The sequence below is a fragment of the Anthonomus grandis genome, chromosome 16, assembly GCF_022605725.1.
Source record: "Anthonomus grandis grandis chromosome 16, icAntGran1.3, whole genome shotgun sequence".
Lineage (NCBI taxonomy): Eukaryota > Metazoa > Arthropoda > Insecta > Coleoptera > Curculionidae > Anthonomus > Anthonomus grandis.
Window position 1 is genome coordinate 81,854 of NC_065561.1, and position 251,100 is coordinate 332,953.

The following is a 251,100-nucleotide window of genomic DNA, read 5'->3' on the forward strand; positions in this document are numbered from 1 at the left end:
TAATTTTGCACTTAAATTTTTCATTTTCTCGAAAATCCTCCATAACTTCTTTACTTTTCGATTTAGGGCAAAATGTTATTCTATATGATTTGTTCTATTTTGGATTGTGAATCTAATGCTGATAGAAAAATTTCCATTTTCCTACTAGTTTTCGAGAAAATGAGGAAAAACCTGTTGAGAGATTCCAAATTTTCCAGGCGTATTTTTATACTGGTAAATTTGTTCCAAACGTATTTTTACCCATGTAGTTATATGTTTTTACACGTAAAATTTTCCCAATCTTTAAAAAATTGGTGCAAGTGAGTCTGACCTCGCGGATAATTTTCAAGGTCACTAGAAGTTCGAGAGGAGGAAGGTAGTTCGTAGAATATAAGTGCAAGTGAATATGACCTCGCGGGTAATTTTCAAGGTCACTAAAAGGTCGACACAAGGTGAGTAGATGTTAGAAAAATTGATTCAAGGGAGTTTGACCTCGCGGATAATTTTCAAGGTCACTAGAAGCTCGACGCAAGGTGACAGGGTCAAAGAAAAATTGGTGCAAGTGAGTTTGACCTCGCGGTTAATTCTCAAGGTCACTAGAAGGTCGACATAAGGCGACAGGGTCTAAGAAACATTGGTGCAAGTGAGTCTGACCTCGTGGATCATTTTCAAGGTCACTAGAAGGACGAGACAAGGTGACAGGGTCGGAGAAAAATTGGTGCAAGGGAGTTTGACCTCGCGGATAATTTTCAAGGTCACTAGAAGGTTGACAAAGGTGAGAGGTTCGAAGAAAAATTGGTGCAAGTGAGTCTGACCTCGCGGTTAATTTTCAAGGTCACTAGAAGGTCAAAACAAGGTGACAAGGTCGAAGAAAAATTGGTGCAAGTGAGTTTGACCTCGCGGTTAATTTTCAAGGTCACTAGAAGTTCGACGCAAGGTGACAGGGTCAAAGAAAAACTGGTGCAAGTGAGTTTGACCTCGCGGTTAATTCTCAAGGTCACTAGAAGGTCGAGACAAGGTAACAGGGTCGAAGAAAAATTGGTGCAAGTGATTTTGACCTCGCGAATAATTTTCAAGGTCACTAGAAGGTCGAGACAAGGTGACAGGTTCGAAGAAAAATTGGTGAAGAATTATTTACCTTGATTTGGCCTTTAAGTGACCTTGAAAATTATCCGCGAGGTCAAACTCCCGTGAATCAATATTTCTAACATCTACTCACCTTGTGTCGACCTTCTAGTGACCTTGCAAATTATCCGCGAGGTCAAACTCACTTGCACCAATTTTTCTAGGAACTACTTACCTTGTGTCGATCTTGTAGTGACGTTTAAAATTAACGCGAAGTCATATTCACTTGCACTTATTTTCTACGATCTACTTAACTTGTCTCGACCTTCGAGTGACCTTGAAAATTTTCTGCGAGGTCAAACTCACTTGCAAAAATTTCTCTAACAACTTCTCACCTTGTGTCGACCTTCTAGTGACCTTGAAAATTATCCGCGAGGTCAAACTCACTTGCACCAATTTTTCTAACAACTACTCACCTCGTCTCGACCTTCGAGTGTCCTTGAAAATTTTCTGCGAGGTCAAACTCACTTGCAAAAATTTTTCTAACAACTTCTCACCTTGTGTCGACCTTCTAGTGACCTTGAAAATTATCCGCGAGGTCAAACTCACTTGCACCAATTTTTCTAACAACTACTCACCTTGTGTCGACCTTCTAGTGACCTTGAAAATTATCTGCAAGATCAAACTCACTCGCAGCAATTTTTCTAACAACTACTTACCTTGATTCGACCTTCAAGTGACCTTGAAAGGTATTGTGACCTTGAAAATACCTTTTAAGGTCAAATTTTCTTAGTACATTAAACTGTCTTCTTTTGTCCCAACTTAGGCTTCTATTTGATGGTACTTCCCGAGTACCATCATTATTTCGCTTCTTCTTCTTCTCCTTCTTTAATGTTGTAAAATTTGCAGATGACCACTCGACCTCCGAGGACGAGAGAAAGAAGAAGAAGAATCAGAAACGTAACGAACAAAGACAACACAAAACAGAGATAGAGAAACGCAATGGTTACGCCGAAGACGCCTCAAAGGAGAACTGCAGCATGTGGGTACCACCGACCGATCAAACCGGAGAAGGTCGTACCAGTTTGAACGAAAAATTGGGTTATTAATTAAAGAAACAACAAAATCAAGTTTATTAATATTTTATTATTATTTAATGTCCACTTAACTATAAAGATTCAAAGCGTTCTATTTCTAACAGTCTATTGGATACAATAAATGGTACTTATTAAATATCACAAAGGAAAATTTTATTTATCCCCTCTTTCTCCTTACAAAAGAATATGGGGTAAGTATACTTAATGTAATAATAATATCCTTGTCTAGCTCATTATAGTACCTAGGGAACTTGAACTAATAAAGAAGTTATGCAAAATGTTCGATCTAATAAAGTACACGTTAATGGTAAAAAACCGAAATTTCGATTTTTCTCAAAAACTGCAATTCTTTTAGTTTTTTATTATTACGTACAAGGTGCCCCTTTGCATGGAGTACTTGAAAGTTTTTAAATGAAGGCTCTATCTTTAATACCAAAAAAGGTATGCAAAATTTACGATCTTATAAAGTACATGTTAATGGTAAAAAACCGAAATTTCGATTTTTTTTAAAAACTGCAATTCTTCTAGTTTTTTATTATTACGTACAAGGTGCCCATTTGCAAGGAGTACTTGACAGTTTTTAAATGAAGGCTCTATCTTTAATACCAAAAAAGTTATGCAAAATTTACGATCTTATAAAGTACATGTTAATGGTAAAAAACCGAAATTTCGATTTTTCTCAAAAACTACAATTCTTTTAGTTTTCTATTATTACGTACAAGGTGCCCCTTTGCAAGGAGTACTTGACAGTTTATAAATGAAGGCTCTATCTTTAATACCAAAAAAGTTAGGCAAAATTTACGATCTTATAAAGTACATGTTAATGGTAAAAAACCGAAATTTCGATTTTTTTTAAAAACTGCAATTCTTCTAGTTTTTTATTATTACGTACAAGGTGCCCATTTGCAAGGAGTACTTGACAGTTTTTAAATGAAGGCTCTATCTTTAATACCAAAAAAGTTATGCAAAATTTACGATCTTATAAAGTACATGTTAATGGTAAAAAACCGAAATTTCGATTTTTCTCAAAAACTACAATTCTTTTAGTTTTCTATTATTACGTACAAGGTGCCCCTTTGCAAGGAGTACTTGACAGTTTATAAATGAAGGCTCTATCTTTAATACCAAAAAAGTTAGGCAAAATTTACGATCTTATAAAGTACATGTTAATGGTAAAAAACCGAAATTTCGATTTTTCTCAAAAACTACAATTTTTTAAGTTTTTTATTATTACGTACAAGGTGCCCATTTGCAAGGAGTACTTGACAGTTTTTAAATGAAGGCTCTATCTTTAATAACAAAAAAGTTATGCAAAATTTACGATCTTATAAAGTACATGTTAATGGTAAAAAACCGAAATTTTGATTTTTCTCAAAAACTACAATTTTTTAAGTTTTTTATTATTACGTACAAGGTGCCCATTTGCAAGGAGTACTTGACAGTTTTTAAATGAAGGCTCTATCTTTAATACCAAAAAAGTTATGCAAAATTTACGATCTTATAAAGTACATGTTAATGGTAAAAAACCGAAATTTCGATTTTTCTCAAAAACTACAATTTTTTAAGTTTTTTATTATTACGTACAAGGTGCCCATTTGCAAGGAGTACTTGACAGTTTTTAAATGAAGGCTCTATCGTTAATACCAAAAAAGTTATGCAAAATTTACGGTCTTATAAAGTACATGTTAATGGTAAAAAACCGAAATTTCGATTTTTTTTAAAAACTGCAATTCTTCTAGTTTTTTATTATTACGTACAAGGTGCCCCTTTGCAAGGAGTACTTGACAGTTTTTAAATGAAGGCTCTATCTTTAATACCAAAAAAGTTATGCAAAATTTACGGTCTTATAAAGTACATGTTAATGGTAAAAAACCGAAATTTCGATTTTTTTTAAAAACTGCAATTCTCCTAGTTTTTTATTATTACGTACAAGGTACCCCTTTGCAAGGAGTACTTGACAGTTTCTAAATGAAGGCTCTATCTTTAATACCAAAAAAGTTATGCAAAATTTACGGTCTTATAAAGTACATGTTAATGGTAAAAAACCGAAATTTCGATTTTTTTTAAAAACTGCAATTCTTCTAGTTTTTTATTATTACGTACAAGGTGCCCCTTTGCATGGAGTACTTGACAGTTTTTAAATGAAGGCTCTATCTTTAATACCAAAAAAGTTATGCAAAATTTACGGTCTTATAAAGTACATGTTAATGGTAAAAAACCGAAATTTCGATTTTTTTTAAAAACTGCAATTCTCCTAGTTTTTTATTATTACGTAAAAGGTACCCCTTTGCAAGGAGTACTTGACAGTTTATAAATGAAGGCTCTATCTTTAATACCAAAAAAGTTATGCAAAATTTACGGTCTTATAAAGTACATGTTAATGGTAAAAAACCGAAATTTCGATTTTTTTTAAAAACTGCAATTCTCCTAGTTTTTTATTATTACGTACAAGGTACCCCTTTGCAAGGAGTACTTGACAGTTTATAAATGAAGGCTCTATCTTTAATACCAAAAAAGTTATGCAAAATTTACGGTCTTATAAAGTACATGTTAATGGTAAAAAACCGAAATTTCGATTTTTTTTAAAAACTGCAATTCTTCTAGTTTTTTATTATTACGTACAAGGTGCCCCTTTGCATGGAGTACTTGACAGTTTTTAAATGAAGGCTCTATCTTTAATACCAAAAAAGTTATGCAAAATTTACGGTCTTATAAAGTACATGTTAATGGTAAAAAACCGAAATTTCGATTTTTTTTAAAAACTGCAATTCTCCTAGTTTTTTATTATTACGTAAAAGGTACCCCTTTGCAAGGAGTACTTGACAGTTTATAAATGAAGGCTCTATCTTTAATACCAAAAAAGTTATGCAAAATTTACGGTCTTATAAAGTACATGTTAATGGTAAAAAACCGAAATTTCGATTTTTTTTAAAAACTGCAATTCTCCTAGTTTTTTATTATTACGTACAAGGTACCCCTTTGCAAGGAGTACTTGACAGTTTATAAATGAAGGCTCTATCTTTAATACCAAAAAAGTTATGCAAAATTTACGGTCTTATAAAGTACATGTTAATGGTAAAAAACCGAAATTTCGATTTTTTTTAAAAACTGCAATTCTCCTAGTTTTTTATTATTACGTACAAGGTACCCCTTTGCAAGGAGTACTTGACAGTTTATAAATGAAGGCTCTATCTTTAATACAAAAAAAGTTATGCAAAATTTACGGTCTTATAAAGTACATGTTAATGGTAAAAAACCGAAATTTCGATTTTTCTCAAAAACTACAATTTTTTAAGTTTTTTATTATTACGTACAAGGTGCCCCTTTGCATGGAGTACTTGACAGTTTTTAAATGAAGGCTCTATCTTTAATACCAAAAAAGTTATGCAAAATTTACGGTCTTATAAAGTACATGTTAATGGTAAAAAACCGAAATTTCGATTTTTTTTAAAAACTGCAATTCTCCTAGTTTTTTATTATTACGTACAAGGTGCCCATTTGCAAGGAGTACTTGACAGTTTTTAAATTAAGGCTCTATCTTTAATACCAAAAAAGTTATGCAAAATTTACGATCTTATAAAGTACATGTTAATGGTAAAAAACCGAAATTTCGATTTTTTTTAAAAACTGCAATTCTCCTAGTTTTTTATTATTACGTACAAGGTGCCCCTTTGCATGGAGTACTTGACAGTTTTTAAATGAAGGCTCTATCGTTAATACCAAAAAAGTTATGCAAAATTTACGATCTTATAAAGTACATGTTAATGGTAAAAGTGCGAAATTTCGATTTTTTTCAAAAACTGCAATTCTTCTAGTTTTTTATTATTACGTACAAGGTGCCCCTTTGTATGGAGTACTTGACAGTTTATAAATGAAGGCTCTATCATTAATACCAAAAAAGTTATGCAAAATTTACGATCTTATAAAGTACATGTTAATGGTAAAAGTGCGAAATTTCGATTTTTTTCAAAAACTGCAATTCTTTTAGTTTTCTATTATTACGTACAAGGTGCCCCTTTGCAAGGAGTACATGACAGTTTTTAAATGAAGGCTCTATCATTAATACCAAAAAAGTTATGCAAAATTTACGATCTTATAAAGTACATGTTAATGGTAAAAGTGCGAAATTTCGATTTTTTTCAAAAACTGCAATTCTTCTAGTTTTTTATTATTACGTACAAGGTTCCCCTTTGCATGTAGTACTTGACAGTTTATAAATGAAGGCTCTATCATTAATACCAAAAAAGTTATGCAAAATTTACGATCTTATAAAGTACATGTTAATAATAAAAGTGCGAAATTTCGATTTTTTTTCAAAAACTACAATTCTTTTAGTTTTCTATTATTACGTACAAGGTGCCCCTTTGCAAGGAGTACATGACAGTTTTTAAATGAAGGCTCTATCATTAATACCAAAAAAGTTATGCAAAATTTACGATCTTATAAAGTACATGTTAATGGTAAAAGTGCGAAATTTCGATTTTTTTCAAAAACTGCAATTCTTTTAGTTTTCTATTATTACGTACAAGGTGCCCCTTTGCAAGGAGTACATGACAGTTTTTAAATGAAAGCTCTATCTTTAACAACAAAAAAGTTATGCAAAATTTTCGATCTAAAAAAGTACATGTTAATGGTAAAAGTGCGAAATTTCGATTTTTTTCAAAAACTGCAATTCTTTTAGTTTTCTATTATTACGTACAAGGTGCCCCTTTGCAAGGAGTACATGACAGTTTTTAAATGAAGGCTCTATCATTAATACCAAAAAAGTTATGCAAAATTTACGATCTTATAAAGTACATGTTAATGGTAAAAGTGCGAAATTTCGATTTTTTTCAAAAACTGCAATTCTTTTAGTTTTCTATTATTACGTACAAGGTGCCCCTTTGCAAGGAGTACATGACAGTTTTTAAATGAAGGCTCTATCATTAATACCAAAAAAGTTATGCAAAATTTACGATCTTATAAAGTACATGTTAATGGTAAAAAACCGAAATTTTGATTTTTCTCAAAAACTACAATTTTTTAAGTTTTTTATTATTACGTACAAGGTGCCCCTTTGCAAGGAGTACTTGACAGTTTATAAATGAAGGCTCTATCTTTAATACCAAAAAAGTTATGCAAAATTTACGGTCTTATAAAGTACATGTTAATGGTAAAAAACCGAAATTTCGATTTTTTTTAAAAACTGCAATTCTCCTAGTTTTTTATTATTACGTACAAGGTACCCCTTTGCAAGGAGTACTTGACAGTTTATAAATGAAGGCTCTATCTTTAATACCAAAAAAGTTATGCAAAATTTACGGTCTTATAAAGTACATGTTAATGGTAAAAAACCGAAATTTCGATTTTTTTTAAAAACTGCAATTCTCCTAGTTTTTTATTATTACGTACAAGGTACCCCTTTGCAAGGAGTACTTGACAGTTTATAAATGAAGGCTCTATCTTTAATACCAAAAAAGTTATGCAAAATTTACGGTCTTATAAAGTACATGTTAATGGTAAAAAACCGAAATTTCGATTTTTTTTAAAAACTGCAATTCTCCTAGTTTTTTATTATTACGTACAAGGTACCCCTTTGCAAGGAGTACTTGACAGTTTATAAATGAAGGCTCTATCTTTAATACCAAAAAAGTTATGCAAAATTTACGGTCTTATAAAGTACATGTTAATGGTAAAAAACCGAAATTTCGATTTTTTTTAAAAACTGCAATTCTCCTAGTTTTTTATTATTACGTACAAGGTACCCCTTTGCAAGGAGTACTTGACAGTTTATAAATGAAGGCTCTATCTTTAATACCAAAAAAGTTATGCAAAATTTACGGTCTTATAAAGTACATGTTAATGGTAAAAAACCGAAATTTCGATTTTTTTTAAAAACTGCAATTCTTCTAGTTTTTTATTATTACGTACAAGGTGCCCCTTTGCAAGGAGTACTTGACAGTTTTTAAATGAAGGCTCTATCTTTAATACCAAAAAAGTTATGCAAAATTTACGGTCTTATAAAGTACATGTTAATGGTAAAAAACCGAAATTTCGATTTTTTTTAAAAACTGCAATTCTTCTAGTTTTTTATTATTACGTACAAGGTGCCCCTTTGCATGGAGTACTTGACAGTTTTTAAATGAAGGCTCTATCTTTAATACCAAAAAAGTTATGCAAAATTTACGGTCTTATAAAGTACATGTTAATGGTAAAAAACCGAAATTTCGATTTTTTTTAAAAACTGCAATTCTCCTAGTTTTTTATTATTACGTACAAGGTACCCCTTTGCAAGGAGTACTTGACAGTTTATAAATGAAGGCTCTATCTTTAATACCAAAAAAGTTATGCAAAATTTACGGTCTTATAAAGTACATGTTAATGGTAAAAAACCGAAATTTCGATTTTTTTTAAAAACTGCAATTCTTCTAGTTTTTTATTATTACGTACAAGGTGCCCCTTTGCAAGGAGTACTTGACAGTTTATAAATGAAGGCTCTATCTTTAATACCAAAAAAGTTATGCAAAATTTACGGTCTTATAAAGTACATGTTAATGGTAAAAAACCGAAATTTCGATTTTTTTTAAAAACTGCAATTCTCCTAGTTTTTTATTATTACGTACAAGGTACCCCTTTGCAAGGAGTACTTGACAGTTTATAAATGAAGGCTCTATCTTTAATACCAAAAAAGTTATGCAAAATTTACGGTCTTATAAAGTACATGTTAATGGTAAAAAACCGAAATTTCGATTTTTTTTAAAAACTGCAATTCTTCTAGTTTTTTATTATTACGTACAAGGTGCCCCTTTGCATGGAGTACTTGACAGTTTATAAATGAAGGCTCTATCTTTAATACCAAAAAAGTTATGCAAAATTTACGGTCTTATAAAGTACATGTTAATGGTAAAAAACCGAAATTTCGATTTTTTTTAAAAACTGCAATTCTTCTAGTTTTTTATTATTACGTACAAGGTGCCCCTTTGCATGGAGTACTTGACAGTTTTTAAATGAAGGCTCTATCTTTAATACCAAAAAAGTTATGCAAAATTTACGGTCTTATAAAGTACATGTTAATGGTAAAAAACCGAAATTTCGATTTTTTTTAAAAACTGCAATTCTCCTAGTTTTTTATTATTACGTACAAGGTACCCCTTTGCAAGGAGTACTTGACAGTTTATAAATGAAGGCTCTATCTTTAATACCAAAAAAGTTATGCAAAATTTACGGTCTTATAAAGTACATGTTAATGGTAAAAAACCGAAATTTCGATTTTTTTTAAAAACTGCAATTCTTCTAGTTTTTTATTATTACGTACAAGGTGCCCCTTTGCAAGGAGTACTTGACAGTTTATAAATGAAGGCTCTATCTTTAATACCAAAAAAGTTATGCAAAATTTACGATCTTATAAAGTACATGTTAATGGTAAAAAACCGAAATTTCGATTTTTCTCAAAAACTACAATTTTTTAAGTTTTTTATTATTACGTACAAGGTGCCCATTTGCAAGGAGTACTTGACAGTTTATAAATGAAGGCTCTATCTTTAATACCAAAAAAGTTATGCAAAATTTACGGTCTTATAAAGTACATGTTAATGGTAAAAAACCGAAATTTCGATTTTTTTTAAAAACTGCAATTCTCCTAGTTTTTTATTATTACGTACAAGGTACCCCTTTGCAAGGAGTACTTGACAGTTTTTAAATGAAGGCTCTATCTTTAATACCAAAAAAGTTATGCAAAATTTACGATCTTATAAAGTACATGTTAATGGTAAAAAACCGAAATTTCGATTTTTCTCAAAAACTACAATTTTTTAAGTTTTTTATTATTACGTACAAGGTGCCCATTTGCAAGGAGTACTTGACAGTTTTTAAATTAAGGCTCTATCTTTAATACCAAAAAAGTTATGCAAAATTTACGATCTTATAAAGTACATGTTAATGGTAAAAAACCGAAATTTCGATTTTTCTCAAAAACTACAATTTTTTAAGTTTTTTATTATTACGTACAAGGTGCCCATTTGCAAGGAGTACTTGACAGTTTTTAAATGAAGGCTCTATCATTAATACCAAAAAAGTTATGCAAAATTTACGATCTTATAAAGTACATGTTAATGGTAAAAGTGCGAAATTTCGATTTTTTTCAAAAACTGCAATTCTTTTAGTTTTCTATTATTACGTACAAGGTGCCCCTTTACAAGGAGTACATGACAGTTTTTAAATGAAGGCTCTATCATTAATACCAAAAAAGTTATGCAAAATTTACGATCTTATAAAGTACATGTTAATGGTAAAAGTGCGAAATTTCGATTTTTTTCAAAAACTGCAATTCTTCTAGTTTTTTATTATTACGTACAAGGTTCCCCTTTGCATGGAGTACTTGACAGTTTATAAATGAAGGCTCTATCATTAATATCAAAAAAGTTATGCAAAATTTACGATCTTATAAAGTACATGTTAATAATAAAAGTGCGAAATTTCGATTTTTTTTCAAAAACTACAATTCTTTTAGTTTTCTATTATTACGTACAAGGTGCCCCTTTGCAAGGAGTACATGACAGTTTTTAAATGAAGGCTCTATCTTTAATACCAAAAAAGTTATGCAAAATTTACGATCTTATAAAGTACATGTTAATGGTAAAAAACCGAAATGTCGATTTTTCTCAAAAACTACAATTCTTTTAGTTTTCTATTATTACGTACAAGGTGCCCCTTTGCAAGGAGTACTTGACAGTTTATAAATGAAGGCTCTATCATTAATACCAAAAAAGTTATGCAAAATTTACGATCTTATAAAGTACATGTTAATGGTAAAAGTGCGAAATTTCGATTTTTTTCAAAAACTGCAATTCTTTTAGTTTTCTATTATTACGTACAAGGTGCCCCTTTGCAAGGAGTACATGACAGTTTTTAAATGAAGGCTCTATCTTTAATACCAAAAAAGTTATGCAAAATTTACGATCTTATAAAGTACATGTTAATGGTAAAAAACCGAAATTTCGATTTTTTTCAAAAACTGCAATTCTTCTAGTTTTTTATTATTACGTACAAGGTGCCCCTTTACAAGGAGTACTTGACAGTTTATAAATGAAGGCTCTATCTTTAATACCAAAAAAGTTATGCAAAATTTACGATCTTATAAAGTACATGTTAATGGTAAAAAACCGAAATGTCGATTTTTCTCAAAAACTACAATTCTTTTAGTTTTCTATTATTACGTACAAGGTGCCCCTTTGCAAGGAGTACATGACAGTTTTTAAATGAAGGCTCTATCTTTAATACCAAAAAAGTTATGCAAAATTTACGATCTTATAAAGTACATGTTAATGGTAAAAAACCGAAATTTCGATTTTTTTCAAAAACTGCAATTCTTCTAGTTTTTTATTATTACGTACAAGGTGCCCCTTTACAAGGAGTACTTGACAGTTTATAAATGAAGGCTCTATCTTTAATACCAAAAAAGTTATGCAAAATTTACGATCTTATAAAGTACATGTTAATGGTAAAAAACCGAAATGTCGATTTTTCTCAAAAACTACAATTCTTTTAGTTTTCTATTATTACGTACAAGGTGCCCCTTTGCAAGGAGTACATGACAGTTTTTAAATGAAGGCTCTATCTTTAATACCAAAAAAGTTATGCAAAATTTACGATCTTATAAAGTACATGTTAATAATAAAAGTGCGAAATTTCGATTTTTTTTCAAAAACTACAATTCTTTTAGTTTTCTATTATTACGTACAAGGTGCCCCTTTGCAAGGAGTACATGACAGTTTTTAAATGAAGGCTCTATCTTTAATACCAAAAAAGTTATGCAAAATTTACGATCTTATAAAGTACATGTTAATGGTAAAAAACCGAAATGTCGATTTTTCTCAAAAACTACAATTCTTTTAGTTTTCTATTATTACGTACAAGGTGCCCCTTTGCAAGGAGTACTTGACAGTTTATAAATGAAGGCTCTATCATTAATACCAAAAAAGTTATGCAAAATTTACGATCTTATAAAGTACATGTTAATAATAAAAGTGCGAAATTTCGATTTTTTTTCAAAAACTACAATTCTTTTAGTTTTCTATTATTACGTACAAGGTGCCCCTTTGCAAGGAGTACATGACAGTTTTTAAATGAAGGCTCTATCTTTAATACCAAAAAAGTTATGCAAAATTTACGATCTTATAAAGTACATGTTAATGGTAAAAAACCGAAATGTCGATTTTTCTCAAAAACTACAATTCTTTTAGTTTTCTATTATTACGTACAAGGTGCCCCTTTGCAAGGAGTACTTGACAGTTTATAAATGAAGGCTCTATCATTAATACCAAAAAAGTTATGCAAAATTTACGATCTTATAAAGTACATGTTAATGGTAAAAGTGCGAAATTTCGATTTTTTTCAAAAACTGCAATTCTTTTAGTTTTCTATTATTACGTACAAGGTGCCCCTTTGCAAGGAGTACATGACAGTTTTTAAATGAAGGCTCTATCTTTAATACCAAAAAAGTTATGCAAAATTTACGATCTTATAAAGTACATGTTAATGGTAAAAAACCGAAATTTCGATTTTTTTCAAAAACTGCAATTCTTCTAGTTTTTTATTATTACGTACAAGGTGCCCCTTTACAAGGAGTACTTGACAGTTTATAAATGAAGGCTCTATCTTTAATACCAAAAAAGTTATGCAAAATTTACGATCTTATAAAGTACATGTTAATGGTAAAAAACCGAAATGTCGATTTTTCTCAAAAACTACAATTCTTTTAGTTTTCTATTATTACGTACAAGGTGCCCCTTTGCAAGGAGTACATGACAGTTTTTAAATGAAGGCTCTATCTTTAATACCAAAAAAGTTATGCAAAATTTACGATCTTATAAAGTACATGTTAATGGTAAAAAACCGAAATTTCGATTTTTTTCAAAAACTGCAATTCTTCTAGTTTTTTATTATTACGAGCAAGGTGCCCCTTTGCATGGAGTACTTGACAGTTTATAAATGAAGGCTCTATCATTAATACCAAAAAAGTTATGCAAAATTTACGATCTTATAAAGTACATGTTAATAATAAAAGTGCGAAATTTCGATTTTTTTTCAAAAACTACAATTCTTTTAGTTTTTTATTATTACGTACAAGGTGCCCCTTTGCAAGGAGTACATGACAGTTTTTAAATGAAGGCTCTATCATTAATACCAAAAAAGTTATGCAAAATTTACGATCTTATAAAGTACATGTTAATGGTAAAAGTGCGAAATTTCGATTTTTTTCAAAAACTGCAATTCTTTTAGTTTTTTATTATTACGTACAAGGTGCCCCTTTGCAAGGAGTACTTGACAGTTTATAAATGAAGGCTCTATCTTTAATACCAAAAAAGTTATGCAAAATTTACGATCTTATAAAGTACATGTTAATGGTAAAAAACCGAAATGTCGATTTTTCTCAAAAACTACAATTCTTTTAGTTTTCTATTATTACGTACAAGGTGCCCCTTTGCAAGGAGTACATGACAGTTTTTAAATGAAGGCTCTATCTTTAATACCAAAAAAGTTATGCAAAATTTACGATCTTATAAAGTACATGTTAATGGTAAAAAACCGAAATTTCGATTTTTTTCAAAAACTGCAATTCTTCTAGTTTTTTATTATTACGAGCAAGGTGCCCCTTTGCATGGAGTACTTGACAGTTTATAAATGAAGGCTCTATCATTAATACCAAAAAAGTTATGCAAAATTTACGATCTTATAAAGTACATGTTAATAATAAAAGTGCGAAATTTCGATTTTTTTTCAAAAACTACAATTCTTTTAGTTTTTTATTATTACGTACAAGGTGCCCCTTTGCAAGGAGTACATGACAGTTTTTAAATGAAGGCTCTATCATTAATACCAAAAAAGTTATGCAAAATTTACGATCTTATAAAGTACATGTTAATGGTAAAAGTGCGAAATTTCGATTTTTTTCAAAAACTGCAATTCTTTTAGTTTTTTATTATTACGTACAAGGTGCCCCTTTGCAAGGAGTACTTGACAGTTTATAAATGAAGGCTCTATCTTTAATACCAAAAAAGTTATGCAAAATTTACGATCTTATAAAGTACATGTTAATGGTAAAAAACCGAAATTTCGATTTTTTTCAAAAACTGCAATTCTTCTAGTTTTTTATTATTACGTACAAGGTGCCCCTTTGCAAGGAGTACTTGACAGTTTATAAATGAAGGCTCTATCTTTAATACCAAAAAAGTTATGCAAAATTTACGATCTTATAAAGTACATGTTAATGGTAAAAAACCGAAATTTCGATTTTTTTCAAAAACTGCAATTCTTCTAGTTTTTTATTATTACGTACAAGGTGCCCCTTTGCAAGGAGTACTTGACAGTTTATAAATGAAGGCTCTATCTTTAATACCAAAAAAGTTATGCAAAATTTACGATCTTATAAAGTACATGTTAATGGTAAAAAACCGAAATTTCGATTTTTTTCAAAAACTGCAATTCTTCTAGTTTTTTATTATTACGTACAAGGTGCCCCTTTGCAAGGAGTACTTGACAGTTTATAAATGAAGGCTCTATCTTTAATACCAAAAAAGTTATGCAAAATTTACGATCTTATAAAGTACATGTTAATGGTAAAAAACCGAAATTTCGATTTTTTTCAAAAACTGCAATTCTTCTAGTTTTTTATTATTACGAGCAAGGTGCCCCTTTGCATGGAGTACTTGACAGTTTATAAATGAAGGCTCTATCATTAATACCAAAAAAGTTATGCAAAATTTACGATCTTATAAAGCACATGTTAATGGTAAAAGTGCGAAATTTCGATTTTTTTCAAAAACTGCAATTCTTTTAGTTTTCTATTATTACGTACAAGGTGCCCCTTTGCAAGGTGTACTTGACAGTTTTTAAATGAAGGCTCTATCTTTAATACCAAAAAAGTTATGCAAAATTTACGATCTTATAAAGTACATGTTAATGGTAAAAGTGCGAAATTTCGATTTTTTTCAAAAACTGCATTTCTTTTAGTTTTTTATTATTACGTACAAGGTGCCCCTTTGCATGGAGTACTTGACAGTTTTTAAATGAAGGCTCTATCTTTAATACCAAAAAAGTTATGCAAAATTTACGATCTTATAAAGTACATGTTAATAGTAAAAAACCGAAATTTCGATTTTTTTCAAAAACTGCAATTCTTTTAGTTTTTTATTATTACGTACAAGGTGACCCTTTGCAAAGAGTACATGACAGTTTTTAAATGAAGGCTCTATCTTTAATACCAAAAAAGTTATGCAAAATTTACGATCTTATAAAGTACATGTTAATTGTAAAAAATCGAAATTTCGATTTTTTTCAAAAACTGCAATTCTTCTAGTTTTTTATTATTACGTACAAGGTGCCCCTTTGCATGGAGTACTTGACAGTTTTTAAATGAAGGCTCTATCTTTAATACCAAAAAAGTTATGCAAAATTTACGATCTTATAAAGTACATGTTAATAGTAAAAAACCAAAATTTCGATTTTTTTCAAAAACTGCAATTCTTTTAGTTTTTTATTATTACGTACAAGGTGACCCTTTGCAAAGAGTACATGACAGTTTTTAAATGAAGGCTCTATCTTTAATACCAAAAAAGTTATGCAAAATTTACGATCTTATAAAGTACATGTTAATTGTAAAAAATCGAAATTTCGATTTTTTTCAAAAACTGCAATTCTTCTAGTTTTTTATTATTACGTACAAGGTGCCCCTTTGCATGGAGTACTTGACAGTTTTTAAATGAAGGCTCTATCTTTAATACCAAAAAAGTTATGCAAAATTTACGATCTTATAAAGTACATGTTAATAGTAAAAAACCGAAATTTCGATTTTTTTCAAAAACTGCAATTCTTTTAGTTTTCTATTATTACGTACAAGGTGCCCCTTTGCCAGAAGAACTTGACAGTTTTTAAATGAAAGCTCTATCTTTAATAACAAAGAAGTTATGCAAAATTTTCGATCTAAAAAAGTACATATTAATTGTAAAAAATCGAAATTTCGATTTTTCTCAAAAACTATAATTTTTTCAGTTTTTGATAATTACGTACAAGGTGCCCCTTTGCCAGGAGTACTTGACAGTTTTTAAATGAAAGCTCTATCTTTAATAACAAAAACGTTATGCAAAATTTTCGATCTAAAAAAGTACATATTAATTGTAAAAAATCAAAATTTCGATTTTTCTCAAAAACTATAATTTTTTCAATTTTGATAATTATGTGCAAGATGCTTCTTCGCTAGGAGTACTTGGCAGTTTTTAAATGAAAGCTCTATCTTTAACAACAAAAAAGTTATGCAAAATTTTCGATCTAAAAAAGTACATGTTAATTGTAAAAAATCGAAATTTCGATTTTTCTCAAAAACTATATTTTTTTCAATTTTGATAATTATGTGCAAGGTGCTTCTTTGCTAGGAGTACTTGACTGTTTTTAAATGAAAGCTGTATCTTTAATAACAAAAAAGTTATGCAAAATTTTCGATCTAAAAAAGTACATGTTAATTGTAAAAAATCGAAATTTCGATTTTTCTCAAAAACTATAATTTTTTCAATTTTGATAATTATGTGCAAGATGCTTCTTCGCTAGGAGTACTTGACTGTTTTTAAATGAAAGCTCTATCTTTAATAACAAAAAAGTTATGCAAAATTTTCGATCTAAAAAAGTACATGTTAATTGTAAAAAATCGAAATATCGATTTTTCTCAAAAACTATAATTTTTTCAATTTTGATAATTATGTGCAAGATGCTTCTTCGCTAGGAGTACTTGACGGTTTTTAAATGAAAGCTCTATCTTTAATAACAAAAAAGTTATGCAAAATTTTCGATCTAAAAAAGTACATGTTAATTGTAAAAAATCGAAATTTCGATTTTTCTCAAAAACTATAATTTTTTCAATTTTGATAATTATGTGCAAGGTGCTTCTTCGCTAGGAGTACTTGACTGTTTTTAAATGAAAGCTCTATCTTTAAAAGCAAAAAAGTTATATAAAATTTTCGATCTAAAAAAGTACATGTTAATTATTAAAAATCGAAATTTCGATTTTTCTCAAAAACTATAATTTTTTCAGTTTTTGATAATTACGTACAAGGTGCCCCTTTGCCAGGAGTACTTGGCAGTTTCTAAATAAAAGCTGTATCTTTAATAACAAAAAAGTTATGCAAAATTTTCGATCTAAAAAAGTACATGTTAATTGTAAAAAATCGAAATTTCGATTTTTCTCAAAAACTATAATTTTTTCAATTTTAATAATTACGTACCAAAGGCCGCTTTGTAAGGAGTACTTGGGAGTTTTTAAATGAAAGCTCTATCTTTAATAACAAAAAAGTTATGCAAAATTTTCGATCTAAAAAATTTCATGTTAATTGTAAAAAACCGAAATTTCGATTTTTCTCAAAAACTATAATTTTTCAGTTTTTGATAATTACGTACAAGGTGCCCGTTTGCAAGGAGTACTTGACTGTTTTTAAATGAAAGCTATATCTTTAATAACAAAAAAGTTATACAAAATTTTCGATCTAAAAAAATACATGTTAGTTGTAAAAAACCGAAATTTCGATTTTTCTCAAAAACTATAATTTTTTCAATTTTAATAATTATGTGCAAGGTGCCCCTTTGCCAGGAGTGCTTGGCAGTTTTTAAATGAAAGCTCTATCTTTAATAACAAAAAAGTTATGCAAAATTTTCGATCTAAAAAATTTCATGTTAATTGTAAAAAACCGAAATTTCGATTTTTTTCAAAAACTACAATTTTTTTAGTTTTTGGTTATTACGGTCAAGGTGTCCCTTTGCAAGGAGAACTTGACAGTTTTTAAATGAAAGCTCTATCTTTAATAACAAAAAAGTTATGCAAAATTTTCGATCTAAAAAATTACATGTTAATTGTAAAAAACCGAAATTTCGATTTTTTTCAAAAACTACAATTTTTTTATTTTTTTTATTATTACGTACAAGGTGCCCCTTTGCAAGGAGTACTTGACAGTTTTTAAATGAAGGCTCTATCGTTAATAACAAAAAAGTTATGCAAAATTTTCGATTTAAAAAAGTACATGTTAATTGTAAAAAACCGAAATTTCGATTTTCCTCAAAAACTACAATTTTTTTAGTTTTTGATTATTACGTACAAGGTGCCCCTTTGCAAGAAGTACTTGACAGTTTTTAAATGAAAGCTCTATCTTTAATAACAAAAAAGTTATGCAAAATTTTCGATCTAAAAAAGTACATGTTAATTGTAAAAACAGAAATTTTGATTTTTCTTAAAAACTATAATATTTTTAGTTTTGATAATTATGTGCAAGGTGCCCGTTCGCAAGGAGTACTTGACAGTTTTTAAATAAAAGCTCTATCTTAAATACCAAAAAAGTTATGCAAAATTTACGATCTTATAAAGTACATGTTAATGGTAAAAAACCGAAATTTTGATTTTTTGCAAAAACTACAATTTTTTTAGTTTTTTATTATTACGTACAAGGTGCCCCTTTGTAAAAATTAAAAATAAATAATTATAAAAACAAACACGATATAGCATGACTTGCCTTAATCCTAACTTCTTCTGACTCGTCTTGCATCAGTCTAATCAGTTTATCGCAGACAGTTTCCAGTGAAACTTTAGTAGTTTGGCGTAGAACAAACCGGTGACAAGGGCGTGATTGGCCCTTAGACATCACCATTAAACCAACTCGTCCTCGATTTGATCCCCAAATAACCTTGATATCATTGATTCCATAAATCCCTAATTAAATTCAAAATAGATCACAGACAAACTGCATGAATATTACATTTAAGGTGCTGCCATTTACTTACTATGCGTTTAATTAACTCCTTAATAAAATCCGTGAACATCAAGTCGGTGTCGTCGCCCAAACACTCCTGGATCATGCGGTATACCTCCGGAAAATCCAGATAAGGGCCAACCTTCTGGATCGTACTTTTACAGGCCTAAATGGGGTCCATGCATGAGTTAAGTGAGTAAAATGATCCAAAAAAGTCATACCTTGACAACATACACGTCTGGATTGCATAGATGCAAGAGTAAAGTGATGAGGTTCCCTTGGATCTCACTCGATCCTTGAATGCCTCAAAATTGGTCTCCTGGCCAAGGGATGTTGCCAGATCTCCTAATAACTGGATCGAGGATCTCCTTAGACCTGGATCCTCTTGACTGAATAGCAACTTGATCCTCACTGCTCCGGTAACTTGAAAGGAACTGAATTTGTACCCTGGCAAACTGTTCAGGAGTTTCGAGAAGGATTGCAGGGACTCCAGGATCAGCTCGCTTTCGTTCCTAGATAAGGAAGAATAGGTCGATCATTTTGTAAATGATTAAATTAAGAGTAGAACCTTTCAAGGAACCTACAGTTGAGTAGCTCGTTGTCGAGTTATTTCTTCGGGTCCTATTTATTTATTAAGAAATAAATCCTGGAATTTTTACTGAATTGACTTAGAAAATGGACAATATTGATAATGTGGACTAAAAACTCATTAAAATCCATATCGAGATTTGATCACCAGAAACAAAGTCTGTGATAATCACAGAAAAGCTTGCCGGTCAATAAAATCAATCAATTAATAAATTGTCACTGTCAAAATTAGATGTTTTATTTGTAATTCTTATGGTAGAGATTTATTCAAAGTAAGTATATGTAAACGGAATCCAGGTATTAGAGGTTTTTAAAGAAGAAGAGAGAGAAGAAGAAGAAGAAAAAGAAGAAGCAGAAGAAACTTAGGGCTCAACTGCTTGTAAAAAATCAATAATTTTGTCCAGGCATTTAAAAAAGAGGAAGAAGAAGGAGAAGAGAAGTAGCAGTAGCCAAAGTGCGAGAGAAAAGAAGAGAGATGAGAGATGAGAGAGAGAAAAGAGAATTCGTATGTCAAAGAAACCACTTATGTCGGGAAATCTCAGTTAATTCGCCTCAGTTATGGGCTTAGTTTTAACACCTTTTAATAACAAAATATATAACATAAATTGCTAGCCAAGAAACAGGACAGTTGTAACCTTACCTATTAATAATAAAAGCACTAACCCGGATTAAAAATTTTTAACGGAACCACGGAGTCAAAAGCGCCATACTTCTTTATTAAATAATGTAAACGAAGTGTGATAAACGAAGTAATAATCATAAGTATACTCCGAGCAGAAATGTAGGGTTTAAAGAATGTCATACATTTCCACAAATAAATAAAATATTTAAGACGCCCGATATTCTAATAGAACGAACTATAGCAAATTTAGAGGTCGTTCCGCTACATTATATATTTAAGAAAGAACTACGGGTTTGATAAATTTTTTTAATTTTCAAAATTTTTATAGACACTTTTTGTTCCAAATTAAAAATAGAACAAAGTACAAAGAATAACATTTAACCGTAAAACGAAAAATAAAGGAGTTATGGGAGGTTTTTGAAATTTTTGAAAAATTGAAAAAAAAAATATTGCTCATAAAATCGGTTTTTATTTTTTTTCGGGAAAAATATTGGTTGCAGAAAAAAAATTGTATTAACAAAAGTTGTTTGGAACTTCAATGCCCATCAGATTCAATAAAAAAAAGATTTTTTTTGATTGAATTGAAAAAAGCCTTTAAACAGTTTATCTTTATTTTCTCGAAAACTAGATGTAATACTAAAAAAAAAATTTTTGCACCGAATTTCCGATCAAAAACAGAACAACTCATAATGAACGATATTTAATCGTAAAACAAGAAATACCAGAGTTATAAAAGATTTTTGAGAAAAGTTAAGAAACTTACCCCAAATTGTGATAATCCAAACAGTTCATTAAAATGCCCAGTATCTGATTGCAGTACCGCACCACGAGTTCCTTATTCAAATTCTCCGGGGCATACCCCGATCTTCCGCACCCAGCAGCTCTGGTCCAGCTGGACATCCAAAATTTGAAAATCCTGAAAAAGGAATTATCGACGTCTGTTTTTGAGGCCAAAAATGGGCTACAAAAATGCCATATCTCGGCTCTCGTAGAAGCTACGACCTTGCGGATGGTCTCGTTGGATTCAAAATGACAAAACTAATACAAGACGTTGGAATTTTCCCGATAGCTCCCATAGAAGCCGAGATATAAGCCTTCAAAGTTTGGGTTTTTTTTTTTCGGGTATACCCCTCCGTATCGAATTTTTTCACCAAAAATTGACTTTTTCGAAATCAAAGTAAGTATACCAGCGACTTATTCTGATCACCTAGATTACAAAAACACCGGGTTATAACAGGATCCGAGCAGAACTAAGGGAATGAGAGCACTTTGAAAATCCTGAAAAAATCGTTTTCGACGTCCGTTTTTGAGGCCAAAAATGGGCTACAAAAATGCCATATCTCAGCTTTCGTAGAAGCTACGATCTTGCGGATGGTCTCGTTGGATTCAAAATGACGAAACTAAGATAAGACCGTTGGAATTTTCCCGATAGCTTCCATAGAAGCTGAGATATGAGTCTTCAAAAATTAGGTTTTTTCATTTTTCGGGTATACACCTCCGTATCGAATTTTTTCACCAAAAATTGATTTTTTTCAAACTAAGTATACCAGCGTCTTATTCCGATCACCTAGATTACGAAAACACCGGGTTATAATAGGATCCGAGCAGAACTAAGGGATTGAGAGCAATTTGAAAATCCTGAAAAAATCGTTTTCGACGTCCGTTTTTGAGGCCAAAAATGGATTACAAAAATGCGATATCTCGGCTATTGTAAAAGCTACGATCTTGCGGATGGTCTCGTTGGATTCAAAATGACGAAACTAAGACAAGACCGTTGGAATTTTCCCGATAGCTTCCATAGAAGCTGAGATATGAGCCTTCAAAGTTTGGGTTTTTTCATTTTTCGGGTATACCCCCCGTATCGAATTTTTTCACCAAAAATTAATTTTTTTCAAAGTCAAACTAAGTATACCAGCGTCTTATTCTGATCACCTAGATTACGAAAACACCGGGTTATACCAGGATCCGAGCAGAACTAAGGGAATGAGAGCACTTTGAAAATCCTGAAAAAATCGTTTTCGACGTCCGTTTTTGAGGCCAAAAATGGGCTACAAAAATGCGATATCTCGGCTATCGTAAAAGCTACGTTCTTGCGGAAGGTCTCGTTGGATTCAGAAGGACGAAACTAAGACAAGACCGTTGGAATTTTTCCGATAGCTCTCATAGAAGCCGAGATATGAGTCTTCAAAATTTGGGTTTTTTCATTTTTCGGGTATACCCCTCCGTATCGAATTTTTTCACCAAAAATTGATTTTTTCGAAATCAAACTAAGTATGCCAGCGTCTTATTCTGATCACCTAGATTACGAAAACACCGGGTTATAACAGGATCCGAGCAGAACTAAAGCAAAATTTTCGATCTAAAAAAGTACATGTTAATTGTAAAAAACCGAAATTTTGATTTTTCCTAAAAACTATAATTTTTTCAATTTTGATAATTATGTGCAAGATGTCCTTTTGCCAGGAGTACTTGGCAGTTTTTAAATGAAAGCTCTATCCTTAATAACAAAAGAGTTATGCAAAATTTTCGATCTAAAAAAGTACATGTTAATTGTAAAAAACCAAAATTTCGATTTTTCTTAAAAACTATAATTTTTTCAATTTTGATAATTATGTACAAAGTGCCCCTTTGCAAGGAGTACCTGGCGGTTTTTAAATGAAAGATCTATCTTTAATAACAAAAAAGTTATGCAAAATTTTCGATCTAAAAAAGAACATGTTAATTGTAAAAAAAAAAATTTCGATTTTTCTCAAAAACTATAATTTTTTAAATTTTGATTATTATGTGCAAGGTGCCCCTTCACTAGGAGTACTTGACAGTTTTTAAATGAAAGCTCTATCCTTAATAACAAAAAAGTTATGCAAAATTTTCGATCTAAAAAAGTACATGTTAATTGTAAACAACCGAAATTTCGATTTTTCTCAAAAACTATAATTTTTTCAATTTTGATAATTATGTGCAAGATGCCTCTTTGCTAGGAGTACTTGACAGTTTTTAAATGAAAGCTCTTTCTTTAAGAACAAACAAGTTATGCAAAATTTTCGATCTAAAAAAGTACATGTTAATTGTAAAAAACCAAAATTTCGATTTTTCTTAAAAACTATAATTTTTTCAATTTTGATAATTATGTACAAAGTGCCCCTTTGCAAGGAGTACCTGGCGGTTTTTAAATGAAAGCTCTATCTTTAATAACAAAAAAGTTATGCAAAATTTTCGATCTAAAAAAGTACATGTTAATTGTAAAAAACCAAAATTTCGATTTTTCTTAAAAACTATAATTTTTTCAATTTTGATAATTATGTACAAAGTGCCCCTTTGCAAGGAGTACCTGGCGGTTTTTAAATGAAAGCTCTATCTTTAATAACAAAAAAGTTATGCAAAATTTTCGATCTAAAAAATTACATGTTAATTGTAAAAAACCAAAATTTCGATTTTTTTCAAAAACTACAATTTTTTTTAGTTTTTGGTTATTACGTACAAGGTGTCCCTTTGCAAGTAGTACTTGACAGTTTTTAAATGAAAGCTCTATCTTTAATAACAAAAAAGTTATGCAAAATTTTCGATCTAAAAAATTACATGTTAATTGTAAAAAACCAAAATTTCGATTTTTTTCAAAAACTACAATTTTTTTTAGTTTTTGGTTATTACGTACAAGGTGTCCCTTTGCAAGGAGTACTTGACAGTTTTTAAATGAAAGCTCTATCTTTAATAACAAAAAAGTTATGCAAAATTTTCGATCTAAAAAATTACATGTTAATTGTAAAAAACCAAAATTTCGATTTTTTTCAAAAACTACAATTTTTTTTAGTTTTTGGTTATTACGTACAAGGTGTCCCTTTGCAAGTAGTACTTGACAGTTTTTAAATGAAAGCTCTATCTTTAAAAACAAAAAAGTTATGCAAAATTTTCGATCTAAAAAAGTACATGTTAATTGTAAAAAACCGAAATTTCGATTTTTCTTAAAAACTATAATTTTTTAAATTTTGATAATTATGTGCAAGGTGCCCCTTTACTAGGAGTACTTGATTGTTTTTAAATGAAAGCTCTATCTTTAATAACAAAAAAGTTATGCAAAATTTTCGATCTAAAAAATTACATGTTAATTGTAAAAAACCGAAATTTCGATTTTTTTTAAAAACTACATTTTTTTTAGTTTTTGGTTATTACGTACAAGGTGTCCCTTTGCAAGTAGTACTTGACAGTTTTTAAATGAAAGCTCTATCTTTAAAAACAAAAAAGTTATGCAAAATTTTCGATCTAAAAAAGTACATGTTAATTGTAAAAAACCGAAATTTCGATTTTTCTTAAAAACTATAATTTTTTAAATTTTGATAATTATGTGCAAGGTGCCCCTTTACTAGGAGTACTTGATTGTTTTTAAATGAAAGCTCTATCTTTAATAACAAAAAAGTTATGCAAAATTTTCGATCTAAAAAAGTACATGTTAATTGTAAAAAACCGAAATTTCGATTTTTCTTAAAAACTATAATTTTTTAAATTTTGATAATTATGTGCAAGGTGCCCCTTTACTAGGAGTACTTGATTGTTTTTAAATGAAAGCTCTATCTTTAATAACAAAAAAGTTATGCAAAATTTTTGATCTAAAAAAGTACATGTTAATTGTAAAAAACCGAAATTTCGATTTTTTTCAAAAACTACAATTTTTTTAGTTTTTGGTTATTACGTACAAGGTGTCCCTTTGCAAGGAGTACTTGACAGTTTTTAAATGAAAGCTCTATCTTTAATAACAAAAAAGTTATGCAAAATTTTCGATCTAAAAAAGTACATGTTAATTGTAAAAAACCGAAATTTCGATTTTTTTTAAAAACTACAATTTTTTTAGTTTTTGGTTATTACGTACAAGGTGTCCCTTTGCAAGTAGTACTTGACAGTTTTTAAATGAAAGCTCTATCTTTAATAACAAAAAAGTTATGCAAAATTTTCGATCTAAAAAAGTACATGTTAATTGTAAAAAACCGAAATTTCGATTTTTCTCAAAAATTATAATTTTTTCAATTTTAATAATTATGTGCAAGGTGCCCCTTTGCCAGAAGTACTTGGCAGTTTTTAAATGAAAGCTTTATCTTTAATAACAAAAAAGTTATGCAAAATTTTCGATCTAAAAAATTACATGTTAATTGTAAAAAACCGAAATTCCGATTTTTTTCAAAAACTACAATTTTTTTAGTTTTTGGTTATTACGTACAAGGTGTCCCTTTGCAAGTAGTACTTGACAGTTTTTAAATGAAAGCTCTATCTTTAAAAACAAAAAAGTTATGCAAAATTTTCGATCTAAAAAAGTACATGTTAATTGTAAAAAACCGAAATTTCGATTTTTCTTAAAAACTATAATTTTTTAAATTTTGATAATTATGTGCAAGGTGCCCCTTTACTAGGAGTACTTGATTGTTTTTAAATGAAAGCTCTATCTTTAATAACAAAAAAGTTATGCAAAATTTTCGATCTAAAAAATTACATGTTAATTGTAAAAAACCGAAATTTCGATTTTTTTTAAAAACTACATTTTTTTTAGTTTTTGGTTATTACGTACAAGGTGTCCCTTTGCAAGTAGTACTTGACAGTTTTTAAATGAAAGCTCTATCTTTAAAAACAAAAAAGTTATGCAAAATTTTCGATCTAAAAAAGTACATGTTAATTGTAAAAAACCGAAATTTCGATTTTTCTTAAAAACTATAATTTTTTAAATTTTGATAATTATGTGCAAGGTGCCCCTTTACTAGGAGTACTTGATTGTTTTTAAATGAAAGCTCTATCTTTAATAACAAAAAAGTTATGCAAAATTTTCGATCTAAAAAAGTACATGTTAATTGTAAAAAACCGAAATTTCGATTTTTCTTAAAAACTATAATTTTTTAAATTTTGATAATTATGTGCAAGGTGCCCCTTTACTAGGAGTACTTGATTGTTTTTAAATGAAAGCTCTATCTTTAATAACAAAAAAGTTATGCAAAATTTTTGATCTAAAAAAGTACATGTTAATTGTAAAAAACCGAAATTTCGATTTTTTTCAAAAACTACAATTTTTTTAGTTTTTGGTTATTACGTACAAGGTGTCCCTTTGCAAGGAGTACTTGACAGTTTTTAAATGAAAGCTCTATCTTTAATAACAAAAAAGTTATGCAAAATTTTCGATCTAAAAAAGTACATGTTAATTGTAAAAAACCGAAATTTCGATTTTTTTTAAAAACTACAATTTTTTTAGTTTTTGGTTATTACGTACAAGGTGTCCCTTTGCAAGTAGTACTTGACAGTTTTTAAATGAAAGCTCTATCTTTAATAACAAAAAAGTTATGCAAAATTTTCGATCTAAAAAAGTACATGTTAATTGTAAAAAACCGAAATTTCGATTTTTCTCAAAAATTATAATTTTTTCAATTTTAATAATTATGTGCAAGGTGCCCCTTTGCCAGAAGTACTTGGCAGTTTTTAAATGAAAGCTTTATCTTTAATAACAAAAAAGTTATGCAAAATTTTCGATCTAAAAAATTACATGTTAATTGTAAAAAACCGAAATTCCGATTTTTTTCAAAAACTACAATTTTTTTAGTTTTTGGTTATTACGTACAAGGTGTCCCTTTGCAAGTAGTACTTGACAGTTTTTAAATGAAAGCTCTATCTTTAATAACAAAAAAGTTATGCAAAATTTTCGATCTAAAAAAGTACATGTTAATGGTAAAAAACCGAAATTTCGATTTTTCTCAAAAACTATAATTTTTTCAATTTTAATAATTATGTGCAAGGTGCCCCTTTGCCAGGAGTACTTGGCAGTTTTTAAATGAAAGCTTTATCTTTAATAACAAAAAAGTTATGCAAAATTTTCGATCTAAAAAAGTACATGTTAATTGTAAAAAACCAAAATTTCGATTTTTTTCAAAAACTACAATTTTTTTAGTTTTTGGTTATTACGTACAAGGTGTCCCTTTGCAAGGAGTACTTGACACTTTTTTAATGAAAGCTCTATCTTTAATAACAAAAAAGTTATGCAAAATTTTCGATCTAAAAAAGTACATGTTAATTGTAAAAAACCGAAATTTCGATTTTTTTCAAAAACTACAATTTTTTTAGTTTTTGCTTATTACGTACAAGGTGTCCCTTTGCAAGTAGTACTTGACAGTTTTTAAATGAAAGCTCTATCTTTAATAACAAAAAAGTTATGCAAAATTTTCGATCTAAAAAAGTACATGTTAATTGTAAAAAACCGAAAATTCGATTTTTTTCAAAAACTACAATTTTTTTAGTTTTTGCTTATTACGTACAAGGTGTCTCTTTGCAAGTAGTACTTGACAGTTTTTAAATGAAAGCTCTATCTTTAATAACAAAAAAGTTATGCAAAATTTTTGATCTAAAAAATTACATGTTAATTGTAAAAAACCGAAATTTCGATTTTTTTTAAAAACTACAATTTTTTTAGTTTTTGGTTATTACGTACAAGGTGTCCCTTTGCAAGTAGTACTTGACAGTTTTTAAATGAAAGCTCTATCTTTAAAAACAAAAAAGTTATGCAAAATTTTCGATCTAAAAAAGTACATGTTAATTGTAAAAAACCGAAATTTCGATTTTTCTTAAAAACTATAATTTTTTAAATTTTGATAATTATGTGCAAGGTGCCCCTTTACTAGGAGTACTTGATTGTTTTTAAATGAAAGCTCTCTCTTTAATAACAAAAAAGTTATGCAAAATTTTCGATCTAAAAAAGTACATGTTAATAGTAAAAAACCGAAATTTCGATTTTTCTCAAAAACTATAATTTTTTCAATTTTAATAATTATGTGCAAGGTGCCCCTTTGCCAGGAGTGCTTGGCAGTTTTTAAATGAAAGCTTTATCTTTAATAACAAAAAAGTTATGCAAAATTTTCGATCTAAAAAAGTACATGTTAATTGTAAAAAAACGAAATTTCGATTTTTTTCAAAAACTACAATTTTTTTAGTTTTTGGTTATTACGTACAAGGTGTCCCTTTGCAAGGAGTACTTGACAGTTTTTAAATAAAAGCTCTTTCTTTAAGAACAAACAAGTTATGCAAAATTTTCGATCTAAAAAAGTACATGTTAATTGTAAAAAACCAAAATTTCGATTTTTCTTAAAAACTATAATTTTTTCAATTTTGATAATTATGTACAAAGTGCCCCTTTGCAAGGAGTACCTGGCGGTTTTTAAATGAAAGCTCTATCTTTAATAACAAAAAAGTTATGCAAAATTTTCGATCTAAAAAAGTACATGTTAATTGTAAAAAACCGAAATTTTAATTTTTCCTAAAAACTATAATATTTTCAATTTTGATAATTATGTGCAAGATGTCCTTTTGCCAGGAGTACTTGGCAGTTTTTAAATGAAAGCTCTATCCTTAATAACAAAAAAGTTATGCAAAATTTTCGATCTAAAAAAGTACATGTTAATTGTAAAAAACCGAAATTTTAATTTTTCCTAAAAACTATAATATTTTCAATTTTGATAATTATGTGCAAGATGTCCTTTTGCCAGGAGTACTTGGCAGTTTTTAAATGAAAGCTCTATCCTTAATAACAAAAAAGTTATGCAAAATTTTCGATCTAAAAAAGTACATGTTAATTGTAAAAAACCAAAATTTCGATTTTTCTTAAAAACTATAATTTTTTCAATTTTGATAATTATGTACAAAGTGCCCCTTTGCAAGGAGTACCTGGCGGTTTTTAAATGAAAGCTCTATCTTTAATAACAAAAAAGTTATGCAAAATTTTCGATCTAAAAAAGTACATGTTAATTGTAAAAAACCGAAATTTTAATTTTTCCTAAAAACTATAATATTTTCAATTTTGATAATTATGTGCAAGATGTCCTTTTGCCAGAAGTACTTGGCAGTTTTTAAATGAAAGCTCTATCCTTAATAACAAAAAAGTTATGCAAAATTTTCGATCTAAAAAAGTACATGTTAATTGTAAAAAACCGAAATTTTAATTTTTCTCAAAAACTATAATTTTTTCAATTTTGATAATTATGTGCAAGATGCCTCTTTGCTAGGAGTACTTGACAGTTTTTAAATGAAAGCTCTTTCTTTAAGAACAAACAAGTTATGCAAAATTTTCGATCTAAAAAAGTACATGTTAATTGTAAAAAACCAAAATTTCGATTTTTCTTAAAAACTATAATTTTTTCAATTTTGATAATTATGTACAAAGTGCCCCTTTGCAAGGAGTACCTGGCGGTTTTTAAATGAAAGCTCTATCTTTAATAACAAAAAAGTTATGCAAAATTTTCGATCTAAAAAAGTACATGTTAATTGTAAAAAACCGAAATTTTAATTTTTCCTAAAAACTATAATATTTTCAATTTTGATAATTATGTGCAAGATGTCCTTTTGCCAGGAGTACTTGGCAGTTTTTAAATGAAAGCTCTATCCTTAATAACAAAAAAGTTATGCAAAATTTTCGATCTAAAAAAGTACATGTTAATTGTAAAAAACCGAAATTTCGATATTTCTCAAAAACTATAATTTTTTAAATTTTGATAATTATGTGCAAGGTGCCCCTTCACTAGGAGTACTTGACAGTTTTTAAATGAAAGCTCTATCTTTAATAACAAAAAAATTTTGCAAAATTTTCGAACTAAAAAAGTACATGTTAATTGTAAAAAACCGAAATTTCGATATTTCTCAAAAACTATAATTTTTTCAATTTTAATAATTATGTGCAAGGTGCCCCTTTGCTAGGAATAATTGACAGTTTTTAAATAAAAGCTCTATCTTTAATAACAAAAAAGTTATACAAAATTTTCGATCCAAAAAATTACATGTTAATTGTAAAAAACCGAAATTTTAATTATTCTCAAAAACTATAATTTTTTCAATTTTGATAATTATGTGCAAGATGCCTCTTTGCTAGGAGTACTTGACAGTTTTTAAATGAAAGCTCTATCCTTAATAACAAAAAAGTTATGCAAAATTTTCGATCTAAAAAAGTACATGTTAATTGTAAAAAAAAAAATTTCGATTTTTCTCAAAAACTATAATTTTTTAAATTTTGATTATTATGTGCAAGGTGCCCCTTCACTAGGAGTACTTGACAGTTTTTAAATGAAAGCTCTATCCTTAATAACAAAAAAGTTATGCAAAATTTTCGATCTAAAAAAGTACATGTTAATTGTAAACAACCGAAATTTCGATTTTTCTCAAAAACTATAATTTTTTCAATTTTGATAGTTATGTGCAAGATGTCCTTTTGCCAGGAGTACTTGGCAGTTTTTAAATGAAAGCTCTATCCTTAATAACAAAAAAGTTATGCAAAATTTTCGATCTAAAAAAGTACATGTTAATTGTAAAAAACCGAAATTTCGATTTTTCTTAAAAACTATAATTTTTTCAATTTTGATAATTATGTACAAAGTGCCCCTTTGCAAGGAGTACCTGGCGGTTTTTAAATGAAAGCTCTATCTTTAATAACAAAAAAGTTATGCAAAATTTTCGATCTAAAAAAGTACATGTTAATTGTAAAAAACCGAAATTTTAATTTTTCCTAAAAACTATAATATTTTCAATTTTGATAATTATGTGCAAGATGTCCTTTTGCCAGAAGTACTTGGCAGTTTTTAAATGAAAGCTCTATCCTTAATAACAAAAAAGTTATGCAAAATTTTCGATCTAAAAAAGTACATGTTAATTGTAAAAAACCGAAATTTTAATTTTTCTCAAAAACTATAATTTTTTCAATTTTGATAATTATGTGCAAGATGCCTCTTTGCTAGGAGTACTTGACAGTTTTTAAATGAAAGCTCTTTCTTTAAGAACAAACAAGTTATGCAAAATTTTCGATCTAAAAAAGTACATGTTAATTGTAAAAAACCAAAATTTCGATTTTTCTTAAAAACTATAATTTTTTCAATTTTGATAATTATGTACAAAGTGCCCCTTTGCAAGGAGTACCTGGCGGTTTTTAAATGAAAGCTCTATCTTTAATAACAAAAAAGTTATGCAAAATTTTCGATCTAAAAAAGTACATGTTAATTGTAAAAAACCGAAATTTTAATTTTTCCTAAAAACTATAATATTTTCAATTTTGATAATTATGTGCAAGATGTCCTTTTGCCAGGAGTACTTGGCAGTTTTTAAATGAAAGCTCTATCCTTAATAACAAAAAAGTTATGCAAAATTTTCGATCTAAAAAAGTACATGTTAATTGTAAAAAACCGAAATTTCGATATTTCTCAAAAACTATAATTTTTTAAATTTTGATAATTATGTGCAAGGTGCCCCTTCACTAGGAGTACTTGACAGTTTTTAAATGAAAGCTCTATCTTTAATAACAAAAAAATTTTGCAAAATTTTCGAACTAAAAAAGTACATGTTAATTGTAAAAAACCGAAATTTCGATATTTCTCAAAAACTATAATTTTTTCAATTTTAATAATTATGTGCAAGGTGCCCCTTTGCTAGGAATAATTGACAGTTTTTAAATAAAAGCTCTATCTTTAATAACAAAAAAGTTATACAAAATTTTCGATCCAAAAAATTACATGTTAATTGTAAAAAACCGAAATTTTAATTATTCTCAAAAACTATAATTTTTTCAATTTTGATAATTATGTGCAAGATGCCTCTTTGCTAGGAGTACTTGACAGTTTTTAAATGAAAGCTCTATCCTTAATAACAAAAAAGTTATGCAAAATTTTCGATCTAAAAAAGTACATGTTAATTGTAAAAAAAAAAATTTCGATTTTTCTCAAAAACTATAATTTTTTAAATTTTGATTATTATGTGCAAGGTGCCCCTTCACTAGGAGTACTTGACAGTTTTTAAATGAAAGCTCTATCCTTAATAACAAAAAAGTTATGCAAAATTTTCGATCTAAAAAAGTACATGTTAATTGTAAACAACCGAAATTTCGATTTTTCTCAAAAACTATAATTTTTTCAATTTTGATAATTATGTGCAAGATGCCTCTTTGCTAGGAGTACTTGACAGTTTTTAAATGAAAGCTCTTTCTTTAAGAACAAACAAGTTATGCAAAATTTTCGATCTAAAAAAGTACATGTTAATTGTAAAAAACCAAAATTTCGATTTTTCTTAAAAACTATAATTTTTTCAATTTTGATAATTATGTACAAAGTGCCCCTTTGCAAGGAGTACCTGGCGGTTTTTAAATGAAAGCTCTATCTTTAATAACAAAAAAGTTATGCAAAATTTTCGATCTAAAAAAGAACATGTTAATTGTAAAAAAAAAAATTTCGATTTTTCTCAAAAACTATAATTTTTTAAATTTTGATTATTATGTGCAAGGTGCCCCTTCACTAGGAGTACTTGACAGTTTTTAAATGAAAGCTCTATCCTTAATAACAAAAAAGTTATGCAAAATTTTCGATCTAAAAAAGTACATGTTAATTGTAAAAAACCGAAATTTTAATTTTTCTCAAAAACTATAATTTTTTCAATTTTGATAATTATGTGCAAGATGCCTCTTTGCTAGGAGTACTTGACAGTTTTTAAATGAAAGCTCTTTCTTTAAGAACAAAAAAGTTATGCAAAATTTTCGATCTAAAAAAGAACATGTTAATTGTAAAAAAAAAAATTTCGATTTTTCTCAAAAACTATAATTTTTTAAATTTTGATTATTATGTGCAAGGTGCCCCTTCACTAGGAGTACTTGACAGTTTTTAAATGAAAGCTCTATCCTTAATAACAAAAAAGTTATGCAAAATTTTCGATCTAAAAAAGTACATGTTAATTGTAAACAACCGAAATTTCGATTTTTCTCAAAAACTATAATTTTTTCAATTTTGATAGTTATGTGCAAGATGTCCTTTTGCCAGAAGTACTTGGCAGTTTTTAAATGAAAGCTCTATCCTTAATAACAAAAAAGTTATGCAAAATTTTCGATCTAAAAAAGTACATGTTAATTGTAAAAAACCGAAATTTTAATTTTTCTCAAAAACTATAATTTTTTCAATTTTGATAATTATGTGCAAGATGCCTCTTTGCTAGGAGTACTTGACAGTTTTTAAATGAAAGCTCTTTCTTTAAGAACAAACAAGTTATGCAAAATTTTCGATCTAAAAAAGTACATGTTAATTGTAAAAAACCAAAATTTCGATTTTTCTTAAAAACTATAATTTTTTCAATTTTGATAATTATGTACAAAGTGCCCCTTTGCAAGGAGTACCTGGCGGTTTTTAAATGAAAGCTCTATCTTTAATAACAAAAAAGTTATGCAAAATTTTCGATCTAAAAAAGTACATGTTAATTGTAAAAAACCGAAATTTTAATTTTTCCTAAAAACTATAATATTTTCAATTTTGATAATTATGTGCAAGATGTCCTTTTGCCAGGAGTACTTGGCAGTTTTTAAATGAAAGCTCTATCCTTAATAACAAAAAAGTTATGCAAAATTTTCGATCTAAAAAAGTACATGTTAATTGTAAAAAACCGAAATTTCGATATTTCTCAAAAACTATAATTTTTTCAATTTTAATAATTATGTGCAAGGTGCCCCTTTGCTAGGAATAATTGACAGTTTTTAAATAAAAGCTCTATCTTTAATAACAAAAAAGTTATGCAAAATTTTCGATCTAAAAAATTACATGTTAATTGTAAAAAACCGAAATTTTAATTTTTCTCAAAAACTATAATTTTTTCAATTTTAATAATTATGTGCAAGGTGCCCCTTTGCTAGGAATAATTGACAGTTTTTAAATAAAAGCTCTATCTTTAATAACAAAAAAGTTATACAAAATTTTCGATCCAAAAAATTACATCTTAATTGTAAAAAACCGAAATTTTAATTATTCTCAAAAACTATAATTTTTTCAATTTTGATAATTATGTGCAAGATGCCTCTTTGCTAGGAGTACTTGACAGTTTTTAAATGAAAGCTCTATCTTTAAGAACAAAAAAGTTATGCAAAATTTTCGATCTAAAAAAGTACATGTTAATTGAAAAAAATCGAAATTTCCATTTTTCTCAAAACCTATAATTTTTTCAATTTTGATAATTATGTGCAAGGTCCCCTTCGCTAGGAGTACTTGACGGTTTTTAAATGAAAGCTCTATCTTTAATAACAAAAAAGTTATGCAAAATTTTCGATCTAAAAAAGTACATGTTAATTGAAAAAAATCGAAATTTCCATTTTTCTCAAAACCTATAATTTTTTAAATTTTGATTATTATGTGCAAGGTGCCCCTTCACTAGGAGTACTTGACAGTTTTTAAATGAAAGCTCTATCCTTAATAACAAAAAAGTTATGCAAAATTTTCGATCTAAAAAAGTACATGTTAATTGTAAACAACCGAAATTTCCATTTTTTCTCAAAAACTATAATTTTTTCAATTTTGATAGTTATGTGCAAGATGTCCTTTTGCCAGGAGTACTTGGCAGTTTTTAAATGAAAGCTCTATCCTTAATAACAAAAAAGTTATGCAAAATTTTCGATCTAAAAAAGTACATGTTAATTTTAAAAAACCGAAATTTCGATTTTTTTCAAAAACTACAATTTTTTTAGTTTTTGGTTATTACGTACAAGGTGTCCCTTTGCAAGGAGTACTTGACAGTTTTTAAATGAAAGCTCTATCTTTAATAACAAAAAAGTTATGCAAAATTTTCGATCTAAAAAAGTACATGTTAATTTTAAAAAACCGAAATTTCGATTTTTTTCAAAAACTACAATTTTTTTAGTTTTTGGTTATTACGTACAAGGTGTCCCTTTGCAAGTAGTACTTGACAGTTTTTAAATGAAAGCTCTATCTTTAATAACAAAAAAGTTATGCAAAATTTTCGATCTAAAAAATTACATGTTAATTGTAAAAAACCAAAATTTCGATTTTTTTCAAAAACTACAATTTTTTTTAGTTTTTGGTTATTACGTACAAGGTGTCCCTTTGCAAGTAGTACTTGACAGTTTTTAAATGAAAGCTCTATCTTTAATAACAAAAAAGTTATGCAAAATTTTCGATCTAAAAAATTACATGTTAATTGTAAAAAACCAAAATTTCGATTTTTTTCAAAAACTACAATTTTTTTTAGTTTTTGGTTATTACGTACAAGGTGTCCCTTTGCAAGTAGTACTTGACAGTTTTTAAATGAAAGCTCTATCTTTAATAACAAAAAAGTTATGCAAAATTTTCGATCTAAAAAATTACATGTTAATTGTAAAAAACCAAAATTTCGATTTTTTTCAAAAACTACAATTTTTTTTAGTTTTTGGTTATTACGTACAAGGTGTCCCTTTGCAAGGAGTACTTGACAGTTTTTAAATGAAAGCTCTATCTTTAATAACAAAAAAGTTATGCAAAATTTTCGATCTAAAAAATTACATGTTAATTGTAAAAAACCAAAATTTCGATTTTTTTCAAAAACTACAATTTTTTTTAGTTTTTGGTTATTACGTACAAGGTGTCCCTTTGCAAGTAGTACTTGACAGTTTTTAAATGAAAGCTCTATCTTTAATAACAAAAAAGTTATGCAAAATTTTCGATCTAAAAAAGTACATGTTAATTGTAAAAAACCGAAATTTCGATTTTTTTCAAAAACTACAATTTTTTTAGTTTTTGCTTATTACGTACAAAGTGTCCCTTTGCAAGTAGTACTTGACAGTTTTTAAATGAAAGCTTTATCTTTAATAACAAAAAAGTTATGCAAAATTTTCGATCTAAAAAATTACATGTTAATTGTAAAAAACCAAAATTCCGATTTTTTTCAAAAACTACAATTTTTTTAGTTTTTGGTTATTACGTACAAGGTGTCCCTTTGCAAGTAGTACTTGACAGTTTTTAAATGAAAGCTCTATCTTTAAAAACAAAAAAGTTATGCAAAATTTTCAATCTAAAAAAGTACATGTTAATTGTAAAAAACCGAAATTTCGATTTTTCTTAAAAACTATAATTTTTTAAATTTTGATAATTATGTGCAAGGTGCCCCTTTACTAGGAGTACTTGATTGTTTTTAAATGAAAGCTCTATCTTTAATAACAAAAAAGTTATGCAAAATTTTCGATCTAAAAAATTACATGTTAATTGTAAAAAACCGAAATTTCGATTTTTTTTAAAAACTACATTTTTTTTAGTTTTTGGTTATTACGTACAAGGTGTCCCTTTGCAAGTAGTACTTGACAGTTTTTAAATGAAAGCTCTATCTTTAAAAACAAAAAAGTTATGCAAAATTTTCGATCTAAAAAAGTACATGTTAATTGTAAAAAACCGAAATTTCGATTTTTCTTAAAAACTATAATTTTTTAAATTTTGATAATTATGTGCAAGGTGCCCCTTTACTAGGAGTACTTGATTGTTTTTAAATGAAAGCTCTATCTTTAATAACAAAAAAGTTATGCAAAATTTTCGATCTAAAAAAGTACATGTTAATTGTAAAAAACCGAAATTTCGATTTTTCTTAAAAACTATAATTTTTTAAATTTTGATAATTATGTGCAAGGTGCCCCTTTACTAGGAGTACTTGATTGTTTTTAAATGAAAGCTCTATCTTTAATAACAAAAAAGTTATGCAAAATTTTTGATCTAAAAAAGTACATGTTAATTGTAAAAAACCGAAATTTCGATTTTTTTCAAAAACTACAATTTTTTTAGTTTTTGGTTATTACGTACAAGGTGTCCCTTTGCAAGGAGTACTTGACAGTTTTTAAATGAAAGCTCTATCTTTAATAACAAAAAAGTTATGCAAAATTTTCGATCTAAAAAAGTACATGTTAATTGTAAAAAACCGAAATTTCGATTTTTTTTAAAAACTACAATTTTTTTAGTTTTTGGTTATTACGTACAAGGTGTCCCTTTGCAAGTAGTACTTGACAGTTTTTAAATGAAAGCTCTATCTTTAATAACAAAAAAGTTATGCAAAATTTTCGATCTAAAAAAGTACATGTTAATTGTAAAAAACCGAAATTTCGATTTTTCTCAAAAATTATAATTTTTTCAATTTTAATAATTATGTGCAAGGTGCCCCTTTGCCAGAAGTACTTGGCAGTTTTTAAATGAAAGCTTTATCTTTAATAACAAAAAAGTTATGCAAAATTTTCGATCTAAAAAATTACATGTTAATTGTAAAAAACCGAAATTCCGATTTTTTTCAAAAACTACAATTTTTTTAGTTTTTGGTTATTACGTACAAGGTGTCCCTTTGCAAGTAGTACTTGACAGTTTTTAAATGAAAGCTCTATCTTTAATAACAAAAAAGTTATGCAAAATTTTCGATCTAAAAAAGTACATGTTAATGGTAAAAAACCGAAATTTCGATTTTTCTCAAAAACTATAATTTTTTCAATTTTAATAATTATGTGCAAGGTGCCCCTTTGCCAGGAGTACTTGGCAGTTTTTAAATGAAAGCTTTATCTTTAATAACAAAAAAGTTATGCAAAATTTTCGATCTAAAAAAGTACATGTTAATTGTAAAAAACCAAAATTTCGATTTTTTTCAAAAACTACAATTTTTTTAGTTTTTGGTTATTACGTACAAGGTGTCCCTTTGCAAGGAGTACTTGACACTTTTTTAATGAAAGCTCTATCTTTAATAACAAAAAAGTTATGCAAAATTTTCGATCTAAAAAAGTACATGTTAATTGTAAAAAACCGAAATTTCGATTTTTTTCAAAAACTACAATTTTTTTAGTTTTTGCTTATTACGTACAAGGTGTCCCTTTGCAAGTAGTACTTGACAGTTTTTAAATGAAAGCTCTATCTTTAATAACAAAAAAGTTATGCAAAATTTTCGATCTAAAAAAGTACATGTTAATTGTAAAAAACCGAAAATTCGATTTTTTTCAAAAACTACAATTTTTTTAGTTTTTGCTTATTACGTACAAGGTGTCTCTTTGCAAGTAGTACTTGACAGTTTTTAAATGAAAGCTCTATCTTTAATAACAAAAAAGTTATGCAAAATTTTTGATCTAAAAAATTACATGTTAATTGTAAAAAACCGAAATTTCGATTTTTTTTAAAAACTACAATTTTTTTAGTTTTTGGTTATTACGTACAAGGTGTCCCTTTGCAAGTAGTACTTGACAGTTTTTAAATGAAAGCTCTATCTTTAAAAACAAAAAAGTTATGCAAAATTTTCGATCTAAAAAAGTACATGTTAATTGTAAAAAACCGAAATTTCGATTTTTCTTAAAAACTATAATTTTTTAAATTTTGATAATTATGTGCAAGGTGCCCCTTTACTAGGAGTACTTGATTGTTTTTAAATGAAAGCTCTCTCTTTAATAACAAAAAAGTTATGCAAAATTTTCGATCTAAAAAAGTACATGTTAATAGTAAAAAACCGAAATTTCGATTTTTCTCAAAAACTATAATTTTTTCAATTTTAATAATTATGTGCAAGGTGCCCCTTTGCCAGGAGTGCTTGGCAGTTTTTAAATGAAAGCTTTATCTTTAATAACAAAAAAGTTATGCAAAATTTTCGATCTAAAAAAGTACATGTTAATTGTAAAAAAACGAAATTTCGATTTTTTTCAAAAACTACAATTTTTTTAGTTTTTGGTTATTACGTACAAGGTGTCCCTTTGCAAGGAGTACTTGACAGTTTTTAAATAAAAGCTCTATCTTTAATAACAAAAAAGTTATGCAAAATTTTCGATCTAAAAAAGTACATGTTAATTGTAAAAAACCGAAATTTCGATTTTTCTCAAAAACTATAATTTTTTCAATTTTGATAATTATGTGCAAGGTGCCCCTTCACTAGGAGTACTTGACTGTTTTTAAATGAAAGCTATATCTTTAATAACAAAAAAGTTATGCAAAATTTTCGATCTAAAAAAGTAGATGTTAATTGTAAAAAACCGAAATTTCGATTTTTCTCAAAAACTATAATTTTTTTAATTTTGATAATTATGTGCAAGGTGCCCCTTCACTAGGAGTACTTGACTGTTTTTAAATGAAAGCTCTATCTTTAATAACAAAAAAGTTATGCAAAATTTTCGATCTAAAAAAGTACATGTTAATTGTAAAAAACCGAAATTTCGATTTTTCTCAAAAACTATAATTTTTTTAATTTTGATAATTATGTGCAAGGTGCCCCTTTGTCAGGAGTACTTGACTGTTTTTAAATGAAAGCTATATCTTTAATAACAAAAAAGTTATGCAAAATTTTCGATCTAAAAAAGTACATGTTAATTGTAAAAAACCGAAATTTCGATTTTTCTCAAAAACTATAATTTTTTTAATTTTGATAATTATGTGCAAGGTGCCCCTTCACTAGGAGTACTTGACTGTTTTTAAATGAAAGCTCTATCTTTAATAACAAAAAAGTTATGCAAAATTTTCGATCTAAAAAAGTAGATGTTAATTGTAAAAAACCGAAATTTCGATTTTTCTCAAAAACTATAATTTTTTCAATTTTGATAATTATGTGCAAGGTGCCCCTTCACTAGGAGTACTTGACTGTTTTTAAATGAAAGCTCTATCTTTAATAACAAAAAAGTTATGCAAAATTTTCGATCTAAAAAAGTACATGTTAATTGTAAAAAACCGAAATTTCGATTTTTCTCAAAAACTATAATTTTTTTAATTTTAATAATTATGTGCAAGGTGCCCCTTCACTAGGAGTACTTGACTGTTTTTAAATGAAAGCTCTATCTTTAATAACAAAAAAGTTATGCAAAATTTTCGATCTAAAAAAGTAGATGTTAATTGTAAAAAACCGAAATTTCGATTTTTCTCAAAAACTATAATTTTTTCAATTTTGATAATTATGTGCAAGGTGCCCCTTCACTAGGAGTACTTGACTGTTTTTAAATGAAAGCTCTATCTTTAATAACAAAAAAGTTATGCAAAATTTTCGATCTAAAAAAGTACATGTTAATTGTAAAAAACCGAAATTTCGATTTTTCTCGAAAACTATAATTTTTTTAATTTTGATAATTATGTGCAAGGTGCCCCTTCACTAGGAGTACTTGACTGTTTTTAAATGAAAGCTCTATCTTTAATAACAAAAAAGTTATGCAAAATTTTCGATCTAAAAAAGTAGATGTTAATTGTAAAAAACCGAAATTTCGATTTTTCTCAAAAACTATAACTTTTTTAATTTTGATAATTATGTGCAAGGTGCCCCTTCACTAGGAGTACTTGACTGTTTTTAAATGAAAGCTCTATCTTTAATAACAAAAAAGTTATGCAAAATTTTCGATCTAAAAAAGTAGATGTTAATTGTAAAAAACCGAAATTTCGATTTTTCTCAAAAACTATAATTTTTTCAATTTTGATAATTATGTGCAAGGTGCCCCTTCACTAGGAGTACTTGACTGTTTTTAAATAAAAGCTATATCTTTAATAACAAAAAAGTTATGCAAAATTTTCGATCTAAAAAAGTACATATTAATTGTAAAAAACCGAAATTTCGATTTTTCTCAAAAACTATAATTTTTTTAATTTTGATAATTATGTGCAAGGTGCCCCTTCACTAGGAGTACTTGACTGTTTTTAAATGAAAGCTCTATCTTTAATAACAAAAAAGTTATGCAAAATTTTCGATCTAAAAAAGTAGATGTTAATTGTAAAAAACCGAAATTTCGATTTTTCTCAAAAACTATAATTTTTTCAATTTTGATAATTATGTGCAAGGTGCCCCTTCACTAGGAGTACTTGACTGTTTTTAAATGAAAGCTCTATCTTTAATAACAAAAAAGTTATGCAAAATTTTCTATCTAAAAAAGTACATGTTAATTGTAAAAAACCGAAATTTCGATTTTTCTCAAAAACTATAATTTTTTAAATTTTGATAATTATGTGCAAGGTGCCCCTTGGCGAGGAGTACTTGACTGTTTTTAAATGAAAACTATATCTTTAATAACAAAAAAGTTATGCAAAATTTTCGATCTAAAAAAGTACATGTTAATTGTAAAAAACCGAAATTTCGATTTTTCTCAAAAACTACAATTTTTTCAATTTTGATAATTATGTGCAAGGTGCCCCTTTGCGAGGAGTACTTGACAGTTTTTAAATGAAAGCTCTATCTTTAATAATAAAAAGTTATGCAAAATTTTCGGTCTAAAAAATTACATGTTAATTGTAAAAAACCGAAATTTTGATTTTTCTTAAAAACTACAATTTTTTTAGTTTTTGATTATTACGTACAAGGTGCTTGTTTGCAAGGAGTACTTGACAGTTTTTAAATAAAAGCTCTATTTTTAATAACAAAAAAGTTATGCAGAATTTTTGATCTAAAAAAGTACATGTTAATTGTAAAAAACCGAAATTTCGATTTTTCTCAAAAACTACAATTTTTTTAGTTTTTGATTATTACGTACAAGGTGCCCCTTCGCTAGGAGTACTTAACAGTTTTTAAATGAAAGCTCTATCTTTAATAATAAAAAGTTATGCAAAATTTTCGGTCTAAAAAATTACATGTTAATTGTAAAAAACCGAAATTTTGATTTTTCTCAAAAACTGTAATTTTTTTAATTTTGATAATTATGTGCAAGGTGCCCCTTTGCCAGGAGTACTTGACTGTTTTTAAATGAAAGCTTTATCTTTAATAACAAAAAAGTTATGCAAAATTTTCGATCTAAAAAAGTACATGTTAATTGTAAAAAACCGAAATTTCGATTTTTCTCAAAAACTATAATTTTTTAAATTTTGATAATTATGTGCAAGGTGCCCCTTCACTAGGAGTACTTGACTGTTTTTAAATGAAAGCTATATCTTTAATAACAAAAAAGTTATGCAAAATTTTCGATCTAAAAAAGTACATGTTAATTGTAAAAAACCGAAATTTCGATTTTTCTCAAAAACTATAATTTTTTAAATTTTGATAATTATGTGCAAGGTGCCCCTTCACTAGGAGTACTTGACTGTTTTTAAATGAAAGCTATATCTTTAATAACAAAAAAGTTATGCAAAATTTTCGATCTAAAAAAGTACATGTTAATTGTAAAAAACCGAAATTTCGATTTTTCTCAAAAACTATAATTTTTTAAATTTTGATAATTATGTGCAAGGTGCCCCTTCACTAGGAGTACTTGACTGTTTTTAAATGAAAGCTCTATCTTTAATAACAAAAAAGTTATGCAAAATTTTCGATCTAAAAAAGTACATGTTAATTGTAAAAAACCGAAATTTCGATTTTTCTCAAAAACTATAATTTTTTAAATTTTGATAATTATGTGCAAGGTGCCCCTTCACTAGGAGTACTTGACTGTTTTTAAATGAAAGCTATATCTTTAATAACAAAAAAGTTATGCAAAATTTTCGATCTAAAAAAGTACATGTTAATTGTAAAAAACCGAAATTTCGATTTTTCTCAAAAACTATAATTTTTTAAATTTTGATAATTATGTGCAAGGTGCCCCTTCACTAGGAGTACTTGACTGTTTTTAAATGAAAGCTCTATCTTTAATAACAAAAAAGTTATGCAAAATTTTCTATCCAAAAAAGTACATGTTAATTGTAAAAAACCGAAATTTCGATTTTTCTCAAAAACTATAATTTTTTAAATTTTGATAATTATGTGCAAGGTGCCCCTTCACTAGGAGTACTTGACTGTTTTTAAATGAAAGCTATATCTTTAATAACAAAAAAGTTATGCAAAATTTTCGATCTAAAAAAGTACATGTTAATTGTAAAAAACCGAAATTTCGATTTTTCTCAAAAACTTTAATTTTTTTAATTTTAATAATTATGTGCAAGGTGCCTTTTCGCTAGGAGTACTTGACAGTTTTTAAATGAAAGCTCTATCTTTAATAACAAAAAAGTTATTCAAAATTTTCGATCCAAAAAAGTACATGTTAATTGTAAAAAATCGAAATTTCGATTTTTCTCAAAAACTATAATTTTTTTAGTTTTTGATTATTACGTACAAGGTGCCCCTTTGCCAGGAGTGCTTGGCAGTTTTTAAATGAAAGCTTTATCTTTAATAACAAAAAAGTTATGCAAAATTTTCGATCTAAGAAAGTACAAGTTAATTGTAAAAAACCGAAATTTCGATTTTTTTCAAAAACTACAATTTTTTTAGTTTTTGGTTATTACGTACAAGGTGCCCCTTTGCAAGGAGTACTTGACAGTTTTTAAATGAAAGCTCTATATTTTTAATAACAAAAAAGTTATGCAAAATTTTCGATCTAAAAAAGTACATGTTAATGGTAAAAAATCAAAATTTCAATTTTTCTCAAAAAACTATAATTTTTTTAATTTTGATAATTATGTGCAAGGTGCCCCTTTGCCAGGAGTACTTGACTGTTTTTAAATGAAAGCTTTATCTTTAATAACAAAAAAGTTATGCAACATTTTCGATCTAAAAAAGTACATGTTAATTGTAAAAAACCGAAATTTCGATTTTTCTCAAAAACTATAATTTTTTCAATTTTGATAATTATGTGCAAGGTGCCCCTTTTTCAAAAGTACTTGACAGTTTTTAAATAAAAGCTCTATCTTTAATTTTAACAAAAAAGTTATGCAAAATTTATTTTCAAAACAAACACGATATAGCTTGACTTGCCTTAATCCTAACTTCTTCTGACTCGTCTTGCATCAGTCTGATCAGTTTATCACAGACAGATTCTAGTGAAACTTTCGGTTTATTCTCGGGTAGTAGTTCGGTGTAGAACAAACCGATGACAAGGGCGGGATTGGCCCTTAGACACCACCTTTAAACCAACTCGTCCTCGATTTGATCCCCAAATAACCTTGATATCATTGATTCCATAAATCCTTAATTAAATTCAAAATAGATCACAGACAAACTGCATGAATATTACATTTAAGGTGCTGCCATTTACTTACTATGCGTTTAATTAATTCCTTAATAAAATCCATGAACATCAAGTCGGTGTCGTCGCCCAAACACTCCTGGATCATGCGGTTTACCTCCGGATAATCTAGATAAGGGCCAACCTTCTGGATCGTACTTTTACAGGCCTAAATGGGGTCCATGCATGAGTTAAGTGAGTAAAATGATCCAAAAAAGTCATACCTTGACAACATACACGTCTGGATTGCATAGATGCAAGAGTAAAGTGATGAGGTTCCCTTGGATCTCACTCGATCCTTGAATGCCTCAAAATTGGTCTCCTGGCCAAGGGATGTTGCCAGATCTCCTAATAACTGGATCGAGGATCTCCTTAGACCTGGATCCTCTTGACTGAATAGCAACTTGATCCTCACTGCTCCGGTAACTTGAAAGGAACTGAATTTGTGGCAACTGTTCAACTCTGGCAAACTGTTCAGGAGTTTCGAGAAGGATTGCGGGGACTCCAGGATCAGCTCGCTTTCGTTCCTAGATAAGGAAGAATAGGTCGATCATTTTGTAAATGATTAAATTAAGAGGTGAACCTTTCAAGGAACCTACAGTTGAGTAGCTCGTTGTCCAGTTATTTCTTCGGGTCCTATTTATTTATTAAGAAATAAATCCTGGAATTTTTACTGAATTGACTTAGAAAATGGACAATATTGATAATGTGGACTAAAAACTCATTAAAATCCATATCGAGATTTGATCACCAGAAACAAAGTCTGTGATAATCACAGAAAAGCTTGCCGGTCAATAAAATCAATCAATTAATAAATTGTCACTGTCAAAATTAGATGTTTTATTTGTAATTCTTATGGTAGAGATTTATTCAAAGTAAGTATATGTAAACGGAATCCAGGTATTAGAGGTTTTTAAAGAAGAAGAGGGAGAAGAAGAAGAAGAAAAAGAAGAAGCAGAAGAAACTATGGGCTCAACTGCTTGTAAAAAATCAATAATTTTGTCCAGGCATTTAAAAAAGAGGAAGAAGAAGGAGAAGAGAAGTAGCAGTAGCCAAAGTGCGAGAGAAAAAAAGAGAGATGAGAGATGAGAGAGAGAAAAGAGGGTTCGTATGTCAAAGAAACCACTTATGTCGGGAAATCTCAGTTAATTCACCTCAGTTATGGGCTTAGTTTTAACACCTTTTAATAACAAAATAGATAACATAAATTGCTAGCCAAGAAACAGGACAGTCGTAACCTTACCTATTAATAATAAAAGCACTGACCCGGATTAAAACCTTTTAACGGAACCACGGAGTCAAAAGCGCCATACTTCTTTATTAAATAATGTAAACGAAGTGTGATAAACGAAGTAATAATCATAAGTATACTCCAAGCAGAAATGTAGGGTTTAAAGAATGTCATACATTTCCACAAATAAATAAAATATTTAAGACGCCCGATATTCTAATAGAACGAACTATAGCAAATTTAGAGGTCGTTCCGCTACATTATATATTTAAGAAAGAACTACGGGTTTGATAAATTTTTTTAATTTTCAAAATTTTTATAGACACTTTTTGTTCCAAATTAAAAATAGAACAAAGTACAAAGAATAACATTTAACCGTAAAACGAAAAATAAAGGAGTTATGGGAGGTTTTTGAAATTTTTGAAAAATTGAAAAAAAAAATATTTTTTTTTGGCAAATCGATAGACCATTTAAAACACTTTAAAAAAATTATATAAAACTTTTCGAAAAATGCACCAAAAAAAAGTTATACGCAAAAAGTCTTTCTCAAAAATGCAAAGGGTTATCCCTGGAAAATTACTCATAAAATCGGTTTTTATTTTTTTTCGGGAAAAATATTGGTTGCAGAAAAAAAATTGTATTAACAAAAGTTGTTTGGAACCTCAATGCCCATCAGATTCAATAAAAAAAAGATTTTTAAGTCTAACAGTTTTCCAGAAAATTGAAAAAAGCCTTTAAACAGTTTATCTTTATTTTCTCGAAATCTAGATGTAATATTAAAAAAAAAAATTTTGCACCGAATTTCCGATCAAAAACAGAACAAATCATAATGAACGATATTTAATCGTAAAACAAGAAATACCAGAGTTATAAAAGATTTTTGAGAAAAGTTAAGAAACTTACCCCAAATTGTGATAATCCAAACAGTTCATTAAAATGCCCAGTATCTGATTGCAGTACCGCACCACGAGTTCCTTATTCAAATTCTCCGGGGCATACCCCGATCTTCCGCACCCAGCAGCTCTGGTCCAGCTGAACATCCAAAATCATCTCCAATAGGTTTTCTATTAAAACCGCCTGTTTGCTCTCTACATTGTCGTTGATCAAGTAGGTAAAGAAAGCGACCACTACCGTCCACTGAGGTATCAGGTCCGACCGAATACTGGGCCCATAAAGGAGACGATCCATGACAAAGTGTGCTACATGTCTGCACATACGTCCCCCACCACTGTTTCGGTCATTTTTAGAAAGAGAAGTTAGTCCTGGTCGTTGCAGAGAGAGCTGGAGAATAAAAGGTACAGTCACATGTGAACGAGTGAGTCAACCCATATCCCCCACCCGCCCCACACTCTTTATCAGTAAGAAATTATATACCCCCCCCTTTCAAATTTTTTCATAATTTTTTTTTATTCGAATTCCAACTAACTATAACAGCGGATTATTCTCATCAAGTAGATCACGAAAATACCGGGTTATAAGGGAATCTGAGCAGAACTAAGAAATCGAGTATTTTTTCGACCTCGTTTTTGAGGCCAAAAATTGGCTACAAAAATGCCATATCTCGTCTCGAATGCCAGCTCTCGTAGAAGCTACGACCTTGCAAATGGTCTCGTTGGATTCAAAATGACGAAACTAAGACAAAACCGTTGGAATTTTCCCGATAGCTCCCATAGAAGCTGAGATATGAGCCTTCAAAGTTTGGGTTTTTTCATTTTTCGGGTATACCCCCCCGTATCGAATTTTTTCACCAAAAATTGATTTTTTCGAAATCAAACTAAGTATACCAGCGTCTTATTCTGATCACCTAGATTACGAAAACAGCAGGTTATAACAGGATCCGAGCAGAACTAAGGGATTGAGAGCACTTTGAAAATCCTGAAAAAGTCGTTTTCGACGTCCGTTTTTGAGGCCAAAAATGGGCTACAAAAATGCCATATCTCGGCTCTCGTGGAAGCTACGACCTTGCGGATGGTCTCGTTGGATTCAGAAGGACGAAACTAAGATTAGATTCTTGGAATTTTCCCGATAGCTCCCATAGAAGCCGAGATATGAGTCTTCAAAGTTTGGGTTTTTTCATTTTTCGGGTATACCCCTCCGTATCGAATTTTTTCACCAAAAATTGATTTTTTCGAAATCAAACTAAGTATACCAGCGTCTTATTCTGATCACCTAGATTACGAAAACACCGGGTTATAACAGGATCCGAGCAGAACTAAGGGAATGAGAGCACTTTGAAAATCCTGAAAAAGTCGTTTTCGACGTCCGTTTTTGAGGCCAAAAATGGGCTACAAAAATGCTATATCTCGGCTCTCGTAGAAGCTACGACCTTGCGGATGGTCTCGTTGGATTCAGAAGGACGAAACTAAGACAAGACCGTTGGAATTTTCCCGATAGCTTCCATAGAAGCTGAGATATGAGTCTTCAAAAATTAGGTTTTTTCATTTTTCGGGTATACCCCCCCGTATCGAATTTTTTCACCAAAAATTGATTTTTTCGAAATCAAACTAAGTATACCAGCGTCTTATTCTGATCACCTAGATTACGAAAACAGCAGGTTATAACAGGATCCGAGCAGAACTAAGGGATTGAGAGCACTTTGAAAATCCTGAAAAAGTCGTTTTCGACGTCCGTTTTTGAGGCCAAAAATGGGCTACAAAAATGCCATATCTCGGCTCTCGTGGAAGCTACGACCTTGCGGATGGTCTCGTTGGATTCAGAAGGACGAAACTAAGATTAGATTCTTGGAATTTTCCCGATAGCTCCCATAGAAGCCGAGATATGAGTCTTCAAAGTTTGGGTTTTTTCATTTTTCGGGTATACCCCTCCGTATCGAATTTTTTCACCAAAAATTGATTTTTTCGAAATCAAACTAAGTATACCAGCGTCTTATTCTGATCACCTAGATTACGAAAACACCGGGTTATAACAGGATCCGAGCAGAACTAAGGGAATGAGAGCACTTTGAAAATCCTGAAAAAGTCGTTTTCGACGTCCGTTTTTGAGGCCAAAAATGGGCTACAAAAATGCTATATCTCGGCTCTCGTAGAAGCTACGACCTTGCGGATGGTCTCGTTGGATTCAGAAGGACGAAACTAAGACAAAATTGTTAGAATATTCCCGATAGCTCCCATAGAAGTCGAGATATGAGCTTTCAAAGTTTGGGTTTTTTCATTTTTCGGGTATACCCCCCCGTATCGAATTTTGTTACCAAAAATTGATTTTTTTCGAAGTCAAACTAAGTATACCAGCGTCTTATTCTGATCACCTAGATTACGAAAACACCGGGTTATAACAGGATCCGAGCAGAACTAAGGGAATGAGAGCACTTTAAAAATCTTGAAAAAGTCGTTTTCGACGTCCGTTTTTGAGGCCAAAAATGAGCATCAAAACTGCCATATCCCGGCTATCGTAAAAGCTACGACCTTGCGGATGATCTCGTTGAATTCAGAATGACGAAACTAAGACAAATCCGTTGGAATTTTCCCGATAGCTCCTATAGAAACCGAGATATCGACCTTCAAAATTTGGGTTTTTTCATTTTTCGGGTATATCTCCCCGTATCGAATTTTTTCAAAAATTGATTTTTTTCGAAATCAAACTAATTATACCAGCGTCTTATTTGGGTCACCTAGATTACGAAAACACCGGGTTATAACAGGATCCGAGCAGAACTAAGGGAATGGGAGCACTTTGAAAATCCTGAAAAAGTCGTTTTCGACGTCCGTTTTTGAGGCCAAAAATGGGCATGTATTGATTGTAATTTTATTATTAATTTAATACATTTAATCTTAATGGGACACCCTGTTTTTTATTTTATATGTTTATATATGTTTTATTTATTTATTTATGGTTTATTTGGTTTTAAGTTTTGAGGAAGACAGAACTTCCAAACCTAGTCTAAGAAACGCCCTAAAGCTTTCTAACTCAAGCGGGAATCGATAGAGGCATTGCATCCTCTATCTTATTTCCAAATTTAGAAATTATTAAAAAGTAGAGACATTCCATTTTTATTTATTAAATTTGTAATTAATTAATTAATTTTTTTGATAAATTAGTGCAATTTTAAATTTTAGTTTAAATTTAAAAATGTAATTAAATTTAGTTTAAAAGAGAAATATTTTAATAATAAAATAAGAAATTTTGTTAGAAAAAATGAAATTCCTGATTCAAAGAGGCATTTCCACCTCAATGTCATCAGGAAAAACCCCCTAACTTATCTAGTGAAAAATGGTTTGCAATTTGGCTTCATAAAGGTTCACTTTGACATGGTTTTTCATTTCTGTTTAAAAAAAAAAATCTAAATATTTATAAAAAAAAACCTTTACAGACTTAAAATATTAATTCCGTCCAAACATGAAATACAATAAAATACAACATAAAATAAAGCAAGACTCCCATAGATCCGAAACAACCGACGGAAATATACGACGACCGACGACGAAGATCACGAACGCCGATCGACGGATTTCAGCGAATCTTCAATAACGCGGAGGGAGATCGACGAACGGGTTTCGACCGGGATCTCCGACATCATCACGATCGGGAAAACCGATCGTGCAGTGGGAGATCGACGCTGGCGACGGATCCAGCGGATCACACTTCACAAACGAGGAAAGGTGGGAGTTACCAATCAATAGTGAAAAAGTGGATGAGTGGACAGCAATGGAGCCCCAACGGAGGCTCCGTTAAGTAGAAAAATGATGGAAAGAGTTTTTCCAAAGACATATAACGAACAATATCCAAAAAATAAGTACCGGAGGTACTGCATATTGGATGATCCTGAGAATTGAAGAGATGGAAAGAATGATGCGGCCAAATCAGTGGCTCTCAAAGACAACCGAAGGAAACTTAATTCTGGTTTGGACACTCTAAACCCCGTAGATGGACGAGCTGAAAGAGAAAACCTGAAAGAGACGTCTTGATTAGTAAATGTGTGTTTGGATGGATGATTTTCCCCATATTTTTTTTAAGTTAATTAATAATTTAATTGTTAAAGCGTATGAACCTTTACGAAAAACCAAACGCAAACGGAGTCCGACCTGAAGGGCTCCGGACTCCACGACAACGATGGAGGATTTTTTGGCACCTCCAGTTTCCAAAGACATCACTGCTTCCCCCATCAACTGACGTCACCAAAAAGTGAAAAATCACCCCTCAGCATTCAATGATCACCATAAAAACTTACGCTGAACATTAAGGAACTGAAGGGGATACAGATATTGAAGAGATTTCATTATTTTATAAGAATGGAAAAAAGTAATGTAGGAGATTTTGGCACCTCCGGACATGACTTAGGGGAAGTTTTGGCACCCCTAAGCATGGAAATGTAAAAAAAAAATTTTACAGGGCAAACCACGAGAAAAGAACCCGGATTTTTCTCATGTTTTACCCCGTGTAGGTGTGTGTTAAGGAAAAGCTGAAAGAGAAAATGACAGGGTGGGCTTTTACAGGGTGTCCCAGGGAAACTGCTCATCAGGGTTAAAGACAAGGTGGGCAAATGTGTGTCTGTGTGTATTTCTACTTTTATCTAAGTCCTTATCTAAGGACTTTTCTGTTTAAGTTTGAAAATCCAATAAAAAAAATATCTGTGATTGGTATTTTAGTATTATTATCAATTCAGTCATTATTATTGTCAATTCATTAAGAATCTAAATCCAGTAACGAACCAAACAGTTCGCCATCGAATTTAGTTTTTTATTAAGATTTTCTGATTTTCAAACTTAAGTCATGCATAGTAATGAATTGGCTTACCTGTATGGACCCTAGTAGATACCTGAAACAATAAAAAATAACACGTTAATTATATGTTATCAATTAAATAGGGAACAAACTTTGTGGTGTTAGGTGGAGGGCTTTTAAGTAAAAATTAAACCAACTCACCTTTCCAAGGTATATTCCGCCACCTTATCGCCTACTTCACAGGTCCTCTTCTGTCCACGTCCTGAGGACTTTGCCCGCGTAGAGACAAGTCCCCAGGGAAGAGACTATAACGCCAACCAGATCTGCTACCCCCTCTTTTGATACTACACTATACTACTATACTGTTCATTTAGTCACTCACTAAAACAAAGAAAAAGAAAATTAAAAAAAATATATTGATAAGAAAAAGGATATTTTGTTAAGAGATTTACTTACTTCACTCACTAATCCCTAAATCCCTTTAAGGAGTCTTCGTGGCCATAGAAGGGTACCTCTGGATACCTGCAAGAAGGGAGTAATTAATTTAACTGAAGAACAACAGGATTAAGTCAAGGGTAACAACTTACCACAAAAATTGTGGCGGGCTCCTTTGGTTCCTATCGCCGAAGTCTTTTGATTAGAGGGGCTTCAGTCACCTGGAAAAAATGTTCATGTGTCATTTGTTTTATCCAAAAGTGTCAGTTTAGCATGACTCATAGTAGGGGGTAAGCCACGTCCATCTGAAAAGAGAACTACTACAGTATTAAGTCCCAAAAACAAATAGTGAACGTCACAAGTCTGGATCTTCTGAGGGACTTTATTTGTTTGCGTGGTCCTCTTCCAAGCTGGATGGCGTTAATTTTTTATGGTCCTTGGGGGTCAACTCTGGATTTGTACCACGTCAGCTTAAAAATGGAAAAAACATTTATTTATGATGTAATTTTTGATGGTCAGGAGAGAAGAAGTTACCTCAATGATTTCATCTGATGGTTTTATATAACAGGAGCCCAATTTAATACCGGGATGTGACCTCCTGGAAGAAAATATTTGTATTACATTAAATTTATTCAGAAAGTTCCAATTTTAAATGAGGTACCTTATGGATTGAAGGTGAATTCGGTCCAGGTAGGGTACCGTGGAAGTCTGGAAGCACCTGAAAAAGAGAAGTACTTCTGTTAAAAAAACAAGGAGGAAGGTGACTCTTTGCTGGTTTACAGGCCCTTAAGGGCTGATTCCATGTTATCATTAACTCTGGATTTGTCCAAGCAGAATTTAAATCTGGAAAAAAACAAATTAGAATTTATAGCAACATTTTTAATGGGCAGCAGGCGCTTACCTCAAATTTTTAATAGACGTTCTATTGTTTCTATTACCAAAGTTTGACCTTTAGGATTTGACCTGAACTACCTGGACAAAATGTTTATATTACGTTTAAAAATAATAAAACATTCATAAAAAAATATACAAGGAGTTTTAGTAATTTGAAAATGTATTTTCAACTTATTCTGATTGAAATTTTTAACATACAAAATTGTTAACTAAAAATCGAATGCAAATATATAGAGAGGTAAAACATGTACAGAGTCCTTCCTTCCTTATATTTTTATGACCCCCTTACCTTGTGTAGACCACCCTGTAAAAAAAATGGTAAATGTAAAAAAGGTAGTGTTAGTTACGAAATATAGTGTTATATATAGTAAGAATTACGGGGTCGGTTAAATGGAGGCAAAGTTGCGTAATTTCGAGCTTAATAAAATGACGTTTAACAAATTTTAAAATTGCGGATACTTCCGGAGTTATCCGAAAAAAATCGAAAACTGTCAAAATCGTTTTTACCTTCTACCGACTTTATTTAAAGAGACATCAGAAAACTAAAAACAGTTTTTCATTGCCACTTTTTATGTTCTACAACGTAACCCAAAAAAAAAATTATTGGTTTTTCTCATTTTTAAAAAGTATTTTTAATTGCCTTTAAAATAAGGTATCGTACTTGCATGTCCGATTACTCCTTATAGTACTTCCCTTAAGAACTCCATGAGTGCAAGAGAGAAAGAGATGTCAATGCGATTTTCAAATAAATTGATTTTATATAAACTGAAGCTATAATATACTCTGTATTTAATATAGTTTTTTTTTAAATTCAATGAAAATGTATCCTTTCATTTTATCAAGTTTAACCGACTAATGTCATTTTGTTATGGCCTACTATATAAATTTAAAAAAAATTAAAATATTAGGTTAGGAAAGGATACATTTTCATTGAATTAGTTTAAAAAGCTTTTTCTTAACTAGCTTTCTCTCTTGTACTCATTGAGTTCTTATGGGAAGTACTAGAAGGAGTAATCGGATATGCAAGTGCGATACCGTTGATTGAATATTTGGGAAGATAGGCAATCCTGTGTTAAAAAGTGTACCCGGTCGACTATCGGATTGCCGTTCAGTTTCGTGCACCGTGTGGTGCTGCCGCAAAGCGTTAAATCTAGGAACGATTTATTTTAGCTGCGTGGACTTGGCTTTTGGCTTCTTTGAGTCAGGTTTTCAACAACGCTGGAATCTCCGGTTACGCGGCCGTGTTGGATATTTTTTTAAGATATGGGATGATGCTGCCAACTATGTTTTTATTATTTTTTTTGAACATACAACACGGTGTCATTTATGTGGTGGTCAAGTGATAAGTGATATACTTAAGGGTGGAGGCATATTGAAATTTCTTAAAAGTTAAATTTTATAAATAAATAATTACTTACCAAAATATGTTTTTGAGACAAAAATTAATACATAAATATATATAAAAAGCTATTTTTACAAAATTACCAACAAAGTTTAATACAAGTTATAATTCCAACAAACATTATGTTTCCTCCATTTTGTGTTCAAGAGGGTCAAGTTTTTAAATAAAAAGCCCGTTGCACTTAATTAACTGAAAACTAAGATACAAAAAATATATGGAACAAATTTTAAGATATAAGTAGGTTTCACGTAAATAAATTCTAGTTGCAATCCTATAGGTATGAAATCTTGAGTTTAGTTGTGGGATGGGATCGAAGGAATAAAAACAAACGTCACTTTATGTACTGGCCAACGTTTCGCAATAATTTTATTGCTTCATCAGGGCCCTAAGGTAACAAAAAAGACACAATAAAAAAGGATTATTATATATAAACAAAATTTAACTTTTTGGGGTTATGTTGATACCACCAAAAAAGAAAAAAACAGAAAAACAAAAAAAAAAAAAACAACAAAATCTTAGATTTGAATTAAAAAAAATCACACAACAAAAAAAAAAATGATAAAATTGCTTACATAACAGTGTGATTTTGCTTGTCATAAAAAATCATGTTTACAGGACACACAGGTAACATAGAATATATAAAATATTGTTTTTTTAACAAAAACGGTTTAAATTGATGGGTTGTATCACAGACAGTTGCTTTAAAATTGATTCTACGGTGTACAATAATAATTTAGCATCTAGCCAGAAAAAACCGGGTATGCGAGAACACAATAGACGCATTCTTTTTAGTGATAAGAACCAAAACAGTCCCAAAAGTTTACATTTTGATTTGATCTATTAGATTAAAATAAGAAGAACTTAGATTGTCTATATCCGTTCTTTTATTTACCGCATTATTATGTTTTTTTATGTTTATCATTTGGGCTAGAAGTCTCTTTTTAAAAAGCTGCTGTTGGCCCATAATTGTAGTCTTGCCAAAATTAAAATTGTGTCCTATATTCATTTTGTGCTCAGCTAAAGCAGTAGGGTTTTTTTTATAAGGGCTAAATTCCTACAATCATACTCATGTTCGTATAGGCGCTGCCTCAAGCACAAAATGAATACAGGACACAATTTTAATTTTGGCAAGACTACAATTATGGGCCAACAGCAGCTTTTTAAAAAGAGACTTCTAGCCCAAATGATAAACATAAAAAAACATAATAATGCGGTAAATAAAAGAACGGATATAGACAATCTAAGTTCTTCTTATTTTAATCTAATAGATCAAATCAAAATGTAAACTTTTGGGACTGTTTTGGTTCTTATCACTAAAAAGAATGCGTCTATTGTGTTCTCGCATACCCGGTTTTTTCTGGCTAGATGCTAAATTATTATTGTACACCGTAGAATCAATTTTAAAGCAACTGTCTGTGAAGTTAAACAGGCTCTGTGATGCGATTAAGAAGATGGAAGATTCGGTAACAAACAACAGTAAAGAAATCGATAACGTCAAAACTCGTTTGGATGATCTGGAGCAAGCTTCAAAACGAAATTCCCTAAGAATTTGCGGCTTTAGAGAGTTGGCGAATGAAGACCTGGGTGTTGATCTATCGAAATTCTTTCAAGAAAAGTTAGGCGTCTCATGTAGCATTGATGATTTCAATTATGTCTTTCGTCTTCCTAAAGGCAACGATGATCACCCTTCCCCAATTATAGCCGGTTTAATTAGCAATATTAAAAGGAACCAGATTTTTATGCAGAAGAAAATGCTGAAAAATCATCCCGTATCCTTGTTTGAAGATTTAACGTCTCGTAGATACCATTTGCTTCTGGAAGCTAAACGAAAATATGGTTACAATAACGTCTGGTCCACATCTGGTAAGATATTTCGCTGGAACCCGGCAACTTCACAAAAAATATGTATTAATAAAATTGACGATGTAAAATAAGGTTATCGTTAGAATAGTTACGGTATATCTCTATATATAAAACTACTTGGCTTTTCAAACGTAAAGAATGCATATAATTTAGTTTTTTTCGCAAAGTTGTTTTTTTTTTATTAGGTGATTTTTGTATTTATTTACAAGATATACATATTATATGGATTGTTCGGTTTTTTTAAAGAATACTATATTATTACATATATAGCATATTGGTTATTTTACTGTATCGTAGTTGGCGGAGAAAACTTTAATGCTTCTAAAATGTATATATGTCTGAAGCATGCAACAAAAATAATTATTATTTTTCTCACTTTAATGTACGTTCACTTTGTTCACAGTTTGACAGCTTTTACGAGTTTGTGGAGGCCGAGGAATATGATATAATTGGACTATCCGAAACTTGGTTAAACGATTCGATTAAAAACGGTGGTATTAATCTTTCTAATTACAATATTATTCGTAAAGATAGAAATGGACGTGGCGGTGGTGTCGCTTTTTGTATACGTAGTTCTTTAAAATTTGAAGTTTTAGACGCCCCACCACAAATTAGTGCTTTAGAGCAAATATGGTTCCGCGCAAAAATTAATGGCAAAGTTATAATCTTTGGTTCACTTTACCGACCACCATCTATTAATCTTGGTTCTTGTTTGGACGATTTGGAAAATTCTATAGTTAGTTTTTTAACTCATTCTGATAATGTAGTTTTGGGGGAGATTTGAATGTAGATATGTTGGATACTGGCAGCCCTGGATATATTTGTGTTAACAGTCTTTTAAATAAATATAATTTAACCCAAGTGGTTCAGTCTCCAACTCGAATTTCAAACATTGGAGCCAAGTTAATTGATGTTCTTGTTACTTCGGCTCCTGGCTTAATCACGGATGTGCAGGTTATTAATATGGATGACATATCCGATCATTGTTTAGTATTAAGTAAGTTGAAACTTGAAAAAACCCGTACACCAAAGTCTTTACGTACTTACAGGGACTATTCAAATTTTGATTTCGTAGATTTTCTTAATGACATTTTAAAAATTAACTGGCAAAATATATTTAACTTTACTGATATTGATGAAATGTTAACTTTTTTCCAAAAAAACGTAATTGATGTATTTGATATTCATGCGCCCTTTAAAACCTCCAAGTTCACTAAAAATAAAGCTCCATGGATTACTGACAATATACGATTTATGATGAAACTTAGACAAAAAGCCCTCACGAAGTATAAGAAACTAAAAACTGATGCTGCGCTTAATGAATACAAACAAATTAGGATTTTGTAACGGGTGCAGTACGTAGCGAAAAGAAAGCCTACTTGAATGAACAATTTAAATCTAACCCTACTTGTTTTTGGAAAACATTGAATTCTCTTAACATAACATCTAAAGTTTCTCCTTCCACAATTATTAACGATTCTCGAAACACACCTGATGGACTTAATTCTTTTTTTATTAATAGCATTCCCAAGGTAAATACGGTATGCACTAATAATGGCCTTAAGTATACCAATAAAGTACACCCTAATGTTAAGAAACTATTTCAATTTAAAGAAGTTTCTGAAAAGCAAGTTGAAAAAATAATTTGTAGTATAAAATCTACTGCAACTGGTTCTGATGGCATGGGCATTAAAATAATTTCACTTTTAGTTCCTTATTTAACACCCTATATAACTTTTATAATTAATAAAGCACTTGTATTATCAAAATTTCCATCTGAATGGAAGAATGCTGATTTACTGCCCATCCCAAAAAATAATACCCCTACGGAATTTTCTCATTATCGACCTATAAGTATATTGCCAACCCTTTCTAAAATATTGGAAAAGGCCATGTATATGCAATTAAATGATTTTTTTAGACTTAATTCCATAATTCCTAGTACTCAGTCAGGGTTTCGATCGCAGCATGGTACCATGACAGCACTATTGCATGTATGTGATGATATTTTTAGTGCTTTGGATAATAGAGAGGTTACTGCATTAGTGCTGCTGGACTATAGCAAAGCGTTTGATACTCTGGATCACTCTCTTCTTCTTACCAAACTAAGATATTTTGGATTACATGAGTCGGCGCTGAGTCTACTTTGTGATTACTTAAGTAATAGAAAGCAAAGAGTGCGCTTAAATTCCACCTTTTCAGAATATTTAAATATTAATCAGGGAGTTCCTCAAGGCAGCATTTTGGGGCCACTACTATTTTCGATTTATACTTGTGATTTTTCTGAATTCCTGCATAACTGCAAGTCTCACCAATATGCAGATGACGTCCAACTCTACTCAGCTTTTCCAATAAATGAACTGAATACTGGCTTAGCACGCATTAATACCGATTTAAATCAAATTGTACAGGTGTCTAATTTTCATGGGCTGGCTCTCAACGGTACTAAATCTAAACTATTACTTTTTGGAATGCCTAAATCTTATCATTTGAATTTAAATGTTATTATCGATGGAAATATTATACAACCATCTGACTGCGAAAGAAACCTAGGCATTCTTCTTGATAATCAGCTTAATTTTGTAAAACATATTTCCAGTATTTTACAAAAAGCCTATTATAAATTGAGAATTCTATACATGCATAAGGATATTTTATCTTCTGATGTTAAACTCAAATTAAGTGATTCGTTGGTTCTCTCTTTAATTAGCTATGGTAGTGTACTCTTCTGGCCAGCTCTTGCTCAAAAGGACAAGTTAAGCCTACAAAAGCTACAAAATGCTTGCCTAAAGTTTTGCTACGATAGAAGAAAATTTGATCACGTCACCCCGTTATTTCATACCTCTGGCTGGTTGAATTTGGATGAACGTTATAAAATCAATATGGCTGTTCTTGTTTATAAGGTACTCCATAATAAACTTCCCCAATATCTATATGACAAATTATCCAGTCATAACAGCATACATGGCCGTGAAATGCGCCACTCTGCAAACCTTTTGATACCAAATCATAGAACTTCCAAATTCCAAGGGTCTTTCAGTTATAGTGCGGTTAAGGTATATAATTCATTGCCAAATAACCTTAAAGCTAAAACCTCGGCTGTCTTATTTCGAAAAGCTGTCAAATCTTACTTTTCTAATACTGCGAACTAATAACTAAAATATAAAAAATATATATTTCATTTAATTTTAAGTTATATCACTAATTACTTTTTTCTTTTATAAACTAGATATAATTATAATTATTTTAATAATTAATTACGTCATGTGATATAAGCAAAATTCTATTTTAGGTTTCTTATAATTTTAGGCTTCTCTTTTTTTTTTCTTTTTTTTTTTCTGTATATTTTTCGTAATGGTTAAAACTTATTCAATTTATTTATTATTTACATTGTTATGGTTTCGTATGTTAAGTTAGCAGTGCGGTTAGATAGAGTAGCCCCAGGCTAGATCTCGCCGCATTTTTGGATAATAACTTTTGTAACTATTTTCGTAATATAAAGGCATTTATTATTATTATTATTATTAGATCTGTGAAGTACACTTTTTTTGGACAAAAATATTGAAAAATAGATACCTTTAACTGAAATTAATATAAAAATAAAATCGCAAAATTTAAAAGGTTTTGAATAAGGGTGTAACAACACTATAAAATATAGAAAATAGGCCATATTTTAATTTGCAATACAGGCAAACACTTAATTACTAATTCTTAAAACTAGAAAAAGTTAATAAGAAAAAAAAACAAATATTTTGTGTAGTCTGAGCGTTTAAGCGATGTAGGAATAAAGCCACAATCTCCCAATAACAATTATATTTACAAATATCCCAAACAATAACTTTGAATAAATAATAATTCTTAATTTATGCAAGTCTTATCACTTCGAGTCGAACCAATATATCTATTCCCTTTTGTTATCTCGCCCTGCGAAATATATTAAAGAATGTGACGATCGCCTGAGTTATTCCAAAAACATCCGATCAGGTGAGTCATGTCGTTGAATATTTTAAGTTTCAGAGGTGGGTTAGGAAGGGTAGTACGTCACGGCCATCCTGATCTTCTTTCGTCCTCGAAAGATAAAGAGTACCTGGAATTAAAACATTTTTTTTTTTTTATCTTAATCTAATCTGATTAAGAGAGTTACTATTTTGCCTGGGAGGGCTACTATTTTCCCGAAGAGAGCGGCTGTTTCGCCTAAGAGCGTTACTATTTTGCTTGAGAGATCTGCTGTTTCGCCTAAGACGATTCCTATTTTGCCAGAGAGGGCGACTACTTTGTCAAAGAGAGCAACTGCATTGCCTAAGAGGGCTACTATTTTACCAAAGAGGGTGACTGTTTTGCCTAAGAGGGCTACTATTTTGCCAAAGAGGGCGACTGTTTTGCCTAAGAGGGCTACTATTTTGCCAAAGAGGGCGACTGTTTTGCCTAAGAGGGCTACTATTTTGCCAAAGAGGTTAACGATCTTCACTGTTTCAAGTGTCACTATTTGGAGAGAGAGTAGTAGTATCTTTGCCTACCTGCGACATTATTTTTCCTGAAGAGTTAAAGGCTTCATTTGCTCTAATCCAACCACAGCAGTGTAAGGTCTACTGGATCGTTCTGAGTGAATATCCTCCTTTACTCGATAGCGGTCGTTAGGTAAAACCTCGATGACTTTGAAAGGGCCTCTATATTTGGGAAGTAACTTTTTACTTTCATTGTTTGCCGGAAAGCTTGTTACTTTTGTGAGTACGACATCTCCCACTGAATAAAATTTTGGTGGTGTTCGATGTCCATTAAACGATAAGTTTTGCCTGACTCTGTTTTCTTCGAGATTTTTGGCCGCTTGCTTCCGGATCTTTGTAACGTCTATAATCTCTTCGTCCAATACATTGTAAATGTCAGTGTCAGTTCTAAGTGGATAACCGAGTAGTAGCTTTGCGGGTGAGTGTTGAGTTATGCGGTGTTTCGTGTTATTTATTCCTTGTTGAATTTGTAGTATTTTGCTGTCCCAGTCGTCTCTCGTTGTATTAGCAGTTGATGTAGCGAGAGCCTCCAGTATGGTCTTATTCATGCGTTCTACTTGACCATTACCTCGAGGAAGTCCAACAGCTGTTGTGAACAGCTTAATGCCTTTTCTATCGCAATATTCTTTAATACTATCATCTAAATCTTGAGCTTCTCTTAAAAAGTCGTTTTCAGAAATAACTAAAATGTTCTCTATTTGTCTGTTACCACTTTCAGTAAAATTGCGACTTAATGCATCTACGTGCTGCATTTGTGTTCCCGGTCTATGTAATATATTGAAAGAAAAATCCTGCAAGGTTAATATCCAGCGAGCAATTCGAGGTACGATTTTCTGTTTGTTCCAAGCGTTTTTAACCGCGTTACAGTCAGTAAAAATTGTAAAAACGTGCCCTGTTAAATAGTATCTAAATTTTTCCAGAGTTTTGACTATTGCTAATAGTTCCAGCTCAAAAGAATGGTAGTTTTTTTCGGTATCGGTTGTTTGTTTGCTGAAAAATGCTACAGGGTGTTCCAAATTATCTTTTTTCAATAAAAACGCTGATTTACTAAGTTTTATAGTTAAACCGTATTGCTTAATTATTTCTAAAACTTTTTCTAATTTTTCTATACCTTCAATCACTGTTTTTGATGGTAAGAGGATATCATCCAAATATGGTATGACATGAAAGTGACGTAGTGGCAAAAATATTTCGTTCATGAACTGTTGAAACACTGAAGGGGCATTGCATAACCCAAATGGTACTCTTCGATACTCGTAATGCCCTTCCGGCGTTACAAATGCCGTGTAACGAATTGAGTTTTCATGCATTGGAATTTGGTGATATCCCGATGCCAAGTCGAGGTTGGTAAAATATTTATGGTCTGTTAATGTGTCTATGATGTCTTCAATTACAGGCATTGGAAATGTATTTTTAACAGAAATTTTATTTAACGTCCTGTAGTCGACTACCATTCTTTTTTCGTTATTCTTTTTATTTACAAGCAGAACGGGACTAGAATAAGGAGATTTACTTTCTTGAATAATTTTTGCATCTAAGAGTTCTTTTATAATATTTCCATAAATTTCCTTATCTTTTTCTGCACATCGATATGCTCTATGGACTATTGGTTTTTCAGAAGTTAATTCTATTGAAAGTGTAACCGAATGAGCTTTACCTAAGCTATTTAATGTTTGGAACATACACATGTTAAATTTCTGTAAAAGTTTTTGTAACAATCTTAATTCTTCAAAAGATATTTCTCCATGGTGAATGTTAGACAACCATGTAGGAATATCGCCTTTATATTTAAAAATAAGGGAGTTATTTATTCTATAATACATAATATTTATATTCTCAGTAAAATTTGTACCAATTAAAATATCGAATTTACATTCCGAGTTTTCAATAATATAGTATTTTGTTTCGAGTCCTACGTCATCGATTTTCGTTTGAGCTACAATATAATATTTAACAGTGGTGCCAACTCCTAAAAATCCTGACAACACAATAGGGGTTTCTAGTGAAAATATTTCTATTTTCAGTTTTTTGACCAAAGATAATTTAATTAGTGAGCAATCGCTACCAAAGTCTATAAATGCTTTACACTTAAATCCGTTGAGACAAATGTCTTTATAAAATTTTGATATATTGTTTGAATTTTTAATAAGGTTAACATTTTTTGGTTTAAAATTTTCTTTAACATTTTTCTGATTTTCTTGAAAATTGTGAGGCTTAAAATTACTAACTTTTTTCTTGTTTAAACAATAACTTTCTAAATGCCCTCTGACTTGACAAAAATTACAAATCTGGTTTCTATGCCTACAAACGGATCGATCATGACCAATTTTTCCGCATGTTTTGCACTGTTTGTTTATAATTTGTATGTGAGGTGTCGAGCTAGTCGAAGAAGTTTCATGACTCATTTTATGTTTAGTGTTCTCAAATTGAGATTTATTTTGTATCATTTTGTTGGCTGTAACAACATTAGTTTTATTTTTAAGATATGCGCCTAAAGCATTAACATCTGTCATATTGGAAGCTTCGACTGCTGCGCTTATATTATTGTCATTAATGGCTCCGGTAATCAAAGATATTTTATCTGTTTCCGAAAAATTTAATTTTAGTTTGTTGATCTTTGAAAGATGTCCGAAATAAAAATCATATAATGATTGATTTTCTTTTGGTTTATGATTAACTAGGTCCATTAACAACTTGTAACAATTTCGATTTGATTTAAAAGTTAGCAATAAAATATTTTTCCATTTTTCCCATGAAAACTGAGACCACCCCAATTCACTTTCAATGAAACTATCATACCACATTTTGCCAGTCCCTTTTAATTTGCTTAAAGCTTGAAATATAGTGGCCGTATCAGACCAATGATATAAATTTTTATTATATTGAATAATTTCGATCCAGTCATTTATATCCCTAAATTTGGGGTCAAAATCTGGTATAACGCTAGAAACGGTAATGGTCTCAGCGGGATACGACTTAATAGGAGGAGGTGTGTAACTTACAGTTGATCTGCTTCTTGACTTTTTTTGTTTTTGTTTACCAATTTTCCTATGGCTCTTGCACTCTTCACTTGATGTTGATGTCGATGAGGGCGACCGATGTCGCCTATCCCTTTTACTATTACGTCCCATTTTTCAATTTTGCACGAAACACCCTAAATTAGCCTTTTCTCAACACCTGCGGTTCTTTTCAACCACTTCTGATGTAGTCTGAGCGTTTAAGCGATGTAGGAATAAAGCCACAATCTCCCAATAACAATTATATTTACAAATATCCCAAACAATAACTTTGAATAAATAATAATTCTTAATTTATGCAAGTCTTATCACTTCGAGTCGAACCAATATATCTATTCCCTTTTGTTATCTCGCCCTGCGAAATATATTAAAGAATGTGACGATCGCCTGAGTTATTCCAAAAACATCCGATCAGGTGAGTCATGTCGTTGAATATTTTAAGTTTCAGAGGTGGGTTAGGAAGGGTAGTACGTCATTTGTTTAACAGTATAAAGGGTCTCATCGCGATTATACAGGATGTCCAAAATGAGGATGAGCAGTAAATGGTTTAATTAGGCGAAAGTTGCGCAATATAAATGCAATGATTGAATAAATGCAATCTAAAAATTAAAAAAATGCCAAATACTTATTCAGGAAAAAGGTGAAATTTGGCAAAATGTTTTTTCTTTTTTGGCGTTATTTGAAAATATAAAATAAAATCATTTATACATTGTTGTAAACACTTTCTCTCATTTACAAGTTAACATATTTAACTTTTAAATACGACGTTCCTTCTTTAGAGAGTCATAATCAACTTTGTTTCTTCTTGTCGACGCCATGTTGGCCACTTGCAGTTTTGAATAACCCTTTTAATTACTTTTTCAACGAGGTAATTTCTAGTGAGTAGTTGGAATCATCCCTATTAAATATTATATACCTCTCTCTCTTTTAAATACAATTTCGAATTTCAAAAAATTCAAAACATAGTTTATTCATAAATACATGGTACCTACTTGTTGACATGGTACTTCTATGATATAAAATAGGCACATTAATCGACATATTACTAACACATCATTTAAAAACAATACACAATATTGGGTTCAACATACTAGTATAAACACAAAATGTATTTTCAATTTCAAAGCAAGACGACTTAAAAATTTTTTAGAGTAACATCACAAATTCTAACCTTTACATCTTTACTAAAAACTAATTATATACTGTTGGCCTATTTCTAACTATCTTGAAAAAATTCTAATGCTATAAAAATACTTGCTTTTAAGAAGTTTCGTTAAGAACTTTTTAAAGCGAGGAGAACTTCTAGAGACTTTTATGACATTTGGAAAATGATTAAAAATTTTTATGCTCAAGTAAATAAGAGAATTCTTAGTTCACTTTTCGGGATGGGCATTGGAATATTGTATTTTTTTCTGATATTATAATGTTTTAAGGAGCCATTATTTTGAAGATACAAATTATATTTTTTGTATATTAGGCAAGCAGACTCAACAATAAACAAGCAACACAAGGAAAGTATCTTTAAATAAGGGTCTGCATGTCCTGTGGAGATTTATGACACATATATTTAATGGCTCGTTTTTTAAAAACAAATATTATGTCAAAAAGCCGTTTACTAATGCAACTCCAAAATGTTATTCCATACTGTAGGTATTTTTGTATGAAAGTAAGTTCCAACTTTCAACAAAAAAAAAATAGACCGTTTTTGCAGATGTCAGTTCATTTAAAACCACTCTAAGAGCATAACATCGTCTAGCCAGTTTTTGCCTCCTGACATATCTCCATAAAACTTAGGTTTATGATCGATAACAATTCTAAGAAATCTGTTAAAATTATTCACTTCCAATTCTTTGTTGTGAATCATGAACTGCTCTGAAAATAAAAACTTAACAATTTAGTCTTATCTATGTTTAAAGACAACAAATTAGCATCAAACCACTATTTAATCATTAATAAATCTTTAGAAATTGTTCTTGTTAATGTGCTTTTATTATTGTCTGCCTATAAGATAGTGGTGTCATCTGCAAAAATAGTGAAGAATCCTCTTATCTGGAGAGACGTCACGTCATTTATATACAATAGAAATAAAATAGGACCGAGAAACGAACCCTGCTTACTACACAAACTTCAGTCAAACTGCCATTTGACCAAACAAACTTTTTTCTGTCTAACAAAACAAATTTTTAACCATTCTAGAGCAACTCCCCTAAATTCTAAAAATATTTGTATTTACATTTCTTTTTCTTTTTAAACGGATATGTTGCATTCTTTTAGCCCTAATTTGGGTTTTTAAAACATCTATTTTAAAATGTACAGCACCCAACTGTTTTTTTGTATCGGATTTTGTGGATGAGGGACTTGATATTTGACATAGTTCATTTGCCTGTCGTTCTGGGCTTGTTATTTTACATAATTATTTTTTTTCAGTTACAGGGTTTTCGGGGGTGGTATATAAACGCTTAACACTATAAATAAATAAATTTATATCTGCCTCATCATTATCATCGTCAACTGCTGGATTTCTCTTTCTGGAATAAGTTTTGATGGTGTCCGCTAAAACAAAAACATTACAAGGATAGAGTATTGCAAATAGTTTATATTTATTTGTGTACAATTGCCGTATTGTTTCCCTGTAACGTTACATTTCTCTAATTTGCTTTTTGAAACATTTACTCTAATATCTAAAATCTTTAAAAAAGTTTCAAACCAAAAAATAATTAGCGGACCCTATAAATAAAAAGTAATATCCTATAAAAAGCATCTTTATCCCGCCCAAAAATATTTGTGATACGTCTTTAACATCTTCTAGTTAGCAAATTAAGTGGCCTGTTAAATTTAAAATATTTGTTTGCTGTAGAACTTTTTTTTAAAAGCGAAGCTTTCTTAAAATAAATAGGCATTTCCAAATTTTGCTAAAAAACAAACAAACTTTTTATCCTAAAATGATGAGATCTATCGTCCATTTACATTTGTGCATTAAAAGAATTATCCTGTCAATATGTAAATATATAATAATAATTATAGTTATAATAATATTATAATACTTATTGTCGCAATAGGTAAGGTTTGTCACCAACTTGTAAAAGGGTTTGAAAATATGCAAAAGGGCAAATAGGAATATTTTCAGTAATGCGAGCACGAGAATGAGCATTAAAAGTATACCCACTCATGTACTTTTGTTAGAACAGTTAAAAAAATCTGCCTACAAGTTTAAGTAATATTATAATATTCTTTACCTACCATTTTCTCAATTTATTGATGAAACGTTTGCATCTAAACTCTCAAAGCTTTGAACGTTACATGAGGTATCAGGCAAAGAAATTGTGTTTCTAGAGGCCGGTTCTATAATTTAGAGTGAATTTATAACACTAATTTGGAAGGAAACAGTAAAATATTAAAAATAATACCTTTCCATGAAATTGGTACAGCTGATTTTAAAAGTCTCTTTCGCTTATTACTTACTGCAATATATATTTTGTCAAAATGTTTCTCGCAAACCACTTTGTTTTTTAATAAATTTTCATCCATAACATATGTTTCCGCATTGCCTATATTTTCTATCCACTGGTTAAGCAACACTGGTTTTAAAATCGGAAATTTGAAAAAACTGAGAACATTGTTTTTACATTTTCTTACATTATTGCACCCACGATATGCACACTGATTAATTTTGCCTAAAGGAGCCATTGTCACACAAACTAAACACATTTACATATATCTATCTATTTGTGATTATGATATCCAAGAAAATTTTTTACAATTTTTGAAAACAACTACCAAATTGCAATACGGCAAACACGAACCTGTGCAAAAACTCTCCCACACGACTCACGGATGATCGGCCGATTACTAATGAGAAGCGACGGACGAAATTATTTTCGCGCATACTGGAGAGAATCGCCATCTATTTTTCACGCATATTTGCGGTCACGCTTTAGCCCATAAGGTTGCGTATCTACCCAAATATTCAATCAACGGCAATACCTTATTTTAGAGGCAATTAAAAATTTAATTATTAACATGGCGCTCATAAGAAAAAATAAAGTTGTTAATGGTCGAAAAAAAAACGAAACGTCGGATTATTTTTTTTTTGCGTCACGTTGTAGGACATAAAAAGTGGCAATGAAAAACTGTTTTTAGTTTTCCGATGTCTCTTTAAATAAAGTCGGTAGAAGGTAAAAACGATTTTGACAGTTTTCGATTTTTTCGGATAACTCCGGTATAGCGTATATTTTACAATTTTTTAAACGTTTTTTTATTATAAGCTCCAAATTGCGCAACTTTACCTTCATTTAACCGACCCTGTAACTCTTACGGTTTTATACATATAACACAATATTTTTCAAAAGCCTATATATCAAACCCTACAACTTTTAAAACATTTAGCAATAGAATTGTAAAAAAATTGTGGAATTTTTATTTTTTTTTGTAAATCGATACATCACCTAAAAAGCTTCAAAAAAGTCCTATAAACCTTTTTTAAAAAATGTATAAGAAAAAAGTTATACCCAAAAAATCTTCCCATGGGAAAATGTTTATAATTTTGGTTTTTTTTTTCTGGAAAAATATTGGTTGAAGAAAAAAATTGTTAGAACAAAAGTTATTTGGAATTTCAATGCGCATCAGATGCAATAGTAAAATAAATTTTAAGTGCAACAGTTTTCAAGAAGATTCATGTGGAAAAATATAAGGAATGACTCTGTACATACCAGTTTTGTAACATATAGACACTGATCACTTCACTAATTAAATACTACACATTTAATAGATGTTTAAAAGTTATGCATTTCGATGAGATAGCTCATCATCATGAATTGTTTTTAATCATCAAAGCTAAGAGTCCGATGATGATAATGAAGGATCTAATTGTAATGCATAACTCTTAAAGAAGATTGACATTTATTTTGTAGATAAGAGACTTCACTTATCTTCCCTATTAACCACTGCACATCCACAAAGGGCTTCCTCAAGTCACTCCATCGTCATTACACATTGGATAAAGACTGGATCCGAATTGTATATCCAGCGCAATAATTCAAACGAGAAGTAATTGTTGTTAACCTGTTGCTGGTACATAAAAGAATGACACCCTACCAGAGACAACCAAAGAGACGTGCAACTAGATAGAAATTTTTATCCTATTGTTGTTGCTCTCTTTAATCTGTATATATTGTATTTCGTTGTCTTTCTCTTCCCTTATAAAAGGTGAGCTAAGGTGGCGCCACAATACTAATCTTTCGCAATGCTAAATGTATTTAATTATCAGAGCAGTCAAGAGAAAACATTCTTCCATCTCCATCTGAATGAATACAAAAATACGGGATAGCTTGTGTCCAATTCTCTAGTATTTCTAAAATTATAATTAAGTACGGCAACAGTGCAATCCTTGCTCAACATGAACACGTGAATTTCAATATGGCTGAATAGTTGTTGTTGCTGATTAATTTTGTTTTGTTTTACATCATTAATTGAGATTTTGGACGAGTGCTTAAATTTTACATATTTTATTACCTACCGGATTTAGGTGAATTTGGTTACAGTAGTTAGTAGTTGTAGTTTTTTGTAGGATACCGATTTTAGTGTTTTGACTTGTGTTAGGAACAGAAATGAAATGAAAAAAATATGTTCATTAAGGTAATTGTTAAGGCTGTAGTTAAAATAGGTATTCCATGGAGGTTCAAAAGGAAAATTAAGAGATTTGCAAAAAAAAACATTTAAAAAAAACTAAAAAAACTAACATAAATAGTCAAATGAATTTAATTTTTATAATATAACTTAAAATAATTACAAGAATAACATTTTTTCGGACTATCTGTGCTGACTATTTGCTGTTATTTTAAATTTAGCTGTAATCTTTTTTATTCTTTTAATTAATTTTTATTGATTAAAAAAATACTGGATCATAAATAATGAAATATGTGTATATGTATTTCATACGCATACAAATTTAACAGTATATTCATTATTATAGAATAGAACAGACTTATCTATTCTTTACTAATTAGTAGACAAACAGTTTTACCACTTTACCAAATCAATTTCAGTTATTCTGGATACCTGTTTCGCTAACGATATTAGCATCTTCAGCAAAACATTAAACTTTTTTTATTTTAAGTGTTACACCAAAGGATATATTTTTTGGAATATTATTATAGTAGAGTCCATAAAATGAGAGAATATGCCGGTGACGTAAAATGCGCACAAACTTAAATTTAAACCAAAAAATCAATAAAGGGGAGGCCCCATATTTCCCTGATTAGGTTTACTTGACCGTGAATACATGCATCTCTCTCTTTCACATCTGCTAGAATTCTACGCTTCTACGCTTAACGATAGCCAGCTTAGATGCGCGAAGTCTGACGTCACCGGCATATTCTCTCATTTTATGGACTCTACTGTGATAATTAAAATCTTTCTATATTTTAATTGTATTAATGTATATGCATGTTACTGTTACCGTCTTAAATTATAAATTATGAAAATAATTGAGAAAATGCATGCACATATTATAGTTATACCGTTGATTGAATATTTGGGTATATATAATATTCAATCCCAAATATTCAATCAACGGTTATACCATATACTGAAAATACAGTACAAAACGTTTCAGAATTATATTTAGTTTATTTAGTTCCCCAATTTAAATGTTATTAAATTGCATTGTTTTAATTAAGTCTGCCATCGTTCTGAGCAATTAAGAACAGATCAATAACTTTTTATTTCTTTTAATTAAAATCAGCCGTTCTGTCTCAGAACATAATTATGATGTTCTGATTTCTGAGACATAACGGCTGATTTTAATTAAAATAAATTATTAAATGCTTAATAGCCGAGGTTTGAATTATGGCGGCAAACGCTATCTGCGCCATCTACGTTCACCTTTCACGAAGAGAGACAAAGATGGAAAATAATCGGATATTTTATTAGCGTACAGTTGCGCGTCTCTTTGGTTGTCTCTGACCCTACACTACCCGGCCCGGGTCGACGAGGTATGGAATTCCTTTTTTATGCAAAAAAATAAATACCATTTTCGGTGGTGTAATGTAAATAAATTATTGTGTTGAATATGTTTGTTCCGGAATATCTGTTCGATGCTTTGTCTAGGTTTGTTCAGTTGATTTTGATCGTTTCAACAATTGTGGGGCTTTTAATAATAATAATGAGTTTTCTTCTATCCATTGTTTTCAAAAAGCATAAAGAATAACTGTTAGCCCTAAACAAAAATTCAAAGTTCAATTTTTTTTGTAAATCGATGTCACCTGTAAAGCTTCAAAAAAGTCTTACAAAAGATTTTTGGAAAATGTACCTGGAAAAAGTTATACCCAAAAGTCAAAAGCTGGAGAAAAAAATTATAGGAATAAAAGTTGTTTGGAATGACAATGCGCATCAGATGCAATAAAAAAATAATTTTTAAGTCTAATAGTTTTCAAGAAAATTGTGAAAAATCCTTTTACAGTTTCTCCTCATTTCCTTCAAAACTAATAGGAATATTAAAAATTTTCTCTTAGCATAGAATTTCCAATTAAACATAGAACAAACCATAAAGAATAACTTTTAGCAGTAAATCAAAGAATAAAGGAGATATGGAAGATTTTTGAAAATTTTAAAAATTTTTGGGTGAAAATGATTTTTTTAAATTGATTTTCCTTATTTGTTTGAAAAATATAATACTAGAAAATTATTTAAAGGATAATTATTAAGAACACTCTGTATATATTTTAGCAAAAAATAAAATTAAAATATTTTACGACCATGACAGGACTCGAACCTGCAATCTTCACGAGCACTTTGAAAATTGCCAAATATGTTATTTTTGACGATTTTTTTGAGCCCAAAATTCGCCTCCTAAATTGCCAGGTCTCAGCAACTAAAAGAGCTAAGACCTTGGAGATAGTCTCATTCGAATTCTACGGATAAACCTAAGAGAAAACCATTGGAATTATCCTGATAAAGCCAATGGGAGCCGAGATAACACTAACGTCTTATTTTCATCCTAACAATCCCGAAAATACCGGGTTATGGGGCTTTTGTTTCTATTATTAAAGTCGAAGTATCTCTGGAAAATGTGTTTTATGTTTTATTCAATTTAATCAAAAGATAGTTAATTTAACATGGCTTATGTTATTAAACACTGTTCCTTTAAGTGAAATCCTCTCTTGAGATGTCCAAAGGGTCTACAAAATTGCTCCTAGGCTTTTTGTGTAGAATCAACGGTTCTTAAGATATTTCACTCGAACGCATACCTTTAATTGAAGTACTTCTCTTTTAGGGGATGAACCAGGAACCCTGAATCGGTCTATCTAGATGGTCAGATCAGATAGTTATCCTCATTTTAAATTAGAATAAATGTAAGTGACTTAACGATTTTTTTATTATTATTCGAAATTTTAATTAAGGTGTGTCCTCTTTATTTATTAATGCTTTTTAATTAAAAACGTTTTCTGAGAGTCCCTTTTTTTGCATATAGTGAAAAATGTGTTGGTAGAACTGACTTTATCGAGTGATTTGTAAAAAAGCCTTAAGTTGAGGGTCATGTTTGAGAGTCACCCCGGGGAGGGCCGGGGTAGAATAGCCCTCCGATACGCTCTGCCTGTCGTAAAAGGCGACTAAAAGAGCAACCCTTTTGGTGGTAGATGTTGTCCACTTGCATCGCCCGGTTTAATACCACCACATAGGACTTAGGCGGCGTGAAGTGGTTCCATGGAACTCACGATTCGCCGCCATGTCGATGTGTCCGGTTTCCAAGGGGGAAATGGAGAAGAAAAGTAAATGCATGATGGCGCCCTCACGACCAAAACTTTCCGGACGTAAACTCGCCTCCCATTCGGATCTTCGGGCGGAGGCTGGTCGGGGGAGGTTCATCAGGCGGATCAAAAAGCCTAAAAATCAATTTCTGCAACATCAGAGACCTAAACACCAATATTAATGCAGTACAGCAACACCTGCAATCAAATAAGCCTCACATTCTGGCATTGGCAGAAACAAAGGTGAAACCTTCAACAACAAATGTTCACCTCATTTATCCTGGATACGATCTACACACCCGATTTCGACTAAACTTTCGATTGGCAGTATTTGTCAAGAACGATTTGAATTGCCAGCGGGAGGAAACGCTTGAACCTGCGGACTTCGACGTCATGTGGTTCAAAATAATAGCCAGTGGTGCCACGAAATTTATCTGCTGTATCTACAGACCACCAAGCGACACCCAATATAGACGGCTCTTTTTGAACCTGGTTGATTGCATTAACCATCTCCAAATTGACTACCCAAGCGCAGAAATCATCGTCATAGATGATTTTAACGTTCACAATATCAACTGGCTGCGCTTCTGCAACAAGAACGACGATGAAGGACGAGAAGCTGAGCTATTTGCCATCATATGCGGGTTTACGCAGCTTGTGAAGGAACCTACCAGAATCTCCGATCGAGACGGTGAGTTCGCGAGTCTCCTAGATCTGGTCTTGGCTTCAGACCCTGACTCGTACACTGTATCAGTACATGCTCCCCTAGGAACATCGGACCACAAATTGATAACAGTCTCTTGCCAGTTGGAGGTTAAAACGCAGGATCCTCCGATGCCGCGGAAGGTATGGCACTATAAATCAGCAGAGCGGAACCATCTTCGGGAATTTTATCGCTCATTCCCTTGGAAAGAAGTCTGCTTTAGAACCAATAACATCTCAGAATGTGCAAACCAAATTTCAGAGACGATCTTGGCAGGAATGGAAGCTTATATCCCTTTTTCTACTAAATGCGGATCAAACAACAAGCAATGGTTCAACCTGAATTGCAAAAAGGCAGTAAACACTAAAAACGCAGCATATCGCAAATGGCGTCAACATCCTTCCATCGAAAATCGGAGGAACCTTTTTGCCTCCAGAAATAGCTGCAAGCGAATTATTGATGAATGCAAAGAGAGTCACAACAACAGGATCAAAAACAAACTGCCAAACTGCCCAAATGGAACAAGATCTTTCTGGTCGGTATCGAAAGCCGTTAGTCGGAGGATTTGCTAAGTCGGCCTTGCCACCTCTAACAGCAGATGCTGGTTCTATCGCGGTAACAGCAAGGGAAAATGCCAACTTACTGGGTAAACTCTTCGCATCCAATTCTACTCTGCACTCGCAAGGCTAAACACTGTCATATTTGCCAAGGGTGAATTCATCGATGGGAGAAATTTCGTTTCCCCAACGAATTATAAATAAAATTCTTAAGAGCGTAGACACCAACAAAGCTTCTGGACCCGATGGAATTCCAGCCCTAATACTAAAACGTTGTGCAGACGAATTGACTTCTCCCTTATGTAGACTGTTCACGGCATCGTATAAGCAGGGCCAATTTTCAACAAGCTGGAAAACTGCTCGAGTGCAAGCTGTACCCAAAAAGGGTAAGAAGACGATGCCCTCCAATTACCGCCCGATTGCACTAGTTCCAGTAATATCGAAGATTATGGAAAAAGCAGTCAACCAACAACTGTTAAGATATCTGGTATCATCTGGACTAATCAGCGATTATCAATACGGCTTCCAAAAGCTTAGATCCACCGGCGATCTTCTGGCCTACGTCACACACTTGTGAACGGAGGCCATGGAGAAGCACGGCGAGTCCTGCTCAGTCGCTCTTGACATTTTCAAGGCATTTGACAGAGTGTGGCATGAGGGACTACTAACCCAGCTCTCCTCAATCGGCATACAAAACTCATTGTTGAATTGGATCAAAAGTTTTCTTGAACAACGAACAATCCAAGTAGCCGTCGATGGATACCTCTCCGACAAATTTAATATTAACGCTGGAGTCCCTCAAGGATGCATTCTATCCTCCACCCTTTTCTTGATATATATCAACGATTTGCTAGGAGTCACTGTCAATTCAATCTACAGCTTTGCGGACGATAGCACACTTATTTCCACATTTAAGTTCGCCAAACCAACGACAGCCGCAAGTTCTCAGAATCTTAGGCAGCAACAAGTAGCTTCAACCAACAACGATATTAGAACAATCTTGGAGTGGGGCGATAACAATTTGGTCAATTTTAACGCTAAAAAAACGCAGGCTACAGTATTTACGATGAAGACTAACCTTGGTGGCCCAGAGCTGGATATGGCAGGGAAAACATTGCCAATGAAATCATCTTTACATCTTCTAGGAGTCGAGGTCACCAACAGTGTGTCTTGGCATGACCACGTTGCCGAGGTCGCCAGGGCGGCTTCCAAAAAGTCGGAGTTCTTTTCAAAACGAAAAAACTGTATACACCAGAACAGCTGCTGACTCTTTATAAGGCTCAAATACGCCCTTCCCTCGAGTATTGCTCCCATGTCTGGAGCTCTGCACCCAAGCATAGTTTAAACCTGCTGGATTCTATACAGAAGAGAGCTATTCGTCTTATCGACAAACCAGAACTGACAAAGAGTCTGGATAGTCTGGAGCACAGGAGAAAGGTGGCTGATCTCTGTTTATTCTACCGTTATTATCACGGTAAGTGCTCCTCTGAGCTGGCAGGCCTGATTCCACCCAGGGCTGTTCCGGCAAGACGGACGCGTCTAGCAGTTGCGGCTCATCAACATCGAGTCCACCTGCCTACCCCAAGGACGTCGCTATATCGAAACTCATTCATCTGGAGAACATCTTCTATGTGGAACGGTCTTCCACCTCACATATTTCCCGACGCATACAACCTACAGCGATTCAAGATAAATGCCCACAAATATCTTCGCGCAAGCACCACTACAAGAGTGACATAGGACTTTCCTCTTGTGCTTGTGTTTACCATAAAAAAAATTGCCCTACGTACTCTTAAAGAGGGTGAACCTAGCTTCAAGTTTATGTATAAACCTTTGAGACTCATTCAAAACTTTCCTAAGAAAATCTTAAAGTAGTTACTGTTAGGAAAGGTAAATATACTTAAAACTCCTTTAAACCCTAAACAATTACATACAAACTAAAATATAAGCTGCTCAGGAAGAAATCTAAGGATCTAAATTTATTAATTTCATTGACAAAATCGGCCTAATAGGGCTCCTTGGAGTGGAACTACCCAATTGAACTATGCTATTTACTTCGATTGTTTATAAATAAGGGGTTCTTGTTGTTGATATTGACACCATGTGGTAGCAGTGATTGACAATCACAAAATCTGGCGCGAATCGTTTCAAAAATGTCATAATAAAACAAGCGACTAACGCGCATGTTCATAACGAGAATTTTGACTGGTCGGACACTACAAAACCTCCGTTTCAGTAGTTTTACCAGCTGTGAAGATGGACGAAGCAAATTCTGATACTGCTCCTGGAAAATCGTCCAGGCAAAAGGGAAACGTGAAGAATATTTTTAAAAAGTGCTTAAAAAGTGTTCTCTAAGCCGCGCACTTCGTTTTGGTGTAATTTTCAATGGTGTGCACCTGTTATTTCTATCGAAAATCGCGAGGTAAAATTTCGATAGGTTGATATAAAAGGGTAACAGAGTTTTTAGCGCTAAAATTGGGAGTTACACCTAAAAAGTATTTACATCGTGTTCTATGAATTGGATGCTTTATTTTGGTGTATATTTCATTAGGGAGCATAAGCTATTATTGGGGAAAAGGATTTTCACTTTGAAAGGGTCTTTACACTCGTTCTAAAGACGTCCTTATAAAATGTAGGTTTTATTATTGAATTTCTAGAGAAATTTGTAAAATCCCTCGGGAGAGCCAGAGGTTAGTGACAATTTTTGTTAATTCATTGTACATTTGCAAAGGTTGCTTGGCATTCCAAATTATTGGTTAACATTGGTGCATGTTTTGTTGAAATTTGGTTGGGAACATTTACAAAGGGGTGAAAGTTTTTGAACACATTTCATTTGGTGCAATGTCACATGATGGTACACTTGTTAACTCAGTCTTTCTTTGCATATTAGTAAATAGCACTTTTGTCCTCACTTATTTGTTTGTTGTGGTGTTTGAATAAATTTGAATCCTCCAAATAGGACTCCTTAGTACCCAAGTGTACTTTGGCCTCCTTGTAGGCCTAGTAGTGGACTGTATTTTCTTTAACCGTTACCAAACACCGTGAAATAAAACACTTCCGGTGAATTGTTTAACACAGTTTATTAACCCTTAAAACTCGTATTAAACAATCCCAACTGCGAACATAAACTTATGAAACTAGATATTTTACAAAAAACATTTATTTGCAATACACATGCAATTTTTATTATAGCCCGAGCGCTATTACACGTACTTAATATCGGCGAGTCAACAGACAGACTCTGACAGACTGACTATTTTTTAATAATACATCTTTTATTTTGGCGGTCTGCGGGCGGGGTGGCGCACGGATGAAGATGAGATACGGATCGGCAAGCTTCAAACGACGCGGCTTTTTTAATACGAACTACGCAGTGAGTAAACATGCCAACTTTGTTGATTCCAAGAACACTCAATTAAAAAAATTAAATAGGTAAAATTAATTGGCGCTCTAACATTCTCCCCCCCGTTGAAGCCCCTGGTTCAACCATATTTATTATTCCTTATCAAATGGCAAAGGACATAACTTTGTTATGGGACGTATAAACTCTCCCTCTTTAGTTCTTATTTTTACCATTCGAACCTTACTATCGGAACCTGGAACCGCTTCAATCACCCGTGCCAATACCCATTGCAAAGGAGGTAAGTTTTCATCTTTTACGAGAACAACCATATCCCTTTCTAAATTTTTTCTTGACACATACCATTTCGGTCGATTCTGAAGTCTAGTCAAGTATTCAACTGACCATCGAGTCCAGAAATTTTGACGAATTTTTGAACATAACTTCCAAAAACTTAACCTGTTTTCGGGTACATTGGATACATCTCTTTCAGGAACGGACGTTAAAGGTTCACCTATTAAAAAATGTGACGGTGTTAAGCAATTAAAATCTCTTGAATCTGATGACAATGCACAAAGTGGCCTTGAATTAAGAATTGCTTCAATTTCTGTTAATACCGTAGTCATTTCCTCGAAAGACAATGTCAAATTACCTATAATCCTTCTTAGATGAAACTTGGTTGATTTTATCCCCGCTTCCCACAATCCCCCCCAGTGTGGGCTTAATAGCGGAATAAATTTCCATTTAATTTCTTTACTTGCTAAAAAAGTATTAATATTATTCCGATTTGTTTCATTTTTAAAAAAGAGATACACTTCTTTCAGCAAGTTATTTGCCCCTTGAAAATTAGTTGCATTATCGCTATAAATTTTACAAGGACAACCACGTCTAGCTATAAATCTTTTCAACGTATATATAAAACATTCAGTGCTCAAATTACTGACTAATTCAATATGAATCGCCTTCGTTTGCATACACACAAATAACGCAATATATGCCTTTGTAGTCGTAGAACTTCTAAGTCTTGACTGTTTGACATATATCGGCCCTCCAAAGTCAACTCCGGTATTTAAAAATGGACGTCCAATTGAAATTCTATCCAAAGGAAGAGAACCCATAAGCTGTGCAGAAGTTTGCGCTTTAAGCCTATGACATTTGACACATTTCCCAATTACAGACTTTACTTCGCTAAGACCATGGATTGGCCAATACCTTAACCTTAAGTTTGCCAATACCGCCTGTGGTCCAGCGTGAAATAATTTCAAATGTTCTGCCCAAATAATTAACTTTACCACGTGATGCCTCGATGGCAATACGATTGGAAATTTTTGATTGTAGTCAATATCCGCCTTGGATAATCGACCATTAACCCTCATTATACCATTAGTGTCTAAAAATGGATTTAAACACTTTAAAGAACTAGTCTTAAATATTTCAGAATTATTGTCACCATCATGACAATTTAAATACTTAATTTCTTTTGAAAATGTCTCAGCCTGTACAAGTTTTAAAATTGTATTTAATGAACGTTTAAGTTCGTCAACTGTCAGTGGCCCAGATTCCCTTTTATCAAAAAATCGAAAACAATACGCAACAGCCCTTTGCAACCTATTAAAATTCGAGAACCTTATCCAATCAATGACCTTTTGATTTAACTCTACCTGAGTTAAAGCTATTTTTCGTTGCTCTGGTAGACCTTCAGTAATTGAACATTCCTCAGGTAAAAAATCAATTTGTGAATCATAAAGAAATTCAGGGCCCTTCCACCAAATTTTGTGTTTTAAAAGTTGCCCCGACATTAAACCCCTTGACAGGCAGTCTGCCGGGTTGTCCTGAGACGAAATATGTTTCCACTGACAATTCAAAGTCAATTCCTGCACTTCAGAAACCCTATTGGCCACAAAGGTGGTCCATCTACTTGGTGACCCATTTAACCAAGCTAGTACAACTTTGGAATCCGTCCATAAAACAACCTTAGATGTTTTAAGATTTAAAATTCCCAAAATTTTAGAAGTAAGGCGAGATACTTGAAGTGCTCCACAAAGTTCAAGTCGTGGCAATGACACTGTTTTTAAGGGAGCTATTCGTGATTTCGAGCAGAGTAAATTACAGGAAACATTTTTGTTTTTATAAATAGCCCTTACATATAAACAGGCCCCGTATGCTTTCATGGAAGCATCCGCAAATCCATGTATCTGAATTTCAGCAATATCCGAATTATTAAACAGACAACGAGAAATTTGTAATTCAACTAAACATTTAATATCTGCCGAAAACGATTTCCACTTATCTAAACTTGTTGATAGGAGTTCCTCATCCCAATCAACTTTACTTGCCCAGATTTCTTGCATTAAAATCTTCGCAACAACAATCACAGGCCCCAACAAACCCAACGGATCGTACATCTGTGCGATTTTTGATAACACCAATCTTTTTGTTATCTTGATTTCAGTTTTATCTATTTCATCTGGAACAGATATTTTAAAATAATCCTGAGTTGGAAACCATAACACTCCTAACACCTTATTTGAAAACTCATTATCCAAAGAAATGCATTCACCATCCTTGTCACTACCAACATTCTTTAACAAAGACAAATCATTAGCACACCATTTGTGCAATTTTAAACCTCCAGAGTTTAACAAACCAATCAATTGCTCCTGTAGTTCTAAAACTTCCTTTTTAGAATTTGCGCCGCAAAGAACATCATCAACGTAACATTGCTGTAAAATTGCCCTTGAAGCCGCCGGAAAATTACACATCTCATCTGTTGCCAATTTATTTAAGCAACGAGTTGCCAAAAAGGGAGCCGAGTTGGTACCGTATGTCACGGTTTGCAACTCTATGATTTTAACTGGTTCATCTGGCTTTTCCCTCCATAGAATATTCTGGAATTTTCTATGATCCGGGTTTACCTTAATCATACGATACATTTTTTGGATATCAGTCACTAAAACATATAAAAACGTTCTGAACCTACAAAGAATATCAAAAAGTTCCGGCTGAACGGAAAACCCTTTTAACATAACGTCATTTAGTGAATATCCTGTTGTCGTCTTACTTGACGCATCAAAGACAACTCTGAGTTTAGTTGACACAGCATCCTCTCTTATGACACAGTGATGCGCCAAGAATACCCTTTCCTGTTCTCCGAATGAATCCGAATTTACTGAGTCCTCTTTTATGTATTTTCCATGCCCTAAAGTTACATATTCATTTATGAACTCCTTATACTCAGAAAATAACTTTAAGTGCGTATGTAACCTTTTTTCCAAATTTTGAAACCTTTTCAATGCTAAATCATACGAATTACCTAACTTTAAGTATCCATTTTGTTCTCTAAATGGTAAATCCACCTGAAAAGATCCATCATCCAATCTCTTACAGGATTTAATAAATTTTTCCTCACACAATTTATCTTCTGAGGATAAAAACCGTTGACCTGATATCTCTTCCATTTGCCAAAATTTTGGAATTAACTCATTAATGTCCTGGCCCTTAGAATGACTAAACAAATTTACACTTAAATTATTGTTTGTGCTATTTTTAATACTATTTTTCTGAACTGACTTTACCGGCGCATTTCCACAAATTAACCATCCCAATTGAGAGTTTTGTAGAACTGGCAAACCTGACCCTAACCTAATTAAATCAGGCAGCACTAAATCAAAGTAAAACTCTGCTGAAATTAAAATATCGATATCCGATGGCTTGAAGTAATAAGGATCAGCCAATAAAATACCTGGTGGAATTTTCACCATATTTGTTTCTATAGAAACATGTGGCAACTTACAGGTAATCTGATTTAAAACTGCAAATGACACATCTACCTTATAGTTAGTAACCTGAGACTCAAGAACTAAATTAACAACCTCATTAATTTCTGTGACCTTATTTCCTATACCACCTATTTTAAATTCAGTTAACTTACAATTAACATTTGTTAATTTATTAAACAACTTCCTTGTTATGAAACAGCTCTGGGACCCAGAGTCCAACAGTGCCCTAGCCTCCAATTTATTGCCATCCGGACAAATCAAATTTACAATTGCTGTGGCCAGTATAACTTGTACATTAGAATGAGCCACAGCAGCCTGTTGTATTACAGGCTCCTCTAGAATACCCATATCAACCCCATGACTCACTCCAACAAACTCTTTCCCAAAGTAATCCTCATCTGAACCCAACTCCAACTCCGATTCTTGAATTTTATTCAAATTCCCAGAAACCCCTAACAAGGCATTAGAATTAATTTTATTTTTAACATCAGGTTCATCTCTTTTTACTTCTTCACCTTGACCTTGACCTCCATTTTGTTTACTATTAAAACCTTCCCTATTACCATTCCAAGAGTAATCATGCAATAGCAAATTGTGTCTTTTTTTACACATCTGACAAGGTTGTTTGGTACAGCGTGAAACTGAATGTGAATTATCTAAACAAACGTAACATAAATTATTATTTTGAACTATCAACCTTTTTTCCTTTAATGACAAGTCAGCAAATTTAAAACATTTAATAAGTGTATGCCCAACACGATTACAAAATATACACTTATTTTGAACATCATCCCTATGACTTTGTCCTTGAGATAACAGTGTATGTCTTGTCGGTTGCTTAAAGTATTTATCCCCCTTTGAATGCCCAATACTATTCCCTTTATAAATTTCCCGAGAACTTTCCCCTTCAATAGTTTCTAAGGCAACACAACGCCTTTCCAGAAAATTAATAAATTCTTCACATGTTGGCAACACTGAATTTGAAAAAGAGGCATTTCTTTCTAACTCATATGCCTTATGAGTTTGATAGTCTAATTTTTGAGTAAAAAGAAAAACAAGCAGTACATCCCACTCCTTAACAGGCAAACCCAAAGCTGTCAAAGAATTCATATGTTGTCGAACATGAGTTAAAAAGTTTCTTATTTGTTTACCCGAACCCTTTGCAAGGTTAGGTGTATCCAACATACCCCTTAGGTGAGCATTAATAACCACCAGTTTATTTTCATACCTACTCTTAAGCAAATTTAAAGCATGTTTATAATTGTCATTTGTTAAAGTGAGGTCATTTATTAATTTTAATGCTTCTCCAGATAAAGCACCCTTTAAATATAAAAATTTTTGAACCTCATCTACATCAGCTGTATCAATAATTGCATTAAAAAGATCAATAAATGATTGCCACTCTTCAATCTTTCCCGAAAAAGTTGGTGTGTTTAAATGTGGCAACCTCGCATTCCTAAAATTATTGTTACCGGAGATTGAAACAGTTCCTTCAGGGACAGGGGCGGAAGATTGTTGCAAGTTTGCCGTCCTTAAATCCTCTAACCTTTTAATACTAGCCTTTATTTTTGACCAAATCGTCAAATATTTAGTTTCCATCAACTCCCTATCCCTAACCTCATCCTCATCCAGTTCCTCTATCTGAGATTGAATCTCACAATATTGTTCAAAACTATTTTGTAAAAAAGTTTCCCTAGTAGAAAATTCACTAACTTCTACATTGTCCGAATTTACATTTATGTTAACATAATTTTCTATCCTAGTTATTGATCCTTTAAATACACCTCTTTTCTTTTTTAAGGCTTCCATTTTTATTTATTTTTTTTTTTTAATTTATTTTTATTTTATAATTAATTTATTTTTTCAACCTTTTACCCAAACACTAACCTAGTATTATTCTAAGTCACTTTTCACTGAATACATTTTTAATCACTGCTTAAGCACCTTTTTTAAACCTTCATAAACACTGGTTTAACCTTTACTAATAACACCTTGTAAACCCTTTAAATTAACCAATTAATTGTAATTCTTCTTATAAACGACAAACTAAGATGTCTAAAACTAATTAAAAAATCCGTTAGGTGTATGTATACCTTAAAAACAAATTATACGTTTCTTACTAACTTAATAAACATACAACCTTTTCCATAAACCTAAACACCCAATTTTGTTATAACACACCTTGTGTATAACTTATTTTAAATAGAGTAAATATGCTTTTAAATCTTTAACACCCAGTATTTTAATTATACAAGTAAGTACACCCAGTGTGAATTTAACCAAACTTATAACTTTAGCATCTACTAAATAAGATAAATACCTAAATATCTTATAAACCTAAAACCGCTTAAAACACCCAGTGTGTTTTTAATTATATTATTTAATTAACACAATACCTAAAATTCCTTAATTTTTAAATTACTTAACACCCAAATGTGTAATTTTTAACAAATCCCTAATATAAGACCCTGTGCCTTATTTTTAAATTAATGTATTGTCTTTTAATTATATTCCTTTTTGGTATGTCGTAAATAATCCCAAATTCCAATTCCTTATATCCTGGTGAATCAAACTTGCAGCAATCAACCCCAGTGGTTTTCCACAAGAGACCCAAATAATAATGAAAGATCTGACCTTATGTTAAACTCCAGTTTCCAACAGTTCCAGTTCTCCAGTTCCAAACCAAACTGACCAAATCCGGCTCGAAGGACCATGAATAAATTTGAATCCTCCAAATAGGACTCCTTAGTACCCAAGTGTACTTTGGCCTCCTTGTAGGCCTAGTAGTGGACTGTATTTTCTTTAACCGTTACCAAACACCGTGAAATAAAACACTTCCGGTGAATTGTTTAACACAGTTTATTAACCCTTAAAACTCGTATTAAACAATCCCAACTGCGAACAGAAACTTATGAAACTAGATATTTTACAAAAAACATTTATTTGCAATACACATGCAATTTTTATTATAGCCCGAGCGCTATTACACGTACTTAATATCGGCGAGTCAACAGACAGACTCTGACAGACTGACTATTTTTTAATAATACATCTTTTATTTTGGCGGTCTGCGGGCGGGGTGGCGCACGGATGAAGATGAGATACGGATCGGCAAGCTTCAAACGACGCGGCTTTTTTAATACGAACTACGCAGTGAGTAAACATGCCAACTTTGTTGATTCCAAGAACACTCAATTAAAAAAATTAAATAGGTAAAATTAATTGGCGCTCTAACAGTGTTTATATTTGTCGTGTTTTGCGTATGCCTGTGGCAAATTTCAGTTGAAAATGGCTTGAAACCTAGCATAGCTCCCTTAAATTAGATTTATAGACTTGGAGAACAAATGCACCCCTTAGACCACCCAATGGCGTGCCATGGAGACTATAATTAGCCCTTTTACTCCTCAGCGCAACCCTGTGGAAGTTTTTCTCTACAAAAACGGAGTATTGTCGAAAGAACTTCAAAGAGGCACGTGTAGACTTTAAAAATAGATAGAAAAAGACACCATCATACTAGAGAAAACAAAGCAAATAAACCCTCTTAAACATAAAGATCTGTAGCCCTTTTTCAAATCAAATTGAAGCTGCAGACTTTTTCTTTTCTTTCAAGAAGGCACCAGCGGCCACACTTCTCTCCACATGACCTTTGACTTGAATTTTTATTATTAATTTTAGTAATTTATTAAGTTTAATAATGTCTAATTTTTCATTGTGTCATGTAACAAAATATGTTTGAATTTGGATAAATTATTTGTTTTCTTCTCCATTGACATGGTAAATTGCGAGTAACTTTTGTTGTGTCCAAATTAAAACATGCAAAATAGTTTTTTAATTACCTTTAAAGGCAGCATTTATTGTGATAATAAAAACCCCAAAATTTTTCATAGATTTTGAGAAAATGGCTCTTTTTGGAAAACAGTTTTTCATTATTTTCTCCCACTCTATGAGAAATAAAAGCTTTCAACTTAGTACCAAAAGAACAACCACCATCTGCCGCAATTATTGTGGTAAGTAATCTTTGACTAAATCCTATTGTTCTCTTAATAAATTACACACCCCACAAAAATTATCGCATCACTTATTATTTCTTAAATATTTTAATTTTTTTGCCTGTTTTTTAAAATTTTATTGATAATGATAATTAAATCACCAAATAATACGACTTTTGCAACATTTATTTTAAATCAGTTCAATCTACAGAGGACAAAGATTTTGATTTACCAAAACATACAAAAATCAAAAAAATTTTACAAAACATGTATACAAAAAAAAATGGACTTTATTTAAGCCAATGAATTCCTAATAGCGTGTGTTACTGCCCCTGGCTCTAATTACAGCTTCCATTCGTCTTCGAAGGTTTCTAAACAGGTTCTGGAGGTATTCTTGGGGCACGTTTTCCCAGAAGTCAAAAAGAACATGTTGAAGATCATCTAGTGTTCTTATTGGTGCTGGATGTTGCTGAATTTGCCATCCTAGATGGTCCCAGACATGTTCTATCGGATTAAGGTCCGGGCTACATGCAGGTCAATTTAGGGTGGGTATCTCGACCTCTTCTAAGTATTGCCGAACAACTCTAGCAGCGTGTGGACGAGCGTTATCATGCATTAGCACAGAATTATCACCGATATATGGCATATAGCGCACTACATGGGGTTCTAGGATATCGGTTATGTACCTGTCAGTATTTAGTCTTCCATCATTCACTGGTACTAGCTCCGTGCGACCCTTAAAACAAATTCCTCCCCAAACCATGATAGAGCCACTACCAAAGCTTTCAGTTTGACAAAAATTAACCTGATCGCGCCGTTCACCACGTCGCCTATATACTGGTAGACGCCTATCTAATGAATATAGACAAAATCTGAATTCATCCGTGAATAAAATATTGGACCAATCTTGAATATTCCAATTTGCGTGTTCTCTAGCAAATTGCAATCTTGCTACTCGATGTTCTCTGGTAAGACGTGGACCTCTAGCTGGCACTCTGGCTCGTAAAGCTGCTTCTCTCAGCCTATTTCAAACTGTCTGTAGGCTTATTCGGAAATTACGAGCAGTCAACAGATCTGTTTGCAGTCTTCTAGAGGTGGTATGCCTAATTCTTAAAGCCGTTAACCTTATGTAACGGTCATCTACTGCCGAAGTTACCCTTCTGCGGCCTTGTCCGGGTCGTCTGGATAGTTGTCCTGTTTCTTGGTAGCGATTAACAACTCTGAATATGGTGTTTTGTTGAACTCCCATTATCCGAGCGACGTATCTTTGACTGCGGCCATCTTCTATGAGCGCAATGATTATAGCGGCTTCTTCATTAGTCACATGTCTTGTTAAACGTTCAGGCACATCCATTATTAAAAATAAATTTAAATTTTCACTTTAGAATAACACTATTTGCTTAGAACGTTTTCGATCTCAATGCATTCGCCAACACAGGAATAATCTACGCGAGCATTTTTGCTTCAAAAAAATATGTAAGAAATTCCGATCATTTTTTGTCCATGATAAGAAACCAGAAATATCTTTTAAGTTGATACATAATATACAGTATACATGTAGTATACTAAAAATATAATGTAATGAACAGTATAGTAGTGTAGTGCAGTGCCGAAGTAGGTGTAGCAGATCTGATTGGCGTTATGGTCTCTTCCCTGAGGACTTGTCTCTAAGGGGAAAAGTTGTCAGCAGGTGGACAGAAGGGGACCTGTGAAGTAGACGATAAAGGCGGCGAAATATACCTTGAAAAGGTGAGGAATTTTCTGTTATTCAAATCTATATTTCCAAAATATTCGAGGTATGTTAGTGGTTCTTTTAGAGCATAATAACATGCATTTTGTAGTTTGAGTTTATATAAAAATTGTTTTTTTTTGCGTCAAAATTGACTGATCCAAAGCGAGTTTTGTGATGCGGTAATATTTTTTATTTTTTGTAAATATCTTAATAATTTTTTTATATACTTAAATGGAACTTTCACTCAAATGATATATTATACATTTTTATGACTCTTTCCACATAAAATTTCGCGATTTAAACTTGCATGCCATGTGACAATACAAGCAACACCGGCACACGGACTATTCGCGGCACATCAAAGATTCTAATAGATCTCTGAACTTAACTTTACACAAATAACAGTGGATATAATATGCTATGTGGATATCGTTAATCTGTGTTGCATTCAATCGGAAAACCATAGATGCATAAGGAATTGAATTGCAAGGCAGTGGGCAGCCAAAGGGGCATAAATACCTGGGTCTCCTAATTCACCCGTCGGGCCTCACCGAGGGTTAACAGAAGCCAATAGCTTTGGAAAACTAATAAGACTAGGTTTTCATCGAGACAAGAAATCTCGTCTCGAGAGAAATTTTAACAAACTCTCGTCTCGATGTTTTTCTCGAAGACAATTTCTCGATCTCGATTCGAGATTCTCGAAATTTCGTTTGTTGAAATTTGTTGAAGCCCAAGGTCAAAGTCAAGTCGACATAAAAACAATGCTAAATCGTTCGAGGGTAAGTTTTCACATTTTTTTGCCTATATTGTAATTATTTACATCACTGAAATATTCTTCATTTACATTTATATACTTGTATTCGTACTATACGTCGGGGAATCAAACTCGTATTGTTACTGGTGTATTATAACTTCATCAGAGTTATGCAGATTTTTTAAATCTGTTTCAGGTTACGTCTAATACATCTACTTTTGGAGGTTTTAATCAACTAGAATTTGAAGATCTCCAGTATCGGTTTAGCAGTCGTACAGAGTAGACGTCTATCGCGCCGGTGCTCAGTTTTGTTTTGTTTTGATTTGTTTTAATTTAATTTAATTTTTTTTTGATCTAGTGTTGCGTGTTTACATTAACGTGCTATATTTTCGCGGTACAAGTGTTTCCAAAAAAACTAGTTAAGTTCCTGCGTCAGTAAATGTTTTTGTTTTATAATCAGTTCCTGTTTTGACTAAATTTAAATTATCTGGCTACCATTGACCTTAACTTGAAATAATTGAACATTAACCGTAGGACGTGCAATTGTGTGTTTTGTTGTACGTTTGTTTCCTGCGTTGGGTTCAAGTTCAAGTTACTGTTTACTTGCAGTTCCTGTTTTAATATTTATTTCAATTTTAATAACATTGCCTTATAATCTAAAATGAACCGCAGTTTCAAATGTTGTCAGAAGAGGGATTTTCCAAATTATTGCTGCATCTCTTGTATTTCAATATTCCACCCAAGTTGTCTGGAAAGAAATTCTGATGCCATAAAACTGGGAGGCTATAGGATTTTATGCTCACAAAGATGTCAAGATGATTTTAATGAAAGAGATCAGGAAGGAAAAATTAATGAGCAAAAGATTTATGATTTGTTGACAGAATTGAAAGAGAAGGATAGACATATAGAGAGAATGAGAAGAAACAGCATGGTTTTTGAAGATGAAGTGTCGGAGGCCGAAAAGAAGTTTTCCTCATCCCTGGAAAATCTGCATAAACGGAATGAAGAGCTTAAAGTTGAATTGGAAAACTTAAAAATTAAAGAAGGTGAATTGTTGGCATTACTGGAAGTGAGTGAAAGGGCAAGTCTTAAGTTCAATTCACAAATAAGTGAGCTAAATATCCTAAATAAAAATTTAATAGTAACGATAAAAACATTAGAAAATGAGTCTTCAACCTATAAGACTAAAATAAACTTGCTACAAAAAGACGTAAACGACTTAACTAATTTAAATAAGAAGATGTTAGACTCCGTAAAGGTGTTGGAGGTTGAAAAAGATACCTGTTGTTCCGACATTTGTGCATTGAAGGAACAGTTACAGATATCCAAATCTGTTGTTATTAATTCTCCAACACAGCTACCAACTAGGCCAAATACACCTGACGATAGTCGACCTCGGCTTCTCTTTGTTGGTGGAAATTGTAGCAAAGTGTTCCTAAAACATTTACGTTTAAAGTTTGAAGCTTACTACAAGGTCCAGTGTTTCCTGAAGTTCAAGCAGTAAGGTGATTAGAACAGCATCAAATTTAGTTAAGGACTTTACGAAAGAAGATTTTTTAATAGTAATGTTAAATGGAATTTGCTCTTCATCTGATGTTTTAAAAAATTTAATTCAAAATCATGTTGATACAAACACTTTAGTGATGACAAGCCCTTATACTTATTTAAACCATAATGTTATCTATAATAGTAATAAGGCCCTTTATCGTACTTTTCATGAGAATAATATTAATCTGTGTGGGATTTTGGAGTCTAATCACGCCAGTAACTTTGGTTCAGACTTGGCATCATTATTACATGCACATATTTTCAAATATTTTAAAATAAATATTTCATCGAATAAATTGTCTTTGAATCATCAAATTAATGAGTCTGAACTAGTTACTGATCGTGAATTGGATTCTTCTTTTTTATAGACGTGTCCACGAAAGTTGAATCTCATTCATGTTCATATTCTACTAGTAAAATTGAAATTAGCTCTTCGAAAAACCTAAGTATCTTTATTCTTAATATACAATCCCTAAGAAACAAAATGGATGAGCTTCATCTTTTGCTGGACACATGTAATTTTCCTGATATTGTACTTTTGACTGAGCACTGGTTGAGGCCTAGTGAATGTTTTTTAATATCTGATTATCTTCCTATATCAAATTTTTGTCGTCAACAATCTATACAGGGAGGAACCATGATCTTGGCTAGGCAAACAATTGAAACGATTTTTTGTAATATTGATAAGTATGATAATCTTCTGTTAGAGAATGTTTTTGAATTCTCTCTTTCTTTTTGTAAGCGTTTTAATTTATATATTCTTTGTGTTTATAGGCCACCTACAGGAGATATTGCTATGTTTCTGGACAAACTTGATTCTATTTTATCCCAGTTGTCCCTACACTCTAAGGTTATATTGGCTGGTGACTTTAATATCAACTACACTGATGAAACCTTGCCACGTACTTCTCTTTTAAGTATTTTAAATTCTTACGACTTGAAAATGCACGTTCTTTCTCCCACACGAATAACTTCTTCATCTGCAACTACAATTGACTATTTCTGTACAAATTTTGTTGACGTTTTATGCACAGTACTCCCATCTGGTATTTCCGACCATGAAGCTATTCTTGCTAAAATGCCATATAATACTGTATTATCTTCATCTCATTATATGGGAAGAATTTTCAGCAGGAGAAATTTCAATGCTTTTCCTGCTGCTACAGCTTCGGTAAATTGGAATGCACTTGAAACGGCTTCTGACCCACTTACTTTATTTTTTCAAGTTCTGTGTGATAAGATCAATCAGTGCTTTCCTAAAATGAGGCTTAAAACTAAGAAACGAAAACCATGGGTTACAAGAGGCCTTAGAATTTCTGCTAAAAACCTCCGTTTTTTAACTAAATTGTGCAAATATACCACAAATGAAAATATCCTTGTATATCATCAGAAATACCGTAGTCTGTACAGAAAGACAATTAAAGCAGCAAAATCTAATTATTATAGGGATCGCTTAAATATGTCATCAAATAGGCAAAGAGAGTGTTGGTCGATTATTAATGATTTTAGACATTGCCATAGAACAGTATCGGAACCGGAGTTAAGACCTGACATTTTAAACGACTATTATTGTGATATACCTAATATCTTGCTCAAGGGCATTCGTAGTAACATTGATCCCTTACACTATCTTCAACAAGTGTCGGTTGAGCATTCATTTTTCTTTCATCTTTCACCATTTTCGAGGTTGTTACTCTTTTTGCCTGATTCAGCCTTAAATGCTTTAGTTTCTGCCATAAACAATTCTTTACATAATGGCATTTTTCCTTCATGTTTAAAAGAGGCAGTGGTTATCCCTCTTCATAAGGGTGGAGAGTTGGATCAGCCTTGTAATTTCCGTCCCATTTCTATTTTGTCTACCCTCTCTAAGATAGTTGAAAAACTTGCAAAAAGCAGAATTTTGTCCTTTTTACATCATAATGGCATTTTGTCTGCAAATCAGTTTGGATTTCAAGCCGGTAAAGGGACTCATGATGCTGTTTTTAGCTTTTTGGAGAGCGTCTATGTGTCCTTGAATTCTGGAGAGTCATCGGCGGCAGTGTTTTGTGATCTATCCAAAGCATTTGACTGTGTGGATCATGGAATACTGTTATCTAAGCTCGATAAATATGGTTTTAGAGGCGTAGCATTGCGATGGCTTGAGTCCTATCTATCAAATCGTACTCAGAAGGTTTCAGTGTCTGGGCGTTTGTCTGCTTCTAGATCCCTAAAATGCGGCGTTCCCCAGGGTTCAGTGTTGGGACCACTGTTATTTTTACTGTATGTGGATGACTTGAGTTCATTGAAACTGCAGGGCAAGGTGGTTCAGTTTGCTAATGATACCACCATACTATGGAGCCATAAAAATTCTGACTATATTAAGACTTGTATCCTTGAAGACCTTCAGATTTTATCAGGGTGGTGTGCTTCCAACAGGCTCGTGTTTAATGTAAGAAAGACGTCTATTATGGGGTTTAAGTGCGATGTTCAGGGTCTGATGTTTGACGAAAATTCCCTCTTGCAGAATAAAGAGTGCTGCAAGTTCCTAGGAATTACCACTGATGGTCGCCTTCGGTTTGAAGATCATATTTTACATTTAGCTGGGAAATTATCTTCTGGATGTTTCGCAGTAAGAATGGCAAAACAAGAGCTGGGAGGGGTGGTTGCACGTTCAGTGTACTTTTCACTTATTGAATCTCATATTCGGTATGGCTTGCCTTTTTGGGGTTTAACCAATAAGGGGCTACTTAACATTATCTTTGTTATTCAAAAAAAAGCAGTTAGATACCTGTGTTCTGCTAAGTTAAGAGATTCTTGCAAACCCCTCTTCATTTCTGAAAAAATCCTAACTCTTTTTTCACTCTTTATCTTAGAAACAGCTGCTCTTATTCACAAAATTCCCAAACTATCCTCTGACACTGGCCATTTGACTCGTCGTGTAAATGATGTTCCCCTACCTATTCCTACGTCTTCCCTTACCAAAAACTCATTAATTTACATAAGTAAAAAAAATTACAATCATGTTCCTCTGTGTGTTAGACATATATCGGATATTAAGAAATTTAAAAGAGAATTAAAGTCGCTTTTATTGTCTAAGGCATATTATAACCTGGATGACTTTTTTAATGATAGGTTTTAACCTTGGACATGTTGGAAAGTTTTCTTTTTTTCCTTTTTTCTTCTCTAGTTTTGTCAACAAGTTTACCTTTATTTAGTAATTAATTGTTTTATTTAGTTATCTTTAATTTAAGTATGTTCAAAAAGTTTTGTCTTTTTGTGTTTAATTTTGTTCATTGTTTTGTCAATTTTTGAAATTGTATTTGTGTTTTGTTTTTTTAGCTTGTAGGATGCTTGTACACAAGATTATTCTTACGTAATATAGCACATTTTCTTTCTTTCTTGCATAATAGAATTGGCCATAAAAAAATATCTTCCATTCAGATTTTTTGAAGATGAAACATGTACAGCTCTGTTCTCGTTTTTAAATAAGGAGGCAAAGTTACCAAAACGAAATGCTTTACGGACAAAAATTTATAATAAATATTGTTTTATGCAAGAACAGCTCAAAAATTATTTTAGAGTCAATAACTGTTTTAAAATATCTACAACAATTGATTCGTGGACATCCAATGCCAACGTGTCATTTTACGGCATCACAGCTCATTTTATTGATCGAGACTGGAAATTAAAAAGTGTTGTTTTGGATTTTATCCCAGCGCTAGGACAGCATGCGGGTGTCGAAATAGCCAACATATTTGACAGTGTAATTAACAATACGAGATTAAACAAAGGATTCAAGGTATAACTACAGATAGTGCAGCATCAAATTTTACATTTGCTCAGTATTTAACTAACATGGTTGAAAATTTTGACAGTAAAGACAATCATTTCGTTTGCTTTAGTCACGTTTTAAATCTAGCAGTACAAGATCTACTTACAATTATAAAAGCTGACAGTAGCGTGACAGACGCAAAAGACATTAACATTTTTTCTGGTGATGATGAAGACGAGAATTACGAACAATTTGCCGATACTGAAATTGTTGATGTAAACAATAAATCGGCAGTAGATAATATTAGAACGCTAGCTCTTAAAATTAAAAGATCGGAACAGATTAAGCTTAAATTTATTAACTGTTGCAAGTCTGCCGATTTAACGATGTTGATGCCAGTAATTGATGTTAAAACGAGATGGAATTCAACATTAAATATGGTAAACTGGGCTCTAAGAATGAAAAAACCTCTAAATATTTTGTGTGAAAATAATGATGACTTAAAGGATTATCTTATTTCGTTTCAAGATTGAGAGCTAGTAAGCAGAATTTTCAATTATTTAAAAGTTTTTAAAACATCCGATTCATTTCAAAACGAAAAATACTACACATTACCTATGGTCGTTTTAGGAGTTAATATGCTTCTAGATAAATTGGAAACCTGGGCTTTTGGACTGGATAATTACAACGGACGAAAAAGTTCTAGAAGCTCTTCAAGCAGCAAGGGATAAAATCGTCAAACACTATTCAAAAACCAATTGGATATATTGTGTTGCATTAATATTGGATCCACGACATTAACTGACTGTAACTTTACGAACAGACATTTACATTTAACTTTACGAACTGGGGAAAAAACTTAAAACAAGAAGCCATAACTAAATTCGAAAACTTGTATAAAGATATGTATTACGTTAGTTCTAATATTGATATTCCTTTAGTATCTCAACCTTTCACCGATGATATTGGTGAGAATAAAGATGACCTTAATCTGCAAAGTTTGTTTGAAAAAAGGAATGGCGACAGAGAGAACTGGAGAAAAGAAATTGATGAATATTGTTTATCTAAGAAGGCAATCAAGATATTTTAGAGTGGTGGAGAAAGAACGAAGCCATTTATCCAAATTTATCGAAAATGGCTCATGGTTTTTTAGGTATACAAACCACTTCAGTTCCTGCAGACAGACTGTTCTCAAGGGCAACACTGACAATTAGAAAAGAACAAAGCCGATTGACTGGAGAATTTTTATTATGTTTAAATTCTTGGCTATGCAACAAAGATATATTTATGAGTGCATAAGCAATAATTCTGTTATCTATACTTTTCGTATTTCTATTAATCTTTATTTCATGTTTTGTTCATTTTTAAATGTTTAGAATTTATGTTTTAGTTTAGAAGTTTTTTTCCTTTAAAAATAGAAAATTATTTGAGTTTTTACTCTAAAACATATTTTATTTTTATCATTTTATTATATTTTATATTCTTTTATTTTATATTTTAATATATGTATTCTCATTTAAAACAAAAGTCTTTTAATGATCTATAATAATTCTATCTCAATTTAATTAATTCCATAATCAATTAATAACTTGATATATTTAAAATAACGTATATTGCTAAAGATCTCTAATATTCATTGAGTTAAGGGGACACCAAAAAATATTAATTGGCGAGTCAGTCAGAAAGCAACGTTTGAGAGAAATGTGTGTAAGGTGGTGTGTTGGAAATAGAGTTGTAATTACTGGTTAAATAAGGCTGCTAAATTTAATAGTGGTGAATATGTGAGAAATAGTTGATCTTGAGTAGATATGTGGCCATTATGAGAAGTTTGTACAGATCAGTTTGCGCATCTTGAAGATGCCCGCACAAGTAGGTGTAAAAGCCTCTGTTCAATTAGGAACGAATGCGCAATTCCTCGAGTGCTGTCTGGTAAGACTGGGGGCCTTACCTGGGGCTCGACTGACACGAATAAACAGAAGGATATAGTAGAAATATATCCTTTGTCTAATTCGTTGAGATGCTTACTGTTTAGCGGCAGTGGAGCATCTGGGGAAGCCCTTACTATTTTAGGTGACACTGGCTAGTCGTCAAATAAAGGAAGATAACATGTTTGACATATGTATGTGTAGGAGAAATATAAAAATAGTGGACTGTATCTTTAATTAATTAATGCATAAAAAATTAAGGCGACGGCCAAGACAACCCCAAAATAATTTGTGGCTCACCTTGCTGTCGCTTCTGTTCAGGACTGCTCCTCCAGGTTCACCTCCAAATATTTGCTGGGTTTGACGGTGTGCCGGCACTTATAATTTTTGGAATTCACTCGCGTGTCTTTATATATCGAGAGCGACTTATTTGGTCAGTAGTTTATATACCAATGCTAATGCTGCCAGTTCCCATCAATCAGGATCGATGCAGTACTGGAATAGAGGTGCGTGCGACTCTTCTCGGTCAAAATTAAGGTTGTCTTACATATGACGCGATAAAAAGCCGCGAATAATGATTTAGCAAAAAAAAAAACTAAAGAAATTGTAGAATACAACTTTAGATATTAACAACGATCAGTACCACGACGAAGCAAAGCTCATGTTAAATATAATTATATGAATATTGACAATAAAAAAAGAATAAAAATAAATAAAGAAATGAGTCTTCCGATTTGACGGAACAGTATGTATTGAAATGTGACATTGTGTAAATTGATGTTGACTAAGATGATGCAAGGGAACGGAAGTTCCCCGGTGAGTATATTTTATTATTGCCAAAAGTTGACAGAACAGTAAATATTGTTTTTTTTATTATTTTTATGTGATGTTCGAGTTTATGTCTAACAATATAAGAAGGATGACTGTTGAGTGAATTTGCATTGTAAAGACCCGTTGGCTAAGAACAACTCTGACAGGTAATAAACCACATTTTAAGGCGTATTTTACATTACCTTTGTTATGTTTCTTTTGCTTTGTTAATTTTCTTACGTTTAAAATGAATTAAATTTGTTTCCTAACATAGTTTTTCATTTTCATTCTTCTAACCTTTTAAAGGCTATTGAGTTATTGCAGCATCTACAGTCTTTCGAGATCGAGAAATCTCGAAAACATTTCTCGATCTCGAAGTGATTTTCTCGATCTCGTCTCGAAAAAACAACCTCAGTCTCGTCTTGATCTCGTCTCAAAAAAATCGAAATCGAGACGAGACGAGAAATCTCGAATTTCGAGAATCTCGTGAAACGCTAAATAAGACACTCTGATTTGAAGAACTTAATCTCACTGGGTAAACTGTAGGTATTTGAACCTGCGTGTAGACTTTCGAACGCGCGTGAGTGCTGGGCACTACCCCATAATGTGGTCTACAGTTTAGTCCTCCTGCCAACACCACCGGAATTCCGGGTTGTCCACAATACCGATGGTTGAGAGATAACGTCAGTGTCCTGCCAGTGTCCTGTTACTAGCCAGATTTCGCAACTCTTGAATCGCAGTAGTCTGGTGAGGATTCATGAGGAATATGCAAAAATAATAACAAACCATAATTTTTACTTAAATATTTTTATTAAAAAATAAATAAATAATCATTCTGATTCTAGAGTTCCCTTATAAAATAAAACAATACTAAAAATAATAAAATTTATAACTAATATTATTTACAAAAATATTAATATTTTGTAATAGATTTCTTTGAGACTCCATGGACAATTTCCGTAAGAATTCGTGATATATGAATATTTTTATTGCATGGGTTACAAGTGTTATCTTCCTAATTTTAAATAAAACAATAAACATTGTGTTTGAAAAATTATTAATATAAAATGCAATAAAATTGCAAAGACTTCTTTTATAGACTACTTATTGATAAAATTCTAAGTACAAAAAAAAGGTTTTGGATCATAGTAAATTAAAATTACTTTTTATATAAAAAATATAGAAGTACTATTTACGTTCAAATACTTCTATTTTACCTAGAATTTTTTACTATATTTAAGACATTGGGAATTTTCGAGCCTAGTGATAATAACTCTTAGTATATAATACATCCCGTGCACCGTTTTCATGACATTGATCAATATTATACTGCTTTCCTTGTTTTTCTCGGTGTTTGTTATTTAGGATTGAGAAGTCTAAGAAATTGAAATAGAGTAGATTCTCGATAACGTAAAAATTAGTATACTTTTTACGGTGGCATTCATTCAGTGTTTATTGACTAATAAGTAACGAGTACGATAATGTCTAGAAAAAAATAATTAATTTAACTTTAGAAAAGAAAGCCGAACTATTGTCATGGTAAGTAAAGGTGGCGGAGTTACTTTTTTTGAAAAAAGTATGGCATAGGCAAATCGATAGTGTGTGCAATTAAGAAGAAAGAATAGCATATTACCTCAGCAGTTGCTTTAACATTTTTCGGCCCAGTTAAACAAAAATCTCTTAGACCCTCTGTTAGAAAAATCTTGATAAAATAAATGATTTTTGCAAACGAAAAAAATCAGGGACTTAAACTTATACCATAACCACGTGTATAATGCCGATGAAACCGGTTTATCCTGGAAGCTTTTACCCAGAAAAACATACATATCCAGTGAAGAAAAAACTGCCCCTGAAAGAAAACAACCAAAGAAAAAATAACGTTTTTAGCGCGTACAAATGCAATTGGACTACATAAGTTAACTCCTTTGGTAATAGGAAAAAATTCTCACTCTGCATGGATGACAGTCGGAATTTTTAAGGCATTGTTTAATGAGTGAAAAGTTTAATAATGTAATGATTTTTTTTCCTTATCATATACACCTATAATTTTAAAAACTAAAATTTTAAATTAATTTCCAGAGAAAGCACTTCTTCTATTGGATAATGCTCCTAGTCACGGTATAAGAACTTTTATCAGATGATGATTTAAATCAACCCTTGTACATGCCACCCAACGTGGCACCTTTAATTCCACCTATGGACCAAAACGTTATTAGGTTCACCAAACTGCATTATCGATCCATGTTTTTAGCAATGGTTGTAGCTAACAAGGATATGAATTTTATTATCAAAAAATACAACCAGTAGGTAATCATCAAGAAGTGTTAGAAAAATATTTTGGAATTCCAGAGCGATGACGACATACCCCTGGCAACACTTCATCGATAATTGTAAGGATACGGTTACACTGCAAGCGATTTCGCGCGAAATTCAATGAATTCACCCGAATTATTAAATTCGCATAAACAAATGCAGGTGGTTTGAGTTTTTTTCGCGCGAACTATTTGCAGTCGCGGTTTTGTGGGCTCTGACCTCTTCTTGGTCATTTTGTTGAAAAACAAAATATTATGGATATTGAAAAAACCTATTTTCTTGGTGTTTGATAGAAGGTTATTATGTGACTAAAGCAGTAAGAGATACTAAAATTGTGAAAAATCACAAAAATTATGGGAAGAGGTGGCAGCATATTTAAATATTAACAGTAAGTAAACTTTGTATTTTATTTAATTAAAAATATACATATATTATATATTAATATACTGCTGTGGTATTGCACCGACTTCACTGTTAAAATAATGTTTAAATGTATGTCGTACACCGTATGCTTTACTAGCAAATCTATTACACGTGACGTGAATTTGATAGCTCGAGTTGCAATACATTTTACTGGTTGACACCTTCTTGGTCCATAACAATATTATGTAATACGCAAATACATTTGACTATTAAATCAACTTTATTAGGATGACACCCTCCATTTTGCTGCGATTAATCCAAATGGACCCTCTACTGTTCTTCGACTCCGTGACAGTCTGTAATTAAATATTCCTTCTTCGCATGAAAGATTGTGTTTAGAATATGGTTTCATTAAATAAAATTTTAGAAGGTATCACCACCTAGTAAAACGTGTGAAAGGGCTATTTCGGAATTACGAAGTTTTTTCTTTTCGGCAAGAAAATGTTTTCATTCTAGTTGCTCATATAATGTAGAAGAAACGAATGTTCCGTCATTGCTTTGCTTGCCTTATGCAGCCACATCAATGCAAAGTAATTTATAATTTGCGTCGGATACAGCCTGTAGTACTATGGAAAAGAACTGTTTGTAATTATAAAACTTAATTCCCGACTTTTTAGGGAATTTAATCTTATGGAACCAATACAATTATGAAAATTCCACTTGTCATAAAATGTTATAGAAATTTTAGCAAATCTTTGGTAAGCTGAGGCTGCAATTTTTTCCATAAAGCTGTACAAGTTTCATATATGACATTTCTTATTGTGCTATGTGATATTTTAAATGAATAGGCAGGCAAGGACTGAAATTTAAGTCCAGTTGACCGAAATATGAAAGAAAACTTAAAAATATAATATATCTAGTAACATAGTTGTGCAACCGCTTTATCTAAAGTGACTCATGATATTTTTAAGGTACTTGATAAAAATAAAGCTACGGTGTTGGTTCTCTTAGATTTTTCTACAGCCTTTGACATGGTAAATCACAGAATATTACTGGCTATATTAGAATATATGGGTTTTGTTGAGTCTGCGTTGGCATTGGTGTCTTCTTTCTTGTTTAATCGAAAACAAAGAGTAGTGCTCAATAATAATAAGTCAAATGCACTGGATGTTACCTCTGGGGTGCCCCAAGGTAGCATTCTTGGTCCTTTGTTTTATACTCTTTATACTTCACAAATTACTTAAAAAAATTACACTGTAAGCACCATTGCTATGCAGATGACACCCAGCTATTTTATTTATTTCATCACACTAATGTTGTCCAAGCTAATCAATATATAAATGAGGATTTAAATACCTTAAATATAGAAACTCAAAAATTACCTCTAAAGATTAACCTCACTAAATCAGCAGCTATTTTTTTTTCTAGTGACAATCATCGAACTAATATTTTAAATAATTAAAATGTACACCTTAATAACAATATAATAAGTTTTAAAAACTCTGCAAAAAATCTTGGACTAGTAATGGACTATAAACTTAGATTCAAAGAACATGTTACCCTTAAACTAAAAAATAGATATACTGCCTTAAAAACAATATATCGTCAAAGAAATTTTTTTAAGCTCAAGTATCACAAAACCGTTAAATTTTTGCGACACAAGTTATGGATCATGTCTCGATAACTCCGACTCAGGTAGAATTCAAAAACTTCAAAACTCTTGCTTAAGACTTATATTTGGTATAAGAAGACGGCAACATATTTCTTATAAATTAAAAGAAGCAGGTTGGCTAAATATGCACAATAGACGAATATTACATATTTTATGTTTTTCTTACAAAATTCCTAAATCAAAAATTCCGCCTTACTTACTTGAAAAGCTTACCTATCGTACTGATGTGCATAATCTTAATATAAGACGTAACAATCTTTTAACAATTCCTTGCCATAGCAAAGAACTCTTTAAGCGATTCTTTTCTTATGTCGTACCAAATTTGATTAATAAGTTCAAAGTAATTAATTTTACTGTCACTGAAAAAACTTTTAAATTAAAAACCAAGCTTCTTCTTTTAAATCAAACTAAATTTTTCTTGAATGCCTTTTTTTATTAAAATACTACGCACATGCTAACTAACTGAATGCAACGTAAAATATTCTATTAACATTTATTATTCAAAAATTAACTGTTTAAGGAAAGGGAAGAAAAGGAGAGGGGGGAGGGAGGGGGAAATTTTTTTCATTCCCTTTCATCCATTCTTCCCCCTACTGTTTTTTCCCCTCATAAGTATATGCCTACCTATTTGTTTTTTTTTAGTTTGTCTATAAGAATTGTTTTTTTTTCTCTCACTTCTTCTATTATAAGCCTTAACAGAATCCAGGAAGTTATTTCCTTCTTTTCTGGAAGTCTGAATGCATGGCTTATTAGTTTGCCTTACTTGTGTTAACTAAATTCTTTATATAACCTATTGTTTTTAATATGCTCTCTTTGTTTAATATTCTAATATTCAATTCCATGTATATAATCATATTACCTTCTGTAATTATGCTTTTTTTTGTATTGGTGGCTAATAAACGTCTTATTATTATTATTATTATTATAAAGGTTCATGTATACTATAATTCACTTAAGCAGTTCTTCAATATTTATTTTTTTTAGGTGAAATGGCAAAACCAGATGGAAAGGGTTACGAGATACTTTTAGAAGAGAATTTCAAATTTTTGATGAACATCGAAACGACGTGGTAGAGGCCATCTACTAGTGCTACCAACCAGCAGCAGGAATCATCACACAAATAGCAGAAATTCTTAAGCAAGAAGCAGCCAGCTCTGCCAAAGAAACCTCTAAAAGGTGAGAATGATGTTCAAAAAAATAATGATAGCTATAGAAGAACAAAAACTAAACTTTCTTAAACAAAGGAAAGTGGAAACCTAAATACATAAAGATTATAATTACCACTTCTTAATGAGCTTACTACCTTATTTCAAAAACGTGAAACAAGAAAGAAAGAAAGCAAACGAAATCAAGTCTTCCAAAACTCAAACACCAGAAAAAGTTATTTATGCAAGTAATTCTTCCAGGGCACACGTTTCGTATTCAACCAATACTACGTCAGCAGTATCACCCTTCAGCTAACTCGAGTTGGTATGAGTTATCTTCACCATTACTCTGTTGTCCACCTTCCGTATCCTAGCACTCCAACTCATCAATACGCAATAAACTTGACCTCGAAATGAAACTCCACAAGAGGAACACCAGGATTATGATATTGTTACGTTTGTTACCAATTTCACGGTAAAAAATTAAAATGAGCTTTGCTGCACTTCGAGTGTTACTTACCTTAATGTTGTTGTTAGTTTTTCGGATGGATAAATGTGAACCCTTATACAAATACTAACCCTGAAGTTGCTCTGTTTTCTTACTTCTTCCTCTATTGCGTTCAATATTTAAGAATACGTGTCGTAACTCATTCGATAATATTCAAAGAATGCGGATATCGAAGGATAAATAAAGATGACTTCGAAAACTTTACTATAATTTCTGATGATTTAGAAAGCGAAGATCAAGATCCAGGGGTTACCGAGGTTAGTAATTAAATCACTCATGGAGAGGCAGTTCGGTATTTAACCGGGATCTGGAATGGGCAGAACGAAACGGAGCTAACTTTGAACATATTCAGGCTCTACACAAATTACGTGAAACGGTCACTATTCTTTTGAACAAACAACGTTTTTGTCAATCAAAACTGGATAAATTTTTCTTTAAAACCCAGGATTAACTATATGTATAAATCTAAATACCTATGTTAATACTATTTCACTTACATAATACAGTATAACCTCGACTATCCGAACATGCGTTTATCCGAATATCCGATTAGCCGAACCAACAAATTTTTGGTCATTATCCGAACCCTCTTGATTAACCGAACAGTGGCGTCAATTTGCAGGTCTCGACTCGTCAGTTTCTCGAGTGTTTGCTTTGGTCGTTTTGTTCATTAGTTGGATTAGATCAACGGATGGGTACACGACACGTTAAGCGGCGCGTTACGTACATGTTCTAGACGGTTTTAGTACATACAATGTTTAATAAAAAGCCTATATTCCTGAGTGTAACACAATTAGGTAGATGCACTGCAAATATGTCAAAGAGAAAACGCATTTGTTTAAAGTTGAGTGATAAGGTCACAATTTTAAAAAGTATTGACGCTGGTGACAATGTGTCAAATTTAGCTACTAAGTATGGTGTTGGTAAATCTACGATCTGTGATATAAAGAAGAACCGCACAAAACTTTTGGCCTACTTTGCTAGCTTGGATAGTGGCCCTGGAAAATATCAATGCATAAATATTTCTCAAACTTACGATTTTTTTTAAATTAAATTACAGGTACACCAGTGTCTGGGGAAATTATTTGTGAAAAGGCAAAGTATTTTTACCAGCAACTGGTAATAATATGTTTAAAGCTAGCTCAGGGTGGCTCCAAAATTTTAAGCAGAGATTTAGAATTCGAGAGCTTTCTATTTCCGGAAAAAACTTTCAGCTCCAGGCAGAAAACAAAATAAAGAACGGATAACATTTATGCCTTGTTTAAATGCTTTAGGTAGCCACAAGTTAAAATTACTGGTTCTTGGTAAATCAAAGAGGCCACGTTCATTTAAAAGCCATTACATTCCTGTAGTTTACGTGGGTCAAAAAAAAACATGGGTAACAAGAGAAATTTTCACAGAATGGTTTCACACGTGCTTTGTCCCCGTCATACGTCAAAAAATGCATAACTTGGGTTTACCTGAAAAAGCACTGCTACTCCTTGATAATGCACCTGGACATCCAGAAAATTTATCCAGCGAGGATAAACAAATTTGTGTAATGTTTTTACCTCCTAACTGCACTCCTTTGATCCAACCAATTGATCAACAAGTAATTCAAGCAGTCAAACTGTACTATCGGAAAAAGCTTTTAAAAAAAATTGTTGAAACACCAGGAGATATATCGGCGGAATTGAAAAAAATTACCTTAAAGGATGTCGTAACCGAACTGGCTGAGGCTTGGCAAAATGTCAATCAAAGATTGTTAAGAAGATCTTGGAAATCGCTCTTTCCACCAAATTTGATTGCACAGGAGTGGGATGAAGAAGATCTAATATCTCTTGCTAGTTTAGCGAATCGCTTAAAAATAGGTATTTTTCATCAAGAGCTGGGTGAAATCATAGATCTATCAAAAAAAAAATTAAATAAGTTTAGTTGGTGAGGAAATACAACAATGGGCTGTAGGAAAAGAAGAAACCGTCGAAAAAATAACCGAAGAAGATATTATAATAAATTTGGATGAGGAAGATCAAGATTCAGAAGAAGAACATGGGCTCATAGCTACCAAGTCTATAATGCATAATGAAGCGGTATCCTCTTTTGATAAATGTATAGAGTGGGCAAATAATAATGGAGAAGCTCTATTGGAGGAAATGAGAAATAGGGCTAACCAAATGGCAATGAATGCTATAAAACAAAAAAAATTACCGATTTTCTTAAATAAGTGTTTTTTTTTGTGTCAAGGTTTTTACATATTTCTATGTTTATAAAAAATGTAAACTGACATGAAATGTTTTACTTAAAGGTTGTATACATATTTTAATAAAGAAATTTGCAACAAAAACATGTTTTTATGTAAAACTTAATTATCCGAACATTTTGCTTATACGAACGGGCACTTGCAATTAATGATTCGGATAATCGAGGTTATACTGTATACATAAGTATTCATACCTACTGTTTGTTTAATTTTCCCTTAAAATATGATGTTCAAAAGTTCCCTTATAAAAAAGTACATTATGTTTTTCCTTTATCCAATACTATGAACTCCTCGAAAGTATAAACACACTCAATCCTAATTAGTTCACGTTATTGAAACTCTACTGTATTTTGAAACTGAGCTCTTTAAAGATATTTCAGAATGCCAAAAAAACCTTTTCTATTGGGAAGTGCGCTTGTAATCCCCCTATATCTTTTTTCGAAGTGGCAATAGTAATGCTGCTCGTAGTTGCTTTGATTTAAGTTGGGAATCAGATAGACCGTTACATCAGAATATAATCAGCATCAGTATGCCAGTTCGAGAGGCGTGCAATACGCCTGTAAAGTATTATAGATTTGATCCCATGCCTAAATATTCTATTCCTATTATCATTAAATAAAATTCAATTAAACTATAATTACACCCAGCCATAATTATCAACATAGTTTTGGTAACACATAAATAGTTTGCAAAAACGCATGTAAAAAGTAGCTTGACCAAAGACGTCGGTACTTGGAGAACTGCGTTACAAGAAATTGCCTCTGTAGCGAACTTACAACACAGATATGGAATCAGCTTATTAACCAAGTTTACACTTGTTTCTTCCCAATGCTTCCTCGTATTGCTTGATTCGATTGATTTTGCTTATCATATACTTGGGATAAAAGTTAAGATAGCAACTTTCTGTAACGATTTTAACTTGTTAATACTGCATGGCATTATGTGAATCGGTTTTAATAATCAAAATAATAAAACTGTCGAATAAAAATTCAATTCAAATATCCTTAAAGAGCTATTTCCCAGTTTTCTGAATTGAACATGATCCAAAACCATTTCTTAAAAATTTCAAATGATTAATCTTATATTCAGCAATATATTATCTATAAAACATTTGAAAACACCAAAATTTAAAACATAAAACTAAATTCTAGCACTTTTAAAGAGAAAACATCTCATTTACTGCGTTCCTATTAATTACATAATTACTAAGAAAAATAGTAATACACAATTTTCAAAAAAAGCAAACATACTAAAAAGTTCAGTGGATTCTAAATACGACAGACAAACTCGATTAATACATTATTTACATACTTTACTTATCTGTATATTTATGATAGGTCAAATTTCATGTATTTCCCTTAAACGACTATAACGCACAATTACAGGTAATTGTCATTAATTTGACAATACACATTTTACCGCAAGTTCCTATTCCTGCGTTGACTCAGGAGTGAGAGTAACTTCGATCATAGATAAATCGAGTAAGTGCCGTTGATATTTCTTATAAAAGGCGTGCGCAGATGCGACGCTTTTAAAAGTAATGGTTGCATGCCGTTCGTTATTATCTCTGTGTAGCTTCTGAAAAGCAGACAAATTGTTGGTATTTTCATAAATATTTTTTAATTTTAAGCTACAGAAGGGAGTGGTTTTCTCAAATTAAACAATTAATATTTTTATATAGCATTAAAGCCGTAAATATTGAAGATACTAGAATCAACTGTATGGACCCTAAAATAATGGTTTCGAACTTAATTGACACTTGGTTTTTTCCACAAATTCAATTAGAAGTCTACCTTATAGAACAAGTAAGGAGAAATATAAAAATGGTCTTTGTTTTATTTTTTAAGTAATTTTTCTAGCAAACAGTGCCTCCTCTTAAACTTAAGCTAACAATACATTTTTAAGTAGGAGAAAAACTAAAAATTTTAATACATTTGTGCTGAAATCGTAATAAAAAAACTGAAAAAATTAGATCATTTAAGCGTCTAGCTCCACCGTTCCTCTTAGTATGGGAAGCACTTGACTTCAATTTCAGAATTTTAAGGTTAGAATCCGATTTACCATCAAATGTTCCATTCCAAAATTGAATTATGTTAATTTACGCTTATCCGTTATGTTAATTTATCTTATGGGTGTGGATAATCACCGTTTTATCAGTAACGTTGCTACCGATTATTTGTTCTGCCGCCAGGGTTATGCCGTATATTTCGGTTTGAAAGACATTTGGCATAGTGCCTAATGCTAGCATTGTGTTTAATTGGACCTCTTTGGAGTATACGCCGTAGCGACAAGGGAAGAATGGTCGGCGAACCAAATTAAGAGCCAAATGGTTTCCAGGTCTTGAGCCGGTGTGTACAGGATAAAAACAAACACAGAGGAATCCTTTCCGCTATGGACACATCACAGTTTTCCAAGCAGAGGTTTTTGCTATATTTGAAGTAGAAAACAAACAACAAGTATTGGAAGGTAACGCGGGGATTTGCATCTACTATGATAGACAGTAGGATAGTCTGATAGTCCAGGGCCAGCTCGGCGCTAGTCCAGGAATACAGAGACGCATTGTAGAGACTTGCAGCACACAGGGAAATGAGGTTCAGGTGGGTCCCAGGATTCCAGGGTGTCGATAGCAATTAGCGCGCCGACGAACTGGCAAGGTTTCGTTAGCCCCTTTGTAGGCCCCGAACCGTGTCTCGGTCTCAGTAAAAAACAAATCTCCCAGGCACTTATAATTGGGCCTGAGGAAAAAAAAAAAGGAAGAATGTGGACAGATGATATATGAGATGATACAAGACCATGACGGCTCTAAAGCAAGGCGACTGCTAGCAAAGAACCAACAGGGTATAAGACTTGGTGGGAATCCTGACTGGGCATAACTGTCGAAACAGGCATCTACACCTTCTTGGTATAAGAGAAAACCCGCTTTGTCCGAATTGCGGTATAAAGAAGGAAACTTCATATCACATACTATCTGTGATAGGTGGAGTCGCCTTAGAAGGAAAACTTTCTTGGACTAGGACAACGTGCAGGCCTTTATTAAAAGAACGGGCCGACACAGTGAAGACCGCGCATTGGGAGTGGAGGTGTAGTGGTGGGTGATTCTGGGGTTGGCGACAAGGGACTGTTTAGGCCTACTTGCCGAGCTCTAGCGCCCCTACCCTTACTACTACTACTACATACGCCGCAGCCCTAACCTGTTTTTGTTTTGGAAACATTCGAATAGATATTAGTAATACCCGCCATCCGATTAGTATAAATGCCCTTTATATTGATTGTATACAGGGTTGGTTGAAAGCAAAGATTGGCGAGGCCAGGTCAACTCGAGCCTTCAGTATAGGAAGCGAGTTTGTTGCTACGTGTCAGAGGCGAACCTCTTGCCTGCCTGTCCCTGATCTAGTTTTACATTTATGTTCATTCGAGTAGAACAGAATCACATCATTGTGAGTAAGACGACCTCCTTGACATAAATATCTTCGGGGGTGTCAGTCTCCAAGACTGCATTTAAGTTCATCTTGGTAGCAAATTAGAAAAGCAGAAATACGATAAAAAAGAATTACTTTAAATAAACGCAATCAAAGACAAAATAAATAATATACATTCATAAACACCACCACCCCATAAAATAATAAAAAAACAAAACAAATTTACCAAAAAGACACGACATACAAAGTGAAATTAGTGCGCTTGCATTACATGCGATAAAAAGTAGAAGAAATTTTAATCTTTAGTAGAGCGAAGTTCAAGAATACGGATTTTGTGTTTTTAATAGAGCCACGCCCCCTTTCTATTAGCCGTTTTACTTCCCGGTTTTCAAGAAGATTACTAACCGAGTCATCATGCCTTATTTCTTTCAAGTTTTCAAGGCGTTTGAAGACATTTTTTTTCTAGCATCTTAAACCGTTCAAGATCATGCCCTATTACCTTCATATATGAAAAGGCATTTATATCTTACAGGCAAATAATTCATGTTTGTTATGGCATTTTTTTTTGAGGCAATTAGATTCTTTCCATTCATTCATTGTAGAGGCATTTTTCATGTTTCAGACTTGTTTTATCTTTTATGTATATGAAATTCTTGACAATGTAATTTTTCTTCCCTTTGTGACTATTGGTTCCATGTATTTAAAATAATAATGTTTTAAGGCATGTTTTAGGTTTTTAGAGTCTATTCTTCCCATACATTGGACTTGGAGTCCTTTTTATATATCGAAGGATTATTGAGTCAATTTAGCCTTTATAGCTGAGCCATCCTGACTAAAAAACTGTTCCTACCACTGTCCTCATTGTATATACTATAGTTAAATTACATGCACATAAAAAACAATAAAAATTCCGCAATGAGCATAAAAATAAGCTTCTGCATGTTGTTTACTAGTTCTTATAACTAATTTACTTATAGCAAGAGGGTGAAGCCTTTTTTTTGTACTAAAGGATTCTTAAGAGTCTTCAGTAACTATCTTCAGGGACAGGTGTATAGTAAATTGTAGCTCCGTGCTTTCTTGGAGGTTGGCAGTAAATGTGCCATCCTCCCTACGTAGCTATTTATTTCCCGACATGGGTCTTTACTGAGAGCTTTTTAAAGTCTCGCAGCATCGGTATAGTCCTTCCTGCAGTACGTTCGCTATGCTTCTCTCTGCTTTTGTCGTACAACATTTTTATATTGATTGAGGTGCCAATTCTCCGCTACTCTGGTATTTTTTGCTTTAATAAAAGCTTTTCTTGACTGTGCCCTGAGGTTTTCCAGCTCTTGGCACCCCCAAACCGAGGTTTTACCAGAGTTCTGGAAACGCCTCAGTGGGCACGACTTTTTTGTATGACTTTATGATGGAGGTTTGGATGCTAGTAGTGTAATGTTCCTATTCCTGTTCATCATTGGGTGCTTTAGCTACTACCATTCGTAGGCCATTGTCCAGAAAATTTCGGTAAAGACGATTAATTTTTTGTGTCAACAAAATAGCCCAAAATGCAATTAGTTGAAGAAGGTAAATTTAAGGTGGTGTAGAAATTTAATCTTCATCAAAAGATTATGTATTTTGAGAACTTGGTGAAAATTATTTGTTAAAGTTTTACTCCAAATACGCAAATTCAGCAAGAGAAATTAATTTGCGTTGTAACAATGATAAAAGACTAGAGTTACTTTTGAAAGCTTCTAAATATCTATATTTATAAGTTAAAATAATAATTTGCCACGATTTAGTTTCGATTGACCAGCCTTAGTAAGATATATAAAGTGAGGCAACGGTGTACAGAGTATTTTCGAGTTATGGTGACAAGAGAAGGTTGAATCTACTGGACCAGTATGATCCAGAATTTCCAGGGATTCAATAAATCTACTTGCTTCCTGGGTGCACCATTAATATCCAAAATTACAAACTAGATAAAATCTAATTGGTTCAGTGGAAGTTTGTTAATTATTTAAATACACCTGAAAAGTATAATTAAAATCAGCAGGAACGTTTCAAAGTTATTAATAAAAATATTTTTTAACACCTTGTTCCTTTGAACCAAAGCCTTTTTAATTCCCATTCAATTTTTTTTTGTAGGCAATTTGGCAAAATAACGATTTAAATTATGAAGTCCGAATGTTTTTCTTACAGTTGTTATGGCTATGTGTTTATCGGTGTTCGCGGAAAATGCAAAGGCGTCAACATCCCGGCTGAGTTTTGAGAGAAGACCGTCTCGACCGTTTTAATTGGAAATATTAAGTTAGTTGTTCTTTGTATTTCACTATAGTTGGTAGTTGTAATACCTACTTAAATTTGTCATTTCGTTTTATATATGTATATACAGGGTGATTTTCAACCTATGCGCATAAACTTGGGAAATGATAGCTGATGAGTAATAATGAGTAATAATTTAAAAAAAAATTTAGTAAAATATTTTTAGTTTTGGAGATCCATATTTTTTAAAATAAAAAACGTGTATTTTTTAACGTGTTTAATTTAAACTAATTTAAAGCAACTGTTCGAAGTTGTTTCCATTATTTTCGATACAGACTTGAGCTCGTCGAAGACGTACATGCACGGGCCAAACCACGCTGTAGGCGAATTGCGTCACTGGCAGCGTTTATGCGATGTCGTAGCTCTTGCTCAGTATCAACTTCTTTTAGATACACCATTGTTTTCATATGACCCCACAAATAAAAGTCTAATGGATTAACTTTAGGCGAGCGAGGGGGCCACCCAACAAATTATAATTTGCGTCAACAACCGCAAAAAGAACTACACTAAAAGTCCCTTTATAGTTAAAAAATTCACTACCACTGAATGTAGGTGCCTCGATTACAATGTGCTTTCCGTCCATGGCGCTTATGCAATGTGGAAAATGCCAAATCTTATTGAAATCTTCGCTAACTTTGTTCCATTCTTCTTCACTTTGAGGAGTCTGAAATAAAATACGATTTAAATTCAATTGGAAGTTTAAGCTTTTATTTATATTTTTTTAATATAGATACTTATTTGGCTCTTTTACGCAGTTTTTAATAACATACATTCTTTACCTTTGCAAGAAAGCAATGATTCAGGTAGTGATGAAGAGACTGAAAAAACCGAAGAAAATGACCTTGATACCGCTAGCCACAACCAGACTACAAACAATAGTATTGAAGAAACTCAAGAAAAAGACAAAGATCCGCAGGCTCAAAAAGAAACTATTAATAATACACAAATCACTAAAAAAAACATTAACAGCTCACAAGCAAAATCTACCACAACAAAGAAAAGAGCTGTTTCTACTAGTGAGAAGCAAAGTGCAGAAGTTTATGGAATGATAAAAAATGTATATAAAAAAAATCAGCAAGGAACATCCGTTCAACCCGACGATTTTGACATATTTGGTGAGCTAGTTGCTAGAAAAGTGCGAAAACTTCCCACTCCGTATGCACAAGCTACTGTGCAGCATTTAATCAATGATCTTCTCTACAAAGCAGAAATTGGAGAGTATGACAAACCAAAAAACATAGAAGCTCAAGAGCAACTGACTCCGTTCCTTCATTTTCGGTCTGCAAATTCAGTTCACAATAGTTCTATGGATACAAACAACCACAGTTATATGAGTCCAAATAGCATTCGGTCCTCCACAGGTGCCCTTCGCATTGAAACTTACTCAAATCTCTCTAGCGTTGAAACTTACTCAAACCCACCCAGCGTTCTGTCTTACTCAAATCCACCCAGTGCTCCAACGTACGAGATTCTCACTAGTCCGTCCTGCTCATCGAATCCATACACCACCCAGATTAATGAGCCCTGGTCAGCTTCGCAGATTACAACAAATGCATCGGCTCAGTCATTCATGTAGTTTTCATACACATTCAAAATAAAGATTATTAAAAAAAAAAAACATTTTACCTTGACATATGTATTTAGTGCACTTGTGAGAGCATCGCAGGTTTCTGGAATTATTAATGATATTGCCTGTTTGGATACTTTGAAAAGATACATCAGACTCTGGTAATACTCCCCAGTTGCCAAAAATCTTAAAGTAATCACTGAACGTTCTGATACACTAATAGCATTTCGAAAATTTGTATTTTTTTTCTGTATCGTAGGTCCAATGATTTGTATTAGATTTTCAAGATCAATACTAGTCATTCTTAAAAAAATTTTAAAGCTAGATCGCATTTCTCCAGTAATACCTATATCATCTTTTCGTAAATCTTCCAATAATTCCTCAACGTAGTTTTTTTGTCGGTTCTTTAAGCTCGGCTTAACCCAAAAACGTTTTTTCTTTTTTCGGTTTAGGAATAGAAAACCACATGCCATAATAAAAAAGTCATTGTTCCTTTGTAATTCAAAATTTCGAGCGCGCCACATTTTCTGTCGGAGATCGCAAGTTGACTAGTAAACGTTTTCCTATGTGGACGGCAGTTGCTAGTTTGTTCCTGTTTTCGAAAACTTGCAATTTTATTTTGTTGCTGATTTGTTGGCGTTTTTGTTTTGTTGGTTTGGTGTGGACCCGGCAAAAGAAAGCCCCTCGTCTCGGGTGATATCTTCGGGGAAATCTTTGGGCATACAGATCAGCTGCTGCCACTGCATTCTGATGCGTTACTCCGTAAACCAAAACCATGTCGACAAGTTCTTCGTTTGTAAAAATGTGAGTGCCATTACATTTGACGCTTTTACTTTGTTCTTGTGAAAATAACGATCGAAAACAATCACAGACACCAACAAACTAAGTACTGCCAAAGATTCCAAACAACAAATTCCAAACATTATGACTTGTTAACTATCAGTTATTAATAAACAAAATAAGTTCGTCTGATACACGTTCTGTTGACATTTGTTTAACTTTACTTCGGAAACCAAAAATATTTTACTACATTTTTTTCTCATTATTACTCATTATTGATCTTCATCTACCATTTCCCAAGTTTATGCGCATAGGTTGAAAATCACCCAGTATATATCTCTTATTTAATTTTAAACAAACCATTCTGACCAAAATTTATTGTTTTAATTGTCTGAGAGATTTACCCAAAATGCCTTACATTTTTATATTTTTGCAACAGGAACCTACCTAGGCTTTTATAATCACAACTCCGAAACACCCTGTATAAAACTTAATTGATTCTAGTATATTCAACTACTTTTCAAATTTCTGTTTGAAATAAATATTTTAGTCGATTTGAGAGAACCACTAACAATAAAACATTTTCACTTTTAAATCACAATTTACATAAGGAATTTATTTCGAATTAAAATTTGTTATTAAAATAAGCGAAACAAAAATTAATTTTGTATTGAGTAATGTCAAATATAAATCTTAATCAATACTGCATCTTTTATAAGACGAATAAATCTAGTGAGATTAGGGTAATGGCAATATCAGATAATACATAAATTGTTACCATGACATTGCTGCATTGACATTGCTCCATGCAATAAAATTAGTTTAGAAACTTCAACTATTTTAAGTATCACATTTAGGTATATTTTTTAAAAATAAGTTTCAAAATGCATTACAAATTTGAAAAAATATATATATGTATAAATGTTAATATAATTTTGGAAGCAAAATACTTACCACTAACTTTTTGAGGGGAATTAAACTGGAGAAAATCATGTCTCAATTATTGGGTATTCTTACTTGCTTATTTAGATCTATAAAAGTAATCATAAAAATTTTAGTATGCCATTTGTTTAACTTTCTCTGGTTTAATTGTCCTCAGAGCAATTTCTTAAAAAAAATTATATCACGTTTTTATAAAATTAAGTCCTAAAGCTAGTGTTTCAATACTTATGATCTTATATTATCAATATATGAAACTTAACGAAATATAATTCTCTTTTATAAACCTTATTCTACTCAAAAGCTCCACTTTCATCACGTGTTTCTTACATCTAAAAACAGGTACGAAAAATTAACACTACATAGGAACTGAATTCGTAAATAAGATTAATTGGTAATTATAAAATGTAATAATAAATAAAGATCTCGGTGGTCAAAGTGCATAAATATTTTAAAAAAACTATGCACAGCTATATAAAATGGATGTTAAACGTATTAAAAATTCAGAACTTTCTCGGATATTTTAATAAAGAACTACGTCGTAAGTAATCTGGAAAGTCAACATTTGTTATGAAAAAAGGAGGAACGTAAAATTTCAAAACAATATAAAACTAGTTATGTGTGAGTGGTATAATACGGATTAGGATTTTCAAAATAAATAATAAATTAATTCAAAACTAATACTTTTTTCGCTAAAAATATTAAAAACTGTTTCGGCAGCATGAATGATTATCCTACATAAGAAGCTCTAATATGTAATCCCTATAGACCCTAATTCAGTAACTTTTATTAAGAATAAAATCATTATATCTACCAAAATATGATATATATAATATATATAGTATATGATTATATTTTCTCTCCGTCACACCTAGTCACCTCATGCGTTGTGCGAGAGAGATGACTCGCGACCGACAGTGGTCAGGCCGGACTTGACATTAATGAGAACGTTTACGTATCGTTGAGGAGAGGTATCTTGTTGATCCTTTGTAACAAGTAGCAATAATAATTTTCTTCACTTTGTTTTCATAGATTAAAGTTGTAAAATTGAACTTTAGTTTTCCTCAACCCCAACATCTGCAATAGTCCGGGGAATCTGTACTTTTTAACAAAAAAATTGCAACCCGCAAACGAACGACTGGATGTGGTAAAGGGGTTCATAAGAAACATAAAAAAACAGCTGGAGCATTTTTCTATCGCTATTTCCGGCGAAAGTTGACGCTCAAATAAAAGGTGCTTAATGGCAAAGTTGTAGATAATATAAAAATCTATAATTTTTGTAGAGGGCACTTTTGAACATAACCTCAAAATGTTCAAGATAAATGCAAAAATTGCGAAAAATTTTTTTTTTCGTTTTTTATTTTTTATTTATCCAAAAATTATGCAATTTTCATAAAACTTGGTATAAATATACCCTTTAGTATCCTAAATAATCTCTATTTTTTTCAGTACTATACAATAACAATTTTTCAAGAAATTCAAGTTTTTCGAAAAAAATACTTTTTTTTTAAACGAAATTTGTCCTTCAGAGAATTGTCCTAGGAAGTTCATATGGGGCTTTTTTTTTTTTTTTTATTTCTACTTTTTAATAAAATAAAGAAAGGTTATACTTCCCATTTGAAAATAAGCCAAAAAATGCAAAAAACTGAAAAAAATTTTTTTGCAACAATGAACTTTTCATTAATTGTTAATAATTTACTAAAAATTTTTAAAATGTCAAAAAAGTAATAACACCACTAGATTTTACGAAAAAAAATACATAAGAAAATATATATTTCATCATGTAAAGTTCAATAGATTGTTTTATGTAGGAGACAATTCAAGCTTAGCCCCCAGTATGTATCCCATGCCTCGACGCGTATTCTGTATATTTACACTAAATCAGCCAGAGAAATCGATGTCGCTTAATAATTTTCGAAGGGTAGAATCGATTTTTCGAACTTACCAATTCCAAATCGATTTTATTAAACAAAATTTGGCTACTTTTTGATCGAAATCAGCGGTTTTTACATATTTCCATAAAAAATATTTAATGAAGTATAAAATAATTGTACAAAATTGATTTAAATTTTACAAAATTGCTGAAAATTTATTGCAGTATTTGATTTTATGAATACATTAATCCTTTTTTTGATACAATATTTTATTATACAAGAAAATATAATACAATATTTTATGATACAAGATATTTTTTTACATTATGTACAGTTTATATAATACGACGTATTGATTTATTAGTCTTTTTTTTTATTTACATGCTGTGAAACTTGTTCATGGTGGGACTCTCCAGTACAATCTGGTTCTTCAGCGTTTTCCGCATCTTCATAATCGCTGATATCAGAGTCTTCACATTCTTCTTCATTTTCGGCGTCTAATGAGATTCTTGGAAGTTCAAACTCATTTAAAATCTCTTCCGAATCACTGCAATCTTCCTCTATTTCATCGATATTGGAGCAGTTGCCTGTATCTTGGCAATTAGTGCACAATGATGTGCACGATAGCCCATGCTTCCTACACCCACATCGATTTGTACTGCAATTACCTTTGCAGGTGCAAAAGATTTTTTTGAGTAACTCTTCGGGTATCATCCTGTCGCTTGTGTATCGAGGCATAAGAATTGTACTATTATTCACGAGTGACTCTTTCCATCCCCACATAGTTGCACTTAAATTGTTACCAAGCCACATTTGAAGTTGAAACAATGCTGTGTAGCTGCTCCAATTGTTGATGGTAACTTTTCTAATTTGAATGTAGATTTAGCAGTTAAGATTTCGTAACGCTGAAATCTCAAATCGTTTAAAGTTGCTTTTCCTTTAGTGTAATTGTAAATATGTGCAATCATATTGCAACCATTGTGAGCTATAACAGTTGGATGAGAATCAGGCTCATAAAATGGCTTTGCTAATTCAGCCAAGTTCGGAGAGTTCATGAGCGCTTCCACTGTTTTTTTTTGCCTTTCCTTGCGAACCCAGATGTTGAATCGCAGCAAGTAAAACAATGGATAAAAGCAATAATAGATTGGTAGTGCTGGAATTTGAAACTTTTTGATAAATAAATTGCATCATTTACTTTTCCTGCACCTACTTTCAAAAAGTAGATCGGTGCATTGTTTAAATTGAATTGATGCAATAAAACTAAAAGATCAACATCTTGGCATGCAATGGCCATGATCTAAATATATAAGGTCTGCTCGGTAGCTTCGTCGCTCTGCCCACCTCCAACCGGTTGGGTACTTGCTTGCATAGCAAAGCGTTTAAGAAGTATGAAGCTGCGCAACCGGACGAGTGCGCATCCAAACCGAGCAGACCTTACACATTTAGACTATGGGAGCAGCTGCAGCAAAAATTAGGAGAGGGGATCTATGAGTGTATAACATGCTGATGCGTTGATTTCTATTTAACTGCCATACTTAGATTATTATTTGCCTTATACAGACATTATTCATCTGCAATTCAATGATCTTTCAAAGGTAATCTCTTTCCGAACTGCAACATCAATACCTATAATAAGTAACTCCAAACAGAAACGGGATATTACACATAAAAAATGTACACACTATATCGCGTTTTAATTTAGAGGTCCTGAAATATGTGAAAATCGTCGATTTCGATAAAAAAGTAGCCAAATTGATTTAAAAAAAACCTATTTGGGATTGATAAGTTCGAAAAATCAATTCTGCACGTCGATAATTATATAGCGACATCGACTGATATGGCTGATTTAGTGTAATATACAGAATACGCGTCGAGGCACGTGATATATACTGGGGGGTAAGCTTGAATTGTCTCCTGCATAAAACAATCTATTGAACTTTACATGATGAAATATATATTTTCTTATGTATTTTTTTTTGTAGAATCTAGTGGTGCTATTACTTTTTTGACATTTTAAAAATTGTTAGTAAAAGTATAAAATAAAATAAACTATAACCTTTCTTTATTTTATTAAAAAGTAGAAATAAAAACAAAAAAAATGAGCCCCATATGAACTTCCTAGGACAATTCTCTGAAGGACAAATTTCGTTTAAAAACAAAGTAATTTTTTTGAAAAACTTGAATTTCTTGAAAAATTGTTATTGTATAGTACTGAAAAAAATAGAGATTATTAAGGATACTAAAGGGTATATTTATACCAAGTTTTATGAAAATTGCATAATTTTTGGATAAATGAAAAATAAAAAACGAAAAAAAAAATTTTCGCAATTTTTGCATTTATCTTGAACATTTTGAGGTTATGTTCAAAAGTGCCCTCTACAAAAATTATAGATTTTTATATTGTCTACAACTTTGCCATTAAGCACTTTTCATTTGGGCGTCAACTTTCGCCGGAAATGGCGATAGAAAAATGCTCCAGCTGTTTTTTTCAGTTTTCACCCCCGCAAAACCACCCCGCAACTACCCCAGGTATGAATTTATTTTTTTTGTGTTTCTTATGAACCTCTTTACCATATCCAGTCATTCGTTTGCGGGTTGCAATTTTTTTTTCATGAAATATGGTACAGATTCCCCGGACTACAAATGAAGGGTACATGCTAAAAAAGGGGAATGTCACTTTTTGCTCATTTTGAGCTGTTTAGTCCGTTCAACTTTTAATAGACAGAAGTATCACCTAGTAACATTATACAGGCGAAAAAAGGGAAGAGTCGCCAGATATCGACAATTTAAATTAAGCTGTACTGACTAAAAAGGAGGAGAGAAGAGTCCGCGCGCCACATGCTAAGAAGGAGGGACGTCACAAATGCGCGTTATTCAGGAACTGTCAGAAGGCTCTCTTGACCGCAGTTACTTTTATTTTCTGATTGTGTTTACCGGTTCTGGTGTTTATTTATTGTTCGTCAAACTTGTGGAAATATAAGTGATAAGTCGTATTTTATTATTGTAGTGCTAATAAACAGTATAAAATGAATCCAAGTGTCAGTGGCAGTGAAGACTTTGTTGTTATGCCAGTTCAGGGAAAAAAGAGAAAAAGTGACGGAAGACTAACCGATGTTTCTATAAAACTTAACCTACAAAGCCACGTGACAGGAAGCGACTGCCAATGTAAACGTCTCAAGTGTTTTGATAAAGTTCCACTTAGTGCAAGACAAAAGATAATAAGTGAGTTTAATTTATTAAAATCCGTGAATGAGCAATACATCTATTTGTGTGGACTTATTAGTGTCTATCCTGTACAAAAGCGACGTCCACGTAAAGCAGAAGAGGCAAGATTACATGAGAATTCATTTGCTTATCGTGTCAGAATCTCTTTAGATGGTGAGACAACAGAAGTACCACTTTGTTTTAAGGCTTTTCTTTCCTTACATGGTATAACCAAAAAAAAGCTTAAAATTCTCCAGAAATCTTTAAAAATGATTGGTAGCGCCCCAATTGATAAACGAGGAAAACACTTAAATAGGCCTCTCAAGCTGAAACAGGAAGCTAAAGATCTAGTAGTCAATCATATTAGTTCTTTCAAAGGACGACAAAGCCATTACAGCCTAAAGGATTTTTCAAAAACCTACCTGCTGAAGATTTAAATATCTGAAAAATGTACAATATGTACAAAAATACCGTCAATCAACAGATTAAAAATATTGTGTGTCATATGAAACATATACGAGCCCTGTCTCAGTGAAGTCGGCCCAACGCCCCAAAACATGATTTTTTAGAATTTATTTAAGGGATAACTAAAATTTTATTTCAAATATAATATTTTTGGTTTCTTGAAATGTTTATGGAAATATAACAAAACCGACGCAGCTATTTTTAAAGCGTTTTAATTTCGATATTTTTTTCTTTGCAAAATGATTTTTCTATCGCAAGATACGTGATGGAAATAACTTAGTTGAATGGTCTGTTTATGTGCTTCGATAAAATAAAAGTAGGCTGTATAAAACAAATTGCGTTGCTAAGAAGCCGATTTTGACGTTTAAATCAACTTTCAATGCACTAGTGTTGTTGTTAACAATTAAAAATGGCTCGTGGTAAGGCTGTCTCTGACGAAATAAGAAAAGTGATCATTCACTTGCATTTAAAAGGTCAAAATGCTTCCCAAATCGCTGACAGTATTAACAAATCGAGGTATACAGTTCGAAATATTATTAAATTGTACAAAACAACGGGATCTGTTGCTCAAAAACCCAGAATTGGAAGTCAACCGCGTTATTCCAACACCAACTTAAGAGCCTTAAAACGGATTATCAAGGGAAATCGGCGTGCTAATTACACCGAATTGAAATTATTGTGGAATCAGGCAACAACAAAAAAGTTTTCAAGAGCAACCTGTCACAGAGCCGCCCAAAAACTGGGATTTAAAACTTACAAGGTAGGCTTAAATAATTTTTTTTATTATTCGTTTTCAAGTGTCAGTATTTTTAGGCAAAAGAGAAACCCCTACTGACAAAAATTCAGAAGAAAAACAGGCTAGCCTGGGCTAAAGAACACAAATTATGGTCTTCGAACCAATGGAACTCGATTATTTGGAGTGATGAAGCCAGATTTGAAGTATTTGTTGGTGATAGTAGAAGTCGTGTCATAAGAACTAAAGAAGAAGTGTTTCAGAATGACTGTCTTAAAAAAAAAGTTAAGTTTCCGGCTTCTGTTATGATCTGGGGATCGATGTCAGCAAGTGGAGTGGGAAACTTACACTTTGTTAAAGGTATTATGAATGCTGATAAGTACATTAATGTGCTTGAAAATAACCTAATACCCGAAATTGAACAAATGCGTTTAATATCGAACAATATCGAATGTATCTTCCAACAAGATGGTGCCGCTTGCCATACCGCTAAAAAAGTAAAAGATTGGATGTTAGAAAACATAATTCCAGTTTTAAAGTGGACGTCGCACATACGGGTATTTGCGAGATCTGCGCGGCCAAAAGTTAGTTTCTCACACTATCAAACTAGATAAAAAAAACGACGGCATAGGATAAGCAACTAATCCAAGAATAACACTCCACCTTTCACGCCTTTCTCCCGTGCGCACCATTCGTCCAGCGTTAGTTTGAAGTCGAACGTCGCTCGTGCTGTTACTTTTGTTTCTCGCATTTTTCTCAATTCGCTACGCTTTCAGTGAATATTAATAATAGTTGTGCCTTTATTTTGGACGCGGTAGTGATGGATTTGGATAGACCAGGTAAGAATCCACTAATTTCGATATAATTTAAATTGTTCTAAAATATTTTTATTTAGTTAATAAAATTTAAACCGTAACAAGTATTATGAAGATTTTTTTGGGTATTATTTTTGCTTACTAATGGATTTGATATACTTTCCACCTAGATCCAGCTATTATTTCTATTACGATTAAAGGTTTTAGTCCTGTAGAAGTAAATGTTTTTATAATTAGTCGCGGAAAAGCGCGGATAAGTACTACTAAGGCACATTGAATTGATTTGTTTTTATCTGAATAAAAATAAAATAAAAAAATTGTTATTGTAAGAGTAATAACAGGCGAACATTTTTTTGTTATAGATTGCCAAGGTCCCTCGGGAGTAAAACTAGTGACCCGTAGAAACATGTTCGACCGTATGCAGGCCCTGGGTCTATCAAGTTTGGAAGAAAAACTAAATGCTTTGAAGGATCAAATTTTGTCCTGTGACAATTTTACAGAAGATCAAATTGAAAGTTTTAAAGCCAGTTTTGCACGTTTTAAATCACAAACGAAGCAAAGGTGGGTAAAGGCCCATAAGAAGTGTTTTTAAAATACAATCAATCATGGTTAGAAGGAACTATTGAAATTCCCGTGGTTATTCAAAAAAGGCCAGGCCGACCACCTAAGATGTTTGAAGAATCAAGTGAAAGGACTAAAAGAAGAAAAATCGAAGAAATACGGGCTTCATTAGCCAAGGAAGTTATCATTCATGCTGCTCAGGTTGAGTTGCGAAAAAGCGGAAAACGCGATGCTTCCGACATACTAAAGGAAATAACCACAAGTAGCCCGTTACGTGCTACGAAATATAAGAAGGCGTTTTCAGAAACAAAACCAAAGAGCCTACCCAACTTGCTCCATTGGAGGCGCTATCAATGTTTGTGGAAGCAGATTTAACTCGAAGACAATATGAGGTAATCCGAAATACGAACAAAAAGTTTTTTCCTTGTTACAGTCTTTTACAAAAAGAAAAACAAAAATGTTACCCACCAACAGAAGAATGCAACGTAACCAATACCAGTGCCGAAAGTAATTTGCAAGCTTTGGTTGATCTCACCGTAATGCGTTTATCTACCTACCTGAACGAAGTCCTAATAACGCCGAGAGAGGAAGAAAAAGACAGTTTAAAGGTTATTTGCAAATGGGGCTGTGATGGCTCACAACAATGTCAATTCAAACAAAAATTTGAAAATGACGCCGACTCAGACGCTAACATATTTCAAAGCTGTTTTGTACCTCTAAGACTAGTTTGTGGTAAAGAAGGTAAAAATATAGTCTGGGAAAATCCTACTCCCTCATCTCCCAGGTACTGTAGACCAATAAGGTTTCGATTCGTAAAAGAAAGTACAGATGTTACGCAGGAAGAAATTGAGTATATAAATAAGTCTATACAGGGACTTCAACCAACACGTGTTAATTTACAAGAAAAAGAATTGTTAGTTAGGCATGTCTTTATCATGACAATGGTGGATGGAAAGGTCTGCAATGCAGCTACAGGCACTAAATCAACCAGCAAGTGCTATATATGTGGTGCAACCTCCAAAGAATTTAACCAGTTAAATCTAGAAAAGCCAGTCTGTTCTGAAGCTTTAGAGTTTGGACTCTCAATTTTACATGCGAGAATTCGCTTTAATTTCGCACTATCCTCCACTTGGCATATAAATTGCCGGTGAAAAAATACAGAGAACGAAAGACCGAAACAGAAAAAAGTATGGAAAAGGAGAGAAAGCTGGAAATTCAGGAAAGATTTCGCCGAGAAACTGGACTCTTAGTGGATATGCCTAAGGCTAATTTCGGCAACACGAGCAGGAGGTTTTTCGAGGACCCAAAACTGTCATCAGAAATAACTGGCATTAGCTATGAGCTAATCTATAGACTAAAAGTAATTTTGGAAGTAATTTCAAGTGGTTATATAATTAATCATGAAAAATACAACATATATGCATTGGAAACTGCTAGGTTATATGTTAGTTTGTACCCTTGGCACCCAATGAGTCCAACTATGCATAAAGTACTTATTCATGGTGCAGTTATAATAAAAAATGCATTATTGCCCATTGGACAGCTCTCCGAAGAGGCTGCAGAAGCCCGAAATAAACATTTCCGAGCATACCGTCAAGATTTTGCCCGAAAATTCTCCAGGAAGGACTGCAACAGGGACATTTTTAATCGGCTTCTTTTAAGTTCCGATCCGGTATTAAGTGGCATAAGGAAAGTAAACAGAAGAAAATTAAGATCTTTTCTACTAGAAACCATAACACTTCTGATGCCTGCCAGTCCTCCAGACAGCGTAACTACTGCAGATCCATCAGACAGCGAAGATGATATTTTATTTGACGAATGTTAGTTTTTTTATCATTATTAATTTTATTATTATTAATTTTTTTTATATTAAATATACTTGACTTATTAAAATAAGATGTTATTTACTTTAAAATATCCTTTGGCATAGATAAAAACAAAAAAATAATTTTGGCCGCATAGATTAATGAAATACCCCTATCTGCGTCGAGTAGTCCAGATCTATCGCCGATTGAAACCTTGTGGCATATCATGAAGAAGAAGCTCAGATCGAATCCCGCAAGAACCGTTCCAGAATTGCGAACCCGTCTCCAAGAAATTTGGAACAGTTTTACACCAGATGACTGTCAAACATTAGTTGACATTATGTTAAGACGTATCAAAGCAGTAATCAGTCGAAAAGGCGATGTAACGCAGTGGTAATATGCTGCTATTGGGTTTTGTTGATTTTTATTAATCGACAGATTTTTTGAATTTTTGTAAGATATTTTTCCTCAGTTATAAAACATGTAGTATTTTAAGCTAATATTAAATAAAAAGATTATATGTTATCAGAAATACCTTTTAGTTTTTAATACGTTTTCGCTAATATGTCAAATTTCATAAAAAATCCTAGTTTTGATAGGGCCAACTTCACTGAGACAGGGCTCGTAGATCATTTTTACCTTTGGTTACCCAAGGTCGGATACGTGCAGTATCTGTGACGAATACTTGGCAAATATTAGGTCCCTCGAAGCCAAAATGAAGAATGTGTCAGAAAATGCTATAGAAAAAAAAAACTAGATGACAAAATCACTACCCTCCAACAGGAAAATCTACTTCACAAGCATAAAGCTGAAGTGTTTTATACAAGAAAAAAGGCTGCAAAATTATTTAGTCGGGTAAATGAGAACAAAGAAGCAATATGCATGGATTTTGCTAAAAATCTGCCAGTGCCCAACATCAGCACAAATGATGTTTATTATAAGAGACAGTTATCTGTATTCTCTTTTAATATTCATGTTTTGCCGACTAGTCAAAGTATTTTTTATACTTATCCTAAAACAAACGGTCTAAAAGGCTCTGACGATGTATGTTCGATGTTGCATGATTTTGTTTACAACTTTCTACCTAGTAGTGTTCGAGTCCTCGATATATTTTGCGACTCATGTGGGGGACAGAATAAGAATTACACAGTTATCCGTTACCTCCATCACTTAGTGCATGTGCAAAAAAAAGGTTTGATGAAATTAAGATCAGTTTTTCCATTAGGGGACATTCATTTATGGAATGCGACAAGGATAAGCACGAGTTAAACCAAATCCTTTTGATGTTAGGGAAATCACTTTCGATTTTTTAAAATGCTGGACTACACATTTTTCTACACTTTACAAAAATAAGTGTCCAATAAAGATCCAGCCCATACATGAACTAAAAGTCGTTAAAGATCATCCCAGGCTTCTCTACCATCGATCAACATGGAATGGTATGTGGGAATCGACTGTTTTAATTGAAACGAAGAAAAGATTTATTAATAATTTACCAAACAATTTGTTTGAATTACCAGGCCAATTATACAAAGGTACCTAACTATACACATAATATTATTTTCCAATGTTAAGGATGTTTTATCTATTTGCAGGACTACTGCCTATAAAACTAGCCAAGTACAATGACCTGCAGTGTTTAATGAAATTCTGTCGCAATCCAACCGCTAGAAAATATTTCTCTACATTAAAATATACCAAAAATGTCAAAGACAAGTCTTCCTTTCCAAAAGCGTCGTGTGTAAGAAGCGCAAAAAAAAGTGTTTCAATTTTTTCTGTATCTTTATTATTAATTAGAATTAACCTTTGCTGTATTGCTTTTGAATTGCTTGTGTATAAAAAAACTGATGATACCACAAAACTACAGTGAAAATATGTGACATTCCCCCTTCTTGTTCGTTACAATCTGTACTTTCTTCTTCTTTTTTGCTCTAAAATTTTTTTTAAATGAAATTTCATTAATATTTTCTCAATTCCAATCCCAAATAGACATAACAAACTAAATCCATGTATTGAATGAAATGAAATTAAATTATATGAAAGTAATAAAATAATAAGTTATTGGGTTTTAAAATTAAAAATTGATTTCCTGAAAATCAACGACTTTTGACATTCCCCCTTTTTAACCTGTACCCTTCAAATATTCTTCCTATCTTCGTGTTTCCCACAAGAGTTTTCTCTTTTCATTACAACCAAAAATATGATTTCTCAAAAATTTTTAGTTTTAAAATTATAGAAGCTACCTAAAACACAAAAGCTCTCCAACAATACACAGAAACTAGAAACAGAGTTAATTCATGAATTAAGCCTATCAAAAGAGAAACACTGGATTATCATATACAGGGTGGCCCATCGAAAATGTACCGCAAGGCATTACAGGGTGGGAAAAAACTTTTCGGAAAAATCCAAAAATACGACAAGTATGTTTGTTAGGGGGACAACTTTTGACATAAAAACCCTTTCAAAAAACTTAACCCTCTAAGCGGGGGTGACATCCCCTCATTTTTTTCAAATGGGACGGAGGTCAAGTCAAGCTTAGGTTTTAAAAATCGAGTCACTCGTTCAAGAAATATGAGCCCTTAAAAGTTAAACAATAATGTGTGACGAAAAATGCAAAAAGTGATTTAATGCTTACCATGTTAATCAAATAAATGCTCTGTCAAAAGTACTGTCAGCCAACGTTCATACAATGATACAAATTATCTTAAAACCGTTGCCGAACGTTCAGAAGCATTTCCGGTGTCAATTCGCGACATACGTTAATAAACTCCTGGACAAAATTATCGCACCACTTGATTTTTAGAGATTTTTTTTTAATAAAGATAAAAAAATAAGCAAACTTATAAGCATTGTTAACTATGCATTATTAATTAACAAAAACAATTATATTCTATTTAACAAAACGAGATTTACTGAACTAAATTCAATACAAGGAAAAGCATCGATTTTCACTAACTTCAATTTTGATACAAAAATAAAACAATAGACCCATAATAAATTCTTAATAACGTGTATTGCCACCTCTAGCTGCAATGACCGCTTGAAGTCTTCGCAGCATTCCTCGTATCAAATTATGAAAACTTTCCTGCGGATGTATTCTCACTCCTCACGAGCAGCATGTTCCATGATAAAGCATAAACATAGTTTTTGTCCAGTTCTGCTTTTTATACGAGAAAAGATATTATAACTGTTTTAACTGATATTTATTTTTATTTAAATTTTCTTGACAAAATAATTAGTGGTGCGATAATTTTGTCCAGGAGTTTAATTCGTCTTCGCAACTCCTCTAATGTAGCAGGTGGAGTTTTGTAAGCTACGGATTTTATGTGTCCCCACAAGAAAAAATCTAAAGGACTTAAGTCGGGTGACCGAGGTGGCCACTCAATTGTGCCCCTTCGTCCTATCCAGCGTCCTGAAGCTGTCATTTAAAAAGTTGCGTACATTTCGTGAGAAATGTGGAGGAGCTCCGTCTTGTTGGAAAATCAATTTCTGTTCATTGTATGCGCGGTCCTCTTCTATGATATTTGTTAGAGCTGGGTCAATGACATTTTGTAACAAATCTAAGCACATATCGCCTGTTAAATTTCCAGGGAGGAAAAAAGGGCCCACAATGGAATTTCCAAAAATACCAGCATGTGTGTGTTTCGTGGAAAATCCGTGGATTGCTGTCAGCCTAATAATCAGCCCAAAATATCCTCAAACATACAATCGCAAGGAGAGGCAGAGAAGGAAGGATTAGACGAGAGTTATTCGACTTATTGGATTACAGTGTTTGTTTGTTTTATCTTACATGACCTCATTAGTGTTTTAAGGAATTATTTAGTGGCTTAAGTTAATAATAAGTGTTTAAAAAAAACATAAAGAATAAAAAGAATAACTAGTGATAGACAGAATCAACAAGATTAATTCTGTCTATCACTAGTCAGATATTTGATCCACTTGGATTACTAGGTCCAATTATTGTAGTTGCAAAATTAATATTGCAAACTCTTTGGCAGAATCATGGGACGAGTCAGTTCCTCAAGGTCTAGCAGAAAGGTGGCTAGAGTTTTATAAAGATTTGTAATTTCTAAGTCAGGTAAATGTCCCTCGCTATGTTTTGGGTGATAATTGGAAGATTTTGCAAGTTCACCGTTTTGCAGATGCATCGGAAAAGGCTTACGGTGGTTGTGTATATTTGGTTTCATTTTCATCTACGGGCGAATATATTTCTTCGCATTTAATATTGGCTAAGTCTCGTGTGGCTCCATTAAAGAAAATTACCCTTCCGAGGTTGGAGCTTTGTGCCGCGGTTGTTACGGTTAAGTTGGTTGAGAAGGTCAGAAATTCAATATGTGTGTCAATTGACCAATGTGTTTATTGGACTGATTCGTCAATCGCATTGTGCTGGATTCAAGCTTTCCGCAGTAGGTGGAAAACGTTCGTAGCAAACCGGGTAACTGAAGTTCAGAATTTATCTATCCCCGAAAATTGGCACCATATTAGATCAGAGATGAATCCAGCAGATTGCCTTTCTAGAGGAACTTCCGCTGCTTATTTGCTTTCCTTAGAGTTGTGGTGGAAAGGGCCTATTGACATCTTTTCCAGCCCACCTCCCGATATGCAAAATCTAATAGAACCTAAATTTCATATACCAGAACAAAGGGTTTTGAATCATTATGGAAGTGTAGAAGAGACATTTGAATTTGATGTTTTACGATATTCATCTTTATTAAAGTTCCAGCAAATTATTTCGTATTGTTTTCGGTTTTATCATCGTCTTAAGTCAAAGGTTAAGATAAATGGTCCCATTAGTAGTGACGAGTTAAATTGTACTCTTATTTGCTTGTTAAGGATCTGTCAATTACAATCGTTTTCTAAAGAATATGTTGCTTTGAAAGGAAAGGATCTGGTGTCAAATTTCAAGTCGTATCTTATGTTTGAATCCTTTCTTGGACAACGAAGGCTTGATAAGAGTTGGAGGACGCATTCAAAGGGCAAAATCTCTACGGAGCAGAAACATCCTATTATTTTGCATCCTAAGCATATGTTGACTTCTTTATTATTAAGGCAGGAACATGTAAAATTACTTCATTGCGGGCCTCAACAGCTCTTATATTTAATTCGACAACGTTTTTGGCCAATTTCTGGTCGAAGAATTTGCAGATCTATAGTAAGGAGTTGTGTTGTATGTTTCAGGGCAAAACCAGTTTCTCAAAACTATTTGATGGGCAGCTTACCTGAAAGTCGATTAACCGCATTCCAACCAGTGTTTACACATACGGGCATTGATTATGCTGGTCCTATATTCATAAGAGATAGGAAAACCAGAAATCCGAAAATTTTAAAGGCCTATATATGTATTTTTGTGTGTATGAGTACCAAATGCGTTCACTTGTATGTGGTAACTGATTTAACTACTTCAGCTTTTATTGCGGTATTAAAGCGTTTTATTGCCAGACGTGGAAAACCTTTAGATATCTATTCGGACAATGGTTCAAATTTTGTTGGAGCCAATTCAGTACTTTTTGATTTCCTAAGGTCAAATTCCGAAAAAATAGGTTCAACCTTGTCTACGGAAAGTATCTCTTAGCATTTTAATCCGCCTAGAGCTCCCAACTTCGGTGGGTTGTGGGAAGCCGGCGTAAAGGGGTTCAAGTTTCACTTAAAGCGGATTATCGGTGATTCTAAATTATCTTATGAGGACCTGAGTACAGTGATAATCCAAATTGAAGCAGTTAAACTCCCGACCACTATCACCGTTATCTACGGACCCGCAAGACCCCACGCCACTCACTCCTGGACATTTTTTGGTGGGAAAACCTCGGACTGCTATTCCAGAGCCAGTTTATACCGAAGTTGCAGAGAATCGTCTCAATAAATACCAAAGTCTTCAAGCTATGATCCAGCACTTCTGGAAGAGATGGAGTTTGGAGTACATATCCGAGTTACAGTCACGTCTCAAATGGAAGAAGTCCTATGTAACTTTGTTAAAGGTCGGCAGTCTAGTGATCGTCAAAGAAGACAATGTTCCAGTCTACAAATGGAAGGTTGGACGTGTCCTTGAACTTCATCCAGGACCAGATAATATCACGCGTGTTGTGACTTTGAAATGTACTGATGGTTCAGTGTATAAACGTGCAATCTCTAAAATTTGTGTATTGCCAGTGGAATAAGCTTTAACAAATCTAAAGGGCCCCACAGACTACGTTCTTGTACGACATACTTGCACGACGTACATGTCGGTTCGTGCAAAAACGACGTAAAACGGAAGTGTGTGGTCATTTCGAGCTGTCGTACAAGACCGATGAAAGTATTCTGATTTCGTTGATTTAAGTCCGTGGGCTTGTACGATGAGCAAAGAAGTCGGAAGTGTGTGGCGTAAACAGGTTTAAAGTACAATGGTTTTTGCAGATGCGTAGATACGAGGCGGCCAAATTTTTTTTAGTAAAGTTCGGGTAGCTGTTGCACTTTTAGTAATTATACTCTATTTCAGAAGTGTATAGAGCAATAAACTGGGGAATTCCGTTCTGTTTGGCTACATTTCATGGTAGTTCATAGGCGCAGGTACTTATAATATTTATGAATTTAATTTTCACGGATTAAATGCCTTTATTTTGAAAGAGATTAAATACTAAATAAATACTTTTAATCCTTTTGTATAGGTACCTATCTTTTAACGCTTTGTAACATGCAAAAATGGGGTCAGGTAATATATACAGACTATAAATACTTTTAAATCATATTTTAAACGTTAGTAGTCACTGCTACGCTGTAGTGTAATCACAATATTATTATCCCAATATTTAAAAAATGGAGGTATTCAGTCCAACGAAAAGATGTACTAAAAATTCTCCACTATCGCTGAGTGAAAAAGTTATTATTTTAAATGTACATGATTGCATAAAACACGATTACCCTAGTTTTACTGTGCAAGAAATTGTTGAAAAATGTTCTCGAATGAGTGGAATTGGAAAGTCCACCATTTTCAAATTGTTGCGGGAAAGAAAAGTAGCAGGTCAAGTGGAATCTCCCAAGCAAAAGCCAGGACGACCTACAAAAGGCCTTGATGAAAATGCTAAATGATATATATATAATTCGAAGAAAAATTCACTCTTTTTATTTTAAAAAGGAAATACCCACCCTAGACAAAATTTTAATGGAGCTTGGCCGAGATGACAGTATTCCGTTGATAAGTAGAAAACTTTTATGGAAAACTTTAAAAAATATGGATTTTGCCTGGGAAAAGCATAACCGCAAAGCACTTTTACTGGAGAGCGACGAAATTGTTTGTTGGAGACGACAATACTTGAGAAGTATCAAGCAGTACCGCAGGGAGCAAAAGAAAGTTTTTTATCTTGATGAGACGTGGATTAGCGAAGGTTATATAGTCAAAAAATGTGGCAAGACAAAAATATAACCAGTGCTCGCCAAGCTTTCATAGAAGGCCTGTCTACGGGTATTAAAGTACCTTCGGGAAAAGGAAAAAGACTTATAATCACACATATTAGAAGCGAAGAGGGATTTTTAAAAGAAGGTCTGCTAACCTTTGAGTCGACCCGCACAGGAGATTACCATGAAGACATGAACTCAGACGTTTTCGAGGACTATTTTGGTGAAATGATAAAATTTCTTCCGGCTAATCCGGCTAATTTCCGGATATGGGCGCAGGTAAAAGGATTTGTAGCAAGACAAACCACGACTTTTAAAATGAAAGATTTAGAGATTAGATAAAGACATTTAAACAAAAGTAACTTTCTAAAATAAAATAGCATTTAAGTACATTAATTATAAGGTAAAAAACAAGTCCCAGTTGCACGCCTTTAGCGAACCGTTTTCAATGTTTATCAGTGGGTAACAATGGGCAAAACTCATAAATTGACCCAAAACCGGGTGGCACTACCTGCAATCAACGAAAAGAAAGAATTTTACATTGAAACTAATACCCAACTAAGGTAGTGGCATAAAATATTGGTGGATCACCAGGTACCACTTTTGCATACCTAATGAGGTTTTATTGCTCTACACACTTCTGAAATAGAGTATAGTGGTTTCACTATGAAACCACCATATCAAAAGTCTTTATTTTGTCTTACAGTGGTTTTTAAGTGAAACCAACGACAGTATTAGCGACATCTGTTTTCGGCTCGTTGAATTAAATGTTTTTAAGGCATTCTATCGATTCAATTTGAGGTTACCGTTTTTCAAATATTTCCGTCAGGTGGTTTTTTGCAGAAGTATCCAATTTCGCGGGTGTTTTTTATTATTGTAAATTGGCATAAAATTAAGCGGTAAGTACAATATGATTAGTAGATGTGTAGCATTTCGGTTATGTTTAGAGCGATATATGTCAAATGTCTGCAAAAGTAAGATTAGTAAAAACGTTTCTTGTTATGGTTTCGCGGTGAAACCAGTATGAGTTATCTAGTATGAACATAGAATTTGATAATATACTTTGTAATTAGTGTTATTTAGTTTTGATTTGATTTACAGTTTTAATTTTTATACATTTTATAAATCCTACCTAAATAATGACATAAAATCTTGCTACAGTATTGACAGAAAATCAAGAAAATGGTGGCATAGACTGTTTTGGCACTTCATTGATGTTTCTGTGGTAAACTCGTATATTTTATATCGAAGCTCACCGAATGCGGAAAAACTAACTATGAAGTTATTTCGCCTTAGAATAATTTCCGGGCTTATTGGCGCGACTAAAAAAGGCACTCCTGGCAAAAAAAGCGTCATAAAAGAAAATAGGTACAAGCCGTACGTACCGCCTGAGGTAAGAAAAAGTGATGCTCTTCATATGCCCGTCCATGGAGGATCTAGACGTTGTGCTCTATGTAGCACTGCAGTAATGCCACATCGAACTAAATGGGCCTGCAATACTTGTAATGTTGGCTTATGTCTCCATTCGGATAAAAACTGTTTTATTATGTACCATACCATATAAATTTAAGACTTTGTTTTCGGAACGAGTTTATGTTGTGTCTCACAGTGGTTACCAAATAAAACCATGTCCTGCAGGATACTTGTAAATAAATTAAGGAAAAAAAATTAAATTTAAGTTATAAGTTAGAATATAAAGTTTTTATTTATTAATAAAAATTTTTTGATTAAAGACTTTTTCTTTTATGTGCCTGAAAGGGACAGACAAAAAAAATTAAATAATTTGTTTAATCGCAGGGACTTTAAACTTCAAAAATAATTTCCTCATTTTAAGTTCGTCTCTTTTGATACTGCCGAAACATTTTCATGAGAATTATAACTTTAGTTATTTTGAAAATCCCATCCTGAATTATAATTAACTAATAATCGGTATGATAACTAATTAGACCTTGTTTAAGTGCCTTAAATATGAGTATTATATACAGTGCTTTCATTTCAAAACGATCCACCCTTAATAACTTTCTTAAAAAAAAAAAAAATAAAAAATAAAAACACGTCAAATTATATATACAGGGGGACGTTTAATTATGCATTTACTGAAGTTCTGTCAATCACCTCCTCACCTCCAGCTAACCTCACTTTAATATGTCAAATGGGAACCCCCATCGTGTGATACATCATATCGTCAGCAGCGTAAAATTCTCTATTCAACGGTACCAAAAAAAATGAAATCGGTAAATGTGTAAGCAAATCGTTAGCGAAAATGTCTAGAAATAATGAATATTTTATTTACGCCAAACTTTGGTATTTTAAATGAATACTTTTAGTGTGGTACCTACATCATTTTAAAATTCTTACATTTTTTATAATAGATCATCAAAAAAAAAAAATACAAGCAATTTAGAAGTTAAAATGTGTGGTAACAAACAGTACATTTAGTTCAAGCAAATTATTTATTTTTTTAAGTAAAGAATGTGTAACGTTATTTGCGAGAAAAAAGAGTATTTTCAAATCTTTTGCAAAAACTTTGCAGTCTTATAACTTTGTATGTGTATTTATTTCACTTTTATTTTTTCCGAAACCTACCTAATAGGTACAAAAAAACACTGCAATACCTTACATTTTTAAGGCGTTTAAAAAGCAGGCGATTTATTATTGTTAAAACTGTCAGTTTGACGCGTGCAATTTTTCAATTTTAGTTAAAACAGTGAGTTAATAAAATGGTGTATACGCTAGCCGAAAGAATAGAAATAATTTTCCTTTATGGAGCTCAAGATCAGTGTGCTCGCAGAACCGCGAGAGCATTTAATGAAAGGTATCAAGATAAAAACGTGAGCCATAAATACGTATTAGAATTGATACGAAAATTTGAAGAGACGGGATCGATTTGCAATAAGAAAAAAATATGAAAATAGAGTTGTCGATGAAGCATGCCAAGTTGAAGTACTAGGACAATTTGCTATGGATCCAACTTTGTCTATACCAAAGGCCGCAAAACTAACAAATATTTCCACTGGTTCCGTATATAAAGTTTAAAAAAAAAAGTTCTTACCTTATAAAATGCATATTTTTCATGAACTCGGAGAAGATGATTTTGATAGAAGAATTCAATTTTGTGAAGTGATGTGCCAGCGAATTGACGACGATCCCCATTTATTGAAGAACATTTGCTTCAGTGACGAATCGACCTTTTTTTTAAATGGCCTGGTGAACAGACATAACTGTAGATACTGGGATAATGAAAATCCGCATGTTTTTCGGGAAGGCTATACCCAATATCCCCAAAAAATTAATGTTTGGGCAGGAATTTATGGGAATGAAATAATCGGGCCATTTTTTTTTGGAAGAAAATTAATTTGACTGGCGAAATTTATTTAAACTTTTAGAAAATGCAATATACCCTTCCATCATCCAATCTATGGAAGATCAACATGGTGCTATATTATTGAATGAAAATAATATACATTTTCAGCAGGATGGAGCTCCCGCGCATTACACTTTGGTAGTTCGAGAGTGGCTTGATGCAAATTTTCGAGAAAAGTGGATTGGCAGACGTGGTGCAATCGAATGGCCTGCGCGGTCTCCGGACCTAACCCCACTAGACTTTTTTCTTTGGGGCTACTTAAAAAGCAAAGTTTATAAGACCCCACCTGAGAGTATTGAGAATTTAAAAAAATAGAATATTTCAAGAATGCAGAGAAATTAGCGGGCAGACCCTTGCCAAGGTTCGTAAGGAGTTTGAAAATAGGCTTTTTCATTGTCTTGCTAATAACGGCGCGCATTTTGAACATTTAATAAAATAAATTTGTTAAACTATTTAAATTTGTTTTTCTACCCTACCGATTTACACTTATATCTAATTTGACGTGTTTTTTTTTTTTTTTTTTTTTTTTTTTTTAAAGAAATTTATTAAGAGTGGATCGTTTTGAAATGAAAGCACTGTATAAGTTAAACGTGAAATATCATTACGGAAGCAACTGTTGTTCATATTTTAAGGAGTCTTGTGAATCTTAGTTATTAGATTACTGTTAAAAATTAATAGTTAGATGTGGTGGTTTGTCCAATAAAATAGGCGAAATTTGCAAAAAAATTACTGGCTGAGACTACTTTTCCTTATTGAAAAAGTTTTCACATTAAAGTGGTTATAGCTTATATATGAGCCATTGCCGCTAATTTTACATTTTTAAATCACATATTATCGTATTTTAAATATTTCCTTTTCTTGTAAATTATATTAAAGTATCTAACTATACCCTTAGATATTATTATATAACAAACATTTTTCATTTTTTTCCTAATCATTACAGTCCTTTAAATACTGAAACATTATTTTTTAGGATTGAAGAGATTAACAAATCGACGAAAATGATACAAATACTATATATGTGTATTTACTCCCTATTTTTTACATTATAACAACTTATGAAACTGAAATGTTAATAATACGGATTATTCACACATACTGGAGATTTTTCTTCATTCCTTCGGAATTTATCATTTTCTTAAAAAAACCCTTTATCAAATATTAGTTGTTTGTATCTGAAAGTAAGCCGGGTTTATAAGTAGGGCAAATTGTAAACTGTCTAAGTCATGTCCTACAATATACGGGTGTCTTAGCATTCATAAGTCATGGTCCAAACTGAAGGATATCATTACAAATTAATAAATTATATGATATGGGATCCGGTTGCGTTTTTACTAAATATACTGTCAAACGAAGATGATTCATTAAAAAACATTTTAAATTTTATTTTATTAATATAAAAATCACTTAAAAATATTCGTTCGGTATACCAGGTCATTTACCCACAAATTATGTAAGTAACAATTTCCTGATTGCATGATGAAATAACCAAGTCATTTCCCTCGTAAAAAGATTGCAAAAGTACTTTGTCGACAGAACGATGGTTTGGAAAAAAACCGGAAATTCTGCTGACAAAGAAAATTAACACTAGGGTACGACGAACGAAATTTGGAAGAGTTACGACCGGGTCTCGGGCAAGAAGAGGTAACCGAAAGCAGTGCGGAAAAGCTTTGTGAAATGTTTGCTCCAAGAATAATAATAATGTAAGTACAACATTTTATCATATCGAAGAAGATCACAATTATTGTCACTTTATTAAGTTAAATAACATTACTTTCACTTTAATTATAGAATTCGCTACATATTCCCATGTACTTAAATTATTAATCCTGTTATGTCGATCTTAGTTTATCTCTTGTCAAATTAGCTCTTTTATTTGGGTAACTCCACTTAAATCGTTATAATTATATTTTGCTGTCAATACAAGGTATTTAGTAAACTATATATTTTGTTTCAATGCTAAAGCGTACCTTAAGGTCCCAGTTACATACAATATATGTAACCGTCACACGGCCTTGTCCTAGACCGGGCCAACCCCCGGTGTGACAATACTTAACGCCAGCACAAGCCACGCCTACCGAAGTACGTCATCTACGACATACACAGCGTCAGCGCATCCGCGGTAAATATACTTCGCTCTAACACAACTACGTAATTTCGCCCCTTTTAATAATTTATTGCTTTTATTTGTGCCTGCAGTGACTTATTTCTCCTGTTGCCACGTGTTTTTTATATGACAGTTGTTTCACATGAGAAGTTGAGTGAGCAGTTTTGATTTATTTAGTGGTTATAACGGTGTCGCCTATAATAGATTGCGTAGATTATTGATCTTTATTGGCGAAATGGAATCTCGGTTGAAAGAATACTTAGATTTGCATGAAAAGGACGCGATTGAAGTATTTGAAGACATTACAAAGTTTCAAATTCGGGTGCGAACAAATCTACACAGAAATGAAGAAAATATTGGTTTTGATATACAGTGTGGGAGGTGGATCAAAAAAGTCCAAGCGAGAGTACCAAAACACAATGGATAGTGCGAAATTCTTGGCCTAATCTCAAGCTTATGCTTTGCCGAGAACTGTTCGTTTGTCATCACTCAAACTTTAACAAAATCAAGACTGCAGACAGAATTCGTAGTAGGACTAGAGTTAAAGGAAGCGACTGTAGTGCAAGTATCGATATTAAAATCAAAAAGATCAATCGATTCACCATACGGAATGATCATTACCTGAAGGATGGATTGTCTGCTATAATTACAGTAGGTTTTGATTTACTATTAATTAATTAATTAATTATTTATTGGTGGTTCTACTAAAAATTTTGCAGGGTTAGCACCATGCATTTAAATCATAGTTTAAAAAAACTAAGAAACACGTTTTTATACTGCACTAAAAAGTATAAAATAATAATTTAAATATTCATCGGCTAGTCCATAAAGCATAAGGTGCTTTTTGGTTACGTAGGTATCTTTGAGGAATATAATACTTTTGGTTAATTTTAATTACTTAAGCTCAAGCTTTTTGAAATAGCCGATGAATATTACAGGGGCTGTTTGGGGGTTAGGAAAGTGGTTAAGACTAGTGATGTGAGGGTAAGAATAAATTATTATTTTTATCTTCCAGGCATTCCCAAGTTTTTTGCTTTTATAATTAATTTTAATTTTCTAGGCCTTTTCTAGTCTTCTGGAACCAAGTGCCTGAAAAAATAATGACTTTTTAATCTTCCGGGCACTCGCATAGCTCCTGGTTTAATGTGTTAAAATAAATCATAATTTTTTTGAATACCTAATGAAAAAATTACAAGAAAATTTGAAAACATGAAAAACAAAAATAACTAAAATCTTGTAAAAGTAAAAAAAATTGCAACAAATTACGTTTGTATTTACATAAACGAATGAGTTGCGTTTTTGCCTAAAAACTAAATAAAAAATAAATAAAAACTACTTCACCTGAAGAGCCGCCACTGAATATTAGAATTGTTATATACTTTTTATTTTAGTTTACATCTTATTTAAATAAAAAGACTATGCAAATGTACCACTTTCAGATTAAGCTTCAACATAGTCAACGTATTGAATGTGCAGAAGCGTTCAGCTACTTAAATATGTCAGATGCCACTAGGACACTTTTCTATAATTACTTTGATGAAGGACTGACACCAAGTGCGGCAAAAAATTTGCAGGAATTGAAACTTTTGAGTGCAAATGCAAAGCAAGACATAGCTTATCAACTGGCCGATTCGCAGATTAATCCAAGGGACCGTGAAATAACATATCTCTTTGATGACTGGAGGTATTTTAAAAATTATTTTATAACAGTAAAAAAAATACTAAGACCTTATTTTTAGGAGGGAACATTACGGCGATAGAACTTTCGAGTGTATTCTGAAACTAGTGGAGGAAAAGAAAAGGGCCTATGCTGAAGAAGGGATCGACATTTTTGTAGAAAAAGATCCATTTGTTATCATCATTTGACACCCATAATGAAGCGGTCTCATGAACAAAACTGGTCATCCGAGGTTTGTTTTGTTGATACAACTGGATCTTGCGATCAAACTGCTACTTGTGTCACATTTATTTTGGGCGCCCACAAAATTGGAGGGATACCTTTAGCTTGCTTGTTACATTCTGGTCAGACGGAAGAAATATACCGTCATGCCTTTTTATCTTTACGAAAAAAACTACCAAATGGGTTTGGAGGAAATGGTTTTCCAGCGGTTTTTATGACGGATGATTCGCAAGCTGAAAGAAAAGCTTTGTCGACTGTTTTCCCAGAATCTCATCTATTGCTTTGCTCGTTTCATGTTTGCTAAGCATTTTGGAGGTTACTGTGTGAAGCAAAAATTTGATACACAAGAGCCGTCGCCAGTCATTTATGATGGCGTTTAGGGCGATTTTGTACGCAACTAACGAAATAGACGTCGAATTATTATACGAAACACTGTTAGATGACTGCAAATATTATAGCCTGCTTGTTGAATATCTTAAAGCATACTGGCTGAGATGCACAGAATGTTGTCATTTTTATCGAAAACATCTTCTTTTTAGAGGCCACAATACAAATAACTATGTCGAAGCATCAAGAAGAGTTGTTAAAGTTGAAGAAGCCTTTAACAGTATTGCGTTGCTCGAATTTGTGGTTAAAATATTAGAATCGTACCATACAAGAAAAATGTTGAATTACGCAAACAACAGAGCAACTCGGCATGATATTTTGTACGACAAATTTAAAGGTGCCGCAAGTAAGCTACAAGTGCAAAGCATAGATGAAGTTACATATAATGTAACCTCATCAACTGATTCCCAGGTACTTTACACGGTTAACATTAAAGATGGTTTCACATGTTGTGATTGCTTCAATGGATCTGGCGGTGCATACTGCAAACATATGTGCCGTAGAACAACATGCTGGAGTACTGACAGAATCGGCTCCAGTTTTAACATCTGATGACAAAGTTACTTTGGCTTACATTGCTCTTGGTACAAATATACCAGAAACAAATTTCTTTACATGCACGCGGCAGAATGTAGACGTCGAACAGTCAAATGTTAAGTACGTTGAGGGTCCTGCAGTCGATACTTCTAGTGCGAACATGAATATGGGTGTACATAACAGCGCCGACAATGGCGAAACCATGTGTTTCGCCCCTGTAACAATCTCTTTAAAATCGCAGTTTGATCGAATACTAGGTCTGACAGAGAAAAATATTAACAGTGACAACCAAAACATTGTGGTTACATTTATAAAATCTTTAGAAAGTATTACGACTGTATCTCAATTAACAAATTTTTACGCTATAAAAACGAAGACAACACGGCGTATAGGAATACAGCCTACAGCTATCAGTCGTCGAAGAATACATAATAGGCTGAGCGCTGGAAAAAGAAGAATACAGTCAGACTAGTCCATCAAAAAATCTACATCTATTCAAAAAAAGAAACGTACCAGTGTTAAGCGAAAACATGATCTAATTAAAAACATTAAAAAAAATTTACCAAACGCTAAAATACTTTAATTTATATTTTTCACTTTGTATGGGTTATTCTATAATTTATACAAATAAACGATGATTTTACTAATTTTATTTGCATTTTAAAAACTTTATGTAAAAAATACCATTATATTCGTGTATTATATATCTTAATTACGTAGTTGTGCTGGAGCGAAGTATATTTACCGCGGATGCGCTGACGCTGTGTATATCGTAGATGACGTACTGCGGTAGGTGTGGCTTGCGCTGACGTTAAGTATATTTAAGTATTATAGTAAAAACGCGATCCGGTTCCTTGTTGCGTTGTTTTCCTCGTAAAATCTAATTAACTGTGCATTTTTTTTATTTAACATTCCTTGATGGTCTTAAATGATAATAATCAGCAATTTACACCTAATTATATATTATACATGTTATATTTAAATATTCATATATAATATTCTACCTCGCATACAAGCATCTACTCAGTTCCCAGCATTTAAAGATAAATCAACTAATAAGCCTGATAAATATTATAAAACAATAACTAAATTGTGGACTATTGATTAAAAATATATGAATTGATATCTGTGTGATCTAACATTAAAGTAGCTGAGGTCTCCATATAAGGGGGTTGAATCTGAATGCTTCGACTGGTAGTGGGGCCCACCTATTCTGAGTGGGGCTCAGTTAGCAGACATAGTTATTTGGCCAGATGGCGCTGCTTGAGTAGAAATAACATGTTAAACTTGAAACAGTGTGTAACCTGTTTTCTGTAAAGTACAACGCATAAGTGCCCTAATTTTCAAGTATTTTGGTAAAATTGTTTGGTGTCCTTGTGAACTGGTGAAGGTGAACTTTAAAACAAAATGGTGCTTTCTGAGTCTGACATCGAGAAAATTAAAAACATATTCGCGGATAGGTTTCAGTAAGTAGTAATAGTAGGCTTCAGATAAGTCAATTGCCGAAAAGGTATCAAATACGCAGGAACGCATAACTAAGCTAGAGGATCAGGTAAAGGACTTAAAACAGGCTAATTTTCAGTTACACACCTCCCTTGACAATTCGGAACAGGAATCCCAAAGTCTCAACCTGAGAATATTTGGTATCTCAAAAGAAACAAAAGAAGATTTAAAGCCAAAAATGCTCAAATTGTTCAAAGAAAAGCTAAAAATAGAGGATGTTACAAATTTCTGATCAAATTTGAGGACATTCTACGGGAATTTTATCTCAAAATATAGTAATATCTTAAGTTTTTAAGATTTTAATATAAATTTTTTAGATTATGAAAAAACGCAAACAAAAAGTTTGATAAATGTTCTTAATGTGTTTAATCTGAGACAGGTTATAGATACACCTACAAGAATAACTCAAACCAATAATCTTCTTTGATTGACTTAATGTGTAGTAACTTACCCCATTTACAAGATGTTGGCACGGAAAACATCGATATCTCCGATCATATGTTGATTTATGCAAACTTTGAATTTAATGGCGATGTCTCCATTCTTAAGCGCTTTAAATATAGACCTTTAAATAAAATGACAGGTTATAACAGGTTCCCTGGTAAGTTTAACATAACCACTATTAAATAGTTTTAAACAAGTGTGTTATCTCCCCACTAAAATCCCTATAGCTATACGTGAAGCTCTAAAAAACGAACTAGATAAGCTTGTTGAGAGAAATGCTATAATTAAGGTAAATGAAATTGACTCCCAGTCTAGTATAAATAAAATGGTAATTGTTGAAAAAGCAAATGGCAAAATAAGGTTATGCCTCGAACCTTCTGATCTCAATTCTCAAATTATAAGAGAGCCATATTTGGCAAACTCGATTGAAGATTTGTTCCAACCTTATGATTTTTTTTCAGTTTTTGATTTGGCTGAGGGCTACCACCACCTCGTAGTGTTGTTTTGCAACACCTATTGGTGTAAACAGATTTTTGGTATTGCCCTATGGTCTTTCAGATTCCCAAGACTTATTCCAGGAATAGGTGGCAAAGAATTTTGGTGACAAAAAATTTCCAAATATGTCACGATGATATGAGCATAGTAGGTGCCACTAAAGCGGAGCATGATAAAGCGACACATAAAGTAATGGAACGAGTTAGGAAAGTCGGAGCTAAGTTTAATAAGGACAAGTTCCAATTTTATATGAGTAAGGTAAACTTTATGGGTCAAATATTTTCAGCTAAAGGTATGGAAGTCTATAGATATAATCATCGACGAATCATCTGGATCACTGGCTGGTTTCTATCCCTAACAATAAACGAAGACGCTGTGCATTTGAGGGATGCTCTTCAGGTGTGAGAACCATGTGCTCAAAATGTGAATTGGGTTTATGTATAGATTGTAATATGAAATTCTATACAACGTAAGCTTTATGTTTTTCTTTTATTTTTAACAGAGTTTATAAACGTTTTCGTTCCAAATAAACATTTGAAGTCAATTAAAGGTAATTTTTTTATACCCATATTGCCCTAGCGTTACATATATGTAACGCCCTATAAATAAAAAATGGCGGATTTTTTGGGTTAAATAATTACACAAATATATTATTCACACAATCCATTTAAACAAAATAATACCAAAAAAAAAACATTTTTAATCAAAAAAGGGAAATTAGAGGTAATAAGGGTTAAATATTTTCTTGCAACAAAATATGATTTTTTGTAAAAATCATACAAATATAAATAACTCTAAAACGGTGAAACCAGAAATGACCTGCTATCACCGTCAATTTGGACCATGATCAACAAGACACCCTGAAGAGATTTCAAAAAATCCCACAGACATACTTACGTACAACACTCGACATTTTTAACAAAGTAAAAATAGATTTGCCCACTAAACGTGACATTTATAAACATCTAAAATTTCAAGTCCCTGCGTAAAATTTAAAACTGCATTCGTATCGCAGCACCGGCTGCTCCCTTCTCCTTACCTGTACTTCCCCGATATCCCTACATATTTGTATAATTTTTTTGTCTCCCGTGCTGGTCGCGATATTCTTTATGAACACTTGACGTGTGGACATCAGCGCCTTGTCCGCTACCAGCACCTTCCTGCTCTCCAGGAAATTGGACAAATGCACTTCGTCCAATTTCACGTCGCTTCCGTCTTCTTCTGACTGTTGCACGATGTTTTTGTTTAAGGTGACCGTGGAAGGCGCAGCCACTGAAACGGTGCGATTGTTCAATATCACTCGAGCGTTTCGACCGCCCCTCAAACCACGTGCCGTCGGACTAGTTTGGTGGTCCGCTTGTGTCAGCTGATGCAGCACCGGTTTTCTATTGGCCATCGACTGCTGTTGCTGTAAGCGGTTTTGTTGTGGATATCCGCCCTGAAAATATAAGCCTAATTTCACAAATAATCACACAATAATTATCCATTAGTTTAATAAATTAGGTGCAGATTTTTTGAACATAAATTAAGATCAATTTCACATGAAACGGGTTGGATCTATTAGTACGAGAGCTAGCAACGTCGGGAAAACAAGAATTTTAGGTAGGCCTGTTTTTAGATATACTTTCTCTCTCACTCTCCCGGACATCATACGGGCCACCTGGCTGGCAGTAGTGGTTGCGTTCATCAATGCGCATCGTACCTGTACAGGTAAAATATCAATTTTTCAAATAATTTTAAGAAGCTTTTTTTATTATTTTTATTGAACTTTTAGCAACACGAATATATTATTGCCAGGCATTTTTGATGTTGTTTAAGCTCTGCCAAATGCCAATTTTAAATTTTAAAAAAATTCTTCATTATTACAAAATTTTATCGAGGAGTATACGCATGGGTGATTTTGAAATGTTCAAACATATCATTCCTAAAGTCATAAATTTATTTTTTATTGTTAATCAGCCGAACTATGCGCGAGGGTGTGTTAAATATTACGACAATTTGCAGAATATTGAAGAAACACATCCAGGACTTAAACAGAACTTCAAAGCTGGGTATTTTGGTATTAAAAGAACGGATAAACGCAGCTAAACGTCTCAGCGGTATCGCACATTTTACTAATTCGATAGCTACACGTTAACGCTGGGCAAAAAGCCACAGCATTAGAACTGCTTTGATTTCCCATGTTCTCGATGTTTGTGGATTGAGATACTTGAGTTGATGAGACATAACCGCAGACTTACAACCTAACCGGATTAAAATTTTTGAAAAACAACTTGCCCACTTCATCGATATTTTGGAAATAAACTGTAATCCGTTCAATCCAGATTTAAACAAAGATAATTTTTACAATATAGCTAGTGGAAAGCCGGTCGCTGAACAGATAGCAGAGTTCCTCCTGAACATCGAAGAAAGTGGTGAAAACTTAAGAAAGCAGTTCACTAATGAATGTGCTATAGATGGAAGTAGATTTGACAAGCCAATAAAAAGAAATAAAATATTGAACTTTTCTGAGGCTCCAAAAAAAAGAAAATTAACCCTTGGAAATAAAGTTGTGGAGTTGAGAATGCAAAGGGACTTATTTGGGAGAATGTTGGGGATATCCTTAACTCATAAAGTTGATGTTGAGAAAGTTTTAGCATTTCCACTGACACCAGTGCCAACATCAATGTGCCATGCAGATGGGAGTATTTGTAAAACTGATAAATTGCAATTAGTTAAATTGATTGAGAAGAAAATCGGTAATAATGTCGATAAGCCACCTTCGCGTTTTCATATATCTATTTTAGATGGTTTCTTCATGTTACACCTAATGAAAGAAGTACCTGTAACCTTCGACGCTTTATCGAAAAAATTTCTAAGTATGATACTACGATTTCAATCTAATCGTGTCGATATTGTCTTCGATCAATATTTTTCACCATCGATCAAAGATTTTGAGCGCACACGTCGGGATGAATTAATGAACCAAGTTACAATCGGGCCTAATCAAATTCGACCACATAACTTTGTGGCTGAACTGAAAAATATAAATTTTAAAGAAGCCCTTTAGAATATTTTTTTATTGATCATTGGGCTGGTGATGAAATGGCTCCCATCATTGGAAATAAAATAATATATGTGAATTTCAGAAAGTACTGGGTTGAAAGTAATAGAGTAATTAGAGTTATGGAAGATTCATTGTCTTGCGAAGAACATGAAGAAGCTGATTCACGAATAATATATCACATTTGCACAATAAATGTAGATGCCGCAGTTGTAATATGCTGCTCAGACACTGATATTTTAATAATACTGCTTGGTAACATGGATCATTTAAATGCTTCACTAACACTCTGGATAAATTTGGGTGTCGGAAATCATAAACGATTCATAAGCATCAATCACATATATGAAATTCTAGGAAATTCTTTATCAAAAGCTCTACCGTGCTTTTATGCATCTCACTGGATGTGACTACACGCCAGCTTCTTTTCGAAAAGGTAAACTTCGTCCTTTTAAACTGTTAGAGCAATCAGAACAGTATCAGTCAGATAGCTGGTCAAAATATTATAACAGATGATGAAGAATTGTTGGATGAAACATTTAAGATCTTAGAAAAATTAACTTGTCATATTTACGCAGCTCGGGATTCTTGGAACGTCAATGAGGTTCGCTTCCAACTGTTTTCAAACACTTACCGGTCCAAGAAAGCAGATGATAACTTTGAGAAAAAATTTCGTAATTTTGACCCGTCAAGCCTACCACCATGTAAAGCTGAATTATATCAGCATTTACATGGAGTTCGTTATGTAACAAAGTTTTGGAGAAATGCTTATTTGAAACATCCAACATCCTTATCACCTCAAACTTCCGGCTGGACTATAAATAACGATAAAAACGATTTTGTCTGGTTTGTTGGAGAGCAGTTACCATCATTAGTTGCCGACATTATTATTAAAGGTAACAATTTAAAATTAAATACTAATAAAATTCTTTGCCGAGAAATTATAAAATTTTTCATTTTATTACAGATTTATTAGAAGATGATAATTCAAAAGACGATTATGACAACGAAGACAATGAAAATTACAGCAGTGATGAAGATGATGATGATGATAGTGATGATTATCAGGATGCCTCCGTTTTTTGTGATACAATAATTAATTAAAAAATCTAACCGCAACTTTCATACAACCATCAGAGTTTTCATTTATTTTCATACCTGAGATTAATCAATTTCTTAACTTTGTACTACAATAAATTATTATTTTCATATCGTATTAACACATTAATTTAATATTTTTTTTTATCCTTCCTTTGTAGTTTATTCGACTATATTTTTAGACCAAGCAAAATAATATCACATCACTGTTCATATTTAGATCGGCCTGGCTGAAGGTTAACAACCGAATTACTGCTTGGCAAATTAATTTTGGGTTTGTAGTTACTTAAATAATATCATATAAAAATTTTAGCCATACTAAAATATTTCCAAAAAAATTTTTTTTTAAATTCAAAATTGGCGTTTGGCAGAGTTTAAACAACATCAAAAATACCTGGCAATAATATATTCGTGTTGCTAAAAGTTCAATAAAAATAATAAAAAAAGCTTCTTAAAATTATTTGAAAAATTGATATTTTACCTGTACAGGTACGATGCGCATTGATGAACGCAACCACTACTGCCAGCCAGGTGGCCCGTATGATGTCCGGGAGAGTGAGAGAGAAAGTATATCTAAAAACTGGCCTACCTGAAATTCTCTCTCGAAAACGTTGCCAGCTCTTAGACTATATAGTTCGCGCCCAACGAATAGACGCGGACGAGAAGAATATAAAGAATGACTTCATTAATGAATTTTTGTATTAAACATGTCTTGTGGAACCAAGGGCAGCTTGTTTGCTTGCAACATCTCTGATGCAATGATGTCAAATGCTTATGTAGAAATGGCAAAAAAAAACACACTTTATAATATAAAAATTTGTCACTTACTTTAACAGGCGTAAAATAATACTATTCCTCTTTAATAAAATATGCAGCATTTTTTTTCATGAAATATGATAAGATACTCTATAAAGAAGTCAATATTCAAAGTTAAATGAATGTAGACGTCTAATAACGTCCCTATATTAGAAAAAAGGCGACAACATCGCAAAGCCGCTCGACCTATTATTGATTCCACAGACGCAAGTAATCTTTACCAATGACGTCGTCAAAAAATGTTTACAGGGTAAATATTTATTATTAATAGAGATTATGCTTTAAATTATAAATAATATTATCATTTATGAACTCCTTATGCGTTTTTTTAACGAATTTCATTAGAGTAAAGGTAATTAAGATCTAATAAAAAGCATTTTTATGGAAATTAAATATTTTATAATGATTATAGATTTCTTAATAAGTTTTTATTATTCTACGTTTATGACGACGGTTGTCCCTTGATATCATATTATGACAATATCGATATTTATTTGTGAAAAGATCGGCCTAAACTGCCTTTCTCCCATGGTGCGGCACAAACGGTACAATTTTTACTATCGTAACAGTTCACAAAAACCACTGAAATGACTCAACCTTTTTCCTTTTCAACCAAAAACTTGAGGAAATTTTATAAGAGAGGAAATTTGTTGCCAATAAGAATAGCTACAAAACCGCCTTCTGTTTTTCAAAATCGCCTTAAAAACAAAGAACTTATGGGCCTTTAAATATTAGGCCATTACGGTTTAAACTATCAGAATCAGATGCAGATTATATGATTGCCGTGACCGCAGCAACACAGGCCGAGCAAAGTCAATCTAATGATTTTGTTGTTGAACAAGACACAGATTTATTTGTCTTGCTCATTGAACATTGCAAAACACAAAATCTGTATTTTTTTAGACCAGGTGTTGCAGGAAAAATGGATAAAATAACAAATATACATACATTAAAATCGAATTTAGATCCTGCAATAGTTAAAAACATATTATTTGTTCATGCAATGTCGGGTTGCGATACCACATCGGCATTATTTAAAAAGGGCGAAAAAGGTGCTTTAATTGTTTTGTCTAAAAATGAAAAACTTTCCGAAGATTTACTTCAATTTAAAGGGGTATTCAGTGATATTGCCACTTTATTAAAATTAGGAGAAAATTTTATTCTAAATCTCATTATTCTAAATAAATCTAAAGTAAATGGTACGACAGTAGGAGAAGCCAAAATTTAAACTCATTTAGGTATGTAAAATAGAATCAGGTAATTGCACGCCAAAAACTGTGTAGTAACTTTGAGCTAGCTTCTTTACCCCCGACAACTGAAGCTGCTCAATTATATCTTAAAAGGGTTTACCTTCAGGTGCAGTCATGGTTGGGAAATAATTTAGATCCAAGAGAGTGGGGTTGGGTGGAAAAGGACGGTTACTTAGACCCACAAAGAAACAGTAAGGACATCGCTCCCGATTTTATTATAAAATTATTATTTTGTGGATGCAAGTCAGTATGCTCCAAAACATGTACCTGCAAAAAGGTAGGAATTAAATGTTCATCAAGGTTTGCATTGGACAGCAACAGTTTGCATTGGACAGTATTGTGACAATGCAACAAATATGTCTTTTGTTGAAAATGATGAATGTATAGAATAATTTCTTTTTCTTTTATTAAAATTTGTTTTAATAAAGTAAGTATACTTTTTGTTTATGACTGTATGACATGATTACTGTGTTTGGTATCAAATTTAATAATAAATACAACTGGCCTAACTCTTTAAAAAGTGTCATTTAGGTACCATGCCATACAGACTTTAGTTTTATAGTATGTTTCTGTTTTTTTTTTTTAATATTATTTGAGATTATTATTAAACGAGTAAGTAGCAGCACATTTTAGCATAGTATTATTTACCTATTTTTGCGTTTAACGCTTTACCTAAAATATTAAATCATACCTAGTGATTTGTATACAATTTTCCACACTGGTTTTTTATGACAACTACCATATTTTTGTTATAAAAAACATCCAATTAATTTGCGTCAGCGTTAATAAAGTCGAATTTACCAAAAGCAATTTAATAGAATCCAAGCCCAATCGGCCCAATTTTTATAAGCCCATAACTTTTTTGTTTTTAGGCCGATTTTAAAAAACAAAAAACCATTTTGTAGGCATTTTTATTGGCAATAATTTTGTTATCTTGAAGATTTTTAAAAAAGATAATAGTTTTTTAGATATTTTTGAGAAATAATAAAAAAGCAAGTTTTTTTAGTTTAAAGCCCTATTGGGCGAGTACGGCCCATGCGATTTAGTGCGGTTTCTTAGGAAACATTGTCGACAACCTACAGAAGGTATCCTGACAATTTCAGCTTGTCCCAAATTTGTTCCGGGTTGGACCCATAGTTTTACTGGTCCAAAATGCCTTCCCCGGGGAGGGCCGGGGTAGAATAGCCCTCCGGTACGCTCTGCCTGTCGTAAAAGGCGACTAAAAGCAACCCCTTATAGATGGTAGATGTTGTTCACTGGCATCGCCCGGTTCAATACCACCACATAGGACTTAGGCGGCGTGAAGTGGTTCCATGGAACTCACGTTTCACCGCCATGTCGATGTGTCCGGTTTCCAAAGGGGAAATGGAAAAGAATAAATGCATGATGGCGCCCTCACGACCAAAACTTTCCGGAGGTAAACTCGCCTCCCATTCGGATCTCCGGGCGAAGGCTAGTCGGGGGGGTCTATCAGGCGGATCTAAAAGCCTAAAAATCAATTTCTGCAACATCAGAGGCCTAAACACCAATATTAATGCAGTACACCAACACCTGCAATCAAATAAGCCTCACATTCTGGCATTGGCAGAAACAAAGGTGAAACCTTCAACAACAAATGTTCACCTTATTTATCCTGGAGACGATCTACACACCCGATTTCGACTAAACTTTGGATTGGCAGTATTTGTTAAGAGCGATTTGAGTTGCCAGCGGGAGGAAACGCTTGAACCTGCGGACTTCGACGTCATGTGGTTCAAAATAATAGCCAGTGGTGCCACGAAATTTATCTGCTGTATCTACAGACCACCAAGCGACACCCAATATAGACGGCTCTTTTTGAACCTGGTTGATTGCATTAACCATCTGCAAATTGACCACCCAAGCGCAGAAATCATCGTCATGGGTGATTTTAACGTTCACAATATCAACTGGCTGCACTTCTGCAACAAGAACTACGATGAAGGACGAGAAGCTGAGCTATTTGCCACCATATGCGGGCTTACGCAGCTTGTGGAGGAACCTACCAGAATCCCCGATCGAGACGGCGAGTTCGCGAGTCTCCTAGATCTGGTCTTGGCTTCAGACCCTGACTCGTACACTGTATCAGTACATGCCCCCCTAGGAACATCGGACCACAAATTGATAACAGTCTCTTTCCAGTTGGAGGTTAAAACGCAGGATCCTCCGATGCCGCGGAAGGTATGGCACTATAAATCAGCAGAGTGGAACCATCTTCGGGAATTTTATCGCTCATTCCCTTGGAAAGAAGTCTGCTTCAGAACCAATAACATCTCAGAATGTGCAAACTAAATTAAAGAGACGATCTTGGCAGGAATGGAAACTTATATCCCTTTTTCTACTAAATGCGGATCAAACAACAAGCCATGGTTCAACCTGAATTGCAAAAAGGCAGTAAACACTAAAAACGCAGCATATCGCAAATGGCGTCAACATCCTTCGATCGAAAATCGGAGGAACTTTTTAGCCTCCAGAAATAGCTGCAAGCGAATTATTGATGAATGCAAAGAGAGTCACAACAACAGGATCAAAAACAAACTGCTAAACTGCCCAAATGGAACAAGATCTTTCTGGTTGGTATCGAAAGCCGTTAGTCAAGGATTTGCTAAGTCGGCCTTGCCACCCCTAACAGCAGATGATGGTTCTATCGCGGTAACAGCAAGGGAAAAAGCCAACTTACTGGGTAAACTCTTCGCATCCAATTCTACTCTGCACTCGCAAGGCAAAACACCGCCATATTTGCCAAGGGTGAATTCATCGATGGGAGAAGTTTCGTTTCCCCAACGAATTATAAATAAAATTCTTAAAAGCGTAGACACCAACAGAGCTTCTGGACCCGATGGATTTCCAGCCCTAATACTAAAACGTTGTGCAGACGAATTGACTCCTCCCTTATGTAGACTGTTCACGGCATCGTATAAGCAGGGCCAATTTCCAACAAGCTGGAAAACTGCTCGAGCGCAAGCTGTACCCAAAAAGGGTAAGAAGACGATGCCCTCCAATTACCGCCCGATTGCCCTAGTTCCAGTATTATCGAAGATTATGGAGAAAGCACTCAATCAATAACTGTTAAGATATCTGGAACCATCTGGACTAATCAGCGATCATCAATACGGCTTCCGAAAGCTTAGATCCACCGGCGATCTTCTGGCTTACGTCACACACTTGTGGACGGAGGCCATGGAGAAGCACGGCGAGTCCCGCTCAGTCGCTCTTGACATTTCTAAGGCATTTGACAGAGTGTGGCATGAGGGACTACTAACCAAGCTCTCCTCAATCGGCATACAAAACTCATTATTGAATTGGATCAAAAGTTTTCTTGAACAACGAACAATCCAAGTAGCCGTCGATGGATACCTCTCCGACAAATTTAACATTAACGGTTGAGTCCCTCAAGGATGCATTCTATCCCCCACCCTTTTCTTGGTATATATCAACGATTTGCTAGGAACCACTGTCAATCCAATCTACAGCTTTGCGGACGATAGCACACTTATTTCCACATTTAAGTCCGCCAAACCAACGACAGCCGCAAGTTCTCAGAATCTTAGGCAGCAACAAGTAGCTTCAACCAACAACGATATTAGAACAATCTTGGAGTGGGGCGATAACAATTTGGTCAATTTTAACGCTAAAAAAACGCAGGCTGCAGTATTTACGATGAAAACTAACCTTGGTGGCCCGGAGCTGGTTATGGCAGGGAAAACATTGCCAATGAAATCATCTTTACATCTTCTAGGACTCGAGGTCACCAACAGTGTCTCCTGGCATGACCACGTTGCCGAGGTCGCCAGGGCGGCTTCCAAAAAACTCGGAGTGCTTTTCAAAACGAAAAAACTGTATACACCAGAACAGCTGCTGACTCTTTATAAGACTCAAATACGCCCTTCCCTCGAGTATTGCTCGCATGTCTGGAGCTCTGCACCCAAGCATAGTTTAAACCTGCTGGATTCTATACAGAAGAGAGCTATTCGTCTTATCGACAAACCAGAACTGACAAGGAGTCTGGATAGTCTGGAGCATAGGAGAAAGGTGGCTGACCTCTGTTTATTCTACCGTTATTATCACGGTAAGTGCTCCTCTGAGCTGGCAGGCCTGATCCCACCCAGGGCTGTTCCGGCAAGAAGGACGCGTCTAGCAGTTGCGGCTCATCAACATCGAGTCCACCTGCCTACCCCAAGGCCGTCGCTGTGTCGGGACTCATTCATCTGGAGAACATCTTCTTTGTGGAACGGGCTTCCACCTCACATATTTCCCGACGCATACAACCTACAGCGATTCAAGATAAATAGAAAATAGAAACGTATCATCCATTTTTCTCTAAGAGACCAAACGAAAACAAAAACAAAGGTAAGGACACAAAGTCACGGTCTCATCCAATCTATATAATTTCTTAAAAAAGCTTAAAAGCTACACGTGTTTCGCTCCTGTCGGAGCATCATCAGGCCTAAAAAATACATTAAGATATTTTTCAAAAAGAACGCTTATAAAACTCATTACCTAGACCTACACAAACCGTTCAATAAGAGAAAAATAAAAGAAAATGTGCAAAAACTTGCGTGTCCTCTAATCTCTTGTGTATTTTGACTAAGGTAGCTTAACTCGACAGCTCTGGAACCAGTCAGCTACAACCAGGGTAACGACCACATGGGCAAGTCGATTTCAGGCAAGTTCCAATCCAAAATCGCAGAGCCACAGTACAATGCTCAGTCCAGGCTGTGTTGAGGCTCGCTTCAGCCGGTTGCCAACAGTGTTGGGATGACCAGAAGAAACCAGAGAATAAGAAAAAGGAGAGGCCTCCAAGGTGGTGAGCGAGGCCTAGAGTCTCGTTTTGTGGTTATAAAATTTCAAAATCCCATAAATGGTGTGGGAGCAGCCGACCAAATCCAAAAATATCAGGTCAATCCGAAATCCTCTCGGCTACAACTTCCCACTAGACGTTCATCAAATTAAACCCCAAAACTTGGGAGGAATATTTTTTCATTCAACCGAATTCCCGGCAAGATGAACTTAAATTTTCCTTAAAACCACAAAATGTCGACTGTTCTTTCTGAGTTATCAGGAATGGCTACAGGCTGGACAAGGCACTGACCACCGACCAGACAATGACAGGTGACACTTGAACACAGTGAACTTGTCACTCTCTCTCTTCGACACGATCTGACCCTGCCTCTTGGTGCAAACTACGCGGAGCCTCACTCTATCAAAATAGAAATTCCGCGATACCACAGCAAAATGATACTCCTCGGATACTAAAACATGGAAAACAAACAAAATTTTCCCAACGGGGCTACGAAATTCCAATTTTCCCTTACGTCCCTCTGTCTGATTTGTGACGCTCCGTCATCCGCCAAATGGAAACCAAACTTTAATGGGAAACAGCAACGCTGCCAAACCTCCGCAACAACAAGTGTGTCAATAGTCATTACTGTCAATCACAGTCACTGTCAATCGGCTAGTAGGGTTAGAAACCAGATGTCAAGGCACGTTTATTTACTAAAACTTAACCTAAAGAATTGAAGGGAAATATAGCAAGCAAAACTGGGGAGGCCAATTTCAAATCAATTAGGATACCTTGTCCAACATGATTCCGCTATAGAAAAAAGTATTTGTAAGTTTTCCTACACTAACGGATCACCGTCTAAAAGGTCTTATTTACTCCAGTCATAGCGCAATCTGTGGCACAACAGCACCCTCTAGAAGTCCCTCCATACCCCAGACATATACCGGCCTCATAGAAACTCTTGACAAACAAATCAAAGGTCAGAAAGTTCCCAACACCAGGTATATGAATAGGGACTAAGGAAACATAATCCTGACACCGCAGTAAACATCTGCGGGGGTTCAGCAACCTGTCAGGCGCGTCTCCAGGTGGCGGATAGGAGAACGGCCGGAAAACCAGAAATGGTTCCGGTTAACGGTGACTATAAGGGAAGCCAACGGGCCTACACCCGTCCGAGCCAACTGAAGGTCATCGTCGCGGACCAGCTATACACCGTAAACCGTCCATTCGGCGCAACGACCCCCATGATCCTGAAAGGGAGCGTGGGGTACGTGCTGATGAACGGCACGGGGGTCTGGGCTTAACCACCCGGACCGCGTGGTGAGAACACTATAAAATCTCCCAATTCCTAGGGTATGGCGCGCGCCAAGGGATGCAAGACTGGGGGGAAGCCCAGTCACTAGCGGCCAACTCTGGGGAACAAGGCGCACCCCAGTGTATCCAGCCTTACCCCTGCATGCGGGGCTCTGCAGGGGTGGACCACCCTTTCCCTAGCTACTCGTGGGAACATCTAGGATGGACCAAAACAAAAAAACCAAAGAAGGGGGCCAAGAGCAACCTTTGCCAGCAATGGCGGCACCTAAAGGAACCGCTGTTGAGAAGTCAACGGCGGGGCCGCAAGGAACCGCCGCTGAGAAAGTAAAAGAGGGACCTGCCGGGAGGAAACGACCGTCGGGGGCTCAAAGAAGGAAAGCCAAACTGTTGGCGGCCAAGGGAAGGGGGGGGACGGGGCCCAAAGAGGCACTGACACCCACCCAGACCAAGGCCAATACGAGCGAGACGCAAAAACGACATCGCTCGGAGGGAGAAACTCCGCCGGAGTCAAAACGACCCAGGAAAAAGCCCAGGGGCCCAAGACGGGAACCAGGGCTGTCCTATCGGGATGCTGCGGCGGGGCTAAGAATGGCCATAACAGCCAAAAAATACCCCGAGGCATTCGTCTCGGAGGAGCAGGCAAACACCCTAAAGGGCTGGCTGCTCAACAAAACGCTCGCTCTGCAGAGCGGATCACAAATCGCGCCCAAGTTTGCAGGCGTAAGCCACGGTGGGGGAATCCTTCACATCACCTGTGTCGACGAGTCAACTAAAAATTGGCTCGTCGGACTGGTGCAGAAGGAAACTCCCTGGGAAGGGGCTGAACTCCAGATAACGGAGGACGGCAAACTTCCCAGACCGGTGAAGGCAATAACATGGGTGCCGGGACCTACTGAGGAACCGAAAGCACTCCTACACAAGCTGGATGTTCAAAACAACATCAACACCAGCTTGTGGAAAGTGCTCGACATGAGGAAGGACCAGGACGACAAGGGTTGCCTGGTAACGCTCCTCATGGACGAGAAATCCTGGGCCAAAGTAAGGGAAGCGAATCAATCGCTATACCTTAACTTTGGCAGCATAAAAATTAGACTCTTGGCCGGCAGCCAAGAGAAAGAGAAGAGGGACCAGGCAACCCCTATGGAAACAGAGGGATTGCCGGGAACCTCTTCCTCCTAAAATCGCTCTCCGCAATGGGTGCGAGGCTGATACAAATTAACCTCCACCACTGCAAAGCAGCCACTGCGGCCTTACAAAAATGCATAGCCGACAACAATATTCAGATAGCCCTGATTCAGGAACCTTATACTTATAGGGGCCAGATAAGGGGACTAGGAAACCTCAACGGGAGACTAGTGTCAGACCCAAAAGAGGGACCTAACCTAAGAAGCTGTATCTTTATAAGAAAAGATATAGAGGCCACACCGCTGTGGGAGTTTTGTGACAGGGACACAGCGGCGGTCAAAGTACAAATCAAAACAGCGGAGAGGAGCTACGATACAATAATAGTATCAGCATACTTTCCGCACGATCAACAAGGGGAACCACCTCCGACAACAGTTCGGAGGTTGATAGACCATCAAAGATTGGAAAACCTTATAATAGGCTGTGACGCCAATGCTCACCACACTATCTGGGGAAGCACTGGAACAAACAAACGGGGCGAATCATTATTAAATTACTGTGCTGCCTCCGGTCTAAATATACTTAATGTGGGGGAGGAACCGACCTTCGTCAACATACTCCGCAGAGAAGTAATTGATCTAACCATTGGCAAGGGACGCATCTGCGACCTCGTTAAAAAATGGCATGTATCCGACGAACCAAGTTTGTCGGATCACAGGTACATAAGATTCGATCTAGAATCTATGGATACAAATCCGGAGACCTACAGGAACGCCAGGAAAACGGACTGGGACCTCTTCAATGAGATACTAGGACGCGAACAGGAAAACTGTCCAACGGAGGCAAAAGACAATGTAGAGCTCGTAGTGCTGACAGAGTCAGTCACTGAGGCTATTAAAATTGCTTTTGAAAACTCATGTCCACTAAGCAAACCGCGTCAAGCAGGGAACACCCCATGGTGGAACCAAGAATTGGGCGAGCTAAGGAAGACAGTAAGAAAGCTTTTTAACAGAGCCAAAAGAACTGGCGAGTGGAATCTATACAGACAACACTTAACCAGGTACAATGATGCTATAAAAAGAGCAAAGAAAGAAGGGTGGAGGAAGCTATGCCGGGACCTAACAGAGACACCAGCATATGCTAGACTCCACAAGGCAATATCCAAAGGGCCACGACAAACCCTAGGCTCTTGTCTAAAACCCGATGGAGAATATACGACAACCGAGGAAGAAACGCTTGGCTTAATGCTGAACACGCACTTTCCGGGATCGAAAATTCTCCACCAACCAGAACATACCCAGGACCCAACTCCTATCATTCCGAACAGGGGCAAAAGGGAACACTGGGAACTAGCGAAAAAGGTAGTAACCTACGAGAAGGTTAAATGGGCGATAAATTCCTTCAAACCATTTAAATCTCCCGGAATGGATGGCATAATGCCAGTCATGCTACAGCGGGGTAGCGAACTGCTGCTGCCTGCACTATGTAAAATAATGCGGGCAAGTCTAGCCACGGCGCATATACCAGAGAGTTGGAGGGAAGCAAAAGTAGTATTTCTACCAAAGACGGGACGCGACTCCTATGCGAAACCTAAATCCTTCCGACCAATCTGCCTTACATCATTCCTCCTAAAAACAGAGGAAAAGCTTATAGAAAGGCATATCAGGGACAATGTATTACGGGTCAACCCTCTACATCGACACCAGTATGCCTACCAAACAGGTAAATCTTGTGAATCAGCGATTCACGAGATAACCCAGAGGGTCGAACAATCTCTGAACAACAAAGAGATCGCCCTAGGAGCTTTCTTAGATATTGAGGGAGCATTCGACAATACGTCATATGACTCAATCAACCGTGCGATAGCAGCACGAGGAATACATCCCATGATTGGCGGCTGGATAACCCAAATGCTAAATCATAGGAAAGTAGCAGCAAATCTCAACAGCACAACGGTTAAGGCCAAAGTGTGCAGGGGAACACCGCAAGGGGGCGTACTGTCACCGCTGCTGTGGAACCTTGTATCGGACAGCTTGCTGATACGACTGGAGAGGCAGCTTATCCTTGCTATAGGATATGCTGACGATATAGTCATCCTTACACGAGGGGGTAGTCAGGCTTATGTATTCGAAAAAATGCAAAGAGCCCTGACTACTGTCGAGCACTGGTGTGAGGAAGAACAACTAAGGGTAAACCCCACAAAAACTACTCTGGTTTCCTTTACCAAAAGAAGGAAACTAGAGCCCATTAGAAACATAAAATTTTATGGAGAAAATCTGCGACTTGAAGACGAGGTCAAATATCTAGGTATAACCCTGGATAAAAAACTCAGCTTCAAGAAACATGTAATCCAAGCTACAAATAAAGCCACGAAAACTCTTATGTACTGCAAGAGAATGTTCGGTAGATCATGGGGACTGTCACCAAAAATGGTACATTGGATGTACACGACAATGGTTAGACCCATCATTACATACGCAGCACCTATATGGTGGCATGCGGCAGAAAAGAGGACTGTAATACAGATACTCAACAAAACACAACGAATAGCATGTCTGGGCATAACAGGAGCGATGTCAACAACGCCGACTGCTGCCCTAGAGAACCTGATAGGACTAAGCCCGCTACACTTAGTGGTACGGGCTGAAGCTATAACGGGGGCGAAAAGACTGCTGTCAAATGGCGCAACAATCCTATCGAAAGATGGGCACAATGCCCTATTTGACAAAATACAGGACCTTGGGCGCCTGGCCCTAAGAACAGACAGAACCAAGGTCACATACCTAGACAAACCTTTTATCATCAAAGAAAAAAGGGGACCACTGGACGCAGAAGCGAACAGGCTCAGGCAAAGAGGTTACTCAGTATGGCACACGGCAACCAAACGATCCAAGATTGGGGTAGCTGTGGGCATGGTGGAGGACGAACAACAGGGCAGACAACTTATGCTAAACCTGGGCCTCGAAACAACAAATTTACAGGCAAGCATAATAGGAATTCAAACCTGTGTCCAACTGATGAGAGAAGGGCTGCCAAGAGGCAAAACCTTCGCAATTTTCACAGGAGACCAGGCTGCGACACTTGCACTACAACAGTTCGAGACTAAGTCAAGGACTGTGCAAAGCTGCTGGGAGGATCTCAGGAACCTCGCCGAAGCGCAAAATAGGCCAGAGATAATCCTAGCAGAGAATATGGGCAACAATAAGGCTGCAAGAAGGGCTAACCAACTTGCAACCCAGGGAGCCAGCAACAGCCTGGTAGGCCCTGAACCAACATGTTATGTCAGCGATAAGACCTGGAAGAGGGAAATCGGCAACTGGCTAACAAACCAGAACAAATTCTACTGGGAGCAGCTGCCAAAGATGGAACAATCCAAACAACTTATAGGCAGCCCACCCTTCAAGAAGGGTGAGAACATACTGGGCCTCTCCAGACAACAACTGCGAAAGGTCGCAGGGCTACTTACAGGCCATGCACCCAGCAGGAAACACCTGCATACGCTAGGGAAATCAGTTACCTCGCTATGTAGGGGATGCAATGAGGAGGACGAAACAACTCTTCACATACTGTGCTTCTGTGAAGCATTTAATCAAACCAGGGCAACATTCCTGGGGGAAGAGAAACCCGCACCAGAGGGTATAAGAAATCTACCACTGGGCACAATCCTGGACTTCCTTGAAGCTACAGAATTGAACCTATGGGACTAAACATATGGGACACAATAGGACTGCTTCTTAGCAGACCGCAGTGTAGGGAGCCACAAGGCACCACCCAGCGGTGGAGTTTTAGTGGGTATAGGAAGAGACAGACTCGACACTGAGTCCCACACTACTGGGGGCGGCGCCGCGTAACCAGTGTTCATAAAGAATTTCTCCACCGACCCAAAAAAAAAAAAAAAAAAAAAAAAAAAAAAGGAAACATAATACGACTAACTCCACAGAGGTGTGCTGACAGGATAGGGTAGGTAAATACATTCCTAAAAATAATCAAACCCCAAAAGCCTTAAAAGAAATAAATTGCATTACTATCAAACCCCAAATTCCATTTATAAAACTGTAAATCACACAACCCTTTCAAGCCGATACCAAAACCCATAAACTTTTGCCCGAATTTATATGAAATCCCATGTCTTGGGACACACTTCCATAATCTTGTCAGAACATCTGATTGAAGAACTATCTGTCAGAGCTTCTCAGGTGGTAGAGGGGATGCGGGAGTGGTGTGACAATCATGCTCTGAAGCTAAATGCTGATAAAACCGGGCTACTGACATTCTCCAAAACTTTACCTCAAAATTCCCTACTAGTAAAGTTTGAAAAAAAGTCTCTTCGAGAGGTAGCTTCCTTAAAATTCCTTGGTATACAAATTGACTCCTGTCTCACATGGGTCCCACACATAGACACTCTTGGCAAAAAACTAAATAGTTTCTGCGCGTTAATAAGGCGTCTACGAGAAGAGCTTTCCCTAAATTGTCTGAAGCAACTTTACTATGCATCGGTCCAATCTCTAATCACTTATAGTGTGAAGTTTTGGGGATCTTCAACTGACGCCGTGTCAGTCTTTATAGCACAAAAACGCATCATAAGATGCATGCTCAGACTCACACCACATACGTCTTGTAGGACTTATTTTACTAAGCTTGGTATACTCACTGTATACACTGTATACACAATGTTAGCTATTTTTGCAAAGAAAAAACACCTGCATCTTTTTCAAACTAATGAAGATCATTATGCTGAGGGTATGTCTATTGTGACAAGGGGGAGAGCTGAACTGAGTGTCCCAATTCATCACTCTGCCTTTTTTCAAAGATCTCCTGCCTTTGCTGCTATTAAAACATATAATAGATTACCTCTCGCCCTAAGGCAAGAGAAAAATATCATGAAGTTTAGGAAAGACACTGCAAGGTATCTGTTGGGCAAGTGTATCTATAGTTTCGATTTACAATTTTAAATGTGTATTATGATTAATATTAAGGGTTTGTTTACTAATTTATTTATCTTCATAATGTATCATACTTGAGATACAAGTGGTAAAGTAATGCACCCAGTATTATGTCCAACATTATCTTTTTGTTCTAACTATTTTTATTAGCAGTATGTACTGTGTAGATGTTATCAAATTTTAATTTTGTTTGTTTTGTGACGTTGCTATTGTCTATTTTAATTAGATCTTGAAAGCAATGAAGAAATTATTATTATTATTATTATTATTATTATTATTATTATTATACTTTTACGTTTGGTTGGACAATGAAGCAGGCCGCGGAGCCCAGGAAATAGGCTCCTGTTTATTTAAGCATATTATGGAAAAAGTCAGCCCTAATGTTAAACAATTAGTTCTTTGGTCCGACTCTTGCGGAGGGCAAAACCATAACATAAAGATGGTTTTAATAATGAAAACTTTACTAGAGACTCATACATCTCTTGAAAAAATTTCCATGCGGTTCTTGGTGTCAGGCCATAATGACTCAGATTTTTCCGATGTGGAATGCGCTCTGAAACATCAGCAGAGGCTTTATCTTCCCGATGATTATATTCGAGTTATGGAACAATGTCGCACAAAAAACAAATTTGTGGTCACACGTATGAAATCCTTAGACTTTTTTACAACTGCAGAAATTGAAAAAACAATTTGTAACAGAAAAACTGATATTAACAAACAAAAAATAAGCTGGCTTAAGTGCCGATAAATTTTAATTAAAAAAATCCAACCACATTCTATCTTTTTTAAAGAAAGTTTTGAGGACGAGGTATACATTGAAGTAGATCTGTACCAGAGAGGTAAACAGTGGTAACTCCATTTTTACTCGATATGGAGTTAATATCATTTTCGAACTGAACTTCTTCAATTTTATATTATGGTAAAAGATAGTAAGTCCTGCGTTGTGATCATGGTTGTGAAAATCTCCACATATCAGTGGGGTAAAGAAACGTATCTCCTGACACGTTTCCCTACGTCCAGTGTCGCAATGTGGTAAACAGTAGTAAGTCCGCGGAACGTAAAGTACCGGCATAGTTAATTACTAATATTTTAGTGCTTGAAAACAATGGAAAGTGATGAGAGTGATAGCATGTTAAAACGTATTGTTGGTAAAAGAGTGCGTTTAATAATGGGGCAGGTGAAAATTGCAAATAATGACAATGAACTAGGTAATAATAATTACAAAAATAAAAAGTAAGGTTATGTTTATATTTCTAATGGTATTGAAATATAAACTTGTAATTTAATAAAACCACATTACTTTTTTGTTTACCTTACTTTTACCACAAATTAAACCAAGTATCTATGTTATAACCAGGGTTAAAATAAATTGATTTTTTAATAAGAAAACCCAGCCCAAGCCCTTTTGGCATTCACATTTTTTTTAAATTAGATATCGTGAGTTTTTTAAGTGTTAATTATAATTAATAATTTACATTTAAGAAAAATTATATTAATAAGATAAATCCAAAATCTCTTAAGAATTTAAGGGCCGGTGCATCAATGAAGGGTTATAAAAGGGTTAAAAGTTGAAAAAAACGTTTAACAAAAGTTTAACCGGGTTAAACTTTGAGTTACCATGGTTACACATTATTTTTTTTACCTTTAACCCAGGGTTAAGGTGCTAACCCTGCATTGATAAATCGGCCCTAAGAGAAATATACATTCGCGTGTCCGTGTTTTGGATTAGCCCTGGATATGCTAGGTCATCCGTATTTTTTAGTTACTTTGGGTAATATATAGGTAAAAACTGTGAAATGAAATGTCAAACTCCTACAAAATCATTTTCTGAAGAATCCCTTAGCCATGTTCCGTCTGATAATGGTAAGACTTATTCTTAGTTTAAATTAGCAGTTTTTTTTTACAGAAATAAACGTGTCTTTAGGGTATACCTAAAAAAAACTTTATGTGTTTTGGTTTTAGGTTCAGGTCAGTTGTCCACTTCAGAACCTAGTACAAAAACATTAATAACCAAAGAAAAGCTCTTGGAAAATGTACAAGCATCTAATGGTAAGACTTATTTTTCGAATATGATTTTATAAACTTTTTTCCAAAGAATGCCTCGTAGAATTTGATTTTTTTAGAATAAAAGTTTATAAAGTTTTTGGCCTAAAACGGAAGACTAAAATAATAACATTTGAAATTTCACTTAAACCCAATAATTTTATAATCTGCTTTTGTTCTAGATTTAGAAAAGCCGGCCACTTCAGAGCCTAGTAGAGAAACATCGTTATTGCACAATATTCAATCATATAATGGTAAGATAATTTTTTGATGTTTACGAATTTTACGTAATTACCTTTTTTTGTTTTAGATCAGCCATCCACTTCTAGGGGATCGATTCTAGAATACATTGACAACAGTGATGATAGTTTAAAGGATCCTAACGACTGTCTAAGTAGCGAAAATAGTGACGACGATGTAGAAAATGGAGAAAAAGGAAGACGCGACAACCGCGCTTTAGAACAGTCAAAAGTAATACCTGGCAACACTGACACTGACCGCGACGAAGTGGCGGGTAGAAGCGAGAAGCGATCGAAAGAGGCTGCATACGGTCGTCTTATTGCTGGACTTTGTTACCACGTTTTGTTTTCATGTTACCTACTAATTATTATAAGTATTTATATCTAAATAAATCGGCTTAAAAGTACCAGTACATCATTACAGTCCACTCAACCAGAAAATTCTTATGAAGAAATCCGAAATGTGTTTTTTACTCAAGATAACGATCAGGACGAAACACATAATAAGAATAATGATCAGGCTATACAAAATAAAGACGAAAAACGAAAAATAAAATCAAGAAAACGCATAAGACAGATTGACAACTGGCGAAGCACAAAAAGGTCAAAAGCAACTTTAAAAGGCGAAGAACATGTGACAAAAAGGGAAAAACCATTATGGCAAAGACACTTAAGTCAGGCTGTGCACCTTGCAGACGAAACTGCACCGAAAAAATTCCTGATGCTATAAGACAACAGATTTTCAAGGAATACTGGAGTGAAGAAAAGAATTGGGACATAAAAAGACAATTTATTCGTTCGCACGTTGAGTCAAAACCCACTGAACGTCGCAGACCCAAAGACAACAGTAAAATTGGCAAAAAACAAACTATTAACTACTTTTTTGATGTGCAGTCGGAAGGTTTAACTAAAAAGATTGATGTATGTAAAACCTATTTTTTAAACACTTTGGGAATTTCGGAAATCGTTGTTCGAAATGCTTTAAAAAAATACACTGCCTGTGGCTTTGTTTCGAGGGACATGAGAGGGTGACATGTGCCACCCAAAAAACTACCAGAGGAAGTTCTTAATGGAGTAAGAGCACATATAAAATCCTTTCCATCCTACGAAAGCCATTATTCTCGTGAAAAAAGTAAAAGACAATATTTAGGGCCAGAACTAAGCAGAGAAAAAATGTACAAGTTATATTTAGCTAAATGTGAAGAGGACCACATTCCCAAACATCAAATAGCGAAGCTTTGGATATATAAAAAATGTTTTAATACAGAATTTAATTTGTCGTTTAAAAAACCTTCAGCTGATACTTGCGATAAATGTGACAGCTTTATTTTAAGACTTAAAGACTCCCAAAGTAGTGAAAAAACAGTTATCCACGAAGAATATGAAAATCATTTGAAGGAAGCAGATTCGCGATACAAAATCAAAAAAAATGACAAAGAACGGAGCAAGAATTCAAGTGACAGCATTAAGGTTATAATGCTAGATCTTCAAAAATGTCTTCCCACCCCGTACCTTTCAAATAATCAAAGCTTCTATTACTTAAAGCTGTGGACTTTAAACCTGACTATTTATGACTCAACAAATAATTTGTCATACTGCTTAGTATGGGATGAATCCGAAGCTGGGAGAGGGGGCAACGAAATCGCATCAGTACTAATTAAATGGGCAGTAAGGGTTCTTGCTGGATCTACTATAGAACACTTAATTATTTGGTCCGACAACTGCCCCAGCCAGAACCGCAATATTATTATGATGCTCAGTTATCTGTGGCTACTAAAAATTTGTCCAAACTTGAAAATTATTGAACACAAATTTTTACTGAGGGGTCATACACACATGGAAGCTGATCACGTACACGCTCTTATTGAACGGACTTCAAAAAAGCAACCAACCATGAAAATATGTACTCCTTGGGACTGGCAACAATTAATAAGATCCACAGGCGCAACTGTTATAAAACTAGATATTTCTGATTTTAAACATGTTGACTATTTGTATAGTCAACCTAACTCTCCTTTTATTAATAAGAAGAAAAATACTGAAAAGCAAGACTTTTTGATATCTAAAGTTGTATATTTTCAAATTAAAGCTGATCATCCTAGCACTATATTTTACAAACTGAAATTTAACGATGAAGAGTTTAAAACTTTAAATGTGACCAGATCTGTTCGAAATCCAATGCCACTGCCCAATGAATTGCCTAGTCTGCCGCAGTAACTTAAAGGGAATAACAAAGAAAAAAACATGATTTTTTTATGAAAAGTTTGTAGTGGGTTCCTAAGCAATTTCATAATTTTTTTAAAAATCTTCAGATTTCTAAAGCAAAAGGCCAACATTGATTTTTTATCTTCTATGAATCCGAATTTATTTGTTTAATAAATTTTTAAAAAAAAATTTATGTACATTAATAATGTTAACCTAAAGAAATAAAATTGGTTGTGCAACATAAAGCTTAAATTTTTATGATTACCTGTTTTTTTCAAATAGGGGTAAAAAGTCGTCCAAAATTAAGATACAGTTTCTAAATTAAAATTAAAATACAAATTCAAATAAATTAAAAATAGTGGTTAATAAAAACCTTCATAACGATAAGTTAAATACCCCAATTACACTTTCGTACAATGTAGAATAACCACTCATATCTTAAAGTGAATTAACGTAACAACTTATTTTCCTTATTACTTTAAATATTCCTTTTATGGACATACCATTGTTTACCTCTCTGCTATAGAGATATAAAAAAAGGCAAGTTGGAAGGCCTAACACCAATACCTTTAAAGATTTTTTTCTACCTATATGGGCAAATGGTAAGGAAATTTCTGCTCCAAAACTACAAGATATAAAATCTGTATTACATCTTATACCACAAGATTGCAAATATTTTTATAAAAACCTTAATGGTAGCAAAGATATAGATGAAGTAGATGGGTTTAGTGGGTTTGTCGATTTTGATTTAGAGGAAACAGATAGTAATTAACCAAAATTATTTGTGGCAATTATAAGATGTATTCTTAAGAATAATTAATATAAATATTTCATTAACATATGGTTTTATTATTTTCCAAAAAAGAAACAACCCACAAAAACAATTATTTTCTGCCATATTATAAAAAAAACTTAAGCAACCCACAGAACTTAATTAAAGTAAATAAAAAACATATCTAAGCATAAAATAAGTCAGTAAGAAATTAACTTTAACCTAGAATTTTTATTTGAATACAGAAGTTTTCCCAATTTTTCTCAGTTATGTGATTAGGTGGGTTGGTTCCTTTATACAGAAAGCGGTCCAAATATGATGGTGAATAATTTTACTTTACAAGATTTATTATCGATTATTGTTAAACAAAAGAAAAACTTACCCGTTCACGCGTTTGACCCTGAATCAGTCTTTGAACTGGCCTAATGTCTTCAGTATGTGCTTCATCATTATGCTCTGTTTCGACTTGCTTAAGTTGTTCTAGTCGTCTTGCCTCTTTCCATTTTAAAATCTCCTCCCGCTTTCTCTTTTGTTCTTCAATTTTTCGGCGAAGGTCGGCTGTAGCTGTATCATCGTCCTAATAATTGGGATCAATTGTAAAGATATAAATAATTGCGATTAGTTTTAATTTAGTTATACAGGTTGAGGAATTGAAGATTACGCATTGTTCAAAACAATTTTCTGTTTTTATTTTGCACAATACATGACATTCAATACAAGAACATTCTCTCTTTTTTTGGATTCTTATCTTACATTAATGAAATTACAAGACCTATGTCAGGAACATGTATCGACCATTATTTTGTTAAATTGTGCACATTTTTTTTTAGAAATGTCAAATCTTATATATTTAATTACATCACTGATCACTACCCAATAGTATTGATTTTGGAGTACAATAAATCAGTATTATTGTATATTATAAATTATGACCAGTTGCAAATGGATTTAGAGCAAGTAAACATGGCCTTTTTTCCCTTGTAATAACCATGTTAATATATTACGTTATTATTTAAGATAATTTTATCAATAAATTAAAATATTATATAGAAAAAAACACGCATACAATAAATCGAACAAGAACAAATGATAAGCAAAGGCAAAATGGTAAACAGTGGTAAGCAAGTTTGGCTTGATAAAAAGTTACTTATGGCGATAAATAATAAAAACGATCCTTTTAAAAAATGTATACAACAATAATGAGAAGCTAAAAGCAGAATACAAAAGGTGCAATAATCTGGTTAATCGCGACATAAAAAATGCCAAAAAAGAATATATATCTTCACAAATAAATAAAAGTAAAAATAATAGTAAGATCCTATGGAAAAATGTTGATCGTTTGTGTCGCAGAAAGAACACGGAGCAAAGGCAGATAACAAATTTAAAAAGCGAGAATGACGATATCATTTCTGAAAATAAGGCACTGTCAGAATATTTTAATGACTTCTTTAGTAACATAGGACCAACATTAGCCTCAAAATTTAATTGCCAAGAGAGTTTAGTTGAGGATACATTTGTGACAGAGCCTATGTAGCTGTTTTTGACCGATCAGCAAGAAGTTGAAAAAACTATACAGGATGGCCATTTGAAAACGAAACAGAGCCTATTTTGGGTCCCTCAGAACATTTGCGAAAAAATCCTCGGACCCGTCAATTTTTGATTCAAGGGGGAAAAATTTTTTTGCTAGTTTCGCCCTCCTGAAGGCAAAGCCCTAGCGGAGGTGACAAGGGCCCCCAAAATTTTAAATGAAACGAGGGGCCGAGTGATACCTTATTTTGAAGGTATTTTTATGTGGATTATAACCCTAAAGTTTTAAATCATTACTATTTGCCTAGTCTATAAAGGGGCTAATAAAAGTTACAAAAAATTTTTAAAAAGTATAATTTTAAATAAAGGGCTTAAAGATAAAATCAATCAAGAAAATGTTCAAAATGTTGGCCTTCGACTTCCATACAATAATACAGATTTTGTTCAAACCTTTCCCGTACATTTTGCAAAATTTCTGGGGTGATTTGACGACATTCATCAATTATTTTTTGTCGCAAATAGGCTGGCGATGTTGGCTGACTAGCATAAATTTCAGTTTTTAAATGGCCCCATAAAAAAAATCTAAGGGGTTTAAGTCCGGGAAACGAGGGGGCCATTCAATAGCTCCTCTTCTTCCAATCCATTGTCCTGGAAACGTTTAGTCCAAATATTGACGAACCCTTGCAGCATAGCACCCCACTGCGCCCCATCTTGCTGAAATACTAGACGATTTTCCAAGTACCTGTTGTTATTTTCTAGTATCTCCACTAATGCTGGATGAATTGTATTTTCTAATAACACCAGGTACATCTCTCCTGTTAAATTGCCAGGTAAAAAAAAGGGGCCTACGATATGTTTACCAAAAATGCCAGCCTAAACATTTAATTTTTCAGGATGTTGTGTATGCACCTCACGAAATATTCTGGGATTTGAATCAGCCCAATAGCGACAGTTGTGACGATTCACAGTACCGTTTAGGAAAAACGAGCATTCATCAGAAAAACATACATTAAATAGAAAGTGTGGATCATTGGCGGCTTGTTCAGATATAGTTTCCCAAAATTGTACTCGCCTATCAAAATCGTCTTCGTTTAGTTCTTGTAAGAGATGCATTTTGTACGGATGAAACTTGTTTTTTTTTTAATATCTTCTGAATGCTGCTTCTCTTAATACCAGACACGGTTGATAACTTCCTTGTGCTCAGTGTAGGATCTTGCACAATATGGCCTAAAATAGCTACTTCTGAAGCTTCATTCACCACTGGATTATCCATTTTGCGCTTTTTATTAGCCACAGACCCAGATTCCCTAAATTTTTGAACCAATTCCAAAATGTACTTGCGATGGACCTGTCGATTAGGGTGTTGTAGTGTGTTAAAGACGTGGGCAGTTCTATTAGCATTTTCATTGTTCGCAAAGAAAAGAGAAATTATTTCAACTCTTTCAGCAAGTGAATAAACCATTATCACACCCAATGTTGCAACTAACTAATGTTAAAGAGCTATTGAAATTTGTTTGACACACTATGATCTGACAGCAGTAATTGACAACCACTATTAAACTTCAAAATGTTGCTATAATAACAGTCTCAACAATAACCAAGAGTTCCCTTGCAGAATTGGCATAGATACCTACGGGTATTAAAAAAAAACAACAGAAAGTACGGTTCACAATGTAGGAGAACAAAATTTTTTGTATTTATTTAACTGCTAAATTTATAAGCATTTTTTTTCATAAAAAATGTTGACATGTTTTTGTAACTTTTATTAGCCCCTGTATCGACTAGGCAAATAGTAACGATTTAAAACTTTAGGGTTATAATCCACATAAAAATACCTTTAAAATAAGGTATCACTGGACCCCCCGTTCCATTTAAAATTTTGGGGGCCCTTGTCACCCCCGCTAGGGCTTTGCCCTCAGGAAGGCGAAACCAGCAAAAAAATGTTTCCCTCTTGAATCAAAAATTGACGGGTCCGAGGATTTTTTCGCAAATATTCTGAGGGACCCAAAATAGTCTCTGTTTCGTTTTCAAATGGCCACCCTGTATACTAACTAAAAAATAATAAAGCACCAGGGCATGACAACCTTCAATCAGAGACTTTGAAAAAATATCCAAGTACGAAATTTGTTCGGAAAATATGTATAAAAGTGGAATAATATTTTTATTTTACAATTATTCAGAAATTTTAATATGGTTCAAAGTTCCTTCAAAGTACTCCCCCTGAGACAAAATGCACTTTTGCCAACGCCGTTTCCACTGTTGGTATGATCGCTGGAAGTCTTCAGGTGTTAGGCTCTTTAATTGCCGTGTCGTTTCGGACTTGATGGCTTCCACATCACCCAAGTTCCGCCCCCGAAGCACCATTTTGCATTTGGGGAATAGAAAAAAAAGTCACAAGGGGCTAAATCGGGTGAATAAGGCGGGTGTTCTGTCACAATGATTGAGCTCCTAGTCAAAAACTCACGCACAACGAGAGATGTGTGTGCAGGCGCGTTGTCGTGATGAAGGATCCACTTGCCCCCTTGAGCCAAATCCGGCCGAACTCGAGCCACATGAGCTCTGAGACGACGCAAAATTTCAACGTAGTAATTCCCGTTCACTGTCTGGCCGGGAGGAATAAATTTCTGGTGAACAATGCCCCGAGAATCAAAGAAAACAATCAATATTGTTTTCACATTGGACCTTGATTTTCGCGACTTTCTTGTTCTCGGATCTCCTGCTTGCTTCCACTCCTTGCTTTGAGATTTCAGCTCCACGTCGAATTCGTAGAGCCATGATTCATCTCCAGTGATGACCCTATCAAGAAACTCGTCCCTGTTCTCTGCCTCCATACAATCCGATGTTCCTCAATCAGAGAGAGCTCCATGCCGACGGCAGGTAGAAAAGGGTTACTTTAAACGAGTAAACGTAAATTCGCTATAACTCACAGAGCGCTCTGGCTCGAACTGAGCGTTCAGTGGATGGTATAGAGAGAGGAAACCGCCGGGCCGCCCCTCCCTTACGCGTAGATACGACGCCACGAACATTTTATACGTACTTTCCGGACAAACCTCGTATATTTTACAGCCTATATGTCTAATAACAAATTTATGCTTTAGTACAGGTGTTTTTTCGGACGTTTTAAAAATGGGCACTGTCATACCACTTCATAAATCGGGATCTTTGGATGATGTAAATAATTTTAGACCAGTTTCCCTTATTTCGAATGTATCCAAGATAATTAAAATGACTGTACAGTTATTACGAAATCTTATTTCTATTAATCTTTATTATTTAAAAATACGGTAATAGGTTTGGTTGCTAAAAATAAACGAACAAATGTTTCCCTAAAATCTTAACAATCCCCCATTACCAATTTCTATAATTTAGCACAGGCAGTTATTTAGAAAATGTACCGGAAAATTCGGCACGTATGATTAAAGGGATGAGGTTATGGTGTTTTTATACAAGCGGTTACGGACATTCATGAAGCAAACCCACAAACTCAACACCAATCAAGCAAAGCAAAATTAATCAATCGGTCAACATTTATTCCTGCTCTGTTAATATAGGGATAGTAATTATAATATCACGGACCCGAATATTACTTGCCCCACAAAACACGAAGAAAGATGGGCCCAAACAACAGTTTCAAAATAAAATAAAACGGAACGATATTAATAGTAACCGATACGATAGCAACCTTAATACGCGAGCTTGGAAACGGCCGGTCAACTGTCAACATGTGGCTCTTACTTAATCCAATTCACACTGTCAACGTCAAGACAAAATTTAACGTAAATATTGAGAATTTAACGGTATGGTGGTATGACTTTTCTGCGACGAATCGAATGTGTCGGAATCGGAATGGTAGGAATTTGGATACCTGCTAACGGTCGCGAACCAGGAAAGTCTGGAGTGGCTCCGTCGGGCACTCCCAAGTCTTTCCCCTTGGGAAAGAGTCACGCTGGCAACAGTGGATCCCTCCATGCTTCGCTTACGTCGAGCCATCTTACGGATTCCGGGTATTAGGCATAAGTCTGACGAGGACACCCTGAGGCTTCTGAAGCTTCAAAATCCTGGCCTCCCGTGCTCCCACTGGAGAGTGTGGGAGCGCAAGGAAAAGGATAAGAACCTCAGGCTGGTGGTGGGGGTGGATGAGGGATTGGCCAAAACGATAGGGGAGAGAGAGGGCTCGCTATTTTATAGCATCACTAGAGCCTCTGTCTTCCTCATCAAGAGCAAGAAAGCGGCTGATGACACCCTGGTGTCATCAGCCGCTTTCTCTACTTCCACAGTGGCCCCTGGGCCCTCGGCCGCCGACTTAGAAAAGGCCACTACTACTGCCGACACCGCAGTTTCCGAGGGGCCAGGGCAATCCGTAAACGATGACCCTTCCAGCTTCAAGTCAGCCAGCCCGACACCTTACAGTATGCCCTTAACATTTCTGCAGGCAAATCTACAGCATGGAAGAGCGTCCACCGTTGTTCTGTGCAAAAGTCGCATTACAGGAACCCTAGACTCACCAGGGCTCTGTAAAAGGCCTGGGGTTTAACTAAAGGCACACTACATAAACATGTACCTTGTGAGAATCCCCGCGCATGCATCCTTACTAGGAATGTGCGAATCTTTCTCCTCTCAGGTCTCTGTGCAAGGGACCTAGTAGCCGTCAAACTGTCAATGGACACGGGAAAGGATCTGGTAGTCTGCTCTGCCTACTTTCCCATCAAAATTGAATCAAGTCCGTCACTGCGGTGGTCAAATACTGTGAAGACTTGGGTCTCCCGCTTCTATGGGCTGCGATTCGAATTCACATCACGGCCTTTGGGGATGCGGAAATGAGCACCCAAGGGGCCGCTCCCTGGTTGACTTCCTGTGCTCAAATGGCCTAGAACTACTCAACCGAGGCAGTGTCCCAACTTTCTACTGCAATAGGGGCCAATCAATTATTGACCTTACTATCTGTTCACCTAGTACTGTGAACCTTTTCAGCTCATGAAGGGTGTCCTTTGAGGTCATAATGTCGGACCACAGGCACATTCTTTTTGAATTAAAGTAGCAGGCTCGGTGCGATATCTCAGCCTACAGAAATCCGAGGTGCACTGACTGGGACCACTTTCGAGAGGAACTAGTCGGTGATCTTGCGGACATGCCGGCAAAGCACCACCGTGTCGAAAAAAAACTGGGACACTAAAATTTAGGTAGGGAATTGTCTCCTAGTCTATTATAGTAAATCGCATTCCTTGTGTATGGTATGCAGATTTACGCATTATGAATTTTCGGAGTCCTAATAATTACATATTTAAATAATAATATTGATACAAAACATTTTTATTTTTCGATATTTATTTTTATTATTAACACATTTTATAACTAATATCTTTTTTGATAATATGGAATAAAAAATTATTAATACTTAGTAAGCGCACCGTCGTTATCAATTACAGGTTGCAAACGTCGTGGCATACTTAAAATTAAGTTTCTGGTATATTCGGTTGTTTGGTCCCATGCGTCATCTATCTTTAGGCGTAATTCATTCTGATTTCTAGGCCTAAAGTTATCTTTATACATATATTTTGCCATTTTACCCCAAACGTTTCCAATTGGGTTGATATCAGGGCATTTCGAGGGCCACGGTAACTTGAATTCGTCTTTCGTCTAGATAGTTTTTGAACTATACGGGCTATATACGGGTATGTATAGGAGCATTATAATGTTGGAAGATAAAATCTTGCCCATAGACGACACCAACCGGATGGATGAACATTGTTCAGGATATTGCAATATCCTAAGGCATTAAGTCTTCCCCGCGCTATTTGACAAACGCCTGGTCCTCTAAAACTAATCCAGGCCCAAACGTTTATACTAAAACCTCCACTTTGATTAGTCTTATGTGTATATCTTTCATCACATCTGGTATTAGAAGGCCTGTAAACGCGGATTTTGCCATTATTGCACGATTAAAAGGTGTTGAAAACACACTCTCCACGGCACGCCTGTGCAAAGTACTGTCCAAGGGCCCTGGAACTAAATTGGGGTCGCTGTCACTTCCAGATGGCGGCTTTACTACCAATGAGCGGGAGTCACTGGAGGTCATGCTGCACACTCACTTCCCAGACTTCAACTCATCTCGCGATCCTCCTAGCAGCTTTCAGGCTCCGATTCACTTAGAGTACGGGACTGCTAGAAGAATAATTACGAGAGGATGAAATGGGCAATCAAGACATTCCCCCCCTTCAAATCTCCGGGCATGGATGGATTACATCCATGCCTTTTGCAAAACGGGTTAGAAGTACTAACCCCACACATAGTCAGACTATTCAGGACCTCCCTTGCTCAGGGCTAAATCCCAAAGTTATGGCGTCAAGTGAAAATCGTCTTTATTCGGAAACCCGGACGATGCGATTTTACAGATCCCAAATCATACCGACCTATCAGCCTTACCAGCTTTATGCTGAAGGCGATGGAGAGGCTGATTGATCGGTACCTTAAGGAAAGCATCCTGGTCAAAAAACCACTGCATGTGTACCAATACGCCTATCAGGCGGGCAAATTTACGGACCTGGCCCTACACCACCTCGTGAGGAAGGTGGAGGGTGCTCTGGATAGTGGCAAGGTCTGCCTGGGTACGTTCCTAGACATTGAGTCCAACGTCTTGCATGTCTCAGCATAACGGGTTCCATGCGAACGGCGCCAACAGACTCTGCTGAGCCTTCCGCTTCTGGACCTCGTTGTCCAATTCGAGGCAATGAGGACCGACGATACGTGCTGGCGAGACCAGTCACGCAAAAATCTAGTCACGGACCATACAGGAATGTCCTCTCCTTCTGACTGCATTGCTCCAATCACAGTGGACTGCGAGGGATTCGTGACGCATATTGCAGGCAGAGAGGAGTTTCACTATTCCAACAGACCTGCATTGCTAAATAGGGGGACCATATGGTACACAGATGGCTCCAGAATGAGAGTATAATAACAGAGCTGGATCAGGGCTTTGTGGTGGGATCCCACATACCAGTAGGGCATACTCGCTGGGGAAGCACGCCACTATCTTCCAGGCCGAAGTATTCGCTGTATTAAAATGCAGACAGAAAATCCTAAGCTGCGCACACGGCAATACAGTCGTATCAATATGCTCGGACAGCAGAGCTGCCATTAAGGCTATCACGGCCGTAAAGGTAAGCTCCAAGATTGTATTAGAGTGCATAAAAGTCCTGAAAAAACTGGTGCAGGTTGGCTGCAGGGTCCAGCTCGTCTGGATACCTGGCCACGTAGGGTCATGAGGAAGCGGACTCTCTTGCCAGACTGGGATCCGCGAATGTGCCGATGGGGCCGGAATCCATAATTCGTATCGCCAAATGCGTAGCGGTCGCGTCAATGAATGGTCTGCTGGACAAGTGGACCCACCGAAGATGGACTGAGTCCCCTGGTAGGAGACAGGCCAAAGCGCACATAGGTGGGACATCTGCCTGTCTCACCAAAAAATCTACTACGCCTAAAAAGACGCGAAATTCGGCTAGTGACAGGTCTTGTAACCGGACACTGGCACTTAAGAAGCCATCTCCATACTATCGGTATTGCGGACAACCCGGAATGCCGGTGGTGTTGTGAGGAGAATGAAACCGTTGACCATTTGGTCGGGGAGTGCCCATCACTTACGCGCGCGCACCAGGTTCAAATACTTGGGTAACACGTTCAGTGCACCGAGTGACTTTAAGTCCTTCGGACCAGAGCCTTATCGGTTTTTCTAAGGCCATTGGGCTCTGGTAACCGATGGCCCCGGTGGGGCATGACGGGTCCATCAGGAGACCTATATGCACAACTGCCTTGGCATCTTACTGTTTCGACAATTTCAACATGCATAAGCTCAAAAGGGACCACTCTAATAAAATAATTTAATTTCAATAGACTCGTTTAACAGTTTTATATAAGATTATAAAATCGATTCCAGACCATAATAAAACATTTATAAAGACACACATTATTTTATTAATACTGTATTATTATTTTATTATTAACTTATAAGACTTTATAAATAAGTCTAAAATTCTAATTTAGCTCAGCATCTAACTCACCTATCTTTGTGTAAGCCATTACTAAACGATAGCTCGTTTAGTAATGGCTTAGTATATGTTTTGTTAATAATCAATGCGTGGTTGCAGTATATTGGCCATACTTCAATTTTTATACCCTTTTAAGTGACTATTAAAAATCAATCAACCAACCATGGAAATCAATCAATGTCTGTTTTCTAGACTATAACAAAGCATTTAATCACCATAACCACTTCATTCAACTGCTTAAAAATAAAAATTTAAACATGAAAGATATTAGAATAATAAATAATTTATACTGCAATCAGACGGCTAATATCAAAGTGGATAGTAAACTCTCAGAAGAAGTAAAAATACAAACCAAGCAACACACGATAGTTAAATAAACATTTATTTTTTATTTACACCAGATGTAAATTTTTGGTTGAACTTCAACTATAAATATCGCATAAAACTCCGCGTGATATACGTTGAGGAATTTAATATTATGTTTATGTTTTATTCACGTTTACTAAGAAGGTTTATTGCATGTTAATAATATACAATATTAAATAAACAATATTATACTATTTAAAGACGTTTATAAAATACATTTAAGTGAATGAGATTTTTTTTTTTAAATAACCTTACTACCAATGTAGATTTTTTTTTAATTTGCAGATGTGTTTTACGCATTAAGGGGCATTTTTCGACGTACAAAGAAAAAAGTTAAATTTTTACCAATGGCGTCCGTAAAGGATTTATCGTAAATATTATTTAATTAAAAAAAAGTACACCACTGCATTTTTTTAAATAAATTTTATTTTTTAAATCCTTATATAGTTTTGAGCGAATTTGTATTATTGAGTTTTTTTTATTTGTATATCTTATTTGGTTGGTATAATTATTGTTTCGTACACGTTAATGTATTTCCTTTTTTTTCTAGATTTGTTTGTATATGATATACTTCTTGTAATAAACCTGATCCCTTAATTTACTTGCAATCGACAAACAAACATTTTCAAACCGCATCAGATTTTTAGGGAAGTAAAATTGTTTTTATTTTTTTAAGCGAAAACTATGCGTCGGGCGAAAAAAGGCCAAGAGATCAAATTTGCTAAAAAGTGATTGAGGATTTTAAAAATAATTTTTATTTTAAGAAAAAGCAGTGACGTAGTATTTTTTACTAAAAATATTCAATAAAAGACCTGTAGGGACGCCACTGGCAGAGAAGATATTTTTTTGCACATCAAAAAATGCGTCTTGATGCATAGAATACATGTACCAAATTTCATAAAAATGTCTACAATATTGTTTAAGTTTAAAAAACTGTTTTTTTTTTTAAACTTTAACACCCTATATCTCAAAAGTTAAGACGTTTAGTATTAACCACACCCTGTATACCAGGGTGTTCCTCCAAAAATCTCTAAAAAAGGAATCTTAAAAATGTCTCTAGGATTACTCTTTTTCTAGATATTTACATTTAAAGATTTTAAAGACATCCATGAAAACCATATTTTGAACTATTTAAATTGCTATTTTAATTATTACTACATTTTAAATGATTGATAAATAAAAATATAAAACCTAAATTATTACTTAAAAATAAAAATTATCAATATTTGCCAGTAAATGTTCCTCCATTTGTCTTAAGACATTTTAAAATTCTTTTATTAAAAGACCACAGAATCTTAAAAAATAATTGCTCATTTCGAATGACTCAGCAGCGGCTTGAATTTTTTCTAATAATTGTTCCCTTGTGTTTATTTCATTTTCGTAAACAATGGATTTGTTTTCATGTATCCCCATACGCAAAAATCCAATGGGTTGAAATCAGGACTTGGGGGCCAAGGTCTTTGACTTCTACGTCCTATCAAGTTGATATTAGCATTAAGATATTCTCTCACCGGTCTAGCAAAATGCACAGGAGCGCCACCTTGCATAAAAATCAATCTATGAGTTTTGTTTCTAAAAAGTTTAAATATAATTCACCGTTTAGATTTGGAGGTAACTCGTAAGGTCCTAAAAAAAATTGTCTATAACACCACACCAAATATTATCTTTAAATTCGTGTTGAAAGTGTCTTTCAGTAATGAGGCTTGGATTTGCAATATCCCATGAATGTTTGTTTCTAAAATTAAAAATTCCCCGTCGGGTAAAAATCAATTAATAGATCTTGATTTTGTTGTTCCTGGATATAGCGAGCGAAATCTAATCTCGCTGGAAGATCTGTCTCCAAAAGATTTTGTACTGGTGTAAAATGGTATGAATAAAGACGCTCACTATGAAAAATTCTTAAAACTGAGGACTTACTAATTCCAGCTCTTGCCTCCATACGCCTTACACTTATTTCTGGATCTTCAACAACCTGGACTAACACTTCTTCTTCTTGATCCACATTACGTCTATTTGGCCGCCCAACATCTCGCTTTGGCCTGAATGAACCCGTTTCCCCAAGTCTCTGGTAAACGTTTTTAAAGAATTTAAAATCTGGCTGCCTCCTATTTGGATACAATTGCGCATAACGTCGACAAGATCTTAGACCGTTGTAATTTGCTTGGGCATAAACACAAACCATATCTCGCATTTTCGAATTAGAAAAATATTGATGTCTAGGCATCTTAACCTAAAGTGATAAATAAGAACTAACACTAACGCAACAAAAAATAATTAATAACAGAACTGTTAATAACTAACAAAAATAACGCAATAAAGGGTAATAAAGTAACTAATCGCGTGAGCTATCTAAAAAAAACATAAATCGTGACACTTTGTTTGTTTTCATTTTTTTGTTAGACACAGCCTACTTATTTTTCTTTTTTCAAGTAGAAAAATATTCATTTTTTCTAGAGCGCATTGCAAGTTTTAAGTCCAAATATCTCGAGTAAACGGTAAAAAACGGTAAATCCTAGCGACATTTCTAAGGTATAGCTTTTTTAAGGAAAAACACTTGCAGAATAGAAATTTATAATAAAACATTACATTATACAAAGTGTAAAAAAGTTATGGAGTTTAAAAAAGACTAAAATAAGGCTGGTGACGCCCTCTATGAGATGATTAAAAAAAATTTTAAAGTTTTATATTTGGCATATAAAGAAACTCCCACAGACCAAATTTCATTAAGAACAAATGCTTAAGTTATGAGCAAAACTAAAAAAAAAACTTAATGTTTATCACGCTGTATCTTGGTTGCATTTCATTTTCGGACTAGGAAAATTTAACCTAACCTCATTATTTTTATGAGAGGAATCTGCTGTTAAAATATTTACCATTATTAATGGGACACCCTGAATACTGAGGATAGCCAAATTCTTTCTGCCATTTAAATCCTCCATAGTTTAGACTTTATGAGTTCTAAATGGGATCATAAATGAGGGATCGGTCTATTTTCAATAAGAATTTTTAACAAATACTTTTCCTAACCGTCATATTAGTGGGACTGGCGATATTAAATGGTCTCGTAGCTCTCCAAATTGTCCCCAAATGAGTTTTTGGTTGCGGTTATCTTAAGACGACTATTCATAAACACGAATTTAGTAGGCCAACAAATTTAGTTGCGAGAGAAAATTGTTGAAATGCCTTTTGTGATATGAATTTTTATTATGCAATACACAGCATACAATGATCTTCATCAATAAAAGTCAAACACTTAACGTCGTCGTACTAAAAAACAACGTTGACAACTGCGCGTTGCCATATTTTGCCTGTCTATGCGTAATAATCGATTCCCCAACCAGTATATAAACTTACAGTAAATTTAACAGTGGTCATTTCGGTTCTATTCACTTCTGTTACGACAGAAGGACGATCCTCCGTTTTAAATGCTAAATTTTTCGACTTTACTTGTGGCATTTTGACACCCAATCTCTCCTGCACCCGCTTTTTGTTCTGAGAGAATGTACCATTTCCAACCTATATAAAAACCAACCAATGAATATTAAAAACACACATCGCACCCTCGCTAAAAAAGTGTCACAACTCAAAAACCGTTAATATTGAGATAAACATGCAACAAATATTGAAATATTTCGTTCTATCTTGCATAAAAGCGTCACTTCTATATTTCAAGTATTTACCGCGAGATGGCGATGTGACGCTTTTTTGTTGCCAACATCAGCGCAGCGTGAATTCCAAAACAGTGTTACTTTTGACTTTATAACAGCGAGCGCATTGAGTTTCATCCAGAAAAGAGTCCCATTTCGTACTGTGACAGTTTTTGAGAGAATTATTAGATTTATTTGATATTTATAATTAGTAAAATACTGTTATATTTTGTGTTGTGACTATTTTTTCGGATAGTTCAATTAAAAAAGTGTTTTTGTTTTCCCTGAAATACTATTGCATTTTGAGTTGTGTCGGTTTTTTTGAAAACGTAAGTACCAATATTTAAATTTAATTACGCTAATTTTTAGATGTGACTGTTTTTTAGAATTAATGCCAACGATTTCAAAATAATCTTGGTTTTTTTTTTAAACATGACACTTTTTTTGAATTATTGACAGATATTTTTTTGATGGACACTCTTTATACTTAATTTTTATTTAGTGTTTCTAATTTTTTTTCTGTAGAAACTTGTGACCTTACCAATACGCAATGTCGAGCTCACGAGCACGCAGAATTATATCCCTCGCATTGGAGAAGAAGCCAGAGCATAATGCATCAGAGCCAAATCAAGCATTGAATTGAGGTCAGCTGATAATAAATAATTGCATGTCTGAATAAGAGGGTGCGTTTTTATATTCACTGATGGATCCACCGATTGCACACCACCACATCACCAATCCGGTTTTATAAAAAATTGTTATCCATATCATTCAATACAACATAAAAACGGATTGGTCGATGTGTGATGGAATCGGCGGATCCACCAGTGAATATAAAAATGCAATTAGAGTAATATAAAGTCTTAGTAGAACATTGAAAAACAAGGCTAACAATGTCATTTAGTTTTCAAAAAACATCTTTTAATATGTTATATGTGACCTATAAAGCTGTTGAACTCTTTTTAATATAAAATTAAAATAAAAACCATTAAAGTGAAATAAACTATCTTTTACTTTTTTGTTACAAATTTTGCGTAATATGCGTAAACGCATATCAAAACTTGTAATTTAATTAACAATAATCTTTTACATAGCCTTTTTGCTTGTCAAAGTATTTTATTAGTTTACGGATACATGCAGATAGCGGATAATTATTAGTTTTATAGTCCTAATAACTTTTGTATTTTAGCTATAATAATGCCTCTTTGATTTTTAGGATACGAAATCTTAAAAATACCTGAAATACAGTTCGTCGAAGATGAAAATGCGGCACCTAATTTTGATTGCAATACAAATTATAATACGGCTAAGGATGCTGACAATAATACACCTTGCACTTCATTTCCACGTATTGAGTTTTCACCAGAACTGAAAAACAATGCTCAAATGTCGGACTTGGTTAGCGATAATGATGATGATTCCGTGAAGGATCCTAACTATAAATCTGATGATAGCAGTGATTCTAGTTCGTCAAGTTTGTCCTCTTCTGGATCAAGTAGTAGTTCCTGTTCGGGTTGTAGTAATAATTCAAGTTGCAGTGTTTCTTTATCGAGTTCAAACGTTGTTGGCCAGGCATTAGACACTGAATTCGTTAATAGTCGAGAAGCAGGTAATCAAGAACCAGAAAATCAAGCAAAAAATACTCAAGTGTCAGAAATTCAACTTTTAGACTCTCATACAGCAAACACTTTAGTTGCAAATATTCAAAGTGCAAACGCTCAAGATACAGCTCCTCAAGCAGGAGGTACTCATGAAGTAAATACTCAAATTCTGAAGTCTAAAAAAAGAGGAAAGAAGCGAGTAGCACTGACAGAAGAATGGTTAAGCAATAAAGCGAAGAAATTACGGAACTCAGGTCAAGCATACACCTCAAGATCTGAATCTCAAACAAATGTAAAAGCCAGAAGTATTAGACCTCCTTGTGGTGATAAATGCCGGCTGAAATGCTCTAATAAAATAGATGAAAATATAAGACATTTTCGAAAAATATTGGGCTCTGGGAGATATTAATAGGCAAAGAAGTTTTATTCACAATTGCATGAAGCCAGTCAAACCAGCCTACAGGTATAGCAGCCCTCAAAAACCTAGAGAACATAATAATGCATTTTATTTTTATGTCAATGATGATCCAGTCCGCGTATGCAAATTTTTCTTTATGGCTACGCTGGATATTAATAACCGAATTACAAGAACAGTCGTCGACAAAGTTGAAAAAGGGTTCCTAGAAGTAGATTTAAGAGGTAAACACAAAAGCCATAAAAAAGTGGATGCATCGATTAAGGAAGGAGTTCGTGAGCATATTCGCTCGATTCCACGTATTGAGAGTCATTACCTTCGCAAGCAAACTACTAGGGAATACATTGATAGTGGAAAATATTTAACCGATATATTTAATGACTACAAACAAAAATATCAAGACAATAATCTACCTCACGCAAATTTAGTGATGTTCTCAAAAATTTTTAACACTGAATTTAATATAAGTTTTTTCATCCCCAGAAAAGATCGTTGCGAATTCTGCAATGCTTATGAAATTGCCACAGGGGATGCCAAAGAAAAGTTGGAAAGCAAATATTTATTGCATTTAGAAGAAAAAGATTTATCAAGAAATGAAAAAAAAACAAGAAAAGGAAAAAGCTAGTCCCAATTACGTGGTGTCAGTTTATGATCTGCAAGCAGTTCTTCCTGTTCCTCAAGGAACCGTGTCCGTTTTCTATTAAAATCAAAATTGAACTGTTATAACTTTACCGTGTCTGAATTAAAAACAGGTTTAACGGAATGCTACTTTTGGCATGAAGGGCACGGAAATAGGGGAGCTGATAAGATTGGTTTATGTGTGCTTGATTTTATAAAAAAAAAATTGGACACTTCTAAAAGTGAAGATGGGCTTGACTTCGTTTTCTTTTCGGATAATTGTTGTGGGCAGCAGAAGAATAGATTTTTAGTTGCGACGTATATTTATGCTCTGTCCAAATACCCAAAAATACACTCAATAACTCAAAAATATCTAATAAGCGGGCATAGTCAGAGTGAAGGAGATTCTGTTCATTCAACTATTGAAAAGGCTGTAAAGAAAAGTTTAAGATCTGGTCCTATCTACGTGCCTAGTCAGTATGCACAAATTATTCGTACAGCAAAAAAAAGGAAAGAACCCTATCATGTAAATGAACTCGGACATCCGGATTTTTATTCACTTAAAACACTGTAAGACGAGATAGGTATGACAGGCTTTAAATCCTTAAAGATTACCGAAGTAAAGGTTTTTAAGTTAAATCATGATAATCCGACCACTCTTTACTATAAAACACCTATAAAGATGAAGACTTTAAGCAAGTAGATTTATGCGGAAGAAAAAAAAATTGATATACCACATACTCTACAACATGCCTACAAAAGTGAACTTAGCATTAAAGAGAACAAGAAAAAAGATCTATTAAATTTGTTACATAATAATCACATTCCGAGTTGTTATTCAGTATTTTATAACTCTTTGTAATAAAAAAATATATTTTTTAAAGTTCTTTATTGTGTTTTTTTTATATTTCACTAGTTTCATTTGAAAGTCAAAATAGTATTTTGTTCTAAAAAAGTGTCACAATATTGGGGTATATTTTTTTAAACTAAAAATTACAAAAAACTATTTCTTTTAATAAATCACTGCACCAGTAACATAAAACTAATTATATTTTTCTTTACACTAAAATAACATTTAACTTGTATTTTGTCATAGTAACTGATAAATAAAGGTTTCAAGTGAATTTAATTCTTTAAAATCAATTTTCTCAAAACAATATTTTTTGAGTTGTGACACTATTTTAGCGGGGGTGCGACATCATAAATAGTTGCAGTCTCAAATCCAATGCAATAAAATAATACGTATGACTGGAAGTATACTGAATAAGGTTAAATAGAGAAAGCCCAGCAGAACATAATAAAATATTTTATAATTCTTTAATTATTTCTTTTTAATGTTAATTTGTCCATGCATATGCCTCTTTATTTTAAGGCAGAAAATTTCCGACTGTCAAGTTCATTAGTCAACTATAAATCAACTTACTTTTCTCTTTGGCGAAAAACTATCATGATTATTTTGTCCCACATTGTTGTGAAAACTATTTCTGTGGTTCTGAACAGTAACTTGCCTCATATCTTGGGTTTGGAAGCTCGTTGGCATAAATTCGGGTTGTTGTTGCATCATAGGTGGCGCTATATTTTGATTGAACTGGTTACTATATTGCGAATTTTGGATGCAAGGCGGCGGGTTTGCGGTATTTATTATAATAGGCTGAGTATCATAGTTGTTTTGAATGTACGGCATCATTCCTTGATGGTGATTTGGTCCCTATAAAAAATTAAGATCCGGGAATGAGCAAGTTGTGAATTTTTCAATTAAAATTAAAAAATATCGGTATTGACAGCCAACAAAATAAGCAAGCTTTTTTATCTAAGAGGACTATGCATCGAGTGTAATATTGGCAAAATGATACCGAAAATGCAAACATCAGGTGCCCCAAGTAACTTCCATATTAAGACTTTTATAGTAGATCTTATTTACGCTTTATTATTTATTTATTGCAAAACCTTTCCAAACACTAAGTACTTGGTAATTACATCCAAAGGACCAACATTTAAACATACTAGTACACTATGCTAAACAATTATGTTCAAATAAAATAAAATAAAATAATGACGATAAAACAATATGAAAATAAACTTAAAAAAAAATAACAACAAACAATTTTCCTTAGAACATGGAACTGCTAGTATTAGTAAACAACTTTGTTCAACATGTGCACAGGGGCAAGGGGGGTATTGTGTTTAAAAAACACATATTCATCGATTCTCTGTTGTCAAGTTTACACGCATTTTCAAAAGAGGAAATTTTCAGCTATAATTAACACATAAAAATATTAATTTAACTTATTGATGTTAGATTTTGGATTAAAATTAAAAAGTAGAAATAGATATATGTTATTCTAGGCGCAAAAATGACAATTTCAAAGCAAAATTATTAACATTCTTATTCCTAAAACCGCTTTTAAAAAATTTGAATTGTTCATTAATTTCATGTATTCCCATATGCAAAAATCCAACTTCCACATAATAAGTAATAATAAATAACAATAACTGGCAGAACTAGCAATAAGAATATAATAAAAGGTAATAGATAATGTTACTAATTGTTTGATTTTGATTTTTCATAACCACAAATATAAGTAACTAATAAGAACATAAGCCCTAACAGTGACATGAACACTGACAGGACAATGACGCACCTACTTAACAAATATTTTAGGCTGAAGTAGGAAAATTAAATTTTATTTTGAGCGCATTGAAAACTTTAAATATAAATATCTCGAAAAGGGTTAATTGTAGGGAAATTTTTGAAGTATATCCTTTTCAAGCAAAACTGTTTGCATAATGCATATTTCAAATAAAAAATGTAATTATGCCAAGTCTAAAAAAACAAATTAATCAAACTATACTCTATTTCAGAAGTGTGTAGAGCAATAAAACCTCATTAGGTATGCAAAAGTGGTACCTGGTGATCCACCAATATTTTATGCCACTACCTTAGTTGGGTATTAGTTTCAATGTAAAATTCTTTCTTTTCGTTGATTGCAGGTAGTGCCACCCGGTTTTGGGTCAATTTATGAGTTTTGCTCATTGTTACCCACTGATAAACATTGAAAACGGTTCGCCAAAGGCGTGCAACTGGGACTTGTTTTTTACCTTATAATTAAAGTACTTAAATGCTATTTTATTTTAGAAAGTTACTTTTGTTTAAATGGAATAATATATTTTTTTCACAAATTTATTGAACATAATATGTAGAGTAAAACAGTTGAAAATGTCACTTTTGGATCTGGCACTTTTTGAACAGTGTATAACAATTTTAAATTATAATAGATTGTAGTCTTCTTCGTCATCTGACGAACTGTCATCACCTCTTGACATTATAATTAAAGGATCGACTGTCTGATCGATGAGGTTGTCAAGATCCCACATTTTGTCCTCTTGCTTAATTACATGCTGGACTGCTTTTCGCCAATTCTCTGGTGTCGCTTCCGTAATGGCTTGATCAAACAGTAGCTTAACATCTTTCATTTTAAAAGTCGTGTTTTGTCTTGCTACAAATCCTTTTACCTGCGCCCATATCAGTTCTATAGGATCTAGTTCGCAATGATATGGCGGTAAGCGCAGTACAGTTATATTATATTTTTCGGCTATATCTTCCACGGCGTATTTCATGAAACGAGTTTTGTGTAAGTTTGCTATTGCCAGCAGTTCTTTTTTTATCAAATTTGCTTCAAACGCAATACCTTTTGCAGTCAGCCAATCGATAATTTCTTGCTTTCTCCAACTTGAAGTTGGCGTCTTCTCTATTCGCCGTGAATGATAGCTTGCGTTATCCATAACCACCACCGAATTAGCCGGAAGAAATTTTATCATTTCACCAAAATAGTCCTCGAAAACGTCTGAGTTCATGTCTTCATGGTAATCTCCTGTGCGAGTCGACTCAAAGGTTAGCAGACCTTCTTTTAAAGATCCCTCTTCGCTTCCAATATGTGTGATTATAAGTCTTTTTCCTTTTCCCGAAGGTACTTTAATACCCGTAGACAGGCCTTCTATGAAAGCTTGGCGAGCACTGGTTATATTTTGTCTTGCCACATTTTTTGGACTATATAACCTTCGTTAATCCACGTCTCATCAAGATAAAAAACTTTCTTTTGCTCCCTGCGGTACTGCTTGATACTTCTCAAGTATTGTCGTCTCCAACAAACAATTTCGTCGCTCTCCAGTAAGAGTGCTTTGCGGTTATGCTTTTCCCAGGCAAAATCCATATTTTTTAAAGTTTTCCATAAAAGTTTTCTACTTATCAACGGAATACTGTCATCTCGGCCAAGCTCCATTAAAATTTTGTCTAGGGTGGGTATTTCCTTTTTAAAATAAAAAGAGTGAACTTTTCATCGAATTATACATTTAGCATTTTCATCAAGGACTTTTGTAGGTCGTCCTGGCTTTTGCTTGGGAGATTCCACTTGACCTGCTACTTTTCTTTCCCGCAACAATTTGAAAATGGTGGACCTTCCAATTCCACTCATTCGAGAACATTTTTCAACAATTTCTTGCACAGTAAAACTAGGGTAATCGTGTTTTATGCAATCATGTACATTTAAAATAATAACTTTTTCACTCAGCGATAGTGGAGAATTTTTAGTACATCTTTTCGTTGGACTGAATACCTCCATTTTTTAAATATTGGGATAATAATATTGTGATTACACTACAGCGTAGCAGTGACTACTAACGTTTAAAATATGATTTAAAAGTATTTATAGTCTGTATATATTACCTGACCCCATTTTTGCATGTTACAAAGCGTTAAAAGATAGGTACCTATACAAAAGGATTAAAAGTATTTATTTAGTATTTAATCTCTTTCAAAATAAAGGCATTTAATCCGTGAAAATTAAATTCATAAATATTATAAGTACCTGCGCCTATGAACTACCACGAAATGTAGCCAAACAGAACGGAATTCCCCAGTTTATTGCTCTATACACTTCTGAAATAGAGTATAGATGTATTCAAAGCAATTTATTTTTTAAAGCTTAGCAGAGCGTTTTCGGCGTAAGCCATCGTCAGTGCTAACTGAAAATGAGTTAGGTGTTATATGCGTAAAAAAACATTATAGTTTAAGGTGAATGAATGGAATATACTCACTTGTCAGTTAAGCCCAGAAGTTTTCCATAGTGGGAACACATTTGATGGTATGAAAATTATTATAAGGAACGTTAGTACATTTAGAAACACTTATAGTCTTAGAAAAGACTATACAGAGCTCTAAACAGGACGAACAGTATTTAAAAAGGGGAGCACGCTAGTGTCTTTTATGGTTTGTTTACATTTTATTGTGGTTCTTAGATGGCGGGAAATACTATGTCAAAATAGGTTAACCTACAGTCAACTTCACTTTAAAATCAATATTATGCGAACCTGTCAGAGTGGTATTAGCGACAGATCGGTCTAGATGTCATTATCGTAAATGATGTGCGGTAGTGCGAGTTGGTGATAAATTGGTGGCACAAATTATACTACAACAGTGAAGTGAATTTCCTTATCCGAACAAAAATTCACTGTTGTAGTATAATTTGTATCACCAACTTGTACTACCGCACACTATTTATGATAATGATATCTAGACCAATCTGTCTAAGACCCACTATGGAAAACTTCTGGGCTTAACTGACATGTAAGTACATTCCATTCATTCAACTTTAATTATATTTTTTTTCAGTTTCGTGTTTGTGACCCAATATCTTCAATATTGCGGAGGGTTGTTGGGTGGGGTCAAAAATGAAACAGAAACCTGTTTATGTACAATCCGTTAAAAACCTGAATGTAATTTTAACTGTATCGTGGTTTTTGTTTTTTGTTGTTTTAATTTTTGTACACGTAAAAAACATTTATTTTAATAGTGTTCTTTATGTACCGGGTGATCACTCAAGGGTAGCGAGCGGCCATATCTCATAAGATATTGGTCGTATAGATTTAAGAAAAAAAAATCATGATAAAAGTCGCCAAGAGAAATTGCTGGAAATTATTTTCGAGTTTGTCAAACGTCCGCTAGAGGGCGTAACAGCCAACACCAAGTAGAAAAATGGGATTTTTATAGAATTTTGTCTAATGAAAGTATATCGGTAATGTCATTCTCATATTTACTGACCATTTCCCTACATTTTTTGTCTAAAACGTTTTATTCTATCTATCAAAATAAAGCGGTGGGGCAAGTTCAATTGTTTTTTTAAATAAACCAAGATTTCTCCCATTTCTTTTGACCGATTTTAGCAGACTTAGACTCATATAAAAGAGCATAATTTGCACTACAAAATGCTTATTTGGTTTTGAATTTTTGACTTTTGCTGTCGCCGCTAGATGGCGATAACTCAAATGGTAGCACATTTTTGAGTTTTTTTTTTTAAATAAACGTAATGGTATATTAATTTTTATATATTTTAAAAGAGGATACATTTCTCTATAATTAAGTGAAAATAATTTATTGTCTACCTTTTTTTAAACCGTTGATATTGATCAAAATATAATTTTATTACATTAAAAAATGGCACGCCACTGTTTTTTATCAAAATAAAAATCAGTTTTGTAATCTCTTATAGGTTACTAAGAAAAAGAACCTTTTGCGTTTTTTTCGTTAGACAAACGGTTTTGGATAAAAAAAATAAAATAGGTTTACATACTGATAATTATTATATCCCAGGTCTCGACTCATAAATAAGTAGCAATGTAGTATCCTCCGAAGGCAGGTGCAACCACACAGTTCCAAGAAAAATTTCAATTGTTACGCTCCGCTGTTATCAGTGTTTTTTCTTTTTGTTTTCGTTTGAAATAACGAGTCTAGACTCGATAAAGATTTTGTTTAGCACGAGTGTCACACGTTTTTTTTATTGGTGTTTTTTACGGACGGTGTTTATTTTTGGAAATATGGAGGAAAAGATAGACAAATTGGAGCGAATTTTGTTTAAGCTAAAACAAAAGCATAGGCACCGTGAGCCGCGTGACTGCAAAAAGAGCGGGAAGAAACGCCGTGAGCGTATGGAAAATAAAAGCCGAAAACGCCGTGAGCGTTGGCCAGTAAAAAGGCATGCTAGTTCTTCCAGCCGTGAGCCTGGGGAACCTTCAAAATTTCGCCGTGAGCGTTACAATACTCCGAGTGATTCATCTGAGTCTGATCTAGAGAATCAAGAGAACTGCGCAAACTATAATAATGCGAGCGATTCTTCCGAATCCTATTCTAGTGCCACTTTAAGTAGAAGTGCGCCCGTGAAGAAGAAGCGCAGGCGCATAATTTCTTCTGACGACAGCTCAGAATCAGAAAATAAAGATGAGGTTTCTGATATTCCAAGGAACAACTTGGACAGTGATCTTTTAGAATTACTGGGATCTAACGTCGCGCAAGTTGATGCTGGGGGGCCAGAAATACATAACAGTTTAGTAGAAAGATGGTCTTCTATTTTGATAAAGAGTTTAAGCCCTGAAGAACGTAACAGCCTAATAGGCGATTACCCGATTCCCACTAACTGTGATTATTTAAACGCTCCCAAATTAAATGATATTGTAGCAGCGGCAATTTCTGACTCAGCTACTCGCAGAGACATACGTCTTTCGTTGCTTCAGACACAAGTAGGCGCAGCTGTAACCGCAATAGGAAATTCATTGACTTCTCTGTTAAAGGAGGGAGGGGAGAGAAATAAGGTCCTGGTTAAGCAACTGAGCGACGCTAGTAGATTATTGGCCGATTTGTTTCATAGCGAATCTCTATCTCGGCGGGACTTGATTACAATGTATCTGAACAAAGATCTAAAAGATACATTGGATAAATCTGCAATTACTTCTTTCCTTTTTGGCGACAACTTGGAGGAAAGAATTAAATCTTCGAAGAATAAATTTAAGATCAAGTTAAGATCTGAAGGTTATCAGACCTAAACAGAACCTGAAACATTTAAACTACAAAGGCCTGCCCAGGTACTCAGGTGGGACTCTCCAGAGCAGGCCAACGTCAGCTTACACCCCGCATCGTCGCCAGCCCCAGAGCAGCAGGCAGTTTGCGAACAACAAACAGTATCACACCCAAAACAAACATCGCCAGCAACAACGCCGCAAGAACCCCAATTTGATCCCCTCCACGAGCAAGAGAGACAACAGATTTTAGAACTTAAGGTTAGTACTTTTGCTGGTAGATTAAGCAAATATTATGGCTACTGGTGTAATATTACATCAGAGTGTTCTATTTTATCACATATTAAGGGAGTAAATATACCTTTTTACGAAAACCCCTTTCAAAAAAAAATATACCCAAAGAGTCAAGATGGTCTGTCACTGAAAAACATCACATAAAAAAATTCTTAAAGGAATTATTAGTTAAAGGTGCCATTTCTAAAGTGGATAACTGCCAAGGACAGTATATTTCTAATATTTTTTTGACTCCTAAGAGTGATGGTTCACAAAGACTTATTTTAAATCTAAAATCTTTAAATAAATTTGTCATATATAAGCATTTTAAACTTGAGGATTATAAAACAGTTATGAAATTAATCTCTCAAGATTGTTTTTTAGCGACTTTGGATCTTAAAGATGCTTATTTTTTGTTATTCATTAAGAAATCACACAGAAAATATTTAAGGTTTAGATTTCAGAATATTCTATATCAATTTAATTGTCTTCCTTTTGGCTTAAGTTGCGCTCCTAGAATTTTTACTAAAATAATGAAACCGATTTTAGCTCTACTAAAAGGTCAAGGGCTTATTTCAAATGTATATTTGGATGATTTTTTATTGATTGGCAACTCTTATACAGAGTGTAAACTTAACGTCTTAAAGACTATTCAGGTTTTAAGGAACCTGGGATTTGTGGTAAACTTTAAGAAAAGCGTTTTAGAACCCACTCATTGTTGTAATTATTTAGGTTTTCTTTACGATTCAAGAAACTTTACTGTTTCACTTCCTGAAGCCAAACAGTCAAAGATTAAATTTTTAGTCAAAAAATACCAGGGAAAAACAAAATGCAAAATTAGAGATTTTGCGGCTTTTATTGGAAGTTTAAGTGCTTCTTGTCCAGTTATTCCGTATGGGTGGGTTTATATTAAACAATTTGAGCGAGCTAAATATAAAGCTTTACAGGCTTCAAAAGATGATTACGACTCGATGATGAGTTTACCCTCGATGTTGTCCGATGATTTTAAATGGTGGCTTAGAAACGTCAATTCTGTAAGATCGCTAAAACCGTTAGATTTTACATTAGAAATTTTCTCGGATGCATCTCGCACTGGCTGGGGTATATTCTGTAATAATAGGAAAAGTCGGGGGTATTGCACAGATAAGGAAAAAAGTTATCATATTAACTATTTAGAATTGTTAGCAGCTTTGTTCGGAATAAAACGTTTTGCAAAAAACCTGTCAAATTGTTCTATCTTGTGTAGAATTGATAACACTACTGCTATAGCTTCTATTAACCGCATGGGTAGCATTCAATTTAAAAAATTGAACTACATTTCTAGACAAATTTGGCAATGGTGCGAGAACCGGAATATTTTTTTGTTTGCCTCCTACATAAGATCATCGGATAACAAAGAGGCAGATGAACAATCAAGGGTCATAAACTATAACACTGAATTTCAACTTAATCAAGAGTTATTTGAAATAATTGTTAACGCATTTGGAAAACCAGAAATTGATTTATTTGCCAGCCGGAACAACAGAAAATGTAAACTTTTTGTTTCTTGGTTACCAGATCCAGAGAGTGTTTGGGTCGATGCCTTCACGTTATGTTGGTCTGACCTTAGTTTTTACGCGTTCCCGCAATTTTCACTAATTTTGAAAGTTTTACAAAAAATTATTGAAGATAAAGCGGAGGGTATCGTAGTAGCCCCTTTCTGGATAACCCAACATTGGTACCCGGTTTACAATTCCTTGTTGTCTGGTGAGCCTATTTTCTTCAAACCACGAGAAGATTTAATTTCGTGTTTTGATAGGACCCCACATCCTCTTTGCCATCAGCTTACCCTGATTGTCGGCCGCTTATCCGGCAAGCTTTACGAGGACAAGGAATCCCGGAGGATTCCATAAATATTTCTCTAGCCTCAATTAGTGATGTAAAAAAACACGTTTTTTTTAAATTAAAAAAAAACAATTAAAAACGCGTTTTTTTTGTTTTTTATTGTTTTTTATTAGCTTCCGTTAGTAATATGCAGAGGATTAATATTTTGAAATTGTTTATGGTTAAAAACGCCCATTCCAATATTATTTTGACAAAATATTAAAAAACTAGCAGTTTTACGTAGTTTTTAGCAAAAATTTAAAAATAAAACTTTTACTGCCTTACCAAAAGGGATGTCAATAAAATAAATAATAAAGGTTAAAACCGATTATTTTTTAACTCCGATTATAACTGGTTATTTTTTCACTTTGTTTATAACCGGGTATACGGTTATAGACCCGAGATATCACTATTTCCATTATAATCCATTCAAATCCGACCAATTAAAAAAAAATTGCTAAAAAAAATCGCATTCGCCTCTGTCTGAACGTAACCTTTGGCCATTTCCACCAAACAGATTTTAAGTTTACTTAAAAGTTAAGTATCACACTTAACTTAAGTATACAATGTGCCTGATGGAAATGACCATTAATCCACAACAAAAAAGAGCAGAAGAGAAAAAAAAAATCACCATATATATTACCAAGTAAACCATAGAGAAAATAATATTTTTTTAAGAACCGGATATTTGCAATAACCGGTGTTTTATGTCAGTTATAACCGGATAGTTTTATTTCATAATAAAATAATCGGTTACTAAAAAACCGGTGTTTCACCAAAAAATGACATCCCTACTTACCAATTATTTCTTTAACGTTAGCATCATTGCCTTGCCTTCGGGAAATCACCGAAATTTCGCTCGTCATTCGTCGTTCGTCTTCGTTGAAAATTAAAAACCGGGGGAATTACCGATCTGCTTTTGCAGGTGTTCTGGTTTTATTTTGTGATTTACCAGTCTTACTGCAAAATTGTTTGCGTTTCGTGCTTATTTAAGTAAGTCTGATTTAGTAAATAGGTTTACAATCAAAAGCATTTTTCCTGCGTCTTATGTTATTTAATTATTTGATACCTGCTGTATATTGACAAACATTAAATATTTACAATGTCTTCGAGTTCTTCGCGTGATTCCCGGGGAAGGAAAAATTGTAAAGTGTATTCCCTCTTTAAAATGATAAAAACTCAGAGCAAAACTCCTCAAGTAGAGTGCATGTTTTGTGCTCTTCGATTGTCTAAAAATGGGACACGTATGGTAGGGCACATTAAAAAGTGCCAAAAATGCCCAGACGAAATTAAATTAAAATATGGACTGACTGACGGAAAGCACCAAAAAATTGGACCATTACAAACAATACAAGAAAAAATCGCGGCAAAAGGTATGTATTAGTTACTTAGTTAGTATTAAAACTCTGAAAACTCAAGAAAGAATATAAATTATAATAAAGAAAATATACAGGGTGTCCCGAATTGCATTGAAATAGGCTCACCAACAACAGAGCCTCAAAAATCGTATATGTAGCGCATAACCTAAAATTAATGAGTCAACTTGAGGAATCATCCAGTTCGAAGCCTACTGCTGGCTCTAGCTTAACAATCAATCCTGCAGTAGTTTCTGAACCAGAAGCAATGATCATATCCAGTTCTGAGGCAGAGTTGGATTCAGAAATAAATAATGAAGAGGGTGAACCTTCAGAGCTTGAAGATATGGATAGCGAATCCAGTGAAGATTCATTTAAAGGCTTTGAATAAAAATAAATGTTTTTAATTAATAATAGGTTGTTTTTTTAAATAAATTATTTAAGAAACAAAGAAACTAAATAAGACTAACTTTGATATATAAATATTTGATATTATACCTACCTTTTATAATATTTTTGGCAGTAAGTAAACAGTTCCGACATAAAAACCCAGATTTAAAAAAAAAACAATTAAAACAAAAAAAACCGAAGGCTTCGTTTTTTTTACAATAAAAAACGGTTTTTTTTTTAAAAAACCGTTCTGTTTTTTTTTGGTTACATCACTAGCCTCAATTACTCCGTCCACTATTAAGCAATATAATGGTGGCTTGAAGCCATGGTGGAATTATTGCCTCGAACAAAGAATAAAAGTGTTTTCAGTCACGGTAGAACACTTATTAAAATTTTTGACTTTTCATTTTCATAAAGGTGGTTCTTACGGAACTTTAAATTGTTATCGTTCTGCGATTGCGCAATTAGTAGGTAAGGATAATATAATAAAGGACTTTAGGATAAGACGTTTTTTTAAAGGTGTTTATGGATTGAGACCAAACCACCCAAAGTACGATTCAACTTGGGACCCCTCGATTGTCTTAACTTTCCTAGAGAAAATGCCGCTAAACGATTTTAGTTTAGTACAGATAACCTACAAACTAGCGGCCTTATTGCTTTTGGCTACGGGGCAGCGGGTACAAACTATAGCGAACATCGAGATATGCAATATAGTTAACACAAGGGAAGGTATAAATATAAAGATCCCCTGTAGACTAAAAACTTCGGCACATAATAGAAACCAACCAAATATTAATATTCCTACCTTTAATAATAAGAAACTTTGTTTAGCACATACAATTAATAACTATTTATCTTTTACTGAGGGGCACTCAGGCAAATAACTTATTCATTACACTTAAGAAACCCCATAAGAACGCATCTGCACAAACAATTGCTAGATGGGTTAAGAAAGTTCTAGAAGCAAGTGGGATAGATACAAGCGTATTTACGGCCCACAGTACACGGCACGCAGCGACCTCAAAGGCTGCTAGTAAGGGTGTTTCTATTGATACAATTCGTCTTTCGGCGGGCTGGTCTCAGAAATCTAATACTTTCGCGCAATTCTACCAAAGACCAATTAAAGACAATAATTTTATTGGTAAAGTGTTAGGTTTTTCTAAATAACTAATATATATATATATTTTTTTTTTCTTTCTTTTGTAACCATTATCTACTATAATGTATATGTACTATACATTAGTATACTTGTAAGAGGAATGTATTTATTATTTAATATACTGTTTACTTTACTTTTTGTGGGTTATCCCCTGTAGAAGATGTTGTGATGGAATGAGTAAAACAGTGTAGAAAATGTTAAGAATTTTATTTTATTTTTTTTTGTAGAATAAAATTTGAAACTAAGGATCCCTGTATTTGTTTACAAAATGTTGACCTTTTCTATAGTCTTTAAACATCTACATTGCTACTTATTTATGAGTCGAGACCTGGGATATAATTAATAGATCAAACGAACTTACCTAAGTGAAGTTCGATCTTGATTATATCCAGGTCTCGACGAAGTAAATAAGTCCCTCCCTACCCTTTCAACTTCCCTAAATATAAACAACAGGCAACATTTTGTTTTGCTTCAAAAAGAATGATATTCACGTCCGGGGAAGGGAGGTATATGGATGCCGGTAAATAACAATTGAAATTTTTTTTCTTGGAACTGTGTGGTTGCACCTGCCTTCGGAGGATACTACATTGCTACTTATTTACTTCGTCGAGACCTGGATATAATCAAGATCGAACTTCACTTAGGTAAGTTCGTTTGATCTATTAATTATAAGGTTCAAAATTATTTTTAAATATTACATCTCACAATAATAAAATAATTATCTATTATTTTTATCATTAATAATTATTTAATTAGCGAGAGAATGCATTAGTTCATAATTTATTAATAATTATTATTTTTTCATAAATTAAACTAAAAATCAAACATCGTATTTAAGCGAAGCAGGCCATGATCTACGAAACTGAAAAAAAATTAAAGAAAATACCAAATTGTTTAAGGCAACATGGCCAAGTGCAACCAACTTTAACTTTGAGAAGAAATCGTTGGGTAAGAAGAGAAGATAACATTATAAATGTGTTGGCATATATTCATACACACCCACATATAAGCATAAGAGAGATCTCCAGTGATTTAGGAATATCCTATGGCTCAGTGCAAAAAATATTAATGGATTTTAAAACGCATCCTTATCACATCGTGATTAATTAATCCTTAATGAGAGGGACTTTAAACGTAGGCTCGATTACTGCTACTGGCTTAGAGACTTCATTAGGGAAAACCGTCCTATTTTGTCACAAATATGGTGGACAGATGAAGCATCGTTTAGCAGTAATGGCAAGGTAAATCTTCATAACATGCATTACTGGTCGGACACTAATCCACACTGGTTACGTGAAGATTATCAGCAGGGTCGATGGAGCGTTAACGTCTGGTGCGGTATTATTAATGGTGCTATTATCGGTCCGCACATATTTAATAGCAATCTAACCGGTGACATGTATTTAAACTTTTTATTGAACGATTTACCAGGACTCTTGGAAAATGTGCCTTTAGAAGTAAGAAGAAACATGTGGTTTCAACAAGACGGATGCCCGGCACATTATTCTCGAAATGTGCGAGATTTTATGAACAGGCATTTTCCTAACCGTTGGATTGGTAGAGGCAGTCTATATTTATTATTTTTTCTGGCCACCACGGTCCCCCGATTTAACCTGCCTTGATTTTTATCTGTGGGGCCGAATAAAGGATTTGGTATATAAAACTCGACCAACTACTCGAGAAGACATGATAATCCGAATTCAAAATGCGATAAATAGTATACCAAGAGCGGAAATTGAGTCAGCTGTCAACTCCACCCGGAAGAGATTAAACCAGTGCATTCAAAATAACGGACAACATTTTGAACATTTACGATAAAACTATTAATTTATTTTTAACATTTATTTTTAAGTTCTGTGTTCTTGTTTTTAGTGTTATTGCTCCTGCTGTTGTTGGACAGTTTTATTAAGAAAATTTTTTCTGAAAATTTTTTTTTGAAATGATTGAATTTGATTGAAAAATTTTTTTGAAAAAAAGTTAGGAGGTTCTTTTTCTTAGTAACCTATAAGAGATTACAAAACTGATTTTTATTTTGTTAAAAAATAGTGGCGTGCCATTTTTTAATGTAATAAAATTATATTTTGATCAATATCAACGGTTGAAAAAAAGGTAGACAATAAATTATGTTCACTAAATTATAGAGAAATGTATCCTCTTTTAAAATATATAAAAATTAATATACCATTACGTTTATTTAAAAAAAAAAAACTCAAAAATGTGCTACCATTTGAGTTACCGCCATCTAGCGGCGACAGCAAAAGTCAAAAATTCAAAACCAAATAAGCATTTTGTAGTGCAAATTATGCTCTTTTATATGAGTCTAAGTCTGCTAAAATCGGTCAAAAGAAACGGGAGAAATCTTGGTTTATTTAAAAAACACAATTGAACTTGCCCCACCGCAGACGGAACGTAAAACCAAGAATAAGCATCCGTGTTTTCTTGTATGAGAGCAACTCGGTTACTTACAAATTAAGCCAACTTAGAGCTATAGTGGAATCGGTATAGCAAAAAACTTGAGAAATGTCAATTTTGCCAGAAAAGACTTTTAAAACAAAGGCTGAAAGCTGAGCGGTTAAAACTGCGGCACAAAGTTCAAGTCGCGGTAAGGAAATTTTCTTTAATGGAGCAATTTTGGACTTGACAAACTTTGAACAGACAAAATAAGTAAAAATTTGAGAAGCAGGGGAAAATCAATGAAAATACACAGCACTACAGAATCCCTTTTCACTCGCGTCGCCAAAACAATGAAGCTCACATCGAGAAGATTGCGATAAAACTATAGAACGATAAAGATTAAAATTATTTAAACTAGAAAGATCGGTAGCGAATTTATCCCAAAGCCGAAGAATGTCAGCAGGCGGTTCCTGATCCCAATCAAGTTTTAATGTCCAGATTCGTTGAATTATATGTTTAAGTAAAAACGTAACCGGGGACAAAAGACCTAAAGGATCAAAGATTCGTGCCAAGTGAGATAAAAGATTTCGCTTGGTACAGCTTCTGTCGAAAATGTTAATTTTAAATTGAAAATTATCTGTTACAGCATTCCACTGCAATCCTAGGACCTTTAAAGATGCTTCATTTGCATTACAAGAATCAAAATTTACCGGATTTATGGCTACCTGATGAGGTAATAAATCATTAAGAAGTTCCGGGCAATTTGAATACCATTTTTGAAGTTCAAATCCTCCCTTTAGCAACAAAGCTGTAAGTTCAGTTTTAAGGGACAGCGCAGATTCAAGCGATGACGTTCCCCCGACGTAATCATCTACGTACATGCTAGAGCGAATAACTTCAGCTGCCAATGGATAGGTAGCTTCGTCATCATCGGCCAATTTTAATAAAGTTTTAATAGTAATATAGGGGGAACAAGTTAAACCATAAACCAGTCTTTTGATACGGAAGTCCTGGACAGGTTCATCTGGAGAGAATCGCCAAAGAATGCGTTGATAGTCCTGATGATCAGGAGCAACAACAATCTGCCGATACATTTTAGAAATATCAGCAGTAAGAACAAATTTGTGGTAACGAAAATGAAGCAAAATAGATACCAAATCGTTCTGCAGTTTTGGACCACAATACAAGGTCTCATTTAAAGAGGGTAGGTTGGGCAAATGAGCAGATCCATTAAAAACTACTCGTAATTTTGTAGTTAAGCTCTCAGGCCTAATTACACAATGATGTGGAAGATAAAAGCAATTAGATAACGCAGGAGATACCGACTCCATGTGGTCTAAGACAAGAAATTCCTGAATAAACTGACGATATAATTCATAGGTTGGACGATGTTTTATGAGTTTGCGCTCTAAAGAATAAAACCTATGGAGAGCTAATGAACGTATATTACCAAATGTAGGAGTTTCCTCTTTAAAAGGCAATTTGACAATAAATCTACCAGAGTCAGATCGTTGGTATGAATCTAAAAATATCTTTTCACACTGAATCTCCTCTGACGATAAATGATGTTGTTGAGGAATTTCAAGTTCGTTCAAGAAATCTCAAGGTCTCAAAATTGTTTAACTTGAGATTCCAATGAAATAGGATCATCAATTTGGCAAAATAACGTGGTCACTGATAAAGGTCCGGGGGTTGAAATAGGTCCGATTAAGATATAACCAAAAACAGTATTTACAGCATCAGGCTGACCTGATTCACCCCGAATGCACCCATCTAGTAGCTGCTTAGAAAATATATCAGCTCCTAGAAGAATATCCACAGCATCTGGGCAATGAAATCGTTCATCAGCCAATCGAATATTAGAAATATGTGACCAATTTTCAATATTAAATCGATGCCTTGGTAATTCTTCACAAATTTTGGGAAGAACAAATGCATCAAGGTTAAAGGTAGGATTAGCTTTATGCAAAGGTCGAAGAGAAATAGTAACAGCGTAGTAAATGCGAGATTTCATAGAGCCGAGTCCATGTAACTGCACGGAACTTTGCGTGGGACGGAGACCTAATCTTTTGACATATTTGTCAGTAATAAATGAGGTAATAGTTCCACTATCCAATAAACAACGTAGCGGCTGATAAATACCACGATTATCGAGAATTTCCACACGGGCGGTAGACAAAAGTATGCTAGAATGAGATAAAGTAAAACCTGTATGCACAATAGGCAACGAAGGCTCACTTGAGGATTGAGCTTGCGAAATTAGAGGAATATTTTGAGAATTTGAAGTCGAAGTGGAAGTTGATGCGGGTAAGGACAAGCCTGAGGAATTTCGTGAAAAATGTAATAGCGTATGATGACGTTGATTACATTTGTGGCAATTTTTATCAGAGCGACAATCAGCAGAGCGGTGACTAGTACTTAAACAATTAACACAGCTTTTATGTGTTTTAATGACAAAAAAATCTGAACATTTAAAAATTTGATGATTAGATCTGTTGCATATTTTGCAACTGAATGTTGGGGGTCAGTTTGGAGCATTAACGACAAAGGGCGTGATAGAGTTTTAGAAGCCTGTGTGCATCCTCACGAATTTTTATCAGTGGACGAGTCTATGATTAAGTAAGGTTTAAAGGCCGATCTACGATCAAACAATGCATGCCTGCAAAGCCAGTAAAGAAAGGCTATAAAGTGTGGATGATTGCTGACAGCACTGGACATTGCTGGGATTTTGAAATATATTGTGGCAAAACCGGTCCTGTTGCAGAAAAATGTTTGGGTACCAAAGTAGTGCTTCACATGACACAAAATTTAAAACACAGGTATCATAAAATTTTCTTTGATAACTTTTTTACAAATGTAGCCCTAATGAACCAACTATATCAAGAAAAGTTATATGCCTGTGGTACTGTTAGACATACGAGAAAAAATATGCCCCAATTTCTGGAAGATAAAGCAATGCACAGAGGTGACTGTGACTGGTACGTGAGTTCTACAGGACTTTCAGCATTTAAATGGCGCGAAAAAAGAACAGTTCACCTTCTTTCAAATTATCACAACCCAGATGACAAAACTGAGGTCAAAAGGAAAGCGAAAGACGGCAGTGTAGAAAACATACCTTGCCCAATAGCGCTGACTGATTACAATAAACATATGAACTCGGTAGATAAATTTGACCAAATGAGGGCAGTTTACGGCCTCGACCGAAAAAGCAAAAAATGGTGACACAGAATCATGTTTTTCTTTATTGATGCTGCTGTTGTTAATGCTTACGTGCTTTACAAGTTATCTGAACGGCCTAAAATGAACATGAAAGAATTTCGTTTGAATATTATAGAACAAATTGATAACATCATTACAGGGTACCGAAAAACCATTACCAACTCCCATCAAAAAAGGAAACCTTCCCAACCAGAAACGATTAGACTTATTCAAAGTACACATCAGCCAGTACGAACCAGTAGACGAAGATGTGCAGTCTGTAGTTCCAAGGAATTTGAAATACGCACAAACTGGACCTGCAGCGTGTGTCAAGTTCCCCTATGTTTGGGAAAGAACAAGTCTTGTTTTCAGTCCTACCATACAAAATAACTTTAGGCAGTGGTATGGTGGGTCAAAATATGTATCATGGGTTTAAAAAAAAAAAGTAAAAAATTTGATATTTCTCAATGTTATGTTTTATTTTAGAGCACCTTGAATATAGAATATATGATAAATAAGAATATTTTTTTTTTGTACCACTTGGGTAAATTTTTACCATTTTCTCTGTACCTCAAAGAGTTAAATATTTGATAAGTCCCATGTTCTTTTGTTAATTCCTATGTTCTACCGGGAGTATCTGAATTTAATTAATTTTATCTTTTTTATTGTACGTTTTGTACAAGATGTTGTTATTTCAAAACCGACAATAAGAATAATTAAATATGGACAGATACCAATAAATTATGAGTGATGTATTGAAAAACCAGTGATCGAATATTTTCTCGGACTTAAGGAGAAACGTAATATTGACCTTTAAACCCGAATTAGACTATACCGGGTGGTGCGGCGTCGCCGAGCGGAACATAGGAAAACCCATGTAAATTTTAAGGGGGTCAATTATTGGCTTCCCTGTACATTATATAAAAAAAATGTAAAATAACTTTTTGAAGATACCAATCTGGCAAACCATTGTGCAAAGTTTCAAAAAATTTTAAAAAGCGAATATTGAATTATTCATTTAAATGTAATTGCAAAATTAGCAAATTTTCGGTTCAGGTAAAACCAAACGGGCAACAGTAAAATGAATATTGTCACTGACGTGAGGAAAAGTGTTTTTTGAAGGTGGTAGACAATGGTACAGTGAAAACATCTTGTCGGACTTGCATTGTCTTATTTATTTAGTGTAACCTACGAAAACAAGGTTGAGGAAGTTTTGAACAAAGGCGAATACAGGCTACTATCTAAGGATCCGACGACAACCATAGAAGGTCGAATTTACAGAGCACTTAAAAAGTACTCCTCAATATTGTCAAACGAAGATAATTCATTAAAAAACATTTTAAATTTTATTTTATTAATATAAAAATCACTTATAAAAAATATTCGTTCGGTATACCAGGTCATTTACCCACAAATTGTGTAAGTAACAATTTCCTGATTGCATGATGAAATAACCAAGTCATTTCCATCGTAAAAAGATTGCAAAAGTACTTTGTCGACAGAACGATGGTTTGGAAAAAAACCGGAAATTCTGCTGACAAAGAAAATTAACACTAGGGTACGACGAACTAAATTTGGCAGAGTTACGACCAGGTCTCGGGCAAGAAGAGGTAACCGAAAGCAGTGCGAAAAAGCTTTGTGAAATGTTTGCTCCAAGAATAATAATAATAATGTAAGTACAACATTTTATCATATCGAAGAAGATCACAATTATTGTCACTTTATTAAGTTACGTAACATTACTTTCACTTTAATTATAGAATTCGCTACATATTCCCATGTACTTAAATTATTAGTCCTGTTATGTCGATCTTAGTTTATCTCTTGTCAAATTAGCTCTTTTATTTGGGTAACTCCACTTAAATCGTTATAATTATATTTTGCTGTCAATACAAGGTATTTAGTAAACTATATTTTGTTTCAATACTAAAGCGTACCTTAAGGTCCCAGTTACATACAATGTATGTAACCGTCACACGGCCTTGTCCTAGACCGGGCCAACCCCCGGTGTGACAATATTGTCGGATGCGGTACGCTTTAGGCTGACACCACATTATAGCAAACCTCCACACCTATACGGACTACCCAAGATTCATAAGGAGCAAATGCCTCTGCGGCCTATCACGAGCTCTAGAAATTCGCCGACATCAGAACTCTCGAAATTCCTTTTGGAGATCATTAAACCGATCCAGGGAAATGCAGCGTCTTTCGTGCGAAACTCTCCCCACTTTGTAGACCTTCTTGGAGGGATCGAAGTCGAGACCAATGACAAATTGGTGAGTTTTGATGTCGAAAGTCCCTACACCAATGTACCCATAGGAGAGTCTCTTAACATTATCCGAGACAAACTAAGCAAGGATGCAGCTTTCTCAACTCGGACCACACTGCCTCTGGACGGGGTGATGGAACTTTTGGAGATCTGTCTTCGTAATTCTTACTTTCAGGTCAAGGATAGATTCTACGCCCAAAACGAAGGACTTCCGATGGGTTCATCTCTTTCCACAGTAGTAGCAAACATCTTTATGGAATGGTTCGAGGAACATGCAATAGATGCCTCCCATTGCAAACCCAAGCTCTGGCTTCGATATGTGGACGACACCTTCATCATCTGGGACAAAGAGGAAAAAGCACTTCAGGAGTTTCTGCTTCACCTCAACAGCTTCAGACCAACAATCAAGTTCACGATGGAGACAGAGAAGGACTCAGCTCTACCTTTCCTAGATGTCCTCGTTAAAAAGGTCGGTGGAATTCTATGAACTTTTAACTTTTACTAAACTCCGAAGTTTATAGGAAACCAACACACACGGGCCAGTATCTTCACTATGAGTCCAACCATCCTGCAACCACCAAAGTCGGCATAAGATCCCTCTACAATAGAGCTCGAACCATCTGTAGAAACGACGAGGATCTCAAGACTGAAGTGGATACCATCCACAAAGACCTACAACAGAATGGATATCCAAAGAAGCTAATAAGTAGGACCATCCAAAGGACGCGTCCAAATCAAACCAGAGACGAGGCCACCACGACAACCAGACTTCTACCCATACCTTACATTAGGGGTACATCGGAACAAATCCGACGCATTGCCAGCAAGTACAATATTAGAACTGTCTTTAGATCTAGCACCACTATCAGAAGCGTGGTATCAAAGACCAAACCAGATGGCATGTTGGAGACCAAAAATTGCGTCTACCGGATCCCATGTGAGCGTGGTGACTCATACATAGGTGAAACGAAGCGCCCCCTAGAAATCAGAGCGAAGGAACATCGCAGCTGGACCCAAAGAGGAGAGGTTTCCAAATCTGGGATAGCAGAGCACGCGTGGCATAATGGACACAATATCCATTGGTCAGAAGCCAAGATTCTGCACAAGGAACAGCACTGGCGGAAGAGGAAGTTCGTAGAGGCAGCTTTCATTTCACAGAATCAGAGGATCTTCAGCCAGCCAAGCGTCGATATACTCAACATCTGGAAGCCTCTACTCTCAGGACAGTGTAGGATCTAGAGAGAGGCGTGTCCTCCCCCCCAACTCTTCTCACGGATGACTTTCCTTTCCACATCGCTGCACACATCTAGTATATAAGCCTATAGAATAGTAGTTTGCTGTCAGTTTACACTTGATAACGGTTGGAGATACTTACCAACCGAAACGTCGTGTTACACTAAATAAATAAGACAATGCAAGTCCGACAAGGTGAGGAAAAGTGTCAATAAATCAGTGACAGTCGATATTTGAAAACAAGTATAAATTATTCAATCGAAGAAAAAATAACCATAATTAAGTGGCATTATGCGGGAAACAGTTTTAGAGCAGTATCTGAAATGTTTTTAGTTTATTTCCCCACCAAGCCCATTCCGTCCATTTCAACTATTAAACGTATTGTCAAGTTCGAGTCCAAAGGTACCGTAATAAATAATTGTAAATGTTCAACTCAGGATATCGAAAATAGAGCCGAAGAAAGAGAGAACAGAGATCTTAATATTCTACTGAGTGTGGAGGAAAACAAGATGGTTAGTACGAGGGTTCTTGAGCTAGAGGTAAATAAACATCATACAACGGTATTGCGCACTTTAAAAAAACACAAATATTATTCCTATAAATTCAAAAAACATCAAGAGCTGCAGGAAGGAGATGAAGAGCGAAGAATGGCATTTTGTTTTGAAATGATGGAAAGAGCAAATAATGATAGGATTTTTTTAAGAAATATTTGTTTTACCGATGAATGTACAAAATTTACCCTCAACAATAAACCAAATGTTCAGAATTGCTGGTATTGGAGCCAAGAAAATGAACGTCGCTTTGTTCATAGTCGGACACAATATCCCCAAAAAACAAATGTATTCGTGGGAATTATCGGACACTATATCATTGGACCCTTTTTTATGGACTATAACCTAACAGCTGAAACCTATTTGGACTTATTTCAAAATCAAATTGGACCCGCCTTGGAAGAAGTTGTTCAGGAAGATCAAATGATCTGGTACCAAATAGATGGTTGCCCGGCCCATAATGCCCGTACGGTTAGAGAGTGTTTGGAAAATGCTTTTAACGGCAATATTATTGGTCCACGGTACCGGATACTTTGGCCAGCCAGGTCACCTGATCTTTCACCGAATGACTTCCTTTTGTGGGGTCATTTATAAAAGTGTAAAATTTGAGAATCCAAACCAGTTACAAAACGCTATTTCGTTAGAATGTAATAAAATTTCCCAATATCAACTTAGTCAACAACGCTAGAAATAAATTTTATGATCGGTTAGGATATTGTTTAGCTGTTAATAGGGGGTTGTTGGAACATTTGATGTTTTTATGTAATTCTCTATTATTCTTAAAAAAGTTATTGTATTTTATTTTATTTTACTTTTCTACACTTAGTAAAATATAAGAGTTCTGTTCTCTCTTTTTTTGGATCTATTTTCGATCTTCTGAGTTAAACATTTACAATTATTTGGTTGATGTCTTTGGACTCGAATTTACTAACAATAGGTTTAATGGTTGAAATGGACCAGATAGGCTTGATGGGAAAATAAATTAAAAATATTTCAAATACTGCTATTGGTTTAATTAAATTCTAAGTATGATAAAATTATTTTTTTTAATAATCGACATTGGTTTAACTTCATTCTTATATTAAATAAAAGTTTAGATAAAAAAGTAATGTTAACGTGTCTTACTTTGAATGTATGGTTGTGAGATTGATAAAACGAAAAAAAAAACATTTCTTGTATTCGGCTGTACGTCATTTTTGTACGTCATGTACACAGATTTGACAAAGCCTTATAACAAATTGTTTGCTGTGGCGTGGTCTGTTTTTGTAACTTTGCATGAGGGTTTGCCAGATTGGTCTCTTCAAAAAGTTATGTTACATTTTTTCTGTAAAATGTACAGGGAAGCCTTAAAATTTACATGGGATTTCCTATGTTCTGCTCGGCGACGCACCACCGAAGGATAATATATATCCTTCGGTATATACCATGCTTTTCTTTGAAGTCCCCCCCCTCCATTTATTTTTTGAACGGGTCAAAAAAAATTTTTGAAACTTGGCATAAGTAAATTGGTCTATAGATACTATTTTTCACTGTAAACTAGGTAGTTGTAAATTCCAAGATGGCGGCTGGGCGACATCTTGAGAAAAAATTTTAGATAGAAAGGGGGTCGAGTGGTACCTCATTTTAAAGGTCTCAATAAGTACTTTATAACCCTGAAATATTAGACCCATATCTTAACTCGTTTCAAAATGGCGGCCTAATAAAAAAGTATTTTTTTTTATTTTAACGTTTTACATTTTTATGATTTTTGAATAGGTAAAAATCAGTGTACGAAAATAAATGCGTCACTATTTTATTTTGACATAAAAACGACAGTTCTAAATGTCAAAATAACACATAAGCGCCATCTTGAATAAATGCATTAAATAGAAATCTTGTGTTACCTCATTTAAAAGGTTTTATTGAGTACTTTTAATATTTATTACATGGACTCGGTGGACTCCGTTTTGACCTGTCTAAAAGTAACAGCCAAAAAAATACACTGTTGCGATTTTATTAACGTTTTTAATAATAATATACAAATAATTTATAATTTTTGAATTTTAGATTTAAAGATTAACTTTTTGGTTTCTAAAGACTTACTGAACCGCCCTCGTATGTCACATTTCACGTTAAAGGTTATTGAACATTATTTAGACATTCCAAAAACTAAAAAAACTATTAAAAAAACTCGAAAAAAAATTTTAAGATATTTTTCCTTAACCGGTAAATTACTCTTGTATCGGTCATTGTTAGATATTGTTTAGTGTGTTTGGCAGTTTGAATTTATTGTTTTTTTCAAAATGGTTAATTCTCGTCCATTGGAGGAAAAAGTAGAAGCAATTTTTATTTATGGAGCAACGCGTAATTTTCATGAGACTGAAAGGGTTTTCAACGAACGTTTTCCTGATCGTCCTATTTGCCGTAAATATTTAAGGGAACTTGTAAATAAATTTACAACTACTGGTACTGTCCAGGATAAAAAACGCCCAGGCCATATGTCTATTTCAGAAGAAAAGCAAGTCCAAATAATTGGCGAAATAAGAGAAAATCCCCAACATTCTACTCCAACTGTTGCTGATATCTGTGAAGTTTCAACTTCGACGGCATGGAGAGTTTTAAAAAAAAATAAGTTTCACCCATACAAGATCCAAATGGTCCATCAACTGACTGAAGATGATCCTGACCGAAGAGTGCAATTCTGTGAAATTATGGCAGAGAGAGTAGAAAGGCAACCTACGTACGTGCGCAACATTTGTTTTAGCGACGAATGTACTTTTTTTTTAAATGGTAATGTCCACAGACAAAATTGTCGATATTGGAGTGATACCAATCCACACATTTTTCGTGAAACCCGATCTCAGTATCCGCAAAAAATCAATGTATGGGCAGGAATATTAGGAAATCATGTCGTAGGGCCGCTGTTTTTAGAAGAAAATTTAACAGGTGAATTGTACTTAAATATGCTGGAAAATGCTATCGATCCTCTCATAACAGAAATTGTTGAGGCTAATGTACATGAATTTGACATGGAAATTACATTTCAACAAGATGGTGCTCCTCCGCATTTTGCCAGGAATGTGAGAAATTATTTAAATGATAATTATTTTGGTCGTTGGATAGGTCGTCGGGGTCCTATTGAATGGCCAGCTCGGTCACCAGATTTAACGCCGCTAGACTTTTTTTTGTGGGGATACCTAAAGCAAAAGGTATACGAAACAGAACCTGCCTCAATTTTTGAGCTACGACAAAGAATCACTAACATTTTTCAAAATATTGAGGCAGATGTATTTGAAAATGTTCGACGTGAATTTTCAGATAGGTTATTTATGTGTCAAGAGGTACAAGGAAATCATTTCCAGCATCTTTTAAATTAAATATTGTTTTTCTTTTGATAAATTGTTTATTTGCTAATTGTAAATTAGTATTTCATTGTATTCTATTAAAAACGTTAATAAAATCGCAACAGTGTATTTTTTTGGCTGTTACTTTTAGACAGGTCATTGAGACCTTTAAAATGAGGTACCACACGACCCCCCTTTCTATTTAAAATTTTTTCTCAAGATGTCGCCCAGCCGCCATCTTGGAATTTACAACTACCTAGTTTACAGTGAAAAATAGTATCTATAGACCAATTTACTTATGCCAAGTTTCAAAAATTTTTTTGACCCGTTCAAAAAATAAATGGGGGGGGGGACTTCAAAGAAAAGCACTGTATATATCCCTTGTACAGCTTCGGTACTAATCGTTTATTTCTTCCTTGTACTTGTACGTAAAGTAGAATAGGCATTTGTATTTAAATTTTGTAATTTTGAAAATAGCGTATTATTATTATTATAAACTTTTTGGACTTTTGCGTCCAAACAAATCCATCTGTATACCAACAAACAAGCACATCTGCGCGGTACCACTAAGCAAATTCAAACAAACATTCGGATACACAGTCCTCTTATTGTTACAACAAATTAAATATATAACACTGTTAGTTTAACTGCAGTTAATAAATTAACAAGCAAGGAACTCATAAATAAGCCGATTTTAAATTTATTCGTGTGTACCTGAAATGGCACTGGTGAGACTTGCATTTGACCGTCCCAATACGGAGGCTGTACATTGGGAGGCTAAATAGGCAAAAATTACATATTACAAAAACATATGAATTTTCCATATGTCACAACATACCTGGTTCGGCTCATACTGTGGTCCCCCAAAAGATGGTTGATATTGAGGAACATATTGCACCTGAGGGGAACCCATATTTTGCATCGGTTGCATCTGAGGAGGGCCTTGCATTGGGTGCATTTGAAGTGGACCCATATTTTGTACTGGTTGCATATGTTGTAAACTTTGCATTTGCTGCATAGGTGGTTGAAATTGTTGATGCCGATAATCTTGCATTTGAGGTTGCATCATGTTTCCTGGTGTATTATTGTACCAAGGATTTGGTTGGACCTGCGAATGCGCTGGCTGTTGCGGATCCCAGGCTAGACGAGCAGCTGATTCAATAAATACTGTGGTTACTAATCTTATATATATCAGATAAGCACATTTATTTTGGGTAAACAAAAATACGTATAAAGTTTTTGAATTAGTCGAAAAGTATAAAATTTTATTCAAATATTTTATTAATAAGATATTTTCTTAAAGGCGATATTTTCTCCACAAAATAAATGTCAATCTTGTTTTATTATTTATTTATGAAATTTTTCATTACAAAGGTTCGAGAATTAACATAGTGTAAGAGTAGTTCATTTACAGGGTGTCCGGAGAAAGGAGGCCAATCTGCAGGCCACATATAGGGTGGACCAAAATAATGCGACTTTCGTTATGCCATTTTTTCATTGGGCGCTCAGTATTCAATATACAGGGCGTCAAAATGAGAAATATAAAATCGTTTTTTTTGAAGTAAGTTAAGTGTTTCATAAGATATTAAATTAAAATTTGGTGTGAAGAGGTTTTTTTGGAACGAGAAATTGAAATCTATTCACGGATTCGCTATACTTTCCATCAGCGGTATATTGCATCTGTTAAAAATACCAAAACTAGGATTCTCCTTCTTCAGCCCATATGTGTGCTTTGTGGATATTTATCATGCCGTTTCTGGTGAACGTGGTTTCGTCAGTAAACAGAATTGCTCTTATAAAATCCACATTTTTTTTTTTTGACTGTGTAAGTCACAGAATACTGCTGCAGAAGCTAGAAACCTATGGATTCAGAGGAGTTGCTCTCGACTGGTTTCGTTCTTACCTATCTGGAAGAACACAAAAGGTATTCTTTGACAATGATATGTCATCCCGTCTGGATATGGACGCTGGTGTACCCCAGGGTTCTGTTCTTGGACCAATATTGTTCCTGCTATATGTCAATGATATCTCTCAAATTCTCATTAAGGGCAAATTTACTATCTTTGCGGATGATACAACATTACTTTGGCATGACACTGACACCAAGAGATTAAGGAATATCGTTGATGAAGATTTAATTCTTGTAAAGTCATGGTGTGAATCTAATAGATTAACTTTTATTATTTCTAAAACTAATATTTTAACTTTTAAATGTAACCTTGGAACTGTCACTTTGCAAAATGAAACAATAAGTCCTTCTGAAACATGCAAATTTTTGGGCCTGACGATTGATAAGCAATTAAAATTTGAAAATCATATCTCCTCTTTATTAGGGAAGTTATCATCCAACTGTTATGCTATTAGAGTAATAACACATTCTCTGGGACTTGATGTGGCCAAAATTGCCTACCATGCTCTTATTGAGTCTTATCTGAGATACAGTATTGTGTTTTGGGGTGTGTGCTCTCAGTATTTGTTCAGCTCTATTTATTTTGCAAAAAAGAGCCATACGCTACATGTGTGCAGCTCCCTTTCGTAGTCCCTGTAGGCCATTATTTTTAAAACACTCTGTCCTGACATTTCCATGCCTTTTTATTTTAGAGACTGTTTGTCTTATCCACAAAAAATATTGCCATCAGCTTGGCCCCCCCTCCTCGGGTTACAATCTGCGAACAACCTTCTCTTTACCTCTGCCTATCCCAAAAAGTGAGCAGATTAAGTCCTCTTTTGTGTACGGGGGCAGAAGGCTTTTTAACCACCTACCCCTTTATATAAGGCTATTAAATTGTGAAAAACGTTTTAGGAAAAATATAAAGAAACTCTTGCTTGCTAAAGCATTTTATTCTGTAGACGAGTTTTTAAATACAATTTTTTGACAGTGAAGAGTTTTGAGCAGCGTAATGTGAATTCTTACTACCCTTTCTTTGGGTGTGTTCTATATTCTATGTATGTAAGAATTGTTAAAATTTTTATATTTTTGTAAAAGATTATGTTGTCAACTATCTTTAAGATTTTATATAATGCTTTGTTAACAACAGATGATGTTACGTAACAGTAAAGCTATTTTTGACTTTGACTTTTTTTTTGACTTTCTATTATTCATTTCACATAACCATCTACAAAAAGCAAGTCTTACCTCGGGATCGACGGGTAAAAGACCTGTACATTTTGAAGATGAAATGGATAAAGTTGTTGACTCCGTAAAATATTATTTGTCTCGGTTTTCCCAATATTTCTTACCCGTTCAGCCAAAACCCTAGTACTAATCAGTGGCGGCTTTTGGGGTAGAGCCACAGTGCCATGGCTCTACCTAATAAACGTTGAAAATAAAAAAAAAATATTTTTTAAATTTTTCTTCAGTTCAAAAAAATATCTGTATATTAATATTTAATACCAATTATAAAATTAAAATACTGGAACGCAGCCAGTGCAAGATTCCGCAAATTTCGCTAATGCGGAATCGAAGACGTAGTTGTCACGCCAGGCCCCGTATCGATGCGTGTTACATCGAATAATCACAGCCGGGCTCTAAACCAATAGAATCTTTTCTAGCAAAACGTGCGTGATATTGTTTGTTTTGATTATTCATCGGGCGTTCGCGGTTCCGTAGAGATCTTTTATTTTATTTGGATGGCTTTTTTGGCTTTGTTGGTGTTTTTTATTTTTATTGAATATTAAAAACAATGAATAAAATTAGTTTTTTAAAAGCAAATCCATTTTCCACTTTATTATTGGAACAAAAAGTAGAAATAAAGGAGTTAGGGCGACCGTTGCCCGATTTAAATATAGAAAAATTTTTTTGAGTTATTAAAAACAATAAAATTACTTATTTGTGTACCTTATTGTAAATATGGAAAACTGTATGTTGCATGTGACCTGAAGTATTGACATTTCCACATAGTTTTTGTAAGTTCATTTCCTTAAATTTCAAAATTTTTAAAATGTATATTTTTATCTACAAAAAAAAATAGGAAACTTATTGCGTTACAATTTTGATAATAAAATGTAATCATTTCGATCACTCCTCCGGTCATGATAAAATTAGATCAAGGTTTGGCCCTACCACTGGTACTAATAGTCCTTTTACTATTAGTACTAATTATTACTATTAGTACTACCTTTGGTGTGATGCTCAAATTACGAGACAGTTTTACCACTAACCAAAACTCTTTATTTTTACTCTCGGCACGTGTTTCGCTAAAGATGTTAGCATCTTCGGGAGAAGATTAAAACTAAACTAAAACTATACTCTATTTCAGAAGTGTGTAGAGCAATAAAACCTCATTAGGTATGCAAAAGTGGTACCTGGTGATCCACCAATATTTTATGCCACTACCTTAGTTGGGTATTAGTTTCAATGTAAAATTCTTTCTTTTCGTTGATTGCAGGTAGTGCCACCCGGTTTTGGGTCAATTTATGAGTTTTGCCCATTGTTACCCACTGATAAACATTGAAAACGGTTCGCCAAAAGCGTGCAACTGGGACTTGTTTTTTACCTTATAATTAATGTACTTAAATGCTATTTTATTTTAGAAAGTTACTTTTGTTTAAATGGAATAATATATTTTTTTCACAAATTTATTGAACATAATATGTAGAGTAAAACAGTTGAAAATGTCACTTTTGGATCTGGCACTTTTTGAACAGTGTATAACAATTTTAAATTATAATAGATTGTAGTCTTCTTCGTCATCTGACGAACTGTCATCACCTCTTGACATTATAATTAAAGGATCGACTGTCTGATCGATGAGGTTGTCAAGATCCCACATTTTGTCCTCTTGCTTAATTACATGCTGGACTGCTTTTCGCCAATTCTCTGGTGTCGCTTCCGTAATGGCTTGATCAAACAGTAGCTTAACATCTTTCATTTTAAAAGTCGTGTTTTGTCTTGCTACAAATCCTTTTACCTGCGCCCATATCAGTTCTATAGGATTTAGTTCGAAATGATATGGCGGTAAGCGCAGTACAGTTATATTATATTTTTCGGCTATATCTTCCACGGCGTATTTCATGAAACGAGTTTTGTGTAAGTTTGCTATTGCCAGCTGTTCTTTTTTTATCAAATTTGCTTCAAACGCAATACCTTTTGCAGTCAGCCAATCGATAATTTCTTGCTTTCTCCAACTTGAAGTTGGCGTCTTCTCTATTCGCCATGAATGATAGCTTGCGTTATCCATAACCACCACCGAATTAGCCGGAAGAAATTTTATCATTTCACCAAAATAGTCCTCGAAAACGTCTGAGTTCATGTCTTCATGGTAATCTCTTGTGCGAGTCGACTCAAAGGTTAGCAGACCTTCTTTTAAAAATCCCTCTTCGCTTCCAATATGTGTGATTATAAGTCTTTTTCCTTTTCCCGAAGGTACTTTAATACCCGTAGACAGGCCTTCTATGAAAGCTTGGCGAGCACTGGTTATATTTTTGTCTTGCCACATTTTTTGGACTATATAACCTTCGTTAATCCACGTCTCATCAAGATAAAAAACTTTCTTTTGCTCCCTGCGGTACTGCTTGATACTTCTCAAGTATTGTCGTCTCCAACAAACAATTTCGTCGCTCTCCAGTAAAAGTGCTTTGCGGTTATGCTTTTCCCAGGCAAAATCCATATTTTTTAAAGTTTTCCATAAAAGTTTTCTACTTATCAACGGAATACTGTCATCTCGGCCAAGCTCCATTAAAATTTTGTCTAGGGTGGGTATTTCCTTTTTAAAATAAAAAGAGTGAACTTTTCTTCGAATTATACATTTAGCATTTTCATCAAGGACTTTTGTAGGTCGTCCTGGCTTTTGCTTGGGAGATTCCACTTGACCTGCTACTTTTCTTTCCCGCAACAATTTGAAAATGGTGGACTTTCCAATTCCACTCATTCGAGAACATTTTTCAACAATTTCTTGCACAGTAAAACTAGGGTAATCGTGTTTTATGCAATCATGTGTTTTATGCAATTTAAAATAATAACTTTTTCACTCAGCGATAGTGGAGAATTTTTAGTACATCTTTTCGTTGGACTGAATACCTCCATTTTTTAAATATTGGGATAATAATATTGTGATTACACTACAGCGTAGCAGTGACTACTAACGTTTAAAATCTGATTTAAAAGTATTTATAGTCTGTATATATTACCTGACCCCATTTTTGCATGTTACAAAGCGTTAAAACCTATCTTTTTACCTATACAAAAGGATTAAAAGTATTTATTTAGTATTTAATCTCTTTCAAAATAAAGGCATTTAATCCGTGAAAATTAAATTCATAAATGTTATAAGTACCTGCGCCTATGAACTACCACGAAATGTAGCCAAACAGAACGGATTCCCCAGTTTATTGCTCTATACACTTCTGAAATAAAGTATAATTACAAATCCCCTTATATACTAATGATGTAATTAATAGAGCGGAAAAAGCAATGAAGCATGGCCAAACAAATCTTAAACACTATCTAAACTATACAGGGTATTCGAAAAATAGACGGAGATATTTCAATGGATGATTCCTTGTAAAAAAAAAATATGAGAAAAAAATTCTATAAACATGGGTCCGGAAATGCACAGTTTTCAAGATACAGGGTGATAAATTTTTTTTAAATATTATTTTTTTTATTAATATTAAAAAAATATTTACTCGATTCTTTTGAAATTTGGTAGTATTACTTGTTCTATTAATAGGCTAATTAAGCCCTAATTAGATTAAAATTATAATCTAATAACTTTCAGCATAGATTTTCCTTTAACGTATGAACGTAAATATTGATAGGCCCAATTATTTTGCCACACAGGTTAACTGGTCGTCATTACTTAAATTTCCTTCAAAACAATCTCAGAGATTTACTGGATGATGTTCCCATAGAAACTCGGCTGGAAATGATTTTTCAGCACGATGGGGCACCAGCTCACTACAGCCGACAGGTGAGAAACTGGCTGGACAATAATTTTACAGGCAGATGGATAGGCCGAGGTGGTCCAATAAACTGGCCTGCACGATCGCCCGACCTTAATCCTCTGGATTATTATCTTTGGGGTAATATGTGCAATATTATTTATGCCACCGAAATTGATACTCCAGAAGAGATTCAGAGGCGAATTCTCGCAGCTGCAGGCCAAATAAGAGAAAACCGATTTGAAATTCTTAGATCGACCCAAAACATTCAAAAAAGATCCAGGTTATGCATTCAGGAAAACGGAAACTTGTTTGAACATTTGCCCCAAATAAATTAGTATTTTTATCTGTTTGCAATTTTATTTGTCAATTTACCTTTGAAGCATGCTATTGAGTTTTAATAAAAATTGTTATTGATAATACTATGCGTTACTTTTAAATGCGTTTTTCTCGAAAATGGTAATTCCTAGCGTTATTGACCAAGAGGTACTTTTTTACGTAAAAAGCTTCAAATTTTTAAAATTTAAAGAAAAAAAAAACAAAAACTTTGCACACAATTTTAGGTATTTTTTTAGGCTCATCCCCTAAATGATACGCACCTGACTAAATAAAGAAAATTATGAAATGACAACTAAATTCAGCATATCAAAATTGGGAGAATACCAAAATTTAAAATTTTTATATTTACCCGTTTCGAAAATAAGTGGAAAAAATCATCTTCAGGTGTCCCCTTTAAAAGGGGCGTAGCTCCCTTGGGGGGCGTTTGCCGATATATGTTTATAGGTAAAAGTGAGGTTATTTTTGACCAAAGAATACGGGGTTCGCGTTTCGTCCACTAATTTTGGGACACCCTGTATAAGGTAACTGCAATCTTTAAGTAATAACGGATCAGTAAGGTTCTAAAAGTAATCTTCGATATGGCAAACCTTTAGAGTGCATGGATAACGTACTGCTTCCTTCCAAAGATTTTCAAGCGGGTATGAACAACTTACGAGGTATGTTGATAACTTCACAAAACGCTACTTTACGTTTACCTTAATGGTATTTTTTATGAAAAAAGTCAAAGTATTCGACTTTGGGCATGAAATTAGTCGAGACGGTGTTCAACCAAGTATTAAGAAAACCGAAGCTGTACGTTTATTTCCAAACCCCGACCTATGTTCATTTTATAAGGCAGTTTTTAAGATTAGCAAGCTACTTTTGCAAATATATTAAGAATTTCTCTACGATCCCAAGACCTTTGGCATTGAACTCAAACAACGTAGAACTTTCAGAGGATTATATAGCCACTGTGATTTGTTAAATAAGGGTTGCGACTAAAACATATATTTGATAAAACTTACCATTATTATTAACTTTGACCACACCTTGAAAATTCGGATTGACAAATACAGTTTTGCCTCTAGGACAACTATTCTGATCCCTCATATGTCTATTCGGATTATTAAACTGTCTATTTTGTGTGAATCTTTCGCCCCTTTGCCTCATCTGTTGTGGAAATCTACCTCCTCTGCCACCTCTATTGTACCTTTGAAATCTATTATTAACTTGCTGCTCATTATTATCTAAATGCCAAAAAGAAATATGCTTTTACTATAAACAAAGGGTTTCCAAATGGTTTTTTTCTACCTGTAGGTTCTGGAGCTGTAATTGGTTTCCTTTCTGTGGCAAATTTATCTGGCCTGGAACTTTTTTCTTCCTCTTGGTCAGGGAGAGATAAGTTTTTTGGCTCTAGTACAATATAGGAGAAAAGTGTTATTTGAATATAGTATTAGTAGAATAAATATTTTGCAAACAAATTTGAGTAGTGTAATTTTTTGTTTGTTTTAATAGTCTGGTAATGAGCCTTTTTCCTACCTGTTTCAGATTGATCCAATTGAGAGGAGTTAATAACCTCTTCCTCAGGATCATCTTGAAGAAGGGCATCTTCCAATTCTTCTTCAATATCTACGCAGTCGTCATTGTCATCGCTTAAAAGTTCTTCATTTCTGAAAATTAAAAAAATATGCTAAAATATTGATATTTTAATAATAATAATAATAATAAAGCTCTTTATTTCAGATGTGTCTGGTCTCGGGTACAGGGAAGACTGTCAAGATGCTTTCATTAAGCTGGGCATATTGACTCTACCCTCTTTATACAGTAGAATTCCTCTTAACCGGTCACCTCGGGACTGCATACCTGGCCGGTTGCCGTTTTGGCCGGTTAATCCGAAGTGTACTTATATATGTGAACATATTATATTATGTTCATTATCTATGTTATGTACATACAGTATATGTATTGAAGAGAGTATTACACATATATATGAACATAATAAATATAAAATAATGGAGAAATATACTTTACATAGTTATGTATTTCATATTTACATACATGAAGGTACTACATCAACAAATATACATATGTATGTAAGTTTAATATGTAATTATTTTTTGAAAAAGTCTGTGATTTTCTTCTGTTCGTTAACCTTCAGTGAACTTCTGAATGCGATATCCCTCCATTTTCTAATCACCAAAACGTCTAATGCTGTTGACTCATGTTGCTGCTCAATATATTTTAATGCAAGTTCCGTTACATTTTCGGCTTCTTCATGAGAAATCGTTTTTTCCTCTTCAATGTCACTACTCTCATCATATTCCTCCGGTTCTTTGGTTGCTAAATCTATGATTTCTTCATCATTTAAAAATTCATTTTCAAGGTGATCGTCACAACTTATCATCCAATTTTCTACATCTTCTGGTTGCAATGCTTCGTTACCCGTTAACTTTTGAAGGTCTTGTAGAGTGGATTTGTTTTCTTCTTCTTCAGTCCCTGCAATATTCGAGGTCGCAACTAGATTCTCAACATCTGGCCAAAGTTTTCTCCAAGATTTAATAAACGTTGAAGAGGGCATTTCTTGAAATGCTGTAGCTAACATATAGATAACGTCCTTGATATTGATGACTTCTAAAAGACCTTTGTCTTCACTCTCAAAGTGTTGCAGAATTTCAGAAACAAGTTTACGCCTGTATCGTCTTTTTAAGCTTTCGATCACTCCTTGGTCCATTGGTTGCACTAAGCTTGTCACATTAGGAGGAAGATAAACTAATTTTATGTCATCTACATCGCAGTCATGAGAATGGGTTGGAGCATTATCTAACACTAGAACTGCTTTGATAGGCAAGTTAACACTTTTTAAATGTTTTTTAACTCTTGGAACAAATTCTAAATTAAACACTTTTTAAACAGGTCTGAATTCATCCACACTGATTTTTGTGACTTATAATAGACCGAAAGGGACGATGGATTCAAGTTTTTGAATGCCCGTGGTTTAGCAGACTTGCCAATAACGAAAAGAAAAATTTTATGAGTTCCCGCTGCATTCAAACAAACGGCCACTGTAATACGTTCTTTGTTCTTTTTAAATCCAGAGGCAGACTGTTCATGACTGCCTAGAAAAGTTTTTTCTGGTAACATTTTAATGTTTAGACCGGTCTCGTCCATACTATAAACTTGTTCTGGAGATAATTCCTCAGTTTTAACCATTTCACCAAACTTAGTCTTGAATTCTGTCGCACCTAAAGTATCAGCAGACTGTTTTTCTCCACTTACATGTGCGAAATGAATTGCGTGTCGCTTTTTCCATCGATTAAGCCAACCATCACTTGCCACAAATTCGCCTCCATTATTAATCTTCTGGTGGATAGCCAGAGCTTTTTCTTTCAAAATTGGGCCGCTAATCGGTCTACCTCTTCGACGTTCCTGAAGAAACCAGATCCACAAAGCTTCATCGACGAATTGGTTTTTTTTCTCGTACAACGGCTGCCCAGATTCTTATCAGATTCAATTTTCGAACAAAACTCCTCAAACGAATGCTTATCTCTTCGCCAGTCATTTACAGTGCTTTTTCCAACATTAAATTCTGAACAGATTTTCGCGGTTTTCGCCACAGATTCACCATTATCAATCCGCTTTAACACTTTTAAACGTGTATCCATTGAAACCACAATTCTTTTGCGCTTTGCATTCATTGTTAAGGAAATAGTTATGTTTTGTACATACCCACAGCAAGAACAAAACAAACTGATCAAAACGACAAAATAAACCTATCCAACATCGTTTATAGTTCAGTTCACAGGGATTTCCCCGTAATAACCGAATGCCTCTTTTTGATTGATTTAGTTTGGAAACTTGAAAATTGTTGTGTGCTAATGTTTGCTGATGATATAAAGCTATTTAGGCCTATCACAACCCTTTCCGATGCTGTGCTCCTGCAAAAAGACCTTAATTTATTCTTTGATTGGTGCCACTTGAATAGAATGTCCCTTAATATCAATAAGTGCCATAAGATTACTTTTTCTAAGCCAAGAAACCCTATTGCCTTTCTTTATAAAATAAATAATGTAGCAATTGGTGTCAAAACAGAGGTTTCTGACTTAGGAATATTTATTGACTCCAGGTTGTCTATTAAAAGTCAAATCAATCAGGTGACTGGTAGGGCAATGAAAATGCTGGGTTTTATCCAACGGTCTACAACTGATTTGTCTTTGTTTACTTTTAGATTACTTTATTGCTTTCTTGTTAGGCCCATCTTGGAGTATGGCTCAATTGTGTGGTCCCCATCATATAACTGCTACATTGAGCAGATTGAAAAAACTCAAAATAAATTTTTAAGGGTGGTGGCTTTTAGATGTGGTTACAGGAGACAGGAGTATTACTATCAGTGGGTCAGGGATAACCTGAACTTACCCACATTAGAGTCACGAAGAACATTACTCGACTTATGTTTTATGCATAAGGTTTTAAATGTTTACTATAGATTGTCCTGAGTTATTGTCTCTTTTTAAACTTAGGGTGCCTTCCAGATCGAATAGACAATCAGAAATATTTTCAGTCCCATTCCACCATACCAATTATAGCATTAATGAGCCAATTATACGAATGGCTCGAAGTGCTAATGGTCTGTCAGGACAGATAAACTTTTTTAACTCTAGGATAACATCTTTTAAGGGGCAGTTAGAGAATATTATTTCATAGAGGCTTTAATTAATTAACTCATCTACACCTTTCATTGATTTATAGATAGTTTTGTATCTGAATATATATGTTTATATGGGTAACACTTTTGTAAATGGATTCCGTAAATAAATAAATAAATAAATAAATTTTGTCACAGTCACACACAGAAATTGCTTCTATTGTTGCTAATAATTAAAATATTAATATTGAGGGCTAAAGAAAGAAAGAAAGAAAGAAAGAAAGAAAGAAAATGTGCTATATTACGTAAGACAACAAAATCTTGTGTACAAGCATCCTAAAAACTAAAAAATTCCAAATTCACTTTGAATTTCAAATTTCAAACAAACATAACATCTAAAACACTTTACCATAAAATTTACACACATTACCAAAATTAATCATAACAAAACAGATTGACAAAAAAAAAACATCTTTTTGATAAATTTCATTAAAAAATAAGTAAAGCTGTCAATAAAACAGAATTTAGAAGAAGTAAATTAAATTATTTAACAGGAAACAAAACTAAAACACTAAAATGATGTCAGAGCACAGGTTAAAAGGTATCATAAAAAAAATCGTCAAGGCTATAATATGCCCTGGATAATAAAAGTGATTTTAATTCTTTTTTGAATCTCTTAACTTCTAAAATTTGTCTGATACATAAAGGAACATGGTTGTAAATTTTTTTGCTAAGGTATATAAGTGAGTTCTTGGTGAGGGAGGATGTAGGGATTGGTAAGGGAAAATCGTTAACCTGGCGAGTCATATGACCAGTGTTAGAGGGAGGTTTAGGACATTTATGAATAAGAGTAGCTGTTTCTAAGATAAAAAGAGAAAAAAGAGTTAGGATTTTTTGAGATATAAAGAGAGGTTTACAAGAATCTCTTAACCCAGCGGAACATAGGTATCTAACTGCCTTTTTTTGAATCACAAAAATTATGTTTAATAATCCCTTGTTGCTTAAACCCCAAAAAGGCAAGCCATAACGAAGGTGGGACTCAATAAGAGAAAAGTAGACTGAACGTGCAACTACCCTTCCCAGCTCATGCCCCGCCAGTCTTACTGCAAAGCATCCAGAGGATAATTTTGATGCAAGATTCAGGATCTTCGAAGCAAAGGCGACCATCAATGGTAATACCAAGGAACTTACAGCTTTCTTTGTTTTGCAAGGGGGAGTTTTCCTAAACATAAGGCCCTTGTTGCAGGATTAATTACGCTTTAGACGGGATCTGGAGAATCCTAACTTTTATTCATTTAGTTAAAATATTTAAAAATGACTTTATTCTAAATTTTTCTTTCAAAACTGAGACACCCACCATAATTACAATTGCCTTCGACTCTTAATGGAATTCGCCAATATTTTTCATTAAACCACTATCAATATTATCACCATTTTAATTCTTTGTTATTGTTTACAATATGCTGTGCATGGAGAAGATTTCACGGCAATTGAATTGGTCAACCGGTTTACTAAAGCGGACGCCAGTGGCGCCGCGTGTCGAATTATTACGATTTGGCCCGTAATTGTACTTTCCACTAGGCACTCTATGGTTTGCTTATTAGTGACCTATGTATGGGTTTTGGTTGGGCCCATAGCGGCTAAACCCATAAAGTAACGAGTGAAGTTCCTCAATCTCCGGTCTTGCGCCCAGACGTCTTTTGGACTACTACTTGAGCAGTTCCGCGACGCATCTGGGGGTCTTTCCAGCTCCTGCGTCCGTCAAGAGTGAACCGTGCTGCCCGCTGTGACGGAGAGAGGTTTGAAATAAATCTATTATCATCTCTCTCCGCCAGCACCTTTTTTGTTAAAATAACATCTAAAACTAAAATGCATTAGTGTTTCTTCAGTTTCAACGAAATATTTTTGAAGCAGGATGGGTTTTAGTAGTTTGATGCCTCTCGAAACTTCGTAAGTAGTTTTCACCGTTGGTGACATTTTATTTGGTGTTCCGTGTTTCCATTGAGAAATCTCTCTTAGGGCTCCTTAAATATGACAGTGTAAACCGCCAGCCGTGACCCAGCAGTGATGAGGATTTCGCCCTGAAGCCTGAAAAATAATTTCGCCGCCCTTAGCCCCGTCAACACACATCATGCCGTAAGCCCTATGTGGTGAAAAATTGCCCATCGCGGGCTCTCGCCCCCGAAAGAAGAACACCATGGAACTTGACCCGTAAGCACATTCTTTTAATCTTAACCATATTCTTCTTTTGATTTTTTTTGTATGATTTAACATGAATTTATTATCACTTTCTCATTTTAATATTTAAAACTTAAGTAACTATATTTATGGTATAATTATCTAAATTAAAACAATTCAATGTTACGCCTTATTATGTAATGCTTCCGAAGTGATCACTGACGAATTCAGGTATCTACCTTTGGGTTATAAACTTGTATATATATATATATATATCTTTTATTTATTTTTGTTTACCTTTTTAAGACCATCTTGTATATTTACTTATATTTACTTACCATGTAGATTTAACTCCTTGTTTCTGATAAATTAAGCTATTGAGTATGAAGACTTTAATAAACACCCTATTTAAATTAAATTAAGGTGTTTTACTACTGAGTGAGTGAGTGTGACTGAGGCAACTGACCATACAGAGAACCCACGAAGCCGGCCTGATAGGTTCTTTTTTTTTTGTTCCATCTTTTAAATTTAACAGGGTTTCTGGAACCTATCAGATCTAGGGAGTTGTTCTTGTTGTTTAGAACTCTTAAACCAAGACCGTCGAACAAACTCAACTCCCTAGAAATAGCCCCTGTAAACCGGATAGTCTTGCCGGGATAATATTTATAACATAACATAATAATAACAGCCCTGAACGTCACACTTAAATCCCATAATAAAGGTTTTGCCCACATTAAATACAAGCCTGTTTGCAGCACACCACTCCGATAAAATCTTAAGATCCTTAAAAACCTGGGCTCTAACATTATCAGAATCTCTATGATTCCATAAAATAGTGGTATCATCAGCAAACTGAACCACTTTGCCCTGCAGTTGGTACTCCAGTTTTAAGGGATCTGGAATCGGATAAACATCCAGATACTGTAACTCTTTGGGTACGATTAGACAGATAGGATTCCAGCCATTGCAATGCCACACCTCTAAAGCCATAATTATTGAGCTTAGACAGCAGTATTCCATGATCTACACAATCAAATGCCTTGGATAAATCGCAAAACACTGCCGCCGCAGACTCTCCAGAATTCAAGGACACATAGACACTCTCCAAAAAGCCAAAAACAGCGTCATGAGTCCCTTTTCCCGTTTGAAATCCAAACTGATTTGCAGATAAAATGCAATTATGTTGCAAAAAAGATAAAATTCTGATTTTTGCAAGTTTTTCAACTATCTTTGAGAGGGTAGATAATATAGAAATTGGACGGAAATTACAAGGCTCACTCACATCTCCACCCTTATAAAGAGGGATAACCACTGCCTCCTTCAAACATGCTGGAAAGATGCCATTATGAAAGGAATTGTTTATGGCAGAAGCTAAGGCATTCAATGCTGAGTCAGGCAAAAGGAGTAGTAATTTTGATGATATTCCATCAGCTCCAGCTGATTTATGGTTTTTTAAGCTTTTAATTGCATCTCCAACATCAGTAAGGCTAACAGGATAAAAGAAAAAAGAATTTTGAACTGACACTTGTTGAATATAATGCAAAGGATCAATATTAGTATTCACATCCTTGAGCAATAAATGAGGAATATTACAGTAATAATCATTTAAACTATTTGGTCTTACTTCTGGTTCTGAAACTTTCTTGTGAGAATGCCTGAAGTCATTTATAATTGACCAACATTCTCTCTGCCTATTTGAGGACATATTCAAGAGGTCACTATAATATTTAACCTTAACTGCTTTTATCGTCTTTCTATATAGACTATGATATTTCTGATGATAAAGAATGTTTGCATTAGTTGTAAACTTGCACAGCTTAGCCAAAAAATGGAGGTTTTTAGCTGAAGTTCTGAGGCCTGCTGTGACCCATGATTTTCTATTTTTCATTTTAAGCCTCTTTTTAGGAAAACACTGATTGATCTTGTCACATAGCACATGAAATAACAAAGTAAACGGGTCAGGAGCCATTTCAACTGCATTCCAATTAACCAAAGCTGTAGTAGAAGAAAAAGCATTAAAATTTGCTCTGCTGAAAATTCTTCCTATATAATGAGATGAAGGAAATACAGTGTTGCATGGAATCCTAGCGAGAATGGCTTCATGGTCAGAAATACCAGATGAGAGTACTCTACATGACACATCATTTAAATTTGTACACAAATAATCAATAGTAGTTGCAGATGAGGATGTTATATGTGTGGGTGAAAGAACATGCATCTTCAAGTCATAAGATTCCAAAATACTTAAAAGGGATGTATGATATGATGGCAAGCTTACATCAGTGAAGTTAATATTAAAGTCACCAGCCAATATAACTATGGAGTGTAGAGACAATTGGGATAATAGAGAATCAAGTTTGTCCAGGAACATACCAATATCTCCTGTGGGTGGTCTATAAACACAAAGAACATATAAATTAAATTGCTTACAAAAACAAAGGGAGAATTCAAAAAACCTTCTCCAACAGAAAGCTATCATACTTATTAATTTTACAGAAAAAAGCTTCAATTGTTTGTTTAACTAAAATAGCTGTTCCTCCATGTATGGAGTGTTGCCGACAAAAATTTGATATAGAAATATAATCAGATATTAAGAAACATTCATTAGGCTTTAACCAGTGCTCAGTTAGTAATACAATATCAGGAAAATCACATGAATCAAGTAAAAGATGAAGCTTGTCCATTTTATTTCTTAGAGACTGTATATTTAAAATAAAACTACTGAAACTTTTTGCATGCTTATTTTCAATGTTATTTATAGAATGTGAGTGAGCTTCATCTTCTGTGTATTTATCTATAAAAAAGAATCCCTATCACAGTCAGTATCTAGAAGTCCAGATTGATTACTTGGTTTTATTGTGGACACATTTTTTGATGAAATGCTACTTTTGAAATGTTTTAAAATATGGGTATACAGTAATGATGCCAAATCTGATCCAAAGTTGCTGGCATGATTAGACTCTAAAATTCTATTTAGATTAATATTATTTGCGTGAAATATTCTATAGAGAGCCTTATTGCTATTATAAATTACATTATGGTTTGGATACATGTAAGGGCTTGTCATCACTAAACTATTGCTGTGTAAATGTATACATTTTTTTAAAATATAGAATGATGAGCAAATACCATTTAACATTAAAATCAACATATCATTTTCTGTAAATTCCTTAACCATAGATGATGCAGTATAAATCAGAGGGCTATTTTATTAAAAATTTGCCATTATACTCAAATAACTTTTTCAGACCAGACTTTTCTCAAATAATACATTACCTACTTATTTTATGTCTTAAAAAGGTGATACAAAATCTATTAAGAGCCAAAACTCTTGTAAAAAACAGTATTTATGTACCTAATATATAATGTTCATATTTGCTTTGTGCACAAGTTTGTAACATTCTTAATAAATGATCAAGTATCCCACATCATAATAAAGTACTTCAGGTGCAATGATTATTTACCATTTTGGAAGTACATGAAGAGAAATAAGTTTTACTTGTTCAATTTTTTAATAATGTAATCCGAATAATAATAAATAATTTCTAAGAAATTAACAAAATGATCACATTTATTAAGTAATCAAGCTTTATTTAAGTTGGCTATAGTTTTTTTTCTTTATGTGAAAATTAAGATTCAAGAAATAAGCCCTAACATAAGCACATAACTAAACAATAGAAAGTATAATAAACATACATTATTGGGTTAGAAATATAAGAAAAACTATGGCTATACCTATCCAGAAAATAATACTTCTGTTTTCTTTTATAATAATTGTATTAAATTTTACTCCTGAATTTGATTCTTAGTGCCTGGAAAAATATTAAAATGCTACTTACAAATCCGACATTTCAGAAGTCCTAAGATTTTTTTAAACTGGTAACACTTCTTTTTCTAAAGTAAAAATAAATGAATACAAGATAAAGATGTTTGGAGTTTTTTCAGTTTTGCTTAGGTTAGGAAATTAAATGGGACATTAATAAGATTGTGGTTGACATTGACAACACTGTCAAAATCGGAAGTGTGTGAAGCTATCGCCCAATCGGTTGACAGTAACCAAAATCGAGAACGCAGTATATGTCTCTTGCCAGCAACTATAGTCCGCGTGCGCTGTTATTTATAATTATCATAAGGTACTTTTGCACGTACATTCCATTCTCTCGGTTTTCGAGGGTCGGATTGATGTGCAGGTTTGGAGCTTACCGATCTGGCCCGTTATACGAAAAGTGCAACAACGGTCCAGAAACGCATTTCAATCTGAGCGTGTGGAGTGCAAAGGCCAAAACCGTACGTCTAATGCCGGCCACTCACGTTCCGGTAGACCTGAGAGGTAAAGTCTGCCCAACCAATCTGTAGCTAAGCGGTATCGGTGCGGGGAACGTGGTTGTAGACTAGACCCGCCTCATTTCATTCATGAAATGGCCAGTGACGTGCGAAATTTTATAAACCGATTACACAGATTTGAATGTATTAAATATTAAAAAATATGGTTTGGTTTTAATTTTAAAATAGGTATTTGTAGGTAAGATATTAATTTGGAAATTAAGGTCTTCTAAAATATTTTATTTGTAAATATGTAATAAAAAAATGACAGACAAGATTAGGGAAGTTTGAGATAAAAGTAAAGTAAAGAAAACACAAAATTTGTAATACACCTACTTAGTTTATTCACTTAAAATAAGAGTGCCGTACTCGATGCCTGGATATCGCGAGGGAAAGAGCACGGCAGATAATCCGAATTATGCTGTTTAAACATTGAATTTACTACATAATATGTATAATTTAAATTATTATTTAAATAAGTATAATCAATTTGTACCTAATGAAGAATATATTGCTAACCACTCCAGTAACAGTCTCACTCTGCCAGCATTTTTTAAACATTAGGTCATTGTCTATCCAAGTTTCATCTAAATAGACAATATTGCGACCTTCAGCTCGGTGTTTTTTTTATTTCTCTTAGGTATTTATACCTTAAAGATGTTATTTTTGGAAAATTTTTTTCTTCTGGCAATTTTTGCAACAGCTTTCTGCTAGTAGGCACAACTTTAAACCCATATAAATTCGATTTATTAGGTGTTTAACTATTTGAAAATGAAAGTTGTCGTCTTGTTCCACCTTCGTCATTCGCGGTCTTTTTTTGCCGGGACTAGAAAGCATTTTGTTGGGGTCCGTCCGCATTCTTTCTTCATCTTCTTTGTGAATTTTTTTCACCATTGAAATGCTTACGCCAGTATATTGAGATATTCTTTCAAGTTTGCGCTTTACTGGTAGATTAACGAAGTTATTAGTAGCTACTTCATTGCAAACCCTAAGAATTTGTACAAGAAGTATATAATCCTGATATTCGATTTTTTTTAGTCGTCGTTCCAATTCATATTACTTATATTTATAGACATTTTATATTCAAAATAACCAACATTAACTTTAAATCTTTTTTGTTTGTTAAGCAATCGAGATAACATTAGGTACATAATTTTTGAAATTTAGTGTCGCATAAATTATGATTTTATTGTAATGTTTTTTTTTCATAACTGTGCTTAGGCTTTATAATTCTCTTATTATCATTTTACTTACCTATAAACATTCGCAATCACTTCCCTTGCCTGGCTATGAATAAAGTTATTCATTTTAACGTAAATAACACAAAAACTGTTAAAAATTATGAACTTTAACAAAAGAAACAAATAACACAAAACAACAACAAAACAGCAACAACAATAATAGCAAATAAACTAAACTATGCTACACTACTCAAAAGTCATAGGTCAGAAATTAAGTAGGTACCTAAAAATACAGCAATAAAAACAGTTTATTAGCTGAAAAGTATTAACATACGCCGCCGCCACTGAATCCGCAAGAAATCGATATTATTCCGAAAATTACACAAAACCTGGTAGGATGCGATCCAATAAGATAGAGAAAGACAGAGGGCTGCATAAAAATAATAAATTAATGGCCGCGATGTCATCAACCAATCACCTGTCCCCAAACAGCGAGATGCTTCCGCGAAAGCACGACGTTGTCGGCTTTGTAAGTTTTATTAGGAATTTCGGATAAATGTTAGTCAATATTGGATTTTATAATATGCAAAACATTAGCAAATAGAACTAAAAAATATGGTTTAAACTGCATTACATAATTTATTATCTTTTTTATGATTAAATAGCTTAATTTTACCATTATATTTACTTTTTATTCAATACTATTTCATTTTTGCAGTAAGACGTGACAACGCTTCAAAATTTCGCCCGCATTCTTTTCGTAGACACAGATCCGATGGTCAAACTGTATGCCTGCGCGGGCGTGCCTGTACAGGTATACTGCAACGTATGTGTGAGCAAACCTGCGCAGTTCGGAGCAACTGTGCAGGTGACCGGAGCAGAATTGAAAATCGATTCGGTGTACCTGTGCCAGAGTGTTGTCGTACGATGTACCGGAACGTGTGTGCCGACTAACCTGTACAGTTCGTCAGTTTTTTCGGTAATCGGATACGAAGGCCACTTGTTTTTTTAATAAAATGGCATTAAGTACGGAAGAACAACGTCGAATAATTGCTGAGTTTATAGAAATTTATAAATTTTCGCCCTGTTTATGGCGAATTAAGGCGAAAGAATATCATGATCGTGCAAAAAGGGATGCAGCATATAAGACACTTGTGGAGAAACTGAAAGAATTAGATCCTATAGCCGATAAAAATGCTGTAATAAAAAAAAAATAATCTAAGAAGCAATGTAAGAAAAGAGAAAAAAAATTTGAAGATTCTGTTAAATCGGGAGCATCCGCAGATGAAGTTTATTACCCTAAGTTGTGGTACTACGACTTATTTGTCTTTCTTGGTGACCAAGAAACGCCAAGAAATTCCACATCGAACTTGAATACAGATGAGGAGACTTTATCTGAAGTAAATTAATAAAACACAATCTATTATTATTTATATTCATTATATATTTAGTTGGGTTTCGTTGCTCTAAATTTTCCATGCTAGAGTTTTGTGTATCGTATCCATAATTAATAACGGTTCCGTCAGCATTTTCTTCTTGAACACATTGTTTAGGTGCGTATGATTTTGGTGCATTTTCTATTAGAAAATTGTGCAGCACAACTGCGGCCATTACTATTTTAATAATGTTTTCAGGTTCAACATTAATTTGAGTATGAATACGAAATCGTGCAGCCAACATTCCAAACGCATTTTCGATCATGCGCCTTGCACGAGACAATCTATACTTAAATCAGAGACAACCAAAGAGACGCGCAACTGTGCGCTAATAAAATATCCGATTATTTTCCATCTTTGTCTCTCTTCGTGAAAGGTGAACGTAGATGGCGCAGATAGCGTTTGCCGCCATAATGCAAACCTCGTCTATTAAGCATTTAATGAATTATTTTAATTAAAATCAGCCGTTATGTCTCAGAAGTCAGAACATCATAATTATGTTCTGAGACAGAACGGCTTTTAATTAAATCAAATAAAAAGGTATTGATATGTTTTTAATTGCTCAGAACGATGGTAAACTTTAATTAAAACAATGCAATTTAATAACATTTAAATTAGGGAACTAAATAAACTAAATGTAATTCTGAAACGCTTCGTATTGTATTTTCAGTAGATGGTATAACTATAAGATGTGCATCATGCATTTTCTTAATTATTTTCATAATTTATAATTAGACGGTAACAGTAACATGCATATACATAAATGCAATTAAAATACAGAAAGATTTTAATTATCACAGTACTATAATAATATTCCAAAAAATTTATCCTTTGGTGTAACACTCCATGGAATACCTATTTTAACTACAGCCTTGACAATTACCTGATTACCTTAATGAACATATTTCTATTCCTAACACATGTCAAAACACTGAAATCTGTATCCTACAAAAAACTACAACTACTAACTACTGTAACCAAGTTCACCTAAATCCGGTAGGTAATAAAATACGTAAAATTTAAGCACTCGTCCAAAATCTCAACTAATGATGTGAAACAAAACAACATTAATCAGCAGCAACAACTATTCAGCCATATTGAAATTCACGTGTTCATGTTGAGCAAGGATTGCACTGTTGCCGTACTTAATTATAATTTTAGAAATACTAGAGAATTGGACACAAGCTATCCCGTATTTTTGCATTCATTTAGACGGAGTTGGAAGAAAGTGTTCTCTTGACTGCTCTGATATTAAATACATTTAGCATTGCCAAAGATTAGTATTGTGGCACCACCTTAGCTCACCTTTTATAAAGGGAGAGAGAGACAACGAAATACAATATATACAGATTAAAGAGAGCAACAACAATAGGATAAAAATTTCTATCTAGTTGCACGTCTCTTTGGTTGTCTCTGCTTAAATATTTTTTTCTCTTTCGAGTTCAAGTCCGCTTGTCGAAATGGTTTTACCATATCGCTGCGTAAAGCAAAAGCGTCGTCGGCGACAAACACATACGGCAGATTCCTACCATTTCCTTTGACATGTTCTTCAGTTGGGATACGTAAATCACCTTTTGTCAATATTTCGAAAAATTTTGTGTTTTGGAGAACACTTCCATCCGAAATTCTTCCATTGGTCCCAAAATCTGCTAAAATAAATTGATATTTGGCATTTGCAATTCCTAAAAGAACCATACTGTGTCGGCCTTTATAATTAAAAAATTCAGAGCCACTTCTAGCCGGCGGAGTGATGTCAATGTGCTTGCCGTCGATTGCGCCCAAACAGTGTGGAAAGTTCCATCGTGCCTCAAATAAATCTGCTATTTCTTTCCAATCTTCCTGGCATTTTGGAAACTGAAAAAATAAAACAATAAAATTACAATGTTTACAAAATTACAAATAAATACTAAGTAATATTATTTTAATGTTAATAATATTGTTTATTTTAGGTTGAGTCAGTACAAGAAAACGTTGACTCGGAATGTCCATCTCAAGCACAACCTACAACAGACGGTACCGAATCGCTAACGCAAAATGAGAAGGTTGCGTGTTCTTCAAAGAGTGGCACAGTGACTACTTCTCGATCAAGGCCAGGAAAAAACAACTACGATTCTTTAACCAAGGATGTTTTGACCACTATGCAAGAACATTTTAAGCGTCTACGTACAGAGGAAGACCGTTTTGCTGTTTTTGGGAAAAGTGTTGCTATGAAACTAAGAGAAGTGGACAAAAGGCAGAGTCTAATTGCAGAACAAATAATCAACGATGTAATATTCGAGGCTGAACTGGGCGGCCTTACACTGCAACATAGATGCGTTAACATACAGGAAATGTATAATGCAAGAAATACTAACATGCAGCAATGCTAGCCACTTATACTGCCTTGCCAGTCGGCTTCCAATTCTACATCATATTCGTCCTCTCCCAGCTTTATTAGTACCCCTGCTACAAATCCAAATTATCAATTCCAACAAAACAATTCAACAAACCAACAACAACTGTCTTCTGATGATGTAGTGGTTGTACGATTGAACAATACATCTGCTGCTTCTTATTTTACCAACTTCACAGACGATCAAGTGGTAAAAGAATTTTGAAATCCCCTTAGATAAGGAAATCCCATAGAGAAAGAGCAAAAAAGGCTTTTTTTCTACTGTTGTTTTCTACTGTTGAGTTTATGTAAACCCGCAAATTATTTAATTCTTAAAAACGTATACATGTACAATGTACATTTTCAACAATAAAAAATCTAAAGTGCACAAAAACCCTGTTTTTGCCAACTCTTAAGGTTATGTACAGTACACCCGCAGACTTTTTTTTTCTTGAAAATGTACATTCAGGCTCCTAAAATACAAGTCATCATCTGTCAAATAATGCCGTTATTAATAATAATTATTAATATTCCTACTTAAATAATTTGTAATAAATACGTCTTAAAAAATAATAATTTGTCTTTTACTTACTTTCAAGTATTGTTTGCGCAGAACTTATACAAAGCATCACACGTTTCAGGATTTATTTTTCCCAGGGCCTGAGGTGAAATAATTGTAGTATACTTCAAGTCTTCATAACTTCTTCCTGTTGCTAGGAATCTTAGAGTTGCAGTTAATCTTTGATGAGGTGAAATGGATTTTCTCATTACAGTATCCTTCTTTATAATAAAAGGACTCACCAAAGAAAGCAATTTTAAATATGTTTTCCTATCCATTCGTAGATAGTCTTGAAAATCTTTAGGTTCAAATTTTAACTCATTCAATAAATTGACGTGACTGTAACTTTTTTGCTTTAGTATCCAATCTTTGCACCATTTTTCCCGTTTTTTCCTTACACGTTTATTTAAAGTCAATAAGAGTGCTAGCACAGCTAATGCATCATCACCTTTCGACGCCATCATCAACTGAACAAATTCTAGAATTTCGCCATAGCGTGTGTGGGCTTGTCAGGTCTTCGGTATACCTGTACAGTTTTACCTGCACAGTTGTACCTGCACAGGTCTACCGGAACGTGCGTAGCCGGCTTAAACCTCTTTATATCATAATTTCATATTAATTCATTTGACATGATCAGTTCACTTGACCCGTGTCAACGCGGCTTACATTTTTCATTTGCTTTGAACTTGAAGTTATTTTAGTTGAATAAAAATGGCGTCTAGAACAGAAATGAATCGCATTGTTTTGGAAACTGTGGTAGTTATAGCAAATGAATTAAAAAAATCAATCCAGAATAAAAAAATCGACGAAAAAGAAGAGTTTGGTGTAGGGATGGATTAAACAACGAAGTCTTCTAGGGCCATCCGTTAAATTAATTCAAGAATTAGTAGATGAAGGACCAAAGGATTATGAAAATTTGTTAAGAATGAATATACAGCAATTCAATTTTTTGTTGGAGGTTAGATCAAATTTAACAAAAATGGATACTGTTATGCGTGAAGCAATTTCACCCAAAATAAAATTAGAAACAACCATGCGTTATTTAGCCACAGGAGACTGTTTTAAAAGTTTAGAGTTTTTTTACCGAATTCCCAAAAGTACAATTTCTGGGTTTATTCCTGAAACTCTAGAAGCAATTTATGAAGCTTTGGAAGAATTTATTAAGGTAAGTTAAAAATATAAAAAGATGTTATTTTCAGTATATCGGAAAATAGAATTCACAGCTTGTGACAAAATGTCACTAGAATGCCCAGGTTTTTCAATAAACGTTATATCACTATCCTCTTCTGAATATACCTCAACTTTAGTCTGGTTACTTGGTGGTGGTGAATTATTATCTACTACTAAAAAATTTATTCATATTAATAAACAACATTAGATATTAATCTGAATTATAAACTTACAACTCTCTTCCGGATGAGGAATTGAAAAAGTGTTGTGGAGACTCTTTTTGCATTTGATGTCTTCTATTCTTGACTTTGATAAAATGTTGTTAATCTGATTTTGAACATCAATAGCTCTTTCTAGGTCCATCGATCGTAGCTGCGAGGCTATGTATCTTCCATAAATTTCAAATTCATCCTCCTGTAATGCGTCTGCACTAGTTTTGCATATATTTTCATCATCGATCACTTTTCTGAATTATTTTTTTACGCTTAGGTGTTTGGGTAACCCTCGGGATAACCTCAATTATTTCAGAACTGGCTTGGGTTGTCCTAGCTGGTGAATGTTCCGACGTACTGGATAAATCTTCTGAAACACCATCATTGGATGATACTTGGCGTGCCTTAAAAATTATTATATCTATTAATTATTTACAAAATTAATGATGGTCTTTTTGTAAACGTATTCGTAGCACATTTTGTAGATACTTTTAAAAAATATGTATTAATATTTCGTAATTAGATCTTTCTTTTGTAGGTTTCCAATACCGAAGCGTACTGGAAGAATATACAAGAAGGATTCGCAACAAAATGGAACTTTCCGATGTGTATTGGGGCCCTAGATGGAAGACATATTTTATTAAGAAACCCAATTCATGCAGGATCAGATTTCTATAATTATAAAGGAACTTACAGCATTGTATTATTGGCATTGGTGGACGCAGATTATTGCTTTAAATATGTTAATATAGGAGCCCAAGGAAGAGCTTCAGATGCAAGTATATTTACTCAACGTACATTATATCAAAAATTAGAAAATTCGCAGTTAAACATTCCTTTAGAAGGAGTTGTTGTCGCAGATGATGCTTTTCCCTTAAAATCTTATCTTATGAAGCCCTATTCCAGAAGAAATTTATCATTGCAACAAAAAATTTTTAATTACCGGTTAAGCCGAGCAAGACGTATGTCAGAAAATGCCTTTGCGCTACTGGTAGCAAAATTTAGAATATTTGAACGTTAGAATATTTGTTATACCCGGTTCATGGAGAACTTTTCCAACAGCAACAATTCCACTAGGCCGGCAAGGCACTAATAATTATTCAGAACGTGCTTCAAAGATTCGCGACAGTTATGCTAATTATTTTAGTACTACTGGTTCAGTGCCATGGCAGATGAATATGATTGTATGATAATCTGACTATATTTTTCAAGCTGATTCATTTGACTTTTACTTACCAAATTATCATGCGTTTCACGTAAAACAACTGTATTTCGTAGAAAACCATCAGCAATTTTGAACCATCCATAAGTAGGTGTATATAGGTCGTCATTTGATGCTCCACTCTTCATAGATGAGTTAATTTTTCTTACTTCGGCAGAGCATGTTGTTCGAATTGTTTTAATTCGTATTTTTACCTCGGCTATGGTCATAATAAATCCATTTTCACGCATTTCGGTGATAATATTTGTAATTGCAGCTGCCCGCTTATCTCTATTTTTATAATCTAAACATTTACAGTCCCACAAACATGGATATTTTTGGTAACATAACACACATTTTATGGATTTCTCTTCCGTCCAACGTGACGCGGACATTTTGTTTTCTTCGACATGAACGAAAAAGTTGAACTAGATTCAACTCGCGAGTTATTCATCTGAAATCAAGCATGCCAAATGAATTGTCGGTTTACACGAGTTATGTGACTCAGTTCCAGTACAACCCGGACATCGATCTCAAGGTTCTGATGAAAGTGCTTATTTTATATTATTGTTATGCTTAGTTTATATTATTTTGTTATACTAATTATCTTACGATTAATCGATATTAGATATAGAAAAACACTCCATAATTAATTCTCGTCTTGAACGTAGTTATTTTTTGGTTGTCATATTTAATAAAATTAGTTTTTTAAAAAGTGTATTTTTAATATAAAATACATAACTACAAGAATACATATAAAATACATAACGTTCATTTGAGATGATCAGTTCACTTGACCACAGATGTAAATAACTCTGCACGGATGTAAATAGCTCCGTGCAGAGCTATTTACATCTGTGATTTGACCCGTGACAACACGGCTTAAATGCAACATTTAAGGCATTCTGCACACGGAGCTTATCGTCATAGACGCGTACAAGATACATCTTGCAGCAACGATTCCTCTACTCCTTAAAATCCGCAAATGAATCTGGTCTCAAGCTACCTTTTCATAGACTCTATGGAATATTTCACATAATAATTTTTGTAGTAGGTCTAAAGATGAAGAGGATATACTTTTGTTAACTTACCTTCGTTGCCTACATCTCTATATCTACAATAACATGTAAAGAAGGTTTTATTTCCGCCAAAGAATTATCAGAAGATGACACTAAATTTCAGACATTTTAGAAAATGTCTAAAAATACATTTAAAGATTTGGTATTAATTGTGGGTCCTGCCATTCAAAAACAAAATACTAATATGCGAGAATGTGTTAGTCCAGAAGAAAGGTTTATGATAATATTACGGTAAGTAAAAAATCTATATTTATTAACATACCGTGTTCATACATCATACATAAATATATTAATTAATTATATTAATTCCAAAATAAAGTTAAACAAATGTCAACAGAACGTGTATCAGACGAACTTATTTTGTTTATTAATAACTGATAGTAAACAAGTCATAATGTTTGGAATTTGTTGTTTGGAATCTTTAGCAGTACTTAGTTTGTTGGTGGCTGTGATCGTTTTCGATCGTTATTTTCACACGAACAAAATAAAAGCGTCAAATGTAATGGCGCACATTTTTACAAACGAAGAACTTGTCGATATGGTTTTGGTTTACGGAGAAACGCATCAGAATGCAGTTGCAGCAGCTGATCTGTATGCCCAAAGATTTTCCCGAAGATATCACCCGAGACGTGGTGCTTTCTTACATGTTATTCAGCGGAGTAGAGAAACTGGCAATTTGCGGCCGCGGCCTGGACAAGATGGAGGAGCTATTAGACCTAGGCACATTCTAAATCTGGAGTAGGATTTTTTAGAAGTTATCGAAGAACAACCTGGAATTAGCACTAGGACAAGTGCAGCGAGATTTGGAATATCGCAATCTACAAGTTGGCAAATTTTAAGGCACGAGTTGCTGTACCCGTTTCATGTGCTGAGGGTACAAGCCCTACTTCCAAGAGATTTGCCGCTTCGAGTACACTTTTGTGAGTGGTTGTTACATCACCAGCGGTTAAGCCCAAACTTTACCATGAACATTTTAGTTACAGATGAAGCAAATTTTACGTGCAATGGAATTTTCAACTTTCATAACACTCATTACTGGGCTTTGGAAAATCCGCATATTACACGGAGAACATACTTTCAACAACGTTTTTCTGTAAATGTATGGGCTGGAATTCTGAACGGGATGCTCATCGGACCTTTTATTCTGGAAAATCGTTTGACTGGTGCTCGGTATTTAGAATTTTTGCGCAACAATTTACCAGTGCTCCTTGAAAATGTGAATCTCAACGTTAGGCAGAACATGTGGTTTCTTCATGATGGTGCTCCACCACATTTTTCACGACCAGTGCGACATAAATGTTGATCGTGTGTTTCCCGGACGATGGATAGGCCGTGATGGTCCAGTTGAGTGGCCCCCTCGCTCGCCTGACCTTAATCCATTAGACTTCTATTTCTATGTGGGGTCATATGAAAACAATGGTGTACGTAAACGAAGTTGATACTAAGCAAGAGCTACGACTTCGCATAAACGCTGCCAGTGACGCAATTCGCCTACAGCCTGGTTTGGCCCGTGCATGTACGTCTTCATGGATTCGACGAGCTCAAGTCTGTATCGAAAATAATAAAAACAACTTCGAACAGTTGCTTTAAATTAGTTTAAATTAAACACGTTAAAAAATACACGTTTTTTATTTAAAAAAATATGGATATCTCCAAAACTAAAAATATTTTACTACATTTTTTTTTTAATTATTACTCATCAGCATCATTTCCCAAGTTTATGCGCATAGGTTGAAAATCACCCTGTATATAGTATAACTACTATCATTTTGTATAAAACCATGTCGTTCTAAATTGAAGAATGTATGCACAAGTAATGACTCGCCTGTTTCTTAAGCAGAATAAGTATCGGTTGAAAATGGAGATGATGCTACATCGTTGAGCGAAGAAGCGGACGTGATGATGGATCAGGTAGTAAACCTAAAAGAAATAATAATCACTTGGTGCTTCTGAAGTCTTGTTTTCTTTTCTTGGATATATTGTAAAACAGCCACGTGAACTTCTTCTTTTTGTGGTGGAATTTTCTTCTTTTTTCTGATTTGGCTGGGAGTACCTTGTGTGTGATGTTTAGAAGATTCCACTATTGATTTATTGCTAGAATCCTCAGTATTATTTCCATGAAGAACCCGTCCGGCCGAGTCGCTCGCTGGAGCGTATACCTCCAACAGTTTGATTTCCAGATTAAATACCGTAAGGGGGTACTGAACTGGGGGTACTGCAGTAGAAAGTAATCCCGCAGCTTACCCCGATTTTTGCATCAAAAATGGACAGTTATACCGACATTTTTGGGATCTTTCCGACTTAACCGAGAGCGAAATGGCAGATCCATGGAAGCTTTACATGCCGCAAGAAACTCGTGAAGCGGTACTCAAGGAGATCCATGATTCTCCTGTGGCAGGACACCTTGGCATTGCCAAGACTACTTCCCGAATATGTAGGAAATATTATTGGCCGGGAATGATGCGAGACATCGCTCGTTATGTCAGGAGTTGTCAGTCGTGTCAAAGGTACAAGCCCTCACAGCAGAAAACACCAGGACTGATGCAGCCATGGCGAAACGAACAACCGTGGGAGGTAGTCACGAGTGATTTAGTTGGACCGTTACCGAGATCTTCCAAAGGTAACAATTACCTGCTAGTATTTCAAGACCGTTTCACAAAATGGGTAGAGTGCCGACCGATCCGAAAAGCCACGTCCCGAGCTGTGGCCCAGGCCCTTTACGAGCAAATTGTCACGAAGTTTGGATGTCCAAAGACCGTACTAACAGATAATGGAACCCAATACACTGGTCGACCATTTAAGGAGCTCCTACAGGAAATAGGTATCACTCAGCGTTTTTACCCCCGTCTATACCCCACAGGCCAATCCAGTGGAGCGCACCAACAAAACGATCAAGACAATGATTGCTCAATATTGCGAAGAAGATCACCGAAAATGGGACGTACACTTACCAGAGTTAGTATTTGCCCTAAACAGCTCCCGACAAGATGCTACCGGATTTTCTCCAGCATTTTTAAATTTTGGCAGAGAGATTGATCCTCCCAATGCCTTATACCGACAGCCCGAAGAGAAGACAGCTGACACAGAGGAAACCGGCAATGTTAGCTATCACATAGACCGTTTACAAAGACTAAGGGAAACTTTTGCACTGGTGAGAATTAATCTGAGCCGAGCTTTTACCAGTCAGAGTCACCACTACAATCTACGACGCCGTGCTTGGCGTTGTCACATAGGGGACAAAGTAATGAAAAAAGAAAATCCGTTGTCTTCCGCTGTAAGAGGTTTTGCTGCCAAGTTAGCACCGAAATATCCCGGACCATATACTGTAACTAAAGTTATCTCTCCGGTAGTTTATGATTTAAAGAATGGTACCGGTAAAACCCTCCACCGGATTCATATTAAAGACCTTAAGCCCGCTTAGGTATAACCATCGACTTCGTTCTTATAACCGACCGAGGTACCGCCATCAAAGGGACACCCACCGACAACTTCAAGGGTTGTTCAAAAGCCGCCTTGCCGCTTATGTGGATGTCCGGGACATTATTAATGACCTAATATAATACTGTTCATACCGTTTCTTGGGGTGGCAAACCCTGTAAATATGTTGGTGATTATGCCAGCATCAAGACCGGCTGAGATACCACCAACCATCGTAGCATCACCGACCTTAAGAACAAACCGACCGATGACTAGACCTGAGGTGAGGTCTTCATGCCAGGAAGAGACCATTGCTCAATTGGACTTTTCCGACCCGATCCACGCCGCCTTCCAAGGGGCTACCGCTGAGGGAGTTAGTGAATAAGTTAGGTTAGGTAGTTAAATTCCGTGATATTTTGTATCTGTATCTTTTTAAATTTAGATTTAGAAAAAAAAAATTTAATTCCATTTTTTTTACCGAAGAGAAGGGGGTGTGTAAACTAAATTTTCTGTAATTCCCTTATTTATCTATAGAATTACTCGGTTCTTTTTCCAACTTAAATTAATAATTTTCAAGATTAATATTGACAACTAAGATTTGGCCAGTAAAGTTAGGAAAGTGTCTATTTTGTTAATAAACGCGCGACCGCGTTAATTATTAATTTATCACCGCGTTAATACCTCAGTACCGTTCGTGTCCGTACCACCACTACCGTTACCGCGTTTACTAAGTACCGCGCATGTCCGTGCTCTATATAACGCGATGCACTGACCGGCAGTCGGCAGTCCGGCAGTTGGCAGTTGCAGTTGGCAGTTGCAGTTGTTGGGCAGTTGGCAGTTGAGTTGCAGTTAGTTTGGCAGTTAGTTGCAGTAGCAGTCAAAAACGGCAAACCACAACCTACCAAACCAAGCAGAATACCAAAAACCAACCAGAAACGGCGGACAACAGCAATAACTCGCCCCCCATAGTCAGCGGGGGGCCGAACCACCGACGTCAAAGACGCACGACAGATGAAAACCGAGATGAACTAGAGCGGGGTAAGTCTCTAGCTGGCACTCCTTACCCCGTCCATAAACCCCTCCTTGAACGGAGATATCAAAAAACCCCTTCCCAGTCCTTAAATCCTGCCCCACAAATGGAAGGAAACAGCCCAGTTTTCAGTGCAGAGGTCTATAAAGACATCTGCACTTCACTGGAGTTCCAAATTAAAAACCTGCAATCGAGCATTGAGGAAAAAAATTTAAAGCATAAAACGCTCGAAAGTGAAAACGAGCGACTTAAAAATAAACTTATAAGTACTGAGGAAGAGATCGACCTCCTCAAGGATCAAGTCCGCATCTTCAATGCTCAATTGCGGGAAACTAATGACAATATGGAAAAAATTTTAAAAATCAATGAACAACTCGAAAATGAAAATAAAAACATTGCCGAGCAGCTGGGCGCGCTGAGGGACCAGCTGAACGATAATGAAAAAAATAAAAATCAACGTAAAAGATCCAGAAAAGAGGCAAACATCTCCTCCCCACGAGAGGAGGAGATGTTGCAATCCGATTCTGAATCTAACACAGATACTGAAGAACCTGGTCCCTCAGCGCGCCCAGATGGTGCAATTAACAGCAATCTGGGTAAACGGGACCCAAAACCTCATAAAAGCCCACTCTTTATGCCCCTCAGCGAGTTGTCTGTCGCGGGTAAAGGGGGGAGTGCAAGGCCTAGCAACCCAAGAATACCAAAGGTCGTCATAAGAGACACCTCAAACTGGGCTAAAAAATACCAGACAATAATGGAAAAAAAAATTAATATTCTCAAAGTTCAAAAGGAGAGGCTGGGCTTGGCACTCTTCCCGAAAACAGCCCAGGATCACAGAAATCTGACTGCCCTCCTCAGGGAAAGGGAGATGGAATTCCACTCCTTCTTCCTGGAGGAGGACAGAAAGTTAAACTTGATCCTAAGAGGTTTCGACAGAAACTTTAAACTGGAGGACATAGAGAGTGAGCTGAAACGGATGGGGTTCGAGCCTGAAGAAATGGGCTGGTTTAACACCGGCCCAGGTCGCAAAAGGCAGACGGACCTCATCCGCTTCCTGATCAAAAAAGAGCAGGAAGATATTTATAAAGTTGACAGTATAATGAACATCAGGGTCAAAGTGGAGCGCCTCAAAACGTTTCAAATCAATAATATAAAACAGGTGGGACAGTGCCATCGCTGTCAGGAGTTCGGACACGCTGCGAGCAATTGCAACGCGGGGCCGCGTTGTCATAAATGCGAAGGAAAGCATCACTACTCAAAATGCGAAAAAGAACGCACAACACCGGCCCGGTGTTGCAATTGCGGCGGCGACCATCCGGCCAGCTATTGGCGCTGTCCCAAAAACCCAAATTATATTAAAGTAAACAGAAAATACGCTGATGCGTTAAAAAGAGAGCCCACTTTGGGCCCGGTGTTCAGAGAGACTGCAACGGTTAAAGGTCCCGTCCCAGAGGCTAAAATATTAAAAACACCTACTCAAAACAATTTATTAATGCTTTTATCCTTGCCGGAGGATGAAATAAACTCAAAAATTGATAAATTAATTTCCAAACTCAATAAATTAACATCTAACCCGGCTTTTAAATTACTATTACAATAAAACACAACACCTTTTTTTCTCTTTTTAAAAAAAAATAATAAACAAAATAAACACACCGGCCAAAAACCGACGAGCTGGGTGGGCGTGTCCTAGACCAAGTGAAACCAACCAATCCCAGCCGCCCACCTAGCCTATAAATATAACCTACGCTTCCTCATCCTAGTCAGTCCGTCCCCGCTTTCCGAGCCATCAAAAGCTAGAGCACCTCGATGCGACCAAGAAAGAAAAGATAGGCGCCAAAAAAGACATCAACAACAAACTAAGTCAGGAAACCGGCAAGAGCCCAGTTGCTAGCCCGGACGAATTCAGTGCAGTACAACAACAGTCGGCAGTCCGAGAGTAGCAGTCCGACCGAGAAGACCGACCTAGGTAAGCCCCACAGTACCGTACATCGCTCCGCCGCCGCCAGCTTCTTCACTCCGCCGCTGTTGTCAGCATGTAAGTATAATAGGTAAGAAGGTAGGCAAATTCCTTTTTCCTATTCCTAGTGTCTACAGGATACAAGAGGTTGCGTGCCGGACCGTTACGGGGTAACACTGTGTATTCCTTAAAAAGTGCTAGTGGGCTACGTGTCGGACAGTTACGAGGTAGCACCCTGCATTAGACATTATCCCATTATTCCTTAAAACGTGCTAGGGGGCTACGTGTCGGACCGTTACGAGGTATCACCCTACATTGGATATTATCCCATTATTCCCAACCTGACAACCCTGCCATCTTCTACCTACATAATTAAGACCGCGTCTACCGACATTTTAAACAGAGTTGGCCAAGGTTACGAGCGCTGCATTTATATTAGACCGCTTAATTATCCTGTGGGTGACTTACCGCTTACCATTCCGATTAATACCGACCGTTTCATACTTTATTTTCTCTGAGCTATATCTGATCCGTTCATTCACTGCCGTAAATTACCGTACCGCTTTTACATTTTGCTTACCACCGACATGGGTTCTCTTCATTGCACCCCTCCTCTTCCCGCACCGTACCGTATTGAATTTGGCCGTATGTAAGGCTTATTGAGAAGTGTTAGCAAAGAGATGACATGTTAGGTTTTGGGGATGAATAAATGTGATTTTGTTATAATGTTGCCTATTGTTTTACTCACACAGAAGAGCTGGATTACTTTCTCCACTGTCTAAAGGCTACCCGATAGGCCGTGGTCCCTCATCCACATTAAACTTGAGGGTGGCGCCCGAGATAATGGTTGGATAACCAACTACAAACTTTATAAATAACCCAGAAGATCGAGAGGGGATAGAAAAAAATTAGTAAGCGCCAGTAAACACCATTGCAACTTGCAGCACTCTTTATTCTGCAAGAGGGAATTTTCGTCAAACATCAGACCCTGAACATCGCACTTAAACCCCATAATAGACGTCTTTCTTACATTAAACACGAGCCTGTTGGAAGCACACCACCCTGATAAAATCTGATGGTCTTGAAGGATACAAGTCTTAATATAATCAGAATTTTTATGGCTCCATAGTATGGTGGTATCATCAGCAAACTGAACCACCTTGCCCTGCAGTTTCAATGAACTCAAGTCATCCACATACAGTAAAAATAACAGTGGTCCCAATACTGAACCCTGGGGAACGCCGCATTTTAGGGATCTAGAAGCAGACAAACGCCCAGACACTGTAACCTTCTGAGTAGGATTTGATAGATAGGACTCAAGCCATCGCAACGCTACGCCCCTAAAACCAAATTTAGAGGGTAGACAAAATAGAAATGGGACGGAAATTACAAGGCTGATCCAAATCTCCATCCTTATGAAGAGGGATAACCACAGCCTCTTTTAAACATGAAGGAAAAATGCCAATATGTAAAGAATTGTTTATGGCAGAAACTAAAGCATTTAAGGCTGAATCAGGCAAAAAGAGTAACAACCTCGAAGATATCCCATCAGCTCCAGATGATTTATGGTTTTTTAGGCGTTTGATTTCATTTTTTACTTCGGTAAGTTCGACAGGATGAAAGAAAAATGAATGCTCAACCGACACTTGTTGAAGATAGTGTAAGGGATCAATGTTACTACGAATGCCCTTGAGCAAGATATTAGATATATCACAATAATAGTCGTTTAAAATGTCAGGTCTTAACTCCGGTTCAGATACTTTTCTATGGCAATGTCTAAAATCATTAATAATCGACCAACACTCTCTTTGCCTATTTGATGACATATTTAAGCGATCCCTATAATAATTAGATTTTGTTGCTTTAATTGTCTTTCTGTACAGACTACGGTATTTCTGATGATATACAAGGATATTTTCATTTGTGGTATATTTGCACAATTTAGTCAAAAAACGGAGGTTTTTAGCTGAAATTCTACGGCCTCTTGTAACCCATGGTTTTCGTTTCTTAGTTTTAAGCCTCATTTTAGGAAAGTACTAATTGATCTTATCACACAGAACTTGAAAAAATAAAGTAAGTGGGTCAGAAGCCGTTTCAAGTGCATTCCAATTTACCGAATCTGTAGCAGCAGAAAAAGCATTGAAATTTCTCCGGCTGAAAATTCTTCCCATATAATGAGATGAAGATGATACAGTATTATATGGCATTTTAGCAAGAATAGCTTCATGGTCGGAAATACCAGATGGGAGTACTGTGCATAAAACGTCATCAAAATTTGTACAGAAATAGTCAATTGTAGTTGCAGATGAAGAAGTTATTCGTGTGGGAGAAAGAAAATGCATTTTCAAGTCGTAAAAATTTAAAATACTTAAAAGAAAAGTACGTGGCAAGGTTTCATCAGTGTAGTTGATATTAAAGTCACCAGCCAATATAACCTTAGAGTGTAGGGACAACTGGGATAAAAGAGAATCAAGTTTGTCCAGAAACATAGCAATATCTCCTGTAGGTGGCCTATAAACACAAAGAATATATAAATTAAAAGTCTTACAAAAAGAAAGAGAGAATTCAAAAACATTCTCTAACAGAAGATTATCATACTTATCAATATTACAAAAAATCGTTTCAATTGTTTGCCTAGCCAAGATCATGGTTCCTCTATGTATAGATTGTTGACGACAACAATTTGATATAGGAACATAATCAGATATTAAAAAACATTCACTAGGCCTCAACCAGTACTCAGTCAGAAATACAATATCAGGAAAATTACATGTGTCCAGCAAAAGATGAAGCTCATCCATTTTGTTTCTTAGGGATCGTAGACTCATTAATTTGATGATTCAAAGACAATTTATTCGGTAAAATATTAATTTTAAAATATTTGAAAATATGTGCATGTAATAATGATGCCAAATCTGAACCAAAGTTACTGGCGTGATTAGACTCTAAAATCCCATACAGATTAATATTATTTGCATGAAAAGTACGATGAAGGGCCTTATTACAATTATAGATAACATTATGGTTTAAATAAGTATAAGGGCTTATCATCACTAAAAAAAGTGTTTGTATCAACATGATTTTGAATTAAATTTTTTAAAACATCAGATGAAGAACAAATTCCATTTAACATTACTATTAAAAAATCTTCTTTCGTAAAGTCCTTAACTAAATTTGATGCTGTCCTAATCACCTCACTGCTTGAACTGCCCGGCTTCAGGAAACACTGGACCTTGTAGTAAGCTTCAAACTCTAAACGTAAATGTTTTAGGAACACTCTGCTACAATTTCCACCAACAAAGAGAAGCCGAGGTCGACTATCGTCAGGTGTATTTGGCCTAGTTGGTAGCTGTGTTGGAGAATTAATAACAACAGATTTAGGTTTCTGTAACTGTTCCTTCAATGCACAAATGTCGGAATAACAGGTATCTTTTTCAACTTCCAACACCTTTACGGAGTCTAACATCTTTTTATTTAAGTTAGTTAAGTCGTTTACGCCTTTTTGTAGCAAGTTTATTTCAGTCTTATAGGTTGAAGACTCATTTTCTAATATTTTTATCGTTACTATTAAATTTTTATTTAGGATATTTAGCTCGCTAATTTGTGAATTGAACTTAAGACTTGCCCTTTCACTCACTTTCAGTAATGCCAACAATTCACCTTCTTTAATTTTTAAGTTTTCCAATTCAACTTTAAGTTCTTCATTCCGTTTATGCAGATTTTCCAGGGCTGAGGAAAACTTCTTTTCGGCCTCCGACACTTCATCTTTAAAAACCATGCTGTTTCTTCTCATTCTCTCTATATGTCTATCCTTCTCTTTTAATTCAATTTCTTTCCAGACAAGTAGAGAATGACTACGTGCCTTGTTTGAAACGGTTGTTGTGCGTCTCCTGTAAAAATAATATTTTTCTCCAACATATGAGTACCTCAATATTTTTTTATTTATTATTGTAACAAAAAAGTTTTATACACAAATAATGTCGGTAATTTCATAGCCAAGAGTTTCATAACCATCTATTATCTGCTCATGTGCAACAAGTAGGAGCCGAGATATATGTGAAAATGTTAAAAAAACGTTTTTATGCATAATTTTGCAAAAAAAAGTCTGCACGGTGCTGCAAACTTGAATTTAACAAACTAAGGACGTTTTTGAGGACGATTCTACTGGCCTAGTCGTGATCGATTCGAGATTTTAGAATTCCTGTGATGATAACGATTATTTGACCTACGATGCTAAAAAAGGCCGGAAGTTCGAAAGTTTGTGGCTAATATTACAAATGGAAAGTTGTAATATTTGCCATCGTTTTATGTAAGAGGGTGAAAAAAACGGGAGAAGGGTGACAATTCACATGAAAAGAGGGACTTAAAACTAATAAAAAAAGACGGGACCAATTAGAAAAAGGACGCCTGGTAACTCAGATTAGCGCTTACTTCGTTTCTTAACAGTGATCTCTTTATGTTCTTCTTTGTTTTTTTTTTTAGTTTTATGCAACAGCAAATTATTTTTGCACGATTTAGCAGTTTTTTAATTGCAGAAGATCGTCCCTTCTTCTTAAACAGGCGAACTGTGGCACCTCATAAATATGGATTTAAAAATAATATCCAAAAGACATTTATAGCATTTAAGTTTGTTTAATCTAGAATATCTGAATAAGCAGTTTCTTATTTATAAGTATGTAACTAAATATCTGTGTGTCCAGAAAAATCATAAATAAATATTTAAGTGCCCTATTTAGTTGAGAGATGTATGGCCCCGGCACTGAAAAATAGTTGTTTGGGACTAAAGAGAGTTTGGTTTTTAAGTTGAGACTCGGAAAGTAATTGTATTAAGATTGTGCTAACCATTTTTGAGTTTTAATTAAAATAGTTAATTCAATAATCAGTGTTTTATTTTGCCCACAACATTTGTCAGAAGTGGGATTACGCGCTTATTTTCATTTTTCGCGAAAAAAAAAACTGATTTATTTCGTAACTGTTCCGTGTACCTGTGTCCTGTGTATATACATAGAATTAATTAATTATAGTGCTAGTTTGTTATTTGTGACTTGTGGCCATGTCGAATAGGGAAGTTAGCACTTTTGCCGCTTTACAAGTTGGACCCTCAACAAGTGAAAAGACAAGTGAAAGGTCAAGTACACCGCCGTTAACCATGGAACAAGAGTTGGTATGGTTAAAAAAAGAAATAACAGAGTTAAAGCATCGGAATGAGGTTAGTATGGAATCATTTTCTTGGGAAACAATACCGGTGTTTAACGCAGGGCAGAACAATATTTTGATAAACAAATGGATTCGGTTTGTTGAAGAACGGGCATATTTTATGAGGTGGGACGATGTAACTACAACACGATTTGTCGTATCGAAGTTAGAAGGGCGAGGAGCACGCGAGTGGTATTTAGCGGGTGAATTTGCGCATAAAAGTTGGGAACAATTAAAAGCCGCTCTTCGTTTTACTTTTGATATTGACACATCTGCCACGGGACTTTTATTTCAAGATGCGGTAAGTCATTTTTCTAGCAAAAATAAATCCCTCCTCCTATATTTTGAGGAAAAACTTAAGAAAATTCAACGTCTAAATTGGGAAATACCGGAAAATGATAAAGTTAATATAATTGTTCACGGAATAGAAAATAAGGAAATAAAACAAATGACACTTGCTAATAATTATAAAAGAACGGAAGATCTTTTAACATATCTTAGGAGTTGCGATTTAAATATTTCAACTAGGCAAAATCAAGAAAATTTCAGGGGCGACAAATTTAAAATTCAGTGTTTTAATTGTAATGGACACGAACATCGTAGTTTTAATTGCCATAGAAAACGTTTTCAAGGACAACAACCTCGTCGGGATTTCGCGAAATGTAACTTTTGCAAAAACGTCGGACATTTAGAAAGGGAGTGCCGCAAAAAGAAAAATTCTGCAAATAAAAACAGTGCATGACAATTACAGCATTATAAAGTTTGCCACATAGGCAAGCATTATGTGAATCTTAATAATCTAAGGATATGCTAATTAATAATATAGTAGTTAATGGTTTAATAGACACTGGTAGTGAGTGTTCTTTAATAAGAACCTCAACTGTACATAAAGTAAAATTGAACATAGTCAAAAGTTCCCCTCGGTTTTTAAAATCTTTCGCAGGTAAAATTTTTGTGTCTGTTAACGTATGCGTGGCCAATCTGTCTATCGATTTGGTAAGTGCCGTTATCGGTCTTATAGTAGTACCTGTCGCAATGTGCCCAGCGGAAATACTGGTTGGAAATAATTTTTTAGGGCAGCCACATGTAGTATTTTGGAAAAATGGTAGCGAAATTAAATTTGATAGTTGCTTAGACATAACTTTAGTAAATAGTTTAAGTTGTTCAAAAATTTTATTAGAAGACGATATTACATAATAATAAGCTTTATTTCCAACAGGTTACATATACCCAGTGACAGGAAAATCAATTAAATATATAAATGTACGAATGCATGAATTGTATTAGATTAATGCAACTAAACTATAAAAGAACTATAAAAAAATTGCTATATAATAAAGAAAAAAAAGTAGTTAACTTGAGAAAATAAATAATAAAAAATCAACACTAAATTAGGATAAGAATCAAGAATTAATTTAAATCAAAAGAGCAAAAAAAATGAGTAAATAAATGTATTCAAGCTAAAAACTAAATAACCTAGCCTCCCCCACCGACCATACGCAGGTGATTCAAGATAAGTGCAAAATCGTCATGGTGAATGTCACAAGAATCAGCAATAGTGTTAAAGTTTTGACACATAAAGTGAATAGGACTCTGGTACAGAATGTTGGACCTGGCTGTGTCCAAGTTAAAAGCTGAACACTGTCTGGATCCTGGGCGTTGTATATGAAAGCAAATCCGTTGCAAAAGGGATGGGCAGTCAATTTTATGGTTAAGTAAATTAAACAAGAATTTCACCGAATGCATTTCTCTCCTCTTCGCAAGTGACCGTTCATTTATACCGTAGTTATATCTAGAGAGCAGCAGGTTATGGTCAAAACCCCTTGGAGGATAGACTTCATCATCCTTAAATGCCAAACATTTAAGGAATCGCCGTTGGACTGATTCTAATAGGTGAATGTGCTGGTTGTAAATGGGAGACCAAATGAGGGAGCAGTAGTCCAGCCTGGATCTAACAAATGCATAGTAGAGAGTTTTGGCAGTGGCAGTGTTAAAAAAAAGTTTGCAATTTCTAATAATAAAGCCTAGCATGCGAGTAGCTCTAGAAACAGTATCTTCGATGTGAGGGATAAAAGAAAATTTTTGGTCAAAGGTAACTCCAAGATCCTTGAAACAGGTAGACCTTGCCAGAGACTCTCCATTAACTGAGTAATTAAAGGCAATTGGACTTTTGATACGAAAGTAGCTGGCCACATTACACTTGGAAACATTAAGGTTAAGCCGGTTCAAAGTGCACCAATGGTGTACAGTATTGATGTTCTCTTGCAGTAGACCACAATCTGCTATAGAGTCAATCCTATGGAAGAATTACATGTAGTTTAGAGAATAAGGGTACTATAATGAATCTGTTAAACAGATATAGAAAATGTGTTGCTACTAATTTAAGTGAGATTGGAAAAACTGAAACCGTCCAAATGACTAAGAGCTAACTAGTTCAAATCCAGTGTCGTACAATCCATATAGGCTTTCTGAACTGCACAAACAAAAACTCAGAGTACTAATTAATAAATTACTTGCAAATAATATTATTCGCGAATCCACATCTCCATATGCAAGCCCTATTATTCTTGTTCCTAAACCAAATGGTGATTTAAGATTGTGTGTTGATTATAGGAAACTTAATTCCATAACTGTTAAGCAAAAGTGGCCTATTCCGTTGATTGACGATCAAATTGATAAACTTGCAAATTTTAAATATTTTACACTGTTAGACTTATTTTCTGGTTATCATCAAATAGCAATGGCGCCCGAGAGTATTTCGAAAACTGCTTTTATTACTCCCGAAGGACATTACGAATATTTACGTATGAGTTTTGGTTTATGTAACGCGTCTTTTGTTTTTCAACGATTAATGAACCAAATCATTAATGAACTAGAGGAGGGGACGGCTTACCCATATTTAGATGATGTTTTAATTCCTTCCGCAACTTCCGAAGAAGAACTTATAAAATTAGAAAATGTGCTTAAAGTATTACAAAAACATGGCCTAACTTTACAACCGTCAAAGTGCAAATTTCTACTTACTGAAATTATATATTTAGGTAGGGAAATTTCTGCAGATGGTGTGCGCCCAAACAGACAAAAAGTACAAGCTATTGCTAAGTTAAAACCTCCAACAAATAAAAAAGAACTTAGGTCATTTTGTGGGTTAGCTAATTACTTTAGGAAGTTTATTTTTAATTATGCATTTATTATTCAACCACTAACAAAACTTTTAAAGAAAAATACTATTTGGTCTTGGACTATAGTACAAGATAGGCATTTGAATTAATTAAAAGCATTTTGTCTGATAGTCCTGTATTAAAAATATTTGATAATAATCGACCAATCCAGTTACATTGTGATGCTAGTAGTATTGGTATAGCTGGAATATTATTACAGAAATATAGTGATAAGTGGCATCCTGTAGAGTATTTTAGTAAACAGTGTACTTACGAACAGGGGCGGTACCATTCGTACGAATTAGAAACAATGGCAGTTGTATTTTCTTTGCGACATTTTCGAACTTATCTCTTAGGAAGACATTTTACAGTATTTACAGATTGTGCAGCAGTCCGGGCAACGGCGTTAAAAAAAAGATTTAGTGCCGCGAATTGCACGTTGGTGGCTTGAAATTCAAGATTTTACGTTTGAAATTGAGTATCGCCAGGGGTGTAAAATGAATCACGTAGACTATCTTAGTAGACATGCAATTCCAGAAAGTATTTTAATTATGAATATTATTAATATTACAGAATTAGAGTGGATTATTGCGGTGCAAACGCAGGACGAGAATATCAATAATATTATAAAAATTCTTCAAAGTGATAAAATACCTGTAAATAAAAATTATTTTGATAATTATGTTTTCAAAAACAATATGTTATATCGAATAACAAAGGATGGTTTAAAGTGGGCGGTTCCAAAGTCATGTAGATGGTTAATTTGTCGACTAAATCATGACGATGCCGGTCATTTTGGTTTTGAAAAGACATTAGAAAGAATTAAACGAAATTATTGGTTTAGTAAAATGGCTACTTTTGTAAAAAAATATGTTTCCGCTTGCTTAAATTGTCTTTATATGCAAGATTTGTCAGGGAAGAAATCAGGACTTTTACACCCTATTCCAAAAGCGTCAATTCCTATTGAAACAATACACATTGATCACTTAGGCCCTTTTGTTACATCAAAACATAAAAATAATTACATTTTTGTTGTAGTCGATGCATTCAGTAAATTTACATTTTTAGAGGCTGTTAAAAATACTGGCGTAAAATTTGTTCTACGAGCATTAGACAATTTTATTAATCTTTTTGGCCCCCCGGACAGAATAATTTCTGATAGAGGTGCAGCATTTACTTCAGATAGAATGAAAGAATTTTGTAAAAATTATGGCATAAAACATGTGAAAAATGCTGTGGCAACACCTCGCGCAAATGGCCAGTGTGAACGTTATAACTCCACTATTTTAAATTCTTTAAGATGTTACAGCGCAAATGATGATAGAGAAGACAAATGGGATTCACATTTAAAATTAATTCAATACAGCATAAATACGTCGAAAATTAGTACTACGGAAAAATCAGCTTACGAAGTTATAATCGGTTTCAATCCAAAAGCAATTGCTGATGCTAACATTTTATCAGTTGTTCGTGACAACCTGGCTCGTGAAAATTTAGAAACGCTTAGAACCGAAGTATCCAACAAAATTACGAAGAAACAAATGAAATATAAAGACCGCTTTGACAAAAAACGTAAAATATCGGTTGCATTTAAGTGCAAAGACCTAGTAATGGTCCGTAAAACAGATTCTGGTCCAAATTCGGGTTCAAAAAAATTACTACCTAAGTTTAAGCGACCGTTTAGGGTAATAAAACATTTAGACAATGATAGATACGTTGTTCAGGACTCTCGTGAGTCTAGAAAATCAAAAACAATTGTTGCTATTGACAGTTTAAAGCCCTGGATTGTTTTAAATGATCAGGAAGCACAGCCAATATAGTATGAGTATAGTAAAAGTATTATAAGAAAATGTTTATGTTGAAAATTAATTTCAACAGATATTAGATTTTAAATAGTATAGGGTTTTTATTAATATAAGAGACTTGTTTGTGTTTCTAGTTCGGAGAAAACAAGACGCCTTCGGTTTGAAATCATAACAAACTCTTTTATCGCGTTGCCGACAGGATTGCGTCATCTTACGAAGGAGAAGTTTTTGCGTGGTGTTATTCTTTTTAAAACAGTTCAGTCCGCTTCATAGAGAAATGAATATTAAATACTTTAATTACTTTTAATTACTCTATGGATTGAACCCTCTCATACTTTTAATTACTCTATGGTCCGCTTTTATTCGTATAATGAAATAGAACGATTGAAGATGGCTCAGCGAAAGCCAAAAGCTCGTTATCAAAATTAAAATATAAATTTAATAAAATTCGTTCGTGCAATAATAAAAGATATTAATCCTAAAAGCCAGTAAAATTTCGTGCTGCTAAAATATATCAAAATTAATTTCTCGTCCTTCTCACCGCTTCTTTAGAAAATTTTTAAAAACCACTTTCTTCATTAATTGTTTTCTCTGGTGCCATTTTTGTACTTTACTGTGTGTTTTAATATAGTTATTTAAAACAAACTTTTGTCGGAGTGACTTTTATTTTTGTCGTACAGCCACTTATAAAAAATTTTCTCTTTATGTACCCGTAAACCGTACAGTTTAGTTTCTCCTTTTTAGTTTGTTGTTTAATATCAATGGCAATAAATATTGTGTTTTAGCCTGTTGAGTGTTAATTGACCAGTAACAGATGCCTAGATTAGAAACTAGTACGCAGTACTTAGTTTTGGGAGGTAGTTACAACATATTAGTGAGGATGAATCATTGATATTTAATTTTGGAAGCCGAGAAAAGTTTAAAAACATTTCTCGAAGCTCAGTCTAGTTTTCCGCATGTTTTGGAGACTGAAAGCCTCTGTTTTAAGTACAGGGAGGTAATCCTGAATAAAATGTTTTGTTATTGGTTCGTGCATGTCAGTTATTTTCCAGGAGTCGCATTCCTATGGGTATATAAAGGTTTAAAGAGGAGGGGGAAATGGGTTAAGTGGTTATAAACTTTAGGGTTTTTTCTGCATGGACTTTGGCTGATATGGTGCGAATCGTGACAAACATATTGTTCAGAAGCTTGATCAATGAGAACTGATGAATTTATAAACCAATTTGCTTTAATAAGAGAAGCGATTTTGTAATATTGTGTGACGCAATATTAATCCAGTTCGAATATTTTGAGGCGGAAAGTTGGTTGATCTGATCAAAAGCTCGAAAACTATGTAGTTTCGAAGGTCTGCATTATTACGATGTGGTGTATTTGCTCTAAATTATTATCCGTAATAATACTTTTATGTTACTGATGGCTGATGATTTTATTGCATAGAAATGTATATAAATGTAAAGAACCCTATTATCATATTTTGTTAATGGATGAATTTTTAAATATTAGCTATGAACGAAGTTAACAACTTCGTTGTCACAGACAATTCTTCTCGGACGACGGCGATGCCGACGAGACTAGTTGAGGTTGGGCTATTCTCGTGGAGGTCCGGTTGCAACATGAACATTGTGATATTAATTGGTTCGAGGACGAATCTTTGTCAGGATGGCCGAACAGTGGCACCTCATAATTATGGATTTAAAAATAATATCCAAAAGACATTTATAGCATTTAAGTTTGTTTAATCTAGAATATCTGAATAAGCAGTTTTTTATTTATAAGTATGTAACTAAATATCTGTGTGTCCAGAAAAGTCATAAATAAATATTTAAGTGCCCTATTTAGTTGAGAGATGTATGGCCCCGGCCCTGAAAAATAGTTGTTTGGGACTGAAAAGAGTTTGGTTTTTAAGTTGAGACTCGGAAAGTAATTGTATTAAGATTGTGCGAACCATTTTTGAGTTTTAATTAAAACAGTTAATTCAATAATCAGTGTTTTATTTTGCCCACAACAGAACAT

The 251,100-nt window shown here is 34.0% G+C and overlaps 1 protein-coding gene and 4 long non-coding RNA genes across 24 annotated transcripts; 1 reads left to right on the forward strand and 4 right to left on the reverse strand.

Moving 5' to 3' along the window:
- Window positions 1-3,421: 3,421 nt before the first annotated feature.
- On the forward strand, window positions 3,422-16,184 carry LOC126745720 (uncharacterized). Of its 16 annotated transcripts, none has more exons than XR_007663651.1 (8): window positions 3,422-3,555; window positions 3,729-3,901; window positions 5,459-5,631; window positions 5,805-5,977; window positions 14,115-14,287; window positions 15,153-15,325; window positions 15,499-15,671; window positions 15,845-16,184. It is a non-coding gene; the product is annotated as an uncharacterized LOC126745720 (long non-coding RNA). The 16 variants fall into 16 exon arrangements; XR_007663640.1 differs by lacking the exons at window positions 3,422-3,555; window positions 3,729-3,901; window positions 5,459-5,631; window positions 5,805-5,977; window positions 14,115-14,287 and adding exons at window positions 11,912-12,035; window positions 12,210-12,382; window positions 12,556-12,728; window positions 13,249-13,421; window positions 13,942-14,114; XR_007663653.1 differs by lacking the exon at window positions 14,115-14,287.
- Window positions 16,185-18,115: 1,931 nt separating this feature from the next.
- On the reverse strand, window positions 18,116-46,280 carry LOC126745719 (uncharacterized). 2 transcript variants are annotated; one of them, XR_007663639.1, is made up of 4 exons: window positions 45,914-46,280; window positions 19,126-19,416; window positions 18,936-19,070; window positions 18,116-18,864 (listed from the first exon to the last, which is right to left on the reverse strand). It is a non-coding gene; the product is annotated as an uncharacterized LOC126745719 (long non-coding RNA). The 2 variants fall into 2 exon arrangements; XR_007663638.1 differs by lacking the exon at window positions 45,914-46,280 and adding an exon at window positions 20,878-21,006.
- LOC126745721 (uncharacterized) lies at window positions 43,547-44,292 on the reverse strand. Its single transcript, XR_007663656.1, has 3 exons — window positions 44,004-44,292; window positions 43,814-43,948; window positions 43,547-43,741 (listed from the first exon to the last, which is right to left on the reverse strand). It is a non-coding gene; the product is annotated as an uncharacterized LOC126745721 (long non-coding RNA).
- A 4,618-nt stretch (window positions 46,281-50,898) lies between the features above and the next one.
- Window positions 50,899-51,579, reverse strand: LOC126746004 (uncharacterized). The gene is made up of 3 exons (XR_007663774.1): window positions 51,277-51,579; window positions 51,146-51,211; window positions 50,899-51,070 (listed from the first exon to the last, which is right to left on the reverse strand). It is a non-coding gene; the product is annotated as an uncharacterized LOC126746004 (long non-coding RNA).
- A 51,207-nt stretch (window positions 51,580-102,786) lies between these two features.
- On the reverse strand, window positions 102,787-222,991 carry LOC126745700 (RNA-binding protein 33-like). Of its 4 annotated transcripts, XM_050453672.1 has the most exons (13): window positions 222,826-222,991; window positions 213,706-213,836; window positions 213,478-213,579; window positions 213,192-213,413; window positions 205,805-206,118; window positions 205,681-205,743; window positions 180,537-180,821; window positions 176,187-176,348; window positions 163,280-163,474; window positions 140,288-140,686; window positions 138,761-138,874; window positions 111,699-111,775; window positions 104,121-104,258 (listed from the first exon to the last, which is right to left on the reverse strand). In XM_050453672.1, the coding sequence occupies exons 1-11, from the start codon at window positions 222,834-222,836 to the stop codon at window positions 138,863-138,865; spliced, it is 1,896 nt and encodes a 631-aa protein (XP_050309629.1). In that variant the 5' UTR covers window positions 222,837-222,991; the 3' UTR covers window positions 104,121-104,258; window positions 111,699-111,775; window positions 138,761-138,862. The 4 variants fall into 4 exon arrangements, with proteins under 4 accessions (XP_050309627.1, XP_050309628.1, XP_050309629.1 ...); XM_050453673.1 differs by lacking the exon at window positions 138,761-138,874; XM_050453670.1 differs by lacking the exons at window positions 111,699-111,775; window positions 138,761-138,874 and having other exon boundaries at window positions 102,787-104,258.
- Between the last annotated feature and the right edge of the window lie 28,109 nt (window positions 222,992-251,100).

What these genes read in the sequence shown, in the direction of transcription:
- LOC126745700 (XM_050453670.1), bottom strand. An exon ending in TACAGCTCCAGAACCTACAG is followed by an intron (nt 213,414 to 213,477) that starts GTAGAAAAAAAC and finishes TTTGGCATTTAG; the next exon opens with ATAATAATGAGCAGCAAGTT. An exon ending in TGACCACTGTTAAATTTACT is followed by an intron (nt 163,475 to 176,186) that starts GTAAGTTTATAT and finishes CCCAATTATTAG; the next exon opens with GACGATGATACAGCTACAGC.